This window comes from Taudactylus pleione, unplaced genomic scaffold (assembly GCF_031769625.1).
Source record: "Taudactylus pleione unplaced genomic scaffold, aTauple2 ptg000110l, whole genome shotgun sequence".
Classification (NCBI taxonomy): domain Eukaryota; kingdom Metazoa; phylum Chordata; class Amphibia; order Anura; family Myobatrachidae; genus Taudactylus; species Taudactylus pleione.
Window position 1 is genome coordinate 7205539 of NW_028284512.1, and position 288358 is coordinate 7493896.

The 288358-nt window shown below is 44.3% G+C and overlaps 1 protein-coding gene across 2 annotated transcripts; it reads right to left on the reverse strand.

Moving 5' to 3' along the window:
• Positions 1–7175: 7175 nt before the first annotated feature.
• L1CAM (L1 cell adhesion molecule) lies at positions 7176–230735 on the reverse strand. Of its 2 annotated transcripts, XM_088471130.1 has the most exons (28): positions 230622–230735; positions 114019–114159; positions 94915–94929; positions 92513–92621; positions 87747–87937; positions 84994–85116; positions 81826–81996; positions 81527–81638; positions 78580–78764; positions 75757–75888; positions 75109–75252; positions 68031–68142; positions 65645–65811; positions 59675–59834; positions 51194–51318; positions 50936–51037; positions 49248–49445; positions 49013–49083; positions 47117–47339; positions 43977–44092; positions 41838–42018; positions 38271–38393; positions 36313–36486; positions 35543–35662; positions 32650–32808; positions 27739–27867; positions 24634–24706; positions 7176–11403 (listed from the first exon to the last, which is right to left on the reverse strand). In XM_088471130.1, exons 2-28 carry the CDS (start codon positions 114107–114109, stop codon positions 11172–11174), a joined length of 3738 nt encoding a protein of 1245 aa, XP_088327256.1. In that variant the 5' UTR covers positions 114110–114159; positions 230622–230735; the 3' UTR covers positions 7176–11171. The 2 variants fall into 2 exon arrangements, with proteins under 2 accessions (XP_088327256.1, XP_088327257.1); XM_088471131.1 differs by lacking the exon at positions 94915–94929.
• Positions 230736–288358: the final 57623 nt, after the last annotated feature.

A 288358-nucleotide genomic window follows, 5' to 3' on the forward strand; every position in this document is an offset into this window, starting at 1 on the left:
GAGAGCACTATGGGAGGGACGTCGTGACGTCCTTCCCAAAGATCCGTGGTGGAGCCGTGGTCAGACCGGACGGCAGCGGACGGAGGAGCAGGGCTTAAGGTAAGTATTGTGTTTTTTTTTCAGAAGCACAAGCACTGAGGGCATGGCTATAGGGGGGATTTCTATAGGGGGCATTACTACTAGGGGAACGACTATAGGGGGGGCACTACAACTGTGGGCATTACTACTTTGGGCACTACTATAGGGGGCATTCTTACTGTGGGCACTACTATAGGGGGCATTACTGGGGGCACTACTAATGTGGGCATTACAACTGTGGGCACTATTATAGAGGCATTACTACTGTGGGCACTATTTTAGGGGGCATTACTACTGGGGGCACTACAAATGTGGGCATTACAACTGTGGGCACTATTATTGAGGCATTAGTACTGTGGGCACTACTATTGAGGGCATTACCAATGGAGGAACTACTATAGGGGACATTACCAATGGGGGCACTACTACTGGGGGCCTTAACACTGGGGGCATTACCACTGTGGGCACTGCTAATGAGGGCACTGTATGGGAGGCACCACTTGTTGGGCCATTATGTAAGGGGCACCACTGCTGTGGGCATTGTATAAGGGGCACTACTACCGTGGGCATTGTATTAGGGGCACTACTACTGTGGGCCTTGTGTATAATGGGCACTAATTTGGGCATTGTGTAAAAGGGGCACCACTGTGTGTCATAACATGAATAAGGGACTACTGTGTGGCGTAACTTGAATTGAGGATAATGTATTATAAAGGGAATTACTGTGTATGGCACAATGTATTATACAGGGCATTACTGTGTGTGGCATAATGTATTATACAGGGCATTACTGTGTGTGGCATAATGTATTATAAAGGGCATTACTGTGTATGGCATAATGTATTATACAGGGCATTACTGCATGTGGCATAATGTATTATACAGGGCATTATGCGTGTGGCGTAATGTATTATACAGGGCATTACTGTGTGTGGCATAATGTATTATAAAGGGAATTACTGTGTATGGCACAATGTATTATACAGGGCATTACTGTGTGGGGCATAATGTATTATACAGGGCATTACTGTGTGTGGCATAAAGTATTATAAAGGGCATTACTGTGTATGGCATAATGTATTATACAGGGCATTACTGAATGTGGCATAATGTATTATACAGGGCATTATGCGTGTGGCGTAATGTATTATACAGGGCATTACTGTGTGTGGCATAATGTATTATAAAGGGCATTACTGTGTATGGCATAATGTATTAAACAGGGCATTACTGCATGTGGCATAATGTATTATACAGGGCATTACTGCGTGTGGCATGTGTTATACAGGGCATTACTGCGTGTGGCATAATGTGATATACAGGGCATTACTGCATGTGGCATAATGTGTTATACAGGGCATTACTGCGTGTGGCATAATGTGATATACAGGGCATTACTGCGTGTGGCATAATGTGTTATAAAGGGCATTATTGTGTAAGGCGCATTACTGCACATGGCAATTATTCGCCATGAGGGGAGAGCTTGGGGGAAGCCCAGCACCTTCGTAAGTGCTGGGCATGCCCACAGTGTGAATTGTTCCGCAAGGACACGCCCCCTTTCTGGAAGCTCATGAACAGAGGAACGCCATCTAAATTTTTTTTTTGGTGGGGGGGGGCACCACTGGGAACTTTCGCCCTGAGCTCCGCAATGTCTAGAACCGGCCCTGCCCACAACATAGTTGCCCTGGGGCCCACCACAATCTGTTATCCGGCCCTGAGTTTTTGGACTGTGGGAGGGGAATGAAGTCAACATCCTGGAGCACACATTGCCGCTGCTCAGAATCCCGGCACTGGAATCCCCAACAGGATTCAGAATCAGGGTTAGGTTTAGGAGTTAGGGTTATGTACTATGGGGAGGGTAAGGCATAGGCTGCAGGAGGGGGGGTAGAGTTGGGGTTAGGCTGCGGCAGAAAGGGTTGGGGTTAGGTTGCGGTGGGGGGAGGGTTGGGATTTGGCTTTGGGAAAGTTAGGGTTAAGCTACAGGAAAGATGGGTTAGGGTTAGGATACTTACCTGCATGCGTCAGGATTTCCACTGTCAGGATTACAGCACTGGGATTCTGAATATCGGCATTGCATGTGCTGGGATCGCGTACCCGACCTGTGGGAGGAAACAAGGCACCTGGGGGAAACCGCACAAAGATGAGGAGGAAGATGTGGGAGAAAGTTGCCGCATTGATTTGGTAAGTGGAACACAAGACACACACCATGCAGACTGTTCAACAGTAATGGCATTATTTTTTTACTTATTAAAGTCATCCTGCCATGGCACTGCCCCCACACTGTTATAGTATGTCAGGTATCCCTTCCGTACTGGCCACAGTGATCGGACACAGCAACAGCCAGAAGGAGGAGGTGGGGTGCCGTCGGCTGGACACCGCAGTAGTTGAGGCTTGCTTCCAGGAGCAGTGGCTCCTGCTTCCATGGAGGTTAATGGCTGCTCTGCAGACGCGCCGGAAGGGGGGTGCTGCTGTCTGTCAATCACTGTTGATTGAGGGGGGTGCTACTGACTGTCAGTCACAAAGCGGTAATGGTCCTTGATGCATGCGCAGTGTGACTCAGAAGTGTGCGTGGTTTACTGATAATCGCTCAACTGGGAAAACATCGGCTTAGTGTACAACTTTGAATCAGGCCCTAAATACCCTCTGGCATGTGACATGATATGCTCTCTCTGGTAGGTGGCTGTCACTGATATATGTATATACTAGGGATGAGCGGTTCCCTGATTCCACCCGGGAACTGAGTCCGGCTCGGGTTTTCCCGCCAGACTCGGTTCCCGGAACAAGGCAAAACGTCATCATCCTGGTGTTTGATTCTCGCGAGACCCGGACTTAGCACATTTCACGCCTCCCGCCCCGCCATCTTCACTCCAGACCTGGAGAGGGTAGTGAAAGGACGTGTCTCTCTAGTGTCTGTGGGAAAGTGGAGTGGCCTGGTGACCTGCTATGCTGTATCAGTCTGGGGGTAACTGCTCTGCTGTATCAGTCCAGTGGTGCTGTGCTGCTGTATCAGTCTGGGGGTGACCTGCTCTGCTGTATCAGTCCAGTCCAGTGGTGCTGTGCTGCTGTATCAGTCTGGGGGTGACCTGCTCTGCTGTATCAGTGCAGTGGTGCTGTGCTGCTGTATCAGTCTGGGGGTGACCTGCTCTGCTGTATCAGTCCAGTCCAGTGGTGCTGTATCAGTCTGGGGGTGACCTGCTCTGCTGTATCAGTCCAGTCCAGTGGTGCTGTGCTGCTGTATCAGTCTGGGGGTGACCTGCTCTGCTGTATCAGTCCAGTCCAGTGGTGCTGTATCAGTCTGGGGGTGACCTGCTCTGCTGTATCAGTCCAGTCCAGTGGTGCTGTATCAGTCTGGGGGTGACCTGCTCTGCTGTATCAGTCCAGTCCAGTGGTGCTGTGTTGCTGTATCAGTCTGGGGGAGACCTGCTCTGCTGTATCAGTCTAGTCCAGTGGTGCTGTCCTGTGCTGTATATTCAGTCCAAATAATTTTTACAGGGGCTGAGCTGTGTGGTGTAGGGCAACGGTGCCCTGTGCTGTGTATTCACTCCAGTCTCCTAATAAAAAGGGGTGATTTAATCCAAATAATTTTTACAGGAGTTGCCCTGTGTGGTGTAGGGGTACGCTGCCCTGTGCCCTGTGTTTATTCACTCCAAATAAAAAGGGGTGAATTAATTTACTAAGACAGTTATCTTGAATGAAATGGAAATTCTTATTTATTGTATTTCCTTTTGATCAATTGTAAACCTGGATGTTCCTATATATAGTATGTATGCTCAGGGGACATGCTCTGTACATCACCCTGATATTGACCACGTATTCTCTCCACTGATTCTACTGCAACGCTGCCTTTCTTTCTTTCTTCCTCCACCCCCCCTCCTTTTTTCTAATATTTTTATTTTTTTCTGTTATGTTTTGCCATATGTACCATATGTAAAGGTGAAATAACTAGGGGTAGGGACGTTAACCACCTAGGAACATCCTCCCTTATATGTCACCTGCAGCACGTTCATAAAAAGTCACTGTCAAGTTCAGAAACTGTGGCTAAGACCGTAAGCAGTCCAGGGACACCTAAATCCCTTTAGAGGGAGATGTAACAAAGCTTGGAGAGAGATAAAGTACCAACCAGTCAGCTCCTGTCATATTACAGCCTGTGCTTGAAAACTGACACTTAGAAGCTGATTGGTTGGTACTCTAGTTTATCTTTCTCCAAGGTTTGATACATCTCCCCCAGAGTCAATGACACCTGGGTGTACATAGGGATATTAGATTGTTATATAGTTAAGGCTGTTTTAATGTATGAAAAGTTAAATAATCTCTTTTTCTAACAAGGGTTTATTTTAATGTTTTGTACAAATATTCTGTATTTCAACAATAGCTTACTTTTTTCTACATAGAGAGCTTCACTTATCTGCCTGATTGCTTCTGAACTCGTAAAATGCTTATACAATAGAATGGGATAGATTTATCAAACCTTCCAAAGAGGACAAGTGGAGGCGTTGCCCATAGCAACCAATCAGCTTCTAGCTACTATTCTATAGAATGTACTAAATAAATGTCAGCTATAATCTGGTTGCTATGGGCAATGCCACCACTAGTTCTCTTTAGAAGGTTTCATTAATTGCCAACACAAATGACCTGTTGCCCATAGATATTAATGGAAATGTGCCCCACTGCTCACAAATGACCCAGCGAATGGTAGAATAACTGATTGGCTTTACCAAGCAATGACTTTTGACTAAAGAATTCCTTAGCTATCATAATACAATTAATTTAGACAGCAGGGAAAACTTGGTGCTCTATTTTGTTTAGAGTAATGCCAACCCTTGACTGGTGAAATTATGTAGTCTCTCCCTGAGCTCTCAATAGAAGAACATATGTGAGTATCACTAAGTACTTCAAGGGAGCTATGTAACTATCCCGTGAATATATTTGCAGTAGATCTTATAGGACTGCAAGACATGCTGTCTTGCCATCTTTTCACATTCCTAGTCTAGGCAGTAAAGAGATGTGGCCACCCAGATGGGCTTTTATTTGATTCTACTAGTGGCTTGATGGGAATGTATATGTACAGTAGTTTAAATGTCTCAGTACTCCAGGGAATGCCCAGTTATGTCCCTGGCATTATCAACACATACACGATAGCCGGAGATTTGCCAGGAACAGCCATTGGTGATAAGTTGTACTTACAATATGTATTGCATAAAGTAGCAATAATGAAAACATAAATCTGCCACAGTGTCATTCACTGGAAAAAAGGTTAAAAGGCAACATACAAGAGATTGTGGACAGTGGCGCCACCTACCTGTCCAGTAGAGGGGGGCTACAATTGTGCACACAAAAAATGAAAGCAGCTTCTAGAGATTGCATTGGCTGCAGCCCCTAGAAGCACAGTAAGGTTGGCGGAATAGAGGGGATGTGGCTTCAGCCCTGCAAGGTAAAATCCGCCACTGATTCTGGATATTCAATCTCCCGAGGTAGGTGCGTACAGTCGGTCCCACTTTGGAGTTCCATGAATATCACCAGGCTCTCATAGATATTCCAGTGTCACACACAGACTGATGTTACTGCCGGAGGTTATATTTGCAAAAACAAATGGACTGAGAGAACCTCTAGTCCTAGTGCATTCTGCTTGACTGGCTAAAGTTCACAAGTTTTAAAAAGTAAACATTTCTAAAGTGACTTATTAGCATATAAGACTGTTAGGGGTCTATTTACTAAGCAGTGTTAGGAGACAGAGTGAAAAGTGATAAGTTGCCAGCCAATCAGCTCCCAACTGTCATTTTTCAAACAGCCTGTGAGATGACAGTTGGGAGCTGATTGGCTGGCTCCTTATCACTTCCTTATAACTTTTCACTCTGTCTCCTAACACTGCTTAGTAAATAGACCCCTTACTCTTAATAAGATCATAGGGGTATCAATAACACCGTGTGTAAATATATCAATTGATTCTCAAATTACATGACACATATGTCTCAAGACTAGAGATGTGTGCAGACTGCCGTGCTTTGGTTCTAAATCATCGTCCTGTTTTGGTTTTAGCAAAACCACCCTGAAGTGTTTTGGTTTGGCTTCAGATATCTTTCAAAATTGATAAAAAAATCTAAAATCAGGTAACGTGGACCTGTTTTTGTTCCTATAGTATTATATTAACATCAATAACGTTCATTTCCTGTCAGTTTTGACCACCTAACAGCACCTGAAATTACGAGGGTGGGACTTACAGATGTTTCCAAATACATCTTGCTTCCTTGCACGTTAAACAACCCTTTTAGTCGTGCCATGCTGTGGCGTGACCTGGTAGTGGCGAGCAACTTGTTACCTTCAAATGTGTCTTATTTGCAAATCATTGTGAGTAGGGCACACACGGCTTATGCTGATAAAATCATGATATGCGGCATGCCTATATTCTGTCTGCAGCTGCGGGTGTGTCTGCATGTGAAATGCTACATTACAGTGTCACAGCCACTGACACTGTAACGTAGCATTTGGCATGCAGATAGACCCGCCGTCGCACACATTCTATAGGCATGCCGCATATCATTTTAATCAGCATAAACCGTGTGTGTGTCCTATTCACATCGCTTTGCAAATAAGACACATTTGAAGATAAAAAGTTGCACGAAAATTCTCTCAGCGGTACCGAGTCACATGGCTCTCACGCGACTTGTAGCGCACGGAGGTAGGATGTATGTGGACATATCTGTGAATGCAATCCAAAATATGCAAGATCCAGTTTTTAATTGGTGAGAAGATCAGTGCCGGTACTCAGTTCTACTCAGAACCCCAACGTGATCCAAGCCAAGAGTCAGTTCAACTTGGGAACCTCAAAGTTGGGGTGTATTCGGTTTTCAGCAAAGCTGAGCCGCTCATCTCTACTCAAGACACATAAGTCGCAGAGGATGCATGATTCAAATGTTCCAATAAAATGTAATGTTACAATCAGAAATATCTACATACATTTATATACTGTATACAGTAGTAGGGACAAATGTGTAATATAGGAGTAAGTTGTGCTATATGACTTGACTTTCCATATTGTGTTTTCTTTATATCTATTTACCAACTAGATACACTGCGCCAATAAACCACACCACACAATATGTGTTTATCATGATATAGTTTGTAATTTTCTTTAACAATACCAAGCTATAGACAGGGACTTACAGAGGCCTATACACTACCGGCTGATACAAACTTCAGAAACACTATTTACATTCAAAAAGATACATCTTGCACCTGCCCGGGTGCTGCTTGATTTCCCTTTAACCCCTTCACCACCAGGAGTGTCTGCAGCCTCCACCCCTGGCCACAAAAGTGCTAATGAACTTCTCCAGAGCTGGAGGGTAAACCCCAAGGGGGAGGTTTATCAAGCTTCCCTAGAGGACAATTGGAGGTGTCGCCCATAGCAACCAGATTCTAGCTATCATTTTATAGACTGTACTAGATAGGAGAAACACCTCCACTTCGTCTCATTAGAAAGTTTGATCAATCTCACCCCCAAGCCTGATCATTCACGTACACTCTTAAGACAATGCCAGGAAAAATGCCCCACTGTACAGCGTTCCTTCTAAGCTGTCTTCGGAAAAGTTTTATTGTCAAAACTAAACGATACAGAATGCAATGTACTAAGTAATGGTCAGCGCAGCATGGAAGCTGTGCCATTTCTTGAGTGCCTGGCTTAGAGGATAGGAAGCCAACCTATAACTGGCTGTTTTGGAACTATAAGTCCAAGCATGCCTTGTCAACCAGTGGTATGCTGGAAATTGTTGTCAAGCGACAGCTGGGGGCCATATGGCTGCCAAATCTGCTGTGTTGGTGACGATTAAATGACATGTGAAAGATGAACAATCAATTGCAACACAACCTGTGCTTACCACTGTAAATCATGTATTGGAAATGTGATTGGATGACCAATCATTCACTCTCTCCCTATGACAGAATGACATTTCACTATAATTCCTAGCAGAGCGTTATTAACTCTTGGTTTAATCTGCCCTGTGTTCTTTTATTTAGCATTACTGATATCCTATAGTACACGGTCAATTTTAAACACTTAGGTAATTTTTGTTAAAAGTATTTTGTTTCTATTTTGGGAATGTAAAATAAAAATTACCTATTTTGGGAATGTAACCCATTGATACCCCCATATTCCACTGGTGTACAATATTTGACCTGTTGTTAAATACGTGTTGTAATAAATTATGTGTTATGTGGCCAAGAACATTTTCAATCAAAATGCATGAAGATATAATAACTCCTTTTCCTAAAATGCAATTATGAAAACAGCTGGATATTATTTTGAAGGCTGCAATGATGCAGTATGGATAGAAGTCACATTTATCACAGGCTACAGTTATGGGAGGCTGAATAGCAGAATTTTTCAAAGTTCTGCCTTGATATAATCATTTACATTTCAAAGTATGTATATACTTTCTTACTTCATTTTCCAAGTCGTGTGTGTTCAATTTTATTCTTCACAAGTCTCATGCAGCTAAGCTAATTCAGAGTGGTATTTGTTATAAGACAAAATAATATATACTAGTGACATCTGTATTGGTTTATAATGGCCAGAACTGCTCATTAAGTTTCACTTTATTATCAACTTACACTAGCAGTACAAGGAGGAAAGGAGAACCATCGGCTTTTCAACTGTTCGTATATTATGGCCTAGAATTATCAATAAGTTATATTCTTGATATAGCTCGATACTACTCTTAAATGGTGCTCCAACCAATCACCTCCTGTCATGTGTTTGAAAAATGACAGTTAGAAGCTGATTGGTTGGAGCACCATTTAAAATGAGTAACAAGTTATAACAAGAACATCACTCGTTGTTGGCCAGCTAGTCAGTGGCCTGGTCTGGATAAACTGGGAGCTATTATTTAGCAACAGTTGCAGAACCACAGTTTGTCCATCACTGCAAGTGATACCTTGTGGACAATGCTTCTGGGCACAAACAGATGCTGAGAGTGTCACAGGTACACATCTTGTGGCTCGAAAACCTACGGGTGCCAGCATACCAGGAGGCAGCTACAGCACCCACCCTGCCTAAAATTATGTAAGTCATGAAACTACTGGACCATTGATGGATTGAGGAGACCTTCGGACTACTTATTACTACTTATCACCAATCATGACATCTACTCTATTATGGCAAGCTGATACAAGCACTCCCATAACAAAACATCTTTTTATTATCTTTTTCCTGGCACTGTCAGCTATTAAAATATTACTGCGTTCATGTACCTGCCCCCTCCCTTTCCACACCCACAAAGAAAACAAATTTAACATCCACAGTTAATAGTGATAACAGACAGGGGTGGTGGTTAAAAGAATGAGGCCCTTTATACATACACAGCCCTTCTGTCTGGAAATATTCTGCTGAGGGCTCCAGGCAGCCACCTCTGAGGTGGAAACACTGCTGCACATTCCTGCAAAAACCTGGGGACAGTGGGTAAGAATGAGTCACAGGGAGGACCCTGAGGCACAGGAAGATAAGGTGACTGGGGCGGTTTCCCCAAATAAGCACCTTAGCCATTATGCTGTACCTGCCCCTGAGAAAAGACAATGGGAAACAAGGAAATTTGTTTTCCTTTGGTCCTGGCATCCTAAAAGTGCACTCATCTTCGGAAAGACCGGTGAGATTTACACTTGTCTAGATTCAACACCTCCAAACAGCTGCTTCTGCACCAAACATGCAATAAACCCTGTTATCAAATGGAGGGACCCCTTTTGTTTCAGGGACAACTTGCAATCAGTCTCAGAGTAATGTATTGCAGGTCTCTATGTTAACAGAGGGGTTAAAGGTTTGTTACCTTCATTGCTCCTGAGAAGCACACCATGCAGACAGGAACTGCACATAGGGTTGCTGAATTAGACTATAACGCTTATATAATAATATGATGCAGGAAGCACGTAGATACAGTAGCGCATAGCAACAGTCAGATATCACTTCTGATAAGCCAACAGATTAGACTGGTTGCTGTGATCTACAACATTCCGTTACTAAGTGCATCACATCGTTACATCAGCATTTGTGTTGTATAAAAATTCCTACTTACCACTACATTTAAACTACTCACTGGAATATCGTGATATGTCGTATTTATCTCCTCTACTACAAAAGAGAGGCCATGTTGTCAGGCGGGTCTTTATCACTGGCAACTGGCATGAGGACCGGTACGCCCCCCCCTCTCTGCCGACCGAGAAGCTGTAAACTAAACAGCATAAAAAAATAATACTTTTTTTTTTATTTTTAATTTACTCCTTTCTTCTTCCAGGGGGACTCCCAGCGATTACAAGAGCGAGGGCTTTTTTTTTTTTTGCTATAGCCCCAGAATCTGGTTCATTGATTGACAGACGGCATAGACGGTGAATGAGAATGGCGAAGAGTACAGAAGGTTTAGCCGTTTTCGGAAAAAGCACACCTATGCATACATTGTTCAGGTTTCATGTTTTTTTTTTTTGGCAAGCTGCGCTCCGATAACTAGACCCACAGAGCTGGTGGGTCCCAGGTGGTGGGCCACAAACACACTGAAAGAGATAATTACAAAGTAAAGACACCATAGAAAAGTAACACAGGTCCTGTGTGAATGCGAAACTTGGCGTGAGAGAGAAATGCTTTTTTTTTTTTCTGTTTTTTTTTTTCTTCCTTCCTTTGGTTTTTTTTTTTCTTTTTTTTTCTGTATTTTTATTTTTTAATTTCATATGTGCGTCCTTCGTCGTGATTTTTTTTCCTTTCTTTATAACCTCTTACCGTTCAATTTTTCTTAAATAAAATGAGAACACTGGTACCCATCCTCTGCAGAAACCGTTGGCGCCCGTCCGTTTTCTCCTCTTGTACGGTTTTGATTGCTAAGCACACGAGTCATGGAGTTGCAGTCCAACAATGTACAGCAGTTCAAACCATTTGGTGCAAGAGAGACTTACAACATCATATACTTGCCACTCTGGCACCAAATTGGCAAATAGGTTTGCAAGCAAAAAATAAATTCTCCAGATCCATCAGGTTTTTCCCATTGCCCCCACCCCCGACCCCCTTGATGTTCATCCTAAATGTAGCCCCTAAAACCTTCCTCCTTCAAAAATTTGTTTCGTTACTCAATTGGGATGTTGGGGTTAACTGGTGAGGTTGCACCGGAGCTGTCGTTGCCTCCCGGAGCTTCCTTTTCCTTTTTGCCGCTGTACTGGCCAATGAACGAACCATCTTCATTAAACTGCACATCCACGCTTCCGCCATAGTCAGCCAGGCTGTCGTCACTTCCGAGGGGCTTTACATCTCCATTGAGGGAGGGCTGGCTGCTGGTGAACGGCTTCTCATCATTGTCGCTAGATTAAAAATAAATCAAAGGAAAGGGGGGAAAGGAGAATTATTTGTGGTCAGCATGGTCTTTGCTAATTTTTTTTTCCAGTTTACATTAGTTGGACACCATCAGATGACTTTAATTTATCAGTTGGTCACACCCTCCTGCAATTTTTACTATAGACATTGCTTTAGATTTACGGCTAACATTTTCGCCTTCACTTCATCTATTTATGTCAACTGCCATTGTTGTTGCTCTTGGATGTGATACTCTGCATTATTGGCCTGATTTAAAGTTGCACGTTAATGCTATCGCAGCTGCAATTTTAAGCGAAAATATACTAATGCAACATTGGCTGGGACTTGTACTGCGATGAGCTATAGCAACTGGATGCAGATCAGGCAAACACAACTCCTTGAGTGATTTCATGGTCACTCAGAATGGCCGCCGTATTGGAGGCACTGGCGCCATGTTTCCTGCATACGGGATCACAGACAAAGGATGTGACGCCCCCAAAATGGTCAAGACACACCTGTGTTTGCGTTTTTTGCCAACACTACCCATTACCTCCAACAAACGCTTCCTGCCTGTCTGCGACACTGCGAATAAAAACTTGCAGCGTGCGACTACAGTAATGTACCTTGACGCATGCGCAGTATGACATGAAGAGATGAGTAATAAAGACAAATGTAAACTAGATAGATAGAGAAGGCGTTATAAAGTACAAATTGCTGAAAGGCCGTTCCGAGCTAACACCTTAAATTCAAGTGACGGTGGAAAAGCCTTGTTAAGTGTTGTATGTCCAACGGGCTCAAACAGTCAGTAAGGAAAATGCAACCCATGCCAAAGACCTAGATTACAAAAGTATCACTACAATGAATGTTAACAGGGAACTGTCCAAGGTGGGGGAGATGTACTAAGCTATGGAGAGTGTTAAAGTGGAGAGAGAGAGAGAAAGTACCAACCAATCAGCTCCTAACTGTCACTTTGCAGGCTGCGTTTGAAAAATGACAGTTACGAGCTGATTGGCTAGTACTTTATGTCTGTCTGCTTTATCACTCTGCAAGGCTTAGTAAATCAGGCCCATGGTACTGTATGACATGAGTGGGATGTAGGATGCACAAGATACAAAGGCCATGGGAGACATAGGAAAAGGGTGTGTACAAGATCTTACCAAAAGGAACCATGCTCGGAAAAACAAAGCAAAAATGAGGATGCGGCACTGTGAGAACTCCCTGTACTATTAAATGATATTAGATCATGCAAACGACTACAGTGGTGGTACAGCATGACAGTGACTTGAAAATTAGGTTAAACGTCTACCATAGAATACATTTAAAAGTAGACATTAAGGGCCCGATTAATTACGGATCGCTTTTGCGATCGCAGCTGCGATTACGCACGCAGACCCACTGAGAAAATATGCTAATGTTTGCAATGGCTATACTGTCACAGCCTAACATAAGGACACCCACTTTCCCTTACTCACATCTGCAATACCTTGGAAGTCTGCAAAACCATCGATAACATCGAGTACCATCGGAGCCTCACGCACAATTACAACAGGTCTAACCTTACTCAGAATTGACTAACCTCATCGCACGCAGTGAAAGCTCCAGCTGCGTATGACGTTGCAGTGGCTAATTCATGCACGCGTAACGGCATAAAAAAACGCCCTGACAGACCTGCGTTTCCCCGACCACCCCCTCGCGTGGATACTGCGATCGCGGTGGAGCCTTGGCGCACGTGCACTGCGATGCATTAGAATGCGCAGTACGCAACAATCGTCCATCTGCGTGCGTAATTGCAATAGTGATCCTTGCTGAATCAGGCCCTAAGAACTCTGTAATAATATTATTTAAAATGATATCTAAAGTTTAGCATTGATTTCATTTGAAAAATAAATGACAGTATATTGGTTGGTTTATTATGTATTCCTCCTCTATATATCGTGTAGAACCTCCTTATAGCTGAACAAACTAGGCTAGAATCTCTACTTGAACAGCCACCCCGGCAGGTGTTAAAGCATGTATGACACTCAGTCAAATGCAATCTTACCACTGTAAGCATGTCCAAGCCCTCATTATTAAATTAGCAAGGAAAGATTTATGGTCCATCCTTCAGCTAATATGGATGCTGCGAGGATCAGGAAACCAGCAGACTGTTGTCATTAACATGCACATCATGCACATAGAGGGATGTGAGGAGTGTTCAGGAAATAGCTGGGGGAAATCTGAGCAGGAACGCATTGCCCAGCTGTATATGCCATTGCACTAGATTAGACAAATAGTGCAATGATGTCATTCTTAAAGGATAATTCCACCTTTGGGTGCAGAACTTTAAAAGTAACTATGGGCCTGATAGTATATTATACGCAATAGCACAGCCACTGTGTTGTTGTAACAGCAGCTGTGCTACAATATGCAAAATGCGCAGGAGGCGTCTTGTGCACATAGAAGCCTCTTACCGGCTTCTGTGATCAGCAGCTGCTTCCGCAGCATCGGATCACTTGCATGACCATCGGACATCTCGGTGACCCTCATCTTACGCTGGATTGGAGGTATAATAACGCTGCTAAGGCCAGGAAATCTGCATTGGAAGACGCAGACCTCGCGCACCTTCAAAACAGGCCCCATTTTCAAGAACACCGCCCGTTGTCCCCTCCTCCCCACTCCAGGCATGTCAATTATGCTGCGTCTTAGGGGACACAGAGCCTGATTCAGACCCGGTCGCAAGCGCTGAGCGCTCGCAACCGGGTCGATGGTGGCCCACAGCGCATGCACACGACGGAGCCGGCTCCGTCGTGCGCATGCGCCAGACCCGGCTAGCGACGGGCAATCCGTCGGTCCGGGTCTCGCACCAAAGGGGGCGAGCTGTCGATGTTGAGTGACAGCTCGCCCCGTTTGGTGGGCGGGCCGGGGGGGTGGCTGCCCAAACGGAGGCGTTCCCGAGGAAACGCTTGCCGTTTGGGGGCGGCCCCACTGACATCACGAGTGATGTCAGTGGAGAGCTTCTGGCTCTGTTAGAGCCGAAAGCTCTCTGGGGCTTGCGATGAACGAGACCCTACCACAAGGGTCTCGTTGCAAGCCCAATAGTCGCGATGCTCTTGACCATCGCGACCATCATCATGGCCGCTCGCTATAGCTGTGGGTGGTCACCCACAGCAATGCGAGCGGCCAGGAGGCCGCACAAAAAAAAAAAAAAACGCCCAGATTCAGAGCGAGCGCTCTTTCAGTACAGATCCTGCGCAGGCACCGATCGGCAAACACCAGAGTTGCACGCAAACCATTGGGTCCGTCTGAAACAAGCCCTATGCCTACTGTTCAGGAAAGGGTGGGGTGGGGTCTACAATTTAAAAGTTTGCAGCCAAAGGTCGGTTTATCTTTTAAAGAAAAACTACAATGAATGTGAAAAATAGTAAGTCACCATTAACTCTTTCATTATTTAGAGACAAGTAAACATATTACAGTATGTAGCTCAGTTGCATTACGTTATAGATAAGTATATTCAAAATGAATAAAACATCTACTGTATACAACACGCAGTATATTTATGTCAGTGCTGCATTATGTGGACCCACACTCATATTACCACTGTACTTGTACTTTAAGCTTTTGAGAACTCAGACCAGTGATAAATGAAAAACTTACAGGGCTCTATTTATCATAGCTAGAAAAGCTCTATCTGCGGCACCAGAGATAGGATATATTCCTAGTTATTAAAGGTTACTGCCATAGGTGCCTATCAGCGAGTATAACCGGCAGTAGCCATCACTGGGGCTATCCGGTGTAACAGTTTACTTGTGCTGCCTAGTTAACTAATTACTTGTCCATCTGAAAATAGCGACAACTGGGGGCCAGGAATAAAATTCTTTATTAATTGAAAAAAGATTTTTTTGTTTATTTTTGACTGATATTTATTTTTTTGTTATTGAATCTACAACTGGAAGTCCCAAGTCCAGGCTTCCAGTGCAGTGAACCTGCGTGACCGGCAATGCTAAGAACGCTATTAGCAAGTAAAGCAGTAAGAGTCATCCTACTGCTGCCTGCCAGTACTGCCGGGGAGCTGAGGATCACTGAGCCCTGGTTAATGGTGAATTGGGTGGAAAAATATTTTCTATTGTTGTGATAACATTCTTTCTTATAGCCATGTTTTGATAAATAGGCCACCTTAGTGTTGATTGGACGCACCAAGGTCCCAGCAATAATGACCAAATAGCATCTCTTAAGTGCCTAACAAAAGCGTAACACTTCATCTATTGACAAGCATGCTTTTGCTTCAGTAACATGGATCATTCCCAAAAGCTTATATACTTATTGGCTGGGAAGTTGGTATTTGCTCACTGGTCACTCCCCGATTGTCCTGGAGGTCAATGTCTTTTTTAAGAGGTGCCCAGTTCCTACATCAGATACAAGAGAAAGTTTATTTTTCATTTATTTCTTTGTACAGTCAGCACTTTGGACTCTGGAGGATGAGGCAGTGAGGTAACAGAGGAGGTTTAGGTTAACTTGTTGCCCTTTCTCACAATATAGGCCCTCATTCAGACCCACTCGCGAGCGGCTGTCCGCTCGCAAGTGGGTCGATGGTCCCCACTGCGAATGCGCACGACGGAGGGAGCTCCGTCGTGCGCATGCGCGAGACCCGACGAGCGAAGGACTTTCCTTCGCTCGGAGTGTCTCATCAAAGGGGGCGTGCTGTCGATGGTGACTGACAGCACGTCCCCTTTGGTGGGCGTGCCGGGGGCGTGCCTGCCAGACGTAGGCGTTCCCAAGGGAACGCCTACCGTCTGAAGCCGGCCCCACTGACATCACTAGTGATGTCAGTGGGAGTGATTTTGGTTCTGATAGAGCCAAAATCACTCCTGGCCTTGCGGTTGAAAAACCCAACCGCAGGCTTTTGCTCGCAGTTTCGATGGTCGCGATGGTCAAGACCATCGCGACCATCATCCTGCACGCTCGTATATGCTGTGGGTGGGGACCCACAGCCATACGAGCGTCCAGGAGGACGCTCCATATTAATGGAGGTGGGCCCTGATTCAGAGCGAGCACTCTGGTCAGAGCGTCCTGCTCTGAATCAGGGCCTTAGCACGTTGGGCTAGCAAAAAGAGTGCCTCTCCAGAAGGCCTCCAGGTTAAACCAAAAGGAGGGTGCATGAGGCAGGTCCAGGAGGTGTACCTGACAACATACAGGTGGCTTTCAATTACTTCCTATCTCCTGCCGCTAATAGGGGTCAGGTAAAATACCCGGTACCTGGTGCTTCCTGACATTAAAGTGATATTTAAGCCAACAGCAGATCATGGTATTACTGTTACACCTAATGCTGGCTGTTGGGTGTAGTGCAATTGTTTTTTCCAGAAGACATATTGCATACTGTACTGTATTTGAAAAATGCCACGTTTAGTGAATAGGAAAAAGGTAAAACTTTTTATTATCAGTCTGTTAGCATCCAATGGATGTGTATCTGTTTTCTGTGTCTCACTCATCTATGCATAGAGCAGATGGCTCCATATTGATTTAGAAGAGAAAATAATTATAGCCCTGATTATAAATATCAGAAGAGTATCAGATATTAGCACTGATGGGTTTAGCGCACGTCAGACTAGTGAATGTTATACGTTACCGGTTGTGTGTAGAATGATATTATTATACACTACTACAATATATATTAGAAGTGTGACCGGGGTATCCTGCATTCAGAAGCAGAACATATAGGCACATGCAGGATTGTAGAGGCAGCAGTATATGAATTGTTACCTATTTCTAAAGAACGTACTGCTGTTAACAAGAAGAGACAAACGACAGTGACGTCACAAGGAACAATCACAGACATAAGACTAGTTGAATGACATGTACTGTACATAATGAACATGCAAGCTACAACAGTGCATACGGTATGCCCTCACCAGTGGTAGAGACATCACATATTAGACAGATATTTCAGAATTTGCCAACAGCCTGGTATTCTTACTGTAATTAGTCGGGTGTAGTATATATTACCGCCGGCCACGGTTCAAATCCCGACAGCAGAAGCCCGTCAGAGGTAGAGATCCCAATCGCTAATAAGGTAAGTATGACTAACTCTATTTTCCCCCCTAACCCTCCCATGGGGTGCCTAACCCTAACCTCCCCCCAAGTGCCTAACCCTAACCCCCTCTAAGTGCCTAAACCTAACCCCCCCTTCCCCTAGCCTATAGCTAACCCTCCCGGGTGGGTGCCTAACCATAAGTCCCCCCGAGAGCCCTAAAACCTAACCCCCCCCCCTGCGGCTGTCCGCGCCCGTCGCTTGGTTTACCTTCATTCGGTAAGCTGGGTGTCGGGCTCCCGGTGTAGGTCTAATGACAGGCGTCGGGTTTTCGATGCCTGTCATTAGTACCTTGCCGGGATTTGACAGTCGGGAAGCCAGCGGTCGACATTTAGACCGTCGGCTTCCTGACTACATCCCAATTAGCCATATACAAGGCTAAAACACACAGTAATCTTTCACGTTCTTTATGTGCCTACTTTATGTCATAACTCGGATCATACTAGTGATGGCCATTGACCATCGATGGTTAATAAACAACGATGGTTCCCTCCACATGGTTGACGTTTTTTATCATCAATGGGGGAGGTCTGATGGTAAAAAGCCCATCAATTTTCTGTATTGCGAATGTGCGTCTGTGTCTCCTTCAATCTGCACATATGTGGCTATGAACCATCAATGGTGTTTCCCCTATAGTAAAAACCATTGACCATTGATAGTTAGTCCGTCAATGAAGAACCCTAGTTCATATCCCAAATGGTTCATCATGTACAGCCAGATATGGACTTCCCACCTTCATTAAATATATTTGTTTCCTTTCTCCCAATAAACTTCGTATTGATCTCTCAACTATCCATAATATTACCCACAATAGTAAGGTACTTGTCTTGCTTTTATTTCAAATGCCATGCATAGAATTTATTTACAAGCTTTATATTATGCATCTAAGTGGGCCAAAAAATGTTAACATTTTAGCAAAGATTAAGAATTTGAGTTTAATTTTGGGTATTAGAATTTTAAAAGATCTCTGGGCCTGATTCAGGGCCTGATTCAGACCCGCTCGTGAGCGCTGAGCGCTCGCAAGCAGGACGATGGTGCCCTAGTGCACATGCGCACGACGGAGGGAGCACGAGACCCGCATAGCGACGGCCAAGCCGTCGCTATGGGTCTCGCACCAAAGGGGGCGTGCTGTCGATGGTGAGTGACAGCACGCCCCCTTTGGTGGGCGTTCCCATGGGAACGCCTACCGTCTGGGACCGGCCCCACTGACATCACTAGTGATGTCAGTGGGAGTGCTTTTGGCTCTGATAGAGCCAAAAGCACTCCTGGGCTTGCAGCAGCGAGACCCTACCGCAGGGTCTCGTCGCAAGCCCGATGGTCGCGATGGTCTTGACCATCGCGACCATCTTTTTGGCCGCTCGCATAAGCTGTGGGTGGTCACCAACAGCTATGCGAGCGGCCAGGAGGCCACTCCAATTTTAGGTGGGAGGGCCCTGATTCAGAGCGAGCGCTCTGGTCAGAGCGTCCGGCTCTGAATCAGGCCCTCTGTTCTATCCTGCAAAATCATGCATTCCTTTAAATGCTTAGGGAAAATATATCAAGCCTTCTAAAGAGTGGATAAGTGGACAAGTTGCCCATAGCAACCAATTAGCTTAGAGGTAGCATTTATCAAATGCATTCTATAAAATGATAGTTAGATGCTTGTTGGTTGCTATTGGTAACTTCTCCACTTTGCCCACTTCTCTGTTTAGAAGGCTTGATACATCTCCCCCTATTATTTAAAGGGGATGTAGTCAGCAGACCGATGGCCGCAAGGCCACCGGTCTAAATGCCGACAGCTGAATCCCGACAAAGGAGTTAAGATAGGCGTTGAAATATCTTAATCCTGACGCCGGAACACAGGACGGCTGTCCGAACGAGGTAAATCCGGGGCGTCCTTTGTGTTAGCCACAAGGGGGGAATGGTTAGGTTTAGTTTAGATAGCGGGGTTAGCGTTAGGTTTTGGGGGGGGAGGTTAGGGTTAGGCACCCCTAGGGGGGAGGGTTTGGCACCACTAGGGGGAGGTTAGGCTTAGGCACTAAGGGGGAGGGTTAGGTTTAGACACGAAGGGGGGGTTAGGATTAGGCACTAACGGGGAGAGTTAGGGTGCGAGGTGGGGAGGGTTAGGGTTAGGCTACAAGAAGGGAGGGTTAGGGGGAGAAGGGGGGAGGGTAAGTATACTTGCCCAACCCCTGTCGGGATACCACTGTCGTTACTGTGACAGGAGGCATCCTGACAGCTGGCATTACATACCGATTCCCTCTAAAGGGGTTGGGTATGAAATACCAACTGCAGCATCCCAATTGATGAAGATCCCAACAGGGGTGGTAAGTTTGCTATCCCTACCCCTCTCCCCCCTAACCCTCCCGCCAGTGGTGCCTAACCATAACCCCCCCTTCCTGCTCCCTATACCTAACCCTCCCGGGGTGCCCAACCCTAACCCACCTTCCCGGTAGCCTAACCCTAACCCTCCTCAGGGGGGGTGACTAACCCTAATCTCCCCCCGAGGGTTCCTAAGCCTCACCCCCCCCCCCACAGCTAAGACCCTAACAAGCCCCGCTTACCTTCATTCGGGATGCCGGCTGTCGGGATTTCAGCGTTGGGATAAAGATAGGCGTCAGCATTTCGATGCTTATCATTAGTCCCGGCTCGGGCTTCCGATGGCCAGCATTCCGGCCGCTGGTAATATAACTACATCCCCTATAAAGGTCCTTGACATAATCTGACACATTGCAGCAACATCAAAATCAGCAGTCTGTCCTAGTACTGCTCCCAATTGTGTAAATGTTGAGATTAACCAGTTTCTAAAATGTTGCCTAATGCGTGCACATAAATAACAGTAAACATGCACAAAATGGGCTGATTTAATCATAACATCATCAATAGCAAAATGCAGTAACAGGCAATATCACATAACATTTAACACTGAACAGAGGTGCAAATGTGGACTTTCAAAAATACAGTTATGTTTTGATGAAATCTGTACTTAAATCAGCCAAGACATATTGACAATTCTTTATTGTGATCAGTGAGCGACATCAAGTTGAGCAAACCCCTCATCCGGCAGCCGCTGTAACACTGCATGAACTGAAATGAAGTGATGCACAGAGACAATAGCCATGTTTATAAATGGCACGCTGCTCTCTCTACTGCATAACGTGGCCAGTTCCCGTGGTACCAGGGATGTGCTAGTGGCACTGTCACAACCGCAGTGCTTTGCATTTTATTTTATTTTTTTATTATTATTATTATTATTTTTTAATAATTTAAAATGATGACTATACCTAACATACAAGTTGAACCGTATAAAAAAAAGAAATGCGTTGCAGTATTCACAATTCTACAGAGGAGATGTAATAGCCTGCGGGATGCAATCCTCACAGTGATTCCAGGGAGTCCGCCCAATCTTTTAAAGCGGCGAACATTGAAATGGCAAATCCATGGTTGGTTGTGCCTTTTAAATGACTGCCGCTTTAAAATATTGGGCAGACTTGCCAGGATCACGTCGATGCCTGCATCTCGCAGGCTATTACATCTCACTCTATATGCATCAGCTCTGACTGAGAATTCTACATATATTTGTGAATGCTACTTTCTGCATAAGATAATGCAACTTGTATTTTAGACTTATTTCCCATTGATCAGCTCAATCAAGCCAGACATGGGAAACGCTCACTCCTCCGGCCTCTGCAGCTTTCACTAAACTTTATTCTCCATTCAGCGGCTGGAGCAGCATCATGGGAGATTTAATTTAGCCAAGGCTGCAAGCTGGATGTTACCCATGCTTACAGAAGCAAAGGTCTGATTACTGCCACCTACTGAATCATAAAAGGGTGCAAACTGAATTCAATAAACACCCAAAGTGCATATGCGCATCCCCCATGTCATCACTGCTAGAAGGAACTGTACCCAGTGAGAGCAGCTTACCTCTCCAGAGATCTGATGGGCAGCATGAACAAGAAAGTGGAGAACGAATGCATAAGGTCAAGCACACCAATCACACGCAAACAGTACATGTGGGCGAGAGCCCTGCAGCCATTTCTATAAACATTTGGTACGCAAATTACTACCATGTATTAGCTGCTTCTTCAGAAGCCTTTTACCGCCTACACTAAAGACATATTGTTTTTACATGATACAAAAAACGCTCCCTATATTAGCGCCTGGACTCATAGGTTTTTGACTAGTTGGACACGCTCCCTGCCTGAGATGTCAATTGCAGAAATTGACAGTGATCAGAAAAGATGTGGAAGACAGAGAGTCTTTCAGTAACACGTAATTGGCTGTACTGGTGGTGGGAGGGCAAATAGTAGTGACACACAGCAGGCAGCATGTACAGTGAATACCTATGCAGAGAATCAAGATTAATTAATATGTATCAAACTTTCTAAAGAGGACAAATAGCTCAAATAGCTCATAGTAACCAATCAGCTTGTAAGTATCATTTATCAAGCACATTTTATAAAATGATAGCTTAAAGCTGATTGGTCGCTTTGGGGAACTTCGCCTGTTCTTTTTAGAAGGTTGTAAACTTCTCCCATATTGATTGGAATGGGCAGTGCCAAAAGTACAGATGTGTCCTTGCTCATCTAGCCTCATTGAGCAGTGCGATATGCCTGGCGTGATGGAGCCGCCAGGTCCCGTGCAACCCTGATAGAGTCGGGCATCTTTTTTGACGAACATGCAGCTAAGTGGCAATGTGATGTGACTAGGATGCACCAGGAGACTGTGCTGATTCATCTGATTTGTGACACTTGTATATCTGTGTGCACTTGAGACTGTAAACCGGAACTTGGCATGGAAAAAAGCTGTGGCTTCTACATCGTAGCACTTCACACGCTGATTGAGAGACTCAGCCGCATGAAGATATACAAGTGTCACATCACATATATAATGAATGAGCACAGTCTCCCGGTGCCACTTAGATGCATTTTCAGCAAAAAAAAAGAAGCAAAATATAAGCCCGGCTCTACGGAGTTTCACGGCACCAGATGCGCAGAGAGGGGCTGTTTGGCGTGTCTGCAGCAAATTTGAGTGAGGACACATCTGTATGCCATAACAGTGTCTAGGAAAATAAAGATAAATAGACATACACCTGTATGGGTATACTGTCTATATGCTTAACCCTTCAGTGGTAGTGGTATTTTAAGAAAGGATTGCTTACAATACTGCACCACAAAACCTCCACAAGACACGTGGTACATAAATGGCCGCAGGGCTGGATTGCCAGAGCGCTGATCATCATATCTGTGAGCACCGTATCATATAGTTGAACATCAAGTGCAAAAAGTGTAGATGGTACCACACAAAGCATGTGATGAAATACTGTGACACGGGTACTTAGGAGGTGATTTTATATAAAAGAACAAGTAGAATACATGTCCTGTAACTCATAGCAAACTACGACATCTTAATGTTCATTATTCTGATATAATACACTAATGAGTACTGATATCTGATGGGGTTGCTACAGGTTTCAACACAGGGTTGTGGTGTACAACATGTTATTAAAGTATGTCTGGGGGTAATGTATCAAGCCTTCTAAAGAGTTGAGAAGTGGACAAGTGAAGAAGTTGCATAGCAACCAATCAGAATCTAACTAGCATGTATGAAGCACCGTCTGTAACGATAGGTAGAAACTGATTGGTTGCTATGGTAAACTTCCACACTTGCCCTCTCTTTGGAAGGCTAGATACATCTTCCTGTTTGTGTGCTACAGTATGTGAATTGTTAGCTGTCCTTGGTGCCGATGCAGCCTCAGACTTTAACATCTAGTTTATAACGGGCTTTGCTTTGGAGCTTGCCGTGACCTCAACAGCTAGTGAACCACGTACAGAGGACCTGATTCAGAGCCGGACGCTATTTGCGGACGGTCGCTCCAAAAAAGGGGCCGGCTATTTAAATTGTGCGCTCGCTCATTGCGGTTTGTTGACGCCTCTATGTCTGAGCGAGCGAACGAAAAATGCGCTCGCTATTTTGTAAAGACGCCCCTTTGCAGTTCACAACACACGTCATCTCCGGTATTTATTAATCGGGTACATCGAAAGGCATCTGAACTGCTCGCAGTGCTTGTGGTAGGTTTTTCCTACCGCGATAACTGCGAGCAGTTCAGGCTAAAAGACAACCAAGTGATGTGGTCGATGACGCTCCTTTACTAATTATGCACACCCATTAAACGCCCTTTTGACCGTTTGGCAGGCCTGCGCTTGGATCTCCACTCCCCCGTTTTCAAGCACCTTCCCCTGTTACCACCCACAAACGGTACATTCTGTCAATCAAATTAGCAGCCCCTCGCTGTTTTGCGAGCGCACAATTTCCGACCGCAATGACTGGTTTACGCATGCGCATTACGACCCATACGCATGCGCAGTTGTGCGAACATCGATCAGAGCGAACGAGCGGCCGCTTACGAGCGGCTCTGAATCAGGCTCAGAGTGCTTACTGTATCTCTTTATGGTATAGCTTAGTTTTTCTATACTTTGTAGCTGTAACTTTCATTGGTTATTACCCTGTTTCTATTAAATCAATAAATGTGATTTAATAAATGTGTTTAAAAATAGGTGCCCTGGCTTACGTGCATCTACATAAATGTGTAATTTGAAAAGTGTTGTTGTTCAATTTACAATGCCTAGAAACAAGTCTGAATTAATCCTGTTCTGTCCCCCCCCCCCCTTCTAGTTGCATAAAATCATTGCCAGCTTCCAAAACACAAATAATATTTGCATAATAATCTGCAGCAGGTGCCCAGAAAGTCTGTTCTTCCTTGTATAATAAAGAAAGCAAAATCTGGTGTAATTACAGCACAAACATTTTTTCTTCTTGACATGTATCATAAAAAAAAAAATATTATTAATTTTATTTAATCAAGATTTATAAAATAAACTTAGCTCCTAAATAATCGGTTCTGACTTTCTGATTTTTATTTACAAGACCCACGAAATTAAGAAAACAACCATTTACTTTATGTAACACTAACATATTTGTATTGTTTTATTAGAATATGTGATATATTGTATTTATTACCTTCAGGTTGGAATCAAATTTTAAATATACATTTGATGACTTGTTAATTCATATATTTTAGCTGAAAAAAATAAGAGAACTAAAACCTAATGTTGATTTTCCAATTAAATGGTTGACCTTTATTGCCTACACTTATAGGATGTTAGTAATAGGATAACCCTAAATGTTCTACCTGTATTCCCCAAAAGTTTCATCTTTCATTGGCCGAGCTTCAGAATCCACTTGAGTGTCTTCTTTATCCTTCACTAAATGGACAGAAGCGACAGACATTAACAAACAGTAAATAAACGTTACCATAAGGAAACTGTTCAGAGAGAGTGACAGATCCATGTAACAGTCTCGCAGTAGATGTAGTACTGTAGATAGAGGAGGTGGGACAATATCTGAAGCTCAGCAGGCTACGCAATATACTACTATGAGGTAGGATGTAGTTATATGTGCATACTGTGGCAGCCATTCATCTATTGACTGAAATCACCGGATAGATACAACAAGCCAGAATTTTGGTCTATTCAGCATCAGAAATAGAAGTATAATGGCTGTCTGAAAGCAACATCTGAAATTGCTTTACTTGCTTAAGTCAGTAGGGGAAATGAACTGCGATTTGTCAAAACCAACAATTTTCCGTGATTTTTGCTGTGGGAGTAAAGCAGTGATTTTTATTTCAAGGCATAACCAGCCTGGAATACAATTCTGCTACAGAAAATGTCAGTTCATTACATTTTCCCCACGTAGCCTGTCCATGTGCTTTTGCGGTATGTTTTGTGCCTCTGTTCTGCATATAAGCACGGCAATAGGAAGGAATGAGGTCATCTGCTGTAGTTGCTGGCTTAGACTATCTATTGCATCTGGCACACAATAGAGTTGAATGAATAAAATAACCGGTGAACAAGGTATGAAAAAATGAGCAAAACAAGGGCTTAGGTGGGCAAACTATAAGCTCTTCACTTCCTGGAAATATGGAAGAGCATTTCCATAGAGCACATAGACAGCACTCTGCAGAAGGTGAGAGCTGTAATATTCATTGGAAACTGTATATTTCCCCAGACACCTTGGCTGTGTCTCACTTGTATTTCTAAGGACTACAATGTGCTTTAAATTAAAAAAATGTGACAGTGAATTCCGGCTGATCCTGCGGCACTTCCAGCGGTGAGTAATGCTAACCCCTAACTCTCCCCCTAGTGCCTTACCCTAACCTCCCCTCCCGCAGCCTGAGCCTAACCTTCCCTCTAGTGCCTAACCCTAACCTCCCCCTAGTGCCTTACCCTAACCTCCCCTCCCGCAGCCTAACACTAACCTTCCCCCTAGTGCCTTACCTTAATCCTTCCCTCTCGCAGCCTAACCCTAACCTTCCCCCTAATGCCTAACCCTAACCTCCCCTCCCGCAGCCTAACCCTAAGCTTCCCCCTAGTGCCTTACCAACCTCCCCTCCCGCAGCCTAACCCTAACCTTCCCCCTAGTGCCTTACCTAAACTCCCCTCCCGCAGCCTAAACCTAACCTTCCCCCTAGTGTCTTTCCCTAACCTCCCCTCCCGCAGCTTAACTCTAACCTCCCCCTAGTGCCTAACCCTAAACTCCCCTCCTGCATCCTATCCCTAACCTTCCGCCTAGTGCCTTACCCTAACCTCCCCGCCCGCAGCCTGAGCCTAACCTTCCCTCTAGTGCCTAACCCTAACCTCCTCTCCCGCAGCCTAACCCTAACCTTCCCCCTAGTGCCTTACCCTAAACTCCTCTCCCGCAGCCTAAACCTAATCTTCCCCCCAGTGTCTTTCCCTAACCTCCCCTCCCGCAGCTTAACCCTAACCTCCCCCTAGTGCCTAACCCTAAACTCCCCTCCCGCAGCTTAACCCTAACCTCCCCCTAGTGCCTAACCCTAACCTCCCCTCCCTCATCCTATCCCTAACCTTCCCCCTAATGCCTTACCCTAACCTCCCCTCCCGCATCCTATCCCTAACCTTCCCCCTAGTGCCTTACCCTAACCTCCCCTCCCGCATCCTATCCCTAACCTTCCCACTAGTGCCTTACCCTAACCTCCCCTCCCGCATCCTACCCCTAACCTTCCCTCTAGCGCCTTACCCTAACTTCCCCTCCCGCAGCCTAACCCTAACCTCCCCCTAGTGCCTAACCCTAACCTCCCCTCCCGCAGCCTAACCCTAACCTTTCCCCTAGTGCCTAACCTTAATCCTTCCCTTAACCTAACCCCTAACCTCCCATAGCCTATTCCTAAACCTAAGGTCCGTGCAGATGTTAACATCATAACTGTCGACACTGTTCAACATTGTAAATGTTGACATAATAACAGCATCCCATTTAAAATAGAAAGATGAACATGCAGTTCGGCCATGAGCATAGTGCAGATTAGCAATTGGTTTGCACATAAATTTGTGCCAAGTATAAAAGTGCTGAGTGAGACCCATACTAGTGCCCTGTGCGTCCCTGCCGTAACACAGAGCACTGAGTTATACAATACATAATATAGAAGTTACATGTTTAGGGATGAACATCCATTTTGTTTGTGTATATTACCCTTAAGGTGGGATAAGTGTATTGGAAACACTGAGATGTCCATTATTATATACAGAACCACTGCTATGATTTGAATAAACATTTCCTTGGCCTGTAATACTATAAGCCATATATTATTTACTGGACTCTGCAAACCTCTCAACATAGGGCCTGATTCAGAGATGGTTAGGGGACATCTCCAATTGTTTAGGGTCTGTGCATGTGCAAAACGGCTCCTGTGATCTTGCTCGCAGACCCCCTCTTTTGGGGGGGCGGAGGGGCTACGGAACTGCCCACTGTTCCTGGAAATGAGGACGCGTCACCCCCGTTTTCGTGGAGGGACCAGGCCAGAGTGTAGGGCGGTGGACGCAGATTTTCTGGCCTCGCAGCTGCCAGGACCCGGCCAGGCTGTGGTAAGCTTCAGATGGTCGCGATGGTGCCCTCAAGCTGCGACTTCGGTCGCAGCGCTGGGATCACAGATGCAGCAAGGAGGTGTCTATCTCCTATAGTCGCCTCCTGCTGCACTTCCATTAGTGATGGTAGGAATAGCACATCTGTTTGTGTGTGGCTCTTCAATTCCGTCCATTGCTGAATCAGACCCATAGTGCATACAGTAGTATAACATATTCTCAGGACATTACTGCACCATCCACTTCAGGGAAGATTAACATGACACAGGAAAAAAGGTAATTTACAAAAACACAACAACCAGATTTAAGGTGGCTTTGTGTGGACACAGTGGGGGTGTTGTTAAGGACAGCAGTCACCTCACCTGAGTACTTTCCACCTTTGCTGCGTTTGATGAAGCACAGGATGAGCAGGATGAGCAGCAGGAGAACGATTGCACTTATCAGAGCAATAAACCAGCCCTCGGTAGCAAAGCCTTTCTGAGTTTCTACAGCTGTAAAAGACAAATGATATATGCTCTGCATCAAACAAGAGCTGAAATGGTGCCTGCAAGTGTAAAGGCAACAAGTTAATAAAGGCAACAAAATTCAGACCAAGCCATCATTAGTTGTGGCCCAACAGCCTCCAGCTGTGTTGCAAATCTATATAACATATAGTGACATTTTGGTACATCATTTTTATTAGAACAAATACACACACAAGTACTTTCTTTGGGAGCCACGCCTCTGGATCCTTTACTATTTGCTAAATTCAATAGAGTTTTTTTTACGTGCATGGGCTAAAAATGACTAAATGACCAGAGACATTCTCAGAACCTCATCAACACAGATCCTCTCACTGATACTAAGGGATAAATTTACTATGATGCACATTTTAAAGCCAACGCACCTTTGGCGTTTTCAGCTGCCGGGTTTATTTATTATTAATTGTATTCAATACAAAACCAGGTGTGTTTCGTATGGAATATAACTGTTCTTTTAAATCCAGTGGCCAAAACTGCCGAAGACGCGGTGGCTTTGAAAAGTGCCACATAGTAAATTTAGCACAAAGGGGTATATTTATTAAAGTAGGAGTGTTTTTTAGAAGTGGAGATGTTGCCCATAGCAACCAATCAGATTCTATTTAACATTTAACTAGCACCTCCTAGAAGATAATAGCTAGAATCTTATTGGTCGCTATGGGCAACATCTCCACTTCTAAAAACTCTCACTTTAGTAAATTTACCCCTAAGTGTCTGGACTCTACTGACTTGAGCAAATGTTAGCGCTAAAAAGTACTGATGTTGGGGATAAGGTAGTTTTTTAAGAAAACTAAAGAAAACAAACCCAAAACATTATTTCTATTAAGTATTTAAAGAAAAAATGGGGCATATAATAAATCTTCCAATACAAAAAAATCCAAATGATATGTATATCTTCTAATCAGATATGACCAATTTGAAGCATAAATCATTACTTTATCGCCAATTCTAATAAAAGCGTATAACAAACAATAACATCAAAAAGAACTAAAGCAGCTATTGACTTCTTTTGTTTTGCTCTTGATAGAAATTTTAATAAAGCTTTACCATGCTTGATATATACTTTTTTGTCTCTTTATTATTTTGCCTCTTTATTATGTTCACTTTCTGAAATAGTTGAGGGGTCTCTTTAGTAAAATATGCAGAAGCCTCTTCATAATTATCGGCATATTTAGGGAAATCGATATGTTTAGCCATAAGTCCCCCCAGGGATCCCTAAACCTAACCATCCCCCCCCCGCGTCAAGACGCTAAAACACCCGGCATATCTTCGTTCGGAATGCTGGGTGTCGGGGCTAATGATAGGGCCTATTATTAGTCCCATGTTGGGATGTGAGTGTCGGGATATCGGCGGGCAGGATAGCACCCGTCGCTATCCTGACTGCATCCCCCTTTATATTTATTTTGCTGGGACAGACAATGTAATAAAGGCCTGTCCTGGCAAGCAGAAAGCTGTACTGTAGGGGACTTTGCAGCAGCACACAGATATTGGGACTGCACCTTTAAATTCCCTCTTACTATACTTTACATCATTGCAATGCTTTAAAGACAATTGTGAATGAACAGTCTTTCGTATACTGCAACCTGTGATACAGTGGCTTGCACTGCTGTGTATATACTGTAGATGGCAATGACTTATGTTTGCATTATATGCATAACTGCCTAGAAGTCGTTAATAGTGCACAAGGAGATAGTGGGCCTGATTCAGACCCGCTCGCGAGCGAAGGACGCTCGCAAGCGGGTCGATGATGCCCGAATGCGCACGACGGAGGGAGCTCCATCGTGCGCATGCGCGAGACCCGGCGATCAACGAGGAATTCGTCGCTCGGGGTCTCGCACCAAAGGGGGCGTGCTGTCGATGGTGAGTGACAGCACGCCCCCTTTGGTGGGCATGCTGGGGGCGTGGCTGCCAGACGGAGGCGTTCCCATGGGAACGCCTACCGTCTGAGTCCGGCCCCACTGACATCACTAGTGATGTCAGTGGGAGTGATTTTGGCTCTGATAGAGCCAAAATCACTCCAGGGCTTGCGGTCACCGAGACCCTACCGCAGGGTCTCGTCGCAAGCCCGATGGTTGCGATGGTCTTGACCATTGCGACCATCATCATGGACGCTCGCATAGCTGTGGGTGGTAACCCCACAGCTATGCGAGCGTCCAAGAGGCCGCTCCATTTTTAGGGAGGAGGGCCCTGATTCAGAGCGAGCGCTCTGGTCAGAGCGTTCAGCTCTGAATCAGGCCCAGAGTGGTTTGCTTCACTGTGTTTATAGACAGTGATGATTCATATATACGTCACATGTATAATTCTGGTTTGAAGTCAATTACCATAATATATGTACAGTATACGTTTAGTGCTTCCTGATAATATACTGTAGTTATTGGTATGTGACCTACTAGTACATACCGTTTATGTGACGCTGTGAATGACTTGGTAACAATTTATAGAAGTTTGGGAATGACCCATTAGGATATATGATTTATTACCATACAAGCATATCAATATATTGTAATTTTTTCCCATCTGTAGCATAAACTGAGACATCTTACTGACATACAGTACAATTATTTAACACTTTTTTGAATCTGTGATGTTTGAACACCAAGGGGGGAATACAATTAGCCGCAATAAGCAGCTTTTTTGCAAAAGCCCCCCCAAAAACGGCTTATCGTGCAACTAAATACATAACGCGCGATCCTATTGGATGCAAATTCTACATAGCATTTAGCATAAATTAATTTCACCACCTCCTGAGTTGGTGAAAAGTCGGGACTTGGTTCAGAACCCTAGGACACCCTCTTAAAGACTAATTCGGAAAAAAACTAATTTAATTAGCTTTAAAGTGAATGGAGATAAAGTACCAGCCAATCAGCTCCTAACTGCCATATCACAGGCAGTGTTTGAAAAATGACAGTAAGGAGTTGGGTGGTTGGTACTTTAGTTCTGTTCACTTTATCTCCATTCGAGACTTAGACCCTTTAATTTGGCCAATAATGACATGTAATTTTTGGGGGGATAAAGGGCCTGATTCAGACCCGCTCGCAAGCGCATTGCGCTCGCAAGTGGGTCGATGGTGGCCCAGTGCGCACGCAAAGCGTGTGCACTGCGCGTACGTAAGCCCCGGAGTGAGCGCAAAAAGAGCTCGCTCTGGGACTCACTACAAAAGGGGCGGCTGTCGATGTTGATCAACAGCTCGCCCCATTTTGTAGGCATGGCGGGGGGCTGGCTTCACAAACGGAGGCATTCCCATGCAAACACCTGCCGTTTGTAGGCGGCCCCACTGACATCACCAGTGATGTCAGTGGGAGAGCTTCCGGCTCTATTTCAGCCAGAAGCTCTCTGGGGCTTGCGACAAAGAGACCCTACCACAAGGGTCTCGTCGCCGCAAGCCCGATGGTCGCGATGGTCTTGACTATCGCGACCATCATCATGGCCGCTCGCAATAGCTGTGGGTGGTAACTCACAGCTATGCGTGCGGCCAAGAGGCCGCAACTAAAAATAACTGCGCTGATTCAGAGCGAGCGCTCGCTTTTTGCGAGCACCTCTGAATCAGGCCCAAAGTGCAGGAAAATGGATTAATTGATGTAGGATAGGTATATGGGGCTGCTATATGAATGGGACAGGTTTTTAAGATTGCAGGTGGGGGTTAAAGGTGTATTTTGAAGGTTTTTTTAAAAGTGTCTTTAAATGACACAAACATAAACTTATAGACATTTTTTGGCCCCCCCCCGCTAATTAAATAGAACATTTATTTTGCCAAAACACTTGCTATCGATCACTAACTGTCCCTATACCTGCCACTTGATAAAATTTAAGAACCCAAAAAACTTTCATTAGGGCCAATAATACACTTCTATACTGTTACCCTATATCATTTTGCTTTTTGGGGGGATACAGGCAGATATCCCCTTTTTCACCTACACTTATTCGGGGGTAAAAGCAGCAAGAATTATCACGCGAAAGCCGCAATGTGCCTTTTGCAATTGAACTGCGTGGAAAACGGGACTGAGCTTAGACTCAAAAAGCTAAATTATTGCGCAATGCGTGCGAAAACTTAACATGCAACAAGTTAACGTTTTATCGCGGTTAACCGATTTCCCCCCCCCTAGCCTAGCGTGACAACATCACTACTTATTACTTGATATGGAAGTCTCTTGTTTTCTTATTTTTATACATATATTAATACAAGTTATGTTTTAAAAACTGTAAAATAAGAGTGCCCCTAATAGGAGATGTTTTCTTCTCTCTATCCTGCCCCTTTGCAGGACAGATCCTTGTTATATGTAGTTATTACATTACTCCAGGGGAGCCCCACCAACAACTACAGATGCGCCCAGTTACATTGTGGCTGATCGCGCCACAAACGTGCGCACGCAGCACACCATGCAATTCCCTGCGCCTGCATACGCTACAGTACGCTATGGTGCGCACTGCGATCGCACCATGCATTCCTATGAAGGCGCATACGCAGTACGTGTATCCGCCTGCGGGCGCACGTCTCGCGCTATGCGTGGCGCGATGTGCCGTGCCAGTGTCAAGGATATAGCTGGGCATATCTGTACATAACAGAGCACTACCTCTCAAATATATAATTTTACGTTGGTCCTATTACATATCTTTCTTGATTTATTAGTCCTGTGCGGAATCACCTTTGTTTAGTGTACTGTATATATATTTCCAACAACGTATTGTACAGATGTGATAACCGTACAGCCAGGGAACAGGGTATGCAGTTGGCTCACATTGATAGCTGCGTCTCACCTATTGATGACGTCTGAACTTCATTCCACCAGAATTCCTCGTAGTCGCTGTGATTGAAGGCCATCAGACGGACGAAAAAACTTTTCCCAGGTTGCAATTCATAGAGTTCGTAACGTGCATCAGAAGCGTTGACGACATCATACTGCTGCCATTCATCACCTGGCGATGTGAAGAGAAACAGGTGTCACTGACGACTGTGGAGAAAATTGTCTCACACTTCATTTTCCCATCATGGAAAACCTTAACTTTAAATAACGATGTCATATATTAAACAAGATCTGCTTACTCCATTCAGAGGTTGGTGATCTGTAGATATATCTGTAGATATCGAGTGATCTGTAGATATATCTGTAGATATCGAGTGATCTGTAGATATATCTGTAGATGATGGTCGTTCATACACACTGAACGGCCATCATCTATCCGGCAGCCACGGGTCCCGCTGGCCGGGGGGCATTTCTGCTTCTCTCCCCTTGGCTGCCGCTGCATATGTACGGTGGCGATCGGCTGACCACCCGTACACACTTGCCTATGAACTGCAGATATAGCTGTCCATTGGCTGTGCAGCATCGCCAATGCGATATGTCTGTGAACGACGTCGTTCACAGACATATCGCTGGTACACACTGGCCGACGGGCAGCAGATATTTTGGCCCATCAATTGATCAGCCAATATATCGGCCAGTGTGCACCCAGCTTTGCTCCTTACCTCAGACGCAGACTATGCCCAATGCTACCCCTGCCCCCAGCTCCCCTCAGCCCTTCCCTTATGTAGTCTGTCTCAGACAAAATTACCACAAACCTGATTTTACAAACATGTATCCATGTTCTGGACATTTTCACATGTCTTTATCAAACTTACTTAGCACAGGTGATACTTGCAAGAACATGGATCCAGGGCACTACCTCATCAGATAGTTAGATGGTACATGTGATGTAGTTCTTATGACCATGAATATCAACAAATATTGCATAGTAGCTTATTGTCCTAATATCCAAAATTCTTGATATTTATCAATGTTACAGTGTTATGTGTTTTAATATGATATTGATAACGTCATCATTTTAGTGCCTTATACCCATTAGAAAATATATACAAACTATTAAGAGTTAACATTTAAGTGGAGTGACCCAACCCACCATATATCAGAATAAGGCCCCCATTTACTAACGAGTTTTATCACTAAAATTAGTGATAAATGTCACTGTGTATGATAAATGGTGCTCCAGCCAATCAGCTCTCAACTGTCATTTTTCTAACAGTTGGCATTTGGGAGCTGATTGGCTGGAGCACCAATTATCATACACAGTGAAATTTATTACTCGTTTTGGTGATAAAACTCATTAGTAAATGAGGCCCTAAGTGCGGTATGTATCAAGCATCGCATTTTGGATGCAATACATCCCGTCATACATAGCGGCGTTAATACTGGGGGTATGCACATACATTTTTAGATTAAAATCACATAGGGCAGCTCTTCCGAAAAAAACTGTCCTTTGTAATCTAAGGATTTCCGGGTTTATGACCTGGGAGTCCTTCTGCACAGCGCAAGCCGTGGGGGACCCAGGAAAGAATCCTATTGGATCCCCCTCCGGGAATTATGCGGTGACATATTGGGTCTCTGGAAAGTTTTGCTTTCTGGAGCTTTGTGCATATGTGAAATGCTGTCACACCTCAGGAAATGGCAGTTTTCAAAGTAGTGACCGCATTTTAGCGTTAGTACATTGCACCCTAAGGATTTGAAAGCGAATCTTTTTGCCCACACAAGGCCCGATTCTCAGCCGCATGATATGTCGATTTCGGATGTAGATGTGCATTTTTTTTCCAAGTCGCAACGTGTATGCGTCCTTGACTGTGTACGTACAGAGTCGCAGTTGTAATATCAGACCTGCGCATGGAGAAGTTCATTGAAAATGTATCAGGCATTCCTGGGCGGTGACTGTGAGGTGGCTAGTCAGACGCACGGAGGTGGTCCCGTGTTATAGGAGTATTGCGGGCGTGTCGCTGAAGTTTTTGCATACAAAGATGTTTAAATGCTCACATAGGAGGCCATATTCAGATGGGAAAATCTGCACATGCCATTGGGCTGGTGCAAGTTTCGATGATGCAACCGATGGTGGCGTCTAATACACTGAAAGTGGGCATCTCAGACCTTGGACATTTGGACGCACTAAAATACACCAGGATAGGGTTTTGTAGCAGCATTTATAGAAAATCGCCGACGTGCGGCTGGTAAAAGACACAGACATGGGCGACGCCACGTCCGGCTCAGATCAGACCCACAAGCTGCTCACAAGGATTGATGTACACCTGATGAAGGGATGGCATCCCAGAAACAGAATGTCCAGACTATTCTATCTCCATTGGAATTAGGGATGTACAGCCTCGGATTAGTTTGGATTTTCCCGCCAAATTCAGATTTTTCCCGCCAAACATCGGGTCTCAGAAAAGGCAAAGCACAACGTCATCTTTCATGGACAAACATCATCATTCCTGGACAAAAGTCCATGAAAGGTGATGTTTGTCCATGAAAGATTACGTTTTGCCTCTTTCTAAGACCCGATTTTTGGCGAGAAAAATCCAAATTTGGAGGGAAAATTTGAACTAATCCGAGCCTGCACATCCCTAATTGGAAGACAAGCTGGCAGTAACCCCAGTTAGCCTGTGAGCACCACCTAGAGAAGGGTCTGGCCGCGATTTCAGGAGAGGAGATCTAGGACTGATCTATGCCATTTCGTGCCCCAAGCTTAAAGCTGTCCGAACGCTGAAGACCATATGTACTGTAGAGCTGAGAAGTACTATGATGTGTAGGCGTGTCATTTATTCACATTAACTGCTATTCCCAGCTTACTTGTGTGACGTCATACGCACTGTTTGATAGTTTTCACTTACTGCTTTTGTTCTTTATTTGTACCCTGAGTTCGACGTTTCTGTGTCCTTCCAGCGGCCGCCATTTTAGAACGATACATTTGTCCTTACTCATAAAAGTGACGTTCCAAACTGGTGGGAATTCTAAAGACAACAAAATGTGTTAGAGGAAGAAACGTCAGGGAAACCATAGAAAATGTTTTATCGCATTCAGTAACTAAAAATACTTGCTTGGTTCCTAATACATGTACAGATAGAACTTCCCAATTAAGACTTAGGGGTCTATTTACTAAGCCTTGGATGAAGATAAAGAGGACAGAGATAAAGTACCAGCCCACCAGCTCCTAACTGTCATTTTTCAAACACAGCCTGCAGGAACTCCGAGTCTTCCTGTATTTTTAAAGCGGCAATCATTTTAAAGGCAAAACCAGCTTTCCGCTCTGTGACAACAAATATATTTAAGTTTTTGAGCTGCTTCTTAATACTGTTTCTCCTTCCAGGATTGTCCTGGTAGTATAGGTGCTAGCAGAGAGTTTAGGAAATGAGCCAGGCTGGTTTTAAGTTGAAACTACACGGGTAAAAATGCTACTAACTTTGACCTGAAAATAACTTTCTCTAGGTTAACGTTAAGGGGGAGATTTAACAAACCTTCTAAAAAGGACAGATTGAAGTGTTGCCCATAGCAAAGAATGTGACTTTATCTATCATCTTATGGAGTGTGCCAGATAAATGATCCAGAATACACATAAAACATATCATTTTATTACACTTTAAGCCCAATCACAGCTCCTCACCAAGCTCTTTCATCGTACTGCCCTCTATCTTGGCGGGTAAACTTTCTCTAGCGGAGTTCTTGGCATACACATAGAACTTGTAAGTGTCCTTGGCACTCAAATTATGGAATGTCCAGTTTTGCTGCAGAGGATCATTGATGGTTTGCAGAAAAAACGAGTCAGTATCCTTGTTCACTAAAGGACAGAGAGAGACGAGAAATCGGTCAGTTCTGTGCATGAAATCATTATATACTTTCCGTGGACGTGTCTACATTCTAAAGAAAAAATAAATAGGTTAATTGCAGTTTGGTTTCACTTATTAAAGATTTCACTATTCACTTTTACATGAGTTGATTAGCAATAAATGATTGCCTAAGCCTACATTATACATCATATATTCTACATCTTTCATGGGAGAACATTTAATATAACTCAATATAAGTGTAGTCAGCGAGATGCAGTCAGGAGGTCGACACTTACTATGTACACAGCGAGTATGTCAACATGATAATGTTGGCACCGAGATCGCTACATGCAGAGCCGGCTCGAGGCACGGTCCATGAGTGTGGCCGCACAATGGCACCAGGGTCCGGCTCCATAAGAACCCCGGCCTTCACCCACCCACTGGTGTTATTAGTATAAGCTCAGGAGTGGGAGCGGGGAGGGAAGGGATTTAGGGAGTAACCTAGCACCGGTCCTGCCGACATGGGTGTAATGCTTAGAGCCTTTTAACCGTGTGGGTGTTATAACTTTAAACTTGCCGCTTACAGATATGATTAATGTTATAACACCAGCACATTTGAAAACTGTACGTTTTTGAATGCAGAGCAAGCTTATATGAAAATTTACACATTTTTGCGTATGTCTATCCTATTCTGAAACGGACAGAATTTGGCCGGATTGGTCTTTTCGTGAAATTGGGTGTTTTGGGGGACCAACTGGGTCATAATACAAGAGCACAGAACCACCCTGTGTTGTAGGAGCGTCATGAGAGCTTCGTGGCCGTGTACGTAAAGCTCTGTGAGATTCTAAGTCATTGTCGGACAGAGGAATAAAGGGCCCACTGAGGAAATACAGTGTTAGGGGCCCGTGCTCAAAGGGTGTGGTCATCGACCAGGGGGGTGTATCCAGCCATCACAGTTGCTTGGTTAACTATTCGGCAAATCTTGATGTAGAGTCTATAGAAGCAAACCAAGAAACGATGTTTATCAGTGGTTCTGCACCACAAGGTAACTGACCCTAACAGAGTAACAATGTACAATTCAGAACACCGTCTGGAACATGATACCTAGAGAAGGGGGTGGGCCCCCAGGTAGTGGGGCCCACTGGGGATTTCCCCTGTACCCCTGTAGGCCAGTGCAACCCTGTTCGAAGTCATGCATATTGGGAAAAGAATCCTACCAATGACAACTCTCTTGCACCTAAGCATGGTCTTCATTTTGTAAACTGCACTTAAATAAAACAGTTACAGCCTTACTGGCCATTAGGACATAGATGCACAATACAAACTAGCTGCTTCTGATTGGCTGATTGCAAATTCATCTCTGGAGTTGATAGGTACTTTCTTTGTTGATTTTGTGGACATGCTTTCAAAATAAATTGTGTTTGCTACTTTCAATTATACGTTAGAAGGAATATTATATATGTTGTGTTGTAGAAAGTTTTTACGAAATTTAAATCAAACCTAATAAAAAAATAATTTTTTACTATCAAAACAAATGTTAAAAAAAAATCAAACTAGCCTGTGGTTGTGTAAAAATTTCATTAAAACATCTTCAGTCTACATATCACGAAACATATTAAAAAAATGGTCCTTAGCTTGTAGCATATTTTTTAGAAGGTTTTTAACAGATGCAAATAATGCATTAATAAAGTTTTGATGATCAAAGTGTAATAACGTACTAAGTAATACATATATACTTTGTCTGTATTTTGGGAGACACAATCTAAACACTGACTGATACCGGTCACAATCTTACCGAGGTGATGAGAAATTTTGTAGCCTGTTAGGATTCCATTTGGTTGTTCAGGGGGCCCCCAAAACAGTGCCAGTGAGGAGTCAGACAGACGTTCAATACGCAGGTAAGTAGGAGGACTGGGAACTGCAGAAATATACCACAAATGAAATGTATACAAGTATTGTAACATAATAATAACAATAGTAATAATAATTATAATAACAATAATAATAATAGTGTAGTAATGATAATAATACGGATGTATGGACTTCCTTTCATACAGAGGTACCAGGAACCTCACATCACTATTTTCTTTGAAAAACCCAGCTCCTCTCACTACTTTATCTGGGTTGGGTACGGGCTGTCATCGCTCAGGGCTGTCATCCTGACATGGTTAGGATACTGACACCTGCCGGTAGGTATCCTAACTCTTCCTCAACCCCTCCCTCCCCGCACCCTGTACATAACCTCCCCCCCTAGTGCCTAACCCTAACCCTCCCTGCCTTGTGCCTAACGATAACCCTCCTCCCCTAGTGCCTAACACTAACCCTCCCTGCCTTGTGCCTAACGATAACCCTCCACCCCTAGTGCCTAACCCTAACCCTCCCTGCCTTGTGCCTAACGATAACCCTCCTCCACTAGTGCCTAACCCTAACCCTCCCTGCCTTGTGCCTAATGATAACCCTCCTCCACTAGTGCCTAACCCTAACCCCCCCTCTAGTGTCTAACCCTCCCTGCCTTGTGCCTAACGATAACCCTCCTCCCCTGGTGCCTAACCCTAACCCTCTCCCTAGTGCCTAACCCTAACCCTCCCTGCCTTGTGCCTAACGATAACCCTCCTGCCCTAGTGCCTAACCCTAGCCCTCCCTGCCTTGTGCCTAACGATAACCCTCCTCCACTAGTGCCTAACCCTAACCCCCCCCTCTAGTGCCTAACCCTCCCTGCCTTGTGCCTAACGATAACCCTCCTGCCCTAGTGCCTAACCCTAACCCTCCCTGCCTTGTGCCTAACGATAACCCTCCTCCGCTAGTGCCTAACCCTAACCCCCCCTCTAGTGCCTAACCCTCCCTGCCTTGTGCCTAACGATAACCCTCCTCCACTAGTGTCTATCCCTAACCTCCCCCTCTAGTGCCTAACCCTCCCTGCCTTGTGCCTAACGATAACCCTCCTCCCCTAGTGCCTATCCCTAACCCTCTCCTAGTGCCTAACCCTAACCCTCCCTGCCTTGTGCCTAACGATAACCCTCCTGCCCTAGTGCCTATCCCTAACCCTCCCCCTAGTGCCTAACCCTAACCCTCCCTGCCTTGTGCCTAACGATAACCCTCCTCCCCTAGTGCCTAACCCTAACCCTCCCCCTAGTGCCTAACCCTAACCCTCCCTGCCTTGTGTCTAACGATAACCCTCCTCTCCTAGTGAATAACCCTAACCCTCCCCCTAGTGCCTAAACCCTTGTCCCTAGCCCTAACGCTCCCTGTCCCCCCACTACTTACCTTCGGGATGCTGTCGGTCAGGATGCCGGAATTCTGACAGGTGTCAAAATCCGGCGCCGGTATTCTAAGCGCCAGCATCCCATGTGCCGGGATTGTGACTACATCCCCTTTATCGAGGTCTCAGTTCAAAAAAACAGCACAGTCATCTCTTGAAATATTGTGAATCAGCCATGAGGACCAGGGTTGGGAAACACTGATCTAACCTCATCTAATTCAAAATTGGTTACACATGGACATTCTCTACTTGAAGAATAAATACAATAGATGCTCTAACCCTTGTCAGATACACTTAATAAAATAATGCAATCCGGCTGGAATATTAGAGGTGCAGTATTTCATGTAAAATTGTATAGAACAGATCATTGTTTCTCAACTTCATCCTCAGGGACGCCTAACAGTGCATGTTTTACATGTCTCGCAACCATAGGCGTGTGCCTGGTGCGCACAGCCACACCCTAATGTCAGGCACCCCTCTCACACATGTCTGCAGTGATCGCTGCCAATTAATGTCCACCCCACAGCGCCCAGTCAGGACTGATTACTGACCGGGCTAATCATGGGCACAGTTGCTCCGATTCCTACTGCCTTCTGACTCTTAGGGGTCTATTTACTAAGCAGTGTTAAGAGACAGAGTGAAAAGTGATAAGAAAGTGGTAAGGTGCCAGCCAATCAGCTCCCAATTGCCATTTTTCAAACACAGCCTGTGAGATGACAGTTGGGAGCTGATTGGCTGGCACCTTATCACTTTCTTACCACTTTTCACTCTGTCTCCTAACACTGCTTAGTAAATAGACCCCCCCTAAATATGTGCGTGATGTGACGCGATGACATCACGCCGCGCGCATGCCCGCCCACCAGCCCGCTCTGTCTCTCCTCCTGTGCTAGGTGCTGCTCCTCTTAGGAGGATTACAGATCCTTCAATTGCAGTGCACTGGCACTTACTTGGCACTGGCAGGCAGCAGACATTGACTCAGGCAGTAGGTGTCAGCCTGTCAGAAGTACTGTGCACTGTCTAAGGCTCTCAGTGTGTGTGAGTGACTTCTGTAAGTAAACTGCTGCTATGTACTATGGGCTTGATTCAAGCCCGCTCGCTAGATGCGTTCGCACGCAGCCGCCAGCTGCTGAAGTATGCAAATTCCGCGATCGCATGTCAAGGCATTAGCACGGCCATTATATATTGGTGTGCGATCGCGGTTTGTATTTAGATGCCAACAATCCTGTCTTAAGACGCCCACTCATACACGTCATCTCCAGGAAGTGTATGCATCCATCGGTAACATCGAGTACCATCAGAAGCGTACGCAGCACTTGTGGTTGACCATACCCTACCACAAGCACTGCAAGTGCTTCAGTGTGTAAAACAACCATGTGTCATGTACTGTGATGCTCTATCTTAATTATGCACGCCTCTGAAATGGCGTTAAGACGCTCAGACACGCCTGCATTCTAAACCACCACTCCCCCGTTTCAATCAACCAACCCCTGTCACCACCCACAAACAGCTCGTCTTGTCATTCATCCTAGTGAGGCGTCTGTGCTTAAGGGGTGATGTTTGCAATGGGCGTACGCATGCGCCCATTGCAAACATCGGCAGGCTACGTGTGATCGCAGCCTAGCGAGCGGGTCTGAATCGGGCCCTATGTCCCAACAGCGCCTTGATTCACTAATGTTACAAATGTACATTGAGCAATAATTGGCTTTGTCAGTAAATTACAATGGTGTGAATGAGGAATTTAAGTCATTGGCAGCTGGTGAGCGACGTCTCATTCTTTAGAACAAGGGCCCTGATTCAGAGCCGGACGCTCTGAAAGAGCGCTCGCTCTGAATCGGGCCGTTTTTTTTTTGCGCGGCTTCCTGGCAACTCGCATACCTGTGGCCACCTACAGCTATGCGAGCGGCCAGGATGATGGTCGCGATGGTCAAGACCATCGCGACCATCGGGCTTGCGACGAGACCCTTGTGGTAGGGTCTCGTGGCCGCAAGCCCCAGAGAGATTTCGGCTCTAACAGAGCCGGAATCTCTCCACTGACATCAGCAAACATTTTTATCCATTTTTTGATGGGTTCCCAGTGAAATGTAAATGCCTGGGGTAACTTACCTCCTTCTTCTGTACAAATCTTTTCTGTCTCGCTTCCAGAGCCCTCTCCTTTCCCATTGAGTACGTGGACCGTCACTGAATAGTTGGTGAAAGGCTTCAGTCCGTAGAGGGTTGTGTGGGTAACATTTCCATGCACAGTGACCTTGTTTTTATGCTTTTCATTTTGAGCCACATATTGGACCTGTTAGGGCAACGATTACAAGTTAGATTACGTCCTAGTGACACAGAGAGATGTTTCTAAATAAACAAGGCAGTGTTGCTGATAGCAACCAATCCGATGTATTGTTTCCGTTTGTGAACTGCTCTACAAAAATGACGAATCTGATTGGTTGCTGTGGACAAAACCTTGAACTTTGCACAGTTTTAAATGCTCCACATTGTGTGTTATTTATTCTCCTTGCCACGTAACAAATATGATGACCTGCTTCCACATAGCTGCCCCACTGCTATCATCACCTTATAACCCCAGATATGAAAGACACAAAGGATGAGCTCAAGTGATAAAAACAGGTTGGGTAACATAGGAGAGTAAGTGGCTGGGATGATTTATAAGAGGCCATCCACTCCATACTCTTGGACAACCTTATAAAATAGGACAATTGCCACCCAAGAGGGGTCTTTAAGGGTCTAAACCGCTCCCTTGCCTTTTAGTCAATTCCGTTCTCATCCACTCTGATTAATTGTCTACAGGAAAGTATAATTTGGGGACTGAGGCAGAACTTGAGGTAAAAAAACCTCATAAGAACTCGGTAGGAATGTAGTATGTTAATACTGTAGTGTAAGCATTTTCATTAGTGTGGTTTGGTTCTATTCGGTTCTGTTCGGATCTTAAAAACAGCATTTTATTTTCTATCTGGCTCTCACGTGTTTTGGATAGTCAATAAGATAAATCCGAACTTGCACTAATTTAGGTGAAAAGAACCGAGCAGAACCGAACCGCACATCTCTAATTTTAATAGAGTGGTACTACGGAGATGACCAAAGCACAGTATATGTCATTATGAGTTACCCATATGGATTTACCAAACAAGACCTTGAGGTTAATAACACGGTTAAAGCTGGAGGTTCTTTCATTAATTTGAATATATGGTAGAAATAAATATCCAGGTTCATCAACATTTTTTAACTCCAGATAGATGAGAACCTTACTCTGGCACTGCCCATGAATAGGCATACAACGGCAATGTTGTGTGAGCGTATATCAGAATTTATTAAGCTTTTTTAAGCCTTTTTGTGTTTTTTTTTATGAAAAATAAATTATATACCCAAGCTGATAATTGTAATTTTTATGTGTAGCTATCTATTATTGCATATTGCTACCTGAGTATTGTGCTGCTTTTTTCTTGTTGTTGATGCAATGGCAATGCTTGAGGCAGTACAATATAATAATAATGGGGCTAATTATGAGTTGGGAGCAAAGTATACTTCCCAACTCTCTGGTACAGGCGGCTGATGGCGCGATTTGCAGTGAACCGTATCATCTTGGCCTCGCTTTACAATGGCAACAATCTCGGTAGTGGGGGGCAGGGCCCAGACCACACCCTCGGCACCACCCACTTCAGCTGCTCAATATTCCCTGCAGTGCCGACCTGGCTGCTCCCTCCTGGAGGGGGGCAACCTAAGGTTGGCAAGTATGAAGCAAAGCAAAAATAAGAAAGTAACTTTACACCTTGGTAAAACCATGTTGCCCTGCAGCTGGGGCAGACAGGGCCGCCGAGAACAACCAAAGGCCCAGGTACTGAGGGGGCGTGGCAAAAACTAGTGGGAGGCATAACCACACACCCTCAAAGATGTCAAAAATTTGTCCCCCTCAGCAGCTGACCAGGGCCCTCCAACAAGCTCTGTCCTTGGTAATTAGTACCCCCTCTTCACGCGCCTGGGGCCAAATATAAAATGTGCAGAGACATTTGGGAGGGGCGTGTCTAAACTCAAATCTAATTTGAAGTGTAACAATAAAGATGTCCATCATTTGTGGGCTACATGCAAAAGCAGCCAGTATTTACCCTGCATACAAAAAATAAATAAATAAATGTATTTGCACCCCCTGAATTGCCGCATAGTTTCTTCCAGATACAAAGTAACTTTTTTTTTTTTTTGCTTTGCTTCCAACATCCATCAATGTGAGAAGGTTAAACTGACCACAAATCCCTTTAGGTGACCATTTAATCCTTCCTTCTGCACGGGCAACCACGCTACCCTGATTGTACTGTCATTCAGCGCCTCTAATCCAATATTTTCAGGGATAATGGTGGGAACTGCATGGGAAAAAAACAATAAATAAATATGGCAGATACCTGGATTTGATCATTGAATTTAGCAGAGAAAATGCAAACATTTGAAGAAATACATTTTATTTAATAAACTTGGACTTAATACTTAGTGCCGTATTCAATTAGTTTCGCACCCGCGATACTTTTTCGCATGCCGGACTTTTCGCCTACATCGCGTGTTTTGCATACGAAAAAGTATCGGGTGCGCTCCGGCTATTTGCCGTATTCAATTAGAAAGGACGCAAAAACGGCACTCGGCGAAACTGAAACAGACGAAAAGTCCCGTCAAAAATGGGGAACTCAGCCTGACACCCCCCAAAAGATGCACTAACATTGGGGATCACTATAGATGCCCCCAATTAGCACTAATGAAGGTATTTGGGGTACTTAAGTTGTGACAATTGGTTCCAATTAGTAAATTTACACAAGTACATTTGTACATTTACACAAGTGGTGATGAATAGCATTAAGCAGTATTTTTTGGAGGAAATAAGTACTCCCAGAAAATTTGGGGTACATGAAAATGGGTGCTAGCATATTTTTAAGCTGCTAAAGTGAAGTTTTAAATCACGTAAAAAATCCACCTGCCGAAAGCACCTGCAATCATAAAAACACCTGCCCCATACTTGGGGACCCCCCAGAAGTCTATTTCGCTAGTTTTTAAGTTTGTCCCCCAACTTTGCACTTTTTTGCCCCCAAAATGAAAGTACTTTTTTGGGGTGTTCTAAAGTCTTTTCTTTGCTTTAATTTTGACACAGTTTATCTTTGGGGGACTGTCCCAAGGGTGCAGGGGGGTTTCCCGAAGTTTGCACCCATAAACTGCAATTCTGCACTTTTTTCCACCTGCTATTCATAGGCAAAACTTTTGCGCCGATTACATTGCACTGACTTTTCGCGTACGCGAAAAGTCTTTGGAATTGAATACGGTGAAATGACATCATCCGCTATACTTTTTCGCGGATTCGGACTTTTCGTCGCTAATTGAATACGGCCCACAGTGGGGAAACTTCTATTCATGGACTTTCATGTGCTTCAAATTTTTTATTGAAGGCAAGGCCATGTATGTTTTGCTTTTATAAAAATTGTCGCTTAAAGTTCTGTAGCAAAAGTGTTGAATATCTGTAAAACTCAACTGATAAATAAACCTGCTAATGTTTTTTTCCAAACTGTAATATACTATTTTAGCAGTTATTTATAAATTATTACACAGTTTTTGTTTTTAAAGTGTTTTTGATGGCAGAGCTCTTTTTACAAACATGCAAATGGCGTTATTTTTAGTATGTGTTATTTTCCTAGTACCAAGCTAAGTTAACAAACGGTGATTAGTGTTTCTAGTTGACAGAGTAGTATATTAAAGGAAATCTGGGTTATATAGTTATTTTGCTATAGTTATGTTAATATGGAAAATATCTAAAGATTTACTATATAGATATAAAACCTTTTTGGAAAGTGGCTGCCCTCTGTATTTTCCAGGTATAGTAATCTAGTATGGAAATTACCGTAGCTGGTGTGATGGAGCATGTTTATAATTTGATGTTTTTCAGCAAATAATTGTGCAACTTTGTGCTCTACATGCATAAATCGACTTTATCAAAGCTTGGAAAGATATAAAATTGTGAGAGATAAAGTACTAACCAATCGGCTTTGAACTTATATTTTACAGTTTGCGTTTAAAAAATGACAGTTAGGATCTGATTGGTTGGTACTTTACTTCTCAGAATTTTATCATTCTCCGAGCTTTAATAAATAAAAGACAAAATTACCATGACTAATTGTAGACTACTTGCTGTTGTTTTTTTTACAGACATTACTGCTGTACTCAGCAAAGGAAATAATGCTAATGGCAATTCTCAAATTATTTATTTTTTTGCCCTATTTTTCTTTTTTTTTTTACCTACCACATGCTGCATATATGCAATATTTAACGGGATTGATAGTAACATACACGTTCATTCTGTCGACATTCAAAATGCTGACACGCGAATGTTGTCAGTGTCTGAATGTCGACACTGAGAGAATATCGACATTCAACAATGTCCACATGCCATAATGTATTGATGAGTGAAATTACCACACAGACCCTTATTCAATTGCCGGTGAAAAGTCTCTGACCTTTTGCTTGCCGGACTTTCCACCGTCATCGCTAGTTTTGCCTCCGGAAAGTATCGCGTTCGTCCCCGCTATTCGTCCTATTCAATTGCAAAGGACGCGAGTACGCGTCCCGGCGAAACTCAAACAAGTGAAAAGTCCTGTCAGATTTGGGGAAATCAGCTTGTCACACCCCAAAAGATGCTCTGACATGGTGGATCACTATGGATACCCCCAAATAGCCCTGTTGAAGGTATTTGGGGTGCTGAAATGCTCTCAATTGCTGCTAATCAGCGTCTTTGCACAAGTGTTTCTTGGCTAAAATAAGTAGTCTCACCAAATTTGGGGTACATGAAAATGGGTGCAAGTTTGGTTAAAAATCGCTAAAGTTATGTTTTAAAAAAACTTAAAAAACACACCTACTGCAAACACCTGCAAACAAAAAACACCTGGGGCATATATGGGGGACCCCCTGGAGTCTATTTCGCCTATTTTTAAATTTATCCCCTAACTTAGTTTTTTTTCCCCCCCAAAACGAAAGTACTTTTTTGGGGTGATCCAAAGTTTTTTCTTACATTTTTTGACGTAGAATACCTTTGGGGGACTGTCCCTAGGCTGCAGGGGTGTTCCCGCAACTTTGCACCCCAAACCCCCAATTCTGCATTTTTTTCCACCTTTTTTCAGATGAAGGTGAATCTTTCCTGCTGGCTAGAATGCGCAGACTTTTCGCACCGGTGGAAAGTCAATGGAATTGAATACGGGGAAAAGTTCTCACCTGGCGAAATGACATCACCGGCGAGAACTTTTCGCCGAGAACGGCTTTTTGCCGGCAATTGAATACGGCCAAAAATCTCTAAATATGATGAGAGAAAAGCAGACGGGATGGGCCAGTCCTTAGACAACAACTACAGACATACTCACAGTCCTCTCCAGAATAGCCAGTGACTGATTTCGTTTCTGGGCCTTTGCCCAAGTCATTGAAAGCCTGGACTCTAATGTCATAGGGAACAAATGTCTTGGTATCTTCCACGAAGACATGAGTGTCTCTGACTGTCTTTTCGTGCCAGGCCTCGTTCTGGTTCTGTCGCCTCCATTTCACAATGTATCCAAACCCGGGTCCGTTCCAATCAATTCCTTTCATAGGCTACCAAGCAAATGAAAATAGAAACTAGTATGACCTAATTTCCATGTATTCGTAAGAAGCATCAAAAGTGGTCGCTATATCAATTTTATTTAAAATGTACACAGTTAATTACGATTAGGTATAATCAGACAAATGGAAATGAATTCATTTTCATTTTGCTGCCCCTTAAACCCTGCTGCCTCGGTCAGTTGCCTCAGATAATATCATTAGTCAAACCTTGGGGATAATTTTGTGAGACAGGTATAAAGAAGTAAGTGGCTGTCTCTGCATAACTATACATCTGACTCAGATATTGGAATTTAACAATGTACATGGAATCGGTATGAATTAGCGCTGGACGCATGTCCGGTGGTTGGAATCCCGACACCAGCAGGCCGGCAGCAGTGGAAATCCCGATCGTCTAAAGGTAAGTACTAACTAACCTAATTCCCTCCCCTAACCCTCCCTTTGGGGTGCCTAACCCTAACCTCTCCCCCAGTACCTAACCCTAATCCCCCATCTAAGTGCCTAAACCTAACCCCCCCTTCCCCGCTGCCTAAACCTAAGCCCCCCGGGGGGGTGCCTAACCCTAAATCCCCTCCGGGGTGCCTAACCCTAACCCTCCCTCTCCTAGCCTAACCCTAATCTCCCGAGGGGGTGCCTAACCCTAAGTCCCCCCTGGGAGCCCTAAACCTAACCCTCCCCCCCTATCCGGGCCCGGCATCCCTTCGATCGGGATGCCGAGCGATGGTCTCCCGGCATCGGTAAAATGACAGGCTTCTAGATTTAGATGCCTGTCATTTAACCCTCGCCAGGATAAAGCAGTCGGGAAGCCGGCTGTCGGGATTAGGTCTGCCGGCTTCCTGACTGCATACCATGTACAGATGTGCCCTTATACACCATTGCTGCAGTTGTGCCAAACAGTCCTCCTCGGCATGCCAGGTCCCGCGTGACTTAACTTTCTCCAAGCGTCTTTTTTTGCCCGCCTTAGTTGCAACCCGATGCTACAATCCCCTTCAGGATACTGTACTGATTAATTGGATATGTGACACTTGTATATCTGTGTGCGACGGAGTATGAATCTGTATACAAAGTGCCACGGTGCAGCGCCCATAGGTTTTGTTCACGCCAAGTTCCGTTGTGCTTGATATACAGATTCAGTCGCACGCAGATATACAAGTGCCGCATATCAAATTCATCAGTGCCGTCTCATGTAGCAGATTGTCGCATCCGATCTTGGCTGAGATGCTTTTTCTTGCGTAAATGATGCTCGGCGCAAGCCAAGTCGCACTGGACCTGGAGGTTCACTCGCGCCAGGCGTCTCACAAAGCATGACGTATTGAGGCTACGGGGTAAATTTACTAAGATGGGAGTTATAATTAAGAAGTGATGTTGCCCATAGCAACCAATCAGATTCTACTTCTCATTTATCTAGCACCTTCTAGAAGATAATACCTGGAATCTGATTGGTTGCTATGGGCAACATCTCTTCTCCCATCTTAATAAATTTACCCCTAGGTATTTTAGGAGACATCTGTACGGTAGATGTAATGAAAACATTCTTCACATAAATAAAAAAAAATAGTACTATCTGTACAAAACTATACTACAGCAGCATTATCCACTGCAGTACCACCAACAACTAGGACCTCTATGGCTATCCACTGACTTCTGACGCTGCGGTGTTCACTTACTTTCCATGATATTTTCATGTTATGTGGTTCTGTGCCTTCGCCTCTGACTTCAGTTGGAAACTTTGCAGGTGCTATGAATAAATAATTAAAGTCATTATGCTGTTTTACACCAGACCACATTGGGGAAATGTTTATCAATGCACATTTCTCAAGATATTTTAATAGATGAATAAACAAATTTGTATCATTTACTCTTCACGTTGTGACCTCAATAAAAGAATCTCTCGGGCTTCACCTGCTTCAGGGGTCTTAAAGCGATCCGATGGCTTGCTGCCATTGCTGGGTCCAAGCTCGTTCACAGCAATGACACGAAATTGATAGTTGACATAGGGAGAGAGATCCAGACGAACCGTGTTCTCGAATCCATTCACCTGGGTCTGTGTGTGCCATATCCCAGGCTCAAATCTGTCCTCTTCAAACTCTATGATGAAGGCTGGAGAAGACAATTGGGTGAGATATTACCAACTGCTGGGTTAGGAAAATAACAAATTAAAATTTTCGACCTCTATTTAGAATAAAAGATCTGTATAAATCCATGTGAATAAAGTGATACATTTCAATCTGTGTAATAAAGTAGTTGGTACTTCATACACTCAGGACAATTCTAAGTCGTGGGCAGGTAGTTGCGGATACTTGATTTCACTACCTTAAGCTGGCTACACACTGGCACAACGGCCGAATCGGTACGACATATCGGATTTATCATCTAGTGTGTGCGGCCAACATGCCCACTCCCGCGGCCGTACTGTACGGCCACCCGGACGATATCGTATATACGGCGCTATGCAAGGTAATGAAAGACAGAACGGGGGATCGTTCCGTTGTTCATTACATCATTAATGTGTACCGCATATACAATATGTTGGCCCGTCGGCCGCCCTATCGCGCAGGTATACATGGTCCCAGTGGGTACCCAGCATTAGGCTAATGCGAGAGTCCGTAGGGCTAATGCAGGTGTTTGCGCATAAAGCCGCTCTGCCAACTGATTTTACGCCGGTCACTGCGACCGTCATCATTAGTGTCTGCACTTGCATCAGCCCCATGCTGGGTGCATGTGACCTGTCAGATACAGGCTTCCCTGTTCCGTACACACACTTTTGATACACGTCAACGACACTCCCGTGACGCTGCCTGGCAGCTAAGTGCGATCGCATTGTCACTGCTTAGTTCTCGCCCCCAAACGCCCTATGTGACAGAAAGACAGATCCGGCCAAATTCCGTCCGACAAGGATGGAGAAATGCAAAACATGCGTAAATTAGCATTTGCGGATGCGCAGTATGCAAATACTCGCCACTTGCTCCAGTGAACAGAGGGCCTGATTCATTACAGATCGCAACTGCGAATGGAATAGCGATGACGCACGCAGTCCAACTGCGATAGTATGCTAATTCATAGCGATCGCAATGCCGCTGCACTACATAAGGATGCCCACTTTACCTTATACACATCCATGATGTTTAGCAAGACTGCGAAAACATCGGTACAATCGAGTACCATCGCAGCCTCACGTGCACTTGCACAAGCTCCGACCTTACTCAGGAAATTCTAACTTAAGCGCACGCTATCAGGCCTCAGGTGGCATAGGGCATTGCAGTGGATACTTTATGCACATCTATGCAATGGCGTTCAAATGCACTGGCACGCCTGCGTTTCCCCAACCAATCCTCCGTCACCGCCCACAACCGACACTTCCCGTCAATCACTCTGTGATGGGCCTGTGTAGCCGCAGCGATCACAGTCCCGATCGCAGTGGCCGGTTCGCGCACTGCAATGCATACGCATGTTCAGAACGCAACAATAGCCCAATTGCGTGCGTATTAGCAACTGCATTCCTTGCTGAATTAGGCCCAGAGATCCATCCGACTCACAATCAGGCCCAGTATGTGGAATGTAAGATCTAGCTCTATGATGCATGACTTTACCATCAATGGGACTGTTATTGTCTTCTCCTGGGGTCCAGGTGAGGGTGACACTTGTGTCTTGAGGGTCTGAAAGCTCTAAGTCATATGGAGGCTCTGGTAGATCTGTACATCATAAATAAAAATGGAAACATTTGCAAATAAGAGAGAGATACATGTTTTATGGGGAACAACAGTGTAAATCACAGGTAGGCAACTTATGGTTCTCCAGCTGTTATATTGTTTAAAGATACAATAGATAAGCTGCTTATATATACTGACCAATCATCACTAGCTGGGCCGATTTCTGTACTGTATCCAGCTCACTGCGGGCCACACAGGTGTAACTCCCCTGGTCATCTTCCTGCACATTCACTATACTCAGAGAGTAATCCTCAATGAAATATCTGCAGCAGCAAAACACATTTCAGACAACTTTATCAGACAACAGGTCAAACGTGTCTTTTAATCAACTGTCTATAGCAGAGGTTCCCAAACGCAGTCCTCAAGGCTCCCCAACAGTTCAGGTTTTAGAGCTATCCATGGTTGAGCACCAAATTGAATAAATCAAATTGACTGAGGTACTAATTAAGTCTCCTGTGCTCAACCATGTATATCTCCAAAACCTGAACTGTTCGGGAGCCTTAAGGACCGCATTTGGAAATCTCTGGTCTATAGCCATCGCTACAACTCTCTCTCTCTATTTCAGATACTGTATGAGTCCTCAACATATCTAAATGTGTTATGTTCCACACAAATTCACAAAACCAATTAGGATCGGTGGAGATGGAAAAGCGGCCGTACACATATTATGAGTTCCCTCAGCCAGTAAAGTAAGACTTCAGCAGATTTTCAATGTATATAAGCAAAATGCACAGAGTGTGGGGGGGAGTCTAGAGAAGGTTAGCTGTTCTTTCCTTCAGGTGTGGTCTATTTTGTCGACATTCATTCTTTTGGCACATACCCAATGAACACATCAGTCAGATGTGATGGAAGCCACACCACCTGGCCAATGTACTGAGTGCACACGTGATAAATGACATCATTGTGCACACATAAACATCACACATACGAGAACATAAGAACCTCCCTGCATTATAGTAAAAGATAGGCTCTCTGATCCATGTATAATCACTGTACTACAGAAATACAGGATCATACTGGCGACACTCATTGCAATTTAAAATCCGGAATGTAATGACGGCTGTTGGGATGCCTCCTGTCAGAATACAGACAGCAGCATCAAAGGTCAGGTAAGTATACACCCCCCCTTCCTTCTCCACCTAACACTGCCTTCTTGTAGCCTAACCCTTCCCACCCCACACCCTAACCCTACCAGTTAGTGCCTAAATCTAATGCTCCCCCCTTCGTGACTAAACCTAACCCTCTCCCCTTAGTGCCTAACCCTAACCCCCCAGTGGTGCCTAGCCCTAACCCTTCCCCCTTGGGGTGCCTAACCCTACCCCCCCCAAAACCTAACTCTAACCCCGCTATGCTACCTAAACCTAATCCACCCCCCCCTGCGGCTAACGGTAAGGGCGCCCTGGACTCACCTTGTTCAGGCTGGCGCCCTTTGGCGTCTGGATTAAGATAGTCTTTGATATTCCATACCTATCTTAAGTCCCTTATCGGGATTTCCCTGTCGGTAATGAGACCGACGAAATTGCAGCCGCCTATTAGCATAATAGCATAAGATCAAGGGATATGGCACGACAATTAGCCAAGATGGAGATGAAACTGATACATTCATGTCAAACGCTATTACCAAAGGGATTAAATAGCGATTTTGAATTGAAGTGGTTTATGTAACTGCTTTACCCATTTCCTGTATTTTTTGCATTTATATGGTTTTAAATATGCTCTTTTCTTAAACCATTTTTATTTCTTGTTATAGTTTATTGCTTTTTATATAGATTTTCTGGTTGGGGACTTTATGTTTCGCATCACTATGGCAATTACCATGGATATGGTATCAACTTCCTGTTATGTTACTAAACAGGAAGAGTTAGAGTGACACCTAGCTTGAATCTCCATGACGATCGGAGTAAACAGGAAGTGATGTACACGAGGACGCTCGTGGACACCCCGGATGTTGATTGGTTCAGTGTAGTATTTATACACCATACCGACATTACCACAGTACACCTTGAAAAAGATCCCGGGCAGGGATTGAAACGCGTTGGTGGAGTGGACGCCGGTCGTTGATACAGGAATGCCATTTGGACTTTGAACAGACTCACTCACCTGTAAGTGCCATTGCCCGGACTTTCTATTCTGGCACTTAGGCTGTGATTGTCTTTTTCATAGACGCTTCCTGGATTTTTTATTGATTTTTTTGTTGTGTTTGAATAAATTTACTTTTTACTGGATATTCTCCGTGTTTATACCCACCTGCTATGGGAGTATCCTGAGGGATTAGTGATAAGCCGTCCTACCAAGAAACCTTTATGTGATTATCCACACTTCGTCCCTTGTGATTAAGGGTACGCTTCACCTGATGATGATTGCATGTATGCTTGCCTATATCTAAAAGATACCTTTATATGTGGATATTCTATACCTATAGTGTGAGTTGGGTACGATACTTTCTTATAGTGCATGCCTATATGTTGGTGGTAATACACTATATGGATGAGCAACCACCTACTACTGTATGAAGTATGTCCTCCTGCATGTAAAGGGTGGAGAGCCTTATCCACATTTTTGACATTCACACTTTGAAAAGTGTATATCAAATATCTAAACATACTACACTATGAGTATTTCTTTATGTTTATTTTTTATATGCACGGAGGATTATTGAAAGAAGAAACAAAAGGAAAAGACAACTCCTGAATACAGAGATATAAGGACATCTAAGTATCTTTATTGTGTAGCGCCAGAATCCACTGTCTTCTTGTGTTATATTCTGAATCTTTTTAAGCTTTTAGATGGTGCTTATTTAGAGAGTGTGATTTAGGCTGCTATACGTGCGCATCGTAGAGTGTTCACAATCTTATTTTGTTTTGGGAGAATATCCCTGTAATGCAGGATCTTGGGGGAATATCCTTGAAGAACATCCCTGCACTACAGGATCCCTGAAGAATATACCCACAGAATTTCCTTGCAATTCAGAATCTCTGTAGAAGATCCCCACAATACAGGATCCCAGGAGAATATTCCTGATATGCAGGATCTCTGGAAAATACCCCTGCAATACAGGATGTCAGAAGAAAACCCCCGCAGTACAGGATCTCGGGAGAATATCCAAGCAATACAGGATCCTTGCAGAACATCCATGGAATAGAGAATCCCTGCAAAAGATCCATGCACTACAGGATCTTTGGAGAATATCCCTGAAATACAGGATTCCTATGGCAAACGTATATATTTAGTGTTACTGCTAATATAAAGTTTATTGCCTAATATAACTATAATAACCATTGTCTAATTCATATAACCTTGACTATTACATGATGATTACAATAATCACCTAGCTATAACATATACAGTATTAATAACATTACAAACCTAAATTTGAATAATAATACCATATACATATAAAGGGAAAGTAATTTGAGGTTTAAATTGAAGATAATTAAAGTGTTGAAAATTAGGAGCAATAAAAAGGAACATTACATTTGGAAGCTAATAATACTACAGTATTTCTCCCGAAAGTGTGGAAATGTCTACCAGTAATTATTCTACTTATTAAATTGGCTTTTGTGAGCAAGGTTGTTTTCCTTTATCGTGTTTTTTTTCTACAATGGTATCACACAGTATAAAATACCTTTACTCAGAATGTGTGCTTGCACAGTGGTTAGCACTGCTGTGTCGGAGCACTGGCACCATCAGTTTTATTTCAAGCAGGGCTTCCATCTGTGTGGAGTTGGTATATTCTTCTTTTTGCATGATTTTCTCACATTTCAAAAACATACTTGTAGGTTAATATTTATGAGAGGCGACAGGTAAATCCCTGGTGGGTCCCACCTACCTCAGAGCTCCACCCACTACTGTAGGAGATCGGCACATAATTCAGTGAGCAGCGGCTGCTATTACTGCACAAGCACAACACTATCTGGATTGCCCTAAGAGCAGCAGGCTTAAGAGACTGATGGGCGGCCTACCAGGAAGACAAGTGTATTGAATAGAAGTCAGATGTATCTAATATCATTAGTGCACTTATATATTCCGAAGAGAGTTACGACCTCTGTTTGCTTATGAGTTAAGCTTGGTCCATACTATTAGTCATGTACTGTCATGAGCACAGACATTTAGGAAGCTGTTACTAGGAAATGCATTGTAGATTTATGATGGTTTTGCTTATATTAGGGGCTTATATGTAAGTGACACACTGCAAAGATTTACTGTTCAGTACTAACAGTGTGTCACAGACAGGGACACCTGAGCTGCTGTTAGTGGTAATCACATTGTGAATTTAACGTGCTCAGGGCCTGATTCAGACCCGGTCGCGAACGCTGAGCGCTCGCAACCGGGTCGATGGTGGCCCAGAGAGCATGCGCACGACGGAGCCGGCTCCGTTGTGCACATGCGCGAGACCTGGATAGCGACGGGCAATCCGTCGCTCCGGGTCTCGTACCAAAGGGGGCGTGCTGTTGATGTTGAGTGACAGCACGCCCCCTTTGGTGGGCGGGCCGGGGGAATGGCTGACCAAACTGAGGCGTTCCCATGTGAACGCCTCCATTTGGGGGCGGCTCCACTGACATCACAAGTGATGTCAGTGGAGAGATTCCGGGTCTCTGTTAGAGCCGAAATCTCTCTGGGGCTTGCGGCAACGAGACCCTACCACAAGGGTCTCGTCGCAAGCCCGATGGTCGCGATGGTCTTGACCATTGCGACCATCTTCCTGGCCGCTCGCTATAGCTGTGGGTGGTCACCCACAGCTATGCGAGCGGCCAGGAGGCCGTTCTAAAAAAAAAAAATAGCCCGGCCCTGATTCAGACCGAGCGCTCTGTTAGAGCGTCCGGCTCTGAATCAGGGCCTCTGTTTACTTTATGAGCAGCTGACCTCCTTAACCACTTGGAGAATACTGAGTGTGCCTTATTTATTTATTTCATGGGCAGCATGCTCACAGGGACTGATTGTTTCCCGTATAGAGGTGACTGGACATTCAGGTCTCAGCATAACAAATCATTGTGATTTGACACCCGTATAATATAGCTTTTATACCTAAATTTCGGGTCTGACCCAGAGGTTGAACCCAGGAAATTCCCGAGTCGGCGCCGTTCACATCAGAGCCGGGTCTGCAGTGACCCGGCTCTTCCGGTCATGGATGTGGACGCTTGAAGATGACATCATCTCCAAACGCCACTGAAGCCGGCATGCAGTGCGCTCCAGGTCATCGTGACCCGGATCGTGCCATTTACACTGCAGGGTTTCACGGGTTATTCCCGTGTTATACCCTGCAAGTCACCTGGGTTGGATTGCCGGGTCACTCGACCTGGGAATTCAAGCCTGTCCCCTTTTACACCAAGGAGCTACCTGGGTTAACCCTGTGTTAACCCGGGTTTTAGCTCTCGTGTAAAAGGGGTATGAGGGGGAGCCGTATCAAGCCTTGGAGAGAGAGAAAGTGGAGTAGTTGCAAAAATCAAGCAACCAATCAGCTCCTCTCATTTATCTAACACAGTCTTTGAAATGACGACCGAAGCCGATTGGTTGCTTTGGACAACTATTCCACTTTATCTCTCTCCAAGGCTTGAGACATCTCCCCTTTAGAAATAGAACTCTGGAGCAATCAATCAAATAAACCTCTATTATTAAGAACTGCTGTAAATCTGTTTACTTAGAAATGAAAACGTGAAGCATCAGTTTAGAAACACAGATACATATGAAATACTGAGTCCTTCCAGGTTTTTTGTTTTCATGCTCCTTATTGTTTTGTTACTGTGTTTGAATGATATTGCAGTTTTTTTTTTTTTTATAAATTGTTGTTGTTTTTTTATCATGCCCTACTGAAACGTATTTAGCTGCTTTGGCTTCTCTGCCCTAAACCACCAACACTGCAATTCTTTTGCCCTTATATGCTTATTTTAGTATTGGCAAGGACATCCCCCACATTGCAGCTGCAGGTGATCGTAGAGATCTAAATAATATTTGCCATATACTTTTAGGTACAACTTACTCCTTTACTGTCAGGCCTGATGTATGGCGGGAGTAGCAGAGAAGGAATAGCCAGGAGCACTGGCCGAGCAGAAGTAGAAGTAATTGAAGTTTTATATATATATATACAGTCAGGTCCATAAATATTGGGACATTGACAGAATTTTCATATTTTGTCCTCTATTCACCACCACAATGGCTTTGAAATGAAACAAACAAGATGTGATTTAACTGCAGACTTTCAGGTTTAATTTGAGGGTAATTACATACAAATCAGGTGAACGGTGGAGGAATTACAACGGTTTCTATATGTGCCTCCCACTTTTTAAGGGGCCAAAAGTAATGGGACAAACTAAACAATCCTAAATCTAACTCATTTTTTAATACTTTGTTGCAAATCCTTTGCAGGCAATTACAGCCTGAAGTCTGGAACGCATAGACATCACCAGACGCTGGGTTTCATCCCTGGTGATGCTCTGCCAGGCCTCTACTGCAAATGTCTTCAGTTCCTGCTTGTTCTTGCGGCATTTTCCCTTCAGTTTTGTCTTCATCAAGTGAAATGCATGCTCAATCGGATTCAGGTCAGGGGATTGACTTGGCCATTGCATAACATTCCACTTTTTAGCCTTAAAAAACTCTTTGGTTGCTTTTGCAGTATGCTTCGGGTCATTGTCCATCTGCACTGTGAAGCGCTGTCCAATAAGTTCTGAAGCATTTGACTGAATATGAGCATATAATATTGCCCGAAACACTTCAGAATTCATTCTGCTGCTTTTGTCAGCAGTCACATCATCAATAAATACAAGGGAACCAGTTCCATTGGCAGCCATACATGCCCACGCCATGACACTACCACCACCTTGCTTCACTGATGAGGTGGTATGTTTTGGATCATGAGCAGTTCCTTTCCTTCTCTTCTCTTCCCATCACTCTGGTACAAGTTGATCTTTGTCTCATCTGTCAATAGGATGTTGTTCCAGAACTGTAATGGCTTTTTTAGATGTTGTTTGGCAAACTCTAATCTGGTCTTCCTGTTTTTGTGGCTCACCAATGGTTTACATCTTGTGGTGAACCCTCTATATTCACTCTTGTGAAGTCTTCTCTTGAGTGTTGACTTTGACACATATACATCTACCTCCTGGAGAGTGTTCTTGATTTGGCCAACTGTTGTGAAGAGGTTTTTCTTCACCAGGGTAAAAATTATTTTGTCATCCACCACAGTTGTTCTCCGTGGTCTTCCGGGTCTTTTGGTGTTGCTGAGCTCTCCGGTGCATTCTTTCTTTTTAAGAATGTTCCAAACAGTTGATTTGGCCACACCTAATGTTTTTGCTATCTCTCTGATGGGTTTGTTTTGATTTTTCAGCCTAATGATGACTTGCTTCACTGATAGTGACGGCTCTTTGGATCTCATATTGAGAGTTGACAGCAACTGATTCCAAATGCAAATGTCATACCTAGAATCAACTCCAGACCTTTTACCTGCTTAATTGATAATGAAATAACGAGAGAATAGCCCACACCTGTCCATGAAATAGCTTTTGAGTTGATAGTCCCATTACTTTTGGCCCCTTAAAAAGTGGGAGGCACATTTTGAAACTGTTGTAATTCCTACACCGTTCACCCGATTTGGATGTAATTACCCTCAAATTAAATCTGAAAGTCTGCAGTTAAAGCACATCTTGTTTGTTTCATTTCAAAACCATTGTGGTGGTGAATAGAAGTCAAAATCTGAAAATTCTGTCATTGTCCCAATATTTATGGACCTGACTGTATATATATATATATATACATATATATATATATAAATATAATGTCCCATTTAGTATATTTTAAATCTGTATATATATTTTTTATAATAGTGTCCCCATTTATTTTAGTATTAATCTCCATATTTTCTGAAGTGTGTCGACCCCAAACCCTCACTTTCTCCCTTCCTATTTCACTTACCTTAGGGCAGTGGTCGGGGAACAGGGGTAAATTACCCCACATGGGGTAAAAATGAAATTGCTGGGGGTAATGGACGGACAGCTGGGCATGCATATGAATTATTCTATAATATAGAATGATTCATATGCATGCCTGGCTGTGCCGCAGGGAGGCTCTAAGCCGGATGCCCGCTGAGATGTTATTACCAGCGGGCGCCCGACTCCTTCCCTGCAGCTCCACGTTAGCCGGAGGCTGGGGTTCTCTTCTGAACTCCAGCCACCGGCTCTCTCCATGCGCACTATGGGAGAGATGTCATGACGTCTCTCCCATAGTTCCAAAGAGCAGCCGGGCGGACAGGACAGCGGCGGATGCAGGAGCGGGGATTAAGGTACATGTTTTTTTTTTTTGTACAAGCGGCACTACAGGGGCACTACTACAGGGGCATTATATTGGGGCACTACTGCAGGGGCACTATATGGGGGTACTACTACAGGGGCATTATATGGGGCACTTCTACAGTGGCATAACTATGGGGGCATTACTATAGGGGCATAACTATGGGGACACTACTACAGTGTCATTTTTGGGATGGCCCTTCCAGTTGACGACCACACCCACCCAATAGCTGGCCATGCCCCTTTAGTAGGCCACTGCATTCTTCGGTGGGTCTTTCATACCCCATTTTGGCATTGAACATGTATCTGTATATGTAAATAAATAAATAAGAAATCCTCGTACTTGTCATTGTCATCATCTTCTATAATATCAACGTCGTCTTTTTTCCATTCCAATGATTTGTACTCCATCTTGACGTCAAATAAAGGTATGCACTCAAATGTCGCCTTGCCGCCCTTCCTGACCCGCTGCATTTCTGGGGGAGTGAGGATCTGAGTAGCGTCTGTGTGAAGAGAGAGAGACAGCGTGAATGGTAACAAGTGACACCCCAGGTGCAGTTGCAGTGGAACGTTTGTACTTGCTTCCCCTAATAGTGTAATTTCCTATCTCCCCTTCTTCTTGTCTCTAGCGATATCTGACAATACTTGATGATGAGTCATTTGGGTTTCATGATGATTTAAACATTGACGATACTGAAATCTCTATTCTACTTAATCTCAGCTGTTGCTTAAAATTAAATTTGAGCTTGTAATTGCCCCGTCTACATTGGTTTCCCTGCCTGACAAAGCAATTTATCATGTTCCTCAAACTTGATGCTTAGGGATTATTTATAGCTTATCATCTTTTTTCAGTTCTTACATGCTACCGCTCACATACAAATGGGTCCTCATACATCTAGCCTCCTTGAGCTAAACAGCCCTTCTAGTCGCACCATGCCGCGGCGTGACTCAGTTGCGCCAAGCTTCTTTTCGTTCGACTTTTTAACCACCAAATGCGTCTTATTCAAACAGCGATACAAATAAGTCTCACAAGCAGCTTCTGCTGATTAAAATGATATGCGGCATGCCTATATTCTATATGTGGGAATCGGTATGAATTACCCCCTAACCCTAACCCTCCCTTAGGGGTGCCTAACCCTAACCTTAGCCCCCAGTGCCTAACCCTAATTCCCCCTCTAAGTGCCTAAACCTAACCCTCCCCTTCCCAGCCACCTAAGTCCCCCCAGGGGGTGCCTAACCCTAACCCTCCCTCCCCCTAGCCTAACCCTAACCTCCCGGGGGGGGACTTAGGTGGCGGGGAAGGGGGGGTTAGGTTTAGGCACTTAGAGGGGGGATTAGGGTTAGGCACTGGGGGATAGGGTTAGGTACCCCTAAGGGAGGGTTAGGGGGTAGAATTAGGTTAGTAAATACTTACCTAGGGACGACCGGGATTTTCATCCTTGTTGGGCTGCCACTGTCGGGATTTGAACCGGGAGCCCTAAACCTAACCCTCCCCCCGCGTGGCTGTCCTTCGATCGGGATGCCAGGCGCCGATCTAGATTCAGACGCCTGTCATTTGACCCTCGCCGGTATTAAGCAGTTGGGAAGCCGGCTGTTGGGATTAGGTCCACCGGCTTCCCGACTGCATACCCTATGTGTGACTGCGGGTGTATCTGCATGCGAAATGCTAAGTTACAGTGTCACAGCCGCTGACACTGTAACGTAGCATTTTTCATGCAGGTACACCCGCAGTCGCTCAGAGAACATAGGCATGTCATTTATCATTTTAGTCAGTAGAAGCTGCTTGTGCGACCTATTCGCATCGCATCGCTGTGCGAATAAGATGCATTTGAAGGTAAAAAGTCGCACGAAGACACTCAGCGTGTCCGTGTCACATGGACCTCCCGTGTTATGTGTAGCACGACTTTTTTAACGCACAGAGGATAGATAGATGTACGTGGACACATCTGTACGTCTGCCATTTTCCACTTAACAACATTACTGTTCGGTTCTTCCTCATGTATGAAGAAACTAAAATACTTGTCAAAGCCCATTCCATATCCAATCTAGACTAATGTAATACCCTGCTCTGTCCTAATGACCAGCGTGCAGTGGAGTAATCACCCTTCAGATGGCCCTTTAGCAGATCATATACACTGCTCATGCCGATTACTGTTTTCATAATGCAGATTAGAAAATATTAAGGGACAGTGATGATTCCACTAGGAGCTCTCGCTCTATATTATAATATGGCCTTTCACGATTTCTTGCTATACTTCAGAAGATACTGGCAGGAAAAGGGTTGCCTTCATCTATGTCATTGCTGCTTCCTTTTTGGGTCCAGGGTTTGATATTGTTACTTTTTTAGATGGAAAGGCAGTCAGCAAGTACTGTATAATTTTCAGTATCACCTCTATGATTAGGATATCAAAGTCTTCAGCTTTCTCTGTTAAGCGTCTTTCGATAATTATTACATGTCTGTCAGCTGTCACTTCGATTTCCTCTACCTGCAACGTCACTGATGGATTAACCTCTCATGGTCCTAACTTCAATTAGGACCCCATACCTGTAACCGCTATCTACAAGAACGCCGATATTACTCGCCAACCGCAAGCCTTGTAGTTATATTTCATTTAGCCTCGGCCTTCACTCTTCACATTGCAGCCCCTGCAAATTCCTGCCACATCCATCTCAAAAACGTCTCTTATATCTGCTCTTACAGTACTTCATTAATGGCACAACTAAAATACTAATACATACACTTATCACGATGTGTTGATTATTTACACCTTCCGCAAAGTGACTTCCATTAACCGAAACATTAAATCACCTTGAATGTCGCTGGCAGATTGATTTTCCTCTGATTTACTAATTCATCCATTGCCCTGACTGTTGTTTCCTTCGTGATACAGATTAAATATTCTCCTTCTCATCCCTGCATCGCCCGCTGTGATATGGCAAACTCTTTACTTTCTACAGACCCAACACATTGCTGTATGATCTGCCAAAAGCCCACCCAACATCTCAGGTACTGTCACCTCTCATGGCTTTCCCAAAGACTTCACCCATATTATACTATTCTGAATTTTACCACCTCACCCTCTTCCAGTAACCGCTACCTTTCAGAGTTTTGTGTCCTACTTACAACACAAATAGTCACAAGAAGTTGTCCCTTGAAGTCACTATTGGCCTGATTGTGACGCAAACGCTGTAGAGCCCGTGTGTGCGTCTTTTGCGGGTATTGCGAATGCGACTTTATGCAAATACCACTACAAGCCCTTCCATGGTGTACAGCCGTGCGTCTGAGTGTGCCAGGAGTGAGATGCCCACTTTGTACCTCTTCAGCTCAAATACCGATTGATGTGTCTTTCAATGCAACCAGTGGCCGCACCTTTAAAACTTGCACCAGCCCCATGCTACTGTAGGTGCAGATTCTCTGTCTGAGTTTGGCCTGCAATGTGAGCGATTATCCATCTTAGGGCCTGATTCACTAAGATCGCAACTGCGATTATGCACACAATTGGCCGACTGTTGCTCTTTGCGCATGCATCACAGTGCGCGAACTGGCCACTGCGATCACAGCGACTACGCAGAGTGATGGACAGGAAGTGCTGTTTGTAGGGGGTGATGGGGGGGTGGTCGGGGAAACGCAGGCGTGCCAGTGCGTTTGAGCGCCATTGCAGGGGCGTGTATAAATTAGCCACTGCGATGCCGTACGCAGCCTGAGGCCTCATAGCGAGCGCTGAAGTTAGGAATTCCTGAGGAAGGTCAGAGCTTGTGCAAGTGTGCATGAGGTTGCAATGGTACTCGATGTTACCGATGGTTTTACAGTCTTGCTAAACATTAAGTATGTGTGTAAGGTAAGGTGGGCATCCTTGTGTAGTGCTGCGGCGGCATAGCGACCGCAATGGATTAGCATAGTATCGCAGTGAGACTGCGTGCGTAATCACTATTGCAATCGCAGTTGCAAACCTAACTGTACGCAACCACTTTAGTGGCACACCTGAGACACTCCCATAAGTCCATAAGACCCTCCATCTTTGTGCCTCTGCATAGCCAACTCCCAGTCACCGCCCAAGAACGCCCAATACATTTCACACACCGTGCATCTCTATGGCTACTGGGGCTCTGTGTGCACACACCATGGAAAACCTGCACCGCGCTAGTCATAGGGATTTTCTCACACGCACAGTATAAAAAAAATATCTCAACTCTGTGAACATCGGCCTTCTGTGCAACTCACAATCAGGCCCTAGGTAGCCTAGTACTAGTTAGCCTAGTTTAGTAGGTCCTCTAACCCTCAGCCAGCTATGCACTTTCTGCACAATTTCTCTACTCTCTCTGGCCCTGATTCAGAGCCGGACGCTCTGAAAGAGCGCTCACTCTGAATCAGGGCGTCTTTTCTTTGTTTATGGAGCGGCCTTCTGGCCGCTTGCCTTGCTGTGGGTTGCCACCCACAGCTAATGCGAGCGGCCAGGATGATGGTCATCGCGACCATCAGGCTTGCGATGAGACCCTTGTGGTAGGGTCTCGTGGCTGCAAGCCCCAAAGAGCTTTCGGGTCAAACAGAGCCGAAAGCTCTCCCACTGACATCACTTGTGATGTCAGTGGGGCCGCCCCCAAACGGTAGGCGTTCTCATGGGAACGCCTCCGTCTGGGCAGCCACCCCCCCGGCCCGCCCACCAAAGGGGGCGTGCTGTCACTCAACATCGACAGCACGCCCCCTTTGGTGCGAGACCCGGAGCGACGGATTGCCCGTCACTATCCGGGTTTCGCGATGCGCTCTGGGCCACCATCGACCCGGTTGTGAGCGCTCAGCGCTCGCGACCGGGTCTGAATCAAGCCCTCTATACAATACTGTCATTGGCATATCTGTAATGGGCGCAGAGTGTGCACCACACCCTGCGCCCAAGTTTAATACTTACCTCTCTGGAGTCCCAGCAATATCAGAGCAAATCACAGAAACAACCCCCCACGGAGGTTTGCCCATGAACAGTAGAGGTGTCTCCGGGACTATGGCGTGGGCTCCATGTTACTGGGGACCTCTGCATGCACAAAGAGGAGGGGGCTTGCATGACTGCCGCACACTGGCTCCCTCCTCTTTTAAACAGCCCCTTAATACTGTATATCTGCTTCTTAACACAGGTTATTTTTTATTCATGTAGAAACCAGCTGGATGATCAGTCTATATAGTGATACTTAACAGAGGACCTGATTCAGCTTGGATCGCAGTTGCTAATATGCACGCAATCGGCCGATTGTTGAGCACTGCGTATGTATCGCGAACCGCCCACTGCGATCGGGACTGCGATCATAGCGGCTACGCAGACCCATCGCAGAGTGATTGACAGGAAGTGCCATTTGTGGGTGGTGCATGTAGGTGCAGTGGGCGTCCTTATGTAGTGCTGCAGCGGCATTGCGATCGCTATGGATTAGCATACTATCGCTGTTGAATTGTGCGCGTTCGCTATATTGCGATCTGTAGTGAATCAGGCCATAGCTATCTATTAACATGCTGTATGTGACTGGTCCACTGTAAAAACAAACAAATAAAGCACATTTGGTTGTGTTTTAGTCCTTGTATCACTTTTAGATTGCAAGCTCTAGCGGTTGTGACATATGGGGGCAGATGTATGAATCTCTGGAAAGTGATAAAGTGCAGAGTGATAAACGACCAACCAATCCGCTCCCAACTGTCATGTTACAGGTTGTGTTTAAAAAATGACAGTTGGGAGCTGATTGGTTGGTCGCTTATCACTCTGCACTTTATCACTTCCCAGAGCTTCATACATCTGGCCCATTATATTTCATGGTACAGTATGTTTCAGTATGATTATCATTTGTCCCCGAATTATCCACTGTGAATACTACAGTCAGACTTACAAACGTCTCTTCCTGCTTTATAAGCACAAGTCCTCTACGCCAATCACCTCACTGCCTACCTATCATGCACAAACTGCAGAAGTACTAACTTGCAAAGTTCTGACAAGAACAAGGCTCTAAGCAACATCATCTATTTCAGTGGTTCTCAAACTCGGTCCTCAGGACCCCAAACAGGTCACATTTTGCAGGTCACCCAGCATGTGCACAGGTGTAGTCATTACTCTCTGACACATTTTAAAAGATCCACAGGTGGAGATAATTATTTCACTTGTGATCAGTGAGGAGACCTGGATAACATGTACTGTTTGGAGTTCTGAGGACCGAGTTTGAGAACCTGTGATCTATTTCATATTGTCATTACCACAAGTTCTCCTTATTAAAGTACTGTAAGTTAGGACAGCAGACAAGAGCAAAATAACATACGCAACTGAATTCCTAATTTCAAACTCACTTCTGACATCTAAGTATGCCGAGATGGTTACATTGCCCTTGCTGTTCGATGCTGTACAGTAGTAAGTTCCTTCGTCTTTACTGTGCACTTCGGAGATCTTCATGCTGCCGTTTGTGAGGATCTCAAAGCCATCCTTACTTACCACAGAATTCATATCACTATCATACCTGTGAACAGACGGTCAAATAAATATAGGAAATGGCTTTCCACATAACCCCAAACACATCTTCACACCAAGGATTTTCATTGTAATAAATAGAGACTTAGGACGTTCAACGTAATATACAACTAATACCATCAAATGAAAATACTTGCATTAAAGATGACAACAGACATATTTTTATGGCAGTGAAAGGGTTGAATGGGTGATTTATACAGATATCAGTTCACACCCACTGCCAGAACCTGATAAAAGCCGGGTACACACTGGAGCAGTGTGTAGGCCCGATTGGCGTGCTGCTGCGGTAGTTAGCGATATCTTCCGGTTGGCCAACCGGACAAAATTACATGTTGCGCCATGCAGGGTAATGAAGGAGGGAATGAGGGATTGTTCCGTCCTTCATTACATCGTTGTGATGTTTACCGCGGATACGATATGTCGGCCCGTCGCTCCAGTGTGTACCCAGCTTTAAGGCTCATACAGACTAGACGATGTCCTGTATGAACGATATTGGTGAAAGATTTCCCTTGAACTTTCTGTAGCGCAAGACAAGCGATATTGGGTGTACACACTGACAGTTATCTTTCAGTGAACATCTCTGAACAGGCAAGTCTTCATGATATCGTCAGATTGGCCTGCATGTACGGACGACAAAGACATCGTTAGCGACCCGCGGTAGTGTGCATCGTTGGTCGTTCACTGCATACACACTGAACGATATGAATGAAATATCATTGAACAATATCGTTATCGTCCATATCGTTCACAAAAATCGTCTAGTGTGTATGTGGCTTACAACTTAAGGCGCATATACACTACAAGACATAAATGAACGATTGAATGATAACGACATCGTTATCATTGGCATTATTGTGCAGTGGTTATGCTGGCAACAACTAGCAATGAGCACTCACGCTGGTCATTGTTGGCATCTGTCATCGCCTGGACATACTGCCCATGATATCGCCAGGTTGTGCAAGTTAGGCGATGAGGAATGGTGTCTGCACTGAACGACATATCGTTCAGTGTGGGCACAATAATCACTGCACAGTATAATGAACGATTAGGATGTTGTTATCATTCAATCGTTCATTAATCATGCAGTGGATATGCCCAATTAGGGAGAGATAAAGTACCAACCAATCAGCTTCTAACTGTCATTCTTCAAACAGATCCTGTAAAATGACAGTTAGAAGTTCTAACTGTCATTGAAGAATGACAGTTAGAAGCTGACTGGTTGGTACTTTAACTCTCTTTAAGGTTTGATACATCTCCCCCCTCCCCACTCACGCCTAATGTGGCCATAGGAAGAACACTGGTTAGTGACCCCTACTCTCCTGTTTATGAAAAGGTCACACAAAAAAAAGGTTTAGATTAATCCATGCCCCACTAGCCACTAGGCACTAAGGGCTCCATTTATTAACGAAGCATTTCCCCGTTAGCGTATGCTAAAGTGGTTATGACTTTCTTTCTGCAATTACCAAACAGCGGTAAGCTAAGATTGCTGCTGTTTGTCACAGGATGTCCATCGCCATCTTTAAATGGCGAGACCGATGCAGTCCCCATTGACGGAAGCCTTCAGCGAAGCCTTCCAGACACTGCCGGGTCCCCGTGTCATGCACATGCGCAAACAGACCATCGCGCATGGGCATTACACAAGACCCCGTCGCTGCCAGCAGCCCAGTGGAGGACCTCGCAGATGAGAAGGACTTTGTTGGACCTCGCTGGAGGGGTAAGTATTGATAAATACTAGTGGCATTTTCATTTGTATCACAGTGATACTAAACGAAAAATGCTGCTGGTATTTAAGTTCGTTAGTAAATGGGGCTCTCCGTTGCATAATGGGCAATCCGACTATATGAGTTTGCTTGTTGGAGGTTGCCATAATAATTGCTCTTTCAAAGAAAAATGTCAGCAAAACCAGCCCATCGTAATTCCATTGTCATTAAATGGGAAATATAGTCTGCATGGACTGAAATTGCTAACTGAAACACCCAGAATTAGTAACAGATTTTCCCCATGAAGATTATTTTCTCCCTGCATCCCAGAGACTGCATATAGTGAGATCAGTCTGTTAATGTCAGGCATATTTACTGTACATAAAAGAAACCTACAAAGAATAAAGAACTGACCTTATCACCCATATAACATTCACTCTGTTCCACCGTTACATGATATTTATCTCTGGTGTGGAATAATATATGTAGTTAGGACTGAGGTTCTTACCAATGGGTAACTGGAGCTGGGGACCCAAAAAATTTACAGTGTATGAAAATATCTGTGTCCTCCATTACGCTGTAGTTCAGTCTGTCTTGGGTCAGAATGACTGGTGCAAATTCTGTAAGCAGCAAAAAGAGAAGCAGTTTAAAGTATAATTCTTGTGAGGGTCATATTGATAACTGGCATGCAAGTGCCACCCTGCAAGGTAGCTGGCAGAGAAAGGCTTTTATCTATGCTAACAAGTTCTATAAGCTCACTGCTAGCTCACATTCAATTGCCGACATTTTACTATTAGCTTTACAGATAATGCTATCTCTTGTGAATGAGAGAACAGCCTCGTCTATGGAGCCTGGTGACAGTGAGTTAAAGCTTTAGCCGCTTGTCAGTTCTCCATCCATATGTACCCACGCTTAATGGTGTCCTTCATCAAACACTGAATATTCCTGTAACATCTTATTTAGTGCATTCGCCCTGTACAGGTTAGAATAAACCGCACATTTAGGGTCTCATTGAGACCCGCTCGCAAGCGGGTCGATGTTGAGGCCCTGCGCATGCGCAACAGCCGCACTGCGCGTGCGCAAGCCCCGGAGCAAGAGAGAAATTCTCTTGCTCCGGGACTCACTACAAAAGGGGCGGCTGTCGATGGTGATCGACAGCTCGCCCCGTTTTATAGGCGGGGCGAGGGGGTGGCTACACAAACGGAGGCGTTCCCGACGGAATGACTGCCATTTGGGGGTGGCCCCACTGACATCACTCGTGATGTCAGTGTTGAGCTTCCGGCTCTAATAGAGCCGAAAGCCCACTGGGGCTTGCGGTAGACGAGCCCTGATGGTCGTGATGGTCTTGACCATCGCGACCATCAACCTGGCCGCTCGCTAAAGCTGTGGGTGGTCACCCACAGCCTAGCGAGCGGCCAGGAGGCTGGGTCGAAAAATAGATGCGGCCGCCCTCATTCAGAGCGAGCGCTTGCATCTTGTGAGCGCCTCTGAATGAGTACCTTAATGCCATGTAGCACTGGTACTGTTTATTCATAACCCTGACAATTTCTCATATATATGTAATCACTTGAATGTAACCCTGTGCAATATATTTATTATAGAAAGTCTAGAAATACTACTATATATGGCGCCCATTAAAAATGCTGTTCTTTAATATATCCCCTTTGTGTTATAACAATAACCTGACACATTTATAAACCTATGATTCTTGCCAGTCCTCCAAAATCTACATGTACCAGGCTCTCTGCCGTATCCCTTTTGATTGGTTAAATGATCATATGAGGCGTCTGCAGACTACCGTCACCAAAGATCAAATCTTTCTTAATGAAATCATAGGCCATTGGCTCATTTGATTATTTGCATAACGATGCATGGGGTCGAACACTCGTACTGGACCAGTCTTTTGCCTTTTTATCATAGGCTATCTACCTTTTCCTCAGTTTTACTACTTTTTCATCCATTGTGCTACTTTTTCCTCAAATGTCTTATAGCCTCATTCACAGATTGGCACCACCTCTGATTCTTTGTATGCAGTATCTGTGCGAAAATATGCAATTGGATCCCTGCAAGCACCGCCCACAGGGGGTCATTCAGACCCGCTCGCGAGCGCAGGACGCTCGCAAGTGGGTCGATGTTACCCCAGTGCGCATGCGCACGACGGAGGGAGCTCCTTCGTGTGCATGCGCGAGACCCGGAAAAGCCAAGCTGTCGCTCCGGGTCTCGCACCAAAGGGGGCGTGCTGTCGATGGTGACTGACAGCACGCCCCCTTTGGTGGGAGTGCCGGGGGCGTGGCTGCCAGACGGAGGCGTTCCCATGGGAACGCCTACCGTCTGGGTCCGGCCCCACTGACATCACTAGTGATGTCAGTGGGAGTGATTTTGGCTCTGATAGAGCCAAAATCAGTCCAGGGCTTGCGGTCACCGAGACCCTACCGCAGGGTCTCGTCGCAAGCCCGATGGTCTTTTTGGCCGCTCGCATATGCTGTGGGTGGTCACCCACAGCTATGCGAGCGGCCAGGAGGCCCACAGTACATGTGTCATATGACGCATGTGCAGAGGGACTTCTGGGTCATAAGCCCTTGAGTCCCCTATTCGCAAAAAATAGCTGTCTTCGGAAGAGCTGTCCTTTGAGATTGTAATTGCATTTCTAGGTACATATCAGAGCCATTATTGCCGGTATGTACTCAATAAGTGGCAGGATGTACCGTATCCACGATGCAATGCTTAGGGGTATATTTATCTAAGTTCGTTTTAACTTTCATTTTGATGTTTGATTTAGCTCACCTCAAATCAAATCAAAACTTAAGAACAAATCCCTCTTCAAATCCCACATTTACTAAAATTCTATTTTAGAAGCCTTTTCTAAATCGAATTCGATTTGGTTCGATTTTGAACAGTGATTTGCTGTTCGTTTTTGCATGTTCATGTACAAATCGAACAGCAAATCCCACTTCAAAATGAACTTCAAAGCCTCAAAATGAATAGAACTGCTTCATGCTTTCAGTTTCAGCATGAGCAGTTCGTTTTGACACAAATACTTGCATATATTAGTGAGATGCATGCATATATCTTACTGTAAAATGCTTGTTAAATGTTAAATTTATAAAAAAAAATGACGTGGAGTCCCTCCCTAAAAGCACAGCTAGCCCAGGACTTTTCATAGCCAGTCCTGGTTGTTTAAGTACAGGGAAAAAGTTGCGTAGGGTTCTACTGTACTTAGCACAACCAGTACCAGGCTCTGATCCGGTCCTGGTTCTGGAATTACAGGGGAAAAAAAAAGCATAGGATTCCCCTGTAACTTCCACAACTAGCACCGGACCCTATCACCATGTTCCCCAGCCGAAACATGACCCCTGACCACTAGTCAGCCCAGGCCAGGGATCCCTGGGGAGTTGGGGACCCCCCCCAATAAAAGGGGCCCCCTCTCCAGGGCACCCCTGGCCTAGGCTGACAGCTCGGGGCTATTCCCGCCACCCCTGGGTGGTGGGTGGCGTGTTGATAGTGTAAGTGTAGTGTAAAAAGAGATAAGTGTAAACATTGTCTTTACGAGCAGAACTGCAGGTCCCAGCAAGCCTCCCCCGCATGCTGGTACTTGGAGAACCACAAGTACCAGCATGCGGGGTATTAAGGGCCCGCTGGTACCTGTAGTTCATCTGTTAAGAAATGTTTAAATAAACACAATACACACACACCGTGATAGTATAGTATAGTTTTAATACATACACACTCACACATACTCATCACCATTACTTGGACTGTAGGTATTACCTTCTCACTGTAGGCATCCATGGTCTTGGTAAAATAATAAAACAAGAAACGCGACCCATGCAACAGGTAGCAACCACGATGGTTGTTACCTCCTGAATGAAGAGCTCAGAGGCGGCTTCTCCCTTTGTAGAGCTGTGTCTGAGCGTTAATTGGCTGAGAGAGGACAGTCCCCGCCTCTCTTAGCCAATGATCGGCTCCCACCATTGAAGTCAATGGTGGGAACCGCAGAATCAACTTTAGTAACCCTGAGGCTCTCTATTGGCTTCAATGGAGGGAGCCGTTCATTGGTTGAGAGAGGCAGGGGCTGACCTCTGTCAGCCAATGCTCAGACATGGCTCTACAAAGGGAGAAGCCGCGTCTGAGCTCTTCATTCGGGAGGTAACAACCATTGTGGTTGTTACCTGTTACGTGCGTTGCGTTTCTCATTTTTTTATTTTACCAAGACCATGGATGCCTACAGGGAGAAGGGGACCAGTCCAGTTAATCTAGGTGAGTATGTGTGAGTGTGTATGTATGTAATAAAACTATACTGTCACTGTGTGTGTGTGTATTGTGTTTATTTAAACATTTCTTTACAGGTGAACTACAGATATCAGCGGGCCCTTAATGCTCCAAATGCTGGTACTCGTGGTTCTCCAAATACCAGCATGCGGGGGAGGCTTGCTGGGACCAACAGTTCTACTGTAAAGACAATGTTTACACATCTTTTTTTTTACACTACACTTACACTATCGGGTCAGGAGTAATGTTTCGGCTGGGGAACCCAGTGATAGGGTTTCCCTGGCTGTGACATTACCCCCCCACCCCTCTAGAAAGGATCTGGTGCTGGTTGTGTAAATTACAGGGGAACCGTATGCATTTTTTCCCCTGTAATTCCAGAAACAGGACAGGATCAGAGCCCAGTGCTGGTTGTGCTAAGTACAGGGGAACCCTACACAATTTTTTCCCTGTACTCTACTTACACAACCAGGACTGGCTATGAAAAGTCCGGGGCTGGTTGTGCTCTTAGGGGGGCCCCATGTCATTTCTTTTTTAACTTTAACTCTTTCTAAGCTTTTTACAGTAAGATACATGCATGCATCTCACTGGTGTATGCACATATCTGTGTCAATCTGACCTGCTCATGCTAGAATTGAAAGCATAAAGCAGGTCTATTCATTTGGAGTAGGGATGTGCGCCGGACCATTTTTGCCGGATTTGGATTTGGTTCTAATTCGTCGTCCGGCTTTGGATTTGGATTTGGATTTGCCAAACTGCGGTGACTGGCTTTGGATTTGGATTTTTTTACAAAAATTGACAAAAAAAGCTAAAATCACATAAATTGGTCTTTTTTTTTCTTCCTAGAGTATTATTAACCTCAATAACATTAATTTCCAGTCAATTTAGACCATATCACAGCTTATAATATTGTTTTCAACATTATTGGCCAAAGGTTGCAGTGAGCTGACTGGTTACTAAGCGACAAAGCAGCGGCACAACGACACAGACACCACAGTATAAAGCACATCTATGACACATTGCCACACAGCAGTGGCAGAAATGAAAAGTAGTGCACCCACCCAGTGGGGTACGGCCAGCAGAGTCACAGTACTTGTTTACAAAGTGGGCTACGGCCCTAGGAGTCACAGTGCACAATCTTATTCGCATTACACCGCACATAGGGCCTGATTCACATTACACCATAAAGTAGTGTCTCTTATTTATGTTACGACACACAGTAGTGCCCCTTTTACACAATGCCCACAGTAGTGACCCTTTTACACAATGCCCACAGTAGCGGTGTCCCTTACACAATGTCCCCCAGCAGTGGTGCCCCCTATGCAGTCCCCTTAGTAGTAGGGTGCCCCCAGTAGAATGCCCCCCAGTAGTATGCCCCCCATTAGCAGGCCCCCCCAGTAGTATGCCCCCCATTAGCATGCCACCCAGTAGTATGCCCCCCATTAGCAGGCCCCCCCAGTAGTATGCCCCCCATTAGCATGCCACCCAGTAGTATGCCCCCCCAGTAGTATGGCCCACCCAGTAGTATGGCCCCCCAGTAGTAGGCTGCCCCAGTAGCAGGCCCCCCCCAGTAGTAGGCTGCCCCAGTAGTAGCCCCCCCTGTAGTATGGGCCCCCCCTGTAGTATGGCCCCACCTGTAGTAGGCTGCCCCAGTAGCAGCCCCCCCCCCAGTAGTAGTAAGCCCCCCCAGTAGTATGGCCCCCCCCCCAGTAGCAGGCCCCTCAGTAGTATGGCCCCCCCAGTAGCAGACCCCCCCCAGTAGTATAGCCCCCCTCAGTAGCAGGCCCCTCTGTAGTATGGCCCCCCCCCCCCAGTAGCAGACCCCCCCCAGTAGTATGGCCCCCCCGCACCCCCAGTAGCGCCCCCGGCCCTTGCACAAATAAAAAAATAAAAACTTACCTGTATCCCCGCTCCCGCGCCGTCCGCTCTGTCACATGCTGAGGAGGGAGCCGGAAGACGGAGCTCATGTGTGAGCTCCAGCCGGCTCCCTCCGTGCAGCAGCCAATGAGAGTCTGTGTGACTCTCATTGGCTGCTGTAACAAACACACAGCTGCCGCTGGCGGCTGTGTGTCTGTGTCTGTGTAGGGCAGAGCGCTATCACTGCGCTCTGCCCTACACGCGAGGAGACCTGATGTCGGATTCTCTAGTGAGAATCCGACATCAGGCGGCAGCCGTTCGGCCCCGAACGGGGATCCGAGTCAGGCGGTGAACACCTGAACAGGGTTCGGGTGGACTCGGATCCCCAATGTTCGGAGCGGTTCGGATTCCACAGAATCCGAACCGCTCATCTCTAATTTGGAGTTTTGAAGTTCGATTTGAAGTTTGTTTATTGTGCTCGATTTCAAATCGTAAATAAGGGAATTGTGTCTTGGTCTATGTAAAAGTACCGATGTTTTTCTGATGTTTGATTTTGAGTGGGATTTGAGTGAAATTTGGTTTTATGTACGATTTTACATTCGATTTTGCCTTTTGTAAATCTCTAAATGCAAAAATCGAATGTGAAGTCACACTAAAATCAAAATCGAACCTTTGTAAATATACCCCTTAGTGCCTCCGTCCCTAAGAGAGAATTAATCTGGTAACATGTTGCTGCCAGCCGTCCCAGTATCTGGACTTTGCAACTTGGTAGCCAGTAATTACTGTACACTGCAACATTAGAACTGGACAGCTGATATAGTTTCTCAAGTTTGATATTCCCCTCCCTGGAATGAGTTGCAGCACCTCAATTAAAAAGTGAGAGTGATTCCTCCATACAACCAAATCTTAGCTTCATTAATCCTATGAAAGTCAGTCAGCTATTATCCAAACCGAATGCACTGCAACAATCATAAGAAAAAACCTGTGCACCAACGAGGTTAACCTAAATGTATGTATGTACTCTGGAAATCCTGTAAAGCCTTGTTCCTGAAAAATTAAGGTATTTACTGATTAAGTCATTGGTGTTCAATGTACGTGTGACATCTGCTGACAACTTACATGTAGATAACAGTAGTTTTCTATTGGCAAAATGTGAGTTTAGCTTAGGAGGGCTACATACACTTACACCTTCTCTGCAGGAGAAGGAAGAGCAGCGGAGGAACTTGCCTCTCTGCTGTAGGTAGAGATCCGAGGAAAAAGATATAGGCGATATAAAGAAGAGAGATGCAATAGGTTCCTCATCTACCAAATTCAGGTACTTGAACCTGGGAGTATCCTATTACTTCAACAGTATCTGGTTGCTACACTCTATCTCTCCCCAAACGTTGATAAATCTCCCCCTAAATCCCATAAGACTCACCATATTACAGTAAACATGAGGGAAAGAGGAAACTAGGGCTCACCAACAACATAGACATAAGCGTTTTCAAGGATGTGTCCGTGTTTGTTGTGCGCTTCACATTGCACTACAGCCGTGTCACTAGTCTGCAGGTTTTGTAGAATCAAACTTCCACCCTCCATCTTCTTATTTGGGCCAAGGTCAGAGGCTGTCATACGGGGAAAATTGGAGACAACAACATGAGAGCATGAGAAGCCATTTTGTAGATCGTATGGTGAGCAGAGTGATGTGGGTGAAACATAATTCAAAGCGGTATGAATTAGTGCTCGGGAAAGTCAGAAAGACAAAGCAAAGGAAAATGTTTTGAGAGGAGTCTTTGTTGTGCTGTGGAAGAGTCATGAGGCTCTGAGGAAAAGTTACGTCACTAAAATGTGACCACTTTGTATTGTCTTGTATAACAGAAATCTACTGAAAAGACAGGGTTATGTTTTCATCCTGCAGGGAAATCTGCTGTGTGACCACACTACCCATAAGGTCCAGTAAGCTGTCACAAATCCCATAATAGATGTTCTATATAGTTATCGTACACTGCTGAGTGCATTGTATATCTGTAAAGTCACCGTTGAGCCAGGAGTCTCCTGCCCTCTCTCCCGCAGGGTTTAAGATACAGTAGAAGTGTACGGTTGATAAAAAATAGATTTTGATTACATACCTTTCAAAGGTTCTCCATTAATCCTCCAGCTGACCTTGGGTTTGGGATTCCCGTCAACATCACAGGTGAACTTGACGTTCTCTCCTGGACCACAAATCTCATCTTTTGGCCTGTTAACCCAGTAGGGGGCAGCTATTAAAAGAAAATGTGAAATCCGTGAAAAAAAGGCTTGGTTAGAGATACGTAAATATGCCGCCAATCTACACTGCGTTCCGAATCCTGCTCAAGAAGAAATTACATAACTCATTTCTCTGTATATCAGGCCTGATTCAGAGCTGTACGCTAATGAATTCGCAGCTGCAATCCCGCACGCAGGTGCTGTGTGAAAAGTGCTGACGCAAAGCGCTGGTCGCAGATCCTCCGATAATCGACCATCTGAGAAATCCTATGACCGCCCAAAATGGCCGCGAGAACTGAACACTGGCATGTTTTCTGCATATGTATGCTGAGACACAACACAGAAATGGCCGCGCCACGCCTGCGTCTATTTTTTATCAGCCTTCTAACAACAGTATTTGCATCGATGACAATTTATCGAACTATCTTTGTCCTAACCAAGCAAAAATTGTTCATAGTTTTACCTATGGCAAGACTGTGCTGTAACCAAAAGCAACCACACTAAATGAAAGAAAAGGTTCACTTAGTTGCGATCGGTTACAGCACTGGTTACATTCATTGGATGCTACTTTATTACAAACAAATTTGCTATGTTTAAACTTAAAAGTGTAACATGTAAAATAAGCAATGCTTACTGCTATTACTTATTCCCCTTAATCCTTTAAATCTGTTTTTTTTTTAGTAGAAACCCCATGTTTGCCTCTTCCCCCCACCCATGCATTTAGAAAAGTAACCATCACATTTAAGGGGTCTATTTACTAAGCAGTGTTAGGAGACAGAGTGAAAAGTGATAAGGTGCCAGCCAATCAGCTCCTAACTGCTATCTCACAGGCTGTGTTTGAAAAATGACAGTTGGGAGCTTATTGGCTGGCACCTTATCACTTTCTTATCACTTTTCACTCTGTCTCCTAACACTGCTTAGTAAATAGACCCCTAAGCCTTTGTTGCCCATCAATGCCAGCAGTGTCATAATGATTGGCCCTGCTGGCTTTAGTAATCACTGCTGGTCTCTTGTGAGAATCACAGTGACTGAGTCTGAGGCTGATTTCTCCACCATGGGACTTCTGTTACAGATATAAACATTTTGAATCTGGAGCACCACTGAGGGAGAAAAGTGGGATAATTAGTGCCTGTAGCCCACCTTATACATTAAAAGTGGCAGCTTTCTGATGAAGATGCACGAGGGACACTAGAAAGTGTTCGGATTAATTTTAAGGATCAGATTTTTTTTCTATTATTAGACAACAGTACCAATATTATAACAAGAAACTGCTAAATAATAAGTGCTCTATGACATACATATACAGTATAATGGATTCCATGATCCCACTGGGTTTCCCAGCTTTATAAGCTAATTATTATTCAGATTTGATTATTATGGCACTCTCCAGTTTCCTACGTGTATTTTTGAGCAATAAAATACTTACAGGAGGTAGTCAGTAGTAAAGGTATTAAAAGGATGTGTATTAGTAAATTAATTGTCTATTTTTTTTTGACAACTCCTCCTATTTACAGTAGTTAGACCCCCTCTTATAATTCTTCAGTGAGGGATCTCCCCGGGGATTTGGATAAATAGAAGTGGTTGTAGAGAATTGGGCATTGTCTTGACTATGAAGCTGAGGGTCTCATTCAGACCCGCTCGCAAGCGCTTGAGCACTCGCAAGCTGGGCAATGTTGGGCTCTGCGCACGCGCAGCGGCCGCACTGCGCGTGTGCAAGCCCCGGAAGCGAGAGAGAAATTCTCTCGCTCCGGGGCTCACTACAAAAGGGGCGGCTGTCGATGGTGATCGACAGCTCGACCCGTTTTGTAGGCGTGGCGGGGGGTGGCTTCACAAACGGAGGCATTCCCAAACGAACGCCTGCCGTTTGTGGACGGCCCCACTGACATCACCAGTGATGTCAGTGGGAGAGCTTCCGGCTCTATTAGAGCCGGAAACTCTCTGGGGCTTGCGGAAGACGAGACCTTACCACAAGGGTCTCGTCGCAAGCCCCGATGGTCGCAATGGTCTTGACCATCGCGACCATCAACCAGGCCGCTCGCTAAAGCTGTGGGTGGTCACCCACAGCTTAGCGAGCGGCCAGGAGGCCGGCTCTTTTTAGTAATTCGGCCACCCTCATTCAGAGTGAGCGCTCGCATTTTGCGAGCACCTCTGAATGAGGTTCAGATTCCCATACACAACATGGGTTCCATATCAACCACAAACCTATAAATTTATACCCCTTTTATGCTAAATGCCCGAGTATTTGGAACAAGGTTCCAACCCTGGTCAGACCCGGGACATACCCCCTTTAGGTTATTCCCGGGTCGGCGCCATCAATGCTGCACACGGGTGCAGTGGACTGGTCTTCCGGCGCTTGGCGGTGACATCTTTTCCAAGTGCCGGAAATTCCGGAACTCTCCATGCTGTAAACGGGACCCGGGTCATGCGACCATGGGTTACCTGTTTACACTGCAGGGTTACACGGGTCATTCCGGTGTTAAACCCTGCAAGCTACCCGGGTTGGATTGTTGGGTCACTTGACCTGGAAATCCTACCCTGGTCCCTTTTTACACCGAGCAGCAACCCAGGTTAATCCAGCAATAACCCAGGTTTTAGCTGCGGTGTAAATGGGGTATTAAAGACACAAATTACCAAGCAAGGTCCATAGGATTCAATAAGCCTAAAAAGATCTGAGCGACTGGCATAGTAACAACTCCGAGACTCACACTCCACTGCGACTGTGTACTTGTGCCTCACTTCTCCTTCTGTGTTCCTGGCTATACACTCATACTCGCCATCATCCTCTTCTTGAACTGGCTCAATGCGAAGGGTCTTTTTATATTCATCAAAATGAAAACGATTCGGGTCGATAGAGCCAGTTAGAGCGAACCACTCGGTTACCGGAGTAGGGCTGGAGGAGATACATAAAGAATACAATTAAACAATAGGAAAGTTAATAGGAGTGAGTGAGGAGATGGGAGAGAGAGAGAGAGAGAGAGAGAGAGAGACCCCCAGTTACACTAAGGGGCAAATTTAAAAATGGACGATTTTAATCAATTAAAAAAAGCAATCGTAAATTGATAAATGTCATTGTTGTGTTTCAGGGGCTAAATCACATATTTGCTAACAGACGTGTTTTGATATTGATTTGTTAGTAAATGTGCTATTTAGCCCCTGAAACACAACATCGATGTTGATAGTTTTAGATCAATTTTTAATCGATTAAAATCGACCTTTAGTAAATTTACCCTAAAGTGTTCTAAGTCTAGAAGTTGAATCAGTCTAGTTCCCCTGAAGAAATAGCATTCAACTAACACAATTACTGACATACTGTAAAAGTCAGCCGTTAGCCAATTACTGTTCGGATACTGACACCCTCAATTCCCTACCTCAATCCTCAAACTGTAATAACATTTGGGGTGCAATATAAAGAGGTGGGACTGCTGATAGCCTACAATTATATCTAGGATAGAGTAAGTAATACTTAACCCCTTCACTCACTGCAGATCCTACATACACTGTGAGTACAGTTATAAATATAGATTATCTTTCACATCTAGCACGTTTCTTTCCCGCTTGTGGCAATAAATATTTAAATTGTTGTTTGTTGTTTGATTGTGTGTGTATAGTGCTTATGAAGGCAGAATGATTTTGAATTGTGAATAAAACACTTACATGGTAACTCAGCAAGAAGGAAATACAGGGGTCTATTTACTAAGCTGTGTTAGGAGATAAAGTGAACGGAGTTAAGATACCAGCCAATCAGCTCCTACCTGTCATCTCACAGGCTGTGTTTGAAAAATGGCAGTTGGGAGCTGATTGGCTGGTACCTTGTCACCGTTCACTTTATCTCCTAACACAGCTTAGTAAATAGACCCCATAGGCCTTACAACTGCATAACTGGCTTTGGGTGTCACTCCCAACAGAGTATGGAGGCTGTTTAGATACTTGGGGGTAAATTTACTAAAGTGACAGTTGTTAGAAGTGGAGCAACCAAGCAGATTCTAGGTATTATCTTCTAAAAGGTGCTCATTAAATGTTAAGTAGAATCTGATTGGTTGCTATGGGCAACATCTCCTTGATGTACAGTTTGTGGAATTATTTTGCTTATTGGGCAAAGGGGGCAGCACAGTGGTTGGCACTGGAGCCAAGGCCTTTTTTCACTCAGCATGCACGTAGCACAGACTATGTGTAATTCCTGCGTTCATGCAGTATATTTCCACATATTCTGGATTTCTCTGATGTCCTAAGGACATACTTAATTGGCTTGTGGCTAAAAATACCCTAGCCTGTGTGTATGTAGTATGGAAATTACATTAGGGGCTCCACTGGGGCAGGGACTGATATCCCTAAATACACTTCTCTGGTTGTACTAATTTATTGATTCTATACAAATAAAAGATAATATTTTGATATACATAATGTTTCTAAAAACTTCTCATCACACACATCATTTATTATACAATTAGCTGTTGCCCACAGCTTCGCCCATGATGAAATTGCTTCTGCCAGCATTCTTTTACTGGAGGTCTTATAGTTGTATTGCTTTGCATAGGGGCTCTGTTGCGGGACTGACCCATATGACCAGCAGCGCTATACAGACTGGTGGCAGCATCATCTTCACCCACTGCTCACACCACTGTCACTGTGTGCCCTGTGCACAGACTGCTATGTAGCCTATCCTACTCACCCACCACTCACACCAATGTCACTGTGTGCCCTGTGCATAGACTGCTATGTAGCCTACCCTAGTCACCCACCACTCACACCAATGTTACTGTGTGACCTGTGCACAGACTGCTATGTAGCCTATCCTACTCACCCACCACTTACACCAATGTCTCTGTGTGCCCTGTGCAGACTGCTATGTAGCCTATCCTACTCACCCACCACTCACACCAATGTCAATGTGTGCCCTGTGCACAGACTGCTATGTAACCTATCCTACTCACCCACCACTCACACCAATGTTACTGTGTGCCCTGTGCACAGACTGCTATGTAACCTATCCTACTCACCCACCACTCACACCAATGTTACTGTGTGACCTGTGCATAGACTGCTATGTATCCTACCCTACTCACCCACCACTCACACCAATGTCACTGTGTGCCCTGTGCACAGACTGCTATGTAACCTATCCTACTCACCCACCACTCACACCAATGTCACTGTGTGCCCTGTGCACAGACTGCTATGTAACCTATCCTACTCACCCACCACTCACACCAATGTCACTGTGTGCCCTGTGCATAGACTGCTATGTAACCTATCCTACTCACCCACCACTCACACCAATGTCACTGTGTGCCCTGTGCTATGTAGCTTTTCCTATTCAAGTGAACGCGGTCCCAAAGCACCACTCTCTACCCCTTACCGGCCACGCGCATGGTGCCACACCTATCTCTGACATTGATGATGTCAGTAGATTTTGTTTTTGTTATTGCTCAGCTTTAACTTGACAGATTGAGATGAAACAAAGTGCAGGTTATTTCTAATACAATATGATGCCGTATTCATGAAAAAAGGTTCGGTCATTTTTGCGCCATCTTGGAACAAACAGACAGACTCAACGTTCTTAACATATTATCATAGATATACTACAAGGATGACATAGGTCACGTTTTATTCAATCACTTGCATTCTAAAATGTTATCCATAAAGAGTACTTACAGCCCCTGGGCGATGCATTCTAGTTGCAGAGAGGTTCCTTTTAGAGCCAAATAACTGCTGGAACTGCCTGTAGGCATAAGCATTTTAGGCTTGCGGTACTTCATGGAGTTAGCTGTAAGAATGAAAGTGGAATAAAGATCCAGGGGAACATCACAATGTAACCATCACCATTCCTGTGATCACTTGGATATGAATCCACACTTGGCACCGGAATTGACTGTTAGACAAGTCAAGCTGTAGCCTGTTTAGTTCTCTAGCTGTAACAAAACATCTGGAACTGCTATACTGTATGTACTTACTCTGTTTAACTCTAAGCTCGATAGGTTCCTTTTGGACAATAGTTCGGGCCCCAAGAAACTGAGCGTGGCAGATGTAGTCAGGGTGGTGATCTGTTACCATCACATTGGAGAAGTACAGGTTCCCATTCATTCCCATGGTAACACGATTATCCTGATGTATGTGCAATAATGCTAAATAGTAGAGGGAGAAAAAATAGAGATTCGAAACACATTAAGATCAGTCTAATGATATGTACTTTGTGTGTCCTTTACTATAACGGTACCACTGGCCATTTTAGCTTTCCAAAAACCAAACCTATCCTTAGAAAAACTCTGAAATATCTTTCCGATCCAAATAAATGCCCAGGTGAGATACATTTTTAATTGGATTGGAGAATTCTCAGGAGTACTCATTAATGTAAAGTCTGCGAGTTTCAAGAAGCAAACTCGCTACTCGCAATTCGCACCTAATTGGATTGACTCCTAAGTGGGAAATCAGAACGCCTAGACACTGCGCACAATGCCTGAAATGTACTAGACAAAAAAGGCATTGATCTCCGTCCACCAGGCAGACAATGGAAGATAGTCTACAATTTATCGCTTTGCATAAAAGCATTTAGGGATGTGGTATGTTAGGTTGACATTTATTCCCTATCCCTAATCCTAATTCCTACCCCAAACCTCAACCCTAATGCTTAACCCTAAACTCCCCCAACCCCACAGCCTAAAGCTGGGTAAACATTAGATGACTTGTGTACCCAGCCGACAACTGATATGACAGACGACATATTGTGCGGTCCATACACACATGATCTAATGAACGATCGCTCGATATGTTGTTCCCCGTCACATCCATATGTATGGGATCGGCAGTCACATCTTCAGATTGTGCAGCATGTACGGCAGATCTGAAAATGGGACGGACAACGCGGCGGGAGCGTGCATAGTTTGTACACGCTGGACGATTTGAACAATTTGATGTTCCGATCCATTGGAAAATGACAAATAGTTAAATCGTTAATCGTGAAGCTTAACCCTAACCTTCCCCCGCAGCCTAACCCTAATACTACCGGCGGCACCTAGCCGTAATTGTCGGCATTCTGAAGATGTCGATATGTCGAATCGTGTCAACATTGTGATGGTCACCATCGACCATGTGACCAGAAACCAGCGCAATGCGCAGAATGCCGAGACAATGGGCCTGATTCAGAGATTTTCACAAAGCCTATATTTATGCAGATTTAGCAAATGCTTGCCATTGCGCATGCATGAAAGCCGCACTGAACACGCGCAGTGATTGCATTGCGATTACGCTCGTACAGAGGAACCACTCACAAAGTGAGCGACAGGTAGTCAGTGTTTGGGGGTGGTTAGAAAAACATAGGCGTGTCTGACAGTGTAGTGTTTGCTGATGCGCAGACATGACTCACACGCTGCATGACTGCCCGATGTGCGTCGATGTTACCGATGTATACGCTGTTGCATGTCGCTGGAAGGATATGAGAAGGCAGCAGTGGGCGTCCCTGTGCTCGACGATACTTTGGAAGACAATAGCTTATTTTAGCAACTGTGATCCGCGAGAGTCTGCAGTAGCGATTACTTTAGTGTAAATCTCGGGATCAGGCCCAAAGTATGTAACAGCATCTTCATATCTCACTTTCCCTAAAAAGTTTTTGTCCAATGTCCACTGTGCCTTTAACAAATAACTAATGTAAAAAAAAAACATGAAGAAAGATATTAGGGAGTGTATTTCGAAGGGACAGGTTTTGATTTGTGGAAGGTATTGTCATTTTATTATATTGCCTTGTAATCAGAAAATTAAGTATAAGATGATTTCCTTATTATAAGAGATTAACCAGATTTTTGGGGCAATTTCATTGACCGTGATGCTGGTGACACATTGTTCAATCTACCTCGCACCCCCAGAGTTGCACAGTAAAATGGGCGAAGTTCTCTTCGCCACCGCACACTGCGGATAACTGAATTGCCCCCTCTGAAAAGATCGATATCAAACAAACGATATTACGCAAAGGCCAAGCTGATACCGGAAAGATACCACAGCATACAGTGACAGGAAACAGAACTTGTCCACTGGATCACTGGTATTATGGTGGACACATCCACCAATATTGGCAGTAATTCACCAGACGACATCAATCATGAATCCTGCACATAGCTTGTTATCAGGATATGCAAGAAAACCATTGATACATCGATTTTCTCTAACAGCTTAATTTTACACTCATAGAGATCTTGGTCTGGTTAGATTAGGGTTAGGCTGCAATTTGGGTTAGGGTTACATTTAGAGTAAGATTGAATGGGAAATGCCACTGTCGACATGCCAACACCCTGAATGTCAACATTATATATCGACATTATGGGCCTGAGAGAACGCACGCACTCGGACGATGTTTTCGCACTGCGCATACTTATGCATCGCACTGCGCATGCGCAAACTAGCCAGTGCAAGCGGGTAAGGTTACATAGACTACACGCAGTGTGTACGCAGACCATTCCGTAATTGATTGACAGGAAGTGCCGTTTGTGGGTGGTAATGGGGGGTGGTTGGCCAAACGCAGGCGTGCCAATGCGTTTGAACACGTTGCAGGGGCGTGCATAAATGAGTCATTGCGAGGTCATACGGAGCCTGAGCTCTCATTGCGTGCAAGAAGTTGCTGAAAGTGAGGTCTGGTCAACCACTATTATGCTAATGTGTTCTATGGTTCTCGATGTTTCCGCTCTCTTGTGGACTACTCAGGCTGTGAGTAAAGGGAGGTGGGCGACATTATATATTGCTGGGCGTGCGCATCATGTGCTGCGGTTGCCATGCGTATGCATTGATTAGCATATTCTATCAGTGTCTGGGTGCGTGCGTTCTCTCACTTGCGTTCATTGCTGAATCGAGCCCTAAGTTTTCGACAATCTGTCTGTCGACAAAATATACCACACCTGTCACAAGGGTTTGAAACAATGATACAGATACCGTAGCAGAAAATACATCTCAGAAACAAAACTCTTTCTTAAAGATCTTCCTTCCCCCCCAACATTAGATAAAGTCAAGGGCAACAACTTATTCCCATGGAATAACTTCCCAGCCCATAAGTCCAATCTTTTTAAGTAAAAAAGTTTAAACCAGGTGATATTTTTACATTTATCAGAGAAAATAAATAAGCCCAAGTTTGTACTCACTGCTGTTCATCCAGAAGATCCGTGGGGGCACTGAGCTTTTGGGGGAGTTGCAAGGCAATACAACGGAATCTCCCTCCTCCGCCTCAACGGGTTCTATTTTCTCTTTCTGCCATTTAGGCATGGCTACGAGAAGACAACATCAAATATTATTATTATTAACCATGTTACGACAAGTCCTAATGTGGAAAATCCTTCACTGCCATCTGCTCCTATGAAATTAATAAGCTCACTGTCAATGGTCTTATTATTCCTGCCTATGTCTCTGTATCTATTCTTCCTTCTCTCATCAATGAGTATGTGATTAAACTACAGTATAACACATTACAATACTGCATCACTAAAAATATATACAGTAAATTATATATTTATTAGGGTTTTCTCTGACTCCTTTACTCCTAGGCTTTGTGAATATGAACAGAATATTACATTTCTCCTTGTTACGTGACCTGCATTTACATTTATGGCCGTGCTATATAGCCCTCTGTCATAGAATAATATCAATATGCAGATACAGCCCTATAATTACACAAGATGTAGACTCATTGACCCATGATGCATTCAATTGATTTGAATAATACAATAAATATAGTAATTTATGCTGATCGGGAGCATGCAGAGACAGTGTAAATCTGTCAGTTTAATATAGGTATTCAAAGAACCACAGGAATGCAGTTAGAAAACCCATTCTTACTGTTGCTGATAAAATCATTACTCATATGAGACATATACTACATTAGGTTTACTTTATTTCATGAGGTATCTAACCAACTAATGTCAGATACATTAAAGGGTGGTGGGCACACACTTGTCGATATATCGTTCGTTTGACGAACAATATTTTGCATAGTGCATCATCGGGTGTGTACACTCGTTATGTCTGTGAATGTTATAATTCGCATACATATCAGGCCGGCCCTGCAGCACAGCCAATGCCGGTACATCTGAAAGTTATAACAGTGCACCACCATGTTTGTACGAGCGCCCCGACGACCGCCTGAACACTGGCTGCAGGGACCGCTGACAGTGACATCACAACTGGTTGTGATGTCAGCCCAGTTGTGATGTCAGCCCAGACACGTTGAGCCGCCAATTGGTTATTGTGTATAGCTTACCAATCAGCAGACTGGTCCGCTGACCGATTCGTCGTTATATTTGTACACAACTTAGATGTAAATGTTGGTCCATTTACCTTTGTTTGATTGCATAACTACTGTACTTACAACTGCTAATGCTAATTACCTTTTGATCAAAGTATAGTAGAACAGACATTTTTTTCAAGATTCAGTTTCTGTGCACAGTGTAGTGGTACATGCGAATGTACTACCATCCTTGATTTGATTTATTATTTACTGATTTGCTTTTTTAGTATTATATATTGTGATTATATGTACTGTGACTATCTATATGATTATTTATTTTTTACCATGTACACCTAATGCTATACAGAGTTCTCATTCTTCCTTTCTCTTCCTCCTATCTTACCTGACCTCCCCCATTCATTCCCACCATCTCTTCCCAGCTCACACAATGTCAGTGGTACGAGACAACAACACAATGTTTTAGCATATTGTTATGTTTGTCGCTTAAGGATATAACAAAGCTATTCTACACTGCATCTAGTTTTATATCCTATCTCTGCCTTATGACATACAGTAAATATATGTCAGGAAAATACTGCGGGAAGCTAGAGAGAAAATGTCATGCATGTTGTATACAGTACACGCAAATAGATCAATGTTATCTGTATGCTGGAAGCCCCTTTAAAGCTAGGCTTTGAATCTACTCTAACTGATATTGCTCTTTAGTACTCAATTTTCAGGTGCCAAGTTCTAAACTCCAATATTACACATTGTTCCTCTTTATTACGCTGCTAAAAAGAGATGGGGATGATTACAATATTTATCATGATGCATTAGGGGATTTGGCGACAACAAGGCATATTTGGTTGAAGAAGCCTCTCCTGGGTACAGTACACCTAGGACGCCCTCTGAATCTAGATGCACCACTGCTGCCAAGTAAGCAATGGTTTCTATCCACTTTCAAACAGATAATAAAGTGTATTCACTCCAGATTCTGGTATAAATTAATATATAGAATGTCAGTCTCCTGTGTTAAAAATTGATGGGAGCTTTATCATTCGTATCGTTAAGTAATTAATACTGAAGTGAATTTATTACTGTGCAGTAAATATATGCTATTAAATAAACTGGACATTCTCTTTCATTCATAGTGCAAGGACAGCTGTTAAATATAGACTATTTGGCAGAAGAGAGCAATAACAGTGAGCAGCAGTTTTGCTATGACCATACCCATACACGATTTGCATTCAACGCCTACAGTATGTATGGCTAGATTAATAGAGGAGATGTGTACCCCTGGTGTTTAAACTTTAAAGTCCCATTTTACATCATCTGCACCATAGTTACTGAGGAAACGGTCTCCATGGTAACAGCACACAGCCAGAGTAGGTATCAGGGTGTAAGGAGATTGTGCTGTACGCAGCCTGTGAAGGTCATATAAACCCTTTCATATGAATACTTTACTTTTAATAAATTCTTAACACCAGTCTTCTGCTTTTGTGATTATGGAAACGTTAATTAAAACCGTTTGCATTGCAAATTTTCCTGTCAGCAGGGCAGCTATGAATTAACCCATTTAGTGTAAGTGCACTCTACTCCACTTAAATTATAGACTAGTCAGCCTATATCTATTAGAGGTGACAGAATACATGTTGCATTGTATGGGAAACCTACTTTCAATGATAACATGAATCTCGTTTGACATGGCAGTGCCCAGTTCGTTTGTGGCAAAGCAGCGGTATTTGCCCTGGTAATCCTTCATGTTTCCATTGGAATTGGAAATATATAAGTTCCCCGAATACTTGTCTAGCTTTACTCGGAAATCCTTTGGTTCAAACGGCAATCCGTCTTTTTCCCAGGAATACCTGTATGAGAAACAAAATGAAAATTATTCTTCATTCTTCGGGCTAAATGTAATAGGGTGCGAGTTCTTTTGCAAAATCAAACTCACAGCTACTCGCACAGTTTGTAGGTGCGAGTTTGTCCCGCAACTCGCAAATGTAATAGGGTGCGAGTTGTAATAAAATGTGAATGAGTGCGAGTACACTCACAAATTATGTGGGGTCCCCCCCGAAAGCATAACCAGCACCAGGCTTTTTGAGCCAGTCTCGGTTGTGAAAATATGGGGGGGGGGAGATGTAGGGGTCCCCTGTATTTTACACAACTGACACCGGGCTCCTGAGCCGGGCCTGGTTGTGAAAATAAGGGGGGAAAAGATGTAAGGGTCCCCATATTTTACACAACCATCACCGGCCTCTTTCTAGTGGGGGTGTAATGCCACATGCAGGGGACACACTTCACTGGCTGGCTCCCCCGGCCAAAGCATTCAGCACCCCCTAGTAGTCAGCTGAGGCCGGGGATTCCTTGGGAAGTGGGGACCCCCCAATAAAGGGGTCCCTCTCCTGGTGACACATCAGGCCCAGGCCGATAGCCCAGATCTATTCCCCACACCCCTGGTGGTGACAGGTGTGGAGCTAATAAGTGGTGTAAAAAATAGATTGAAAATTGTCTTTTACAGGAGAACTACTGGTCCCGGCAAGCCTGTTCCGCTTCCCGGTACTTGGATAACGACAATTACCGCAAGCCTGCTGGTAACTGTAGTCTCCCTGTAAAAAAAAACATTACACAAACACTGAATATTGTATGCTTTTATTACACATTCACACACGACCAGCTCAAAGAGCTTGGCACTGATTGATGAAAATACGGGGGACCCCTATGTCTTTTTCTCCCCAGTACTTTCACAACCAGGACCGGCTAACACCCTCTTACATTTAGCCCTTCATGTCCCAACAATTACACTAATTCTTTGTGAATTAATAGGATGTATCACCATGAGTATATATTAATTTAGCACCCAAAATTATTGCATATATAGACGCAGTCAAGTCCCAATTTTACATTCACTGATTTGATGATTTCCTGGTATTGATGCCAATGTTTTAGAAGACTCTAATTCCTTAATGCAAATGAATGAGATAATTTCCCTGATTTTTCACTCTTTTTTTTTCACATTTTACACCATGAAAATTACCCAGGTACAGTATTTGTAAGGTTATATTGGTGGTAGGGATGTTTTTTATTTATTACTGCAGTACAGCATGGTAATAGATGTAATGCTACAGTAGCACAATTGTGTGCATAGGGAGAGATGTATCAAACCATTTAAAAAGGACAAGTTTAGAAATTGCTCATAGCAATCAATCACATTCATACTTATTTTATAGAGTGTCCTAGATAAATGATCAGGGCCGTTGAGAGCAGTGACAGGCCTCGGTACGGGGGAGGTGTGGTCAAATTGGGAAGGCCTGGCCATGCCCCTCTCATCTTTTAAAAAAATGGTACGCGTGTGCTGGCAATGGGGGGCTGATTTGTCCCCCTCGGCCAGGGGTCAGTTCCTGGGGAGCGTGATCAGTGCGATCACCCCACCCAATACTTGCATGGAGAGAGAGGACACGGAGACTACTGCTGTGAGCAGCAGTAGCCTCCCTGGACCCTTAGCAGCCCAGCACACAGCAGCGTGTACAGTGCTGAGGAGAGAGACAGCAGTAATCTCCTCTCTCCCTGCCTGATGTCCTACAGACATAAGCCCCCCGCAGGGCCCCTCCAACCTGCCCGGATAGTAGTACCCGCTCCCCCCTTCCCTCTCGGCACCCCTGTAAATAATAGCCAGAAGCTGACTATTCGCTATATTCAACTTCTTGACTTGTCCTCTTTAGAAAGTTTGATACATCTCCCCCATATAGATGGATCTATTTGTTTAGTTACTGACATATTAGATTTTTTTTTCTCTTATGAACAAAAAGATTTGTTGGCCTATGGCAGTGATTCCCAACCTCGGTCTGAAGGCACAATAACAGTCCTGGTGTTAGTGATATTCATGCTTGAGCACAAATGGGTAAATCAAAATACCTAAGGTACTAATTAAGTCACATGTGCTCAACTATGGATATCCTTAAAACCTGGAGGACTGTTAGTGTGCCTTGAGGACCGTGGTTGGGAACCCCTGGTCTATGGGATACTCACAAGTTTTGGACATTTTACATGCTGGGTCAAACTGGAATAATAATAATAATAATAATAATAATAATATTAATAATAATAATGTTTAACTGGCATTTGTCCCACTATGAAAAGCAATGTGCTAATTCATACATTTTATAATATTTGACAGTATTTTCTAAAAGTTTTTAAAATCCCAAAGCTCTACATTATGATTGTCTGTAATTTTCTAATTCATCCCTTAGTTACATAGAGTACTATCTAATTATACATTTTACACAATTACTGTATATGGTTCATTATATATATATATATATATATATATATATATGTATATATACATATGTGTGTGTGTGTGTGTTTTTTCTAACAACAAACAAGACATTGTCAACATTATCATCTTATTAGAAACATGACATCCGCATACTGTTACATAGAACCCATTGTTCAACAGCAGTGTGATAAGGTATGTACCGATGTGTCCTTGCTGATCTAGCCTCAATATGTCATGCAGCGCGATATGCCTGGCGTCAGTGAGCCGTCAGGTCCCATGCAGCTCTGATAGCGCCCGGCGTCTTTTTGTGCCTGAAAGTGCATCTAACTCGCAACGCGACGGTACTAGGAAGAACTAAGATACTGTGCTGATTAATTTGATATATGACACTTGTATATCTGTGGGCGACTAAGACTGTACAAGGAACTTGGCGTTGAGAAAAGGTGCGGCCGCTGCATCGTAGCACTTCACATGCTGATTGAGAGACTAGTCATACACAGATTTACAAGTGTCTCATCAAATTAATCAGCACAGTCTCCTGGTGCTTCCTAGTCGCATCACAATGCGGCACAAAAAGACGCAAAAAAGATGACCGGCGCTAGCAAAGGCTCAAGCGAGGAGTTGCGCTATGAGCGCAATACAGCGGGAATACAGCAGCGCTCCCATAGCACGCCCATGAAACCGCCCCTTTTTGCGATCACTTTAGGTCACCTCCCAGTTTCTACGCTGATACGACCAGGGATCGCAAACCCCTTCTCAAGTGTTAACGCATACGTAGGCAATTGTGAACAGCAAAGGAAACTTGGGTTCAGACGTGGGCAGTTAAGGGATACTTGCAGGGGTATTCAATTTGGAGCGAAAAGTCCGTGCCGGACTTTTCGCTCCACATCGCTGATTTTCCTGGGATAAAGTATCGGGCGCGCGCCCGCTTTCTCCCGTATTCAATTAAAAAGCTACGAAAACGGGAGCCGGCAAAATAGGATTGGAAAAAAAAATGGGATTTACCTGGAATAAATTGTAGTACCCCCCTAAAGCTGTCAAAACATGGTGGATCAATATGGGTACCCCCGTTTTATCCTGCAAATGAAAGTCGGGGTTTTAAATAGCCGCGGCAGGTGTTTTTTATCCGACATTGAAGAAGTGATGCAGAAGAGCACTTAGGTTATTTTTTTCGTTTTTTTAAGTGGTCCCATCAAATTTGAGGTACATGAAAATGGGTACTAGCATATTTTTATGTCCCTAAAGTAATTTTTAAAAAATTCTTCAAAGATGCACCTGCCACTAATAATCTATTCTAGAAAACACCTGCCGCATACTTGCAGAATAGCCCTGAACCTATTTCCCTATTTTTAAACACTTTTTTCAAATTTTTTTTTTTTCACTCCAATTTTTAAATATTTTTTTTGGGGTGTCCCTAATTTTTTTTTTTTACTTTTTTTTTACACAGTTTATTTTTAAATGACATTACCAGAGTTGCAGGCTATTTTTTTTTAAGCCTGCACCCCTAAACCCCAATTCTGCACTTTTTTTCGCCACCTATTCAATGGTGAAAAAAGGTTCGAAAAGTCTTTGAAATTGAATACGGGGATAATTGAAATCGTCGAAAATGACGTCATCGGCGATTGAAATTTTCGATACAAATTGAATACTCCTGATGGACTTTTTCGCGCATGTGCACTAGCAAAACATCGGTCAACTGCGGGTCTATCGGCACTGCTTGCATCTATATCAGGCCTGAAGTCAGACTGACAGGAGCTGTCCTTTATTAAGTGCTGAAAGTAATGATGGTGCTCTATACAATGACAAAGGTGAGTATATGTTTGATGAAATGTAGTCTCATCAGTCAAACCTCCCATGAGTCTCCTGAAGAAACAGCAAGACTTAGAGGCTTTACTGTTCCAGGCAAATAACTCATGACTTAGCTCCGTAACAAAACATTCTGTGTGGCTATAACTTGAATTTATGTTCCTCTGCATTCTTAAAAACATGCCTTTGGGCTCTGCCTCATTTGCATCAGATCTGGCTCATAAAAGCGCATATGATAAAATGTCACAAAGCAAAAATAAAAGAGCTATTTTAATAGTACAAGGATAAAAGTTTCTATTTTTCCTCTAATGTCGGTAATGTGTGTTCTTGGCTATGAGGTGTGCCTTGGTGAACTTACCAAGCTTTGGAATTCTCTTTTGCTTCACACTTGAGTGAGAGGTCATCGTTGGGGTACACCACTTGACTTTGTTTAGGCTGCTTAATAAAAGCTGGAGGAAACAATTGTGCTAGAAAAAGGAAAAACACAAACTTACTTAGTAGATATTCTGCATCAAATAACATGTTTACTGGCATGCAAAATACCCACAATAAGGGGTAGATGTACTAAGCATTGTAAAGAGATAAAGCAGAGAGAGATAAAGTGCCAACAAATCAGCTCCTAACGGTCATTTTTCAAACACAGCATGTAGATTGACAGGTAGGAGTTGATTGGTTGGTACTTTATCTCTCTCCAAGGCTTAGTACATCTACCCCTAAGTATCTATGCCTATGGTAGATGAGGCACATTCTGCAGTTCTATAGGGCAAAGGTGGGAAATATACAACCCTTATGGGCATATTTGATTAACTGCGAGGTCCAATTGTGCGATAACACTACACAGGAGGATATTAGGCCAGGACAACTTTGCCTGGTTATGCTGGTGCCCCATACAAGTGTGAGCAAAAATAAGTGAGATTTTACCTACTATAATAACTGCAAAGACACGCAACGTAACCTCGCAGCTAGCTGAATGTGATCCTTAGGGTTTGTAGCTAGGGTGACCCTGCTAACAAGGAGTCATTTTCCACCATTACGGTCTAAAACAAACAACATTGCCATATAATGATGCATCACTGAACGGTGATGTTTTCTCACTTACAAGCCAGATACAGGTTATTCTGCTGCTTATGCTGTGTGAACACATTACCTGGGCCCTGATCATGAAGTAGTAGTGTATATGTAGGATGTGTTCAGTAACAATGTCGCACTTCTCAAAGGCTGACTTTGGCATCCCTGAGTAATATTAGACTATCAATAGTGCAGTAGCAAATAACTGCTTAAGACTAGCTGAATCATTTCTTTGGTACACATACACTGCACAGTCTTTATGCGGTGACATGCGGTAGAGTTCAGCTTGGGGACAAATTACTGATTAAACTGATTTTCCAATCAAGCTGCACCCATAACAATGTAGATGCAGTTGAACATCACCAGATGCCACGTAATCAAAAAAAAGATTTGTAGTGTTAATGAGGCAGATGTACTAAGCCAGTGATTCCCAACCTCGGTCCTCAAGGCACACTAACAGTCCTGGTTTTAGTGATATCCATGGTTGAGCACAGATGGTTAAATCAAAATAACTGAGGTACTAATTAAGTCACCTGTGCTCAAGTATGGTTAATCCTTAAAACTTGGACTGTTAGTGTGCCTTGAGGACCGTGGTTGGGAACCCCTGTACTAAGGCCCTGATTCAGAGCCGGACGCTCTGACCAGAGCGCTCGCTCTGAATCAGGGCCCACCTCCATTAATATGGAGCGTCCTCCTGGACGCTCGTATAGCTGTGGGTCACCACCCACAGCATATACGAGCGTGCAAAAAGATGGTCGCGATGGTCTTGACCATCGCGACCATCAGAACTGCGAGTGAAAGCCTGCGGTTGGGTTTCTCAACCGCAAGGCCAGGAGTGATTTTGGCTCTATCAGAGCCAAAATCACTCCCACTGACATCACTAGTGATGTCAGTGGGGCCGGCTTCAGACGGTAGGCGTTTCCTTGGGAACGCCTCCATCTGGCAGGCACGCCCCCGGCACGCCCACCAAAGGGGGCGTGCTGTCAGTCACCATCGACAGCACGCCCCCTTTGATGAGACACTCCGAGCGAAAGAAAGTCCTTCGCTCGCCGGGTCTCGCGCATGCGCACGACGGAGCTCCCTCCGTCGTGCGCATGCGCAGTGGGGAACATCGACCCACTTGCGAGCGTACTGCCGCTCACGAGTGGGTCTGAATGACCCCCTAAGCTCTGGAAAGTGATAAATTGGAGAGTGATAAACATGACAGTTAGAAGCTAACTGGCTGGTAGTTTATCACTCTCCAATTTATCACTACCCAGAGCTTAGTATATTTCCCCCACTGTACCTTAACTTACTGATTTAATATATAAATTTACCAAACTCAATGGCAACACAGCAGCATACTATTAATAACATTAAGGGCCAAATATAATAGGGGGAGAGTTTAGAAAATGTGAAAGCTCTCGCTCACTGTTTAGACTCAGCCAATGTCATAGACTGCTAAACTCTATGAATCTGACACAACAGCCGCTGAATCTAATTGCTGCTGATGATATCACTATGCAGCCAGGCTGAAGGGCACCCCCCTTCTCCGCACCACCACCTTCTTCACCAGCCCACTTTCCTCCGTAACATTGCTAAACTCATTAATAAGATTCTACTAGTTACAGTCTGACCCCTTCTAAATGGATTCTTCCACAGATTATTTCCTACTCGGGACAAACAGCAGTGTGTCTAAAAAGCGTGACTTACTGTCTAGAAATTGATCTGCAGGTTCCATTAAGTGTATGCAAAAGAAAGAGAGGGAGAGAAAACAGGGTTACACATTGAAGAGACTGAAAAAATTAGCAACTGCAAAATAGAAAGTGATGAAAAAAAGCAAGCCATTGTACATGTTGATTCTACAAGCAAGCAAGTAAGTATATCAAAGTCATCACATTCAGTGCTCAGCAGAGAGATGAATTAGTGGGAATAGAGCTCTATGGAAAGAATGAGAAAAGCTAATGAGAATGTGAGGGGTCACTAATACCCCTTTTCCAATGCTGCAATAACCCGGGTTACTGCCGGATCTACCCGGCTCAAGTGACCCAGCAATCTAACCCAGGTAAATACCAGGGACGGACCCAGGATGGACCCAGGTAATGGTGCAGTGTAAACAGCGCAACCCGAGTTATCTGACCTGGGTCATGCTTAAAATGAGATGATTGGTGGTTGTGGAGCAGTCACCTCCCACTTTTTATGACCTCACAAGTTTAGCAGGGGAGACCCGGGTTCAGTGTGAATAACCCAGATCGAAGGTGTAGTGTAAACGAGGTCTGACATGCGTTGGAACCTTGTCCGAAAACCCAGGTCGGACCCGGGTTTTTGGTGGAAAATGAACATGACACTACCATTGTTTAAATATAAAAATATTCTTACAATATTCACAATTAATTGCATTATTCGGTATTGTTTGTTATCCAATGATCGTGCTCTGTTGTTAGGTAATTATAGTGAGTGAGTTGCACAGTTGTTTAGTTTTAAAAATATAACTCCATTCAGTTCAACTTTTAATCCTCAATATCCCTGTTGGTCCAGAAAAAGAAAAAAAGAAAAACTCTTAAAATTATAGACCAGACATGTAATATAGTGTATACTATATTGTGTAAGTAATGCCAGTAATCCATTCAATTCTGTTTTTTAGGAACATGTACAATTGTTTCTGACATTTTTCTACAGTAGCGGAGACCTTGCTCTAAATACCATTCTATATTGGCCATTAATATATTTATACACAGGGATCATATCCCCCCTAATCTTCTTTTTAATAGTGTAAATAAATCTCACTACAGTAGTCTACTCGCAACTGAGATGTCCATTATGCCATATTAATTAAGTTGCCCTTCTATGTATTCTTTCTGGTTCCATTAAATTTATTTTGTGACTTAACCCCCAAAGCTGCACTGTAAGGTGAGAACTTATCAGTGCCTTATAAAGGGGAAAAATGACTTCTTTCTCATGTCTATACCACTTTTAATAAGTGAGAATATCCTGCTGGCTCTCGGTGCAGCAGTATGGTTTTGTATGCTATTACTGAGTCATTGATCCACAATTAGACCTGCAGTCCCGCCAAACAGCGCCTCTCGCTGGGCCCGGTCCTGTGCGACTCTGCTGGTGCTGAGCGTCGTTTTCATGCCGTATTCACCTGAAAATGTGTGCAACTGAGTCTAAATCTGTATACAAACCGCTACAATGCAGCGGGCGCGGCTTTTTTCCACGCCAAGTTCCTGTGCGCTTAGTATACAGATTAATTCACACGCATATATGCAAGTGTAGAATATATCAAATTAAGCAGTGCCATCTCGTGGTGCATCTTAGTCGCATCGCGACTAGCATATTCGGGAAAAGAGACGCTCAGAGCTAGCAGAGTCGCACGGGACCTGGCGGCTAACTTGTGCCAGGCGTCTCTCGCTGCATGGCGTATTGAGGCTAAATGTATGAGGACACATCTGTAGACCTTGTTCCATCATAGATTCACCCAATACTGTCCCGCCTTATAAGATACATGCATATTTAGTATTTACCTTAACCTTATATTTATCCACATTAAATGTTATTTGCTGTTATTTATTAACCTATATCATTTGTGACACTATAAATTCAAACTTCTACATCATCAATACAAAAAAATACTAACGCAGAACCCTGGAGCACAACTCTTATAACCTTAGTCCAAATAGATTATGAACCATTGATGACTATTCCCTGATAAAAATCTTCTACCCAGTTTCCAGTCCAGTTACTCATTGTACATTTCTTGACCAATTGTCTAAATCAGTCATTTTCAACCTCAAGCTTCAAGTTTTCTCAACAGGTCATGTCTTCAGGATTTCTGTTTGTGGAAGCAGGTGAGATAATTACTGACCCAGCAAAACAGATTAACTCACCTGTGCATGATTTTAAAAATCCACAAAACATGCCCTGTTGGTGGTACTTGGGAACAGGAGTTGAGAACCACTGGTCTAAATTATGCATTAAGCACCCAAGCGGAGATTCTTAAAAGCCTTTGATATATCTAAATATACTGCATCTACTCACTTCTCCATAAAATGCACCTACATTTGTATGATTGGATGATGAGCTTGACTAATCAGTCATAGGGTAATGTTCTCTTTGGGCTGCATGAGCACTTAATGCTAGTGCTCGAATTTCATAATTGGATCCAGTGCTTCTCTTGTGGGACCAAGGACTACTTATGAGGCACCTGAAATATATATTCTATATCTAACCGCTGTCCTAAAGTATCCTTACAGACAGGAAGTCATGGATGTCTCCCATAGCACAGCCTTAACTGAAATGTATGCAGTATATTTATGAATACTGCAAGTATAGTTTTCATTTAAAGCCATTACATATTTAGATTTAGTAATTAAACAGAGAAAGAATGGGGAATAATGTTCTTCGGGGCAACTCGGAGCCAGAAAACAGTGGGATCTGGCCAGTTTATCTTCCTCTGTGCTTGCTACATGTTAGACAACATCAATTAAGCAATTAAGAAAAGGACAAGTGAATAATTTACTATTATGCTGTTGTTGTTGTCAGACAATGGTAACAGAAGTGTTTAAGCAAAACAGTGCATGAAACACAAAACCCGCAGTTCCCAGTGACAGAAACAAGAATAAGGGAGTCGATATAACTCATACTTGAATACTCTCCCAGAAAGTTCAGGAGACTTCGAATTTCAGGTGTGTTCCCTAGAGAATAGGCAGCCTCCCGGTAGAGTGAGCGATCCAGGAAGGAGAATAGGCAGCCTCCCGGTAGAGTGAGCGATCCAGGAAGGAGAATAGTTAGCCTCCTGGTAGAGTGTGCAATCCAGGAAGGAGAATAGACAGACTCCCAGTAGAGTGTGCGGTCCAGGAAGGAGAATAGACAGCCTCCCAGTAGAGTGAGCGACCCAGGAAGGAGAATAGGCAGCCTCCCGGTAGAGTGTGCGGTCCAGGAAGGAGAATAGACAGCCTCCCAGTAGAGTGAGCGACCCAGGAAGGAGAATAGGCAGCCTCCCGGTAGAGTGTGCGGTCCAGGAAGGAGAATAGACAGCTTCCCGGTAGAGTGAGCGATCCAGGAAGGAGAATAGGCAGCCTCCCGGTAGAGTGAGCGATCCAGGAAGGAGAATAGACAGCCTCCCGGTAGAGTGTGCGGTCCAGGAAGGAGAATAGACAGCCTCCCGGTAGAGTGTGCGATCCAGGAAGGCGAATAGACAGCTTCCCGGTAGAGTGAGTGATCCAGGAAGGAGAATAGATAGCCTCCCTGTAAAGTGAGTGATCCAGGAAGGAGAATAGACAGCCTCCCGGTAGACTGAGGAATCCGTATTAGACAATTGGACCTACAGATGCTGCAGTCCCGCCAAACAGAGCCTCTCGCTGGGCCCGGTCCTGTACGACTCTGCTGGTGCTGAGCATTATTTTCATGCCGTATTCGCCTGAAAATGTGTGCAACTGAGTCTAAATTTGTATACAAACTGCTACAATGCAGCGGGTGCTGCTTTTTTATACGCTAAGTTCCAGTGCGCTTTGTATACAGACTCATTCATGTGCGATCCAGGAAGGAGAATAGACAGCCTCCTGGTAGTGAGATTGATGCAGGAGCTTAATCACATAATCCAGGGTGAATGGCGCCATTATGGCCCCACCCCCCACTGCAGAATGTTGCGGATTAGTCCTCCCACTCAGTGACCTCCTCCACAGCATCACACAGGCCCTTTTTTGGAAGAGGCTGTTAAATGACCAATGCATCCCAATAAAAACAACCATATGTAAGAAGTATCCAGGGCTTTGGGGAAACGGAGCAGCTATTTAGTTCCAGCTGGAGCTTTAAGGCACATTGTATATACACTTCTGAAAAAAAAATCCTACAGTGTCACTGAATGGAGAACCATGGTAAAAAATAATTACAATTAATTTATATAACAGAAAAAAAAGGTATTCCCATGGCCGTAGAGAGCTCTGCCGGGCCCAGGTACATAGGGGGTGTGGCCTAATTGTGGGAGGCGTGGACACGTCCCTTTGAACAAAAAAATATAAAATAAACACTTTTGTAGCGCCGGGGAGGGGGACACTGGACACTCCTAAGAGAAGAGGCACACTCATGTGTGCTTATCTGCATGCTAGGTGATATCCCATGAATATTCAAATTTGGGCATCAAGCCCTGCCCACCTCAAATAAACCAGAGCAGGCAGTTTAGTTGCATCACACAAAATGCCTCACTCATTTGAATAATTACCTCGTATTCTCATACCTATCGTATGGGTGCCCTGCTCTTAAGTAGATACAGCAGTTGCATTTTCCATAGTGATAAAGGATGACGGAAGTCTATAGTGACAGCTGTTCTAGTGGTGTCCACTGGGCATCCTTTTTTTATCCAGCATGTACAAGCATAAGGTGGGCAAGAAAAATCGGTGGTTGTATTCCCACAGCAGCTGCTGAGTTACAGGATGCTGACCTCTGCATTTCTGACTGGCTAGTAATAGTTACTATACCACAGCTTCCTCTCTTATCATATTCAATTGATCCTACCTGTAAATAAGGGAAATAGACTAATGCAGACACACAAACATGATATAAATGTTATTTACTGCATATGTTACCCTATGTCACCTGTGAATAAATATAACTAAATTATGTTACTGTGCACCTTACATACTCATGCAAAAACTGCTTTACTTCCACCATTTATACTTGATAAATGACATAGACCAAACAGAAGAAAAACGAATATAGCTCCTTATGTCGTTACAGTAGTTACAAGCCTGCGGCAAGGCTCCTGCTACAAGAGACCAAAAAAATGTGTTTCCGAAGAAGGAAATCTAATCTGGATGAAAACAAAGGATATATAATACAGTAATATGATTCTCTCAAGGGGGACAACCATAACCAGCCTTAACCCAGGCCTAGAACCTGATACATAATGTCCTGTGATTGATAGTGTTATTCAGAAATAAAACAGAAGCAAGGCATCAGCAAATCTATACCCAAAACCATAACGCCTGCTAGAGACCATTGTTATCCAGATTATTAAGTGATAGAAAACCTAATCAGTAGTGTGTGACAGGGAGCTCTGGAGTAGGATGATTGTGCAAGGAAGTCAATAACTCAAGTATCTATGATGATACTTCATTGACTAATATAAATTTTCAGCACCATGGAGAAAGGCTGAAAACAGTGAATATGTTCTGTCGTACAAGTATTTCAGTGAGTTTAAAAAAAATATGGCAAACGTCCAATAAAATAGATGTTGAAGATATTTTTTCAAATACATAAGTTCCACACAAGAGAAAATTGTTATGGAAGAAAATAACACTTTTGTGAGGTTATCAATTTAATGTTGAAGGATTTCCAGATGTCACATCATGGGGCCAGTCATTGTTGTGTGAGGCATTTTTGTGTCCTTGAGCTTCCTTAAATACCAACAGAGAGGAAAGGGGCATTGGTGCTAGAGATGGCTTATAACTATAGTGTGACACATTTTTCCAGGATAATGTTCCTAAACTCCATCTATGGCATTTTATTGAAAATATGATCTGGTATGGGAGTGCATATATGTATTAATATTAAATATTCACCCAACCCAGTGAGAGACTTGAACAGAGACTGTTTTTTGTAGTTTAAGAGACTAAAGCTGGGTACACACTATACAATATATTGGCCAAACTTGCAATCTACGATGGATTGCAGTAACCATCGTATAGTGTGTACACCCAATTCCACCCAATTCATCGTTGGATGAATTGTGCTGCACATCAGGTGGGACATTGTGACATACAATGTTGTTCGCTAACGTTAATACTGTAACAATATATCTTGCCGTCGTACGGCAGATCGTGTTGTGTGTATCGGCCCGTTGTAAGATTGTTGGATCGCATGGGTGTATAGCCAGCTTAACAGTAAAACTGCCCATTAATATTAGCTTACAAACAAAGCACACATAAATGATTGCAAAATTAAACAATGTTTGGTTGATGACAATAGACACTGGCCATCTGTGACCTTGACTATAAATAATGCACATCCATAAAGACTTTAATCATTCTCGTCCATATTTGGTGGTGAGCAGAGGTCAGTACATTCAACTTTGCTGTCTAAACTGGCCAAATTTCCACATGTAGCCAGACTTGTCCTTGTTTGAGTTAACATGGATTTTAGGGAAAAAAAACACTTTTACAATATCATTGTAATGGGATGTAGTCAGAATCCCGGCTGACGGGATGCAGACGGTCTAAATACCGGTGCCGGAATCCCGACAGCAATTGGGATCCTGGCTCCAGAATACCGACCGTTGGTATCCCAAAGGTAAGTATCGGGGGTTAGGGTGCGGGGTTAGGGACTAGGGGAAGGGTTAGGGTTAGGCACTAAGGGGGGAGGGACAAGTTTAGGATGTGGATAGCGGGGGGGGTTAGGTTCAGGTACTAGGGGGGAGGTTAGGGTTAGGCACCAGGAAGAAAAGGTTATGGTTAGGGTAGGGAAAGGGGGAGGGTTAACATACCAACCAACAAGTATCGGTATGTTAACCTTGTCGGGATCCCGGCGTCGGGATTCTGACCGCCAAGATCCTGACTGCCGGCAAACCATACCCAACCCCTTTGCAACATAGGACCTGATTCAAATATGTACAGAGATGTTCAGTTAGTGCTTTTATATTATGAAAACACTAAAACAAATATTAGGAACAGCACTAGATATCTACAGATGTGTCCACATACATCTTACTTCCTCGCGCGTTAAACAGCCCTTCTAGTCGCACCATGCTGTGACATGACTCAGTAGTGCCAAGTGTCTTTTCATGCAACTGTTTACCTTCAAATCCCTCTTATTCGCAAAGAGCATGCGAATATGAAGCACAAGCAGCTTCTGCTGATTAAAATGATATGCGCCATGTCTATATTCTGTGTGAGACTGCAGTCGTATCTGCATGCGAAATGCTACGTTACAGTGTCACAGCCGCTGACATGGTAACGTAGCATTTTGCATGCAGATGCACCCGCAGTCGCACACAGAATACAGGCATGCCGCATATCATTTTAATCAGCAGAAGCTGCTTGCACTTTGCATATAAGATGCATTTGAAGGTAAAAAGTCGCATGGCGCTACCGAGTTGCACCACGCTCACGCGTTATTTGTAACGCGACTTGTAGTGCGCAGAGGATAGATGTATGTGGACACATCTATATAATATTCTGCTAAAATTAAAAAAAAAAAAAAACAACCCAAAAGATTGATTTACAGAATTAAATTGTTAATGCAAAACATAAAAAGACTTTATCGTAAAAATAATAATGTAAAAAAAAAAACATTTTAGTAACACATCATTCCATATTGATCACAATTTATAGTGACATGTTACATCAAAGGTTGGATATGACATAATTCCTGATATAAATAAAATAGCTCTCTCGTATAGCTCATATGCGGGGTTAATTAAAGTATACTGAAGATTGTCTCAGAGTTGAAGGCTACTTAGGAACTGGTCAGTCCCTTGTAAAGTTTAAACATGGATTTTGTGTAGCTACTGTATGGACTATTACAAAATAGGTTATTCGTTCCATTCAAATACTGGAATTGCATGAGGATTCCTAAGCTGTACAGCCTTGAAAGCCTGTTATTCCCTTCAGCCCCTGAAACATTCAAACTTAATGCTGTGTACTCCCATTTTGTGGCAAAACAATTAGCTAGAGATAACAGTGGAGTTTCAGACGGCATTCTGAGCGCACAACTCGCAAGCCTTGGGAATTATTTGCGTTCTCAGATCAGCTCGCTCACAGCAGAATCTAGGGCAAGTTAGACCTCTTGAAAATCTCAGTGACGTTCTGAATGAGTTCCTGTGACCTTCGTAGCATGCAGCATATAATTTAGTAAGAAAGTAGGAATGGAGGTAAGGTATGAATACAAATGATGATATTTAGAAAGAAATTTAATTATGTTTGTTAAACTGCAAAGCATTCACAGCGGCAAGTGTGTGACATCTATGCATATTATAGGGTGACAATTTCATCAGTCTAAGCATGTAAGGCTTAATTTAGTGACAAAATATACCTTACAATATTTATAACTAGGGTTACTGAGTGGTGTACTGTACATTTGAACTGTTTAATCACCAAGCTGGTCCGTGTTTAAGTTTAGTGATTGGTTGCAAGTTACTTCTGTGATATTGCTGACAGCCAATCAGCTCCATGCATTTGGATGCTCTATCATAAGCTGCCAAAATTGCATGGGAGAGAGTTCTTTCAACTGGAGTTAAATATGTTAAAACTATGGCGATATTCAATTAGTGGTGACGTATTTTCATTATGTTAACCCAACACTGTAAATGTTTCTTTGTACCTCGGATTGCAAGAAAAATTCTGTGATGTTGGTGCCAGAATAACGTTGGAAACGTAAGCACGTCACGGCCTTTACCGATAATTGAATTGCCTTCTATAACTGTTTTGTTTCAGTGAAAAAGAGTTAATTTGAAATTCAATTAGCTGGGTTTTTTTCTGAACTGTGTATATATACTGTAGCTAACTTGCTGATAGTTTAAGAAACCCTGAATAAAATTGCAATAAAGACTGCAAAAATATACCATACAGGTAAAGTGATTTTTTTCTTAAATAAAGATTGTGCTAACGAACAAAATATATACGCAATTGTCAATTTCCATAAATAAGATATCTAATAAACACCCCAAGTGTGGGAGAAACAAGAATTTGATGTGAAGATCTTCTTTAAGCCAGGTAAAGATAAAATGTCCCTGACCTCTGGCAATTGGTATGTATATTTACCCTTACTTTCAGATAGAATAAACGAAAAAAAATTAATGCCAAAAATGTCTTCAGTGTCTGCCGCATCATTTTTCCATTATGTGTACATGTAAAATAAATAATACAATATCTAGTGCAACACCTCTTTTGATCCAGGAATTTCAACATTTAATAAATGACACTTACAAATATAAAAACAATAGACAACATATCATGAAAAAAATCTACAGCTCTGCAGAAAAATGTAACTCCTACCAGAAGCAACATAACGCATTTTGATGAGTAGTATCTTTATCAAAAAGCAGACAGTTTCTCACAGGTAAAGTATTCAATAAGAGATAAAGTTTAATTTTAAAGTTAGATTTCATACAAAAAAAAATATAAAAAAAAATCAGACTAAATCAATTTCTATTATTTTTATCGTCAAAATGTCTTTTAAAACAACTTTTTCTGTTTGAATCAGAATTACTTTTAATTGTTTAGGTAAAAAGTTACTGCATGTCAATACAATATACTGTATATATAATTTTCCATTGCAAATAAGATTAGCTCATCTCTTATTTTTCCAAGGTGTAGTTACCTCTGCTGGCAACTATATTGAGCACAGTAACTACTGCCAAAGGTTGGAACTACTTTTGGCATATATATAGCACACACAGACATACAGTGTAAAGGTGGTGGATTAATGAATAATAATACATGAGATATAAGAGATAACCATCCATGAATATAATTAGGTTAAATAACTAAGATGAGATAAACTAATCAGAAGAGGAGTCTTCTCTAGTGAGAATTAATTGTTTGGGAGCTGGCTAATTAGCTAAAGTGTATAAGGGTAGCTAGAGAAGCAAAAGAGAAGCAAAAGAAGCAAAAGACTTGCCTCGCTAACTGCCCTAAATCTAACCACCCCCCCCGTGGCTAACAGGACGGGCGCCCCGGATTGACCTCGTTCCGGCACGCATCGTCCTGGATTCCAGCGTCTGGATTATGATAGGTGCCGGTATTTGGACGCCTATCATAATTCCTTTACAAGAATTCTGCAGTCGGGATTGTGACCGGCGGCTGCAAAGTCACATAACTACATCCCCTTGAAAGAGGTCAAAGTGAATAACGGAAATTAGATAGTGAAAATTGTTTAATATGATTATGTTCAATCAGATAGTTTTTTTTTCACAATGTAGTTAATGATTAAAAGTTTATATGAGCATTGTAATGACAGTGAACAAGAATTAATTATATATAATTGAGAGAAAGAGAGAGCTATTGTATAAAAAGAAAATAATGAAATATGATAATTAGTACAATTATATTATGGTGGTTTAACCTCAGTATATTGGAATTAAATGAATGCGAAATTAGATATAATAGTTAATAAACAGAAACATGAAAATATGTAACTGGATTTATGAAAATCAAATAAATAAATAAATAAATCAATAATGGGTAAAAAGTATAAGAAAAAAATCAATATGCGGTTCAAAGTATTAAAAAAAATCAATATGCGGTTCTTATTAAAGAACCTATTGAGGCAACCATAAACCTTTGATAAAAACACATTTGAAACAGCACCTACAGTATATTGTACAGTGGATAACCACTGTATAAGTTTGAAGTATTATTAATATATACTGTATTTATTATTTGTCTTAAATAATGTGTTGTCAAATTTTCATGTTTTTCTTAATCACTATTATCTGTGCTCCCTTCCACATAATTGAACTCATTGTTTTTAAATCACCCTGATATATAATGTAACTAATTAATATTTCTAATTATTTTCTTTTTATTCTTTTTATCTAATATTTCCCTATGTAGCTCATTCACTATTTATTAATTATTTGAAAATAACATAAAAAGCACTGTGCTATATAAATTCTAAAATATTTCCACTATCTTATTAACAGCCATATTATGAAAATATTACAGGACACCAAATATATTCATAAAAACCATACGATCTCTTGCAAATTAACCCTGACAATATAGATATCAGCAAGGTAATGGAAATGGAATAGAGTAAAGATATTTAACAGTACACAATATGCAAGGCTGGACTTCCATTAGGTGAACTATGGTGACTGCCTATTGCACCAATAGTTAGATGTCAACTACAACACAGAATAAGTGACATAAATCACTTACTATGTCTACTGATTTTAATGCTCCCATGTGGGTACCACACAGTGCGTCAGTCCCTGACATATAGGAGAACCAGCCAACCGCATCTTACATGTGAAGATGCTGGCTTCTGCTCATCCATGTCAGTGTTAGGTTTGGAATGTGGTGCTTGGTTATGATGTCACAGCCATATGTCACACTCCCAGTTGGTGAAGGAGAGAGTGCACCCCATCTCCCTTCTGTTAAGGTAAGAAGTGGCGGGGGTGGGTGAAAAGCTCTGGGTGTGTGTGTGTGTGGGGGGGGGGGGGGTGTACTGCCTTGGGCTTTACCATAGCTTGTGCCAGCTCTGAAAATATCACCTACATTGAAATAATTAAAATCCACAGCCATCCAGTGCGTTAACCAATGTATGAAAATTTATTAAAATAAAGTGTATGCAGATAAATGTATATATTGCATGTATATGTAGATAAAATATGTATTCATTTTCTTTAACTATGTGTTAAGCAGCTTGGAAAAGCAACATCCTGGGCTGAAGAGAGCCTGGACCTGAGAACAAGGCAGAGTGTGCAAAATTTATTTCTATCTAGACTGAAATACAGTATTTCCGTACGTGCACCTAAGCCATTTCCTTCCATGCACCTAAGTAATTTCCTTCCGTGCACCAAAGTAATTTCCTTCCGTGCACCAAAGTAATATCCTTCTGTGCACCAAAGTAATATCCTTCCGTGTATCTAAGCCATTTCCTTCCATGCACATAAGCCATTTCCTTCTGTGCACCTGTCATTTCCTTCCGTGCACCTAAGTCATTTCCTTCCGTGCACCTAAGTCATTTCTTTCCGTGCACCAAAGTAATTTCCTTCCGTGCACCAAAGTAATATCCTTACGTGCACCAAAGTAATATCCTTCCGTGTATCTAAGCCATTTCCTTCCGTGCACCTAAGCCATTTCTTTCTGTGCATCTAACAAATTTCCTTCTGTGCAAAAGCCATTTCCTTCCGTGCATCTAAGCCATTTCCTTCTGTGCATCTAAGCCATTTCTTTCTGTGCATCTAAGCCATTTCCTTTTGTGCATCTAAGCCATTTCCTTCTGTGCATCTAAGCCATTTCCTTCCGTGCACCTAAGCCATTTCCTTCCGTGCACCTAAGCTATTTCCTTCTGTTCACCTAAGTCATTTCCTTCCATGCATCTAAGCCAGTGGTTCTCAAACTCGGTCCTCAGGACCCCACACAGTTCACTTTTTGCAGGTCACCCAGCAGGTGCACAGGTGTATTCATTACTCACTGACACATTTTAAAAGATCTACAGGTGCAGCTAACTATTTCACTAGTAACTATGTGAGGAGACCTGCAAAACATGCACTGTTTGGGGTCCTGAGGACCGAGTTTGAGAACCTGTGATCTAAGCCATTTCCTTCCATGCGCCTAAGCCATTTCCTTCTGTGCATCTAAGCCATTTCCTTCTGTGCACCTAAGCCATTACCTTCTGTTCACCTAAGCCATTTCCTTCTGTTCACCTAAGTCATTTCCTTCCTTGCATCTAAGCCATTTCCTTCCATGCATCTAAGCCATTTCCTTCTGTGACCCTAAGCCATTTCCTTCTGTGCACCTAAGCCATTTCCTTCTGTGCACCTAAGCCATTTCCTTCCGTGCACTTAAGCCTTTTCCTTCTGTGTATCTAAGCCTTTTCCTTTCCGAAGGGCTGACTAAAGGCCACATGGGGCTGAAAATGATGAAGAGCTGTGGCCAGTGCTGTGTGGGCATGACCAGTGCCATGTGGGCGTGTACACCCCATACACTATCAGCCCAATGACTCCCAAAATATGTAAAAGTAGAAAAATTAAATTTCATGAGAAAAATAGAAATATAATATTAATACTAAAATATAATGGCCGGCGGTTCTAATCCCAACAGTGGAAGCAGGGGTGAATATCCTGATCTCTAATTTAGGTAAGTACCCCTAACCCTACCCTAACCCTCCTTTAGGGGTGCCTAACCCTAACCTCCCCCCCTAGTGCCTGATCCTAACCCCCCCTCTAAGTGCCTAAACCTAACCCCCCTTCCCCGTAGCCTGAACTTAAGTCTCCCAGGGGGGTGCCTAACCCTAAGTGCCTAAAACCTACTACCCACCCCCCCGGTGGCTGTCCGTGCCTGGCGCCTGGCTTACCTTCATTTGGTATGCCGGGCATAAGGCTTCCGGCGTAAGTCTAATGACGGGCATCTGGATTTCGACGTCTGTCATTAGTACCTTGCTGGGATTTGACAGTCGGGAAGCCGGCAGTTGGCATTTCGACCGGCAGCTTCCTGACTGTATCCCGATCATACTTGCCGACTTTCTTGAGGTCTCCTCCAGGAGGAAGCAAGGGCAGAGGGCATGCTTACACAATTGCATAATCATGGTCCTGCCTTCTGTTGTGAAATGCTGCACTTTGATTCATCATAAATCCATAAAAACAGGCTTGAAAGCACATATGTAGGCATGGAAAGTCAAAATAGGAATTGCATTGAGGCTGTTGTAAGCTATCTAATAATACCTTACTGTATTTTAAGTTGAATTGATTGGCAGGGCCTTTTCAGTAGCAAACATGTCAGTAGTAGCCACATGAGAGAACACATAAGGCCATCCAGGTGTTGTGAAACTACAAGCCCCAGCATACTCTGCTAGATAGCTGAGAACTTGTAGTTCCACAGCATCTGCAGAAGCACAGGTTGCCCAGGCCTGCACTAGTGGAACCAGCCAGGAGTGTTGTAGCATCCCTGTGCTCCATTGATTTCCACAGGGATCACACCTGATGTCACGTTAGACACACTCTGGTGTATACAAAAATAGAAAGAAGCTCTGCAACATAAGTATTTTAGGCTTCTCATAGGAGTCTGACACCATCACATACACTTTCAGGCATATTAAATTATTTCAATGGTTAGAAACCCAAGGAACGCTACAACATGACTGACATGGTAAGTCATAGCAGTTCCGTAATACTTGTTGCTTATTAACAGTACATATTACTGAAATATAAAATCTACTTCGTGAAAATACTTCCCGGAAACTTCCCTGCAAATTATAAACAAGGGTATTCACATGCCTGAAAGATGATTGATTGAGACTGCTAAAAAAAATATTATTGTCCACTATAATTTAATAGCTGTCACTTGTATATAATTACATTTAATGGTAGCTGATCCGAACAAACAAAACTATGGCTACTGAGCACAGAATCAGAATCTGTGGTAAAAATCTACTGTATTTTATTTTAGCTCTAATCTGAAAAAAAAACTAAATACATCTATTAGACGACTAGGCCATAACCTGTTGAATCCAAAGGTTTCAAAGTCAGACTGAGCTGACGTCAAATGCTGAGTTATACGGCAATTATCCTGACCTGACATAAGAAAATAGCAACTGTTGGGCCCCGGGCTTGTCAGAAAAGATTTATTGAATATATTGCCACCAGCATTTATTAGCTTCTTTATTGAATGTTGAACCAGTGATACTGTATAATGAGAGCTGAATTGTCTGATCCAACGAGTGAATCTATGTTCTTCTACAGAATGTTCACCTGCAAGCCAGACATCAAGTGGCAGCACCAGGCCAGTGACTGTGGGTGCTCTATCTTATCCAGGAATCTGGCCGCCTAAACTTTTGCCCAAGGCTTGAGTTCTAAGCACCAGGGAAAGGTTAGTATGGCAGTGGAAAGTGTCTTGCCATTTTATGCAGCTTTGAGTAAAAGAGAACTGATTCCCTTCAAGGCCAGTCCAGGGGGTATATTTACAAAGCGGCGGCTTACAAATGCCACCACTTCTCAGTGAATATGAGCTTAAAATATGCCGTCCGTCGCTGCTGCAACAACCCTGTATGTAGCTGCTGTGAAAATATGCAAATTTGCATTGAGATGACAGCTGGGGGCATCACAGATCTGCCGCTTGGGAACAAGGATGCAACCATCGGAACCCACATCAGTCGATATCGGACTTCTGAGTAAATCTATAGTCGGTCAGAATGGGCGATGGAACTAAGACGCCGGAGCCTTAACAACTGCGTATGGTATTCGCAGTCACAGGCTGTGATGCACTTCAGAAACTATCACAACAAGTCTGCGTTGGAGGTGACAAACCCCATTACCTCCAGTCCCCTCTGCGACCGCCATCGCAAGACCATCGTGGCACATGCTCAGTGCGACTCAGACACATGGGCAGTAGAAAAAAACATGGCCATTGCGTCCATCTCTCAATCAAGTCCTTAGTTTTGGTGGCGCTTTAAACAACTCCACTTCGTAAATATAGCCCCGGGTCTTTTGGCCACCCATTCAGCTAACAGCTTGATGGTTAGACTGCTGCTAGGTTCACAGTGTTGTCTATTTAAAAGTTGGTCCTGGAAATACATACACTGGTGACATCAGGAATGTGTTTTTTTTTTGGTGGGCCTGTTATACTGTGAGAAAGACAGAAGACATTATTGTAACTCGTGTGTGCTGTTTAGGCAGAGACGGACATGCATATGATTTGTTTTCTGTTATTTTGTCCTTTATAACAGAACAGTCAATGTGAATGCTAGTTGTACCCTACTTGATAGACTGAGACTTTATAATTGGGGCGATTGATGCTGTGTGCCTGGAGACAGCTATGCCAGGAGGCAGCTATGCCAGGAGGCAGCTGTGCCAGGAGACCGCTATGCCAGGAGACAGCTATGGAAGAAACATTCATCCCACTTCCCAGGATCCTCTCACTTCCTATCAATGAAACTTATGGAATAAACATACAATAAAACATTGATGTTAGTTTTTGAGAAGTACATATGGGCCTAATTTAGAGTCACACACAATGCAGGATGTTGATGGAGTTGAGCGATTTTATTGCTTCTGTGCAGCTGTGACAATCCCTAAAAATAATTTGTATGGTGCATGCGTAACACAGGGTGTATGCACAAGGGCGCTGTTGCGTTTGGGACGTACGCTACCAGACATGTCTTGGGCGGTGACTGGGAAGGGCTGCGTAGCAACATCTCCATAAAGTATAAAGTTGACCGCCAAGAGACGCAGCCTGGCTGCGACCACCTCCGGATCAGACCCTATGTGTACTATGGAAACATAAAGAACACTTTAGAAAGTTTACTCCAAGAGCACTGTGTTGCTAACTTTTCACAATATTGCATCCAATAGGTGGCAGTATTGCTTTGTGTCACAATGAAAATACTAGTTCCTGCTAAATTGTCCATAGCAACCAATCAGCTTCTACCAACCATGTTATAGAATAAACTTAATGACAGCCAGAAGCTGATTGGTTGCTATGGGAACTTCTCCACCATTCCTCTTTAGTAGATTTGATACATCTCCCCCTCAGTGCAGTAACCCAAAACAAGCAATTAGTAGCCTGTTTTACTTTCTAAACTGTACCAGGAAAATAACAGTGACGCTCCTTAGCTGCTGTGAGTTACACCGTCCTATTCTGTGTAACAGCATCAATGTCCACTTCTCAGTTCAATCAAATCTTCAGGCATTTACGGTATTATCATTATGGATTTGAAGAACACAGATAGTGCTGAGGCAAATAGGTGGACTGCCAAAACAGGATTAGTGACTTTCCTGTGCTGTCACTGATCATGACACAATCGGCCTGATTCAGATTTGCATGCAATGCTGATATTTACGGAGCTGAGTGATTATCAGTAGACTGCGCATGCGTCTAAATTGCACTGTGCGCACCTCAAGGTACATTACCATAGCTGCTCACAGCGACTATTTACTCGCAATATGATTGACAGTCAGGGAGCATTTGGGGGAAGTTACGGGTAGTGGCTACAAAGGGAATCGGTATGTAATTCCGTTTAGCCGCCGGATCAAATATCGACAGCGGCAGCCCGGTGGATCGAAATCCTGACAACTCGAGATAAGTACTCTAACCCTCCCCTCTCACCCCCCTAGCCCTCCCTCCCTAACCCTCCCTTAGGGGTGCCTAACCTCCCCCCTAGTGCTTAACCCTAACCTCCCCCCCATGGGTGCCTAAACCTAACCCCTCCTTCCCGCACCCTAAACCTAACCCTCCCGGGGAGGTGCTTAGCCCTAACCCCCCCCCCCTAGTGCCTAACCCTAACCCTCTGTTCCCCTAGCCTAACCCTAACCTTCCGTGGGGGGGTGCCCAACCCTAAGTCCCCCCTGGGGTCCCTAAACCTAACTCCCCCATCCCCGGGTTAAGTGTATAATTACCCAGCAGAGAGGACAATCGGTACGGCGTCCTTCCGGTGTCGAGATTAACATAGGTGTCGGTATTTCGAAGCCTATTTTAAATCCCTTGCCGGGATTACGCTGTCGGAATTGAGACCGGCGGCCAAGCGGCCGCCAGTCCCATAACTACATCCCACGGCAAAGAACGCAGGCGTCTTGTGACAGTTTCAGGGGTGTGTCACACCCTTCGGCTGCAATCCCATATGCTAGAAATATGGCTCCGGCATCTCAATTCGTGCGTTCATCCTGCAGGACCATAGACTCAGTCATGACGGCAACAATCTAATGATCTGCGGCCGGTGCTGCGTCCTTGTACGCAGATGCTGCAACAGTTTACGCAGATGCTTGGATTTGTAAAATCACTGTTGGATGTCTCAACAAAATCTCCTGGTGGCTGCGTAATTTGCATATTTTTGTATGGCATAAATTGTATGGTATTAATTCACATAGCCTTCATATTGTTTCAAAATAAACGTTTTTGTTTTCAGTCTGATGGCCATTTACAGTAAGCAGCAATACATTCCATTTTCATTTTCAAAGGCACCTTGGCCAATTTTGCTCTAACCCTCTAGTGATCCAATTCAAACAATTTGCAGACCACCGGGAAGCCATAAAATGCTGTATCCTTTGTCCTAGCAAACAAAATAAGGGTAGAAAACCAGAACTAAGATTTTCAACAGATTGCATTTATAGAGCTGCCTTTGTCTTGTATCTCTCCTGTGTCTCTTATCATCTACAGATTTCAGGCCTCTGTTGCATGATAATAGAAACCATTGAAAGTCTTTTACTTTTATGATCTATTTTGATTTTATATTCTCTCTCTTACATGTGCTAAGTATGTGACAAGCAGGGTTTGGGGGATACTTGAAAGTTCTTCTGCTGATAGGTCCAATAGGCACAATTAATATATTTCATCCATGTCTGTCTGGAAAAACACATGCCAAACAAACTCTGCATTGCTTATTATATTATCTATTTACAGTAAAAAATATGTGTATTACATATGTTAATAAGTCCCAGAAGTGTATGTTTGCATAACTTTATTTATAGGTGCAGCGCATTAGGGGGTACATTGGTGAATATCATAAAGGTGTACTGTAATATTGAGTAGTACATAGACAGATTTAGTGTGGTTATCCAATTAACCATATGGAAAAAATATCAATTTAAGTTCATATAATTATTAATTTGGGTCGTTAAAACTACAGGCACAATAATAGTTAGATATGTCCCGCTACTTATAGCAATGTGTATAAAAATAAAAGGTGATTTTATAATCTGTTTGGGCTGACTGTAGTGCTGTTAACTGTCGGACTATATGTAATTCAAATAAATATACAGTATATTTGTATCAAGACATAGGGTGTATCTAATGTAACATTTACATCATCTAACATACAGTAGGTACAGTAGAAGTGTCCCATAGGTGGCAATGAATGACTTCAGGACTGACACCAGAGGAGCTATCCCTGGTGCTGAACAGCAGACTGCTGCCTAATCCCCAATACAGCAGTAGCTTATAGTAGACACAACAACCATAGAAATCACTTGATTGCAATTATCTTTTAAAAGTATTGTCACTAATTGTGACACAGGAAAAGCTTTGCATAAATTAAATTAAACAAATATATATGCAATTTCTTTAAAATGACAATGCTTCTTACAATCTGTGTGTAGAGAGAGAGAGAGAGAAAGAGAGAGAGAGTGTGTGTATGTGTATATGTGTGTGTATGTGTTTTACTTACAATCCTTAGGTAATTCCAGGGTCTGGATGTTGCAGCAGAGCAGGGAGACCAGCACTGTGCCCAGGACACACGATCTTGATGTTAGAGACATGTCATAGATTCTTTACAATCCAAGGATCACACAAGTAGAAGGGAATCCACCTTACAGGGGGAGAGACAGTAGATAAGCTTGAGTGACAGACTCTGAGACTGCTGATAAGACCCTCCTCTCGTTGCAATTACACGCTCTCTGCAGGTTGGGGATGCTGAGGGGAGGAGGCAGACCATTAGGTGTCAGATAGATGTAACTATTTACTGCTAGACCAAGGCTCACCAAATTTGCAGTGCAGAGTATTTGTTTGTTTTTTTAAAACCCAATAATTTGTTCACTTTGAAGAAAATACATCTGGACGTTCCAACATCATGCATTAAATTAGCCAATGTGTTTATTGCCCATGACTATAAGTTCAGAGCAACTATAACTTTCATAGGGTGATATGATCCATTATGTAGATGTGAAAGTAACAGCACATTGCATGGTAATGTGGAGGATGAGAGCACTCATGCTGGCTGCCTCCTCCCCACTCTGCCCTGTGCTACATACAAGAATCTATGAAAGAAAACAGATCTCTTTAATTATGGAACAAAAAAAAGCTCGGCTTCTCCTGAGAGATGCAGTCTGCCAGACAAAACTAGTCTCCCTGGGAGATAAGGAAGGCTGGGCAAATTACTGAGAGCTAAGGGTGCCAGCTGAGATCATGCACTCACCCAGGCACCACATGCCCTCAATAACATCTCACTAATGCACTTTCCTAGCTATAAAACTGGAGTCAGCCCATGATTTCTGCACAGCAGACTCATGTGGGTTTTCATTGATAAAACCACCAAGCAGATCCAGATGTCAGATATTATAAAGACATAAAATCCTTTATAAATAGGTAGAGCCCCCATATATTCCAGCTATTTCTCTTCAGGAACCACAGAAATCGGAATAGCTTTTATATGCCATCTATCTCTCTATCTATCTCTCTATCTATCTATCTATCCTTCCTTATCTAAGAAAGATAGATAGATAGATAGATAGATAGATAGATAGATAGATAGATAGATAGATAGATAGATAGATACAGTAGATTGACAGATATATATTAGATAGATACAGTGGCATGAAAAAGTAATTGCCCCCTTCCTGATTCCTTGTATATTAAAATTTAAACTCAAGCGCAATTGGGTTATGCAGCAAGGCAACGATGTGAATCACAAGAGCAAGTCCACCTCTGAATTGCTCAAAACAAACAAAATTAAAGTTTTACAGTGGCCTAGTCGAAGCCCTGACTTCCAACTGAGAGGCTGTGGCAGGTCTTTAAACGGGCAGTTCATGCTCGAAAAACCTCCAATGTGGCTGAATTAAAGCAATTCTGCCAAGAAGAGTGGGCCAAAATTCCCCCACAGCCATGTGAAAGTCTGATCTCCAGTTATCGGAAATGTTTAGTTGCGGTTGGCACAACCAGTTTTTAAGTTTACGGGGGCAATTTATTTTTCACATGAGTGATATAGGTGATGGATAACTTTTTTCGTACAAAAAATGAAATTATCATTTAAAAACTGTATTTTGTGTTTACTCTTGTATGTAGTTTGTATGAAGATCTGAAAAAAGTATGACAACTATGCAAAAACAGAAGAAATCAGGAAGGGGTCAAAACTTTTTTCATGCCACTGTAGATATTTATTCGCTAGATAGAGAGATAGATAGATATATAGATAGATAGATATGCAATACAGTAGATAGATATAAAAATAGATATGAGTAAGATACAGCAGATTGCTTGATAGATATATATAAGATAGATAGTGTGACAAAAAATTGAGAAGGTTGTCATGGGGCGATATATATGCCTCAGGTTTTTAGATTCTGTCTGGTAGGCAGAAGCTGATTAGCAGCCTTGATTGCCAGACCACCTGTGAGAGGCTGATAAAGGGTGTACTATTACTTGGCTGCTGCCTGGCAAGTGCAACCGCTTAACCCAGGAGCTTACCAAAGAAGACTCTTACCCTGATCTTGCCACAATATGTGGAAAGATAGATAAATGACAGATAGATAGATAGATAGATAGATAGCACATACTGTAAATATTTCCAAGATGGTTGTCAATGAGACTCAACTTCTTGAAAAGAGATATAAAGGGATACATGAAGCACATCACAGACAGCGTAAAGACAGTACAGCTTTTCCTCAGCAGCTATATACATGGACATTTATATATCTCTGTCTAAGATGTCAGGTATCAGTATCATTGGTTTGAAAGCACAGAGAGACATTTATGAAAACAAATACAAATGAATAAGGTGCTAATGACTAGGGGTGTGCGAGCTGTGCCACCGCACAGAGCACAGGGGTGTGCGAGCTGTGCCGTCGCTACCCCAAGGTCCTTGCTTTTGCCTAGAAGCATGTCTAGAATGGCACCCTGCAGCCACTATCGCTGTGGCAGTGCCCCTTAGAGCATCCTTTGTGCACTCCAGACATGCACCATGCCATCTGTGCAGCCACTCTGAGCTTCCTCAGGAGCTGGCTACATGACATCATGCAATCAGGGGGCGTCGACATTCAGAACCAATATTAGGTTAATTGATGTGAAATCATTTACATCTTTTTTAGCACTATTATTAGCAATAGTATTAGTAGCAGTAGTAAGAGTAGTACTGTATGATTATTTATTTAGGATGCCTGATCTTAGCTAAATATCTGTCCAAACCTGATCCTTGTTTTTTTTGTTATAAATGCTGAGGTCATATTGGCTTCTTCCAGTGCATTACTTTAAAGCTGAATATCTTGTGTCTGCTCACAGACAGCAATATTGATCTATCTCCAGAAACCAGCCTCCCCCTCCCCAAATATTCAGCAAGTAACACAAACACTAAGTACTGAGCTGACGCTGTTAAGTGGTGGCACTTTATATTGTCACCTTAACATATGCTTTGAGAGACACGATTTTGGAGGAGGAGTCAGATACTGTATATAAGCCTTCAGGAAGAATAATATAATGCTAACCACACATGTTGCTGGTTGACCAGATCATAATTCTCCACACATGACTCAATAGATTATCACCATATAGGACACTGGTGTTTAGTTGGTACCCCAAGTGTCAGTGTACCATTGCTCTGGGGCAACAACTGCCAGTATACCATTTTTTGGAACCCCAAGTGTTGGTGCTCCATTGTTCTAGGGGTCTGATTCAGAAATGGACGCTATTTGCATGGCTGCTGCTTCTATAGACAGAGTAGCGATGTGAAAATAAGCTAATGACGTAGGAGGCTTCTGAAGACAAAAGACGGCCACTTCCAGCATCGGAAAATCGGATCACCATCGTGACCATCTGAGTAAGCCTAAGGCTACGCAGGATGGCTGTCTCATTTTCGTAAGCCAAGGCCAGTAAATCTGCATCAGAAGACGCAGGCACTGGCCTCGGAACCCCCACAAAATGGAGGCAGTTGAAGGTGGAGTGTGCTACTGCGATACTAACCCCAAGTTGTATTAGTGTGCACTATTCTATAACTTCAACTGTTGGTATGCCATCATTCTAGAACCCAAAGTGTCAGTGAGCATCATTCTAGACCCCAAAGTGTCAGTGAGCATCATTCTAGTACCCAAAGTGTCAATGAGCATCATTCTAGAACCCAAAGTTTCAGTGAGCATCATTCTAGAACCCAGTGTCAGTGTGCATAATTCTAGAACCCCAAATTTAAGTGTGCATAATTCTAGAACCCTGTGTCAATGTGCATAATTCTAGAACCCTAGTCAGTGTGCATGATTTAAGAAGTCCAAAAGTTAATGTCCCATTGTTTTAGAACCCCAAGGGGTCAATTTAACAAGATGAGAATTCTGTTAAGAAGTGATGTTGCCCATAGCAGCCAATCAGATTCTAGATATTATCTTCTAGAAGGTGCTAGATAAATAAGTAGAATTTGATTGGTTGCTATGGGCAACATCACTTTTTAAATAGAAATCCCATCTTAGTAAATTTACCCATAAGTGTCAATGGGCCTGATTCAGACCCACTCGCGAGCGGCTGTCCGCTCGCAAGTGGGTCGATGTTATGGACTGAGCATGCGCACGACGGAGGGAGCTCCGTCGTGCGCATGCGCCAGACGCGACGAGCGAAGGAAAGTCCTTCGCTCGTTGTGTCCGATCAAAGGGGGCGTGCTGTCAATGTTGATTGACAGCACGCCCCCTTTGGTAGGCGTTCCGGGGGCGTGCCTCCCTGACGGGGGCGTTCCCACGGGAACGCCTCCCGTCAAAAGCCGGCCCACTGACATCACTAGTGATGTCAGTGGGAGTGATTTTGGTTCTGATAGAGCCAAAATCACTCCGGAGCTTGCGGTTGAAAACCTCAACCGCAGGCTCCGGCTCGCAATTTCGATGGTCGCGATGGTCACGACCATCGCGGCCATCAAACTGCACGCTCGTATAGGCTTTGGGTGGTGACCCACAGCTATACGAGCGTCCAGGAGGACGCTCCATTTTCATGGAGCCCGGCCCTCATTCAGAGCGTGCGCTCTGCTCAGAGCGTACGGCTCTGAATGAGGGCCAATGTGTATTGCAGGGGATTCTGGGATGTGTAGTTCTACAACAGCTGGGGGGCCGCTTATTGCCCACCCCTATTCTAGAATCTCAAGTGTCATTTTGCATTCTTCTATAATCCCAACTGCTGGTGTGCGATCTTTCCAGAATACCAAGTATCAATGTGCATAATTTTTTACCCCTAAGGGGTATACATTTACTAAAGTGAGGGTTTTTAGAAGAGGAGATGTTGCCCATAGCAACCAATCAGATTCTAGCTATTATATTCTAGAAGGTGCTAGATAAATGTTAAGTAAAATCTGACTGGTTGCTATGGGCAACATCTCCACTTCTAAAAACTCTCACTTTAGTAAATATACCCCTAAGAGCATCATTCTTTATCCCAAAGTGTCTGTGTGCATTGCTCCAGAACCCCAAGTATCAGTGTGCAACATTCTAGCAGTGTAGAGTGCCATTGTTCATGGGAGAAGAAAAAAAAATCCTTTTAACATTCAGGGGGTCACAACCTCAAAATCTCTAATCTAGCACAACCTTGGACCACACATTGGGCCTTAAAACTTAACTTGTGATTTTTTTATGTATTTTTAATAGTATCTCTGTGACCTATTCACAGTAAGGCACATCTGAAAATCTCGAGCTGCAACTCCCTCCCCTCGGCTGTGACTCCTTAACCTAGTCGTGCTTGACTGAGATGAGTCTGGATCGCAACTGGCGGTGTGATGTCCACATCTAGAAATGCTTACAACTCAGAATATGGGAATATATACACATTTTTTTCCATGCACTCTTCTTTTCAGCTATGTATCAATCTCAAAGTTTAGATTAAAAATAGACTCATGACAGTTTTCAATAAATGATATAACAACTGTCTCTAAAAGTAACATAAAAAACCAACATCAAAACATAGATGTACAAAATGACAACACAACGCTGGCTGCTGTATTGAACTAATTAAAGGAATTTGCATGCAGTGAACATTTGAGGGATACAGACGTGGAAATGGGTAAGGGCAGTGATGAGCGTTGGAGGGTAGTCGGAGGGTAGTAAGAAAACAGGAGAGTCATTAGTGATCGATGATCAAGAGACTAAATAAAAAAATGTTAAGACCATGATTGTTGGGAAATCTGAGAGACATCTACTGGATGAGCCAGCCAGCTGTCCTCTAAAATCTCTACTTTCTACCATATGTTCTCTGCAGCCACTATTTAAAAATTAATGGGGGCCTGGACTGATTATTGCTAATGGGTTTCAAGTCGGTGTTTTTTTGTTTTTGCGCTTGGCAAAAATGATCCACTCAGCAATGGTGTATATTAAGACAGATGGACTTAACGCATAATAAAAGAAAAGAACAAATTACTTGTTTACAAGATTTAAGTAAAATAACGGAGTAAACGTTCTTCTCTTCAAAGAACTGTGGAGTGCATTCAGACCCGGACGCTAAGCTGCTCTCTCACGCAGCTAAAAAGGGGCGGGTATGCAAATGCCACGATCGCACTGTCTGAGAGTGAATGGACGTCCTCTATGCCTTAGAGAGCGACGGCACACCGGAGTATAAATACGCCCACCTTTCTTTCATAGCACACGTCATCTCCAGGAAATGTATGATTAATCGGTGACATCGAGAGCCATCGGAGCTGCACGCTGCCCTTGAGGTAGACCCTACCCCACCGCAAGCACTGCGATCACTGCAGACTGAATACAACCAAGTGACGTGTACAATGACGCTTCTTTGCTAGTGATGCACACCCATAAAACTTTGTTTGGACGGCCAGACACGCCTGCGTTCGCAGCACCACTCCCCTGTTCACAAGCACCTTCCCCTGTTACCACCCACAAACGGCGCTATCTGTCACTCAAAGTAGCGTCCAGTCTGTGTACTATGACCGCACGATTCCTGGCCGCAATGACTGGTTTGCGCATGCGTACTTTGACGCATACACATGTGCAAATGTGTGATAATCGCCCACAGCATGCGTTCGCAGCTTAGCGAACGTGTCAGAATCAGGCCTCATATGCAAAAACGATCTGCAGAATCAGAGCGCAGCTATTGGACAAATGTAATGAACTCAGATAGAATACTTGCTCGGGTGTCTACTAAGCCATAACCTTCGAATGTCTAAGCAGCCATTGGAGGACCCATGTTCCTATAAACTAGAGGAGCTAAAGAAATACGTATTATTTTCTAAATTGGTAATGATTCATTGCATATCCATTCAACGTTTCCACTACTACTTGACTTTCTTTTTAATTTTTATTCATTTGATTTTCAACTCTCCATTTTATGTTTCGGCTCTACTAAAAAACGATCTGATGTAGCTGGCGAACTCTCATTAGAAAATGACATCCCTTATTTTTTGCAAACCACCAGGCCTGATTCAACACGGATCGTAACATTGCGCACGCATGCAACTGGCCACTGCAAAATTATGCAAATGAATGCGACCGCAATGCCGCTGCAGTACAAGATGCAGACGCCCAGCACTACATAAAGCCGCCCCTTCCCTTTACTCACATCCGTAAGAACTAGTAAAACAGCGAAAACATCAGTAACATCGAGAACCATCGGACCCCTACGCACAGTTGTGGTTTATCTGACCTCACTCACAAACTGCTAAACTTCCTGCACGCAATGAGAGCTCAGGCTGCGTATGCCATCGCAGGGGCTTATTTTTGAACGCCCATGTAACAGCGTTCAAACACACAGGCACACCTGAATACCCCCCTCAGCACCCCCAAATGGTCACTTCCTGTCAATCACTGCATGTTCACTGTGATCGCTTCCCGATCGCAGTGGCCGGTTCGCGCACGCTCACTTCGATGCAAGACGCAACAATCATCCGAGTGCATGTGAATTCTCATCTGCGTTCCTTGATGAATCAGGCCCATAATCCACTGTTGTAATTCAGGAAGCTCCTTGGTAGGGCCATTCCTATAGTATTACCTTCTCAGATGGGGTAGGTATCAGGGTTGGAGCTACAGGTACCAATAGGCAAACCAAGGTTGTTATTGTTATATTGTATATATATATATATATATGGAGGTTTTATGAAATCAATATTAGTGTTCCTGCTAGACTGCGGGCAGGGCAGGGCGCTGAGGGTGCTGGCAGGAAGCCTCTGCGCGCATTGAAAGGCTCCTGAAAAGGGGGCATGGCCTTGTGACACTCTCCACTTTGTCACACTTGGGGGCGTGTCCAGCACTTACGGAAGCATGGCATCTATTTACCCAGCGGTGATCCTTCATCACAACTTTCTCCACCTACGGGACACTTTGGCCCTTGGGTGGGGAAGGCTCAGGGCAGGTTGTTTTAGCAAGGCGCCGCTAAAAGGGCAGGGCGCATTTTGCCCTTTTACAATCGGGCAGGGTGCAGCGCACCGCTAAAATAGCCTAGTGCGAACACTAAATATAAAAGAATATTCATATAATGATAATATCATTTATTCTGCTAACAGTTAATCCTTAAAATGCTAAGCTTTCAAAATGATGGTCTCAGTAACCTACAGTATGTTCTATTGTACTTTGTCCTGTTTATTTTAAGAATAAGAACAGCATAACTTCCCAGAACTATATTTGTTTAGATAAGCATTCTGGGGCCCATCAGGAGCAGTGGGTAAAGAACTGGTGAGTCTGTTTCATTGGTTGACTGAGCACCATCTGTACAATCAGTAATGAAATTATTGTATGCAGGGGTGAATCTAGACTTTCTGTCACCCATGGCAACGACTCAACACAGCCCCTCCAACCCCCTCAGTCTCAGAACTGAAAAATAACACTGCCTGTATTACACTACCTCACCCAACACAGAGCGTCCTAGTGTCAGTCTGTCAACCAGAACCCTGCACCCAGGATCGCTGCTGCAGCACTGCCAGACGCTCCAGACAGGCACTGCAGCCTTTACAGCTGATCGGAATGTGCTGCACCTCCACCTCCTGTTGCTGCTGGCCCAGCCCCCTCTGGGTGGCAATATGACATCGGGTGCTCGGGGTGTAGACACATGGCGCAGTTGAGCCCTGTTACAGTGCTGACAGTAACTGTTTATCCACAGATATCCACATTGTTCTTCTTGAGGCCATCACAAAGACATCTCCTTTCTGACTTTCCTCACACTCTTACACACAAAGTTATGGGACAGTTCTGATTTTCATCTCACTCCAACCTTTAATAAACCTTCCAATCCGAGCTGTCCATTGTTGGAAGTCTGCCACTTTACTGTTGTTAGATTAATTTATCCATAATTCCTCCACATGACCCTTTGCTTGTTTTAAGTAAGAACACTCTATTCCCAGTCCCAAATCCAGAACCGTATAAAAATGATGGTGTCGCATGACTCTCATTTATCAAGAAAAACCTTGATGGCAACGGGAGTATCTCCCGAATGGAATCGGTATGTAATGTCGGCTGTCGGGATGCCTCGTGTGAAAATACAGCAGCATCCTGATGGTTGGTACCCTGACATGGGTCGGGTAAGTATACTTACCCTCCCCCCTTCTCCCCCTAACCCTCCCTTCTTGTAGCGTAACCCTCCCTACCCCGCAGCCTAACCCTCCCCGTTGGTGCCTAAACCTAAGTCTCCCCCCTTCGTGCCTAAACCTAACTCTCCCCCCTTAGTGCCTAACCCCCCCCCCCCCCCCAGTGGTGCCTGACCCTAACCCTCACCCCTAGGGGTGCCTGACCCAAACGCTAACCCCGTTATTCTACCTAAACCTAACCCCCTTCCCCTTCGGCTAACAGCTAAGGGCGCCCCGGAGTTACCTCGTTCTGGATTCCGGCATCGGGATTAAGATAGGCATCGGTATTTCGACACCTATCTTAAATCCCTTGTCGGGCTTCCCCCGTCGGGATTGAGACCAGCAGCATCGCGGCTGCCGGTCTCATAACTACATCCCCTCCCGAATCTATGGAATATTAAATATTGTACAAAGGTCTATTCAATTCTCATACCATAAAGCATAGAAAGCAGGTCTACAAGTAGAGATGTCAGAGGAGATGAGTTCTATTACCTGAGCTTTCTATAATCTATTCTGTAATCTCATTTCCAACGTTTCATCAGCGGAATGTAGCCTTTAAAATTTGCTAGTCCTACCCAAATCGCAGCGCCCAGCTGATGAAATCGCCAGGCATCAATCCAACTACACTCATAGAGCTATATATTTACTAAAGTGCAGATTTTTAGAAGTGGAGATGTTGCCCATAGCAACCAATCAGATTCTAGCTATTATCTTCTAGAAGGTGCTAGATAAATAAGTAGAATCTGATTGGTTGCTATGGGCAACAACTCCGCTTCTACAAACCCCCACTTTAGTAAATACACCCCATAGGCTATACATTTGGGACATTTTTTTCTTTTTAATTATTAATAAAGTGCAGAGTGGGGTAGCTGAAATACAAATATTGAAAGTTGAATCCAGAAAAAATGAATGAAACTCTCTTCATTTTGTAGAGTATATCAGAGGTAGATAGACAAGACAACATTATGCCAGTGAGTTACTAAGAAAATCTTTTTATTTTTACTGCAGGCCGGGGTACAATATTGCCTGTATTGCACAAGTTCCCCTGTTGAAACAAAACAAGCTGCTTGTGTAGGTTTATACCATATGCTGATGAGTTTTGCTTTCAGGCATTTCATTACTGGACACTTTCAATCAGCGCCAAAGCAAGGTGGCAGTGTGCCCTGTGCCGCCCCCTAAACCTGTGACGTCATCATGCCACACCTGGGGAAGGAGGCGAAGGCTCTGGGAGGTAGAGCACTGCCTGGAGCATCCTAAGAACGCTCCGGGCACCTCCACAGGCTGCAGGGTGCCTGTCTGGATGTCCCTCGGACACTTTGGGTGGCTCTGCAGTAGTGATACTGGCTGCAGGATGCGGCTCCTGGCACCATGCAGACCATATGCAGGAGCCGCTGGGCAGCGGCAGCGCTGCCCCTAGTGCATTGGCACTGTTTTCACAGAGTTCTTATGACTCTGCTTTCAATATTAGTCTTGTGATACAAATGGCATCACTGCTGACCACATGTAAGTGGTGACATCACCACTCTTCCAATATAAGGATACGTTTCATAGATTATTTGATATATATTCATGGTACATACCTCCCAACATGACCCTCTCCAGGAGGGACACAATGCTCTGGTCCTGGACTTCCCTGGTAAGAGGCGGGGCTGCAGCACAGTTCAAAAGTCAAATAGGGGAGACACACCAACTGTCATTTCACACGCTGCCAAACATCACTGGCTGGGACTCACTGGCAGTTAGTGTGACTCCCCTATTTGAATTTTGGACTGCACTGCAGCCACGCCCCTTACCAGGGAAGTCCAGGACCAGAGCATCGTGTCCCTCCTGGAGAGGGTCATGTTGGGAAGTATGTACCTGTGCTGTCTGTGCATCACTGCCAGGAATTGAGATGTTGCTATAGATGCAGCGGATGGGTGTGGGGAGGGGCACATCACATAGCCTTGTGTGTTTCATGGTCAGTTGCTAATAGTTCACATTATGTCTGATATTTGAAGCTACAGCTACAGGCAGGAAATAGATTTGTATTAGGTTAAAATCTTTAACATCTCTCTGGATACCGTTTCCTACTCCTTCCAAGTTAAATAATTGAATAAATGGCCAGAAATAGCTTACAGTCAGAGTCAGGGGGCTAGTGGGCAGCTGCTGGTCTGAATTATTCAGCAGAGGGGTGTATGCTGGGGGTGTATGCTGGTTAGGTTCTCTGTTTCTCTCATTCTCCCATCCCTCTTCCTTCTCCCTCACCATAATTTTCCCTCTATTTCTTTCCTGGGCTCCCACTCATACGCATTGTTTGACTTCATAGCAAATGAAGGAAATGGATAGGTGGAAAAGTTGCCCATAGCAACCAATCAGCTTTGAGGTAGCATTTATCAAGTACATTCTATAAAATAATAGGCAGAAGCTGATTGGTTACTATGGGCAACTTCTCCACTGGTCCACTTCTCCACACTTTTCACTGCTTCATACATCAACCGCTAAGTATTTTTGGCTATAGGAAATAGAGGTCTTGGGGCTTTCAGAGGTGGATGTTGTAGCTCCTGCAGCTGTGTGCATTGGAGGTCGCCCTTCTGTGACTTTTTGCAAATGCTGAGGTCTATTCACTAAAGCCCGGTACACACTATGCGATCAATTGAACGATCTATCGTTCCGAAGCAGATCGGGATGATAGATCATATGGATCGCATCCATATGCGAACATCTGCGACATTCCGCGGTCCCATGCGATATAGTCCTGTCAGCCACGCTGCACTGCCAACAGGATGATATCACATGCGGCGCACAGTTAGGGCCTTAGGGGGAATAGAACCCATGACCTCAGTGCTGTGAGGCGGTAATGCTAACCATTACACCGTCTGTGCTGCCCAATGCTTTCGTTTTCTAAATACACACAGATTTGCAGTGGTAGAGACATATTCATATATGGCATTAACATACCTCCCAACATTTGAGTAGTAGGCCCTGGGACAACTCACGTGGCTATGGCCTATGCCGCCAAAAAGAGAGTGGAGCTTCATGGAAAGGGGACTGGGCATCACGGAAATGGGTGGAGCCTCACAGCACCTCTATTTGCGTCACTGTGGGGGCGAACGGGGTGCTGGGCTGCCTCCAGGCTCCAACTACACTGTAAACAGATGTCGTGCGCATGCTATCTATTCTCCCCCTGCTTACCCTTTGCTCGGGTATGCAGAGCAGCGGTGTGCGCTCCCCCCAGCTTCCCCCCCCCAACTTCGTGGGACACTGCGGCCCGCGGGTGGGACAGTCCCACAAAAACAGGACTTTCCCGCTGAATGTGGGACAGTTGGGAGGTATGCATTAATACTGCCACGCTACTGGTACCACGCATAAAGAGTAGGAGTACTAGAGTCTGCTCTGTGACAGAAATGGCAAAGCAATAGGATGTTCTGGGTAAAAGGTGTAAATAGTGAGTGGGATTGAGGCAGGACTACACTTGAGTATAAACCTACCTGTTCTATATGCTCCTGAAGCCAAAACACTACAGCAGTAACTGTAGCGAGGGCACATAGCACAGTGACACATTGCTGTATCCAGGAATTATTTTATAGGAAGCAAGGACAGGATGCTGACAGAGATTAAACAGGCGATTAGCAACACCTGTTTGTGAGTCCAGTCCTTTCCCTACAATAGAGATGCCAGACAATGAGGCAAATGCCAGTGTACTGCCCGGGCCTGGGTTGAGGGCACCAAAGATTGTGTAACCAGATTCAATAATGTAAATCAGATCCCTTTTTTAATCCACAGACAAATACCATACTCTAAATCCACACAATACAGTGTTTTGTACTGAACAGTTGGTTCCGAGATTTACGCTAATGCAGTCGCACCTGCATTCTCTCTCAGATCGCAGTTGCTAAAATATGCTAAAGCTTTCCTAAGTTTAGCCGAGCATAGGGACGCCCACTGCTGCCTTCTCATATCCGTCCAACCACGTTCAACAGCGTAAACATCGGTAACATTGACGCACATCGGGCACTCACGCATCATATAAGGCAAGTCTGACCAGCGCAAACACTACAGCTCTCCTGACACGCAGAGAGCTCTCATGCTATGAAGGAGATCGCAATGGATAATTTATGCAGGCCCATGAAATTACATTTAAACGGTCAGATACGCCTGAGTTTTTATTGCCATCCCCAAATGCTGACTACCTGTCACTCACTTTACGAGTGATGCCTATGTACGAACGTAACTGCATGCAATCGCTGCGCGTGAACAGTGTGGCTTTCGCGCATGCACAATACCAAACAATCGCTCGATCTGCAGAAATATTGGCTTTGCGAAAATCGCTGAATTAGTCCCTCAGTCTCTTTACCAAAGCACATGAGCCTTAAATCATACAAAAACTGCACTTTTCACGTGATTTACCACTACTGCCCATTTATTAAAAAAAAAACGCCTGGCGATGGCTATGGCCGGCTGGCACTGGCAGTTGATCATGGGCAATGGTGATTCAAGCAGCGCTGCTCAGAGACAACGCAGGATTTTTAAAGGGGGGTTTCCAAATGCTTTAAGGGGAGATACCTAAGCCTTGGAGGTGGAGAGCGATAAAGTACCAACCAATCAGCTCCTAACTGCCATTTTTTTAAACACAGCCTGTAAATTGACAGTTAGGAGCTGGTCGCTCTCCACTTTATAACTCTCCAAGGCTTATAGTAGTACATCTCCCCCTTAGGGCTGTATTCAATTAGACACGAAAATCCGTTTTCCGTGAAAAAGTATCGCGGATGACGTCATTTCGCCAGGCGGAAACTTATCACTGTATTCAATTCCAAAGACTTTTCGCGTACGCGGAAAGTCAATGAAATGTAATAAGCGGAAAAGATTTGCTTCTGAAAGCAGGCGGAAAAAAATGCAGAATTGGGGTTTTGGGGTGGAAACTTCGGGAAACCACTCAGCACCCTTGGGACAGCCCCCAAAGGATAACTGCGTCACAAAATCCCTAAAAAATAAGTGAGGAACACCCCAAAATTGACTTTGAATATGGGGGCGAAAAAGTACAAAGTTGGGGCACAAACATAGAAAGTAGCAAAATAGACTTTTGGGGGGTCTGCAAGTAGGGGTGAGGTGTTTTTTTGATTGCAGGTGCAACAGGTGGGTTTTTCATGATTTTTTAAACTTCACTTTAGAGACTTTAAAAAATGCTTGCAGCCATTTTCAGGTACCCCAAAGTTGACAGGACTACTTATTTTCACCAAAAAATACTGCTTTATGCCATTCTTCACCACTTGTGCAAAGTCGCTAATTAGAAGCAATTGAAACAACTTAAGTACCACAAACAGCTTTATTAGGGCTATTCGGGGACATCTACATTGATCCCAAATGTTAGTGCACTTTTTTGGGGGGTTCAGGCTGATTTCCCCATTTCTGACAGCACTTTCTGCCTGTACCGATATCGCGATCTTGCCGTTTTCGCTTGGTTTGGAATTGAATAGTGTGCGTCCAATAGGTTTCCGCAGCCAAAACACGCGATGTAGGCGGAAAGTCGGACAGGCGAAACCTTTCCGACTTTTCGCATCTAATTGAATACGGGCCTTAGAATGAGTGTGGCAAGCCCATGAAGAAGGCATAGTTAGCACCTAACAAGCTATAGTCTGCATCATCCAATTTTCAATGTCAGTATATTTGAGACATACAGTACACAGGGCCAGCGATCACAGTAAACCGTTAGATGTGGAAGAAGGGCTAGTAGAGTTCCCCATAGGTTCTCTTAATGGTGCTTCGTGTCCTGCCCAATTTTAAAGGGGCAAAATGCGCCTCCCCGCTAAAACAGTCTGTCCTGTGCTTTCCCCACCAGTCGGCTGCAGTATCTCACTGGTGGGAAAAGTTACAGTGACCGTTCTCCGCATGTGCATGGCATTTTCTTTACTGTGAGGGGAAACCTAGCACCTCCGTAAGTGTGACAAATTGGGTCGGCCACACCTTTCGGCCGCACCTTTCGGGTGCACGCGCCCCGTGCCCGCACCCTCAGCACCTTGACCTGCCCGCAGTCTAGCGGGAACACTAGGCCAGCCCATATGAGCTGAATGTGGCCACCATTCCAGAATCCAAGTCCCTTATTCTGCGGAGCATTGGAGCGAGCCCGGGAGTCTTGGGGAGCGGCCGAAGAACCTAGAACTGGCCTTTGGTCTCCTTATACACTGCATAGTGTTTGTAATACAGTATTAATAACACTATAGCTGGTCTATAGTTTAAGCTGTAGGGAAGAGAGTCTAAAAATGCATAAAATATTTGTCTCATTTTAAAAACATATGTGGACATATACATACATAATATAAACAGGAGACAGAACTAAGCTTTCTAAACACACATTCTCCCACCTCATTTTAAGACACCTATCTCTTGATGGCAGCTGCTCCCTGGTCATGAGCAGTAAACTTGTTTGGAGAAGCTGCTGATAATGGGCATGTGCAGCAGCTCTATTCCATCCCTTCTACCACATGTTGTGGCTGTAGCTCTAGTAAAATCATATTATATACTACTACTATTGTGATCATGATTTGCTGACTTGAGTCTTGGGTTTTGGGCAACTGGAAGCCCCCCTGTGTTTGCCTGGATACCAGTCAATTGGTTGACAATAATAAAGGTCGACAATCAAAAGGTTGACACTTTCTGAATGTCAACAGTAAAAAGGTTAATATGGTCATTAAGTCGACCATCATTGTGTAGACATGTATTTAGGTCAACAAGGTGATATGGTCGACCCAGTCAAAAGGTCGATTTAACATGCCATCACATGGTTTTATCATGTTCTTTTAGGGTTAGATTTAGGGTTAGGGTTAGATTTAGGGTTAGGGTTAGAGTTAGGTTTAGGGTTAGATTTAGGGTTAGGGTTAGAGTTAGGTTTAGGCTAAAATAGCAAAAAAAAATATGTATCAACATTTTAGTGTCGACATGTTAAATGTCGCGCTTTTGACTGTGTCAACCTGTCAACCTAAATACATGTCTACACAATGATGGTCTACCTAATGACCAGTCAACCTTTTGGGGTCGACCTTCTGAATGTCAACCTTTATGCGGTCGACCTTTTGAACCACACCTATTAGCCTATGGCCATTGTCCTTGGATCGCTAATGGCATTAGCCAGGTGTACCCACAGGAAAAAATGCTTTATTATAAAAGATAAAAGGCAGTTATATATACAGTATTACTCTTTGGGAAAAATAATTATACTTTAGTTACACAACTGTAACTTTCTATTATTTTTATAATAGATAAGTATGAATGATTGCAGTATATTGTTTGTATCTTTTCCAGTGACTAAGAGAATAAATTAGGGCAAACAGAGGCTGATATAAATTGGCCTAATAGTTACTACTTTCCAGGGATTTACAGTAAAACCCCCTATAGATCCAATTGTGCAGCTAATCCTCTAGGCTAACGCCGTGCTTAGAAGGGATTTTAGAAACAAGAGGAAGGCATTTGGTAAGAGAGCCAGGATAACCTCATCCCGATACACGGACCGCAGTCACTCATCATCCCAACAGCTCTACACAAAGGAGGTAAAGAGCCAAAAAAGATACAATGATAATGATAGCTATCTACAATAACAGCTCAGGAGCACTGCTCCAGTCTGAACACCATGAACTATAGTAAAACTGTAAGATTTAAGAAGGGAAGTTCAATGGTCAATAAAAAAATAATAATTTGGGGGCTTAACTTAAATAACACAATGGAAGAGCTAAACCAGAGAACCGAGTCCTGGCAGACATTTAATAATAAGTTGTATTGATAGAAAACTTTCTATCTCTGTGATAATCGGCAATAGATAATCTCTCATCAGGTTCCACTGATACTTATTATGACTCTCCATCAGCAAGAGATTCCCATACTGGACTTTGAAGATCATAATGATACTAGACAAAGACTGTGGCCCTTTTATCTCTTCACTTTGCCACATGCATAGAACCTGCACATGACATCCCTAACCAACTAATACTCAGCCATAAGTATATTACTGAGTGTAAGTATTTATAGTTCTTATCAATCATTCTTAATCTGAAGCTTTAAATAGATCCTTACCTAAGCTTGTTGAGAAACTCATCAACTTTCAGCTCTGTTGGCAGGGTGACAGCCTGAGACACAGTACATTTGGCCCCTGTATCAATGGGCGCTATAATCCAAAATGAATATCTACATCTAGCCATTATTTTATAGCAGAGACAGGTTAACAACGGGGCAACTGGGGCGGCTGCCCAGGGGCCTCCACACACTGGGGAGCCCCTACACAAAGCTACATCACCAGTCAGTGTCGGACTGAAGCATAAATGGCCTATCAGGGAATGCAGTAGTAGGGCCCCAAGCTTAAGAGGGTGACCAGCCACCAGAGGGGGTATGGCCAGCAACCACAGAGGGACTTAGCCAACCATTAAAGAGGACATGCAAAAAAACATGGCCCCTTTATTAAGAAGGGGCAGGGGTGTGTTAGGATCACCCACTTTGATTGACAGGAGGACTAATCTTAGTATAGTATCCATATAAACAAACCCAAGCACCCAGGTTCATCCATTATCCTGCACCACTAAGTTACTGACCCCCAGAGAATTAGGTGGGGCCCCAAGACAGTGGGGCCCATCGGGGATTTCCCCTGTACACCTATGGGCCAGTCCACCCATAGTGTGGGGTCACTATGGCATATGTGAACTGGGGTTTTTGTGTGCGTAATGTGAACTAGTACAGTATGTTTAACACATTTGTGGTACTGGGAGTATTTACACATTATACAGTACTTTCTAATAACATTGCGTCAGCATATTATATTGAACATTTTCTTGGCTAGGTCCCCCACAAGTTAGTTGCCCTGGGCCACCCACTTTAATCCACAAACAGCTTAATCAGTGCATTTAAAAAAAATAATATCTTTTAGTATTTTATATGCCATATTTTGTATGAACTCCAACTACATTCTGATTGACAAAAAAAGATGGCTTGGGTCTTCCATGACTCTGGAGATACTCTTAGGTTACTCATTCCACTACTATGTTTACAATGGTACCAACAGACCTTTAAAGCCTTCTCCTTACCTGCTGGCAGGGTAAGAATAAGCATTCAGAGGACAGGGGGCACTTAATACAGGGTGGACCATCCTCACTCCTCCAGCCCTCCCCCTCTTGTACAGCACCTCCCCCACTCACCAGCTAGTTCGCTCCCATTTGTTTTATGGCCTGCTCCCACTTGGGATATTCCCAGTATTGGACCTTCTTTCTACAAATGAAGAATGTAAGTGTCATTTTATCTTAGATGCCAAGCACTTGCAAAATCCAATATGTTGCCGCCATGGTCAGACCGGCCCATGGGTGCAAAGAGGAAATCCCAGGTGGACCCCACTGCCCTAGGGCCCCATCCCCTCTCTAGGGGTCAGTAACTTGGTGGAGAAGAACTATTGATGAACTTGGGTTCTTGGTTTTTTTCTATGGAAACTAAACCAAGATTAGCCATCCTGACACACATCTGTCCCCACCTTTGTAGGGGCCCTGTTCTTTGCATGTCCTCTCTAATGGTTGGCCAAATCTCTCTTTGGTGGCTCACCCCTCTGGTGCATGGCTACACACCTTTAGCTTGGACCACTAACATTACATTCCCTATTGGGCCCTTCATCTCCCAGTCCTGCAAGCGTTCCACCATTGCATGGCCACCATTTTATCAGGACGTGCATTCTAGTAGACAAAAAATGTAGATATGAAAGAACAGTATGTGTATGAGTGCATAAAATTTTGTATTCTGTACTGGATCAGCTCCCCCAAACCTCCTGGCATCAGTCAGCTGTCTGTGGTCCCTATTTCGCTTGTTAGCTAACTGATTGTAAGTCCTCGTTTAAATAAAATACCTTTGATTCTACACTAGAAGGTGTCATCCACTACATTTTATACGCGCCTGTCACACCTGAGATAAAGATAAATCTGAGTAAAGTGGAAAGAGATTGGCAGGGAGGCTCCATCATCACATGTGTTTAATGAGGCAAATGACAGCTCAGAGCTATTAGGATGGGAAGTGATGAGAAGAGTGAGAGGCAGGAGCCAGAGACTGGAGATGAGGGACCGGGTGACAGTAGTGGGGCATGATGTCACACATCTGTTCTGCACACACAGAGTCTGCACTGAAAGGTAACAAACAATGATCCTTGCATTAGTCTGACATCCCAAGCAGAACACTGACTTGTTACTAGATGCAATGTGACAGTGTTGGCTTTAGAGATGCAGGCACAGGATGCTGGCTGGCATTTTGTGTTTAATCAGGAGTATGGGATAAGGGACAATATATGCATTACAATGTAGCTCAGCACAATGGGGTTTTTTTTTTCAGAGACTTCATTACAAAACCTCCTGGGCAAGACGGGAAGAGAAATGCTGACTTATGAAGTAACCGAATACACGGATCAGGGATTTTGTAACCAACAGAAAGAAGTTAACAACACAAATGCTGGCTGGCGTGAGTGTGTGTGTACAGTATATACAGTATATATATTTTTTATTATTATTTATTTTATTTATATATATTTCTATAGATAGATATATAGATATATACAAAATTAATGTGCTGCACATATGCACCATGCAATGTATGCTCCGCTACTCTATATAATATATATAATAATGTCTTTTCATTTAGAGACTCAGTGATTATCTTAATTCTGACATTTCAGGAAAGTGTAATCATATTTAACCCATGTCACGCCGGAAGCCTCACCAAGCAGTGAGAAGATTTATATCTACACCTGGAGGGAGAGATTCCCTGTCTGCACATTCCCCCCTTCTCTGAGCTGTTAGTTTCAGGGCATCCCCTCCTCTCACTTTACTATCCCTGGGGACCCCTCACAGGCTGGAAGCTGCTGGTCCCTAGTTTCCATGGCAACTACATGACAGAACACCGATGATGATGCTCAAATTTCAGCTTAACCACTTCTGAGAATGGCTTCAATAATATATGGAACTTCCCAGCCCCCTTCACACTCACCGTCCTCGTGTGCCTTATTAACACTAACAAAAAGCACACACTGGTTTTCTTTCTTTTCATTCTTATTAAATACCGTACATTCTAAATGTATTTTAATGTAATTCTTAATATAATCCATTTGCTGTCATGCTTATCTATGGTATTATTTGTGCAAACAGACAAAAGAGAGGCAATTGCTTGTTTTGTGTATGCCTGCCTAGACAATGCATTTAGGGGGCCTATTTATCAACGAGTTTTATCATATGCAATGAGTGATAAAACTTGTTGCGTATGATAACTGTTGCACCAGCGAATCAGCTGCTAGCTGTTATTTTTCAAACAGATGACAGTTGGGAGCTGATTGGCTGCAGCACCATTATCATACGCAACGAGTTTTATCACTCGTTGTGTTTGATAAAACTCATTGATAAATAGGGCCCCTTCGGTTGAGATTTACATGAATACCATAGAAGCTGTGTATACATAAGATGGGATGTAGTCACAATGTCGACACTACAATGTCAACATTCATAATGTTGACACCAAAATGTTGACAGTTATTATGTCGCCATTGTTGGAAAGTCGACATTGATCATGTCGGCACCTGCAGAATGTTGATTTGTTTACAATGAAAACATGTGAAATGTTGACATTCTGCATGGACCGGCAGCCAAAGGTTAAGGTTATGCGGCGGAAGGGGAGAATAGGGATAGGCACTAGGGGAGGGTTAAGGTTAGGCTACAGGAGGGGATGATAGCGTAAGGCACTAGGGAGAGGGTTAGGCTACAGGAGTGGAGGATAGGGCTAGGCACTAGGGGGGGTTAGGGTTAGGCTACAGGAGGGGAGGTTAGGGTTAAGCATTAGGGAGGAGGTTAGGGGTTAGGCTACAGGAGGGGAGGTTAAGGTTAGGCACAAGGGCAAATGTTTCCCAACCTCGGTCCTCAAGACATACCAACAGTCCAAGCTTTTGTGATATCCATGCTTCAGCACAGATGGTTAAATCAAAATAACTGAAGTACTAATTAAGACACCTGTGCTCAATTATGGCTATCCTTAAAACCTGGACTTTTAGTGTGCCTTGAGGACCGTGGTTGGGACCCCCAGCACTAGGGGGAGGGTTCAGGGTTAGGCTACAGGAGGGGAGAATAGTGTAAGGCACTAGGGGAAGGTTAGGGTTAGGCTACAGGAGGGGAGGATGAGGTAAGGCACTAGGGGGAGGTTAGGGTTAGGCACTAGGGGGAGGATCAGGGTTAGGCTACAGGAGGGGAGGATAGTGTAAGGCACTAGGGGGAGATTAGGTTAGGCTGCAGGAGGAAAGGATAGGGTTAGGCACTAGGGGGAGGGTCTTGTAGGATCTGCCGGAAGTCATTAGGATGTCACAGTCAGACCCAGAAGACACCGCTGGAGCTTCCGGGCACAGTGTCCACATACATCTATCCTCCATGAGCTACAAGTCGCGCCACACATAACGCGGGAACTCCGTGTGCCTTGGTACCACTGAACGTCTTCCGTGCAACTTTTTACTTTCAAATGCATCTTGTTCAGTCAGTGATGCGAATAGCTAGCACAAGCAGCTTCTGCTGATTAAAATTATATGCAGCATGTCTATGTTCTGTGAGCGACTGCGGGTGTATCTGCATGCGAAATGCTATGTTACAGTGTCAGCGGCTGTAACACTGTAACGTAGCGTTACACATGCAGTTACACCCGCAGAGGCACAGAGAACATCGGCATGCTGCATATTCGCATCACTGTGTGAATAAGACGCATTTAAAGGTAAAAAGTCGCACAAAAAGTCGCTCGCGCTACCGGCATGGTGCGATTACAATTGCTGTTTAACGCGCAAGGAGGCTAGATGTATGAGGACACATCTGTGAGTCACCACTAGACCACCAAGGACATTTTGATGACATTCTAATCATGTGAAAGATGTCAACATGGTCACCATATCGACATTATTAATGTCGCCGTGATGACTGCCCACAAAGTATACTACACCCTATAAGATGTAATAATATTGCGTTTACGTATGATGTTTAGGTATTGTGTAATCACTATCCTCACATCATGGGAAACATAATGCTGCAACAAACTGATAGTCATTGTACCCCTGATCTACAATATATAAATAGGACATGTGGATTACAGGTATTCAGAATGTCTCTCCAGTTCACATAACAGGGCAAGCAACAGCTCTGGAGAATGGAGGCGAGGAGGACCTGGCAATGCTCGTTCATCCACCACACAGGGACCCGCTCTGTTCCACTGAGAATACATAGAAAAATGTGAATGTGTTCCACTGCGTCCGCCCAGTCAGGAGCTATCTATCATTTGGTCCATGTATCAGACCTTTGCCTCCTGTGGCTCTCATGCGTCATTACATACATTGTTTTCCTCAGGTCTTTGTCAATGTAACCACTGGGTAACCGCTGTACTGAGCAAATGGTTGGAGTCACAGAAAAGGGACTGAAACCAACGTATGGATGTAGGCAAACAGGCAGCAAGTGTATAAAACATTTCCTCCAAAGCTGAAACATGAACAGGAACAACAGAAATAAAATAACAGATGAGAGAGAGAAAAAACAAGTGTAACAGGTGTAAGGAGCTACAGTATATCAAGCCTCATCAGAGAATAGTTAGTTTGGTTTATGACTACTGTTTGGGCTTCAATAACCTATGCAAATCAGACGTTAAAATTTGTGCTCTAGTGGTAACTAAGGGGCATATGTATCATAGCTTGATGTGAGATAAAATTGTGAAATATATATCACCAACCAATCAGCTCCAAACTATCTTTTCTTAAATACAGCCTGCAAAATGTAAGTTAGAAGCTGATTGGTTGGTGATATATATCTCACAATTTTATCACACATCAAGCTTTGATACATATGCCCCTAAAAGTGTTACATTTCCCTGTACAAACCACAAATAATAAAACAAGATTGCAAAAGATATGAATAGAACATAAGCAAAATAAGTAATTTAGAGATAAATGTGAGAAGAAAATATACTTAACTTATGTCAATAACCCACCCTGCACTGAACCTTGTGAAACCATGGGGCATGGGTTATGATGTCCAGGACCACCATGGTTCAGGTGCTATTCACTTGCATTGATATCAACACTGTCTCTTATTCTTGCACAGAAGCCTGGAGACCTTTCACAGTACACAGGTTGCAGTGAATATGATTTAGCCACTCTGATGCCTGTAGCAGCCGCTCAATCTGTTGCGTTGACAACCGTTCATTATAGCCCGTGTTACTTCAGACTTCTCCAGGTTCTCTAGCCCTGAGCAGTTAGACAACCCAGTACTCGAAGGGGTTAATTCAATTATCCGCAACATGGATGAGTTGCCGTTGTAACACCGTGGAACAGTACTGCAACTTGCCCCTCCTTAAGACCCAAACTCACCCCGGAATTGTGGATTTTTGTACGCATCCTAGCAAAAAACTTACTCGCACCACGAGAGTACTTGCAGATACTTGAAATGACCCCTAAGTTGGGCTTTGGGTTTATTGAGATATGACTTCCTAGAGCCCTATTTAAACAAAACAGTAAAAATATGCTGCAATTTGCATTTTCGACACCCACTGTCGATCCCCAACACGTATTTGGTTTTCCTAAGTGCATAAGGTGCCAATCTGCAATAGGCTAGAGCCATAGTTCTCTGTAAACTACAATAATAGTTGATTAATTTGTCTCCTTTCTCTCAATTGCATGTGGATTCCACTAAAAGCTCTTTGGAACTGCATCGCAATTGTATAATATACGCAAACATAATTGGCCCTGTTGTACATATGGTTAAAGAGACTACAAATAAAAAATATTTAACGTAATTTTTTTTTTTTAAATGACACTAGAAGAGAATCCATTCCATACTGAAACTCTCGCCCCCTTGGAATGGACAGAATTTTCAAAAATCCAGGCCTTTGTATAATACTTTATACACGTTTGTTTTATGATTATACTGTAGCTTGTTTATTTATTGGAAGATTCAACTGAATTGTCTTATTAGTACATTAGGAGCAAAATAAATTCTCAACACTACAGCTTTGGATAAATAACATCTCCATAGAACTGTCTACGCCAATTACCGGTACTCTAATTGCAGCTGTCCTTCACAGCACATAGACTGTGCTAGTATGATTGTTCATTTTGACTATTATTACTTCTGCTCCCTGTCACCTACCAGCAATTAACTCCAAGGTCACACCAGGTTAATGATCCCAGCAAGGTCCATGCCATTATATAAAACCCAGCGCCACTACCAATTATTATACAGATGACCATGAGTAATTCTAATGATTTGCTACAACTGCCCCATGTGTCTAGAAGAATATTTTAGCATTACGAATTAAGACGCTGATCATATGGACATCAGGTCTGAGCTGATTATTTCTTCTTTACTGTTCACCTTTGGATTACATTTTCCATAAAACTGGCTGCCTGCCGCACATCCGCACAATACGGTGTATGATCAAGACCACTGGGAATAAATTATAGGGATTTATCACTGCCATAAGTAGGAATGTACTGAACGTGGCACGTGTACACAGGTGAGGAAGGAACAGACACGGCAGGATGTACAAGTTATACTCAATAAGCTTTCAAATGACATAAAATGCAAGAACGTTACCAATTTACCCTCTTTATACAAAGAAAAATAATAAGTAAAATGTAGCTAAACCAGGCCCAGGGACAGGGGGGTAAAAGGGGACATTTGTACCGGGCCATGAGATTCTGAGGGGCCCTGGCCTCTCAGGAATATCAGGAGTCCAGTTCATGTGCCTCCTTTGCCTGTGCCGTCGCAGTATTCAGCAGACACAGGAAGAGAATGGCGTCCAGTGCAATCAAGTTATTTTTATTTGTTTTGGCATCACAGTGCACATGACATCACGATATTGCATTGCTGGATCGCAGAGGAGGGGTGTTGCTAATGAAGAGTAGCAGGAGGCAAGTAAATGCTGAATTTGGAAGGGGTGGGCTGGAATATGTAGTGACACAGGGGGAGATAGTGCCGGGGAGACACAGTGGGGTGTGCTTGAGAGACACAGGATGATAGGGAATGAGAGACATGAGGGATGATGATGCTGAGAGTCAATAGGGAGGATGAGACTAGGGATGAGGCTGACAGGCACAAGGGGGGGTGAGGCTGAGAGACAGGGGCAGAGCTATGGGAGACAATGAGGGCACCTCCTCCATTGCCCACAATATATTCACCCCACTTTGCGCTGTAAATATGTACCCGGAGAGTACCGTTACGGCCACCCAATACATAGCACCTCTTCCTGGCACCTGAGAAGCTACCATAACCATATACTAGTGGAGGGCTCTGTGTCAGACCATCAGATGCCACTGCCATCTATCTATAGCCTGTCCCCGCTCATTCATGTCGCTGCTCCTCAGCAGCTTATCATGCCAGTGTGACACATCTAGCACCCCCCTTACCCACAACTCCCCGTCCCACTCCTCCCTGGTGGCAGCTATAGTCGCAGACCTGTGCGGTGGGCCCAAGCATAAGCGCAACTGCAGATCTTCCAGGAGCTGGATGTCAACAAGGATGCACCAGACGGAGCTGCGGGTAAGAGGGAATGGGAGGAGGGACCTGGGGAACCAGCAACTGAGTCTGGGGGCATATATTTGTTTGAGCAACTTCCCGGCATGTGTAGCAGTTGGCAGTAGACTGGGCATTTTGTGATTTGTAGTTCCACCACAGTAGCAGTCTTACAGTATCTTGACTCAAACTCAGTCCTCAAAGCCCCCCACATCAGGTGGATTTCCCCTCTACTCGGGGTATCAGGAGGGCTCCCCACCCACATCAGGTGGTTTTCCCCTCTGTCAGGGGTATCAGGAGGGCTCTTGAGACCACTTCAGGTGGCTTTCGCCTTCATCAGGAGGACTCTGAGCCTCATGCTATTTGCACTGTACAGGTCATTATCTTATCTGTGACTAACGTATAGCTGTATATACACCTAATTAAACCCAGGGCTATAGCTGAGGTCGCTCTTCATAAAAACATACATTTCATTCCTCAGTGCAGTTCCCATCTTTATGATAGACAATGTTGCAGTGTTATTACTTATCTTGTGTCTCTGGCATACGATGGCATGTGTACCAGGCACATTAACTGAAGGGGATCTATACACAACCCTAATGCAAACCATTCACTTCCCCTTCAGCTCTACTGTCCATGCTTGGTCTGATTGGAGAGTGCCAGGGAGGGTTGCTTCGGATCCAGAGGCACTTTGAGAGAGGAGGGGCCCCTCCTCATCCACGGTGCAGTAGACTCTTGGATCGTGCCAACGTCTACTGCGCATGCGCAGGTCTCCGGGGACATGGCGCAGTTTCCATTTTCCCAGTGATTTCTGCAGAGCTGCAGCCAGCGTCGGGCTGACGTAGAGGCAAGTATATTTAATTGGGTGCAGGGTGTTGCACCCATTATAAATACGCCACTGTACAGATACCTCTCCTGGTATTTTTTACGATCTATAGCAGATAGATAGATAGATAGATAGATAGATAGATAGATAGATAGATAGATAGATAGATAGATAGAAATTTCTCTTCTTTTTACTGGTTGGGGCCCAACAATTATAACTTGCCTCCGGGCATCTGGCATGAACTTATGCCACTGCTGAGAGACACAGGGGGATGAGTCGATGGCTGGAGATGGGCAGATACCAGGGGGATGAAGCTGGAGACACAAGGATGGTGCTGGAGGGACATGGCAGGGATGGAGATGGAGAGACACAGATGGGGATGTGGCTGGAGAGAAGGGGGGGGTGGGTCAATGGTCGACCGGCCTGTACCTACCAAGAAGGGAAGGGGAGGCACCAAAAACTGGTCCTAAGCTAAACAGCTAAAATATGATTTCCTTTATTTCCTAATCAAAATAGAAAAATAACAGAAATTGAAACCAGAACCTTTGTGTCATGGCTACCAGTGCACCGTTTGTAATAAAAGTCTCCCACAAATAGGGCAGTGCTATGCAGAATACTCATAGACAATTTCTATGTTTCACTATATAGATCTTACCAAACTAATAAGGTGCCTGTGTTATTTATCTCAGCAATCCAGACAGAGTTCCTGGAGCTATTCAATTGACAGCGCTATTAAGCCAGTCTAGAACCACTTAAGTCTGAGAATACCGGTTACCTCTCCTTAAACCGGGTGTTTAGTCACTGTCACTGGCATTCTCTGTCTAAAGTGCCAGCCGTGAGGCTGTTAGTGCCTCAGGGGGGTACGAGCAGAAATTGTCTATTCTGACTTAGCGCAGTCAATTGAATAGCTCCGGGAGCTCCTTCCAGGGCTACTCAACATCGCGCTGAATTTAATTGCCCTTAATGTGATCTGGCAAAATCATTTGGGTTAAACTTTGTCAAGAAATATGGCAGCGTGCAATGATTTACTGAAGAATACAATTAATACTGTATCCTTACACCTTACAGATAGCAAGTTGGTGTAGTTCGCTCTATGCATATTCAAAATCATGTTTTGCTTTAATTAAAGTAGAAATGGTATTATAGAAAACAATAATTTCTGTGTGGCAGCTGAATTTATTGACTAAAGCACTCGCCATGATCTCCCAGTTAGTAAGGTTCTGTATGTTGGACGTGACAGTTTAAAAAAGTTGAGTGGCTGCAGTTTCCCAACGTCTTTCCCCATGATGCAGTACATAATATTCTATATGCAGATCCCTGTTTATTGCCAGGCTAAATCATGATAAAAAGTCCTCAGGGAGGACATCGGACAATAAAAGTCTCTTAACGATTTCCCGTCTATATCAGGTAAAGTACCTCTTATTTTCAATAAACAACCACAAGTTCACTGCCTGAGTGAGACAGATTTTAATCAGGAAACTGTGCATATTACAGGAAACTATACTGGCTAAACTGTTTTGGAGGAAATGTATAATAAAAATCTGGTTAGAATGTTTTATGCCAAGTTTAACCTTCAACTTCGGGTTCACACCATCAATCATCGCACTTCAGTTTAAACTGCAGCTCTTATTCACACATCTGCTTTCCAGAATTAATAAAAATTAATTTAAAGAAAAATAAATGCATTAATTTACAGATCAATTAATCTGCTATTTCAAATAATTGAATTTTATGACCTTGCTATTCCTTCCAACATTTCAGATATACAAAAGGGACAGTTTTCACTGGCACAATATAAGTATCCTTGGCCCCTCTGCAGTTCCTAAGCAATGAACCCACCTACGCAACATATATATATTTTTTAAATAGGGATCATCCAAGAGAAACTATTATTCAGTAATATCTCCTGCATACCAAGGTGTAGTTACATTTTGCACTAACAGCGTAGCAAGCACCTTATACCAAGTCTTAGGCTAATGCTGGGTACACACCTGAACGATATATCGTTTGTACGAGTGACAATCGATGGTGCATCGGCTGTTGTGTACACCTGATATGTCTGTGAACATATCTCACTAGGCCCTGCAGCACAGCCAATGACAATAAATCTTTCATCTGGCTGTCTGTATGGCTGACCCGCCGACCGCACCATATGTCAGCACAAGTGGGCAGGGATATTGAAATGGCTCTGCTGGCCACACACATCGGGGAGACGATTGGTAAGTGTGTACTGTATGCACTTATCAATTGTTAGATGGGTCGGCCAGTCGGCCGGGTGTGTACCCAGCTCAAGTCTACATATTTTTCTCAAGCCACAATAGAGTACAAAGGTTGAAGATAAATAGGGCCTGATTCTGAGTTGGGAGTAAAGCAAAAAAAGAGCAATTAACTTTGCAGGTGGGGCAGATTTAAAACATGTGAGGTGTATTCAAGCTGAAAACTAAATTGCCACAGTTGGGGGCTACATGCAAAAGCAGCCAGTATATACCCTGCATGCAAATTTAATAAATGTATTTGCACCCTTTGCATTGCAACACACAATTACTTGCTCATTTTTTTTTCTTTACTCCAAACACAGAATAAGGCCCATAGTATTTAATTATTCATGCTCTGTATAATCTTCCATTTGCTTGTATGAGGGCATCATACTTGTCTACTCTCCCCCAACAGCCGGGAGGCTCCCGAAACTTGGGTGGCACTCTCGGCCACCTGGAAGAGTGGGCAATTCACCCGCCCGCAACTGCCCAAGTACTGAGCAAAATTGGGTCAGACTGGGTGGCCAATGGCGCGATTCGCACTGAATAGCGTCATTGTGGCCCCGCCCTCGCTTCCCAATGCCATGGCCATAACATTGTCACACCAACCGGCATGCCTATTTCCTGTGACACCCCCTGCTAAGCCGACCTGACTGCCACCACCAGGAAGTCTGCAAGTATGGAGTGCGTAGTTCCCAACTATTAAGAATAAAAATCAGGATAAAATAATCCTGCTTTGCGCATGCGCGACCTACAGGTCACACATGTGCACAAGAGCCCCGACGTCCGGCGGAAGGAGCCGGACAGGGGCGGAGGGATCCGAAAGGATCCCTTGTCGCAACCCGGACCTACTTCCCATAGGGAAGAGCGGGTTGCGAACCCCAAGCGGGGGTATTCACCATCTGAAGATGGGGAATTCCCTCGCAGTCAAGCTCTGAAAATATAATATTTTCGGAGCTTGATGAATTCTGTCCCCATACTAGTGTATGGGGACAGTGGGCCATTCCGCAAACAGAAGGTAAGTAGGAGATATCTGTGATATCTCCTGCTTTACCTTCTTAATGAATGGCCCAAATACTTAATTGTCACAATTGCAGGTGAAAATGTGCTTTTTAAGCTGCTTTAGTGACAATTAAGTGATGATGTATAGGCCCCTAAATGGCTATATTCTGGACATTCATCCCAAAACATCGTTGTCTGGGATGTAACCAGCAATAGGCACATGCTGTATAGTCAGTTCTACTACACAAACCTGATGTAAGTGTTTGAACAAGGGCGGCTTTGGTCTGTCATCAATCTCTCTCTAGCCAGTGCTCAGCTTCATTCTGTTAGCAGCATGTGCCCTGGTTGGATTCCACCAAAGAGTTACTGTACATAGGGAGGGATGTCGCTAAATAGCAGGGGTAGACATCCCTTTTAATTGACATACCTACACTACGGGTAAAACATTTTAGATCACCCCCATTCTTCAGTTTGTAACTAAAATTTAAGTAGAATACTGTCTTCATGTACTCTGAATTCAGGGCCTGATTCAGACCCGCTCGTGAGCGCTGAGCGCTCACAAACGGGTCGATGTTGGCCCAGTGCGCATGCGAACGACGGAGCCGGCTCATCGTGCGAATGCGCGAGACCCGGATAGCGACGGGCAAACCGTCGCTCCGAGTCTCGTACCAAAGGGGGGGTGCTGTCGATGTTGAGTGACAGCACGCCCCCTTTGGTGGGCATGCCGGGGGCGTGGCTGCCCAGACGGAGGTGTTCCCATGGGAACGCCTACCATCTTCGGCCGGCCCCACTGACATCACAAGTGATGTCAGTGGGAGTGCTTCGGCTCTGTTTGAGCCAAAAGCGCTCTAGGGCTTGCGGCAACGAGACCCTACCACAAGGGTCTCGTCGCATGCCTGATGGTCACGATGGTCTTGACCATAGCGACCATCTTCCTGGCTGCTCGCTATAGCTGTGGGTGGTGACCCACAGCTATACGAGCGGCCAGGAGGCCGCTCTAAAAATCAAGTAGGATAGTCCTGATTCAGAGCGAGCGCTGTCAGTGCGTCCGGCTCTGAATCAGGGCCTCAAAGCATAGAACAAAGAAAGAATTGGAGATTAAAAAAAAAAAACCCCAGAAAAATATGGTTTATTTTGTTATTTTGCTGTTAAAAGCATTGAACAACGCTTGCATTTTGGAAAAAGTGATAGCTTCCATAAGCCACTCCTTAATAAATATACCTCATGCACTGATGAACTGTTCTTTCACCTACATGACAATGTACAAAAACCCTGCGTGTTGAACCAAAGATTTCAAATTTGGATTCATTGGTCCATGAGATCTTCTTACAGTCTTCAATCGTCCACTAGCGGTGCTTCATGGCCAAGGCAAGCCTTTTTTCATTGTTGCAGTGCAGCTGTAAGTTCCATTACTTATTGATGAAAAAGGCTTTATTACTCTGAAATATAAATTTTTTTTTTCGATTTTTACCTCTACATGTCACCATGGATCATAGATGTTAGGTAATAAATGCACTTTTTATAAAATTTTTTAACCAGTATAACACCTTCTTTTAATAATAACTAGCTGATGTCCCCGGTTTCACATGGGTAGACCTTAGATATTTACTATTTTACTTTCCTTCTTTCCATTTTTACTTAACTTATATGCTTAGTTAATTGTATGCATCAGGGGTAAAAGAACGTGGTAGTATCCAATCAAATAGGGGAGTCACACCAACTGCCACCCCAAATGCTGCCAAACATCACTGCCAGTTGGTGTGGCTCCCCTTTTTGAATATTATACTGCGCTGCAGCCTCACCTCTGGAACCGCCACTTGTCCCAGACATTGAGCTTATAGTCCCACTGCACATGGGCCATGTTGCTATATCACCCAATCACCTTGGTCGAGTGGAAACATTTTACCCCTTTTCAGCCCCTTATGGTGCGTACACAAGTAGCGATTTAAAAGAAAAATTTGAACGATATCAATATTGTTATCATTCAAATCGCTAATTTAAATGGTCCCTACTAACTTACCATCGACCAGCGATGCGCGGCCACGTATGGATGAGAGCGATATCGTCCATCGGCCATGCATGCCGGTAAACTTGCTCGATATCGAGCAGGTTACTATAGGGACCCGCGATTGTTTGGGTCGCTATAGTTGTCAGTAAGTAGGTGGTGCGCTGGATTATCGATATCGATCATCCAGTACACCATGGAGGGTGCACGACGATCAGCCAGCAATATCGTATCGCTGGCCGATCGCTACGTGTGTATGCACCATTAGAAGTCGAATTTCAAAAAATCCCTGCTTAGTGGGTGCTTAGGTCATGGAAGGAATATACTTCCCGAATTACATGTTTCTAGGTCCAGGGGTTTGGGATGGGCTTGATGAGTCAGGACATTCATTTTTATATATTAAGATAGTGTCTACTCATTGACTATTCATTACATTCATACTAGCTAGGTGTTGTTATTCCAGACCCCTGTTGTAGATTCAGCGCAGACCATACTTGCCTACAATCCCGATTCGGCCGGGAGCCTCCCGAAAATCTGGTGCCGCTCCCAGCCCCCCAGAAAGGCAGGAAAGCCTCCCATGGGGCGCCGGCCCCTCCAAGTGCTATGTATCCCACTGATCAAATGTGTACTTGTGTTTGAGTAAATATGGCTCTCAATTTGGATGTATTTCTGTATGTGCCTTTATCATGAGGCCTTACAACAGACAATTGCATGGCCCACAGTGGCTACTGTTAACATGCAGAGTAGGGACTGCCAGTATCAGAGAAGCTATGTTTTTAGAGGCATGAATGAACCAGCATTTGGAGGGCATGCTGGCTCTTGTAGTGCTAGTTGGAGTTCCCAGGGGTGACTCCTATGTAAGCTGGCTCTCAATTTGGATGTACTGTATTTCTGTATGTGCCTTTATCATGAGGCCTTACAACAGACAATTACTTGGCCCAGAATGGGTACTGTTATCATGCAGAGTAGGGGCTGCCAGTATCAGAGAAGCCGTGAAGTGGCCTGGCAACTTACCATGTACTTGCAAAAGCATGCAACAAATATCTCTGAATTTCTATAACCATATAGTTGTCATGTATTGTTGCAGGTACAATGTAGTGTGCTGGAGGATATCTAGGGGATACTCCCCTTTCTGTATTCTGTTTAGTATGACCCCTCCCCTTCGTGCACCAGAAGAGTATTGCCAGATTGATTTGAGCAGCTTCCATTTTATGTTTGCTGTTTTGAGAGGCATGAATAAACCAGCATTTGGAGGGAATGCTGGCTCTTGTAGTGCTACTTGGAGTTCCCAGGGGGCCATTGGCTATTTTCCTTTAAACATTTATTGTTTAATTTTATGTTTTATGTCTTCATTTAGCAAGATAAAACTGTGAAAAGATCATTTTCATTTTAAAACCATTAACTTATTCACAAGAATGTGGGGGAATAATTAGTGCGATTATAAATTAGGTGTGAATTGAGTGGGGTGTTAACATAATCTTCAATTTAATATGTGACGTAACAGACAGAAGTCATTACAATGACTGGGGGATTAAGGTGCGAAAGTCATGGGATCACAAAATGATTTCTATTTTATTACGTAAATTTATTTAATGATTTACTGGTAAATTCATAGTTTCAGAAATCCCTGCTTGTACTATGCAATGCAATTTACCAGTCTTCTCAATTTGCCAGTGCAAATTCTGGAAATGTAAAAATAAGGCAGGGCTACCATTTTTGCTTTATAAAGATAAATTTAAAACCATAATATACAAATATTTTTACTTATTTAATAAGATGATCAGCACAGAGATAGTCTTACAAATTTGGTGGTCCCATAGCAGCTTAACCCCCTACGCCCATGCTTCTCACGCCAGAACGTTTCAGTGAGTGAAGTGAAGCGGAGCATTCAGCACAGTGCAGACAGCCATATGCACAGATACATGGATTAGCAGCTTGCAGGGGCTGATTCTGCGGCAAGGCTGGCAGCCACGCACATAGCGGTTAAGGCGATTCTGGACTTCTTGGGATGGAGGGGGCCCACAAGACAAGTGGACAGTGCAGAGCCTCCTTACACCATGCTCCATTATCTAACCTAGCAAATGTCCTGATTTAGCTGAAGACGGTGACGATTGTTGAGTCCTGTCTCATGGATCAGAACTGTTGCCCAATTTTGGAACAACTGCTAGATGTGGCATTGAAAGGGTACTTTAAGGGTAGGTGAAGGGAGCTAGGGGTTGCCCAGCACTATGGAAGCACAGGACACAACTCCTAGGGGTTGTGGCATGCCCATGTAATTTGGCCATGCCATACATATAGGACTACATTGAGGGCAGTGCGACTGATCTCACTGCCCAGGGTGGGAGGCAGAAGGGGCTGCATGGTTGCAAGCCCTGCAGAACCGGCCTCCAGCTTCTGGGGAACCAAGAGGTGCATCCGACTGCCTACAGAGACGCCAGGTGCATCCGTAGAACCCGCCTATGTCTAGCGCAGAAGTGACCTAGTACGGCACTGGTTGTGTACTGTGACCATGGCCTCTTCTCGCACACTCAAGGTAAAAAATTCCCCAACAGAAAAGTTGGAAGACATCCCATGTTCATGGGACACCTTGCACCCCTGGATAATACACCTGTGGTTAGTAATGATCTCCTGTAACTCATAGCAACCAATCAGTTATCAACTTCTTTTCTAAGCAAGTATATGTAGACTAATACAAATAAATAACCGATTTCTTGCTGTGGTCTAAGTGCTTGTTCTACTACAGTAGTACTATATTTTAGTAAATAAACTTCTTAATGAAAGATCATTATTTTTTGTGTTTCAATGACAATTTTCTTTCTATAATCTATCATTCTATTTCTGGATAGCAGAGGAAGACGATTGCCTCTGATTGTATAAAGTATAATCTACCATGTGTATAATGCACTATGTACTTTTCTTGTGTCCCCCATCCCCTTAAATATTACCTCTTAGATACATTATACAGTATTTAACAGAAAGAGAATGAGAATGTGGCAAAGCTAATGTTGTTTTTGGGCAAAAATAAAAATGCTGAAAATTAGGCCACAGCCCCTTTGCTCAGGCTGAACTCGTTATGCCATGCTTCTTTCTCTATAGCAAAGGTTCTCAAACTCGGTCCTCAGGACTTCAAACAGTGCGTGTTTTCTAGGTCTCCTCACAGAATCACAAGTGAAATAATTATCTCCACCTGTGGATCTTCTAAAATGTGTCAGTGAGTAATGGCTACACCTATGCACCTGCTGGGTGACCTGGAAAACATGAACTGTGTGGGGTCCTGAGGACTGAGTTTGAGAACCACTAAAGCCACCAATACAATTTTGCGTGAGATCCAAGACAATAATTGGCCATATTAGTTTAAAAAAAAAAAAACACTGAAAATAGTATGAAATCAATCCTACACCATGCACAATATTTTTTGTAATGAATGCACTTTTTTAATTACAAACTTTTACTTATTCCTAATTATGTAGTGACTGTAAAAATGCAGCCAAATCTGTGCTGTCTTCTGCAATAACTCTGATCACATAAGTAGCACAGTATGTTGGTTCTCAGAATCTTCAATCACTCCAGCACAATCAAATTAATACTTCCTTAAGGAGAGCAGACGTTTATGTCTTAGGTTGATTAATTATCCTCTGGTGCATAAACCGCCAGGCACTTTTTGCACAAATAGATAAATGTGTGGTTGCTGATACAGGAAACAGGCAGAAACAAGGAGCTGGACAATTCCTCACTGACTCTTTCTAAGTTTTTCAAGGAAAGGCAAATAAATAAGCACTCTAGTTGCAAATAAGTTTAGCCAGTAACACCAACTTCCACCCAGTTAGTACCATTATAGGATGCACTATTCTACTACCCTGCAATCCATGAAATTCCGTATACGGTCTACCTCCATACCATCCAGTTCATCCATAACAGAGGAGCCTCCTAAATTTCAGTGTATGTGTTCCATGAAGCTGATTGGCTGATCGGATGGCTGCCTCAAGCATCCAATCAGGTGCCACCAACACACACACTGGAATTTTCTCATGGTAGAAGTTTGGATTGTTACTGAAGTAGTGGGGCGATGAGCAGCTTGCAATTCAAACCTCTATAAAATGTAAACTACACCCTGGTACCATTATAATCCTTTATTTATAAAGCCGACATATTCTGCATCTCTCTGCTCTCAAGCAGATCTGCTTCACTTCATACAATATACAACAATGATAATGCAGACACTATGCAGTAGCAACTAATTAGTGTAGCTCTGGTCTAAATCAAATCTATGTCACTGAGTATTTCATTTGACGCCCAAAAGGTGTGGAGTGACATAGAAATGAATAGCAGGCAGGGAAGCTAATATGATGCTCTCCCAAAGAAGCAATGAGGGAATGAGCAACATTGACTGCCAGACTAAAATGTGTTACTGGCATTTATGGCAGCCAAGAAGTTAAAAGAATCCCATAGGGTAAAGCCGCTGCACTGACTGCTGTAGGCTGTGGAATCAACACCAGAGATTTCTTATTGGCTGCTGGTGATGTCATGATTTATGGATACTCCAGTCCCTGCAAAAGAACCAGCATACATGATGTGAATGTAGGACAATGAAACAACAAAACATCTTTTGGTATAATGACCTATTTCTTAGCGTCACACTAATTGGTTCCTCATCCTAAGACTTCCAACATGCTTCTCGCCTTTGCATAATTATGTAATATATCTTTATCACGCTATATTGCTTGTATTGCATTTAGTCACTATCTTTCCTGTGGAGCATATGATCTGATGGTGGGGCCGTCAACTGAGATAGATTACAGGCTGTTGTTGCAGTGTGTTTTGTCAGGGGTGCCTGCAAAAACATTTGCTAATAGAAACAATGGTATTGCGATGTTGGAGCAAGAATTGTTAATAATTATCATTACTCCAGGCCACCGTAATTGTGCATACATTTTTTATATATATTTTTTTGTGTTGCAGAACTACAATTGCTATGTTTATTGCATGCTGGAAAAAGCATCATTGGGAAATTAAATAGGGATTATTGATCCCTAGGGAGAACACATACAGATGTGTCCTCTTGCATGTTTGCTGCTTTTGATGCAAATGGCGCGAGTCGTGTGCCAACGAGCGGGTATGAACACTCCGTTCACACCAACGACTCCATTGGACTGCATGGTGCGAATACAGCAAACGGCATGGTGTAGCGTAGCGCACGTGGCTAATCTCATGATGCGATCCGTGCGTACGTTTGTAGCGCGATTGGCAAAGATGCAAGAGGACACATCTGTACTATGCATAATAATTCACAGTCAGGACAGACAGTGAATACAAGATAATAGTGCATGGCGCGTTCTTGGGTTCTCCGTTTACCATGAATGTTTGTGTGTATTGAAAAGCTTTTGTACATAGGATGCCTACTATATTTCCATTAATGATCTATTTATCTTCAAAATATAATTCCAACACAGCAAGGGTATCTTTAAGTTGTACTTTCTTACCACCCCGATTATAGCAACACAGTCCTGATTTGAGATGTCTTGCTTACTGTCATGTGGCCACCATGCCCCGAATTTACCAAAATTGGGAAGTATGGTTTAGGTTTTTTAAATTGCGCAATCCTCAATCTTTCATATATGAATAATGAATCAGCTTAAAACACCAGAGCAAACCTTATTGCTTGGTATAGTCATAACTCTTAACATTAAAATACTGTATGATAAATCAGGACAAAACCGGATCCATGGAGACCCTGGACACCAACCACTTTCCACCAAGTCATTCTCAAAGGTCACACCCAAGTGTCAGGAATTCTCTACAAAAATAAGGACTGCAGGAATTTGTTAAACCAGGGATGGGGAACCTCAGGCCCAGGGGCCCCCAGAATCATTTGCTCATGCCCTCATAGCTTTTTTCTGCTAGCCTCATCTGGCTAGCAGGGTGCCTAGAACGGCACACTGCAGCCAGAATCGTCCGTAGGATGCTTCAGATGGTCACACCATTGTTCTTACAGCTCCCCAGAAGATCCTCAGGATGCCTTGGGCATTGCTGTAATCACTGGCGATTGTGACCCCGCCCCCCATGTGATGTCACACAGAGGGGGCGTGGCCTGCACCAGGCCTGCTAATGTTATATATAACAAAATGGGCCTCAGCAGAAAAAAGGTTCCCCACCCCTGTGTTAAACAGTATCCAAAGATAAACACCTACTGTAGGATGGTTGTATGATGTCCTGTTCAGCTGCACGGTCAACACACCCCAGCCAACCATGGCATTCATTTATATATTGTTATAAAATCAAACAGTTCTCTCTATTTTATTACAATACAAGTCAATATATAATCAGTGTGCTGAATCCATTAGTATAATGCATTACTTGTACACTGTAGTTGTGTTTGCCAAATGCCCCCCCATAAATTAGTGCTTCATGACAAGGCCAATGAAACAAAATCTGTTTTCGTTGTAATTAAGCAAAAAGTTATTTCTGAGCCTCCAAGAAGTTGTCTCAGGGTGGTAAGGGTTAACTTTCCACTTCACTAGGCCAGTCTCATTGGATATGCCTGAAATGCGTCAAGTCTTATCAACGGCAGCGGTTATAGCCAAAGATGGCAGAGGTTACAGACGAAGATAGCAGTGTTATCGCTAATGGTACCCCCTTGATGTACAGGACAAAGCCCTGTTGTTGTTGTCACGAGCAATAGGTGCTACACAAGATGAAGCTTAGGGGGTTTGATGCTTTAGAACCTTGGTCTTCAAGGCACACTAAAGCTGGCCACATATCTAAAGATTATCTGTCCAACCAGCCAACTAGTTGATTGGTTGGAAAGAAAATCTGGTAAGGTATGAAATCAAATGACAATCAGCAATATGCTCCCAAACGCCCGAAGATGGACAAAAACTGTTGGTTAAACATATTGTTTAGCCCAAACATTTAACAAACTTGTCTGAACGACCATTTTCATCCGTTTTCTGGCATTTAGGAGCAAATTGCTGATCATCATTTACTCCCATACCTTACCAGATTTTCATTCCAACCAATCAATTAGTTGGCTGGTTGGACAGCTAATCTTTAGATGTGTGGCCAGCTTAACAGTCCAGGTTTTAGTGCTATCCATGATTGAGCACAGATGCTTAAATCAAAATAACAAAATTACTAATTAACACACCTGTGCTCAAGTATGGTTATCGTTAAAAACTGGACTGTTATACCCCTTTTACACCGGAGCTAAAACCCGGGTTATTGCAGGGTTAACCCGGGTAGCTCCTTGGTGTAAAAGGGGAAAGGATTGGATCGCTGGGTCGAGTGACCCAGCAATCCAACCCAGGTAACTAGCAGGGTTTAACACGCGAGTATCCTGTGAAACCCTGCAGTGTGAATGACGCGGAGCGCGCTGCAAGCCGGCCGATTGGTCTGGCTTCAGTGGTGCTTGGAGTCCACTTCAACGCCGGTAAAGCCGGGTCTATGCAGAGCCACTCCGGCGTGAACGGTGCCGACTCGGGAATATCCTGGGTCGGCGCCGGCTAAATTCCGGGTCTGATCCGGATTGGAACCCTGTTCCAACTCCGGGTCAGACCTGGAATTTAGGTGTAAAAGTGGTATTAGTGTGCTTTGAGGGCCGTGGTTGGGAACCCCTGCTTTAGACAAGTTGACAGTTGGCAAAGAGCGATCCTTGAGCCATTTAATCACAGCCCCCTGTGCCAGACATTTTTCATCTGGTTAACACTCTTAACCAGTCAAATACAGTGGATGTTGTAGCTCCAGTTTACTGCAGCCACTGGGAAAAAAAATTTCGGCGTACGGTTCCCTGGGCTCAGCTCTGGGCTGCATTTCAGGGACCCAAAGGGGCATGCCCTATTCTCCATACAATCCATCCTTGAACACAAGAGATAGATTAATAAAGTAGACCATTGCCTATACAGAGTGAAAGCAGTATTTCCGTGTACTGAACCAATATTCATCCTATGAGTTCAGAATTAGTAGCATTGATGAGGGATGATGCACTATATGTAGGTGACAGGTAAACATTAATGGTTATTTGCAAGTAAAAGAGAATGGCAATAAAGGGGGTTAGTAGTTAAGAAAATGAGATAAGAGCTTGGGGGTCTATTTACCAAAGTGAGAGTTTTTAGAATTGGAGATGTTGCCAATAGCAACCAATCAGATTCTAGCTATTCCCTTCTAGAAGGTGCTAGATAAATAAGTAGAATCTGATTGGTTGCTATGGGCAACAACTCCACTTTTAAAAACCCGCAATTTAGTAACTATACCCCTTGGACTCACACAAGCTCTGAACAGTCAATATCCATTTGTCACTTTTTAACTTTTACATCCTTCTTGTTGGAAATCAAATAGTTAAAGGAACTATTAAAGGTGAATAATAAATGTCCTGCTAATTTGGTTCTGGAATATTGAGATCACAATGCAGATTTTCTGTGCTATTGTTACAGGGAACAGATATTAGCCATTATAGTATTACAGCTTGTCACCTCTATAGAACTCATCTTGTTTTCCATACAAGGTTCTAACAACTCCAGAAAAGGATGCAGGGCTGAAAAGCTAAAATCATAACCACTTATACTGACAAAATCATTACTGCAGCCGCCCACAATGACCACTTGTGCTCACTGTCCTAGCACTGCATAATCCCTCTTGGCATAAACCACTCTGCCGGCAACTGAATTGGGATCTTCGCAGGAGTTTCTTCACGGTTGCTAACCATTAGTACATTTTCAGAAACTACGCAAAACTGAAATATTTTGCACAAAGATAAAATAAAATTGTTGTGGATCATATATTTTTATAACGCCCTTTGGGGTTCACTTTGCAGCCTGGAAGAAATGTGAAGGAGCAGAGCAAAATCTGTATCTGCATATTTGTGACATACATAGGGCAAAATTTACTAAGCGGCGGTTTGACGGTGGTTTCTATTCTATACTAAACCCCGGCGGTTTGGTGGCGGGTTCTATTCTGTTCTAAACCCCGGGGGTTTGGTGGCGGTTTCTATTCTGTTCTAAACCCCGGTGGTTTGGTGGCAGTTTTGCAGTGGCTTCTAAATGACAGCCCTGTTCTATTCTATCCTAAAATGTGTTTTGACTGTGGTTTGGCGGTGGTTTTGCTATCTGCAGATTTACTAAGGCCAAAACCGCTGCAAAACTGCCATCAAAACACATTTTAGAATAGAATAGAACAGGGCTGTCATTCAGAAACCGCTGAAAAACCGCCACCAAACCCCCGGGGTTTAGAACAGAATAGAACCCGCCACCAAACCCCCGGGGTTTAGAACAGAATAGAACCCGCCACCAAACCGCCAGGGTTTAGAATAGAACAGAAACCACCGTCAAACCGCCGCTTAGTTTTTTTTGCACATAGCCTCAATACGCCATGCAGCCCGACTTGCCTGGCATGACTGAGCCGCTAGGTACTGTGCTACTCTGCTAATGTTGGGGCATCTTTTTGGGTCTAAGGAGCAAAGCGATGCAGCTAGGATGCACAAGCAGTTTGTGCTGATTAATTTGATATGTGACACTTGTATATCTGTGTGCACCTGAGCCTGCATATGAAGCACAACGGAACTTGGAATGAAAAAAAGCTGTGTCCACTGCATTGTAGCACTTCATATACAGATTCAGGGACTCAGTAGCACACAGGTATACAAGTGTCGAAGTGTCGCATATGAAATTAACGAGCACAGTCTGCTGGTGCTTTCTAGTTGCATCAAACTGCGCTTTAGACACATTTAAGTCAAAAGAGACACAAAAAAGATGCCTAGCGCACCTAGAGTGGCTGCAGCAATAGATGTATATGAACACATCTGTACTGGGGTCTATGTACTAAGCCTTGGAGAGAGAGAAAGTGGACGGAGATAAAGTACCAACCAATCAACTCCTAATTCTGTCACTTTTGAAAAAGAGTTAGGAGCTGATTGGTTGGTACTTTGAGGGTCATTCAAACCCGGTCGTTAGTGCCGATGCGCTCGGACCGGGTCAATGGCCCCCCACAGAGCATGCGCACGACGGCGCCGGCGCCATCGTGCGCATGCGTGAGACCCGCTACGACCGACAGCGCCGGTCGTAGCGGGTCTCGATCCAAAGGGGGCGAGCTGTCGATGTTGATTGACAGCTCGCCCCGTTTGGAAGGCGGGCCGGTGGGGTGGCAGCCCAAACGGGGGCGTTCCCATGGGAACGCCTACCGTTTGGGGGCGGCCCCACTGACATCACTAGTGATGTCAGTGGAGAGCTTCCGGCTCAGACAGAGCCGAAAGCTCTCCGGGGCTTACGACAAGGGAGACCCTACCCTAGGGTCTCGTCGTAAGCCCCGATGGTCGCGATGGTCTTGACCATCGCGACCATCACCCACAGCCTTATCACCGCAAAGGAGGACGTCTTGAAAATTCAAGAGGTCCTCCCCTCATTCAGACCGACCGCACGCTCCGTGCGACCGGCTCTGAATGAGGTCCTTTATCTCTCCACTTTATCTCTCTCTAGTGACTTAGTACTTAGTACATAAACCCCTATGTACCAGATCATAGCGGTGAGCAGATTCAATTGTTGCTTCTCATAGCAGACGGCGCTACCCCACAAATTGGGAGTATATTAGTGTTCCAATCAGACCACAGAGATGGCCCCCGATTCTATACGTCAATAGAAATGAGAGATTTAATTTTGCATGACGAGACAGGAGCTGATTGCGAGTCGCATGCAAAGTGGCTGTAATTATGTGCTGACGCCAAAGCCTGATGCTAATGCGAGGCCCCGTTCAGCTAATGCAGGGGCCTGTGTGTCTGCAAGCGGGAAGCCGCCCCGCCCATTGATTTTATGCCAACAACAGTAGCCGTCATCATTAGTATCAGCACCTGCACCAGCCCCATGCTAGGTGCCTAGAGAGCCGTCAGACCTAGGTTTCCCTTCCCCGTAAACACGACTCAGAATTGCATGGAGCAGATTTTCCAGATTTAAGGTGTGTTTGTAGAGATAAAGTGGACGTAGATAAAGCTACTGTCACTTTACAGGCTAGGTTTGAAAAATAGCAGTTAGGAGCTGATTGGTTGGTAGTTTATCTCTCTCCAAGGCTTAGTACAAACACCCCAAAATCTGGAACACTTGCTTAGCATGACCACAACCCACTTTTCTGGGTGAGCCGCTGTACAGTGGCGTCACTCACAGATTTTGGTTAATTTCATTAATTACCGTAATTTATTTATTTATTTCTATTTACTTATCATTATCAATAGATTTTTAATAACGGGTAACCCTGACTGCATTCCCTGCGAAGCCTCAGGAGAGAATGACTGTGGTTTGGAAATTGCTGATTGACAGCGTTATTCCCTAAACTCTTTCCCCGCTCCGCAAGGTGTTTCACTCAATGAACGATAAGAGGGACAAATTCAGAATAATTGACTGAATCCTGACTTTCACATGAAAAACTCTGGCAGCCACTCATGTCCTATCCAAACACCTTGAGAATAAATTTACGGTCGGTCTTGTGTATCACATACAAAGCAGGAAGAGAAGCAACAAACCATACAATGACTCACAGACATGATAGAAGCAGTGTTCAGAGAGGGGAACCTAATAAACTCAGTAATGAGAACACATCTCAACACAAAAGAAAATACCCAGTGTCTGCATAGATAATTCACATTTCTCACTACCAACAAGAAGATTTTTTTAAGGAGGTTTGCAGTAAATGAAACAGCACCGTGCATTGGACATCATTCTGTGCTTTACTCCCATGCAGAGAATGAGCAAGCTCATCTGCCACCTTTGTCTGCTGTCTGTCGGATTTTTGGTCCTTTCCTGACTATATCCCACAATGACATCATAATCATACCCAATGATGTCACCCAGATCCCTTGGCTTTTGGCCATGACAGCATGGCTCCTGGACAGAATAAAGATATTATAGGAAAAAGAAGACCGTTAATGACACCTCTTCTGAATGTCGATCTCTGCAAGAAGTCCAACCAGAACAATAAGTTCATATTAGACCATGCATGTTGATTTTTGGGATTACCCACCAGGGAGATCCTGGAGGGGAGGTCCAAATTGCAAGTATGGTGATGTGCATCATTATGTCCCTCTCCTCCCCCCCAAGTAGTGGTGGAGTTATCAAGTACATTGTATCAAATGATACCTAAAAGCTGATTGGTTGCTAGGGCAAACTTATCCAACTGTCCTCTTTAGAAGGTTTGCTACACCTCCTACGTAGAGGCCCATTAAACAAGATACATGGACACCACAATAAAAAATCTGGTAGAAGCCATAAAAGATAAATAATTTTGGTAGTGATGGTGTTTCGCTCATATTTTTCATATATGAATATCACATATCATATAGGGGGTCTATTCATCATTGGGGGTCGTGTGGCCCCCAGTGATGAAGTATCCACCACGCAATTCAGCATTGCTCCGGTATGGGGACAGCTGCTCCGAGGTCACATTTGCAAAGCCACTGGGGAGGCAGTGAGAAGGTAGTGGAGAGATCCGCTTGGCCCCCTATCCATCCCAGGAGCAGGGCTGAAGATGGCATTTGTTCTTGTAGGCAAAAGGGAGTTTGCTGAATATCAGGTGGTCCCATCGGACCCCTCACAGTTAGTGGCCTGTTACCTAAAATCATACTTGCCTACCCTCCCGATGCACCCAGGAGCCTCCCGAAAATCAGGTGCCGCTCCCGGCCCCCCGGAAAGTCAGGCATGCTTCCTGGCGGGCTCCGGCCCGTCCAGCCCCCCCCTCCCAGGTTACCATGAAATACCTGCACCAGGGCTGACGCGATTCACGCTGAAACGTCGTGTCATCATGGCCCCGCCCCCTGCTTCACAATGCCGAAAATCTCGGCATTGTGTAGCGGTGACGGAGCCAAAATTATGCAATTCCGTGTCCACGCCCCCCCGCTCCACCCCCATTGCTTGATAGTATCTCTGCCCACACTTCGCTCAACTGCACCACGCCCCCCTGCATGTCCGACTTGGCTGCCCCTACCCGGAGAAAATTGCTAGAATGTCGCCAAGCCTGCCTAAAATATGTGGAAACTTGCGTTTACGAATGCCATTAAGGGATGATGAATGGACCCCATAATCATTCAGTAGTATAGTGTAATAGTTACATTATTAAATAGGTAAATGTATTGCAACAGAAGACATAACTATTGAGTGGTCTCTTAGCTTTTTTTTTATTTGTTAACATTCTTTAGATCAGGGTTTCCCAACCACAGTCCTCAAGGCACACTAACAGTCCTGGTTTTAAGGATAGCCATACTTAAGCACAGGTGACTTCATTAGTATCCCAGTTAATTTGATTTAACCATCTGTGCTGCAGCATGGCTATCACTAAAACCAGGACTGTTAGCGTGCGTTGAGGACCGAGGTTGGGAATGACTGCTTTAGATAGTATTTTTTTTATTTGCCACGGGTTCCATCAGCTGTAAACCCCTCTCCCAAGCATAAGTACATGCCAGTGACATTCATATATAAAAGGGACAGACAATAAAATTCTAAAGCCCCCCCTTCCGATTCACAACTGATACATGTGCGTAATTGCATGCTGGGCAAACATGGCGACTTCTCCGCAGCGTTACAAACCTCAGTGAGTGTCTTAGACTCCTGGGGGCCAATTATTTTGAAACATTTAACTCTTCACACTCCGAGTCCCTTGAACACTTCCAAAAGTCAGTACAAAGTAGTGGCAGCCGTTGCGTAAAGGCTAATCTGTGATTACAGGCCGATAACAAGCACGGCTTCCCCTGTGCATAGGGATAACAGGACAAGGATTACTAATTTTTCATCTCATTAATTAAACCTCCAGGAAACAAATTACTTTTCGGAAAATGTTTTACAGAGGTACAAAGAAAGAGTTTCCACCGACTGCCCTACACATCTAATTGTGCCTCCATTTACTGCAATCTACTGTGTGTGTGTGTATATATATATATATATATATATATACATATATATATATATATAATGTGGCACAGTCGGGATAGGGGTCCCTCTCCTGGGGTAGATGGACTACCTCTTTACACACACAGCAGCCGTAGAAACAGGATACAAGTCTGGGGTTCTGAAAACACTGGTCGGCGCCAGTCTTTATTGTGCCAAATGAATATAAACATAGACAAAACATAAACATAAGTCCTAGCCCGGCTGGGCACTAGCTACATAGCAGATTCTCTCTCTATAATAATGGTAGGGCCTATTGCCCTCACCATCAACAAAACACGTGCAGAGTACTTACAAGGATTATTGCCAAGTGTCTCTGAACAGGCTAGTCTGCCTGCTCTCCCAGGTGTGAGACACTCTGCCACAAACAAACCATGCTTATATTAGCCATTTCCAGCTGCAAGCCCTAATGAGCCTGTTACCAGGCTGAAAGGCCCAAAACCTGGAGTGGCCTGTGGATGGAGCCCTCCCTCTCCTCACATCCACACCCCCAGGACCCAAACCGGCCGATACTCTGGTCTGCTTACAAAACAGACTACTCCTGGGGGTTTTTACAACACATCGGCCAAAAACCTAGAACAAATCTAGCTGCCATTGACCACTTTGCCAGTGCTTCTATCACAATATATATATATATATATATATATATAAGATTTATAAATATACACACACATTATGCTACAGTGGAACGAGTTCATTCCACTAGATTATTCAGGATATACATTAATATTATACTGACTCGCAAGTCTTCAGGGAAATACTATACATTATCTGCAAATGATGCCTCTTAAGCATAGGGACTGTTTACTTTGTGGAGATACATTATAAATTGTGTCTCTTGGCATTGATGGATCCAAGCACTTAGAACTTGGGATAAGACAACGATAACTTGGACGGAAGGAGTACAGTTTATTGTAACTTCAACAAAATCAGCACCTCTGTAAAAGACACAGGACTGCGGGTTCTTGTGAGAGATTAGAACCCTTGCTGCTTAATGGAGATGACAATAATTAGTCCACTTGCCCATACCGCATACATATAAAGATGGGAAGCACACTTTCTGGTACATGCAGCTCTTCAATGTTTTGATGAGGGTCTAGGTGATATTAAAAATCACCTGGTACTAAGTAACTACTATGTGACTAAGTAAGGGGGAGTTGTCTCAAGCCTTGGAGAGAGATAAAGTACCAACCAATCAGCTTCTAGCTTTCGTTTTATAACCTGTGCTAGAAAAATGCCAGTTACAAGCTGATTGGTTGGTACTTTATTTCTCTCCAAGGCTTGACACATATCCCCAAAAGTACTAGGTAACTACTAGGATCTTTGAACATGAGGACTTGCCACAACTGGAATGCCTTGTTATTAAGAGTGCACCCATGTAAATTTATAAAGAATTGGACACAATTCAGTCATTTTAATGTTGGGTACATTTGAAAAATGGGAATTCTTATTACTTTATTATGACTGTGTAAAGGTGCCTACACACTTGCCAATTTTTTACACGATTTGCTCGATTCCGACGAATCGTGACGACAAATCGTGTAAAATATGCCCATAATATGCCGATGCGCATCCCCACTGGTCGTACATCACATCTTCAGATCTGCCGTGTTGTAGGGCAGATTTGCCAATCTTAGTCACGATGCACTGGAATAGTTAGGAGGCACAATAGATCGTTTGTCACATTGGACAGTTTTTTAACACCAAATTGTGCCCACAACTGCCAGGGAGCTGCTGGGGAGAGTTCAAGGGAAAATCGGACACATCGTCAGATCGTGAGCACATCGCCAAGTGGGTAGGCACCTTAAGCGTTCACTGGGTTCCCTTGGCGCCACCATTTTCTTGGACACAAAACAGAAAAATCTTTACATTTATGTCACAAATGACAATTATACTGCCTGTTTCCTACCTCCTATAACCAATAATAACCAGGAAGAATTCCAATCTCCTTAGTTCTATTTCCACTAATGAGACTAAGGGGCCTAATTATTAAGATGTTTGCTAATGCCCTGAAAACTAACAATGTATTTTAGGGACAGTTTATCAAAGCACAGTTGCTGGGAGACGGGCTCCTATAAGAGTTAGTGAACAGAGGGCCTGATTCAGAGCTGAACGCTCTGATCAGAGCGCTCGATCAGAATCAGGGCCCTCCTCCATGAAAATGGAGCGGCCTCCTGGCCGCTCATATAGCTGTGGGTGACCACCCACAGCATATGCGAGCGGCCAAAAAGATGGTCGCGATGGGCTTGACCATCGCGACCATTGGACTTGCGACGGAGACCCTGCGTTAGGGTCTCCCTGCCACAAGCCCTGGAGTGATTTGGCTCAATCAACATCGACAGCACGCCCCCTTTGGTGCGAGACTCGGAGCGATGGAAAGCCCGTCGCTCCCCGGGTCTCGCGCATGCGCACGACGGAGCTCCCTCCATCATGTACATGCGCAGTGGGGAACATCGACCCACTTGCGAGCGTACTGCCGCTCGCGAGCGGGTCTGAATGACCCCCAGAGTCTACCAATGCCGCACTGCGGTCAGTGCGCAGCCGGCCACCGGAGAGAGAGGAGGGGACCCCGGACAGAGACTGCACACGGGCCCCCTCCTCTCTTGAAACGTACGTTTACAGCATAATAAGCCTTTTCTTGTTTTTCAATAATAAATTAATTATATTCTGGGGTACACTAATTTATTGCAAATAAACCACTGATTCATCAATATCTCTCTATTTGAATAACATAAATGATTATGAGGAGGGTATAAGAACATTTATAATTCTGGTGCGGAAAGCTCTCTTCCAGATGGATGGATCCATCCAGCTACAATAGCATCTTGAGATTTAGGTTTTTTGGATGAACCATAGTGCGCTGTGTAAACTATTTCTTTCTGTCTGGAATATTCACGTATATAAAAATAATTCGTTATTTTTTTTCATAACGGTTGTGCCAAACTTTGAGCCACGTAGTTAGAAGGGTCAGTAGTTTACTGGGATGGGTGATACACCAGCACCACCATTGTCCCCTGGGAGTTGCTAATTTTTGGGCTCTGAAGCCTGGAAACAGTAAATCCTACATTTCCTACAGAAGTTACCTTATATTAAAGTGATGATGATAACATACACAAATATATATGGAGCGTTTTCAGCAACACATTTGAATATATCTTAGATATTTGATGACGAGGGAAGATATTATTCCGAAATAACTGAAATGAAGAACCCTCTAGTCAGACTCTTAGCTGCTTCCTGGAATTCTGGTATTGCTTATAACAGACAAAAGCTTGCACTCAACAGCATAATAATATCTAAATGCAATACAGGTTGAGTCTCCGATATCCAAAATGCTTGGGACCAGGGGTATTTTGGATAACGGAATATTCCGTATTTTGGAATATTTGCATATCATAATGAAATATCTTGGGAACGGGACCGAAATATATATAAAGAAAGCATTTATGTGTTATATACCCCTTATACACACAGCCTGAAGGTAATTTTATACAATATTTTTAATAATTTTGTGGCTTAAACAAAGTTTGTGTACATACATAAAATTCAGTTATGTTTCATATACACCCTATACGCAAAGCCTGAAGGTAAATTTATACAATATTTTTAATAAATTGTGCCTTAGACAAAGTTTGTGTACATTGAACAATCAAAAATCAAAGGTTTTATTATCTTAGTCAAGCCAGAAAAATTCCGTATTTCAGAATAGTCCGTATTTTGGAATATTTGGATATGGGAGACTCAACCTGTAATAAATATCTGAAGCTCTGAGGAATTCTGCATATATATATTTGTCAGTGTTAGAAGTAGCTCTACAATATAAGGTATAAAAAGAATGTAACCAAGGCTATAAAAAGAACATTGCCAACAACTAATTCAGCTAAAATGTCAAGCACACTTAAAATAATGATGGCCATTTATAAAAGGCTTTTTAGAATGAATTAATTTGCAAGTATTATGCTCTGCAGAGCTCCGGACCTATAAATCAGAGAGCATACAGATCTGGCCAGCTACATTGTTGTCCATAGGCCAGCGAATCGCACTATGCGTGGCGCGAGACAGTCTCCCACAATCGGAGACGAGCATTCGCGTCTCCATAGGATATAATGGGAGACGCACTCCTGCGATCGGGGACATGCGTTCACATCTCCATAAGCTTAAATGAAGATGCACTCCCGCGATTGGGGACCGCCATAGTGCAGTGTGGGGCATAGCGCGATTCATTGTGCCGCGATCAGTCACAATGAAGTGTGGCATTGAATCTTATCTACAGTGTTTATAAATTATGGTTGCCTACGTTTTTTGGACTACCTCTCTGGGAGATGCCAGTAGGGTTGGCCATCGATGGGTTTTAACCAACGATGGCCCCCAATCGTGCATGAACAGACTACAGACGCTGTACAAAATCAGACCTCCATGGCTGATTTTTTTTCCCTACCGGTGAAAATTCATCGAACTATTTATTTACCATCAGTGTCAGGCCATCGATAGTTTATAGCCACCCTAGAACCCAGAGCACCATCACGCAGTGGGGGGAGTGCATAATTATGCAAGTGGCATTATCGAGGCACCGCCGGCGCCCTCATTACAGGAACATGAGGTGGGAAGATAGCCTACTCTACAATTTACAGAGGGCTACTCGAAATTTGGAAGTTTTGACAGCAAAGGCATGTATGTTATAAATGTTAGGTATTTGTGCCCATTAATTTTCAGCAGCTATAATTTTCTACAGTTTTCTGTGTACACATAAATAAATATACCCTGATTTATAATCTTCCATTAAATACTGGAATATTCCTGATTTGGTTGAGGGGTGAGAGGGTGTTACTGGCACATGCATTTCCTACCTAATTCTCATAATAGTTTTATAAAAAGAAAACACATTTATTCAGTACAGCTTTATTGCTGAAACGCCAAAAATGATGTCTGTTAGCACAATAATTTATTAATATTATTATCTATTATTTATACCGCAAAGTGCCGACAGCACTGGGCATACCTCATATTCTGAAATAAAACATGTATGTGGTTACCAGCAGGCAGTATATTTCTTCAGTGGGTGTTTCAATAGCATAATACTGTACAGTATATGTGTTAATGCACTCTCTATTGTGAATGTATATTTATTAGCATTTCAGATTATATTTTTATTTAAAAATATAATACTCTCATCATATTACAAATCATTGAGCAGTCTGTGACCACAGCATTACACATTCATGCAGGTCACAGAGGTCTATAATATTTTAGAACAGGGAGCGCACTATTTCATCTGATATACAATTTTTACTAATTAACACTAAAGCGATTTAATCAAAAGTGACAGATAATAAGTGACGATAACTGTTCGTACAGACTATATTTATACTACTTGCGTATTATTATTTATCTAGAATGTTTATACAGGAGAAGCGCTCAGCTATATACTGCAGAAGCAGCTGCTAGAGCCCAGTAAATGAGTTTATCTGTAACTGGTCCACCAGTTCACATATAAACGGAGGCTGGCTGACAAAATGATGACTCTACTTATTACATCTTGTTAATCTCCCACCACAGCAGCCTGGCCAGACTGTAATTCTCCCACCTGCCCCATGCTACTGCTGCTGCCTGTTTTGATATCTGATAGGACGTCTTGATAAGTTGTGATACTGAGTGTCTGCGTTACCACTGAACCCTGAAGAAAAACCACAGAGATGTTACAATATGTTGTGATACAATTACTGCCAACAACACCAGTCACACCTGTACCTACAGAGCTCGCTCCCCTGTTCAGCTGCTGAACTAATACAAGCCAAGTACAACTCACATGACCTGGGCAGTGGGCAATTAGATTAGTTCTATTCTGCTGCTGATATTTCTTTATGCTTGTGTTCACCAGATTGCAGACAGTAAGAATAAAAGGAAAGTCAACTGGAAAAACGTAATAAAACCAGAGGGCAGAGGGAGGGAGTCAGACGGACGCTGGGCTTTGGAACCTGGTCTGCTGCATATGTTTGCTGTCTTCTATCAATCGTAAATACGTAGGGTGGGGCTGTAGCTTGCAAGATGGGAAAAATATGCCATTTTCCCCTGCAATTACTGTCTCCATTATGGCAGCACTTACAGGTAATGCAGAGCTTGAAAGCCCCACCATTAACAGTGGCACACTATTAGCATTCTGTTTTAGAAATGCATTTCCAGTCGACGGTGGATACAGACCAAAGGCTACGTATAGAGAGGAGGGGGGGGGATGGTTTTGGCATCAGAATGATTGCATGGGACGTCTGTGCTAGGAAAGACAATAATATATCATGCAGGAGAGCATAAGGAATGTCAATTTTATAGTTGAGGGGATGCTTCTCTGAGCTGTTACTGATGCTTACTCATGTAATGCTAAAAGGAAGAGCGGAAGTAACATAACATTTATAGACCATAACGGCAGATTCACAAATGAATAGATAATATACATACATTAGCTGGTTCAACCACATCTGTCAAAAGGCCAGACACAAAGGGGTATATTTGCAGGTTTTTAGAAGTGGAGATGTTGCCCATAGCAACCAATCAGATTCTAGCTATTATCTTCTATAAGGTGTAAATATGTTGGGGAAAGGGGGATATGGAAGGGACTTTTGCACTAGTAGGTATGTTTGTACGAGTAACACAATTACCCCAATTTAATTATTCTCAAATTACATTATTTTTAAGGCTGATGGGGGTGCTGCCTAGGGCATTGATAGATCAAAACACAAGAAGAAAAAGAAATGTCCTCTTCGTTGGCGCACTAAAGATAAATATAAAATATAACTTTTAATTCATTATTCTAAAATCATTTACAGTAATGAATTAAAAGTCATATTTTATATTTATCTTTAGTGCGCCAACGAAGAGGACAGTTCTTTTTCTTCATGTGTTTTTTTCTTCTATAAGGTGCTAGATAAATGTTAAGTAGAATCTGATTGGTTGCTATAGGCAACATCTCCGCTTCTAAAAATCCGCACTTCAGTAAATATACCCCAAAAGGGAGAAAGGAGTCAGAAACCATTAGAAAATGTGTAATACAGGGAAATGTAGTTGCCTCTAAGCACTGTGTTATCCATGCCTGCTGTAACGGAATGTCCAGGAGACTGACAAATTGCAGCATATTCAGAAGAAGACTCTGGCCCTCATTCAGAGTCGGTCGTAAGCGGCCGCTCGGTCGTACGCCTAATGACCGCAAAACTGAAAAAGGAAGCAATCGCACGGCCGGTCGGTCGCAACCAAAGTGACACCCATACACGAACAAAGCACCTCCTCTAGCTAGCGAGTGATAGCAGTTAGCGATCAAGTCAATCCTTATTATTCGCTAATGCTAACGCAACTGAATCAATTACAAGCCAATTAGCAGTGTTATTAGCTTCAACAATCGATTATTAGCTGCTTGCATTGTGTGGCACAAAATAGAAACATCAAACATAACATCAGTCACATTCGATACTATCGATTGTACTCTGGGGCTTGAGAGAGCACATACCCAAGCTCAAGCTGTATGATCAGCCAGGCCTCTAATCTGCTCGCAGAGTGACGTTTTACTTCTTCCGGCCTTCTATGTCAGTCGTAGCAGGAAATTTATGTACGCCCCTAAAACGCCCTGAAAACGGTGAGGAACGCCTGCGTTTTTAGACCACCACCCCTGTCAACACCCACAAATGGCCTTTCATGTCAATCAACTCTCGGAAGCCACTTCCTGCTCGTAAGCCGTACAATCAACAGCATTTTGGATCGCAAGGTCTCGTACGCACATGCGCACAACTAACCGTACGCAATCGTGGTTTGGAAACATCGGATGCGTACGACCGAGCGGACGCTTACGACTGACTCTGAATGAGGTCCTCTGACTCTACCATAGGGCTGGTGCACATTTCAATGGTGCAAACGATTTGCCCACAAAGACGCACCAAGCAGTATCTGAGTGTCTAAAGATGCTCTAAGTAGGCGTCTTAGTCCTTCAAACGTACGGCTGTACACCAGGGAAGGCTTTGTAGCAGCATTAGCATAAAATCGCATATGTGACTGTGGCAAAAGACGCATAGACACGCGCGCCGCTGCGTCTGTCTCAGAATCAGGCCCTAGATGGGAAATCTAGAAACATAGCAATTATTTCAGATGAAAGCTGAGTGTTTTATAGTATATAATATATTGTCCAGTCGTAGCTAGAAAAGAAAATATTGTGCAAAATTCTAAATACATATTTATATCAATGTATAATGCAGGCAACTTCATGGAACAATACCTAGATAGGCTTTATCTTCCAATGGAAAAAGATTAATAGAAACCAATAATATATATTTGAGTAAAATGTTTGGCAATTAATTTGACTATTTTTGCCTGGAAGCAAATCTAGTCTAATGGAATCCAAGAGATAAAGCCTGGGGCAACGAGAGGGGAGGGGCCAAGTGCTTGTCTGAGAGCCCAGGCCTGCAAAGGACCCACGAGGTGGCATGCCCATGTCACCGCAGCACACATCATCTACGAAGTGTCTCGTTATTCAAAAGGCAGCCATTTTGTGGACTGAACCAATACTGAGCCTTAAAATTCACTAAAATCCAATTAAACATACAAGCGACATCCCCCCCTCAGCTATATATGGTGTCAGAGCTTGGGTAGCTACTTTTGTTCTAAATCAGTTTAAACTTGGGGTCCTTAGAAATATTATTATCGGGCCCATAAATGTCTAGTTACGCTCCTGACAGTATGTACTCTGGGCCTGATTCAGAGCCGCAAGCTCTGAATCAGGGCGTGTTTTTTTTTTCTCTTCAGCCCGCTCGCACAGCTTGTGCGAGCGGCATGGAGGCTTGCGACGAGACCCTGTGGTAAGGTCTCGGCTCCCGCAAGCCCGAGTGGACTTCCTGCTCTAATAGAGCAGGAAGTCCACTACTGACATCTCTAATGATATCAGTAGGGAACGCCTGCGTTTGTGCAACCATCCCCCCTCCCCACCTACAAAACGGGGAGAGCTGTCACTCACCATTGCCAGCCGCCCCATCTTGTAGCGAGACCAGTAGCTGCAGTCGCAGGACGGGTCTCGCGCATGTGCACGCCTGAGGCGGCGCATGCGCAGTGGGGGACCATCGACCCACTTGCGAGCGCTGTGCGCTTGCGAGCAGGTCTGAATCAGGCCCTCTGTCCATTAGTAGGACAGGTGGGCTAAATAGAAATGGCCTCCTTCATTTGTACGTACCTCATGTGCTTCTCTGCTATATATAGAAAACGCTTTGCGTTTGGATACAATGTAATTGTTGTAATGTCGGCATGAGAATATAATGTATCCTACGAGCTGCTGGTAGACACAGAGGTTCCAAAGACAAGTCACATTACACTACTGCCAAACCAGCCAGAACACAAATCTAGTAACAGGAAGTGAGTTCTGTCCATTTCCACCGAGACAAGTGATATCTTTGTCCTCCAAACCCACTTATTACTGGACTGGGAATTCCAACCCTATGAGAGCAGATGCAGTAACATAAATAGAGGATAAACAACCTCCGGACCACCAGATCCTGGCAATGCTCTCTCATGAAATAGGTCAGAGGGATGGACATAGAATTCTGCCAAACTATTTTGTCAAGGCTTCAAGACGTTTAGAAATGGGGCTTTAATATGCGCAAAAGCTTTTGTCTTTGTCAGAAGCAAACTTGTTTGTTAAATTAGTGAAAACTCAGTATAGTAGCTAACAGTATTAGTATAAGAAGAAATATATGCTTTCAGTGGTTGGTGAAAAAGTAATAGATATAATGATGACCAATATGTTTATTTATTCTGTTGTATGAAAATAAATATATTTAATTGAAGAAAAAAACAACAACATGTGTTGTTTTGTTATTATATTATTCATATTTGGCAGAACAGTGGCACAGAGGTTAGGATTGCTGCCTTACCGCACTGGGATCGTTGGTTCACTATAATAGGCACCACACACCTTCCTTTCTGTTTTTACCGTTGTACCATGCGCACAAATACGTCAAGGTCATGCTTACAGCCACTGCATTTCATGCACCCTCAAAGCACAAGTCAACATCTTCATGTGTAAGTAAAATACTGTGCCTTCCAGTAGCAAATATTATACCCCAGTTGCAGTCCACGGCAATTGGGCAGTGGTGGCGCAATGGTTGGCTTTGCTGCCTGACATCAATGAGGTCTTGGATTCAATTCCCTTCAAGGCAATGTTGGCATGGGGCTCATGGGGTAGAATCAATTAGCTGCTGGGTTTACCCCACGGCTAATTTTCAGCCCTGTGCTATTCAATTAGCTCCGCATTTCTGCACATTAAGCCCCAGATGTTGCACTTAACATGCATTTTCTATCGCAACCTCAGAAGCTATAAGGAAAAATCCAAGTTAAAAGCACATTCTGGAGCTTATCGTGCGGGAAAACCCATAAATTCCAGCACTCAGCACAGTATCTATGGGTTAACTTTGCGCTATATTCGCGGATTTATTGCATTAGAAAATGTACTAATAATTTAACAGCTCCAGGCGTTAAACCTGGAGCTTTACCTGAGTGGTAAACACGGTGGGTAACTCAATCTGGTATGTAGTCGGGAAGCCGGCGGACCTCCCGACAGCCGGCTTCCCGACTGCTTTATCCCGGCGAGGGTTAAATGACAGGCATCTAAATCTAGACGCCTTTCATTTTACCAATGCCGGGAGACCGGCGCCCGGCATTCCGACTGAAGTGATGCCGGGCGCTGAGCGCAAACAGCCGCGGTGGGGGGAGGGTTAGGTTTAGGGCTCCCGGGAGGGACTTAGGGTTAGGCACCCCCCCCAGGAGGTTAGGATTAGGCTAGGGGGAGGGAGGGTTAGGCACCCCCGGGGGGGACTTAGGGTTAGGTACCCCCGGGGGATTTAGGTTTAGGCGGCGGGGAAGCTGGGGTTAGGTTTAGGCACTTAGAGGGGGGATTAGGCATTGGGGGGAAGGTTAGGGTTAGGCACCCCTAAGGAGGGTTAAGGGGGGGGTAGGTTAGGTTAGTAAATACTTACCTGGGGACGATCAGGATTTTCACAAATGTCGGGCAGCCGCTGTTGGGATTTGAACCGCCGGACTTGCGTCTGGCGGTAATTCATACCGATTCCCTGATTCTGCCCCTATATATCTTCACCTTGTTTGCATGGGTTTCTTTCCACAATCCAAAAACATACTGGTAGATTGATTCTAAGCTCCACTGGGGGCAGGGACTAACGTGAACAGCTAAATATTCTCTGTAAAGCACTGCATAATATGAGAACTATTCATAAACAATAAAGAAATATTTAGAGGTTTTAAAACCTTGCGTTTCCGATTGTGTTTATATGAATGGGCAATGATTTACTGGCAAAATATGGCTAGTAAAAGCATTGCCCTTTTAAATTTCGGATCCACCTGCGCAGTTGAGCATTGCTCAGATATGTAACAATGCTTTTTACAGATACAGGATGTACATAGTGGGAGACTATGGATGATGCAGTTCTATACAGTGTCTCTTGGTTACATAAGCAGGATCTTTTGTTTCTTCTATTCACTGTCTAGCTTTATAAGGAAATCATTTTCCTATTCAAAAACAGCCATGAATTGGGAGAAGTCAGCCTAACCTTGACATGAAGCCTCTATTAACAATGACTAACTCTTGCCGAGAAATGATTCAGAGAATATTCGAAAATCACATGAGTGATAGAACAGTACATACTGTGGAGTCACGATAAGTAGGCTGGGCTGTAAAATGTTGCACATAAAAATGTAGAGCACACACTGTGCCTGCAAGAAACTATTTAAAGTAAGAGATCCCTTGAGAAGTGCAGATACCCAGGAAGCATTACCCAGATACCCAGGATTCATATTAGTGCAGATACCCAGGAAGCATTACCCAGATACCCAGGATTCATATTAGTGCAGATACCCAGGATTCATATTAGTGCAGATACCCAGGATTCATATTAGTGCAGATACCCAGGAAGCATTACCCAGATACCCAGGATTCATATTAGTGCAGATACCCAGGATTCATATTAGTGCAGATACCCAGGAAGCATTACCCAGATACCCAGGATTCATATTAGTGCAGATACCCAGGATTCATATTAGTGCAGATACCCAGGATTCATATTAGTGCAGATACCCAGGATTCATATTAGTGCAGATACCCAGGAAGCATTACCCAGATACCCAGGATTCATATTAGTGCAGATACCCAGGATTCATATTAGTGCAGATACCCAGGAAGCATTACCCAGATACCCAGGATTCATATTAGTGCAGATACCCAGGAAGCATTGATTCATATTAGGTCCAATTTTGGTCTGCCTCTGTTTTGTAGACTATAATACACAGGTATAAAGCAGGGGTGAGGAACCCTTTTTCTGCCGAAGGCCATTTTAATATATATAACCTTATTCGCGAGCCTGGTACAGGCCATGCCCAATCCGTATGACATCACACGGGGGCGGGTCACAATCGCCAGTGATTGCAGCCATGCACAGAGCATCCTGAGGATGCTCCTGGGAGCTGTAAGGGCAGTGGCGTGACCATCTGAAGTGTCCTAAGGACGCTCCAGGCGGCACTGCTGCATAGATTCAGGCTGCAGAGTGCCATTCTAGGCACCCTGTTAGCCAGATGAGGCTAGCAGAAAAAAGCTCTGAGGGCCAGACCTAATGATTCCACGGGCTTTATACGGCCTGAGGTGGTTCCACAAGTGGTCCGCGGCGCCTTACAAAGTACAGGGCAGGAAGCATGACACATCGCAATTTGCATGCAATGCATACTGACACTCATTGCATGCCGGTAAGGATGTAGAAAAATGCAAAGGACAGCTCTCCCCGACTTTGCGAATAGAAGCCCATAGGCTTCTATAGGGTAACGCCATCTTTAGCCGGATCCAAGCTCTGGAACGTATGGCAGTCAGGAACTTGGTGTATATGAGAAATGCAGTCAAATCCCCGAAAACGGAATTTCTGACGTACAGTACAAAACATTGCAGAACATGAACTACAAGGATTATAAACATTGCTGCATCACCAGTCATAATACCCAAACAAGCAGCGCTGGCAGAACCCAAATGTTTGGCGTCGTGGTTGGCAGTAGGAAGAAGATGATGGTATAAGTTAGGAAAGGAAAAGTTCATGAAGGAAGAGGGCCCTGCTTGTGAGGACTTAGGGTTATATTTACTAAAGTGAGAGTTTTTAGAAGTGGAGATGTTGCCCATATTATGTTTGGGATTATGTTTGTTAATATATATGTATGTATGTACCCGATGAGAGGCAGATGCAATATTTTATGCTTACATTTTCCACTACAGTAAACACAAAATGGGTTGGACCTAATGATTGTGGCTGTCCAGTAAGCGTGTATCGTTCATATTAGTTTAGGGTAGCTTTATACACTGCTCCAAATGAAGGCACCAAAGCATAGTAACAAAATGGCTGCCATGTTTTCAGGATTGCAACAGCTGGTCAGCAGAGATGATTAAATTAATGATATTAAAGACCAGAATGAAAACCTTTCATACAGATCCTGAATTTGCAAGTGTATGTTCTGCTGTCAGATAAAAAATAACAAAAAAAAGCTTTTAAGGATGTGTTTTACTTATTCCCCCTTAGAGATTTTTAATCCATTGATGGTGCCTTTTATACAAAAGAAAAGAGAGAGAAAAGGACAGGAGTAATAAAGTGCTCAAAAGAGGCACGAACATCAAAATGGTTTCTCACTATGACAGATTTGTTCCTTGGAGAGCCTGAAAAAGTCTCCTGTGTAACGAAACTATTACAAATTCATGACTGTTATTTAGCTACAGATTTACAGGCTTGGAATATGTATTTTCTGCCTTTTCATTAATGCAGATATACTATGATTCAAAAAGCTATACCTGTTTTACTGTGTAAATATCTCACTATGTAAATAGATAAGATAGATAGTAGACATGTATATATGAGTTATGTACATATATATATATATATATATATATACAGTATTTATTAGATATGTATGTATGTTAGGCCGTCACCTGTGCTGTTGCCTCTATCTATCTACATATATATATATATATATATATATATATATATATATATAAAATCAGTGTGCCCTGTTAGGTTGTCACCTTTGCTGTTGCTCGGCAACATAATATTCTATGTACACGGGAGTTCTGGCAAATCTCACTCACTGCTGCCCACTCAGTTTCATCAGACCACATTCAAATCAACTTTTATTGGCAGAATGCACATAATAGTCAGTCTAGGTTGATAGATTCTGAAAGTAATCTCTACATAATTTTCCCTGTGAGCAATTTTATATAAAAGCCTGCTGAATTATGGGTAAATGAGGTGAGATACCTATTCCGCCAATCCGCTGCTTGTAAATACCAATCAGTCGTCATCGATGGGGGATCAGTGAAATTCTTCATGTTAAAAATCCCCAATTTGCTAATCACAGTCATGCTTTGGTAGGGATAGGCAAATGCAACATGCTGGCCTTCACCAATGCCCCGACCCCGACGTCTAGGGATCGGGGAATTGGCCTAATATACAGTCAGGTGCATAAATATTGGGACATTGACAGAATTTCATATTTTGGCCTCTGTTCACCACCACAATGGCTTTGAAATGAAACAAAGAAGATGTGCTTTAACTGCAGACTTTCAGATTTAATTTGAGGGTAATTACATCCAAATCAGGTGAACGGTGTAGGAATTACAACAGTTTCTATATGTGCCTCCCACTTTTTAAGGGGCCAAAAGTAATGGGACTATCAACTCAAAAGCTATTTCATGGACAGGTGTGGGCTATTCCCTCGTTATTTCATCGGAGAGATAGCAAAAACATTAGGTGTGGCCAAATCAACTGTTTGGAACATTCTTAAAAAGAAAGAACGCACCGGAGAGCTCAGCAACACCAAAAGACCCGGAAGACCACGGAAAACAACTGTGGTGGATGACAGAAGAATTATTTCCCTGGTGAAGAAAAACCCCTTCACAACAGGTGCCAAATCAAGAGCACTCTCCAGGCGGTAGGTATATATGTGTCAAAGTCAACAATCAAGAGAAGACTTCACAAGAGTGTATATAGAGAGTTCACCACAAGATGTAAACCATTGGTGAGCCACAAAAACAGGAAGACCAGATTAGAGTTTGCCAAACAACATCTAAAAAAGCCATTACAGTTCTGGAACAACATCCTATGGACAGATGATTCAAAGATCAACTTGTATCAGAGTGATGGGAAGAGAAGAGTATGGAGAAGGAAAGGAACTGCTCATGATCTAATACATACCACCTCATCAGTGAAGCATGGTGGTGGTAGTGTCATGGCGTGGGCATGTATGGCTGCCAATGGAACTGGCTCCCTTGTATTTATTGATGATGTGACTGCTGACAAAAGCAGCAGAATGAATTCGGAAGTGTTTCGGGCAATATTATATGCTCATATTCAGTCAAATGCTTCAGAACTCATTGGACGGCGCTTCACAGTGCAGATGGACAATGACCCGAAGCATACTGCAAAAGCAACCAAAGAGTTTTTTAAGGCTAAAAAGTGGAATGTTATGCAATGACCAAGTCAATCCCCTGACCTGAATCCGATTGAGCATGCATTTCACTTGATGAAGACAAAACTGAAGGGAAAATGCCCCAAGAACAAGCAGGAACTGAAGACATTTGCAGTAGAGGCCTGGCAGAGCATCACCAGGGATGAAACCCAGCGTCTGGTGATGTCTATGCGTTCCAGACTTCAGGCTGTAATTGCCTGCAAAAGGATTTGCAACAAAGTATTAAAAAGTGAAAGTTAGATTTAGGATTGTTTAGTTTGTCCCATTATTTTTGGCCCCTTAAAAAGTGGGAGGCACATATAGAAACCGTTGTAATTCCTACAACGTTCACCTGATTTGAATGTAATTACCCTCAAATTAAATCTGAAAGTCTGCAGTTAAAGCACATCTTGTTTGTTTCATTTCAAAGCCATTGTGGTGGTGAATGGAGGCCAAAATATGAAATTCTGTCAATGTCCCAATATTTATGCACCTGACTGTATTGCAGATGTATGGGGGCCTTTAAGGGCAGTGGCACTCAGGCATTTTAGATTAGAATGTGGCAGATTCACAAGTATCAATTTCTTTTGTAAATGGAAACACTGTTTCCCTGTTCAACATAAGGTCTCCCTATGGAAGAATGTAATATCCACATGCTTCTGATTGGGAAACTCTCTAAACTGCCAGTGCACCCTCAGCCAGAATGTTTAAGATGACGTAAATGAATGTAAAATACATTGCAATGCTCTACAAATTCACTGATAATGTCCAGCAGTTATAAGATCTTATGTCCACCTCAAATTGAAATGTTTCTACAGCAGATACAACGTCCCAACTGAAGTTCTGCTGCAAACTGAATACCTGTATTTGCAGTGATTTATCTTCCATTACATGCTGGGTGGCCATAGGTGTGCATAGCTATAGACAGGATTATATGGAACTGAGGATGCAGTCAGGCAACTTAAGCACTCGGGCTGAGTTTTCAGGAGAGTAATTATAATTATAGAACCAATTATGGCAGCAGAAGAAGTCTGGATCCAATTTAATAGATGTATAAATAATATATCCACTGAGGTAGAAAAAGTATAATCTGTAAACCACATACATTTATTACTGAACTGGAAAAGAACAACTATAGTAAAAGCCACTCTAATAAAAACAAATGGCCTATATTTGCAGAACTATGTACTATACCAGGTCAGCCCCGTTCACACTGAACCTGGGTCTGCCCTGCTAAACTTGTGAGGTCATAAAAAGTGGGACGTGACTGCTCCACAACCACCAATCAGCTCATTTTAGGCATGACCCAGGCCGGATAACCCAGGTTGCGCCGTTTACACTACACTATTACCCGGGTCCATCCTGGGTCCAACCCTGGTAGCTACCTGGGTTGGATTCTCGGGTCACTTGACTTTTCCACTGAGCCGCAACCCGGGCAGACCCAGCATTAACCCGGGAGTTATTGCAGCAGTGGAAAAGGGGTATAACAGTCCAGGTGTTAAGGATATCCATGCTTGACTACAGGTGACTTAATTAGTACCTACGTCAATTGATTTAACCACCTGTGCTCAACCATGGATATCTATTAACAATGAACTATTGAGGTGCCTTGAGGACCATGTTTGGGAACCGCTGTACTATGGTAACTATGAATTACTCTGTAGTATAGGACTTAATATCTATTCTATAATATTATCTCCATAGTATTCATGGCACAACTCAGTGTAGGTGCTTAAAAAAAGATGATAATTCTGTCAGTATATCCTGGAGGTATAATAAACAACAAAAACACATTTCAAATGTCATTAATGTATATCCCCTACTGCATGCACATATTAGGGTTTTTTTGTAAGTAGTCAGTTAACCTATCAGTATATTTTGGGGTGAAACCGGAATGGGATTGTAATGCCGGTGGCTGTGAACCCGAAAGGATGAAATGCAGACAGCGAAGGTAAGTAAAGCTAATCCCCCCCCCTCACAGCCTCCCTTAGGGGTGCCTAACCCTAACCTCCCCCCCCTAGTGCCCACCCCTAACCTTCCCCCAGGGGTGCCTAAATCTAACCCCCCTCCACCCTCCCTAAACCTAACACTCCCAGGGGGGGTGCCTAACGCTAACCTCCCCCCCGGGGGTGCCTAACCCCCCTTCCCCTAGCCTAACCCTAACCTTCCCGGGGGGATGCCTAACCCTACGTCCCCCCGGGAGCCCCCTAGCAACCCTCCCCCCACACGGCTAGGAAGATGCGCGTCCCGGACTTACCTCAATTGGACCCGCTTCGTTCTGGATTCCGGCATTGGGATTATGATAGGCGTCGGTATCTTGACGCCTATCATACATCCCTAGCCGGTATTCTGCCGTCAGGATTGTGACCGGCTTCCGCAACTTAACTACATCCCGGTGAAACCAGAGTATCCTAAAGAACTCACAAACTCCAAAGCCTTGGTGGGAATCAACCATTCATGGTTTGCTGTGTACTATCTGCAACCTGGGCACAATCACTGTATTTAACTTACACACGAAGATGGTGACTTGTGCTTTGTGAATAGATGGACGGATTGCAGGGAGCTGTAGACACGAACTAGACGTAACTGCCTGTGTGCATGGTACAATGGGGCAAAACAAAAAGGAAGATGTGATCCTATTATATTTAAATTGAGTAGATTATTAAATTAACCAGTCTTTAACAACATGTATTTATTCAAGCCAGGATCAAGGGCCACAGCACGTCACCAGGGGGTGAACACAATATAGTAAAAACAATGTTCTGCTGTGTGCACCACTGTCCCGGCTTACTCGTCTGTCAGCTATGGGTTGGAGCTGTCACACATAAAGAAGTCACATTCACTGAGACATTCACAGTCTGAATCATGGAAGCGACCAGGGAAATGAAATGTCAGTGCAATGGTATTCATAGTGATACACAGACAGTAACTATAGGCCTTTCTCTGTTTCCGCTCCACGCACAGGGCTGCATCAGATGGCTGCCTCTCTGTTCTCTACTTATCAGCAACTTAATGCCACTAATTAATGAGGGTCCCAGCTGGTACTAACAGAAATCCAGACATTCTTACAAAGAGAACACCCGAATATCTAATATACACCCTATTTACAGGTTTCTTTATAAGTGGAACTAAATTTGAAATCCTTTTCTTCATATCTTGTACATTACAATAATCTACTGTACACATTGGGCCTCATTCAGACCCGCTCGCAAGCAGGTCGATGTTGAGACTCTGCATACGCGCAGCGGCCGAACTGCGCGTGCGCGAGCCCTGGAGCGAGTGAGAAATCACTCGCTCCGGTACTCGCATCCAAAAGGGGCGGCTGTCGATGTTGTCGTTTGGAAGGCGGGTCGGGGGGGGGGGTGGCTGGCCAAACGGAGGCGTTCCCGAAGGAACACCTGCCGTTTGGGGGCGGCTCCACTGACATCACTCGTGATGTCAGTGGTGAGCTTCCGGCTCTATTAGAGCCGAAAGCTCACTGGGGCTTGCGGCAGACGCGACCCTACCACAAGGGTCTCGTCGCAAGCCCCGATGGTCGCAATGGTCTTGACCATCGCGACCATCAACCAGCTTAGCGAGCGGCTAGGAGGCCGGCGCTTTACAGAGAAGCGGCTGCCCTCATTCAGAGCGAGCACTCGCATTTTGCGAGCGGCTCTGAATGAGATCCATTGAGTCTTAATGAATAGTAGACTAAAAGCACTGAAAATCATTTAGAAGTTACTTACTGCACGCTGTCATTTTTCTATCAATTCTCATTTCACACCCAAAGCTTCAAATTGGGCCAGTAATTACATATCAAACTGCCCTGGGGGCAGTGATGTATATTACAGAATGTTTTTTTATATAGCCTTGTCAGTTTGGATTTCACATAATGAATAGTCCATAAGAATAACGCATTTCCATTATCATATCATTTTCTTTGTTCTCAATAAATATATTGCAGTGATGATTACCCTGAAAGTGATCATCTTGACAGTCCCAATTCAGCAATAGCTGAGTCTGAACAAATGATAGGACTCAGGATAAAACACTGTTTCTTTGTATCACTTTCATATGGTATTCAGTAGTTGTATATCTGTGTAGCGCATATTATAATAATTAGAAAATAATCAACTGTTTAGGCAACTACGACAATAAAATTCAAATGTTAGGTTGTAGCACACTAAGTTGATCATACACCAACACTTTTTCTAGACATCTGACAAATAGTAAGACGGTCTCAGCTACATGGTCATGAACTGAGTACATACATTGAGCGATTTAGCCTAACGATTTAAACAATTTTACAGTACCAGTGACCGATAGAGAAAAATAATTTAGAGAATAAAGAGAGAACTGGTGAAATCAACAGAAAACTTAAATAAAAGCCCAATTTATGTGACGTTTAATCGGTTAATTATCGGAAGAATCATCCCCAGACCATCACTGATAAGATTGAAACAATATCTGCAGAACGATGGTCTGACAGACCGAACATGCGTGAAAATCAAATCAAGAGACCGCAATCTTTTTGCCATTTTTGAGGGTTTAACAATTATGGTTCATGTACTTACAGTGAATGATAAACGGTCATATATCACCCAGATTGACAGGGTTATCTTTCAGTATGTAGCCAGCTTTGGTGAATCATCCCTACTTACTGGATATAGGTGAGTAATAAACCTATTAGGGGTATATTTACTAAAGAGCGGGTTTTTAGAAGCGGAGATGTTGCCCATAGCAACCAGTCAGATTCTAGCTATTATCTTATATAAGGTGCTAGAAAAATGTTAAGTAGAATCTGATTGGTTGCTATGGGCAACATCTCCACTTCTAAAAACCCGCACTTTATTAAATTTACCCCATAGACTGTTGTTCTTTTCTTTGTCATCTATGTTTCTTATGTATTTTTTAACTAATATATACCTACCAAAAAATAACATGGACCTCATTAATGCACATCAGGTGCCCAAAATTCCTACTAAGGTAATGTTAAGTGCCATGGAAATGCCTTAACCATGAAATTTGAAATCCTACCCTGTTAACAGTAATGGGCCTGATTTAGAGATGGACGTAATGCCAATGTTTATGCCATTGAGCAATTCTCGGTGGTCTGCGCATGCGTTATACTACCGATGTCGCTCACAGTGAGAATTTATTAGAAAAGTAACAGGCAGGGGCTGTTTGTGGATGGCAACACGCGACCGTTTTCGGGGCGTGCCTCTGCCTGCTACTGCGATGCCATACACAGGAGAAAGGTCTCCGGCTTTTCGGTTCATGCGGCTACTCTGCACGACCATTGGGTCGATTATCGACTGATCTGCGTCCGATGTTGCGTCTTTGTACGCAGGCGCTTGGATCTGCGAAACTGCCGACGGGCGTCTCAATACAAATCCCGTACAAATTCGTATATATATTTTTCTTTATTTTATTTATTTTTTAAGTAATTTCATAAAAATTGTGGACATGTGGGGTTGGGTATGAAATCCCGGCATATCCCGACGCCGGAAGCACAAACAATGAAGATGCCGACAAGGGCGGTAAGTAGCCTAACCTTAACCCTCTCCCCCCCTAACCCTCTATTAGTATTGCCTATCCCTAACATCCCCCTGGTTGTGGCCTAACCCTCCCTGGGGGGTGCCTAACCCTAATCTCCCCCTGGGGTTCCTAAATTTAACCCTCCCCCCTGCGGCTAACTCCTTACAGGGCCCCGCTTACCTTAGTTTGGAATGCTGTCTGTCTGGATTTTGGCATCAGGCTAAAGATAGGCTTCGATATTTCGACACCTATCTTTAGTCCCGGGTCTGGCCTCCGCTGTCGGTATTCTGACGGCTGGCATCCCGGCCGCCGTAAATTAACCACATCCCCCTTTAAAAATACAGTCATTCACTTTCAGTAATTGTTCCCGTAATGTAATTAAGTTTGATATTCTGTTGCCATCTTTCCTGATAGTGAAAGCTGTAAGGCATCACCATTTTGCTTTAAATCAATATTAATAACCAAAAGTGAAGTGCTGCTTATGTATACAGTTCCTATAAATGTCATTTACAGTATGTATGTATTGCTACAGCAGTTTACTTATGTGAAATATTTCAGCAACATTTTAAAAATACATAATGTATAGGAGCCAAGAGATCACATACAAAACTACAATAATGAAGGCTGGGGAAACATCATTTAATCAACACCTGCAGTATTTTCTTGTGTAGTGCAATTGTCGCACAGTATCATGCATCATAGATTAATCTGATTTCATGCAGAGGTTTAACTAACGCAACGGAGTGAAAATTACCAGTCACTTTATCGAGGCTGCAAACATAAGAAAACACACATAAACAAATCTATTTCTACAGTCAATAGCTCAATTACAAAATTATAGACATTGTCACAACAGCTATGAATAAGCCACAGAATGAGCCAGTACCCATCAGTTTGAGGCATCTTACAAGGACTGTTCTGTCTCACTGGCTCCCCTCACCCACGGTCCCTCTTTCCAAAATAATACAGATTATTTTCTTCCTATCTACTGACGGGGAACATGCTGTGCTTGTCTGCACAATTTATAAGCGCACTACTAATAAACACTCAGCTTTTATTGTGATGTCAGCCTGTGATTTCTCCGACTCCAGTGGTAATAACAGCTTTCCAGAAAGTTTGAGATAAATATTTGCAACGGTAGATATCATAAAGTGTCTATTTCTCATTATACCGCCTTGGAGCATGTTCTTTAAACTGGAACACACCACTGATTTTATACCTCCAATTCTCCTCAATTAACTCTTTAAGCCCCATGTCCACAGGTGTTCATTTAAAAAGGCACTTTTGCCACTGAGATAGTCCGAAAGTGACGTCACTGTGCAAGCACTAACAGTAGCATATAATGGAGTTCTTTTGGAATGCTCGGTAAGTTTATAGTAAACTATGCTGCAGAGAAGTACCGGGAACTTTCTTTGAATGGTCTGTTAAACGTACTGTACAAGGGGTCTACATTTTTAGCTACCGTTTTTTTTACCATTGACTGTGGGAAAGTACAAACCAATCAGCTTTTGCCATTTTTCAAACACAGCTTGTAAAGTGACAGATGGAGAGAGATACACAGCCTGTAAAGTGACAGTTGGAGAGAGATACACAGCCTGTAAAGTGACAGTTGGAGAGGGATACACAGCCTGTAAAGTGACAGTTGGAGAGAGATACACAGCCTGTAAAGTGACAGATGGAGAGAAATAAAGTACCAACCAATCAGATCTTGCCATTTTTCAAACACAGCCTGTAAAGTGACAGATGGAGAGAGATACACAGCCTGTAAAGTTGGAGAGAGATACACAGCCTGTAAAGTGACAGTTGGAGAGAGATAAAGTACCAACCACTCAGATCTTGCCATTTTTCAAACACAGCCTGTAAAGTGACAAGGCTTATTACATCTCCCCTTGTAATATGAGTCCTTATTAGCTACTTACAAAAGACCTTTCTGATTCCCATTATTTCATTCCCACTATTTAACAGATGTTGATCCCTATTTAACTGTTTTAAAATGTTTACTCAGTAGGGCAGGTGATGCTTTTGCCAAGTTCCATCTAAATGTATGTAGCGTCATAATATATGGTTCACTTTAGCTCTGAACTGTGATTTATTACTCCCCTTCAGAATGTGCTAGGAGATTTTTAATATGCGCTGTTCCGCCAGAAATCTGCTGGACAGAATTAGTTTCCTTAAATGAAATCAGCAAAGGATTAATTCAGTATGGCTGTAAACACAGATACAACAGAATGTTCATTACAATGTGAGCTGTAGCAGACAAAGTAAAATTAATTTGGGAAATTGAGTCCTAAGAGCTAAGTGACCACGTGGATGACCAAATTGTAGGGATCTGTTTGCTAGATGACTAGTCCAAGAGAAAATGGGGTCTATGTACTAAGGCCCTGATTCAGAGCCGGACGCTCTGACCAGAGCGCTCGCTCTGAATCAGGGCCCACCTCCATAAATATGGAGCGTCCTCCTGGACGCTCGTATAGCTGTGGGTCACCACCCACAGCCTATACGAGCGTGCAGGATGAGGGTCACGATGGTCTTGACCATCGCGACCATCGCCACTGCGAGCCGAAGCCTGCGGTTGAGTTTCTCAACCGCAAGGCCCGGAGTGATTTTGGCTCTATCAGAGCCAAAATCACTCCCACTGACATCACTAGTGATGTCAGTGGGGCCGGCTTCAGACGGTAGGCGTTCCCTTGGGAACGCCCCCGTCTGGGAGGCACGCCCACCAAAGGGGGCGTGCTGTCACTCAACATCGACAGCCCGTCCCCTTTGATCAGACACAACGAGCGAAGGAAAGTCCTTCGCTCGTCGCATCTCGCGCATGTGCACGACGGAGTTCCCTCCGTCGTGCGCATGCGCAGTGCAGACCATCGACCCACTTGCTAGCGGACAGCCGCTCGCGAGTGGGTCTGAATCAGGCCCTAAGCCTTGGGAAGAGGTAAAGTGGATGCAGATTAAGAACCAAGCAATCAGATCCTAACTGTCATTTTTCAAACACAGCCTGTGAAGTGACAGTTAGGAGCTGATTGGTTGGTACTTTATCTCCGTCCACTTTATCTCTCTCAAAGGCTTAGTACATAGGGAATCGGCATGAAATATCGCCGGCTGCATGGCCGGTGGTTCGATTCCTGGCAGCACCTGGCCGACCACAGCAGAGTTCCCGACAGCGCTGGAAATCCCGATCGTCCCTAAGGTAAGTATATACTAACCTAACCCCCTAACCCTCCTTAGGGGTGCCTAACCCTAACCTCCCCCCTAAGTGCCTAACCCTAATCCCCCCTCTAAGTGCCTAAACCTAACACCCCCTTCCCCGCTGCCTAAACCTAAGTCCCCCGGGGGGGTGCCTAACCCTAAGTCCCCCGGGGGGGTGCCTAACCCTAAACCTCCCTCCCCCTAGCCTAACCCTAACCCTCCCGGGGGGGTGCCTAACCCTAAGTCCCCCCGGGTGCCCGAAACCTAACCCTCTCCCTCCGCGGCTGTCCGCTCGCTGCGCCCGGCATCCCTTCGATCGGGATGCCGGGCGCCTGTCTCCCGGCGTCGGGGAAATGTCAGGCGTCTACATGTAGACGCCCGACATTTCACCCTCGCCGGGATAATACAGTCAGCAGCCGGCTTTCCGATTGTATACCGTACATAGACCCCTTAGTACATATACCCCTTAGTACATAGACCCAAATATCACAAAAGGGCCCATTTAATAGGTTGACCAATAACCAAATGCACTGCCATGATGTGGACAATGAACAATTGATTTATCTCCAATGACATCTAATTGATCCAAATCAGATGGCTATATTGATTCCCATATGCTTTTGGGTCTCAGATGTACCAACTTGGTGCCACTTGGGTCTATAAAAACCAAAATCTCTGCCCAAACTGCTTTGTTCTCATTTTGGTCCGGCAACATTATAGAAAAAGGAGCATTCGTGCCTAGATAGAGTGCAATGATTTCCTGTGTAGTTAAATATAAAATATAGGATATTTCTTTCTCTCTCCCTGTAGCCAGTACCGTCAGTTACAGGAATGGGGACACCTGTGTATCATTTTATTTACATACAGGATTCTCTGCACATAACTAGGAAAACCCTGCAAAACAGTTTGCTCATTTTACGGCCATGCCCAGTGATTGACCAATTGCCTAGAAGAATGACTACAAAGAAAGGAGGCCACGGAACCATGGTTGTGTTGCAATGATTTAACCAGCAGAGGTGGAGCTACTCTGGTGGTCAACAAAGCACTTTAAACATGCACTGCTGGTTGCAAATCTGAAAATGAAGTTATAATAACAAAAGGTCATACTGACAACTGGGGGGCAAGTTTACTAAGCTGCGGAATGACCTGCATTTAAAAAAAAGATACGCATCGCCAGAGGTTTGGGGGACCCAAACACAGTACTTACTAAGCATCAGGCTGTTTTGTAAACTGCCATCTATGTCCATCAGTTAATAAATCCTGATCCCGCTGGGATGTAATGATAGGACATACACTCCTAGAGACAAAAATAATAATAATAATAATAATTAAATAGCCACTCCCTCACACATCCCCCATTTCCATTTTTATTATTCACTCCTATGGGAAAAGGTCCTCTTCGTTCCATGTAGGCATCCTTGTTGTTGGCAAACCAAAAACACCATATGAGAATTCGCATGACTACCTCTTATTATGAGGCCTGTCATGAATGGCAGGAAACTGTCAGAGACTACCGTAGGAATGAATGGGAGCACTCTGATTGGTCAGCGCGTTGGAGCTGCAGTGCTCTGGCCAATCAGGGGTAGCCATGCCACGTTTCATATTTTTTTATGTTGCTAAGTTCCAGGATGCAAATATGGAGCGAAGAGGACCTTTTCCCAAAGCATCTGAGTATTAAAGATGGGAATGAGGGATGTGTGGGGGATTGGTTATTCAGTATGGTGATTATTTTTATATGGTGAGTGTCTCCTGTCATTATTTTAATAATTTTGTTTACTACTACTATTTAGTATTATTGTATTATTTTTCTTTTTTGATTTATTACTGTATGTTATATTGGGTTGTTAGCAATTAAATAGTCCGGATATTTTACTGTGCAATACTATATTATAAATGTTAAATCCAACCCTTTATGTATTGTAACACTTTATATAAATAAAAGCTAAATATATATATATATATGTATATATATATATATATATATTTTTTTTTTTTTTTTTTTTTTTTACTACTGGTGTCAGTGGGTCCTGTCTGCCAGGATATGCTGGCACCTGTGGTTCTCCATAAGCCAGCCTGCCCTGACAGCTTAGTAAATTTGGTGCTTTGTATACTTTTAATGGGAAAACTTAGGACATCAAATTCTGTACTAAAGTGTAGATTCTCTCCATTTTTGCCGCAGTTTTGAACTTAGTAAATCAGCGGCTTGTAATTCCACTGGGAAAACACTGCAATCGCACAGAATTTGCCAACCCACCTCTTAGTAAATTGACCCTATGGAATAATGTTCATATTTTACCCTCATTCTGCAGAAATATAATGCAAATTACTATCTTCCTATCCAGAACCAGTTTCATAACTGTTGTTGTTATACAAAACATGCAGCAAAAAAAAAACGGTGGCACAACTTCATAACCCCAAACAATAACTGTCACAAAGCTTCATTAATATTGAACAATGCATATAAAATTCTAACAACCCAACTGGCCGCAGCAGGAAACATGTAGCTGCCATGGAATGTTGTCTCTGTGTAATGAGGCACTTGGTTTTTTCAATACCACAGTCACAAGAAATATGAATTCCCTAAACTTATCTTCTATGTCCCAGTCCTTACTGGTCATCAGGCCAAATGTCTGTGCCCATACCCAACACAACTTGTGCTGCAAGCTGATATGCATTGGTTTTTTTCTACAAATCAGGAGCCCAATGTTAACACATGCTGGCAGCAGGCAGTCTCTATGATACCTTTAAAGAAATACAGATGGGAACCTGCACCCTCTGTTTAAACTAGAGGTGGGCATTAAACGGCCCCCCAGCTGTTGTAGAACTACACATCCCAGCATGCCCTGCCAGTTTTGCTAATTGACCACGCTAAAACTGTTGCAAGGCATGCTGGGATGTGTAGTTCAACAACAGCTGAAGGGCCGATTAATGCCCACCCCTGGTTCAAACCATCCAAGTTAATTCACATGTTTTTTTCAGCGTACCTTCCTAATAAATGTGTATGCTATTATTTGTCACAAAAACCATAAGCTGTAGCCCAGTTCTTTCATTGGTGACTGTAATAACGACCTGGTTATGGCTATTACTCCAACACTCCATGGTTCCTAGATAAGACAACACAATGAGTGATGTTAAAATTCCCACATGATGTTATTTTCCTTATCTGATGGATTAGACTAACACAGGGATTAATGTAAGCCCCAAGCTGTATCTGTAACATTGCACTGCTATTTCTGTGTGTATGAAATACAGTGTGGATTCTTATCAAGGAGTCAAGTACATTTTACTAGGGCGATGTCGTACTCTTCTCAAACTTAACTGTATGGCACAGAACTGGACGCAAGCATTGTAGCATAGGCTCATTCTCATATTATATATCTTTTGTGTGAGCTGTACATGCTATTCCTATAGAAAACTGGAACAAATCTGACCACACACTCAATAGGTCAAACAAGCAACACCTATAAATCACAGATACTCACAAATCTAGATATAGACACATTTTGGTGCACATAAGCAATATGGCACACTTTATATAATACGGGTTGAGTCTCCCATATCCAAATATTCTGATACACAGAATATTCTGAAATATGGAATTATTTTGGCATGACTGAGATAATGAAAACTTTATTTTTTATGGTTCAATGTACACAAACTTTATCTAAGGCATAAATTATTAAAAAATATTGTATAAAATGACCTTCAGGCTGTGTGTATAAGGTGTTTATGAAACATAAATTAATTTCATTTCTGTACACAAACTTTGCTTGAGCCACAACATTTTTGAAAATATTGTATAAAATGACCTGCAGGCTGTGTGTATAACGTGTATATAGAACATAAATGCATTCTGTGTGTATATTTGGGTCCCTTTCCCAAGATATCTCATTATGGTATACAAATATTCCAAAATACGGAATATTCCGATATCCAAAATACTCCTGGTCCCAAGCATTTTGGATATGGGAGACTCAACCTTTATATACATCTTTTTGCACTTGAAGAAGAGGATATTTTAGCTTAAAACGTCTGCTTCTTTTAGGATGCTTGTCTGCTCTGCTCTTAAGCTGTAATGAGCATGGCTTGATGGAACAATTCATGTACATCAAACACTAACTGAGGACCCTAGTGAGAAAGAAGCCTTGATACGGCTGAGGCCCCCTGGCCAGGAAGATGGATGCATCTCACAAGTTACTATTATTTTTGTTACAAACCACCCCTGTCACCATGTTTTGCTCCCTTAGTTAAGGTACACATCAGAACGATGTGTATCCCAGCCAACTCGACGTCCGATGGAAGGATATATCGGGTGGCTGTATCACACTACACAATCGAGTGTACGACCGCACGATATACCCTTCCATCCTGCATTCACCTGCATGAGATCATCAGTGACGTCAGCCCATCTGATGTGCAGCACATCAAATGGGACATCGCTGAGGAACGCATATGAACGTGCAATTTACACCCTGAACGATATGGATGTTCTGGTCCGCGTCTGAAAAATATATCGTCCAATATACCGCCTAATGTATACTAGGGATGTGTAGGCTCGGATTAGTTGGGATTTTCCTGCCAAGTTCGGATTTTTCCCGCCAAAATCGTGTCTCAGAAAGAGGCAAAACGTCATCTTTCATGGACAAACATCATCATTCCTGGACAAAAGTCCATGAAAGATGATGTTTGTTCATGAAGGATTGTTTGTCCATGTGTACCCGGCATAACTCCTCTGAATGTGTAGGGTTTCAGTCAGAAGTACTACAAGAGAAACAGAATTTCTCAACTAACAACGAATCCTAGGTCCACCAAAAGGATCCTCAGGCCCCAGTGCTAGATATTCAGGGCTCTTTCCCTAGGATGCACACACAGCCCTGGCACAAGCTGAAGTGTCCACGCAGCCAGGGGTGCCCAGAGGGGGAGGAACAGGTACTAATTACCCAGACATGGACTTGTTCAAGTGGCTCGATGGGCGCTGCATTGAGGCAGCGCATATAGTATTTTTCATTGTTATATTCGGAAGGGGTGTGGCCAGCCTTCTTGATTTGGCCACATCCCCCACATATTACCCAGGCCCCAACATACATCTCAACGGTCCAGAATGCAGCCAAAGGTGGAGTGACCTTGCAGTCCTACTGGTGCACACAGGCATATTTTCCTATAATCCAGTTCAGATGGGGATGTGGTTTGGCCACCCTCTAGGCACCACTGCATTCCCATGTTCAGCTCATCGGATATGTCAGTTCCCACTAGCACAAGAGATAGCCTCCATTAGCTGCATCACTGGCAGAGGCAGCCAGGAATTACGAACCAGCATGTCCTCCTGCAGCTAATTCATTAACTATTCTTCTCATGGAACTTTGGGGAAATCTGCTGTGTGAACGCTATATGGACCAGTGGGATGAGGTAACCATTTTACAGTATTCGCATTACATTCTCTGCATGCCAGCTCTTATCTGCAAAAATACAAATGGACCAGCGGGCTGTCTATCCAAACTTACCCATTTCTCCCCAACTGAATGATTACATTGGGCTGTTATAAAGGAAAACAGGACTACAAACACAGCACTAAAGAAAAAAAAAACACTCAGTGTAGGCAGCATAAAGGGGAAAAGATTAAGGGATAAATTTACTAAGATGGGAGTTCTATTTAAAAAGTGATGTTGCCCATAGCAACCAATCAGATTCTACTTCTCATTTATCTAGCACCTTCTAGAAGATAATACCTGGAATCTGATTGGCTGCTATGGGCAACATCACTTCTTAAATAGAACTCCCATCTTAGTAATTTTACCTCTAAGAGGGGTCAGGAAACCCCATTATCTGTACATTGGTGCTCATCTCTGCTTATTGAACGCCTCCTGGACAGTTTTAATAAGGCTGAATTGTAATGAATTCTTCAGGCATTAAACATCTTTTCTATAGGACTACCTCCTGCCAATCACCGTTAGTGATATCTTGCAAAACTAATGAGAACAAGGCACTAGCAGTAGCCAGAAACGTGAAAGAAAAATAGAAGGTTCTACAAGGTTTACTCTACCCATTTTATCTTAGGTCGCTTTTGTAAGTTACTAACCTTGTCATCCCATTCTTCTCACTTTATAAATCACTGTAAAAATAATTGTATTACAGTACATGATAGTAGATTTTTGTTAAAAGTATTTTGACATAACAGCACTCCCACCTCATTTTTTTAAATGTTGTACAATGTCATGATTTGTTTACTTATTCAGAAGTTGGTTACTGCGCAATACCATATTTGTGTGTATATATACATATATGTATGTATATTATTATTATTATCGTTTATTTATATGGCGCCACAAGTGTTCCGCAGCGCCTTACAAAGTACATAAACAAATAATTTGACAAAGGACTTACAGTAAAAAAATAGGACAAGGACAAGGATAATATACATTGATACATAAGTGACCATAACACCTAGATATGCAACAGAGCGTAAGCAACCAAGTGTTAGGTGCCATGGTGGGGGGTAAGAAGTAGGTGAAAGTAAAGTAAGGAGAAGATATATATATATATATATATATATTATATATATATATACATTACACACACACACACACACGATGTGATCGACTTTCAAAGAAATGTGGCATTATGCAGTATATATATTTTATTTTTATTTATTTTATTAACAGTTTCTTATATAGCGCAGCATATTCCGTTGCGCTTTACAATTGTAAACATTAATAGAACAAAACTGGGTAATAACAGACAGATATATAGGTAGGAAGGCCCTGCTCGTAAGCTTACAATCTATAGGTATATATATATTTGCATATAGCTGCAGAAGATTGCTCTGAACCCATCAGCAAATCAGCAATTGGCTTGAACGATAGCAATTGGCTTGAATCTGTCTAGTACAGGTTAGACAAAGAATGACAGTATCTTACTGGTTGCTATAGTTCAGGGCCGAAAATAGGATTTATGTCACCCCACCCCCACGGTGTGACATTAATTCCTTATGTCTGTGTAATGATATTTCGCCTGCAGTGCACTGCACTGACCAGCACACCAGTCTGTCTCTGGTCTGTGTGACATTGGGGTAGTAAGCTATGGGAAATGGCACATGAGTGACTGCTGACATGCTGGAGCAACTTTAGAACTTTATTGAATGCAGTGCAGGCAAGAGCCGCCTTACAGGCGGGCTGCTTCTATCTGGATTTGGGTCTGATGGAGGGAAGAGCAGCACGTCAGACGGCAGGCCAGCTCAAAGCCCCATGGGAACTGCCTGGACCGGGCGGAGCTGCTTGCTCAGCAGCTGTGGCTGCAGTCACTGTAGTGCAGAGGGGGGGCTGTTACCGGCTAGTGGCGGGGGGGTGGTGGTTGTTACCAGCCAGCAGCTGCAGTACAAGTTACGGGAGGCATGGCAGCAGTTTTCCGGCCACAGCAGCAAGCCCATACAAAGAGACAGCCTCATGGGATTTGTAGTTTATCTTTTACTGCTCAGAGTCTGAGCAATAAAATTTAAACTACAAATCTCATGCCCCTCCTGATCCTTGTCTGGCTAGCCGGGTGCCTTGGGCTGACAGCTGGCTGTATGTACTGTAGCTGCCGCAGCCAGGTCTCGGCTGGTGCCTGCAGCCCCCCACCCCGGTGACTGGTCTCTGCTCTGGAGCCGGTCCTGTAGCAGCCCCTAAACTCCAGCACCAGGGGCACGTGACCCTCTAGCCCCCTCCTCTAGTTGCATCCCTACACTGATTTAGGGCATATATTGCACCTGAATGCAATGTTAGTAAATGGGTCCTGATGACTTGGATCACAAGAGATGTAGGGATCAGCATGGGGAAACATACAGCTACCCCTAATGCTTCCTTAGTTACAGAGCAGTTACTTATTATGGGATGGGATAACTTTACATTATTATTGATGTCTGTAATGTTGGAAAATCTCCAAATGTTCAGCTCATTGTTATGTATGTTGTGGGTTAAGGTCAATGCAAACATAATTGATATGTGTTCATCTCCATAAGGTTATCTTAAGTCTATAGCATAAAAGAGATGCAATTAGTAATATTACTAAAACAGACCAAGGTGACTGGGAGGAGGGGAAATCCACTCAATTTATTAGTGATAATTTATGGGCTTCTCACATCGCTATTGATCCTCAGAGCTTCGGAGAGAGGTGGGAAGGAAGAGCCGGCTGAGATTGAGGGGCACAAGGGCAGGTGCTGAATTGGATAGCTTGACAAATAAAATCAATTACTACAGTGAAGGACAGATTGTGTTATTGGAAGGACATCAGTCACTGTGCACATAGGGGCACATTTATCACGATCCAAACTTTTTAATGATGTGATAAATATTTTTATCGTAAATTCGCAAAGTGAAGTGAAGTAAAATCCTCTTGCCACAAGACAGGCTCCGATAAGAGCCCATCGTGGCGAAGAGATGGAAGCAGTGTAAAAGCATAATGTTATTATCACACTGCTTCCTGGTTCTGGTTCCCAGGATCAAGTGCGCATGTGCTGTCATTGGCTGGCAGTTGCGCCACCAGGGAGTCAGAGCCTCCCTCTCTAAGAAATTTACCAAATTAGTAGCCCTTAGGCTTCTATAGGGTAACACCTTCTGGAGATGGTGTTATCCTATTGGGACCAAGCTCCGGGAATGCTTTGCGAATTCTCACAACTTTGTGCTAGCATGAATAGAAGCCACCATCCTGCTTGTATAGCAAAGCTAAAATTAAATTTGCCACAAATTGCAGCCCCCCTAGTAACCAAGCTATGGTGTAAAATGTAACAATATAACTTTGCAACTTTCAGGCACCAGAGTGCTTTTGTTTAATTCAGCAAGAAGAGCTAACATTTGAGTATAACGTTTCTTTTGACTGCCCTTAGGGGTCTATTTACTAAGCAGTGTTAGGAGACAGAGTAAAAAGTGATAAGGTACCAGCCAATCAGCTCCTAACTGCCATCTCACAGGCTGTGTTTGAAAAATGACAGTTGGGAGCTGATTGGCTGGCACCTTATCACTTTTCACTCTGTCCTAACACTGCTTAGTAAATAGACCCCTTAGATACATATTGCTCCCTATCAATAGATTGTAAACTTTCAAAAGCAGGGTCCTACATCCTCCTTTCTTGTCTGCTCCCACCTCGGTCACTTGTATCTTCTCGCACCTGCATGTTATTTACGACACCTGTTATATGACAGGCCTGTTACATCTTATGCAGTGGCGGATCTTAACTAGGGTCTGCAGGGCTGTAGCCCATACCCCCCTCCCCCCCATCCCGGTAAAACCCGTACCCACCGGGAATGCATAGCAGTGGCTGTGACTTCCCATTGGAAGCGCTCACTGCTAACCTGTTGGTCCTTTATAATACTGTATGATCTACTTTCCAACTGTACAGCTATTAGTGTCACCTTATAATTAATAATAAGAAGAAGAAAAAGAAAATTATCATGTTTATTTTTTTACATTTCACATGTGGTCATTTGCTTCAGCCTTTATGAAAATATCCAGAGACAATTGATTATCTGGTCAGAGAGACACTCTTGTTTTACAGAATATTTTGAAGAAAAAATAAACAAAAGCAAAACTTACCCCTGTAAAATGTTCCTGTTGTAGGTCAAGGCAGTATTTTAAATGTCAATGCTCTAGAGCCACAACAAAATGGAGTATATCTGCCCTGACCTCTTCCAAATCCCCTAGCACATACTGACATGATCTCTGACAGCCTAACTGTTTGTAATTCCCATAGCAGAAGCCTTGGCAAATGTCTCATCAATATGTTCTAGGAGGAGGCTAAAGTTGTCCATACACGGTGCGATATGCACCGTGTGACGCAATGGGGGATCCGATGTCTGACATATCGGGCGGTGCCCACACACGGTGCGATCGGGTGGCTCCCCCCTCCCCCACCCGCGTGGCGCTGCATGGGATCGCACATCGCATCCCCAGATCGACTGAACCTGCAGTACGACCCCACAGGTTCGCGCTCTGTCCGATATCATGCCCATACACTGTACGATATAGCTGCCGAATCGTACCAATCGTACCAGTCGTAAATCGGCTGCTTTGGGCACATTTAGGTTCTAGAAATTGTTTTGGTCATTTGTGGACAACATATTTTTCAGGGCTTCAAAAATGTCCCTTGTCCCAAACAATGGACAGCACAACACATTAGTACAATTGGAGAACAGAAGAGCTTTATATAGTTTAAACAAACCCTAAATGGTAGATTAACCACTTAGCTGATAATTTTCTTTAACAAAACAGCTCAGAAATTGTCATTTTTAAACTTATTTTAGAAAGTTTACAGACTATATTTACAAATATATTTAAATATTTGCACAACTCCTCACTCCCGTGTCCTTAGGCCCCCATTGTAATATCACTTCCCACCCTCCATCAGAATTAGCACTCACAGTGTCAAAAGGGTATGCAGTCGGGATGCCGACGGTCAAAATGCCGACCGCCGGCTTCCTGACTGTCTAATTCCGACAGGGGACTAATGACAGGCGTCGAAATACCAACGTTCCCCAGTTTAGTCCTTCCTCCTCTCCATGTGTCACTATGTATGTAATTATTTTATTTATAATATTACACCCCCTCTGCGGTATATACCTTTGTGCAGAGCGCAGTGGAACATGGGCAGGGGTAACTGATCATCAGTCCCAAGGGGGCCGGAGCAGGAGGAGAAAATCCCTTCTACGCATGTGCAAAACGGATTTCCTCCATTACACAAGGGGGACGCAGCAGAACAGCACTAACGCATGAGATTCAACCTGGTCAGGTAATGCACGCCTGGCTGCGGTCGCATCTCATGTGTTAGTGCGTTAGAGCCAGGCAAGTAGTTAAAGGATAATCTCAATCAAAGCAAAATATCTCTGTCCTTCCAACTACAACAGTGCAGCATAGCTCTGCATTATGCTGTTCCCCTCATGCGCCGATCTATTCCCCAGCTAGCAGTGGAAATGAGCGATGTTTCTACTAATTGTTGAGACACTGTTAAGTGGACAAATCGCATCCTATATATGCACATGTAAACCAATGCACATGAAAAAAGAACACCAAAATATTCCACCTTTATTACATTAAATAAAACAGAAATGAGGGTAGAACAAGCCGTATATTATGGGAAAATGCAATGGCAGGCGGACCAGAGCTTAACGTTGACATTTGTGCGAGAAATACTCCTTTGAGTTTATGCTCAAAATTGCAAAGTTCGCAGACATCGGATACAATGGATCCTTACAATTGTGTATGTGTGTACCTATAACACTACTGAAAATACATGGGGTGAATGTAGAGTTGGCCTACTGTACAATAAGCCAACCTGATACAACTCTCTCTGGTGCATGAAAGCAGTGCCCTTGCTCACTCAGTGACGTAGAATGGTTTGGCCCTCTCCTGACAAGCATGATAAAGTACATATCAGATGTATATTATATTCTAGCGTTTTGGACCTGTCATATGCACGATTCGGGAGGTTATTTTTTCTCCCACCTGTCCCCCTCCCCCTTTCACTCGTCATGCGGCACTGTGTATAAAGCTAGAACTGGGAGGATCGGGCAACCCCTGGCTTCTCGTGAAGATCAAGCATTTTTTCTCAATGTTGTCCCCATACGTTGCATCGTTGGGGAAGGGCGCAGTATAAGCTCTTGCTCCGCCTCCCACTGTGCATGACGGAGACAGGATAGCCATTCATGTTTGTATTATAGTTATTGTCAGTACATGGTGAAATGGTAAAATGGTGACAGTATGACATTAAAGACATCTCAAAAGTATTTTTGTATTCTAAATATTTACTCTACATTCCTATTTTTTTTTTCCAAAAAGACCTGTGATTTTTTTTTCCAGATTGCTGTAATTCACCATTCCCAATAATACATGTGATAAAACCAGAATAATTTTTTTTTTAAGCAAGGCGGGATGTAAAAAAAAAATAAAAATCATCATAGAAAGAAAGGTTATTGTGAAAAGCCAAGTAGAGTACGGAAGAAAGATGGGCTTTTTTTCTCCGGCAAGTAACAAAATCAAAGAGCAGCTAGTGATGAACAAAAGGCAGACTGTGCAGATCAGGGAGTGAACAGAAAGGCCACTGGGGCGAAAGTACTTGTGGAGAGGAAGAGTCTGGAAAAAGAAGTCTATTCATTAAACTAAATGCCTTCTTTGGTGGTGAACAAAAAATGCCTTCTTAAAAAAGGCACATAGAGGAAAAACAGATTGGTGAAAAATAGGACACACACAAAACAACAAAAAGTAATACAAGCACACAATAAAGAGAATTTAAATAAGTGAGAAAAATAGCAAAAATTAAAACGTAACAGTGGGAAACCAAATTTTGTGAATAATGTCAAATACACAAATAGTTTCATGGAGTTACTGTGAAAGGTTTGTTTATATCTTGATAGGTCCTAATTATTTTTCTTTTCTGTTTAATGATTGCACAGACCTTTGAGTCTTGCCCTGAATGCTAACATAAATCTGGGGCAAATTCGTCCTTATTTTTGGTACATATGTGCGGAAATCTTGGTGATATTTACATTATGCAGATAGCGTTATTACATTATCTATTGATGTGTGAGATAAAATGACACACTATAATATTATCTTTATTAAAATACATAAATTGGGGATGATTATTAACCCTTGCATTATATTCATTTACAGTTATCTCCTATCTGATCTGTGCCCCCTCACTCTATGCCCATTATCTCCCCGGTCTGATGTCACCATCCGGGAACTGACCTCATCTCTCATTATACAGTCTCAGTCTCTTTGTCTAGAGATCTGTCAGTTTAATTCCTTATCTTAACATGTCCATGGAACAGGAGACAGACAGGTCACCTGATACAAATCAATGCAGCCACCCTAATAAAAATCCCTACGAGTCAGCTGCCCAGGCCTTTCCTCAAGGGCACCTACAGGCACATTCTACTTGAATGCTCATCTCACCCTAACAAAAGAATTTTATTGGTTACCAAAGAAAATGCAACTAAAGTGAAAATAAATAGATCTTCTGCTTAAACTGTATCATTTACTGAGGGGTATTAGGAGCTTGTGCGGAATTCTAACTGTATCATATACAGTACATTGGATTACAGATAACAATCTAATTCTCTCTTATGTCCCCAAGGCACTTGCAGGATCCCATCTGCTCCTGAATTTACTAGAGAGCGTCCTTGTTAAACCACCGCCCCTCCCACCGTTAACATCCCCTCTGTTACACCAGCAGAGACTGAACAGGCTACTCTCATAGAAAGGACAAGAGAGCATGCTTCAGTGACCGGCAATCTGTTTAGTTTACAGGCATTAGCACTGATAACCCTATAGCTACACAATAGTCCCAAAAAATTTAAAAATATTCCTAGTATTTTAAGAAATCTAAATAGCTACATGCATATATTAATGTGCTGTACTGCATTGCTGACCTTAATTTGTGCCTCGTGTTAAGTCTACACAGCAGAAAAGCACAGTCTACGGTGATATCTTTGTGCAGTTTATACACGTGGGTTTCGTCTGGGTGCGCCAGTGTCTTCCCGTTATCCAAAGTTTATTGGCAGGATAATCAGCTACTGACTAAATTGGCCGTGGTGTGCGCATTTGTGCATCTATGGGAAGGAATTTAAATTGTAATTACAGGGACAAATGTGATTGAATGAAATTATCTGATGGTACGGTGCTGCAGGTTATGTTGGTGCTATATAGATAACCGATACATTGATCCCTCTAATCCTCTTTCCTCCCCCCCTGCATGGTTATTTTACACACAGTACAAATGCTTTAATTCTTTCCCAAACGTTTATATTTACATAAAGGTTTAGGGGCCACTGAATGACATAATGTTACTCATTCAGGGCCTGATTCAGTGCTTCACACAATCCGGCCGCTTCTGCGTTTCCTGCTCGCGAAAACATTTACATCGCCGTCGGTATTCAGAGATGGTTAGGTCTAGAACGAGATGATGTACAGAACCTCTGACGCTACAACCACGTGACCCGTGATAAAATGGGGAGGGGCAAGGTACAAAATTTGATGCCAAAAGTGTCCCCTCGTGGGCTCACTTCTCTCGCCATGCTTCGGGCACGGTGGCTCGCTTCACTCGCCACAGGTTTATATTTCCCCTCTATGCCTTCGTGGATAGTAACACTGGTAGATGTCCAGCCCTGCCGTAGCGGTCACATGGTTGTGACGTCAGAGGTCCTTTCTTCAACTTGGATCTAGCAACTAACCATTCAGAGATAGCCGCATCTATGTGGCTGCTGCGTCTCTATCGGTGGCCAATCCAGGGGAGGAGGGAGGTCAGGGTAACAAACACTTTTTCCTGTCCCTCACCATAAGCAGCCAGTTTAGTTCGGGTAGCCGCAACCTCCCTCCTAGAGATTGGCTGCTTATAGGTAAGTTGCGGCCGTCGCAGCTCACTAGCTACTAATGTTGCGGTGCCAATTTTCCCAGGGATTTCCACATGTGCAGTAGAGGTGTCTCCAGTAACATGGTGTCTGCGCCATGGTACCGGAGACACAGCTACTGCGCATGCACCGTACACTCTTTAATTCAATATAATACCATTCACAGGTGGAGATGTACTAAGCTCTGGAAAGTGATACATTGGAAAGTGATAAACTACCAACCAATCAGCTCCTAACTGTCATCTTACAGGCTGTGTTTGAAAAATGACAGTTAGGCGCTGATAGGTTGGTAGTTTATCACTCTCCAATTTATCACTTTCCAGAGCTTAGTACATCTGCCCCACAATGTCTTAGAGACTATTAACACCTTAAATATGGGGAACACACCAAATAAATATCTTACAGATATATTTTTAGGTAATGAGCCAGACTCCATTAATTTAAAATAATGGTAGGGATTCTAGGCATTATCTGTATTTTGTTTTTCCTCTAGGTCTCATGAATTCCTCATGCATACAGCATAAGCTACTAATAGACTGTATTTTATGTAGTTTATGCTTTGTACAGTAATTTGTGTTCTATGCTACTTTAGATATGAAAGTATGGTGATTGGCAGTCAGCTCATTGCTCCACATTAATCTTAACTAACCCCCTGGCTATTTAAAATGTAGGAAGGCATAATATTAAAAATTCATATTCACATTGCTACTTGAACAAATTATGTCATTGCGACAGAAGATAATTTAAAATAAACACAAGATAAACTCAGTGAAAGACTTATCTTGGGAGTTGGTCACTTTCCTGCCAATATGAAATATTTATAAACTGCCAACAGGATAAGCAAGAGGGACTATCTGCCCCGAGACCACACAGTGTACTCCTTATATACAAAATGGTTTATTTGGTTTATAAGTCAACAATCTGAAGCTCCATCTCTGCAAAACCAAACAGGGACATTTCTTATTAGTAGAGGACAGTCAAAATATTTTTTTACTGGATCAGCAATGAAAATTGATGTAACTACCATCGTCAGAAGCATTTGCTGTATGTTTATTGCTTACAAAATAACCACCCACCAACCACAGGACTAGGGACGTGCAGTCAGGGTAGGCAGAGAGGCAGACGCTCCCCTGTCATACTCCTGAGATTTGATATAAAAATTATTAGAATAATAGAGAGAAGATATTTATAACTTATAAACATCTTCTTTGTTTATTGTAATCATTTTTATAGTTAACACTCACCAGCATTGTGGAGATCCCTGGGACTGCAGGGAGACAAGAGATGAGGCAGCAACAGCTCAGCCTCCCTTCTTTATAGTGAGACACTGCTTGCAAAGCTGGGGACGGGGCACACCACAGGCAGTAAGCTGCACAGAAAGAGAGCTAATAGAGGCATGCCTCTGATTATGGAGGGTGTGCTTTGAGCACTGATGGACACCTTGGATTTGTGTACTGAGTGTTGAGAGTTTGGAGATCAGTCAGCAGCAGCAAGAGAAGACACAGTGATGCAGGTAGGAAAATCAATGGACACTGATTGTAATTACAATGTGAAGGATTCTACATTTTCATAATACTGGTATTTTAGGTTTAGCTGTTTTAAGGGTTGACTGATAACATGGAGCAAGCAGTAACCCATAGCAACCAATGAAATAGTTTAAATCAGTCTATATCAAGTAAGATGTATATCTGTTTTGTTGTTACAGTACATTATGGCCTTTATATGACATCATATTATTGCATTAGATTTAAGGGCTGTATTAAATTTGAGGCGAAAAGCCGGAATCCGCGGAAAACTTTTGCCGATTACGTCATTTCGCCAGGCGAAAAAGTACTGCCGTATTCAATTTGAAAGACTTTCCGCCTCAATGCAATGTAATAGGCGGAAAAGTTTTGCCTATGAATAGCAGGCGGAAAAAAGTGCAGAATTGGGGTTTTGGGGTGCAACGTTGCAGGAACCCCGTGCAGCCTTCAGACAGTCCCCCAAAGGTAAACTGCATAAAAAAAAAAAAAGCACTTAAGGACACCCCAAAAAACACTTTGAATGTGGGGGTGAAAAAAAAATGAGCGAACTTGACTCTGGGGGGTCCCCAAGTATGCTCATGTGTTTTTTTTATTGCAGGGGCTTGCGGCAGGTGGATTTTTCACGATTTTTTCAACTTAACTTTAGCAACTTTAAAATATGCTGACCCCCATTTTCAAATACCTCAAATTTCCTGGGATAAGTTATGTTCTGCAAACAATACTCCTGAATACTATTCTGCACCACTTATACAAAAACGCTATTTAGCAGCTATTGAGCCCATTTAAAAACACCAAATACCTTCAGCAAGCCAAATTGGGGGTAACTATAGTTAACCCCCATGTCAGAGCATCTTTTGGGGGTGTCAGGCTGATTTCCCCAAATCTGACAGTACTTTCCGCCTGTTCAAGTTTCGCTGGGTCCCGTTTTTTCGTACTTTCAAATTGAATACGGGGATACGCAGGCACGCGTGCGATACTTTTCCACCTACAAAACACATGATGTAGGCAAAAACTTCAGGAGGTGGAAAAGTATAGCGGGTCCACTCAAATTGAATATGGCTCTATACCCTATAATTTTTGTATTTGGAGAAAACACCAATGTGCGTGACACATACTCACCCATGTTTGGAGGGGCAACAGCAGGGACAGAGATGAAAGATAGACAGAGGAGGGGGCAAGATATGAGAGAGAGATAGAGACAAATGGGGGATGGGAGGACAGGTATGCAGTCGGGAAGCCGGCGGACCTAATCCCGACAGCCGGCTTCCCGACTGCTTAATCTCGGCGAGTGTTAAATGACAGACGTCTAAATCTAGACACTGGTCATTTTACTGACGCCGAAAGACCGGCGCCCAGCATCCCGATCGAAGGGATGCCGGGCACGGACAGCAGCAGGGGGGGAGGATTAGGTTTAGGGCTCCCAGGGGGGGACTTAGGGCCCCCCGGGAGGTTAGAGTTTGGCTAGGGGGAGGGAGGGTTAGGGTTAGGCACCCCCGGGGGAGACTTAGGTTTAGGCACCCCCCCCGGGGAACTTAGGTTTAGGCGGCGGGGAAGGGGGGGTTAGGTTTAGGCACTTAGAGGGGGGATTAGGGTTAGGCACTGGGGGGAAGGTTAGGGTTAGGCACCCCTAAGGGAGGGTTAGGGTTAGGGGAGGGAATTAGGTTAGTCTATACTTACCTTAGGGACGAACGGAATATTCACCCATGTCGGGCAGCCGCTGTCGGGATTCCAACCGTCGGATTTGCATCTGGCGGTAAATCATATCGATACCGGAGGACAGGATGGACAGAGATGAGAGAGATGAGATGAGAGAGAGACGGGACGACAGATATAAAGGAGTTGGGAGGAGGCGGGACAGAGATGATAGAGACGGAGGAGGGGACAGAGATGAGAGAGAGAGGCGGAAGGACAGATATAAAGGAGCTGGGAGGAGGCGGGACAGAGATGATAGAAACAAAGGAGGGGACTGAGATGAGAGAGATGAGATGAGAGAGAGACAGTAGGACAGATATAAAGGAGTTGGGAGGAGGTGGGACAGAGATGATAGAGACGGAGGAGGGGACAGAGATGAGAGAGATGAGAGAGAGAGGGGAGGACAGATATAAAGGAGTTGGGAAGAGGCGGGACAGAGATGATAGAAACGTAGGAGGGGACAGAGATGAGATGAGAGAGACGGGAGGACAGATATAAAGGAGTTGGGAGGAGGCGGGACAGAGATGATAGAGACGGAGGAGGGAACAGAGATGAGAGAGAGACGGAAGGACAGATATAAAGGAGTTGGGAGGAGGCAGGACAGAGATGATAGAAACGGAGGAGGGAACAGAGATGAGAGAGAGAGACGGAAGGACAGATATAAAGGAGTTGGGAGGAGGTGGGACAGAGATGATAGAGACAAAGGAGGTGACTGAGATGAGAGAGATGAGATGAGAGAGAGACAGTAGGACAGATATAAAGGAGTTGGGAGGAGGTGGGACAGAGATGATAGAGACAGAGGAGGGGTCTGAGATGAGAGAGATGAGATGAGAGAGAGACGGGAGGACAGATATAAAGGTGTTGGGAGGAGGTGTGACAGAGATGATAGAGACGGAGGAGGGGACAGAGATGAGATGAGAGAGACGGGAGGACAGATATAAAGGAGCTGGGAGGAGACGGGACAGAGATGATAGAGACAAAGGAGGGGACTGAGATGAGAGAGATGGGAGGAAAGATATAAAGGAGTTGGGAGGAGTTGGGACAGAGATTATATAGACGGAGGAGGGAACAGAGAGAGCGAGAGAGAGAGACGGAAGGACAGATATAAAGGAGTTGGGAGGAGGCGGGACAGAGATGATAGAGACGGAGGAGGGGACAGAGATGAGAGAGAGAGACGGAAGGACAGATATAAAGGAGTTGGGAGGAGGCGGGACAGAGATTATATAGACGGAGGAGGGAACAGAGAGAGCGAGAGAGAGAGACGGAAGGACAGATATAAAGGAGTTGGGAGGAGGCGGGACAGAGATGATAGAGACGGAGGAGGGGACAGAGATGAGAGAGAGACGGGAGGACAGATATAAAGGAGTTGGGAGGAGGCGGGACAGAGATGATAGAGACGGAGGAGGGGACAGAGAGAGAAAGAGAGAGACGTGAGGAGGGGAAAATAGATGAAAGAGAGAGAGAGAGAGCAGGGAGGTGAGAGAGAAAATGAGAGACAGGCTGAGACTAGGGGAATGGGGAAGGTGGGAGAGGAGGATGGGAAAATATTGGATGGTAGGGGAAGAAAGACGGAAAAAAGACACTGCAACGTCAGACACAATAGCCAGCGACCTGGCTTATGACGGCTCCATAATACTAGTGTAACTATATTCGGCAACCATGGGTGAATTTACAAATGTAACGTCCTGCTGCAGAAACCCACACTTCCATTTTGGTAAAAAAAAAATTAGCAAATAGTATCAAAAAAACAGCTGAGCTACACCTTACACAGCTACAGTACAAATAAATGTAGCCAGAAATGAAAGAAATGCTACTATTTATGACTTACAGTATCTGCCGATATAACAAGGGGTTGATGCTGCGTGTGGAATAAGGACAGGCCTATTTTATGCTGTTTTCGCACCAGGAAATTGCACGTTCAGGGTTCTTAACTTTAAAATCCTATTTCCATTTTAAACGTACTCTCAAATCATAAAAATCATCTTTCTAATTGTGGCCTAACTAGAAAAACAAATATGCCTGCAGTTAATTTCCTCCCCAAACTTACATGACAAATTACTCCTGCAGCCTCACCAGCGAGCTCAGCAAAGTGTTCTCAGGCAGGAAAATTACTTTATTTGCTGGACTTCCGTAATGATCAAATATTTAATGACATTAACTCTTTTAAGGACAGAGCGGGTCTTGTAAAGCATGGACATAGGCTAACCCCTCACAAATTAGGTTAGCAGCTTCCTCCCTTTGTAATGAGAACGGAACAAAGGACAAACATTGTGAGAACCAGAGGTGGACAGAATATTTAGGATGGGGGTTACACAACCTTTAGTCTCTGAACTACGCTGAGGCCAGTTTAATAGATACACCTGCCCTTCCTATGTTACTGACTGCCCAATTAGTGATGGCATCCATTGTGCATACAATATTTACAACAGAGGGGGAAATGAACAAGACAAAATAATTATGTTACTAGTTTGGACACAACCTGGGATTTCACACATTACATTTTCCCCATGTAATGGTAATGAGCCATCAATGGGCTACCACCCAATGACCCAACCACTCAATGACATCCGACCATTTAAAGTGGTCAGCAGAGGTTAATATGAATTGTGTAGTAGAACAGACCAGCGAAAGTACAGTATAGCAACTGTGCACCATGGCTGTGCCAAAGGAGGCATATTAGACCGTCTAGTCATGGATGGAGTATGGCAGACTATTACCCAATAGAGCTTGCCCGCAAAAATAAAAACCAAGAAGATGTACTTGTGTTGGGCCAATAACACGAGCACTGGAGGATCAGGAAAAACATTGTGCAACTACTGAATCGCACTGATGGGAGGATCATAATTTGCGAACACTGCATTTGTCACTGGATTCAACCCGTCAAATGTCAGCAATGTAGGCTGGTGGTGGTTGTGTAATGGTGGGGGTTTTGTGCTTCATTAGGCCTCTTTGGGGGACATGTATCAAGCCTTGGAGAGAGATAAAGTGGAGAAGTTGCCCGAACCAACCAATCAACTTCTGTCATTTATCTAGCACAGCCTTTGAAATGGCAGAATTTTATTGGATGCTTTGGGCAACTTCTCCCACTTAATTTCTCTCCACGGCTTGATACGTCTCCCCTGACTGTATGACTAACGTGTGATTTAATTGGGCACAGGTTATATAAGCATTGTTCCAGATCAGATGCATGGTACTGCCGTACCTATGTATAAATGAGGATTTTCTGAGAGGTACTGCTTCCTACTTCATAGCTAAGTCCCTGAATATTTACAGGATCATGACAGCTTTCTATGCTCATACTTCCAAACATTTAATTGGTCAAATGATGTTTGTTTCATTTTTGTTTAATCCACCAACCACTACAAGACTAAGAAGTATATATATCAAAAAAATATTTAGGGGCTATCCCCCGAACCCACCTGAATATGTTATAAAAACCAGTCAGATTTTGGAGCTATCTGGTCCCGTTTTCAACCCCAAAAGCAACTGCCAAAGGTTTACGAAGCTCTGCCCCATTAGCCCCCTTCACTCCCCCAGTAGCTAACATAGGGCCTGATTCAGACCCACTCGCGAGCGGCTGTCCGCTCGCAAGTGGGTCGATGGTGTGCACTGCGCATGCACACGACGGAGGGAGCTCCGTCGTGCGCATGCGCGAGATGCGACGAGCTAAGGACTTTCCTTCGCTCGTTGTGTCTGATCAAAGGGGGCGTGCTGTCGATGTTGATTAACAGCACGCCCCCTTTGGTGGGCGTGCTGGGGGCGTGCCTCCCAGACGGGAGCGTTCCCAAGGGAACGCCTACCGTCAGAAGCCGGCCCCACTGACATCACTAGTGATGTCAGTGGGAGTGATTTTGGCTCTGATAGAGCCAAAATCACTCCGGGCCTTGCGGTTGAGAAACTCAACCGCAGGCTCCGGCTCGCAGTGGCGATGGTCACGATGGTCAAGACCATCGCGACCATCAACCTGCACGCTCGTATAGGCTGTGGGTGGTGACCCACAGCTATACGAGCGTCCAGGAGGACGCTCCATAATTATGGAGGTGGGCCCTGATTCAGAGCGAGCGCTCTGGTCAGAGCGTCCGGCTCTGAATCAGGGCCATAATTTTTACACGCGTTGGCCATTGTAGCATATAAGCTACAGTCTGCAATATTTTCTGGGAGAGGGATCCAAAGAATTCTACCCCAGCAGTGGCCGCTCGCACATGCATGGTCAGCAGACTGCGCATACACAGTAACGTGGCGGGGTCCCGAAGGTGAAGTGAGATGGTCACATTATTCTAACACATAACAGTAACAGGCTCCTATCAGAGGCCCTCTCACTGCATATGTTTTTTAATAAATTTGCGCGATACTTAATTTCTCATTGCCGAGATAAGCAACGATAATAAATTATTATTATTATTATTATTGGGTCTAAAACACAATAACTAATAAATTTGGCCCAAAAATACAAATAAAATACAAACTGCTTGCAATCTGTGTTTGAGTCAAGTATACAGACTGTAGATGTGTTTTTATTTTTTTTATAATGGTTTGAAAGGAGACTCAAAGGAAAGACGAGAGATAAGGAAAGCTGGACAGGTAGCTTGAGGCCCAAAGGAGAAGCCATTGATCCTAAAGAAGGAGAGTTGTTGGGTATTCTGCACTCGTCATCAGGATAGCAAACACAATGCTGATTGGGGGAGAAGAGATACACAACATATGTCTCCTTATTATTTATAACAATGTACAAAAATGTGTTCATCGAAAATTCTATCGTCAAGCACAAGAGCTCTTAATGGTGGAACGTGCTCACAAAGATATGTCCGTTGTTAAGGAAGTCATTGATTAGAGGACATCAATCACAAAGAAGATTGTTTTTGATGTCATGTCGCTAATGCAGGAATCTGATTTGTATTTCTATGAAACAAATTACCATGTTTAGTATTTTTAAATGCAGTATTGATCCTATTGGAAAAAAGTACTATATAGATAAACCTTATTATTATTATTATTATTATTACTTTTATCCAGAATCTATACCTTAAATGGACACATGGAGCTCATGCAGATTTGCATACAAGTCTGAGCATTATGGGTCATGCTGAATCCTCGTATAGGACTGGTGCATGTGCAAACTTATAATTACGGCATGCTGATAACGGCTAATGTCCATTTCTACAAGTGGATGGATTTGGGGAGAGGCAATTGCATTAATGCACACAGCTTTGCATAGGGTCATATATTCTCATTTCATTCTGTGCGATAGCAGCTGTGTCTGACTTGCCTGCACCTCTGAATCTTCCCAACAGTATTTTGCTTTAAGTTGTTGTTTTTCGGTTATCCTGGAATTGATTTTGATTGGATGACTGCTACTCCTAAAATGACTTTTACTAATCCTATGTAAAGTGATCCGACTGAGAGACTGAATTGATGCACGTGTAGGCAAAAAGCAATGTCTGCATTTTCTATTTGACACTGCCCAACACTGCCTGGCTAACCCAATATGATCTAGATCAGGGATGGGGAACCTCAGGCCCGGGGGCCGTATAAGGCCCGTGGAATCATTTGGTCTGGCCCTCTGAGCTTTTTTCTGCTAGCCTCATCTGGCTAGCAGGGTACCTAGAATGGCAAACTGCAGCCAGAATCTATGCAGCAGTGCCGCCTGGAGCGTCCTTAGGATGCTTCAGACAGTCACACCGCTGCCCTTACAGGATGCTCCGGACATTGTTGTAATCACTGGTGACTGTGGCCACGCCCCCGTGTGACATCACACGGAGGGGGCATGGCCTGCACCGGGTCCGCAAATAATGTTATATATATATATATATATATATATATATCAAAATGGCCCTCGGCAGAAAAAATGTTCCCCACCCCTGATCTAGATAATGTTAATGCTATTATGACATAATCATAACAAGCCATGTAATCATTACATTTCTATTTTATGTACCCTCGCCATTTAAAATGTCATAAAACGAGACACGGTGCATAGGCACTATGATAATTGGATAATGTCTAGAACAGCAAACATAATGCCTCCCATAAACCTAATTTATGAATAAATGAACCACTTAATAGACATTCTGACATATACATTGGGTAAATGGTTCTGACAGTAAAGGCACAGAGGTCACTGGAAAAGCAGTGCTATATATTCTATAGGAAAGGATAGATCGGTCAGATTGGCTCATCCAGAAGTATTCCCAGAAATGACTTCAGTCACAGTATTATCATTTAAGTGCTAGGTAGATGTAGAATCACCACCATTAGCAACTGGGCAGATTTACTACTGATTTTATCTATGCAAAGCAGTAATGACTCTCTGTCATCTTAGACCCTGGGCATCTTATTATTTTATTTTTTTTAAGCCTCTCTACCCAAATGGTATGTCCAATGTTCCCAGGAATCACACCCCAGCATCAGCCATAACAGATATTTCTCCAGCCCTCAGCCTCTTGAAGGACTGTGAATGAAGCCACTACTTTGTGTAGGTTTACCAGTAAAGCTGTGTAGGTCCTATGGCAGTCTTTAACCCAGCTTTATTGATACATTTATATTGAAAGTTAGGGGGCGATGCAGAGTTGAAAGTAAGTTGCATAATTGCTCCCTCATTGCATAACACAGAGCTAAATGTATATAATGACCTATAAGCAGATTTGTACGCATATCTACAACCAGATCTCTCCGGGATGTAGTCCGGAAGCCGACGGTCTAAATGCCGACCGCCGGCTTCCAGACTCTCTAAACCCGGCGTGGTACTAATGACAGATGTCGAAAACTCGACGCCTGTCATTAACCAGACGCCAGAAGACTGACGCCCGGCATACGAAGGTAAGCCGGGCGCCGGCAGCCGTGGGGGGGGGAGGGTTAGGTTTAGGGCTCCCGGGGGGACTTAGGTATGGTTAGGTACCCCCCCGCGGGAGGGTTAGGCTAGGGGAAGGGGAGTTAGGGTTAGGCACCCCCGGGGGAGGCTAGGGTTAGGCCCCCCCCCCGGGGGACTTAGGTTTAGGCAGCGGGGAAGGGGAGGTTAGATTTAGGCACTTAGAGGGGGGATTAGGGTTAGGCACTTGGGGGGGAGTTTAGTGTTAGGCACCCCTAAGGGAAGGTTAGGGTTAGGGGGTAGAATTAGGTTAGCGATACTTACCTTAGGGATGATTGGGATTTTCACCCTTGACGGGCTGCCACCGTCGGGATTTGACGGGCTGCCACATGCGGCCAGCGGTAATACCTAGTACACCCATCTCTCCTACTCATATACTTGGTTTGGTTCCTGTCAAAATCGATAGTTCGCACTTGCACCAGCCCTATTGTCAAAGATACGTCTGAAAACAGGTGTATTTATGCTTGCGTAGCCCGCCATTCCGCCATCACACCCTCCCCGGACTTTGCCCATGTGAGAACGCCCCCATTCCAACCCAGTTAAGCCACAGATCTGCATCACGCACGCTAGGTTCTGGAGCATGTACAATGTCAGGACTTGGAGTCCTTGGGAGTAATGTACTAAAATGCAAGTTTTCTGAGTGACTTAAAAACCCGCCAGATAGACATTAATGTCCCAATTTCTTTTTTACAAGTATAGAATTCAAACATTCGATGTATAATTTTGTGGCTTACCAAATCGCTAAAAAAACAACAGGATAATCCACTGTAAAAAGAGTTGAATGTGAGAAGCCATCTTGCCAGTCAGAGTTATAAAGACAGAAATTAAAAAAAAACTAATTTGACTATTGTAACAAGCTATGCATCCTCAGTATCAGACTATGGGCCTGATTCAGATTTGGGAAGAGCATAATTGCCCTTTTCCATCAAAATCCCGGTGCGGACCCGGTATTTTGAACATGGGTAGAATCCAGGTCGGACCTGGCTTTAGACCCCGTTACCCGGGATATTCCTGAGTCGGCCACGTTTACACTGAACCCAGGTAAACCCTGTAAAAGCCTATGGATGTCATTTAAAATGTACATTTTTCAGGCTCACAAAGATGGGTCAGGTTGCAGTATAGCCTGCGGGTCAGGCTGCAGTATAGTATAGGGTGCGGGTCAGGCTACAGTATAGGGTGCGGGTCAGGTGGGACAGGCTGCAGGTCAAGCTGCAGTACAGTATAGGGTGCGGATCAGGCTGCAGTATAGGGTGCGGGTCAGCCTGTGGCTGTGGCTGCCTTTCGTGCCTGGGCTGCACTGCAGGTGATAAACAGGATGTGGGAATGTCGGCTGAGGGTGGTTTAGGTGTTTACCAGCGCTATTCCGATCTGCCATGCGTCTCTCTCCTCTCTCTGCAGGGCACTGACAGATGACATCATCTGCCCTAATGCTCCAATCACCATGTAGAAGCACTACCCGGAGTGCCTAACTCAGGTAGAGTCCTTTTTCCACTACCCGGGTTCGAACCGTGTTCAACACTGGTGGAGACCCGGGTAGGATTTCCGGGTAAATCGACCTGGGTAATTTTTTTGGGAGCCGTTTCCACTGCGGCCCTACCTGGGTAGACCCGAGCAAGTAACTGTGCACCTTAGTAAAACCATGCTGCACTGCAGGTAGGGGAGATGTAAAATGTGCAGAGAGATTATATTAGAGAGGGGTGAATCCAAACTGAAATCTAAATTGCAGTGTAAAAAAAAAAAAGCTGTCCAGCATTTGTGGACTACATGCAAAAGCAGCCAGTATTGTACTGTGGGCCTGATTCAGAGCCGCTCGTAAGCGGCCGCTCGTTCGCTCCAAGCGATGTTTGCCCAACTGCGCATGCGTACGGATCGTTATACGCATGCGCGAACCAGTCAGTGCGGCCGAAATTCATGTGCTCGCAAAATAGCGAATGCCTGATAATTTGAGTGACAGAAAGAGGCGTATGTGGGTGGTAACAGGGGAAGGTGCTTGAAAACGGGGAGTGGAGATCCGAACGCAGGCGTGCTTAAAGGTCAAAACGGGCGTTTTATGGGTGTGCATAATTAAAACAGCAGCGTCATTGTGCACGTCACTGGGTTATTTTATAGCCAGAACTGCTCGCAAAATTGTGGTAGCAAAAACCAACCACAAGAATAGCGAGCAGCTCATACCCTGGTCAATGTACTCGATTAATCTAATAAATAGAGGACATGACGTAGGATGCGAGCGGCCAGGGGGCGTAGTTTCCCAAAAAACGACCGCAAGTTTTGTTCGCTCGTTCAGACCTAGAGGCGTGAACAGACCGTAAAGAGCGAACGGTTCATTTGAATAGCCACCCCTTTTTTTTGAACGAACGACCGCAAATAGCGACCGGCTCTGAATCAGGCCCTGTATTTGCACTCGTTGCATTGCAACATGGTTTGTCCAGGTACACAATTACCTGCAACTTATTTCCAAATCTGAATCAGGTCCTATGTCCTCTAAGCAAGGTCGGATCCAAGGGGAGCCGCGCCCTGTGCAGGACGGTATTTTGTCGCCCCTTAACTGCGAAAATGGGGACCTAATTACCATATGCCACTCCCCCTAAATTACGTTATTTGGGGGCGTGCCCGTATGGCACGCCTCCCGTTAACGTCAGGCTGGGGGCGAGGCCAGCACTACGTCAGTAGCTGGGCTGCCCCCAGCCCTCTTCCTGCACTGAATGGATGCCGCGCGCATATGCGTGGCATTTCTGGGGCCGGCACAGCTGCACAGCTGCGGTGGTGGAGGTGCCCAACCTCCTGACCGCACACGGGACACTTCTTTACACGGGTGTAACAGCGGGGCCTTTCGGACTTGTTACATACTTTGCTACACCGATTTCCGTGACACATACAGATGTGTCCACATACGTCTAGTCTCCTTTAGCGTTAAACAGTCCCGTAGCACCATGCCATGCCGCGACTCGGTAGAGTCAAGTGTATTTTTCCTTTAAAATGTGTATTTGCAAAGAGATGCGAATATGTCGCACAAGCAGCTTCTGCTGATTAAAATGATATGCGGCATGCCTGTATTCTGTGTGTGACTGCGGGTGTATCTGCATGCGACATGCTACGTTACAGTGTCACAGCTGCAGTCTCACACAGAATATAGACATGCCGGAAGTGATTTTACTCAGCATAAGCTGCTCGTGTGTCCTATTCGCATTACTTTGCAAATAAGACACATTTTGTGGAAAAAGTCGCACGAAAAGACACTTGGCTCTACCGAGTCGCACGGCACTCATGCCTTCTGTTTAGCGAAACTTGTAGAACACGGCGGATAGATGTATGTGGATACATCTGTACCTCCCCTTGGAAAAATGCCTTTGCAAAAATCACCATCATGATGATGACAGGTGTTTGTATGAAATACAAAGACAGCCACAGACAGGGAAGCCACCTGCTGTTTGTTTGTATGATACAATTTATTTCACACTACAGTAGCTCAGTAGCTGTTTCCACATGTACAGTAATGTAATACGTCTCGTAATGCTGGCCCACATATTGGAACTGATCTTTTGCAATTCATATGCATAAAGTCAAAACAACCATAGTACCAGGATAATTTGAAATCATTTTTAGATTGTGATCTCATATGGCACAAAATACATTTGGAAGATAATGGCCTGTGGGCCTGATTCAGAGCCGGACGCTCTGACCAGAGCGCTCGCTCTGAATCAGGGCCCTCCTACCTAAAATTGGAGCGGCCTCCTGTCCGCTCGCATAGCTGTGGGTGACCCCCCACAGCTATAGCGAGCGGCCAAAAAGATGGTAGGGTCTCGCTGCCGCAAGCCCGGAGTGCTTTTGGCTCTATCAGAGCCAAAAACACTCCCACTGACATCACTAGTGATGTCAGTGGGGGCGGACCCAGACGGTAGGCGTTCCCACGGAAACGCCTCCGTCTGGGCAGCCACGCCCCCGGCACGCCCACCAAAGGGGGCGTGCTGTCACTCACCATGGACAGCACGCCCCCTTTGGTGCGAGACCCCGAGCGACGGCTTCCCCGTCGCTCGCCGGGTCTCGCGCATGCGCACGACGGAGCAGCCTCCGTCGTGCGCATGCGCATTTCGGTAACATCGGCCCGCTTGCGAGCGCTCACGAGCGGGTCTGAATGAGACCCTGTGTGTCTTAGGGGCATATTTATCATCATTTTTATTGCGGTTCTGAGTTGATGATAGCACCCCAACTTATAATGCAAAAGTGAATCTTTTAGCTTGCATTTAACAATAATGGGATACTGAGAGAGAGCTTCCCAAAAAGCTCTGGGCCTGATTCAGACCCGCTCACTAGGATACGTTCACACGCAGCCAGCCGATTGTTTGCATTCTGCGCATGCGTACGCATTGCAATGCACGTGCGCGAACCAGTGCGAGCGATCAGGAAGCGTTAGCTCGCTGTTCATAGACTTCCCTTATAGTACACATCACTTGGCTGAAATCTACACTGAAGCGCTCGCAGTGCTTGCGGAAGAGTATGGTCAACCACAAGTGCTGCGATCGCATCCGATGGTACTCGATGTTACCGATGGTTGCATACACTTCCTGGAGATGACGTGCACAAGTGGGGGTCTTAAGACAGGCTGTTTGGCGTCTGCATACACAATGCGATCGCACACCAAGACATAGCGGTTGTGCTAATGCCTTGCCGTGCGATCGCTTGCTTTGCCGAATTTGCATACGCATCTAGCGATCAGGTCTGAATCGAGCCCTCTGTCCCATCAAAGGGATAGAAATGGCTAGCGCCTTGCTTCTGGGTCCTGACAAGTTGAGCGTACTGCGCATGCGCGGCCTTCTGCCTATGTAGGCGTCAGTAAGGGCCGATGGAGAGAGTTAAGGAGGATCCCTCCCCAAAAAAAAAAAAATGCTATACAGTAACCCATAGGCTGAAGGTGATGTTAGTTGCCAGGTTCAAGCTCTGGAATTCTTCACACTCCATAGCTTGGTAAAACTGACAGTTTAGCAGCCCCTATAGAAGCCTATTGGGGCTGCTTTTGCAATCGGAAATATAGGGATCATAGCAGTTATCGGAGAAATCTCCTGCAGTCCTCCCCTTCTTCAATCTTGGGGATCAGTGGCAGATCCAAGGGGCAGTGATCAAGGCTATATAGCAGTACATCAGGCAGGAAGAGAGCACCGCAGTATCTGCCTCCCTCCCTAGTCCAACACATGCTGGGCAGGGGAGGGTCCGGGAGGCACTGAGCAGCAGCAGCAGTCTCTGCTCTCCACTGCAAGATGTGCTGCTGCGCTGCTATATTAGTGGCCAGCGATAGTGGGCAGGAGAGAACTGGGTGATTGTCCTTTTTGCCCTCCCCCCTGGATCTGCCCCTGCTTGAGCAACTTATATTTTGCGGGGATATCCTGCAAATTGTATCTGATAAATATGCCCCTTTGTGTGGTCAACTTCTGATGAGCTAACAAGCTGTAATAAGCAAGTAGTGATCTGACCACTTGGCAGAATGTCCAGAATGCATACGATTTGGCCATCTGCTTGTGTGGATAAAATCATGTCACATGACTGGTTGGGGCTCATGAGCTGATCACCGTCCATCACAATTACCCCTCTCTAACGTCGCACCATCCAACTTTTCCAACCCCTCCTGGCAAGGTCAGTGAAGGACAAAGGACCACCATGCCAGCCATGAAGGTGGGCAATCCCCTTAAATGAGACTTGAAATTCTGATGAAGTATCACAGAGCTCCCATGTGTCCCGATTTTACCAGGATAGTCCCTTTTTTTTAAATCTATCAAACATGATGGCTCTGCTTTATAGTCTTCTTTTTTTCTCTAGGGTTACAAATCAACCTTTAAATACAGCCAAATATGTTTCACCCATTGTTCCTTTTTATATTAACAAAGAAACTGCAAGCAGTAAGCTGCAACTTTCTACAGTTCTCGAACAGTAATGCTGCATACACACGGTACGATAAGCTGGCAGATTTTAACGATAACGATTCTATCGTTATCGTTAAAAACTGACAGTTTATGGCCCCTGCAAACGACCATACGATGGACGATGCACGGCCACGTATGCTCGTTATCGACCAATTACCATCGTATGTGCAAGCAGGCAGACCTGGTCGACTTCGACCAAGTTAGCCTGCTTACTATAGGGACCCGCAAACGTAGTCGTTAAGGGGTTACTGCATGTGTTGGATGAGCATTCAACGCATGCAGGACGATCAGACAACAATCGTTTGATCGTTGCCATAGTACCATGTGTACAGTACACAGTATAACTGTGAGTTCCCTGTCGATTACTGTAGAGCAAACTTATCCCATCCACCAGCCTCTCAACAAACTCAGCACATGCAAACCACTGGATATCACATGTTTTTATTTTAGAGCAATTATAATATGTTCTCTATGAAACCTGTGCCAAACAGCTAAAAAGGAACACAGTTTATTTTGTTGTGTTTCCAATGCTTATAAATCAATACAAGTCGGGAAGCAGATTTACAAGACTGCGGTTGCTAAGCAACATATTGTTGCTCCATCTCTTCCCCCTGGCTCCTTATATGAACTACCGGCAGCAGATACCTTGAGTAAAGTCACTGATTGATTCCTGCTGTCATTATACAATAGGCGACATGATTGGATTTATACTAAGGCAATTTAAAACCACTTCTCTCATTTACCTTGCCTCACTTTCCTAACTCCCTTATTCTCTTATTCCCTTAGTCTCTTACGCTGTCCTGCTGGAAATGCACTGGTTATAATGGTTCCCAGTAACGTGGTAAAGCATGCACTTGCTCATAGGGACACTACTGTTGATGTGTAATTGTCTACTACTGTGTAACATAGTGAACACAAAAATTAACATGTAACAAGAAATATAGCCCTAACAGTGAGCCTAATTTATAGTTGAACATAAAAATGACACGTTTGCTTATGAGCAAAGATGATTCTGCACACTTGTTTTATCACATCTGTAGTGAGCAAGCACCTGAAATCTAGCTTATATATGTATCTGATTCAAAGATGCAAAAACCATCATCATTAGATCCAAACCTTGCCCCGATTGATATAGATGAAAAAAATGTTTTTCACGTAACTAATGTATTTCAATTTCTGGGTAACCGAAGGTAGGCAGCATTTCATCATACTTATGTTGTGTCTACACACACTTCAGGTGCATAGACACGGAACGATATATCGTTACGATATGAACAATAACGATATCGTTCAACGATATATCGTTCATATCGCATTCCATTTGTATGCAATGAACGACCAACGATGCGCGCTCCCGCTGGACGCTATATGGGAGAACGATCGTTGGTTGTTCATCGTTGGTGAAATCTTTGGTGTGTGGATGAACAATATGGTTCATCCAGCACACCAAGAATTTCAAGGGAGATCGTTCAGCGATATCGTTCGCTGAACAGATCGTCCCGTGTGTACCCAGCTTAACTGCACTGAGAGGCATCATTTATCAATGAGTTTTACCATACGCAATGAGTTTTACAACTCGTTGAGTATGATAATTGTGCTCCAGCCAATCAGCTCCCAACTGTCATCTGTTTGCCATCTTTAATGGCCGTCATTTTGGTGTTCTACACAGATTTTCAAGTGGCTCCCTATCTGAAAAGCTCTCTTCTGATGTCATCTATGACCACAGCTAGTAGCATATTCCAATCAAAAAGTGCACTATCATTTTATATACCAGACATACTATGTAAATCAATTAAAACTTTATTTCAGAACTGTCCTTATATAATTGTGAGGGGTGATAATTAAGGTGTACGAGGTTGGACTCTGATATGACATTTACAATTTTGGCAGTGTACCTCCTAAAAAACTCTTTCACTTCTCTACACAAAATTAGCCACAAGATTTAACAGGAAGTTTGTACAGGGACAAGATCCAATCTCGTACCTAACAGGTTAAAGTTGATTTTTTTTTTTTTTTTTTAATTTGTAAAAAAAAAAATGTTTAATGTATAAAGATTTGAAAATATTTTTACGTTTAAAAAAATAATCTATTTTTATTAAATATATTTTTCTCCACATTAGTATAACTGAAAGCCCAAATCTGGGCATGTGAATGCCTACAAAGATTGGCCTGGCGAATAGATAAGCTATGACAGCTCCAGGCCAGTATCGCTGGGGCAGATGAGTGGTATCTTTTTTGTTACATTGCTGCATTTTGTATTATCACTTCTTTGCAGCAATAGACTTATCAATGCAATAGGGGCTCTATCGGTAGATAGATATAGCAGCCGATCCGATGGATTGGCGCGATATCGCTGCTATATCGTACCATGTGTGGGCATAATATCGGCCGGTGCGCGCTCCCGTGGGATCGTACATCGCACCTCCAGATCTTACATGCAGCACGTAAGATCTGGTGATGCGATGTGCGACCATCGCGACCATCACCTGGCCGCTCGCAAAAGCTGTGGGTGGTCACACACAGCTATGTGAGCGGCCAGAAGGCCGGCTCCAAAAAAACCCCAAAACGCCTTGATTCAGAGCGAGCGCTCTGAATCACGGCCTATATCCCTAGTTTTAAGATCTGGTGCATTAATTGTGACCACTAGACAGTAAATTGACGTAGCCTGATGTATGGATTACAATAGATAATGTAGCCAGTACTCAGGGTCATTTATTACCTGAATGCAGAACAGAGTACAGAAGTTATTCTTCCATGTTTGTGACATTACTGTCCTGGCTGTTGTGCTCTCACTGCACAGTAATGATGGCAGCTTTGCTGGAGCACAGACAATTTAGCAGGATGATGGACGTATCAAAACAGCCATAGACATGACCAGTTACAGTAGTTGCACAATGAGCAACTGAAGCAGGGTAAACAGGCAGCGTATCATTTAAATGAGCAAAGTGCAAAATAATTAACAATATAAAGCAGACAGTACACATGAACGACACAGAGCCCTTTCTTTGTTGATGTTAATTTAACCTCAATATAAAAGTCAAACAAGCAGTATTTTGGGAAAAGCAGCTTTAATGAGGCACAATAGACAGTGGGCCTGATTCAGAGCTGCTCGTAAGCGGCCGCTTGTTCGCTCTGAGCGATGTTCGCTCAACTGTGCATGCGTATGGGTCGTAATGCGCATGCGCAAACCAGTCATTGCGGTCGGAAATCGTGCGCTCGCAAAACAGCGAGGGGCTGCTAATTTGATTGACAGAATGTACCGATTGTGGGTGGTAACAGGGGAAGGTGCTTGAAAACGGGGGAGTGGAGATCCAAACGCAGGCATGCCTAACGGTCAAAAGGGCGTTTAATGGGAGTGCATAATTAGTAAAGGAGCGTCATCGACCACGTCACTTGGTTGCCTTTTAGCCTGAACTGTTCGCAGTGATAGCGGTAAGAAAAACCTACCACAAGCACTGCGAGCAGTTCAGATGCCTTTCAATGTACCCGATTAATCTAATAAATACCGGAGATGACGTGTGATGCGAACGGCAAAGGGGCGTCTTTACAAAATAGCGAGCACATTTTTCGTTCGCTCGCTCAGACATAGAGGCGTCAACAAATCGCAAAGAGCGAGCGCTCAATTTAAATAGCCGGCCCCTTTTTTGGAACGACCGTCCGCAAATAGCGTCCGGGTCTGAATCAGGCCCAGAGTTCGACGTTCTAAGGGCATATGCATGGTGCCCACGCTGGGCACCTAGGCTAAGCATATACATAGGTGTGGCTAGGCACCATCAGGTACAAATGTGAACAAAGAGCTGCATTATTATGCATTGTATGTTATGCAAAATATTATGCAACAAGTCACAACAGTTCCATGACTTACAGTATGAATAAGTGTTTCTGATGAACACTGGAGTAGTGACCTCATAATCATTAGCTATCTCACAGGGTGGCTCCCTCCCATTCACCTCTATTCCACTGCTTTCCTTATTCTTCCCAACAATCCTACTATAGTACAGTGCAACACATGTAGCTGACTCATAGGTATCCTGCTGCTTAATGGTTTCCAGGCAGTCACCTGCGACTTTGGCACAGACATGATTAAACTAAGTGTTTCTTCTTAAAAGCACCTGAAATTCACACCTCCGCTGCTGCTACTGTAAATGGTACGTGTTTCACAGATATATTCCTGTTTAATATTCACACACCCTTTCTAGAGGAATATGCAGCCAGGCATACAAAATGAATTCAGTGAATAGAAGAATAGTCTGACTCAGGCAGAGCCAAATGGTCCTTCGCTGCCATCCATCTGCCCTTGAGTTGCTTGGAAGGAGCTCCTACTGCTTACACATGGATACAGCCTCCCCTTTCCCAGAGCCACCGCCCTTTGTAAGCACTGAGCTGTGGAATAATCACAGAGCACCAGCAGCTGACTCCCCTTAGAGGCTCAGTACAGATAACAGCTCTCATTCTGTCCCTTGCCTGGACACCTAGACTCTCCTATGTATGATCAGCACCATACCATCTCACTTAGGGCAGGATAGTAGCTAGATCTCTGCCAAGTCATCAAGCGTGGTTTATTGTAAGTGATATCGCTTAAGTCTGTTACAAATGTAATATACTATCAGCGAAGATTGTGTTACCAATAAATCTGTAATTGTGGATGCATCCGAGTATGCTGATGTACTTAGGCCAATGTGGAGTGGTGTCATGTTGTCTTAGATCACTTGGGGCAATTTTGGTATATAATATGTTCAATTAAATAGTCTTGCCTTTCCTTGAATGACTGAACAGATCTTGTTCATCGAAAATTATGCACAGGTTGGTCACTGCATGCTGCCATATCACTTGCATATATCGATAATCGAAACAGTAATCTGCTGCCATGGAAGGCAGTCCAAAAAGATGAACACATTATCTGATTATTCACGGTCTTCAAATAAAATATAAACTGAACTGTCAGAATCAATGGACACTAATACTGCTTTTATACCGAAATTCCGGGTCTGACCCGGCAGTTGGAACAGGTTTCCAATCCGGATCAGACCCGGAATTTCCCTGGCACCGAGCAAGGATATTCCTGAGTTGGCGCCGTTCACACCGGAGCCGGGCCTGCATAGCGCAGGCATTTAAGTGGGCGCATGGAGAATACGTCAACTCCAAGCAACACTGAAGCCAGCCAATCGGCAGGCATGAGGCACGATCCAGGTCACCGTGACCCGGATCGCTCCGTTTACACTGCAGGGTTTCACGGGTTAATCCCGTGTTAAACCCTGCAAGTTACCTGGGTTGGATTGCCGGGTCACTCCACCCGGGAATCCAATCCAGTCCTCTTTTACACCAAGGAGCTACCCGGATTAACCCTGCAATAACCCGGGTTTTAGTTCTGGTATAAAAACACTTTACTTTTCCTCTACATTACCCATACCTGTGTTTACATACAGATATGCCAAGCTACACCCTTGTTGCTAGTGCAGCAAATCGCGCCACGCATGGCACGAGATGCTCGTCCGTGAGCGGATACGCGCACTGCGGTCGCACCTGTGCCTCCATAGGAATGCATGGTGCTATTGCAGTGCACGCCATAGCGTACAGTAGCATATGCAGCTCACAGATAGCAACTGATAAAACAGTGAAGCAGATATAAGGACTCGATGTCAGTCACAAACATGCTTTTACTAGACTTTTTTTTAGCTCCAGTAAAAGCATGCATATGGTTCTGGGAATTGAAGTTATTGGTTCCAATGGTCACTGCGTAGTCCATTTACTCGCATACTATTGAGCGTCCAATGACCTGCAGGTGTTAGCGCTGGTTACACATTGCATGCTAAACGCAATTCTGCTGGGCATGCAGTGTCACTGGAAGTTTTCTTAATGCAATTGGTATCTGGCATAAATCAGTTGCAAACAACAATTTATCTCTCTGAGGTAGATTTACTCTGGACCGGTTTGTCAAAGCCACCGTTCATTGGCGGTTTTGACCGATGGATTTAAAACGCCAATAGGGATAAATGCTAAACCAAGCTTGGTTACCATCTATCCCTATTGCCGTTTTAAAACTACTGGTCCAATGATCGGCTGCTTCGAAAAACCACGCCATTGTAGAAAATTATTGTATGTTGGCGCCCAAAATCGAGCCTGATTTGTTTTGGTCAGTCTATAAGCCCACCATCCAGTTTTAGAGAGCATCAGGTGGCTAGAATCGTCCAGATAAGATAAACATCTGATCTTCAATTCGTGCAAACTGAGGTGATCTGATCATCTATGGACAACACATGTACAGTATACCAACGCTGGGAGACCGTCGCCCGGCATCCCGATCGAAGGGATGCCAAGCGCGGACAGCCGTGGGGGGGTGAGGGTTAGGTTTAGTGCTCCCGGGGGGGACTTAGGGTTAGGCACCCCCCTAAATGTTCTCGCTTATGGAGCTAGTATGTGAGGCGAAGAGATAAGTAATGTGATCTGACGGACTGTAGGGTAGGAAAACATGCATATTCTGCTCAGGAAATCGACCAAAGCTTCAAATTTATGAACAATATTTTGGATGGGCTTTGCTGGCATTAGGTAGGATGGCAAAATACACTTGTGACACTGTCACATTGTCACAGTAGTCAAGAACTATCCTACCTGAAGGGACACTCTTGCAGTATTGGGGGGAGGGGAGATGTATCTGTTGTCAGACCCCACCCCCCTGTGTCAATCAGATCTATTAGAATTAGAAGATGCCATATTGACTAATATATAGTAGTTTACTGAATGTATTATTGATAGTAATATTGGAGGTCAGGCTGGTAAGAGCCTTGCGAAATATAAGGGCATACCTCCCAAATGTTCTAATTTAGACTGGGAAGTCTTCTCTCACCATACCATGGATTTGGTCCTTTGTCTGGATTCCAGGATAAATGGGAGGTATGCTCTGCTGACAGATGCCCCTTCAATGCTGTGTATACTAGTATCAGGTGTACGTGGAATTAAAAGTGTATTTTAGGTGAGGTAAATGATGCTGGGGGTTTCCCAGGGGTCCAGAAGTGTCAAGCACAACCCCAGGAAGGCGGGGCACACCCTACATTAAGAGGCCATACACATGTGGACTCTACTCACATCCACTTCTCATGTATACAGCTTCCAGCACATTACCCCAATTACAGACATCAATGCAGAATGGAAATGATGGGGCAACAACAGTAGACCAGCATTAACCATGCAGGAGGGGCTCATCCTGATTTATATTCAGGGCCTCATTGTGTCTAAAATCAGTCATGAGTCATGCAAATCAGAATGTTTTATATTCACATTGCTTCGTACTGCTCATTGCATGCTGCCATATTTCTGTGAAAACCCATCCCACAACCAGAATGACTTTAATAAATTCTATCAACATTTAGGGGTCTGTTCATCACTTAATTTCTATAAAAACAGGTGAAATTAACATTAACATTTTCACCCACTTTTGGGGAAATTAAGTTTTGGGCCCATTCATCATCAAGGTAATGCAGGAGGGTATGCAGTCAGGATGCTGGCGGTATAAATCCCGACCGTCGGCATCCTGACCGTCTAATCCCATCAAGGGTCTAATGACAGGCATCAAAATCCCGACGTCTGTCATTTTACCTACGCCGGGAGCCCGACGCTCGGCATCCCGAGCGAACGGAAGCCGCGCACCGGGCGCAGACAGCCGTGGGGGGGTTAGGTTAGGGGCTCCCGAGGGGACTTAGGGTTAGGCACCCCCGCCTAGGAGGGTTAGGGTTGGCTAGGGGAAGGGGGGGGTTAGGGTTAGGCACCCCCGGGGGAAGGTTAGGGATAGGCACCCCCACCCCCCGGGAGACTTAGGTTTAGGTAGCGGGGAAGTGGGGGTAAGGTTAGGCACTTGGGAAGGAGGTTAGGCACCCCTAAGGGAGGGTTAGGGGGGTGGTTAGGTTAGTTTGTACTCACCTTCGCTGCTGTCGGGATCTTCACCTCTGCCGGGCTAACGCTGTCGGGATTGGAACCGATCATACCAATCCCTGTAGGAGATATCACAGATATACCCTGCTTACCTTTCTCTCACGATGGGGCCTGCCGTCCCCATACACCTAATTTCATCAAGCTCGGAAAATACTATATTTTTGGAGCTTGACTGCAGGAGCATTCACCATCTTCAGACAAGTGGTGGAATTAAGATATTTGAGAACAAAAAAAAGGAATACTATAGAGAGGTCATAACTACATGAGGATTGGGACACCTATAAATATGCAGCACAGCGTACAGTATAGCACAAGGATAATTGAGAAGTGCTCTCAGTCATTCTAATTGGGAGTAACATTTGACAGCATTTCATCGATATTCTAAAGAGCCCTTTACTGCACCATAATACTTCAAACAAATGTGTTTTCCTACATAAGGTAAATACAGTATTGCCGGTGAATGTCTTCAAGATGACTTTGGACCTCACCTGAGTTATGGTTCGGAATGGTCTAGCTCAGAAACAAGCAATGTTGGAAGTATTAGATGTAGGTGCTATAAGTGTTGAGCTGTCTTTACCATAATAATGGAATGACCGCCACTGTTTTCACATTGGCCAGATGTATGGATGGTCACACTTAATAGATATGGCCATTAGTGGGTGGGCCAAATGGATTGCAAGGGGCATAATGGCCCTGATTCAGGGCCGGACGCTCTGACAGAGCGCTCGCTCTGAATCAGGGCCGTCCCTCCTCCTTTTTGGAGCGGCCTCCTGGCCGCTCGCATAGCTGTGGGTGCTATAGCGAGCGGCCAAAATGATGGTCACGATGGTCAAGACCAGGGGTCTTCAAACTTGGCCCTCCAGATGCTGTGGAACTACACATCCCAGCATGCACTGCACATAGTTTTAGCATGCTGTTATATCAAAAAGGTGGCAGTGCATGCTGGGATGTGTAGTTCCACAGCAGCTGGAGGGCCAAGTTTGAAGACCCCTGGTCAAGACCATCGCGACCATCGGGCTTGCGACGAGACCCTTGCGGTAGGGTCTCGCTGCCGCAAGCCCTGGAGTGCTTTTGGCTCTATCAGAGCCAAAAGCACTCCCACTGACATCACTAGTGATGTCAGTGGGGCCGGCCCCAGACGGTAGGCGTTCCCATGGGAACGCCTCCGTCTGGGCTGCCATGCCCCCGGCACGCCCACCAAAGGGGGCGTGCTGTCAATCACCATCGACAGCACGCCCCCTTTGGTGCGAGACCCATAACGACGGCTTGGCCATCGTTATTTGGGTCTCGCGCATGCGCATGACGGAGCCGCCTCCGTCGTGCGCATGCGTACTTGGGCAACATCGACCCGCTTGCGAACGCTCAGCGCTCGCGAGCGGGTCTGAATTAGGCCCAATATTTGATATCTGTTGACTGAATTGCCCACACCCCACCCATGCTTTGCCCAGCCAATAGCTATCTTCACCCAGCGGGCTGGCAATGGCCATGCCTACTTATTGCTGGACCACATCCCATCATACTTGCCGACTAATGAATTCTCCTCCCTGGGAGAAGCCTGGGGAGGAGAAGCAGGTGGGCGGAGTTAGGTGCACGACCAGGTCGTGTCATTAAGCCCCGTACCCCCGTACCCTGTTTCAGATAAGGGCGGTACTAAATGACGCAATTCTCATAGAATCGTGTCACTATGCCCTCCCCCAATGCACGGACCTGCCGATCCACGCTAATATTCTCCCCATGCTGCCCACTTCACTAGGAAGTGGGCAGAATGCGGAAGAAGTGCCTACCCTTCCGGGGGTGTGGGGGGTCACCCGAAAAATCGTGAGCATCCCGCGAATTCTGGGAGGGTAGGCATGTATGCACCCCATGAAAAACACAACTATTGGGAGGGGGTGTTAATACCTCAAAGCTCAATGAAAAGTAACATTTTGACTGAGCCAAACCATTTGCATGTAGCCATGGGATGTGGCTGTAACTACTTATCCCATAGTACAGGGGTTCCCAAATGCTGCCATTACAGTTCAGGTTTTAAGGATATCCATGCTTGGGCCCAGGTGGTTAATTAAAATTGACTGAGGTGCTAACTAAGTCACCTGTGCTCAAACATGGATATCCTGAAAACCTGGACTGAAATGGCGGAGTTTGGGAACCTCGGAATCGGTATGACAGCGGCTGTCCGACATGGGTGAAAATCCTGATCGTCCCTAAGGTAAGTATTCACTAACCTAATTCCCTCCCCTAACCCTCCTTAGGGGTACCTAACCCTAACCTTCCCCCCAGTGCCTAACCCTAATCCCCCCTCTAAGTGCCTAAACCTAACCCCCCCTTCCTCGCCGCCTAAACTTAAGTCCCCAGGGGGGATGCCTAACCCTAACCCTCCCTCCCCCTAGCCTAACCCTAACCTCCCGGGGGGGAAGGGTGCCTAACCCTGATTCCCCCCGGGAGCCCTAAACCTAACCAACCCCCCCGCGACTGTCCGCGCTTGGTGCCCGGCATCACTTCGACCGGCCGCCGGTCTCTCGGTGTCGGTAAAATGAAAGGCGTCTAGATTTAGACTCCTGTCATTTAACCCTGGCTGGGATAAAGCAGTCGGAAAGCCGGCTGTCGGGATTAGGTCCGCCGGCTTCCCGACTGCATACCGGGAACCTCTGACTTAGTAAAAGGCTAAAACCAATGCTAGACTTGCAGTCTGGGAATAGTGTGACTAGGTGTACTAATAGGGAGCTATTGGTCTCCCCAGTCACTTGTATGAGCCCCATCCCTCTTTTGGTGCACCTGTCTGGTTTGCAATTCACAAACAACAAACCTTATAGAAAAAAAAAAGATTAATTTCAAGACTATTGGGTCTATTTATCAAAAAGAGATGGGGCTTTTTTTTTTCGTTTCCCTCTATCAAGAGCTTAACACCAGCAACAGTAGTGTTCCCGCTAGGCTGTTTTAGCACCCTGCCAGATTTCCAAATGTCAAAATGCACCCTGCTTTTATGGTGACGTTCTGCTGAAATAGCCTGCTGGGTGTGCCGAGTGCCGTCCCCACCCGCGGGCCGCAGTGTACTGCAGGGGGGAAAAGTTGCGGTGTAGCAGTTACCGCCGGTGAATAGATTACGTGCATATGCGCACGGAATCTCTTCACAGTGAAGTGAGAGCTTGGGGGCAGCCCAGCATGTCCGTAAGTGTTGGGCACACCCCCAAGAGTGATGCAAAGGGGGCGTGTCTTAAGGATATGGCCCCTTTTCTCATGACCACGCCCGCTTTTTGAGTGCCCTTTTTACGGTCCGGCGTTCCACCCCATGCTGGACCTAGAATGAACACTACAACATCACAGCTATCACTGAATGTAACCCTTGCCGGTAATAGGATTCGCTGGGTGTCTTCGATAATAGTTTCCCAATGCTTTTCGTATTTATTAAGTGCCCTCATACACTGTGGCTTCAGTCGCATCAAATAGCCCCTCTCGGCGTGCCAGGTCCCGGGCTCTTCGGCCAGGCCGACTGCCTTTTTTCGCATAAAATGTACAGACAAATAAAACAAGTTGAATTGATCAATTTGAAGTGAAACATTTGTATATCTGTGTGCGAATGAGTCTGAATCTGTATATGAAGCGCTGCGATGGAGTGAACGAGGCTTTTTCTCATGCCAAGTTCTGATGTGCTTCATCTTCGACTTTGTACGTGTTTAAAACAAATTCCTGTGCAGTTAAAGTTGCTGCTCAGCGTTTGTAGTAGACTTTGGGGTAAATTTACTAAAGTGTGGGTTTTTAGAAGTGAGTTTTAGAAGAGATGTTGCCCATAGTAACCAATCAGATTCTACTTAACATTTAACTAGCACCTTCTAGAAGATAATAGCTAGAATCTGATGGTTGCTATAGGCAACATCTCCACTTCTAAAAACTCTCACTTTAGTAAATTTACCCCTTTGAGTTGTGTTCACTTTCAATGCGACTGTGATAAGAATAAGTTGCTAAATTGAAACAAAAAGGACCAGGGTCGGTGCAAGGTGTCTGGGTGCCCTAGGCAACATTTCACCCACCACCCCTGCTTCCTCCAATTCATACTATGCCACATATTAGTGGCGCTAATTTATAATATGCCACACAGCATCATACTGTGCCTCATAACACTGCACCCAATTCATAATATGTTATGTTCCACAATTCATTATATGCGACACAGCTTTATCCTGAATTCATAATTATGCTAAACATCAATGCCTCAAATACATAATATGCCACACGTTTATGCCTCCAATACATAATGTGCCACACATTTGTGTCCCGATACATATGCCACAGAGCTGTGCACCATAGTTATTGTATGCCACATAGCCATGAATTATGCCAAACAATGCCCCTAGTACATATGCCACACATTTCAGTACCCATTACCCCCCACATACACACATTCACCCTGCCAGTACACATTAAACCCACACACAAATAAACTAACCTTGTCAGCACTAAATAAAGCCACCGCCACACACACTAAACCAACCTGTCTGGGACTGAAAGAGACATATTTTTTTTGTGTGGACTCAGCTGTGCCCTCCAGTGGCGGCACCACTAGGCAGCCGCCTAAAGCTGCCTAATGGTAGCACCAGCCCTGATGAGGACACATCTGTCATCTCATCTCATGACGACTGTAGTAAAAGAAAGCCACTTAAAAATGATTTAATATTTAATTTTTCTAATATTTAATGATCCTCATTCAGTGTTATCCACTGTGATTGGCACGGCGAAGAGGTAAGTAAAACCTCATAGCTCCGAGTCAGTATCAACAAGACAGCTGCCTCTGTGAGATAGTAATGATAAATTCTGGCAACAGTTGGTTTTCTATTGCTGTGATAAATGTTGATAAAAACCAGCCCTATCGCCATGTCTTAGTATATAAGCCCATATATGACAAATATACGTTAGTAATAACTCATACATTCAAATTGACTACACAGTTAAGTATAAACATGTATTCAAACCAAAAAAGTAAAAAAAAAAAAATATAAACTTCCACCCTCTTATATATTAGGGGTAATTAAGTCACAAATTTCCTTGTACCAAGACATGTCTAGGAATTCTGCAAATCGGTTTCTAAGCCTGCAACCGTCCCTGAATGGTATGCTGGAATCTGCCGGGGGTTCACGGCTATTATACAAATTCCAATTTCATTTAGAAAATTAAAGTTGAATTTATAAAGACCAGGCCGGGCCATACCCTTCCACCGATCAGCTGATAAAGCAAGCTTGGAGAGCCACAGGTTGGCCTGGCCTGATATAGACCATGCAATGGGGGGGAAAATGTATTCATTATCTTCTCGCACTAAGATACATCAACACCGCACTGCTTCATCCAACCTCACTCAAGCAATAATTAGGTTTACACTTTTCTAGGCAATAACATGGGTGGCGATTACAGCAAGGGGTACACTTGCAAATTATCTCTTATATAGCAGGAGTGCTGCTGAAGGGACCCCTGTAATTCTACAATGTGGGGGAGAGGGCTTGAAGTTAAATTATTAGTTTGAAATTATTATTATTATTATTATTAGAAATTATTAATTAAGGCTTTAATTAATGAAGTGCTATTAATCACTGTTGTATGTGCATTCTTGTGAAAAAAATATCAGGAATGAGAAATGTATTACCTTTTTTCAAATAATAATAAATAATAGAATTATGTATCAGCCTACAATTATTTTACAGATTAATAGTGACCCATCCCATCCCCTTACTGTTATGACAATGCATATTAAGTAGTCCTGATATATTATTATTTTTATTTTCTACGAAAAGTTACAGTTAAGTGCTAAGTGGCCCAGTGAATGTTGTACACTTTGGGGCAGATGTACTAAGCTCTGAAAAATTATAAATTGGACAGTGATAAAGTACCAACCAATCAGCTCCTAACTGTCATTTTTCAAACACTGCCTGTAACATGACAGTTAGGAGCTGAGTGGCAGGTCATTTATCACTCTCCACTGTATCACTTTCCAGAGCTTAGTACATCTCCCCCTATGTGTATAATATATATGACCCAATGAATATATATCATACAGTATGGGTACAGGCAATGTATGTTATGGACAGAAGCTCTGTTGCATAGCATAGGCATGTGTCTTGAAATAAGACGTTTTAATATGCCTATACAATAATCCTTGTATATGTGTAAGCGTGACATGATAAAGGATTATAACCACTTCCTGATGGTAACATGGATACACAAGACAATTTGTGTAGAGTTCTTTAAATTAAATATGCTTTGTACTGCCATTTATCTGTATCTAACCTTTACTGTGTAATTAATGTAATTAATTTCAGATCTTAGAGTGCATCAAAGAGATAGCGGGTGCAGCAGCCAGATTACATAGCAGGTCTTTGTATTGACTTTTGTATTGGTCTTTGTATGGGCGACAATGATTACATGATTTTTCCCACTCATTTCCTAATTCTCTTCCAGTAATCGGGTCTCCTGTCTCCTTGGTAACAAAACAAGATGGGGGTGGGGGGTGCACTCATTATAAGTCAACCTCACTGAATAGGAGACAGTTGTACTCACTGGGAGTAAGCCTTACTGACCATCTACTCACTAGGAGCAATTGTCAACGAACCGAAATGCATGTGTACTCACTGGGAGAAAGCCACACTATAAAGGAAATCTAAGTATTCACTGTGGGAAAGGGTCATGGAACTGGGTACAGGAGTAGTGTTGGGGGGCTGACATGATGTACTCCCTGCATGGGAGTCTCTGCACTGCCAGCAAGCCTAATTAATTAGCAGTACACTCAGTGACAGAATGCACAGCCCATTGAATAGAAGCCCACTGTAAACAATATTCATCCCAAACATTTTATTAAGATACATCAGTACAAGACATCCCTTTCAAATAACTGCAAGTGTTTCCAAGAATCCTCGTAGAATAGTCAAAATCTCATGCCCAAGAAGGCGGTTATACCACATATTAATATACTATAGGCTATGTGTTAATGTGGTCAATACATTAGACCACATTAACACATAGTGACTCAAGGGGCTATTTACTAAGCCTTGGATGGAGATAAAGTGGACGAAGATAAAGTACCAACCAACCAACTCCCAAATGTCATTTCTCAGACACAGTCTGTGACATGGCAGTTAGGAGCTGATTGGCTGGTACTTTATCTCCGTTCACTTTATCTCCATCCAAGGCTTAGTAAATAGACCCCTCTGTGAAGGATATCACTAACTTCATCACATTAATCTAAATCACTGAACAGCTCAGATACTCATCCAAAACCAGGATGGAAAAATTAAATGGAAGCCACCTAAACCACTGGAAAGTCAGCTTGTCCAGTAGTGTCATTCTAACTCACAAAAAGTAACTCAATGTACACCAACCTACCACAGATAAGTGAATGTGTGGGAAGGGTACATACAACAGTACCCACTAGGAGATACAGTATGTCACTCCATAGTACAACCTGTGCCTATCTGAACTCGGTTTGCTTACAGATATCAAGAACAAAATGTAACCTTGAAAATACCTCTATACAGTACTGTCCGTTCTGTCTAACTGGGAGTGGTCACTTGTCCAACTCTCATTATGAAGCTTGGAAAAGCGCAGAATCAAAATGTCACTTATATGGTAATATTGCAATTACTGAATCTTGACAGAGTTCCCCTCGAAAAAAAAACACGACGCAGAAAAAAAATGTACATTGAACATAACATTACTCAGTATTTCATATGGGATTTTTGTTACAGACACTGTATAAAAACATGATATGGTTCTATCAGGGTTAGCTGGATGAGTGAGAAAAGTGGTCCTACTGTATATAGATTCAGGCCCACTGTTATCCCACACATCCCCTAAGAGATAACCCAGCCCATCCCCCAACTCTGGGAGCATCTGCTGACGTCATGAAATGGTCCCTCCACCAATTTGACACAAACTGAGGGTTTTTATTATTATTGTTATTATAATTATTATTTATTATATTACTATATAATATACTATATTATTATTTATATATATATATATAATAAACATATAGTATATATATATATATATATATATATATATATATATATATATATATACTGAATATATAACTGCAGTTAGCAATTGAAAATTATAAATGAAAAAAATACAATGTGAATTGCAATAAAATAAACACGCACCATATACATTACTGTGACACTCACATCACATACGTTTTAGATATGAATGTATATACTCGCACACAATCATGTATACAGCAGGCATGGAATATGGAATATATAAGCACTTTTCTGACAAATCTCTGGTTTATGCAGACACTGAATTCCCCTCTATCATAGTGTATTGCAACCCGCCCTGTGGGGGATAGGGAACAATCGCACCTCATTTCTAGTACAGATAAAGCTGACACGGAGATGCAAGCAGACAATACAGGAGCCGGGACTGGCAGCATGCAAATGACAGGGTGTATTAGTTCCATTCACTGGCATGTCTCAGCCACTGTGCTGTTAGATGGTACATCTTGCACTAGACACATAATAATGCATGGACGTGGTACACAGTGCATCCTACCTGGTAGCTATAGAACAATAGCGATGTCAGTGGTGTGTGCCTCCCCTCCTTGTTCTGGCTGCGCTGCCTCGGAATACAGCAGAGGGGAGCAGCAGCAGCAGCAGCAGGATTATTGCAGTTGTGTATTTGAGAGAGGCACAAACCCACACAGTGATATCATCAGCTGAGGCTCTCTGCTCCTCCTCTCTCTGATGCTGCAGGGTACAGACTGGGGATCTCACACAGCACAGACATCACTCACATACCCTTCCCAATACCTATGTGCCCAGTGGTTGTGTATGTGAGGGAGAAATGCTGTATAGGAAAATGGGTGTCTAATGGTCAATACATTTGTCTAATGACTCTATTCATTATTTAACATCTGCTGCTGGTATCAGAAACTCTGCTTTGATGGTTTGGAGGGAAACAAAAAAAAAAGTCAATGTCTATCTGATTATATGTGCATAATTTATAGGTCAGATAATGTATCTGATTTCTGTCACTGTCTTTTCTTATCATAACAGTGATATTTAGTGTAATAGTTCTATGTTTGCATGCAGTAATAAGCAGGGAGGGCTATGTACTAGGCGTCTTGCATTGCCAATGTATTCCTTTACGTGTTGTTGTATAGGGGAGTTTAAACTTGATTCAGGGACCATGGACCCGTAACCTTAAATACGGAACAAGAACTAAAATAGTATGGTCTATAGCACTCCCCCCAAGCCTAATGCTGGTACACACTGACAGATATATCGCCCCTTTCTATTGAACGGGCGATATATCTATAGTGCATCGCCGGGTGGGTACAGCAGATATGTCTGTGAAGGACGTCGTCAACAGATATATCCGATCTGCTGTGCGGCACAGCAGATAGCTGATCGCCCCTACACATGCTGCAGGGACCAAGCGGTGATTGACAGGTCAGCTGGGCGGGCAGTTTAAATGCCCGCCCAGTTGAGCTGTCAAGCCTGGCACATTGGGCAGAAGATTGGTACGTGCAGCAGATCCAATGGGATGATTCAATAAAAGACGTCAGGGAACGACGGATAGGGTGTACACTCTATATACAATACGTATGATATATCGTTCCGATCCGGGACAATATATAATATAGGTGTGTACCCAGCTTTATGTGTAAAACCTTCAAGAGCGATAAAGTGGAGAAGTTGCCCAAAGCATCCAATCAGAATGTAGCTGTCATTTTACAGGCTGTGCTCGATAAATAACAGTTAAAGGCTGATTGGTTAGCATGAGCAACGTCTCTCCTAAACTGAGTCCTATGCTCAGTACCAAACAGTTTCTGTTTGGAGATGGATCATTAGTGCATGCATGCCCCCTGGTGCAGGTTGCGAACTGATGATGATGACAATTGGTGGCCAAATCTCATTGGCTGAATACCTCTCAATCCCTCCCAATTATGCTAATATCGTAGTAATATTGCTGCAGTCTATTTGCAGGATTACAATGATCAGTTGGCAGTAAAAAAAAAAAAAAACATATTTCCTTGTAGAAATCTGAGGTAAATGAAAATATAATCTTTATTAGATATGATTAAAATAATGCTGCCAAAAACCTGCAATCATGAACAATAAGTGCAAGACGGACAAACGAATATGTGCTAACTGCACCCCTAGGATTAAAGGATAATATCAACAAAGAGAAATACTCTATGTATCCTCAGGAACTAGTCCATATGGACAGTATAACAAATGTAGTAAGTAACAGTAGAGCAATCAGCAATCGTCATAAGTCTGATGTTATACTCCTGAGTATCACATATAGGAGTAACAGTATAAAATACACATATAAGTGTGGCGAAAATATGTGGAAACGTAAGGGTAATAAATAGTAGCAAATTACATGAATGTTAAAAAGCTGAAAACCACGAATTTGATGACCAATTAAATTCACAATGGATAAATAATCGGAGGCGTCCCTCCCTTCTACCTGGGAGCATGTAAAGTAAATATAACCTAAATAGAATATAAAATCAGAGATAAGTGCGCTTATTATAAGTCAGATGCTGCTTTCCCAAGTCATACACGTATCAGACATGGGATGAGTGTCACTGACATATGGCACATACGAAACAGTACAGCTTGCTTGGGCTGTTAGTGTCCAACAGTGTCATGATTGCAGGTTTTTGGCAGCAATATTTTAATCATATCTAATAAAGATTATATTTTAATTTACCTCAGATTTCTATCTAATACCAGAGAGTGCCCCATAAAAGGAGTTTCCTTTTTCTTCTCTCCTTATTCATTACCTCATACACTCTGAAGGAGTACCTCTGTACTAGATATCAGAATTCCCACACCATTGACCTATTCGTGTCTTCTCCCGTGCAATTGTTTTTTCCCCTTTTTCCCCCTTCCTTTATCTAGTATTACTACAGGCACTGGAGATGTATGAAGAGCAAGGGCAGTTAGCGAGAGAACAGGGCCCGTGTGCAACCTCCATGCGGACCCTCTCCGGCAGCGCAGTAGACTCTTTGCACCAGAGTCTACTGGGCATGTGCAGGTAGCTGCGAACATGGTGCTTTCGCTATGTTCCCGGAGACTCCTCTACTGCTCATGCACAAATCACCAGAAGAATTTGTAGCTGTGGCCTATTCCTCTTCATGTACCTCAGTCAGACGCGGCAAGAATATGACTGGTGGGGGCGTGGCTTTACTGTGAGTACTAAAAATCGCAGCACACCATGGATACAGATTACAGTAAGCACCCAAATGGCATGGAGCATCTGTAATACAAAACAAAGCAGACACAAATAGACATTTTTGTTCATTACAGACAACATTAAAAAATAGATATGTAGGCTTACCCAAGAATAATGCATGCATATTTGTGTAAAATTAGTGTTTACTACAGTGTAAAGTAATTTAGGGGTCTATTCACTAAGCTGAGTTAGGAGATAAAGTGAACGGTGATAAGGTACCAGCCAATCAGCTCCTAACTGCTATGTCACAGGCTGTGTTTGAAAGATGGCAGTTAGAAGCTGATTGGCTGGTACCTTATCACTGTTCACTCTTAAACCTTCTATCGGATGAGGTGTTGTCATGTGTGCAAACCACTTATCATACTAACATAAAATAAAGACACTGAGACGTGGATTTGGCAGATAACTTGATGGCGATTTATTGGAGAAATTAATATTATTTATTAATTCTTAAATTAATTAAGGATGTATGGTGGCAAAGAAAGGACGGCCAGAAATCAGCCAGATCTGCTATGCCCACACACAAACAACAAAAGACATAGCAGGCGTAGATCGCCCAGAGTGCATACACATAACCATGTAACTCATATCATCAACAAAAGGTAACGCTCACCCCCATCTTGACTTCCCACCCGTTTAGGTGGTGATACTGCCCCCCGTTAGGTTGGTACAGCCAACTACCAGTCAACGAAGGGAGCGCCCTTAAATCATAATTGCACCTGGACTGGTGAACTGCCGTTCTTTCCCGCCACTACATAATTAACTACAACAACCTGCCAATAATTGCAAAGGGAAGGGAGGGTGGGCAATCTGGAACCAAGAGGCTTTGGCCCTCACTTCTAGCCCCTTATATAATGTCTCTATTGAAAACCCGCCCCTGCTAACGATAGGCTAACTCTAAACAGTAATTTGCATACATGCTGGCCCCCATCCTAGAGGTTTAACACACCTCTTTTCTTATGCAATCTTTCGGTTTCACTAAACCTTCTATCGGATGAGGTGTTGTCATGTGTGCAAACCACTTATCATACTAACATAAAATAAAGACACTGAGACGTGGATTTGGCAGATAACTTGATGGCGATTTATTGGAGAAATTAATATTATTTATTAATTCTTAAATTAATTAAGGATGTATGGTGGCAAAGAAAGGACGGCCAGAAATCAGCCAGATCTGCTATGCCCACACACAAACAACAAAAGACATAGCAGGCGTAGATCGCCCAGAGTGCATACACATAACCATGTAAACCATGTCAAACACAAAAGGTAACGCTCACCCTCTAACTTGACTACCCACCCGTTTAGGTGATGATACTGCCCCCCGTTAGGTTGGTACAGCCAACTACCAGTCAACGAAGGGAGCGCCCTTAAATCATAATTGCACCTGGACTGGTGAACTGCCGTTCTTTCCCGCCACAGCAAGGTTCAGCTTATAGAACCGCCGCACCGCCACCATACCAAGTACTACCCCAATAACGCCAACTCCTCAAAAAGATCCCCAATAAACAATGACACACCCTCCTCTGTTAAATGAACTCCATCAGGTCTATACATATAACTAAATCGAAATTGAATGTTATTATGGTAAATGAAACGGCCATAATTGGCCATCACAAATTTGGCAACTGCGAAATTAAGTTTCTTCCTAGCTTCGTCATTAGCAGGAAAACTCCTAACCCCACGCCAGACCTGTCGAGGTACAATGCAAGACCAAATTAATTTACACAAGGGCCAGGCCGATAGCACCCTCGCCAAATCGTTGACAATATCAACTCGTAATTCTACAGTGGACCTCTGCCCTAAGTCGTTGCCTCCTAAATAAGCCACCAAAATACGTGGCCTACCAAAAAGCCTTGCATACTCTAACAGTTTAGGACAAAAGGAATGCCATCTCATACCTCTGGAACCTATCCAACGGACCCTAGCTGAATATTCAAAAATTGGAGCTTGATCTGAACTCAAACCTAGCAGCCCAGAAAATATATGAGTGGCCTATAACCCAAATGTCCTGCGTGTCAAAGAGCAATCCTAAAGGTGGAGGAAAGCAGTAAATAAAAAATTAGTAATTGTCATAAAACAATAAAATTTTATGGTGTATTAGTGGGATCTGATAGAACATAAGTGAGTATCTGCCAAAAAGAAAAATTTTCTATTGGTCGCCGACTTTACTATTTGAAGTGGCTGAGACAAACAGAAGACACAAAGGGGAAGAATGGGTGGGGGGGAATTGGGAAAAAACAGGTGAACTCGGCAAGAGGTAAAATAAAAACCTGCTGAGGGATGGACTATGGCCTAATTAAATGATTGAGAATAGCCGAATTGAATCCGTCAGTTCAGGTAAAAATTGTAAAATCCCTCAAGACTCCCATTGCCAGCAATGGCGAGTAGCTAATCCCGAGTAGGACGGACAGGGGTAACAGACAAGACAGGACAGTACATGAGACAAGATAAAAACCAGGCAAGCATAAAATATAAACGTAACCGGAACAGACTGTGAAATGACTTTAAACAAAGGGCCTTCATGCCTAGGTCGAATGTAACCTTTATAACTATCCGATTTCCAATGTCCTAGGGCCTTAATTTCTGATGCCGAGAAACCCGCAGCTGCCGCCGAAGTTGCGGCTCCAATCAGAAACGAGTGTGTACCAAAATCTTGAGGCGGGAGGCCTAAAACTGATACACACCTCTTCAAAAACCAACCAAACTGGTATTTGGTAAGCCGAGTCCTGTCCATATGCATGAGTCATGAACCAGGAACATCCGGCCGCAATAACTCATACCGCATAGCTAGTGCCACGGGGCAGATCTGTTCGTCCCTAGATGGACCCAACGAGATCCACCTACCCCTACCAGTCTGGTCGGTCTTCGACTGCCGAATCCTACAGAGAACAGACCTCTCACTGACCAGGATATCCGAGAGGAGCATGGCGGCATCAACCCATTTGGATGATGCCACCAGCTCCGATACCCTCAAGGTGCCGTGAAAAGCCTCCGAAAACACCACTTTAATCAGGACCGCCTCATACGCAGTAAGAGCCACTCCGAGAACCGCCCCTAATACTGCCGGAAGCAGATGAGCGTCCACAGGTCTCCTACGGTCAGCTACTGGCCGGGAGACCCGTGCCCAACCCTTTAAAGCCTTCACTATCAGAAAACTTTTAGTAAAGTCAGGTTGGCCCTTCAATTTACAATAAAATGCAATGCCCCTCAAAGAGCGCGCAACAGAAGCCCTGGATCTGACAGCCAAACGGAGACTCCAAATAAAAGAAAGCATCGAACGATGCTGACTCTTACCTGCCTGTTTGCTGCTACGGGAATAATCTTCCCATTCATTCCATGCCTGCTGATATGCTCGCAACGTGGAGGGGGCTAAAGACTGTTCTGCTTAGCCCTCCATGCCGGCTCGATCACCTGCCAAACATAAGAGGGGCAAAGCACAACGTCAGCACCAGGGCCACAGATCGGGACCTAGCCCACTGGAAACGTGATAACGCATCGTCTATCTCATTCTCCACCCCAGGAACGTGTCTTGCCTTAAACATGATGTTACAGCGCAAACATGTGAGCACAGCTGCACTAGCAAGCGCAAAACCAGCAGGGAAGCCGCATGTTGCTGATTGTATCGCATGGACCATGCCCAGGTTGTCACACCTGATAATGATGCTGCGATTGCGTAACCATTCCCCCCAGATTTCCAAGGAAACCATTATGGGAAAGAGTCTGAGAAGGAGTAAGTCCTTAGTCAAACCCTTTCCCACCCATTCTTCCAGCCAACGGCCAACGCACCAGGAGCCATCAAGGTAACATCCGAACCCCGTGGTGCCTGCTGCGTCGGTGAACAGCTGCAGCTGCAAATTGTCAGCGGCTGGAGACATCCACAACCGAACGCCATTAAAATCCCGAAGAAACGAGACCCAGACAGAGAGGTCCTGCTTAATCTCTGAGGATAAACGTAGCAAATGTCTCGGTTAGTGACACCAGCCGTGGCCCTTTCCAATTTACGTGAAAAAGCTCTGCCCATTGGAATTACTTTACAGGCCCAGGAGGGATTGCGCCTGCCGCAGGGTAATTCTACTGGAAGCCGTGCATTCCGCTATGGCATTACTTGACAGGCTAATCGAGAGGAATGCGACAAGAACCCACCGAGGTACAGATCTCGATACCCAGGAATGACAAGGGGAAGGGCCCTCCGTTTTGTCCACAGCAACGGGAACTCCAAATGAAAAAACAGCGCTCGTAAAGAAAACAAAAGATAACTGCATCTGCCTGAACCGGAAGGGCCGACACACAGAAAGTCATCGAGATAGTGGGCTATTCCATGACTACCGCAAAAATTAAATAAATAAATTCCGCGCACCAGTGTAGGAAGGTGCTAAAATGCTCGAAAAACGCACAGGACACAGAACACCCCATAGGCAAGCATTTGTCTATGCAATATCCGTTGTCCAAGCTAAAAACCTGTAAACTGGAATGACTCTGGGTGCAAAGGAAGTAGACGAAAAGCTGACTCAACATCTATCTTAGCCATCAGTGCGCCCGGACCATAACACCTAATGACGTCCAAAGCATCGTCAAAAGACTGGTACACCACCGAGGAAACCTCAACTGGTATGGCATAATTTACTGAACGAGCCTGGCGGATAAGACAGATGTTGCATGAGCCCTTATTTTCCTGGAATTTTCTTGGGAACCACTCCCACCGGGGAATTCACAAGATCCCTAATGGGGGTTCTGCAAAAGGCCCAGCAATGCGCCTGCGCTAACCTCGCCAGCCACTTTTTCCCTAAGAATGTGAGGCAATTCAAAGGCAGACTTCAAATTTCTAGGCGAATATGTGTCGACATCCCTGCAAATAGGTAAACGAAAACCAAAACTGAAGCCTTTTAACGAAAATTCTGCGTCCTGCAGAACCGGGTACCAACTCAACCATTTTGCTATCGCTGTGACACGGACAGGGGATGGAACTTTACTTAGCACTTGTGCCTTTTGCTGGCTGTGCAGGCTGCTGCTGGGCACCCCCCTTGAAACACTTGGCAACTGGGTGATTGCCACCACATCGCAAGCAGAGGTGACGAAAACGACATTTTAATGTGGAATTATTAAAGGCGAAGCATTTTCCCCAGACGCCTGCTGTTAGCCCTGACGAACTGAACTAGCTGCTTTGCACGCGTTGTACCCCTCATAGGCAGGACGCGAAGGCTGCGTGACCTCCAGCAATGTATATTTGTCGAAGTAGGAGCATAGCTGAGAATGGAGCTTCCCGGTGATAGCTGCTTGGGGCAGTGATTGCAATAATAAGCTGTGCACCCTGTAGAAATTCACTGTAGCACATGTATTCTGTCTATTTTGTAAGTTAAATGCTCAGAAAACAGTATATAATACAATCTCCTCTATTGGCTGATAATAATGATTCAAAGGAGATAAAAGCTAGATCTTAGGTGCTATAGATAAATAAAGCAGTGTCAAAGCCATTACCCCTTACTGTCATATAGCGCATCACTAAAGCATTCTATTCCCCCAATGATACCTCAATGCCCAGCATAATACTGACACTGTTTGCTGCAACTGTTTTCTACCATTAAGAGGGCATAATCAGCACTTAGACCATCTATAAAATACATCATACGAATGTACTGAATGATATAATTCTGGCATATACAGGACCAGCAAACACAGTAAGTAATTATATGTAGAAGTAGGGCCATCCTGTCTGAGCTGAATCTTTTTATTTCATGTGCCGGCTCCTTTACAGATCATATGAGCAAGTTGGGGAATCTGGGGGACGGCAGAAAAAGAAACCATGCACTGTCCTGGACACAGATGCACAGATTGGTCCCCTTATGTACTGGATGGTGTATTATCCAGTATTAATAATTGATCCAATAGGTGATCCATATCAGTGCACCCCGTACAGTGCATGTTTTCCAGATCTAGTTGGTGCACAACAATATTCATTACTGGCTTTTTAACTGTTTCTACTGGCTGACACATTTAAAAGATCAACAGGGACTGTAGTGCTAGTTATTTCATTTGTGACACTGAGGGGATCCTAAAAAACATGCAACTTTAGTATTATATGCTATTTCTATTGTAGTCATCATGGTGTGGGCTGAGGGGGGGTTCAGGCAAGGCACTCATAAACCCCTCCTGCATTTGCCTATGGTGCTGGCCATTGCAGCCACAAAGATAATATTGACCAGGGGCATTAAGGACTAAAGGGAAGCACCCCTCCCCCGCACTGGCACACCTTCCACAAAGCTGCTGCAGCCTGAGGGGGGATAGAACTATCAATAGGGGAACCACACCTGCAGCTCCTAATAACATGGGGGCACTGTGGAGCCAGGGACCAGGGTCTGGGGAGGCTCATTACTAGGCAGGACATAGCTACACCCACCCCCAGCAGAACAAGAAATCAGAAAAGACAGTGATTGAGGACAGAAAGGAAAAGTAAAAGCAATGATATGAAGTAAATGAAAAGAGACTAAATACAATAAGGAAAAGGAGGAGAGAAGAAGAGAAGAAGGAGAAGCACTAAGAGAGTTTTATTAAGGAAAATGACAACTGACAAAATGCACTTCCCTGTCCTGGAGGAATCTGGAACCAAGAGCCTTTGGCCCTCACTTCTAGAACCTTATATAATGTCTCTATTGAAAACCCGCCCCTGCTAACGATAGGCTAACTCTAAACAGTAATTTGCATACATGCCGGCCCCCATCCTAGAGGTTTAACACACCTCTTTTCTTATGCAATCTTTCGGTTTCACATCTCTTAACACTGCTTAGTAAATAGACCCTTTAGTTATTTTGCGTATGTGGATGTGTTATAGCATCTGCAAGTCAAATCCCTCCAGCCAGCTGCGCTCGCTACTTTTTGCCAAACATATTTGTTGCGTATGCCAGTGCTGTAACACCCCTGTGCCGGCACTGCCCCTTAAATCCGTGACATAATGACATCAAGTATAGGGGATGGGGACGCTGGCTTTGGCAAGTACAGTATTGCCTGGAGTGTCCTAGATGCTCCAGACACTTCCACAGGCTGCAAAGTGCGTGTCCGGAGGGTACTCTGGACGGTCTGGGCAGCTTTGTGGTAGTGCTAGTGGCAACAACGGTTCCAACCACAGGGCCCCGCGCTCTGAGCAGCAGCAGAGCTTAGGCCCTTACACACCCCTAGTTACGGCCCTGGCGTCTGCACACTCACTGCTCATGTTGGCACATCCATTCCAGCGATGGTCCCGGCCCCCTAGTTCTGCGCAGTTGCAGTGTCAGGTGCACATCGTACTGTAATGTACATTGCAAAGATAATAAAATATGTGTTTGCGCACTAAAGAAAAGTGCAATTGAAGTAAGGTCCATAGTATCTCAACTTGCTCTAAAGAGTTGAACAATGTGTCATTGCACTGAAAATACGGCAAATCTGCCTCCATGCAAGACAGACTCAGACTAGAATTCCATACAAAGTACAAACTGTAGTCAAACCCCCTTTCGCAAGAGACAGGATCCGGTGACTCCCATATTCCTAGCTGCTGGCAGGGAGTTACTTCTAACAAATGTTGGTGAAGCTTTCCCAAACAATTAATCGAAACAAATTATCTATAAAATTAATTTTAAATAATTATAATCTTTTACTTACACAGATCATTCAACCAACACTACATATTAAAGGGACAATATTGATTATAAATTAATTTAAAATTATGTCAATATAGCAATATAATTGTTGTCTCCATCGTTATTTAATTAACATTGCACTTATTAATCAATTTCTTTTATTAATCAAGCACATCTCTGCCTAGGTTGGGTATGTTTTCTCAGCATTTGAAATAGTCATACTGTTGACATTCATCATGTCGACACTGATGAAATGTCAACATTATTAGAATATCGGCAAAAGTATGTGTCCCGGTGGTGCAGAAGATTTACTTACCTACTGTAGTAGTGGCTCCGGTGATGCAGCGGCGGTCATCTCATCCAGATGCGGTGAGTATGCTATCCCTATCTCTAATCCTCTCCCTAGTGCCTAATCCTATCCCTCCCCTCCTGCAGCCTAGCCCTACCCATAGTGCCTAACCCTCCCCTTCTGCAGCCTAACCCTAGCCCTCCCCCTAGTGAATAACCCTAACCCTCCCCTTCTGCAGCCTAACCCTAGCCCTCCCCCTAGTGCCTAACCCTAGCCCTACCCATAGTGCCTAACCCTCCCCTTCTGCAGCCTAACCCTAGCCCGCCCCTTCTGTAGCCTAGCCCTAGCCCTACCCATAGTGCCTAACCCTAACCCTCCCCTTCTGCAGCCTAGCCCTACCCACAGTGCCTAACCCTAACCCTCCCCTCCTGCAGCCTAACCCTAGCCCTCCCCCAAGTGCCTAACCCTAACCCTCCTGCAGCCTAATTCTAGCCCTACCTATAGTGCCTAATCCTAACCCTTCCCTTCCCTTCTGCAGCCTAACCCTAGCCCTCCCCCTAGTGCCTAAGCCTATCCCTCCCCTCCTGCAGCCTAATCCTAGCCCTACCCATAGTGCCTAACCCTCCTCTTCTGCAGCCTAACCCTAGCCCTCCCCCTAGTGCCTAACCCTCCCCTTCTGCAGCCTAACCCTAGCCCTCCCCCTAGTGCCTAACCCTAACCCTCCCCTCCTGCAGCCTTACCCTAGCCCTACCTATAGTGCCTAAACCTAACCCTCCCCTCCTGCAGCCTAATTCTAGCCCTACCTATAGTGCCTAACCCTAACCCTCCCCTTCTGCAGCCTAACCCTAGCCCTCCCCCTAGTGCCTAACCCTAACCCTCCCCTTCTGCAGCCTAATTCTAGCCCTACCTATAGTGCCTAACCCTAACCCTTCCCTTCTGCAGCCTAATTCTAGCCCTACCTATAGTGCCTAACCCTAACCCTTCCCTTCTGCAGCCTAATTCTAGCCCTACCTATAGTGCCTAACCCTAACCCTTCCCTCCTGCAGCCTAACCCTAGCCCTCCCCCTAGTGCCTAATCCTATCCCTCCCCTCCTGCAGCCTAACCCTAGCCCTACCCATAGTGCCTAACCCTCCCCTTCTGCAGCCTAACCCTAGCCCTCCCCCTAGTACCTAACCCTAACCCTCCCCTTCTGCAGCCTAACCCTAGCCCTCCCCCTAGTGCCTAACCCTAACCCTCCCCTTCTGCAGCCTAACCCTAGCCCTCCCCCTAGTGCCTAAACCTAACCCTCCCCTCCTGCAGCCTAATTCTAGCCCTACCTATAGTGCCTAACCCTAACCCTCCCCTCCTGCAGCCTAACCCTAGCCCTCCCCCAAGTGCCTAACCCTAACCCTCCCCTCCTGCAGCCTAATTCTAGCCCTACCTATAGTGCCTAACCCTAACCCTTCCCTTCTGCAGCCTAATTCTAGCCCTACCTATAGTGCCTAACCCTTCCCTCCTGCAGCCAAGCCCTAGCCCTACCTATAGTGCCTAACCCTAACCCTCCCCTCCTACAGCCTAACCCTAGCCCTCCCCCTAGTGCCTAACCCTAACCCTCCCCTCCTGCAGCCTAACCCTAGCCCTCCCCCAAGTGCCTAACCCTAACCCTCCCCTCCTGCAACCTAATTCTAGCCCTCCAGCATCAAGGGGCCTCATTTTTTTGCAGGTCCCTAACACTAGCATATATGCCCAGCACATCATTACATTGCAGTTAAATGTACTCACCTCCTAGATACAGAGGGACACATCTATACAGGGGCTGGTTGTTAGCCACACCCATTTATGGCACTAATATTGCCATGCTGCTGGTACCATGTATGATATGGGTAAAACCTAGCACAGGCATATTCCTTTTCTGTTTTGTTTAAAAATTTTGCCTTGTGCTATCATGGCAGCTTTCAATTAAGGCTATAAAAGGCCTAGTTGGGTGTGGCTAACAACCAGCCCCTGTATAGATGTGTCCCTCTGTATCTAGGAGGTGAGTACATTTAACTGCAATGTAATGATGTGCTGGGCATATATGCTAGTGTTAGGGACCTGCAGAAAAATGGGGTCCCTTGACGCTGAGCTGCAGGCTTAAATGCTTTGATCAAATCATGACAAAATCCCCTTTGTTTTATTTGGTGCACACACATAAATTTGCAGTATATTAATGTTAGCGCCGATAGTAAAAGCCATCCCCCTAGTGCCTAACCTTCCCCTCCTGCAGGCTAGCCCTACCTATAGTGCCTAACTCTCCTCTCCTGCAGCCTAACCCTAGCCCTCCCCCTAGTGCCTAACTCTAACATATTGGCAGATTTTGGCTAACATGCTGGGTGACAGCAGGTGTGCATATGGAGTTGGGACCACACAGCCGATTGGTTTTGTAGCCTCCTTTTAGACTGGTGGTTACCTATATTGTATGTAAAATATGATGTTTACAGGATATTGTAAAATATTATTCTTCATTTGTGCATAAATGTACTGTGGTCTTTTAGTCAGGCTTGCCTACACTCCCGATTTGGTCGGGAGCCTCCCGAATATTGGGTGCCGCTCCCGACCCCTGGAAAGGCAGGCAAGCCTCCCAGCTGCCGTCTGTCCCCCCCCCCCCGGTACTCATAGAAACCCCTGCAGCGGGGTTTATGAGTTTTGTTGTCGATTGTTTTTCTTGATTAGCACAATTTGATTCAGTCCGGATCATACAGATTGCAATTTTAAGGTATATTCAAGGTTTTAACTCTTTAAGTAAAATCATTTTGGAACAAAAATATACTATTTAATTATGTTATACTCTACACTACTAACTGTAGAATCAGTCACCTGTGGTTGAGTGCTGGATCTTCCCTTCTAATCCCATTTAATAACAAGAGATAAGGTTCCTCATTTAGCTCCTGCTGCCACTACGGTATACATGTGAGTGAGCGCATACCCCTATTAAAACAATTTATTGAGGGGGTTAGTCTAGGAGTGTCCATCATGCAGTTAGCAGTGGGGTGATGTGAAGGTTTCCATGACAACCCATGAGGCAAAGGGGAGTGACAGTTAAGATACGTACACATACTACACACTTGGCGATATTAGTGAGCGATATTACAACATCGTAATCGTGCAATCGCTCAGTAATCGTGCACAAATCATGCACCATAATGTCGGAAACAATGCGCCATCCCGCTGGTCGTTTCCGTTATCAATCATCAACCTGAACATACGGGCCAATCTGCCAATAACGACAGATTGGCCATGTTCAGGAATGATGAAGGGTGCCTACACTGAACAACATATCATTCAGTGTAGGCACTACAGGGGATCAGGAATGACTGTACGATTACAATGTCGTCATCGTACTGTCTTTCCTAATCGCCTAGTGTGTACGCACCCTTAGTTAGTGGTGAGGTGACTGACTGGACAGGCAGAGACCTGTTGGCTCCCCTACATATGGTGAGGGGAAAGGGGGAGCAGTTCCTGAGGTAATGGCCTAAGTGAGGGGACAGGCTCCAGCACTGCTAAAACCTGCAGCTGCAACAGAGATATGTGAGGAAGCATCCGCGAGGTGGACATCAATGTGTGAGGAGAGAGGATCAGCATACAGCCCCCACTAGCTATTGGTGGGTATATTTGGGGAAGCAGCTGGAGAAAAGGCATACCTCCCAAATGTCCCGCATTCAGAGGGACAGTCCCGTTTTTCTGGGACTGTCCCGCTGTCCAACCCGCTGGCCGCAGTGTCCCGCGGTGGGGGGGAAGTTGGGGAGAGCACATACCGCTGCCCTTCTATGCAGAGCAGCAGGTGTGCAGAAGGTGAACAGATGTCGTGCGCATGCATATGCCAGTTAATACATCCGGCCGCTATGATCGCATTTTGCAATGCGATCATGGGTGGTACTGCATGCCCTGATTGCATTACAAAATGCGATCATTAATAAATGGGCCCCTAAGGGGTCTATTTACTAAGCAGTGTTAGGAGACAGAGTGAAAAGTGATAAGAAAGTGATAAGGTGCCAGCCAATCAGCTCCCAACTGTCATCTCACAGGCTGTGTTTGAAAAATGACAGTTGGGAGCTGATTGGCTGGCACCTTAGTAAATAGACCCCTAATATTCGTAGGGAGATCAGGTACTGTAGCGCATTATAGTGAAGTTACCTCAGGAGAGGGAGTGATACTAAGCACGCTCTAGCCAAACCAACTCCCACATTCTAAGCCCATACAGAGCTATTCCTGATTACAGCTATAAACCTCTTATACTCCACCTTCACATACTAAGGAATGCACCCAGGGCTGTCTCTCCCATTGGGCTTGTTGGACAGGTGCCCAAGGGCCCGAAGCATCAAGGGGCTCGCCAGCCCCCCTGCAGCCGCGGCCAGTTTTTTTCTCTTTTTTTTCTTTTTCAAAGCACCACTGTGTTCCATGGGTAATGAGCGGACAGCGGACTGCGGAGTCCCCCTCCATGGTTGAAAAGTTCTCACCCAGACCCACCGCCGACACCATTGCTCCACTGTATCCGCATGCGCCAGTCAAAGTGACGCCTGCTGATTGGACGCGCAAACCGCAGCAGCTCTACCCCTGCCTCCTTCTGCTGTTCTGCTTCCGCCCACCGCCTGCCACGCAGTGTCTGGAGCCGGACTGCTGGTCACTCGAGGATCCATCCAGGTCCAGTCCGTCTCGGTCGTCGTCCATCCCGGTCTCTCAAAGCCTCTTCAGAGTCAGGACAGGAGACTCCTCTCCTCTGACAGGTGAGCCACCACTGATGTCACCAGTGATGTCAGTAGGGTGCTTCCTGCTCTGTTAGAGCAGGAAGCTGGCTAGGGCTTGTGGTAGACGGGACCATACCGCAAGGGTCTCCTCGCAAGCCCCAATGGTCGCAATGGTCTTGACAGACCTACCATTCATGCTGCAGGTGCCCCTTGGGAGTAATGGCCCGCAGGTATTCCCTGGCACGTAGCAGATCCTTCTCACTGAGGATCCGCACCGCAGCGCCGGGCATCTGTCACTGACAGTGATTAATGAGCAAGCATAGCCTCCATAGCCTCCTTTACTTCCTGGTGGCTGCCCCCTTCTCCAGACCAGCCACCTGACAATGAGCACAGACAGAGCAGCTCAGCAGACAGCATATGCCTGAGAGAGCTGCAGTGTGACTCACCAGTCTGCCCACACGGACTCTCTGCAAGTCTGACTCCTGCCCCTTGCAACAGACGGAAGTGAGCCGGAGGGCCTCTCAGGACACTGACAGAGGTAAGTTCATTGGGGAGGGGAGGTGGGGGGCACCACTGAGAGATGGAGGGGGGGCAATGATACAGGGGGGAATGTCTGGGGGGGGGCACTCAGGGGCGCCGAGAGGGGGGGGAGCGGGTACAGATTACCGGGGCCCGGGCTTCCTGAGGGGCCTGGCGCCGCTCCCCCTCCCTCACAGCAGCCCAGCACACAGCATGTGCTGAGCTGCAGTGGAGACTGCTCGTGGCTGCTGAGCAGCAGCCACAGCAGTCTCCTATGCCTGTGGGGGGGGGGAGCGATCACACTGATCGCGCCCCCCCCTGGCTTTGAGCAGGGCTGAGGGGGCCCAGAGCGCCCCCCTCCGGCGCTGCAAATCTTTTTTTTCTTCCAGGAAGGGGTGTTGCTACGCCTCCCGCGATTAGGCCACGCCCCCTATTACCCGGGCCCGCCACAGCTCTCAACGGGCCTGGGCGCACTTACAGACTGAGGGGAGTGTGTGTGGGGGGGTCACTGACAGAGGGGAGTGTGTTTGTGTGGGGGGTTTACTGACAGACAGAGGGGAGAGTGTATTTGTGTGTCTAGGGGGGTCAGTGACAGAGGGGAGTGTGTGTGGGGGGGTCACTGACAGAGGGGAGTGTGTGTGTGATGGGTCACTGACAGAGGGGAATGTAGGGGGGATCGCTGGGAGAGAGAGGGGAATGTGGAGGGGATAATTGAGAGAGGAGAAAGTAGGGGGTGTCATTGAGGCGGGAGAATGTGGGGGGATCTCTGAAAGAGGGAAATGGGGGGATCGCTGAGAGAGAGTGAATTGTGGGGGGATTGCAACTGGTACAATAACATTTTTTTTTTTTTTATTGAGGCAAGGCATGCATTACGCCATTACATCATGCACGCCTCACCACTGACAGAGTATACGGCTGCAGTGCGAGGAGGAACAACCAGAAGATACAGGAGAAGGTAAATGTCTGTGTGCTGTAGGGGGCAGAATAGAGACAGAGGGGTGCTGGCTAGGGAGACACTGCAGGGCTGGAGTTGCAGAAACACGGGGAGGTGGGGGGCCCCATGATTTCTGATGGCAGCCCTGACCCTAACCCTCCCCCTAGTGCCTAACCCTAAACCTTCTGTCTTGCAGTGTAACCCCTTCTTCCTAGTGCCTAACCCTAAACCTTCTGTCTTGCAGTGTAACCTTCTTCCTAGTGAATAACCCTAACCCTCCCCCTAGTGCCGTGCCCTAACCCTCCCCTAGTGCCTAACCCTAACTCTCCCCCTAGTGCCTAACCCTAAACCTTCCATCCTGCAGCCTAGCTCTAACCCTCAGCTCCCACCGCCTAACCATAATCTCTCCTTGTGTCTAACCCTCCCGCAGCCTAACCCTAACCCTCCCATCCCGCAGCCTTACCTTAATGTTGGCATTCTGCGGAAAACTAATGTTTCACATGTCGACATTTTCCATATTGACATTTCAACAATGTTAACATCATAACGGTCAACATTGTGGTAACAAAATTTTTATTGTTGACACTTTGCATGTCGACATGGTGACTGCATTGCCGCTGCATAGCCCGCAATTCCGCCTGCACACCAACGACACACCCTCACTCCACTTAGCTTACGTTACCACCCAGTTACACCCATTCAGCCACAAGTGGAGTTGCTTTTGAGATGCATATGACTCTGAATCGTCCATAGATGCGTGCGCTCGGCTACGGAGCATGCACAGTGATAAAGCCGGCAAGATCACTCTGTCAAACTGACTAGCGTGCAACTTTGGCTTGTTGCTTTAGGCTTTAACACCCACAACTATTTAACAAGAAGCCCATTTGCTCCAGCGTTGACCGATAGATTCCGGGTTAAATGTCTGGAGCTAATGTCAGGAGCTCGCGGTAAGGGCAGAAAGCCCTACTTACTATGAATTTGTGTTCGCACCTCAGGAGGGTCTGAACAGAAAACAGTGGTAAGTGCAGCCTGTGGGCTTACCGTGAGCTGCAATTGATTATGCCCCGGACACTTAACTCGGGAGCCTAGCTACAAGCCCGCTGTAAGCACCGTGGGTAATTGAATCTGGACCAAAGCATGAGAAAATTCCCCTTGAATCTCTGGAAATGGAAGCAATAACAGGCACCCGGACATCTTATTTTCAAGGGTGACGCAGTTGTTGTTGGACTTAAGTCCACACCAATAAAAGAGAATATTAAGGAGGATGCTCAGGTTTTCCAAACTCCTTACTGTACTATAGGTGGGGACTTCTCTCAAAGGGGTCTTTTTAGCAATAATCGCGATACTAGCTCAAATATTTTTTGCAAATATCAATGAGATTATTAGCAGTTTCTACTCACTTTTCCCTTTCAGAGACAGTGCGTGCGTAAACACGCTGTCCATGCAAAGTCCCAACTGGCACTCTTTTAGTTTATTTGAAAAGTATGTCCCCTCCAGAGGCGTATCTATGTTTCTTGCACGGTGTGCGGTGCACAATGGCCCCTGGGACCAGGGGAGCCCATACCGCACACCCTGCACCTATATAGTGTTATACTTACCTGTCCATAGTCTGCAGAGTTCTGCTCTGCAGGAACGGGCCGGTGCTGCAGAGTAGCAAAAATCACTGGGAATATAGCAGCAGCCATTTTCCGGTGACTCGCGCATACGCAATAGCTTCTGGCACAATTTCAGCATGACAGTCCAGTTTTTTGGCACTGTCCTGCTGTTCCACCTGCAGGTCGAAGTGTCCCGCGGGCAGTCGGTAAGTGAGGCAGTATACTCCTAGGTTAGGTCTTAGTATATAAGACATTGCTATTCTATTCATTGGTTCACCTGTGGTGATTTTATATTTATAATGTAATATTAAATATGTGATTTTACACCTACCATCCACTTTATCATCATTTCTTATATTTTATATATTTTTTATGTTCATTTAGCGCTGGTGACTTTGCATTTTTGGTAAGTGAGGCATACTTGCCTACCCTCCCGAAATGGTCGGGAGCCTCCCGAAAAACGGGTGTCACTCCCGACCCCCCGGAAGAGGGGGCAAGTCTCCCGGCCGGCGCAGCCCACCTGCACACCCCGCTTGCATCCGCTCCCTCCCCCGCCAGCGTCACCACTTACCTGGTCAAAGTGGCTGGGTCAGGGGAGCTGATGACGTGATTCGCGCTGAATCGCGTCATCCTGGCCCTGCCCCCGACTACAAACCGCAGATAATATATGCGTTGTGTAGCAGGGGCGGGGCCGCGATGACACGATGATGCGGCCACGCCCCATGTTCCGCTCCCGAAAATGGGTCACGCCCCCTTTCTCCCCCACTGCTTTGCCGAGCTGGCTGCCTCCTCCCGGAAGAGGCAGCCAGATTGTCCGCAAGTAGGAGATTAGGGAAAACACCGCCACATTTCTCTGTTTTGCTAAGCGGATTCAGTGCAGGGAGATGGCTGGAGGCATTAGACCATGCCCCTTTTGAGTGCAGGGTGAGATGGGGCGCCAACCATTACCGGCACAGGGCGCAGCTCCACATGGAGCTTGCCCTGTGCGGGACATGCCTAAGAATGCACCATTACAGGGTGCAGCATTCTACCCTTGCTCACAAGGTGGCCAGGCTGAGATTGATCCAAGAGAGAGGCTGCAGCAGCCTCCTGTGTGGCAGTACGGAGCAAATACTAGGAGATTATTCAGTCTGGTTTGAGGTTGTGGACACCGGTGGGTGAGACGCACTGGTCCGGCTAGGATTGTCTGACTAGGAGCATGGCACAGTGTTTTAACAGGCAATTTTTAAATTACCATACTCTTCTGTCACTGCCATACTAGTTTCCATCATGTCAACATGTGGCCACATGTTGTGAGCTGACTGGGCATCCTTTTATATACAGATGTGCCCAAATACATCTAGCCTCCTGGCGTGTTAAACAGCCCTTCTAGTCGCGCCACGCCATGGTACGACTCGGTAGGACTGAGCGTCTTTTCGTGCAAATTTTTCCCTTCAAATTCTGAAGCCGGGATCTCGGCGCCGGTATTTGACCATCGGCATCCTTTCTGCCGGGATGCTGACTACCTTCCATTCTAGGCACATACTGTGGTAATCAACCGTAGTATGTACCGAAGAGAGGCGGGATGTACTGCATCGCGGATGCGTTGCTTAGTACATCCCGCCATTTCTGTATTATGTATGACTTCTCTAGGTATTGCTGACCCCACCCATTGTAATCTAACCTATGTAATGTGCCTAAGACAGTTGCCTCTCTTGGTACTTTCGTGGGTATGGCAAACAATCCAGGGTACTGATGATTCTGTTTGTATCATGTTGGTCCTATTTCGCATTTTGGAGTTTGTATTCAGTAGTCATATCTGTATGTATTGCTTATCCTTCACATTGCAACCTACCATATGTAGTGCTTCCAAAATGGCTCACACACCTAGTACTTGTAAAGAGTTTTCAGTCATTTTGGAGAAAAGAGCTATATATATATTTATCTTATTATTATTACTATAGACTAGAAATGTGCACCGAACCATTTTTGCTGATTTTGGTCGTCCGGTTTTGGTTTTGCCAAACCCTCGTGACTGGTTAAAGGCTGGCTGGCTAAACTAAGTAACAGAGCAGTGGTACAAATACACAGCAATTATTGCTAATAATTTCTTTTAAATGTTTTGCAAATTACTGTAGTAATGTGTTAGCAACAGGCTTGCCTACCCTCCCGATTTGGCTGGGAACCTCCCGAATATCGGGTGCTGCTCCCAGCCCTCCTGGAAAGGTAGGCAAGCCTCCTGGCGGCCGCCAAGCCTCCCGGCTCCCCCCTAGAGTAAAGTTAGAAACCCCCGCAGTGGGGGGGGCGGTGACGTGATTTGCGCTGAATCGCGTTATTGTGGCCCTGCTTTACAATGCCGTTAATTTTGGCATTGTGAAGAGGGGACAGGGCCATGATGATGCGATCGCGCGGTCACGTCCCCGGCCCTGCCCCCAGTACTTCATCATTGCCCGGCCAAGCCCCCCGCAGTAAGCAGACATTCTGCTTCCTCCCGGAAGGTCGATGCCTAAAAGGTAGGCCTGATCTGGAGTGATAGGGTGAGGACATAGGGGAGCCATATGGAAAAAATTGTATCAGCCCTGTCTTCCTTATCTATGGACATTTCTATCCATAGATAAGGAAAGAGATGGGATAAACAAGGTTGCTACTTTAGCAAGAAGGAGATTATTTCCATGGGTTAAGGCAGAGGACGGGACATGAGGGGTGTAAATTTCATAGTACCCATGCATTTGTTTAAAGGGGTACCAAAGTCACACCAGATGAAGTCCTTCACAGTCAGCCAGAACCTACTGCTACTGCATGTGCAGTGAATGAGGTTGGCCTCTGGTAGTGTGCATTTGAAGCAGTAAGAGTCAGAGGAAGCTCCGATGAGATACCGCAACCTAGGGGTAAGGTAGGAGTGGTGCACTAACTTATAATGTATTTCTGCATATGACGCTGACACTAGGGGGTAAATGAACTAATAGTCCTGTTTGAGCGAGTTTTGCCATTTTTAAACTCGATTTGCCTTGCTGAAACTCAGGTGATTTTTAGGCTTCTGAAACACTCAAATTTATCAAGAAGCGTGTTTAGCTGAGATCGAGTTTTCCGATGGTGTATGTGATCGAGATTTCTCACCCGAGTTTGCAGTGTCTGACCACAGCCAAACACTCCCGAACAAGCAGCCTGCACATATCAGTGAGATAGGTGTGTTATACCTGTAAATAAAAAGGGTTAAATGTTTATTTTTTTTTAATTGACACAGGGTCCCCACCCAAAAAACATAACCAGCCCCGGTTCATAACAAATAACAATACAGGAGAAAAATTTAGTAGGGTTACCCCGTATTTTAGGAACCAGCACTGGGCTGCTGAGCCTGTCCTGGTTTTAAAAATACGGGGGAGGGGGGGAATTGCGTAGGGTTCTCCCTATTTTTAAAACCAGCACTGAGCTCAAATCTGTTTGGGGTGTAATGTCACAGCCAGGGGACACTTTCACCGGGTCTTCCTGGCCAAAGAATTATCACCCCAGGCCGGGGATCGGAGGGGAGGTTGGAATCCCCCCAATAAAGGGGACCCCCTTCTCCCGAGCATCCCAGGCTTACACCGAAGCCTGGGGCTCTTTCCTGCACCCCTTGGCTGTTGGTATGGGGTAACAGTGGTGAAAATAGATATAAACTATTGTTTTTTTACCATGGAACTACAGGTGCCAGCATGCCTACCCTTTGGCACTTGTGGAAGACACACACACCATAGATTGTACAATTTTATTGCACACACCTACCACACTCATACATACTTCCCTGCTGCCAGCTGTTCAGTCCCCTTGTCCAAGTAGTATTCCAATGGGTTACCTGTAAAAAAAATCAAATACTTACCTCCATCCTGGCGCAGGTCGGTCCTCTTCTCCTTGTAGCATCCAATGGGTCTTGGCAAAAACAAAAAAAACGACTGTCCCATTCCAACTCGGTAGAGTATAGATATATGTGTTATATCGCATATACCTATACTACTTGTAATGACAGAAAACGCTACTCTTCTGAAATTCTCATGGACCGCCAGCCAATCAGAGGCCGTTCTACATGTAGCGGCCGATGATTGGCTGTGGCTGTGTAGAGTGACAGGCACATGGGCCACAGCCAATCAGCGGCTGCTACATGAATAGCGGCCTCTGATTGGCTAGTGGCCCACGTGAATTCCGCATCTTCTGTCATTCTGCGTTGGATATTGGCTTTCAAAATATCACATAAAGAGACATTAGGGAATTCACCATCCCATTTGGCCATAGTTTATCTAAATCAATCTGGCGGTGGGTATGTTTATAAATATAAGATGTGCGGAAGACCGTAGAGGAGCAATGGCGCAGTGCACCATCTAGTACACAATTCCTCCATCAAGGCAGAGTCCATCTTGGTAGAAACTTGAAGATAAGTGAAAAGTAGCATCAATAGTGTTGGATAGTGAGTTTGCAGCTGTGAATAGGTGTAAGGAGAGAAGACGATCCACAACTGATAAACATGGTGTAGACCTTAAAGGTACCAATTGTTAATTACCCCAGAGGAGTGTTCACCCTGAAAGTCTGGGTTACCAATTAAAAGGGGAAAACCGCTGACAAGAAGGAAGCTTACAGCAAGCATCCCAGGGAGTGCGGATTAATAGGTTGTCACGGAGGTGGGGGGATGGGGCGGATGTGGAGGAGGCTATTTAGATTAATAACTAGGCTGGTCTATAGATTATTCAGTATCCATCCCACCTATACAGTCTAAGGCGTATATCTATATAATTGGCCGCGAGGGTGTGAATCTTAAAGCAGGGGAGATTTACACCCCCCAAATCTAGCGGTTGAAATTTTTTATCAGCTATTTATATAGCGCACACATATTACACAGCACTGCACAGAGAATATTAGAGTCATTCACGCATGGGTTAATTTCTTTGTCAGCAGCCAAGTAACCTACCAGTATATGTTAGGAATCACAGCTTGGCCATCTTTCCTATGGTACGCTTAATCATAAGAAAGCTGCTTTATTCTGAAAACTATTTGTCTACTATGCTTGTTCTATCCTACATGTACATTCCTTTTGGGGGATACCAGATTATTGCCAGTGTCAGCAGCTGTCCTCATGATACGTGGCATCATTTGCATCTATTGTCCTCATATTGTAGATATAAGGGTGGTACATGGATTCGCAAATGGGAGAGGCTCTATTCACTGGTGGGAAATGAAAGCAGACACTAGTAGCATGATGCCAGTAAATCAATGCGCGTGGAGACTATCACTATTGATTAACTATCATGTTTTTGCAGCTGCTAACAGAACAAAGTGGCATATCTCATAAACTGAGGTGAAGTCATTCCCATTCCTAACTAAACTGACATTAAATAAGAGAGAGTTTAGATGCTGGAGGGACCGAGAAAGCTGATATTCCTCTTATCACTCGTTACCAATCTTAAATGGTGATCCAACCAATCAGCTCCTAACTGTTATGTGCTTGTAAAATGACAGTTAGTAGGTGATTGGCTGGATTAGTAACAAGTGACAACAAAGATATTACTAGTTATTAAATATTAGAGATGAGCGGGTTCGGCTCTCAGAGATCCGAACCCACCCGAACTTAGCGATCCGAGCCGAGATCCGAGTCGGCTCAGGTTTTCCTGCCTGGCTAGGATCTCAAAACGAAGGAAAAAAGTCATCATCCCGCTGTCGGATTATCGCAGGTTTTGGATTCTATAGAAGGTTTCACGATCACCGCCATTTTCATTCCGTTTTTGGAGAGTGAAGAGGAAGTAGGGAGCTGTGATCGCTGTGCTGTTGCTGTGTGTGCATAGGGGCTGGCTACTGTTGTCACCTGTGAAGGGCTGGCTGCTTAATGTCCATACTGCATATGGGCTGGCTACTGTTGTCACCTGTGAAGGGCTGGCTGCTTAATGTCCATAGTACATATGGGCTGGCTGGCTGTTGTCAACTATTCCATACTAGGGCTGGCTGCTGTGCTGTGCCCGTTGTCCATAAGAGCTGTGTTACTAGGAGCTGTGCTGCAGACAGAAGAGAGGGACTTCAGTGGCTCCTGTGTCACTGCAGTCCATAAGGGGTGCTTCTGTGTTGTCCAGGGGGTGCTCTGTCCATCAGGGGTGCTCTTCACCCCCAGTGTGAAAAAATCAAGAACTTGTTTTTTTTCTGTGTGTGTACATTACTCACACTTATCAGCAACATAGCTGTGCAGGGGTGCTGTGTCATTTATCAAGGGGCTGCTGCCTCGTTCAGGGGTGCTCTTTCCCCCAAGTGCCACAAAAAAATTAATCCAATCAATGTGTTGTTTTTTTCTGTGTGTGTGTGTGTGCGCATTAGCCACACTTATCACCAGCAACGTAGCTGTGCAGGGGTGCTGCCTGTGTCATTTATCAAGGGGCTGCTGCCTCGTTCAGGGGTGTTCTCCCCCCAAGTGCCAAAGAAAATATTAATCAATCAATCAATGTGTTTATTTTTCTCTGTGTGTGTGCGCATTAGCCACACTTATCACCAGCAACGTAGCTGCACAGGGGTGCTGCCTGTGTCATTTATCAAGGGGCTGCTGCCTCATTCAGGGGTGCTCTCCCCCCCAAGTGCCAAAAAAATAAATAAATCAATGTGGTTTTTTTCTGTGTGTGTGTGCGCATTAGCCATCACATCACAAATGCCTCAGCTGAGATTTTCAAAAGGTGAAAATAGAGGATATGGTTTTAAGGTTTAAAAAATGGAATAAAGCAGCTAAAACTGCATTCTCTGATTATAGTGTCCCTACTCATGGCTCCTCTACCTGAATTGCAGCGAGTCGGAGGGGCAACTCCATGCAACTGTATTCCAGAGTGCAGCTGCTCCTCCTGTAGCCCAGGTCAGAAGATGTGTAGGGGGTGTGGTGATATGGACTAAAATGGAGCTCACATCCACTAAAGTGGACAATGAATCCCCAATCTAACAGGGAGCGCTGCTGTAATTTATACAAAAACACAGGATGGGATGACGATATAGGTTTGGGTGATGGTATAATCTGGCGTGATGTATACATCATCTTCTTCACACAATATTAATTTGTCCCCGCTGGAATCCACCATTACAGGTGCCTCTGTAATTTTTGCACATAATTGATGGTAAAGGTCTTTCTCGTAGAATTTGTAGATCATTTTGATGGACATCAACTTTTCCACATTTTGGGGAAGTCGTATTAGGCCGATCACTGACAAGGTTACCGGCTGTGCTGAAAACCCTTTCTGAGTACACACTGGAATGTGGGCAGCTCAAGTAAAGCAAAGGCAGATTGTGTAAGGGCCTACAAATTGCCTCTTTTTCCTGCCAGTAGTTCTTTACATCTCTTCAGATCTGTGTCCGTTTGGAAGACAAAACAATGTCTCCATCCCTTCTGGGATGAAAATCCACTCCCAGTAGCAGGCAGCATTCTCAAGAAAGACACAACGTGAGACTTAAATCTGAAATGTTGCATTTGCTGCTGTGTTCCGCTTGTCCACATATCTGCTCTAGTTAAGTGGACAGTGGGTACAACGGCAGTTTGAAGGCCACTAACTAACTAGCTAACTAACTGGGCAGCACAGATGGTGTAATGGTTAGCATTACTGCCACACAGCACTGAGGTTGTGGGTTTGATTCCCACTACAGCCCTAACTGTGTGGAGTTTGTATATTCTCTCTGTGCTTGTGTGGGTGTTCTCCAGTTTCCTCCCACACTCCAAAAATATACTGATAGGTTAATTGAATCCCAACAAAAATAAACCTTAGTGTGTGTGAGCATGTGGTAGGGTATATAGATTGTAAGCTCCACTGGGGGCAGGGACTGATGTGAATGGACAAATAATGTGCCGCAGAATATGTGTGCACTATATAAATAACTGGTAATAAATAAATAACTATGTTTTTTTTAATGTCCCTGTACAGGTTGGTAAATGCTTTTCATGTGGAAGCTTTGCAAAGGGTTATTTAACAATCAATTGTTTTGGAAAGCAGTAGCACTCTTCCTGGTCCCCTTTTGGGATGAAAATCCACTCCTAGCAGCAGAAGCAGGCACAAGATTCTCAAGAAAGACAACGTAAGACCTTAAATGTTAAATCTTGCGCTTCTCCACATATCTGTGCTGGTTAAGTGGCAGTTTTGAGGCCACTAACTAACTAACTATGGTTTTTCTAATGTCCCTGTACAGGTTGGGAAATGCTTTTTCATGTGGAAGCTTTGCAAAGGATTATTTAACAGTCAATAGTTTTTTTGGAAAGCACTACTAGAAGTCTTCCTGGTCCCCTTCTGGGATGACAAAAAATCCACTCCCAGCAGCAGGCATGGCGCTCAAGGATTCTTCTGGGGGAAGGACTGATGTGAATGTGTAAAATTTATTTTGTAAATGCCTCCCCTTCTCCCTCATAAATTTACTTCAGAATCAAAAAATTAAATTAAATTTACTACCAATCAACCCTTCCTGTCCCTGCCTTCAACTACATACATATTCCAACACCCTCAGGCCTCTCTTGAATAATAAAATTGTTTCCTGATGTGCCATGTTGGAAGTTGAACTGCCACGTGTTTGTGCCACCCACTGATGCCGCTTAGCTTAGTCAGCCAGCTAGCTTGGTGCAAATTTTGGGCCTAAACTGGATGAAAACAATATAGTGAGCTGTGAGGTGGTCAAAATTGACTAGAAATTAGTGGAAATAAATGTTATTGAGGTTAATAATACTGTAGGAACAAAAACTGGCCCATTTTATGTGATTTTTTTATTTTTTAAGAAAACATGGAAGGGAGGTTTTGGCAAAACCAGGGGAGATACAGATCCAAAACTAAAACACGGGGTCGGCGCACGTCTCTATTAAATATGCCTCTTTGTTGGCTCAGGGATCTGTCCACCTTGACAGACAGCTACATAGTGAAATATAAACTTATGTTGTATACTCCCTGCTCTCTCATCCTGATGCTAATACTATCGCTACAATACTAACCTAGTCAGAGAAATTGGAGCAGGTAGCTTTCCAGACAGGAGAGACTCTGGGAAAGGGACTGCCACAGACTATATTGTCTTCCCACACAGGGGCAGAACTATGGGAGACATTGGAGGCACCTGCCACCAGGTGCCAGCACGGAAGGGGCACCTCCTCCATTGCCCACAATATATTCACCCCACTTAGGGCTGTAACTATGCACCTGGAGTGTGCGGTAATGGCCACCCAATACAAGGCACCTCTTCCCGGGACCTGAGAAGCTACCATAACCATATACTAGTGGTTGCTCCATGTCAGACCATCAGATAGCGCTTCCGTTTATCTATAGCCTGTCCCCGCTCACTGTTGTCGCAGCTTCTCATGCCACTGTGACTCTGGCATCCCCCTTCACCCACAACTCCCCATCCCACTCCTCCCTGGTGGCAGCTCTAGCAGCGGAACTGTGCGGCGGGCTCGAGCATAAGTGTGGCTGCATATCTTCCAGGAGCTGGATGTCAACAAGGATGCATCAGACGGAGCTGCGGGTAAGAGGGCATGGGAGGCAGGGGGCCTGGGGCACCAGCGACTGAGTCTGGGGGCAGATCTTTGGTGGAGCAACTTCCCAGCATGTGAAGCAGTCAACAGTACACTGGGCATTTTGTGATTTGTAGTTCCACCACAGTAGCAGTCTTACTGTATCTTGACTCAAACTCAGGGCCTGATTCCGCTGATGGCGAGCGCTCGCTCTGAATCAGGACATGTTTTTTATTTTTCTCCAGCCCACTTGCAAAGCTGTGGTGACCGGCCGCCATGGGTGACCGGTGGCCGGCCAGCCACGTCAGTAGGCTGCCGGCCGCCGGGAAGAGAGGAGGGGGCCCCGGACAGGGAATGCACACAGACCCCCTCCTCTCTAAAGATTCCCCTGCCCGGAATCATTGGCAAGTGATGATATTCTTGGCTAGTTGAGGTTCCTCAGGTTATCTGGTCTCCATCCACATGTATCCCACTTGAGGGGTGCCCAATACAGCCACTACTGAGATAACTGACTTCACTTGTAACTGCTATAGGGCTCATAAATGAGGGGATGCTGTCATTCCTGTCACAGCCTCATAAGCATATAAAATTTCACCATTGGGAGGTATATGGTAGGCCTATGGACGGCCTGGAGTCCGTCCCAATTATCGTGACCATCAGGCTTGTGACGAGACCCTGTGGTAGGGTCTCGGCTCCCGTAAGCCCGAGTGGACTTCCTGCTCTAATAGAGCAGGAAGTCCACTACTGACATCACTAGTGATGTCAGTAGGTCCACCCACAAACGCTAGGCGTTCCTAAGGGAACGCCTGCGTTTGTGCAGCCACCCCCCCTCCCCGCCTACAAAATGGGGCTAGCTGTCACTCATCATCGACAGCCACCCTGTTTTGTAGCGAGTCCCATAGCGACTGAGCTGCAGACGCTGGACGGGTCTCGAACATGCGCACGACGGAGGCGGCGCATACGCAGTGGGGTAAAATCGAGCCACTTGCGATCGCTGTGCGCTTGCGAGCGGCTCTGAATCAGCCCCTCGTTCCTCAAAGCTAGGGCAGCACAGAAGGTGTAATAGTTAGCGTTACTGCCTCACAGCACTGAGGTCATGGGTTCAATTCCCACCATGGCCCTAACTGTGTGGAGTTTGTATATTCTCCCTGTGCTTGTGAGGGTTTCCACCGGGTACTCTGGTTTCCTCCCACACTCCAAAAATATACTGGTAGGTTAATTGGTCCCCCCCCCAAAAAAAAAAAATTAACCCATGTTTGTGCGCATGTGGTAGGGAATATAGATTATAAGCTCCACTGGGGCAGGGACTGATGTGAATGGCCAAATATTCTCTCTGTAAAGGGCTGCGGAATATGTGTATGCTATATAAATAACTGGTAATAAATAAAGTCCCCACATCAGGTGGTTTTCCCCTCCATCAGGGGAACCAGAAGGGCTCCCCACCCACATCAGTTGTTTTTTTCCACCATCAGGGGAATCAGGAGTGCTCCCCACCCCACATCAGTTGGCTTTTGCCTCCATCAGGAGGACTCTGAGCCTCATGCTAATTGCACTATACAGGTCACTATCTTATCTGTGACTAACGCATAGCTGTATATACCCGAAAAAGGGGGATATCCTGCAAATTTACTTTAGTAAATAAGCCTAATAGAAACACATTCACATATTCTATATTAGTGTTTTTATGTGTGTGGACAGATTTACTTTCCCTTTTTTTTAGGGGGTGGGGCACCAAATTATAATTTACCTCCTGGCATGGTGAATTTACGCCACAGACAAGGACCTGACATATTGTCCGGCTGAGCTGGCAATGTCATAACTAGAACAAAGCAAGTGAACAGCTAGGGGTAAATTTACTAAGATTTGAGTTTGGTCGAGATTGCAATCTCGGGTGAGTTAATGCATTTTTTTCAACTCTCAAATTTACTAAAGGCAAACTCGGGTGAGATTTCTCTCTTTTCATTGAAAAGCTCGGGTGAGATTGCAAATTCGAATAAACTCACCATGGGCCAAACTCTGACGTGCTTTTCATGAAAAAGATACAACTCAGGAATTTACTAATATTCGATTACAATCTCGGGTGTAATTGTAGCAAACTCGCAGCTAATTAGAAGTTTCAAATAGACCACTTCCTGAGCTGCGAGTTTGCCAGAAACATACACAGATCAGTGTGATTTGTGTATGTTTCTGCATGTAAACTTTATCTAAAGGGGTAATATAAACAAAAAAATTACGTAGGGTCCCCCCCCAAAAAAGCATAACCAGCTCCATGCTCAGCTAGTCCTAGTTCCTAAAAATACGGGGGGGGGAACAAGTAGGGTTACCCCATATTTTAGGAACCAGCACTGGGCTGATGAGCCTGTCCTGGTTTAAAAATAGGGACAAAAAATTGCGTAGGGGTCCCCCTATTTCTAAAACCAGCATCGGAATCAAATCCGTCCGGGGAGACCTTTCACCAGGTATCCCAGCCAAAGCATTATCATCCCAAGCCAGTCAACACAAGCCAGGGATCTCAGGGGAGATAAAGAGGTCCCCTCTCTCCCCCCAGGCTGAAGCCCGGGGCTCTTCCCTGTACTCGTGGGCTGTGGGTATGGTGGTAATAGTAGTAAAAATAGATAGAAACTATTGTTTTTTACACGGGAACTGCAGGTGCCAGCGTGTCTCCGTAGCATTCACGGGTCTGCTGTAGAGTTACAGGCACGTGGGTCCCAGCCAATCAACGGCCACGACATGTGGAATGGCCTCTGATTGGCTGGCGGGGCATGTGAGTTCCAGAAGAGTAGCGTCTTATGGCATTCCGCATAGTATAGGTGTATGTGATAACACATACATCTATACATGTCCGTGCTGGAACGGGTGTCGGTTTGTTTTTTTGATAAGACCTGTGGATGCTACAGAGACCAGCGCAAGGATGGAGGTGAGTATAGGATTTTTTTTACAGGTACACCCATTGGACAGAACATCTGGCAGCAGGTAAGTATATGTGATTGTGGTAGGTAGGTGTATGTAATAAAATTGTACTTACTACGGTTTGTGTTTTTTTCACTATTTTTCTTACAGCGGGGGTACGGGTGTAGGCCACCTGCTGGTACTTACAGTTCCACAAGTGCCGGAGGTCAGGCACGCTTGCATCTGTATTACCACTGTAAAAAACAATAGTTTCTATCTACTTTCACTACTATTACCCCTGTACCCACAGCTTAGGGGAAGAGCCCCAGGCTTCAGCCTAAGCCTGGGCTGATTGGTAGAGGAGGGACCCCTTTATTGGGGGGGTATCCACCTCCCCTGAGATCCCTGGCTTGGGTTGACCGGCTGGGGTTGATGCTTTTGCCGGGGTCCCCTTTCTGTGGCATTACTCTCCGGCCGAATTTGAGTCTGTTCCTGGTTTTAAAAATCGGGGGACTCCTACGCAATTTTTCCCCCCTATTTTTAAAACCAGGACAGGTTCAGCACCCCTGGCTGGTTCCTAAAATATGGGGTAACCCTACTTGTTTTTTTCCCCATATTTTAGGGGGGGGGGGGCTGCGTAATTCTTTTTTTTTCATTTATCCCTTTTTTTTAACAGGTATAACACACAAGCAGACTTCACATATCTCACTGTTATGTGCAGGCTATTTCTTCGGGAGAGTTTGGCTGCAAGAAGACACTGCAAACTCGGTGAGAAATCTCGTTCTGATAGAGCATCAGAGAACTCGATTTGTCCTAAACACACTTATTAGTAAATTTGAGAGTTTCAGTAGCCTCAAATCACCCGAGTTTCGGCAATGCAAATCGAGTATAAAAAACAAACTCGATCAGACTAGATTCTTAGTAAATTTATGTCTGATACTTGGATCTATCCAATTGGTATTTACACTATTATTATTATTATTATTATTATTATTATTATTATTATTATTATTATTATTATTATTATCCCTTATTACTACCCTCACCCGTTGTTGTCTCTATTAGACTGTTTCTATTAAGGGAAAAAGGGAAATCGCAAGCTAGAGGGAGGATACCTTCTATGAGATTCAGGATGAATTGGCGGTGCCAAAGGGTACCCAGTAAATGCAGCCTAAGGAGATATACGGGTTTCCACAACCCTTAGGGCACAAATTGAAATACAAGAGGACTCTCCAGCGCTGGGAGGGTACAAACATAAAACGTGTATATGACACAGCTGTAACTAGGCATTCCATTACACTGGGTACACACTGTGCCGACGGATCCCCTAAGCACAATATTTTTGTGCGCCAGCTCCCACCCCAGGATTCTGAGACGTCGCACCCTCCAGGTACCTGTTTTTTTTTGGCCTTTTGCAGTGATCTATTGTTGCTAAGAACCTCAGTTTCCAGGTTCCCAGGTTACAAGTGCGAGGCTCCTGAGACTCTCCCCATTACAAACCTGATTTTCCTGGCTCCTGGACTGCACATGTGCCCACTCATGAGACTCCCCTGATACATCATGGAGGATGCAGTCTTTGTACTGTTTCCAAATAGCCGTGGCTGAGTTGGGGCACTGGAAAGCTCTAATGCAGAGGGACTGCCATGCTGCCAACAGCTAGTTGTGCCCTAGTCACGTGTCTAGTGGGAAATCCAGAACTGATGACTGGCGTAGTGTGATATGTCAGGCATAATGTTGGCATTCATAATATAGACATGGTCATCCTGTCGACATTGACCATGTTTACATATATCATATAAATACTGAGGAAATGTCGACATATCGTCCCTGGTGACCCAGCGATGACTTATCGGCTCCCGATGGCAGCAGGGGCTACAGCGCAGCTTCCAGGTCCTGGCAGTCATGTGACAATCACTTCCGGTGGAGTCATATGATGCTCCAGCGTTCTGGTAAGTACAGTCCCCCTAATCCCTACTCCTAACCACAACACTTCCTCTAGTGAATAAGCCTATCCCTAACCAACCCCATGGGGTATATTTACTAAAGTGTGAGTTTATAGAAGTGAAGATGTTGGATTCTAGATATTATCTTCTAGAAGGTGCTAGATAAGTAGAATCTGATTGGTTGCTACGGGCAACAACTCCACTTCTATAAACTCGCACTTTAGTAACTATGCTCCTACTGCCTAACCATCCCGTCCTGCAGCCTAATTCTAATGTCAAGATTCTGGGAAGTCAACATTTCACATGTCGACATTCTGAGAATGTCGACATGTTGGCTGTAGAGGAGTTAAAAGAATTCTGAGGAGGAGAACAAGAACAATGGAACCGTACTGATTGGTGAGCTTTGCAACCATCACAGAAATTAGATAAAATCTCGTAATAAAAATATATGTATTTTTTACAATTATTCCTCAATATAAACTTTAGACAAGTACAAATAGAATATAAATAAAATATATGATTATAAAGTTTATACCCAAATCACAGGCTGAGTATTTTTAGAAACGTAGTTGGTAACGCACAGGTTTTTCCAGAACAATAACACAATGTGGAAATGTGACCATGAAAATCATTGTAATTTCAAATGACTCCAATAAACACAGCACACTTTCAATCTCTGCTGCACAGATTGCTAACCTCAGAGACAATAAGTGATTGTTAAAATGGGGAGCTGCAGGAAGTGAAGTATGATTGATAATGTCACTTGGAAAATGGCACTTAGAAAATTAACCAGTTCTGTCCCATATATCTTGCTTGGGAATGATTCACGCATCCTATGACAGGTCTTAAATTAGTCATTCAGTACCCATTGCAGCAAAGCTTGTGTTTTATTTTAATGTTTAAATTGAGAGAGTTGAGGTCTTAGGTAATTATGGCGAGGCAACAGACAATAGGGGGTATATTTACTAAAGTGAGAGTTTTAGAAGTGGAGATGTTGCCCATAGCAACCAATCAGATTCAAGCTATTATGGAGTCTATTTACTAAGCAGTGTTATTAGACAGTGTGAAAAGTGATAAGGTACCAGCCAATCAGCTCCTAACTGCCATCTCACAGGCTGTGTTTGAAAAATGACAGTTGGGAGCTGATTGGCTGGTACCTTATCACTTATCACTCTGTCTCCTAACACTGCTTAGTAATAGAAGCCCTGAATCTTCTATAAGGTGCTAGATAAATGTTAAGTAGAATTTGATTGGTTACTGTAGGCAACATCTACACTTCTAAAAACCCACACTTTAGTAAATATACCTCTAGTACTACAAGGATTTATGGGCATATAACTAATATAGGACCCAATGTTCCTATGTTCCGCTTCTTGTTCATACTACCCTATGATAATATATTTATATATTCTGTTAAATCCTGCATACTTATTTACTGATTTTCACATATTGCATGTAAGGAATTTCCTTCTCTCTGCGCCATGCATCAACATACTATGGGCCGTATTCAATTAGAAGCGAAAAAGCCGAGATCCATGAAAAAGTATCGCCGATTGCGACTTTTCGCCAGGCGGAACCTTATCTCCGTATTCAATTCCATCCGCTTTCCTTGGACGTGGAAAGTCAATGCAATGTAATAGGCGAAAAAGATTCGCCTCTGAATAGCTGGAGAAAAGTGCCGAAATTTTTTTTTTGGGGTGCAAAGGTGGGGAAACCACTCAGAACCCTTGGGACAGCCCCCAAAGGATAACTGCATAAAAAAAAAAGTGAGGAACACCCCAAAAAAGTACTTTGAATTTGGGGGCGAAAAAGCACAAAGTGGGGGGACAAGTTTGCAAACTAGCGAAATAAGGTTCTGGGGGTGCTCTAAGAAGGGGGCAAATGTTTTGGGGATTGCAGTTGCTTTTGTGAGGGTGGAAATTCGCAATTATTAAAACTGCACTTTAGTGACTTTAAAAGATGCTTGCACCCATTTTCAGGTACCCCAAATTTGCCAGGACTACTTATTTTCTCCCAAAAATACTGCTTTATGCCATTCTTCACCACTTGTGCAAAGATGCTAATTAGAGGCAATTGTACCAATTTAAGTACCCCAAACAGTTTTATTAGTGCTGATCGGGCACTACTACATTGATCCCCAATGTTTCTGCATCTTTTTCGGGGGTTCTGGCTGATTTTCCAAATTCTGCCACCACTTTTCGCCTGTTCTGACATCACGTGTCTCCGTTTTCGTATTTTTTGGAATTGACTAGGGCGAATTGTGGGTACGCGCACGGTAAGTTTCCACAGCTAAAATACACGATGTAGACAAAAAGTCCGGCAGGCGAGAAAGTATTGCGGGTACTAAACTAATTGAATACGGGCCTAAGTATGCTATAGATCCACTAGCAAATTTTGCTATAGGATCCTGAAAATTGTAGTTACACCAGTGTGCAGAAATAGTTTCCTGGACTTTGTAATAGCAAAAAATTGCTCAACTTTGGGAACATCGAAACTGCTTCCAATCACTGAATCAGGTCTATAGTTGCCTACTCTCCAGGGATACTTGTGAGGAAATCTTCTGGAACTCCTCAAAAGAGGGCAGGAAAATACTGTCATGATTCAAATTGGTTAATGGAGCCACACCCACCTCACTAAATACTGAATGTGCATGGGTTTGGTGTAGCTATGGCCATAAAATTAACCATCGATGGGGCTATCTGTTTTTAACATCAATGGCATGAAACCAAGTAGGGCTTTTCTGGACTCCTCTATAACCCTTGAGGAGATGGATGCACCAGGCTCCTATATATTTTCTGCTCTGTATTTTTTTGGAATATTGACCAGCTCCTCTCCTCTCTCATTAGTCTCTACTTCTATGTGGCCAGGTTCCTAAAAATGTACTTTTCGTTGTGGTGCAAACCTTTCAAAATCTGGTCCTTGGAGCACACTATGGGCCTGATACAGAGATGCAGGCAGACATGGCTGACCTTCTGTATCAATGCAATGGCGCCGTTTGCTGCAGTCGCTTTCAGCGACATGCCCGCGTCTGGCTAGCGACCCCTCTTTGTTACTTAACAGGAATGCCCACTGAAAGTCAATCTCTGTCCGTGCAGTTTCGATCTTCGTCTCCTGGCTGTAACCTTCAGGAAACATGGGCAGATATAAAGTATCGGTTGCTTGCGTGTGACATGGACACTGTGTGCACCTCTGAATGAGGCCCAATGTTGGGTGGGATGGACTTTGACTCTATATCTTTTATAGGGAACTTACTCCGGCATGAATATTTGTCTTTGGATAACAGAGAGTTGTATATGGAGTGCAGATGAGTCTCTCTGGGCCAGCTTTACCATGAACACCCCCATGAATCTTTAGAACAAATACGAGGGGAATTGACATTTGTGAGCATGGTGTGCATGTTACCTGATGAAGATTGGGATTCTGTACTAGTCAGTCGCCATAGTGCTATTTTACCTGCTAAATTCCAACAGCTCCCGTTATTTTGAGTACATACATTATATGTAAGTCCTTCCTGCCTTGCCAAATTTAAGAGGGCTTGTGATTCACACTGCCCCAACCAAATGTCATATGTACCTCCCTGTGACTTGTGACATCTTCAATGGGAGTGTCCTGGGGTGCATGTTTTTTTGGACTGAGGTGAGGGGCTGTATTGCCTGGAAGTGGCTTTCAGACCCCTTAGCTTTACCTGCTGCTTCTCTTTTTGCATCTGTTGATGGGGACTAATACTGATGTTTTGCTATATGTCTCTACTGTATTCATTGTGGCTAAAGTCCTGTTGGCCAGGATGTGGATGGCTCCTGTGGGCCCCATGGTTTGTGATTGGGTACTCTGATGAATGATACGGTGGGTCATGGTGTAAACACTGCCGATGATGGACGTAGTGGAGCGATTTTTGCTACTGCGCATGTGTATATATCTCATCGCACATGCCGTCCGATTGTGTCCGTACAGTGGGCCTAATTCAGACCGCTCGCGAGCGTAGGATGCTCGCAAGCGGGTTGATGGTGCCCGAATGTGCATGCGCACGACGGAGGGAGCTCCGTCGTGCGCATGCGCGAGACCCGGAGAGCGACAGCCAAGCTGTCGCTACGGGTCTCGCACCAAAGAGGTCGTGCTGTCGATGGTGACTGATAGCACGCCCCCTTTGGTGGGCGTGCCGGGGGCGTGGCTGCCAGATGGAGGCGTTCCCATGGGAACGCCTACCGTCTGAGTCCGGCCCCACTGACATCAGTAGTGATGTCAGTGGGAGTGATTTTGGCTCTGATAGAGCCAAAATCACTCCTGGGCTTGCGGCAGCGAGACCCTACCGCAGGGTCTCGTCGCAAGTCCGATGGTCGCGATGGTCTTGACCATCGCGACCATCATCATGGACGCTCGCTATAGCTGTGGGTGGTAACCCACAGCTATGCGAGCGTCCAAGAGGCCGCTCCATTTTCAAGTAGGAGGGCCGTGATTCAGAGCGAGCGCTCTGGTCAGAGCGTCCGGCTCTGAATCAGGCCCAGAGTCACGGTTGCAATTTCAGACACGTGCAGAGAAGTGTATCGAAAACGTAGTGGGCGTTCCTGAATGGTGTCAAGGAGGTGTCTTAGCGCACGCAGAGATGTGTCGGTGAATGTAGTTGCACACACAGACCTCACATTGGAGGTCACACAAGGACGACGAAACTGCACCTGCCATAGGGTTGGTGCAAGTTTTGATGGTGCGACCAAAGATGGCATCTAGAGAAGCACCAATCTGTATTACTGCGTGTACAGAGACTTATGTCTAATATGTGTCCTTTAGTGGCTACTAATATTAAGATGCTATCTTTTTTTTTTTTTTTATTGAGGTAATTGTTTCCGTTATACAAGGTAAGGTTTTTTAGTTATACAAGAATAACATATGCGAACAATAAACGAAAAATGAACTACAATTAAAGAACACTGGCAGTTCAAATAACGTATTACAAATTTGCGAAAAAGGAATAGCGATACCGAGGGCCGGGAAGACACCTCAAAGTAACTTAAGGGCCATTATTTTAATATGGTACATATTGAGAAAACATCCAAGAGTATAGGAAATAAGGGTTGTAGTGGGACAGTATGGGAACAAGACACAAATAACAGGATAGGGAAAATCAAGGACCATGAGGGGTGTCCCTGTACCAAAACGAGAGTTATGTCTTATGATATTTGGGAATGGCATTTCTGTGTGTATATAAATACCCGTCATGATAAAGCATGCTATTAACAAGTGCTCTCCACTTAAAGATATCTGGATGTTTAGGAGCAAACCACGTTCTAGCTATTATAACTTTTACCAAGTTGGAGGGACAAAGAATGTACTTATAGAGTATCTTGTTGTATTGCCCCTTCAACCCAAGGTCAAATAGGCAAATCCTGGGGGACAATGTATGGAACATAGGTGCGGTTATTCTAATATCAGCCCAAACTGGATTCCAAAAGGCAGAAACGATAGTACATTCCCAAAGGAGATGCCAGAATCCAGAGCCCACACTTAGTACAGCAAGAATTAGGACTAAGGGCCTGATTCAGAGCCGCTCGTAAGCGGCCGCTCGTACGTTCGGAGCGATGTTTTCCCAACTGCGCATGCGTATGGATCGTAATACGCATGCGCGAACCAGTCATTGCGGCCGAAAATCGTTTATTCGCTAAATAGCGAATGCCTGCTAATATGAGTGACAGGAGGAGGCATATGTGGGTGGTAACAGGGGAAGGTGCTTGAAAACGGGGGAGTGGAGATCCGAACGCAGGCGTGCTTAAAGGTCAAAACGGGCGTTTTATGGGTGTGCATAATTAATACAGCAGCGTCATTGACCACGTCACTGGGTTATTTTATAGTCAGGACTGCTCGCAAAATTGTGGTAGGAAAAACCAACCACAAGAATAGCGAGCAGTTCATAGGCTGGTCGATGTACTCGATTAATCTAATAAATAGCGGACATGACGTAGGATGCGAGTGGCCAGGGGGCGTAGTTATCCAAAAAACGACCGCAAGTTTTGTACGCTCGTTCAGACATATAGGCGTGAACAGACCGCAAAGAGCGAACGGTTCATTTGAATAGCCACCCCCTTTTCCTGAACGACCGTCCGCAAATTGCGTCCGGCTCTGAATCAGGCCCAAAGACCATCCAAAAAAGGGACAAAGGGGAGCGACATATTCTATGGGCTGGAGGGGCAATACAATAAGATACTCTATAAGTACATTCTTTGTCCCTCCAACTTGGGGAAAGTTATAATAGCTAGAACGTGGTTTGCTCCTCTGCCTCCAAACTCCTTACCCTCACGTCTTCATTTGGTCTCTCCCAATGGACCTCCTCACCCTCCCATGTGAGTGGGCACTCGCTTGACCTGGTCTTCACTCACCATTGTGATATTTCTGATTACTCCAATTCCCCATTCCCCCTCTCTGACCATCACCTCTCTTTTAACCTATCCCTCTCTCCTTCCCTTCCTCTACCTCCTAAGGCCACCATCACTAAGCGCAACATTGAGGCTATTGGCACCATTTATATTTCTTCCCAGCTTGACTCACTTCTCTCCCCTATCCTGTCTCTCTCCTGCCCTGAACAAGCCATTTCCCTATACAATTCCTCCCTTACTTCTGCTCTTGACTCTGTTGCTCCGGCGATCAATATTCACCCTTGCAGGTTTACACCTGAACCCTGGCATTCCAAATGCACCAGATACCTGCAAAAGTGTTCACGAACTGCTGAGCGACAGTGGATAAGATCATGCTCTAAGGCTGATTTTCTCCATTTCAAATTTATGCTCTCATCATACAGTACTGCCCTTTCCCTCTCTAAATAGTCATATTTCAAGAACCTCATTTCCTCTCAGTTCTCGAATCCCCAACGTCTCTTCACCACCTTCAACTCCCTCCTCCGCCCACCCCCTCCTTGCCTCCCCTCCTCGCTCTCTGCCCTTGACTTTGCTACCTACTTTACATCTAAAATTGACTCCATACGTCAGGACATCATATCCCACCAGTCCCCCTGCTATCCACCTCCACCTTTCCCAGATCACCCCTCTCCTTCCATTTTCCCGACTCTAACTTTCTTCTCCCCTGTATCTGGAGAGGAAGTACTGTCCCTCATCCAGTCCTCCCCCCTTCCACCTCTCCCCTTGACCCTATCCCTTCACGTCTCCTCCGCTACCTCTCTCCTGCCTGCTCCCATCTTGCACACCTCCTTAATCTCTCCCTATCATCAGGCACTGTCCCGTCTGCATTCAAACATGCCCTTGTCTCCCCCATACTAAAAAAAACCTACCCTTGATTCTAACACTCTCTCCAACTACGTCCCATCTCTCTCCTCCCTTTTGCCTCCAAGCTCCTTGAGCGCATTGTTTACAACCGCCTTACCACCTTTCTTTCCTCCCACTCCCTCCTTGACCCTTTTCAGTCTGGCTTCCGTTCTCTTCACTCCACTGAAACTGCCCTCACAAAAGTCAGCAATGACCTCCTTGCTGCTAAATTGAAGGGCCACTACTCTTTACTCATTCTCCTTGACCTCAATGCTGCTTTTGACACTGTGGACCACCCTCTCCTGCAAATCCTTCACTCCCTTGGTCTACGTGACACTGCCGGCTATCCTCCTATCTCTCTGACCAATCCTTCTCTGTCTCCTCTCATGACTCCTCTTCTCCCTCACAGCCTCTTGCTGTAGGTGTTCCCCAAGGTTCTGTTCTTGGACCTCTCCTTTTCTCACTCTATACATCCTCACTAGGTGAAATCATCAGGTCTTTTGACCTCCAATATCATCTCTATGCTGATGATACTCAGATCTACCTTTCCTCCCCTGACCTCTCTCCCTCTCTCCTCACTCGTGTCTCCAACTGTCTCTCTGCCATCTCTTCCTGGATGTCCCAGCGATTTCTTATACTTAATATGTCTAAGACTGAGTTAATTAACTTACACCCCCATACATAACCACACTTCCCACCATTTATTTTTCAATTGATGGCACAACTATCTCCTCTAGCCCCAAAGTGCGCTGTCTTGGAGTTATCCTGGACTCCTCCCTCTCCTTCAAACCACATATCCAGAATCTCTCACAGTCCTGTCATTTTCATCTTAAAAATATTTCCAAGATTAGACCCTTTCTCACCCAGGATGCCACTAAAACCCTCATACACTCATTGGTCATCTACAGATTGGACTACTGTAACCTTCTCCTATCTGGCCTCCCCAACTCCCTTCTCTCCCCTCTCCAGTCTGTCCTCAATGCTGCTGCTCGGCTCATCTTCCTCTCAAAATGCTCTGCATCTGCCTCCCCTCTCCTACAAGCTCTCCACTGGCTCCCCTTCCCTTTTAGAACCCAATTTAAGTTTCTCACACTCACTTACAAAGCCCTCAGCCATTCCTCTCCCATTTACATCTCTGATCTCATCTCTCTTCACTCTCCTGGCCGCCCTCTTTGTTCAGCAAATGCACGCCGCCTCTCATGTCAATTGATTACTTCCTCCCACTCCCACCTCCAAGATTTTGCCCGTGCTGGTCCCCACCTTTGGAACTCTCTCCCGCTTCCCATCAGACTCTCCACCTCTCTTCAAACGGGCTCTCAAGACCCACTATTTCATCAAAGCCTTCCAGCTCTCATCTTAACTTGCTGCTACATACTCCTTCCTCCCTGCCCACCCCATCTGTCACCCCTGTTTGTCTGTCCCTCCCCTTTAGAATGTAAGCTCCTATGAGCAGGGCCCTCTACCCTCTTATGCTTCTCCTTACTCTACCTTCATCTACTTCTTACTCTCTACCTGGGCACCTAACACTTGGTTGCTTTGCATTGTTGCTTATCTGGGTGTTATGGTCGCGAATGTAGCAATGTATATTATCCATGTCCTGTATTGTATTGTATTGTACTGTACTGTAAGTGATTGTAAATCAACCTATTTGTTTATGTACTTTGTAAGGCACTGCGGGAACACTTGTGGGGCCATATAAATAAATGATAATAATAATAATAAAAAAATAATAATAATAGTGAATTTTCTGATATCGAACACAGGGACTAGTAATTTTAATTGAACCAGGAACCTGCCCCCACTCTTCATCAGAGAATGGGCCCAAATCGACCACTCATTCAAGTTTCAAAGGTGAGAGAACATCAGCTAGATAATGGGTCAGTATAGAAAAAAGAGAAATGCTCCCGTAAACTCAAACGAATAAGCGTAGTTTTAAGTGGAAAATGAGCAGGGGCGTAACTAGGTATTTGAAGGCCCCATAGCAAAAGTTTGTAAGGGCCCCTTTGCACCATCCAAAGGTGAAAAATTTATATAACACATGTAACTTTGATAAGGAAGATGGGCCCCTTATATCTATGGTACCTCATATAATGCAAGTGGGAAATAACAAACCGGGGCAGCCTGATGTAGTAGTGGAGCCAAACCAGCACAGGGAAATCTGGAGAGCAAAAATTGTAACAATGAGTGTGGGGACCCTGCCTGCACAGCTAGAAAGACCACTAACGTAGCATTATTTTCTATATGTGTTTGTAAAACTGAAAATTACTGAATTAAAAAAAAAAATGTAAAGAATGGTAGAATTTGGTCCAACCCTACAAATGGCTTTCAGGTATTTTTTTTCTTTGTATTAAATATAATAGTACAGAAATGAGAATGTAGGAATGTTGGTCCTACTACATGGGAGTATACAGCCCCTTTGTTCCCTAAAGGTGCGTACACACTGGGCGCTTAAAGTGGACGACTGAACGATAACGATATCGTTATCGCTCAGTCGTCCACTTTATCATCCATTTTTAACACAAAAACGATAAACGATAACGACGATGTGCGTTCCTGCGGGTTGTTTGTCATTATCGTTCATCGGGTTAACATGCAGGCCATGTTATGGAATGGGGAGAGAGCCCGGCGCTGAACGATATCGTTAATGATATCGTTCAGTGGGTGTGCTCAATGTCATGAACGACATTGAGCACACCCTGCCAGGGACACACTAGACGATATCACTCAGGGAGCATGTCGTCTAGAGTGTACGCTCCTTTACTCACCATTTAGTACATTGATAAAGATATCTAGCACCCAACATCATAATTGTACCTATGGTGGAAGTTGTTTTCCCTAAATTGCAGAATTGAAGATTGAGAGTTACTTATTACCAAAGATAAGAGAGATGTATAAAACCATGGAGAGACATAAAATGGAAAGAGATAAAGCTTCTCACTGTTCATTTTTCAGGCTGGAACTGTCATTTCAAAGACTGTGGAGGAGATGTATCAAATACTGGAGAGAGATAAAGTGAAGAGTGATAACAAAGCTTTAATACTACTCCCCCACTGTCACAATCGCACTGTGAGAATGGGCTGGATGGCTGTCGGCTGTCAGCATTGTACCAAACTGGCAGCTATTTATGGCTATTAGTTAATGGAGTGCGTGTCTTAAATTACGTACGTGACTGGGTGAATTGGTAAGGTATTTCCCAGTATGATCCAATGTGGTTGAGGAAACAGTATCAACTGGGATATCCAACCAACATCTTGGTTGTGTGCTTTGCAAACTAAAGGCTGTATTCAATGTGTTTTGCCTCGGCGAAAAAGTTCCGCCTACCCGACTTTTCGCCGCCTTCGCATGTTTTGGAGGCGAAAACTTTACGTGCGCGCTCCCGATTTACTCCGTATTCAATTACCAAACAGGCGAAAACGGAACCCGTCGCATGTGAACCAGGCGAAAAGTGCAGGATGAATTGGGAGAATCACTCTGTACCCCAGAAAAAGATGGGCTGACTTGGGAAACCTTATGGTAGTTTAGTATTAGCCCTAATTGAACTAGTTAGGGTACTTAAGTGGTGGTAATTGCTTGCTATTAGCGTCTAGGTAAAAGTGGGGAAGAATGGCATAAAGCAGTGGTTTTTTTGGAGAAAATAAGTAGTCCCATAAAATTTGGGGTGCTTGAAAATGGGTATTAGCATATTTTTATGTCTTTAAACTGAAGTTTTAGAAAAAGTGAAATTCCTCCATCATACAAGCACTTGCAATCCCAAAAACACTTGACCCCTTCTTAAAGCACCCCCAGAAGAGCTCGTTTCACTAGTTTTTGAAGTTGTCCCCCCACTTTTTTAATTTTCGCCCCAAATTTCTAAGACGTTTTTTGGGGTGTTGTGGGATTTTTTTCTGCACTCCGAAATATAGATTTGGCACTTTTTTTCTCCTGCTATTCTGTGGAAAAAAGTTTTGCCTATTCCAGTGAAATGACTTTTCGCTTAGGCGAAGATGGACTGGAATTGAATATGGAGATAAATTTTCAGGCAAAACTTTCACCAAAAAACATCCGAAAACAGCTTTTTGCTCCTAATTGAATACAGGCCTAAGAGCATTGAAATATACAGTAACTCCAACTGACTATGCACTATTTTGTCTTGTTCCCGAACAGAATGTATTCCTTTATTCATTCCAGGAGTAAAGTGTATTCATTCACCTCCACTGTGGCAGTATACACGCCTGTGTGACCCTGGTACCTATGATTAGGGCTGGAAATTATTTCTCATTAATGCCCTGCAAATGTTCTCTAATTAATCTCCATTTGTTTTGGGGTCATTTTTCTTGTTGTCATGGCTGAACAAATAATATCCACCCACGTTTATTAAATGTCAAAAGAAATAGGGCATTCTGCAGAATAACTTGTATTTATTCATATGTCTTACTGAACCTTAGTAATAATAATAATAATAATAATAATAATAATAATAATAATAAAACAGTCCTTACTCCAAAGACATATTGGTAGGACCATTGGTTCCTGATGAAATTAGCTCTTGTGTATACGTGTGACAGAAAATATAGGGGTCTATGTACTAAGCCTTGGAGAGAGATAAAGTGGATGCAGATAAAGTACCAACCAATCAGCTACTAACTGTCATTTTTCAAACACAAAGTGACAGTTGGGAGCTGATTGGTTGGTACTTTATCTCTCTCCACAACTTAGTACATACACCCTATACACTGTAAGCTCCACTAGGGCAGGGACTGATGTGAATGAATAAATATTCTCTACATGAGTAATATGCAGATGCTATACAGTGTAAATAACTTAGTAAATAAATAGGGTATAAAAGCAAAATATTTTAATTTTGAGCAGACATTGCTCTCTCTAAGCGGCATACAGTAGTTATCCATTTTGATTCACCAGCGATAGGACTCACCTGGTTTCACAGTGATTGTCATTAGGTGACACCTATTAAACAGATAGCTTGTAACATCGCAATACCAGTATATATATATTTTAGTGTAATGGAAATCCTAAGCCTGAACTTTCACTTCTACTGTACTTGCACACATACCCAGAAACAAAGCCATAAGGTAACTACTAGTGTTGCAGATGCAGTGGAGTCTCGCTCAGATGTCATGGTAAGATATATATAATATACAGTATCTCTCTCTCTCTCTCTCTATATATATATATATCTATATCTATATCTATATATATATATTAGGGGTGTGCACCGGACACTTTTCGTGTTTTGTGTTTTGGTTTTGGATCTGGATCTTTCTTCGTGTTTTGGATCTGGATTGGTTTTGCCAAAACCACCCTTCCGTGTTTTGGGTTCTGGGTTTTGTGTTTTGGATCTGGATTTTTTCTTAAAAAAAAAAAAAAAACGCTAAAATCACATAAATGGGCCTTTTTTTGTTCCTACGCTATTAATAACCCCAATAACATTAATTTCCACTCATTTCCACTCTATTCTGAACACCTCACACCTCACAATATTGTTTTTAGGCCAAAAGGTTGTACCGAGGAAGCTGGATGACTATGCTAAGCGACACAAGGGGGCGGCACAAACACGTGGCCCATCTAGGAGTGGCACTGCAGTGGCAGACAGGAAGCCAATCAGCGTTATGGTGCCCATTTGCATGTAGCACGAACCCGGGAGATCCGTGCTACATGCATCTGTGTGATTGGCACAGAGCAATGACAGGTCCGTGAGACCCGTCTGTGCTGCTGTGGTAAAAAAAAAAAACCTGTGTAAAAAAAGAAAAAAATGGCGTGCACCCCCCCAAAAAAGAGCAACCAGCCCCGGGCATTAGTAACCCAGTGCTGGGTGTGCTTAAATACAGGGGACAAACGACGTAGGGGTCCCCTGTACTTAAGCACAACCAGCACCGGGCTAGTCAGAACCAGCGCTGGTTGCCAAAATACGGGGGACAAACGACGTAGGGGTCCCCTGTATTCTGCGCAACCAGCTCTGGGCTCTGATCCGGTCCTGGTTCTGGAAATATAGGGGACAAAAAATGAGTAGAGTTCCCCTGTATGTTCCAGAACCAGCACTGGACTTTTTCTAGCGGGGGGCTGATGCCACAGCCAGGGGAGCCCTTTAAAAAAAACACAGGACACACACACCGTGACAGTATAAGTTTATTAAACATACATACACACACACACATGTACACATACTCACCTATGTAACCTGTAGCATCGGTCCACTTGTCCGGTAAAGTATCCCTAGGGGACCTGTGAAAAAAAATATACTCACCATCTCCTATGCGAGGTTCTGTCCTCTTCGTTCCAAAGTAGGCATCCCCGGACTTGGCAAAAAAAAAAAACGAAAACGCGATCCACGAACTTAGTACCGTTCTATAGAACGGTACTTCCCGAATGAGAGCTTAGCGGCGGGGTATCACCATGGAAACCCCGCCGCTAAGCGTTCATTGGCTGAGAGAGGTCATCTCCCGTCTCTCAGCCAATGAACAGCTCCCTCCATTGTAGTCAATGGTGGGAACCGCAGTGTAAACTTTAATAACCTTGCGGCTCCCAGCATTGACTACAATGGAGGGAGCCGTTCATTGGCTGAGAGAGACGGGAGATGGCCTCTCTCAGCCAATGAACGCTTAGCAGCGGGGTTTCCATGGTGATACCCCGCCGCTAAGCTCTCATTCGGGAAGTACCGTTCTATAGAACGGTACTAAGTTCGTGGATCGCGTTTTCGTTTTTTTTTTTTTTGCCAAGTCCGGGGATGCCTACTTTGGAACGAAGAGGACAGAACCTCGCATAGGAGATGGTGAGTATGTTTTTTTTCACAGGTTCCCTATGGATACTTTACCGGACAAGTGGACCGATGCTACAGGGTTACATAGGTGAGTATGTGTACATGTGTGTGTGTGTGTGTGTATGTATGTTTAATAAACTTATACTGTCACGGTGTGTGTGTCCTGTGTTTTTTTTAAACATTTTTTTACAGGTGAACTACAGGTACTAGTGGGCCCTTAATGCCCTGCATGCTGGTATTTGTGGTTCTCCAAGTACCAGCATGCGGGGCAGGCTTGCTGGGACTTGCAGTTCTACTTGTAAAGACAATGTTTGATATTCTTTATTTACACCACACCACACAATCAACCCGCCACCCACCGCCACCAGGGGTGGCGGGGATAGCCCCGGGCTATCAGCATGGGCCTGGGGAGCCCTGGAGAGGGTGACCCCTTTATTGGGGGGGTCCCCAGCTCTCCAGGGATCCCCGGCCTGGGCTGACTAGCGGTCAGGGCTGATGCTGCGGCTGGGGGGCCCGGTGAAAGGGCTCCCCTGGCTGTGGCATCAGCCCCCCGCTAGAAAAAGTCCAGTGCTGGTTCTGGAACATACAGGGGAACCCTACTCATTTTTTTCCCCTGTATTTCCAGAACCAGGACCGGATCAGAGCCCAGAGCTGGTTGCGCAGAATACGGGGGACCCCTACGTCGTTTGTCCCCCGTATTTTGGCAACCAGCTCTGGTTCTGACTAGCCCAGTGCCGGTTGTGTTTAAGTACAGGGGACCCCTATGTCGTTTGTCCCCTGTATTTAAGCACACCCAGCACTGGGTCACTAATGCCCGGGGCTGGTTGCTCTTTTTTTGGGGGGGGGCACGCCATTTTTTTCTCTTTTTACACAGGTTTTTTTTTTTTTTTTTAAAACAGCAGCACAGACGGGTCTCACGGACCCGTTAGTGCTCTGTGTCAATGACACAGATGCAAGTAGCACGGATCTCCTGGTCCGTGCGTGCATCTGTGTCATTGAAATACACAGCAGCACAGACGGGTCTCACTGACCCATCTGTGCTCTGTGTCACTGTCAATCACACAGATGCATGTAGCACGGATCTCACGAGTCCGTGCTACATGCAAATGAGCACCATAATGCTGATTGGCTGAGAGCCGTGACAGACGGCTCTGTCAGCCAATCAGCACTTTGCCCATTAAAGGCAAAGGCATTTTTTTTTAAATGGCCGCTCGAGGCAAAACCTCGAGATCCGACAGCAGATCTCGAGGTTTTGCCTCGGGAGAGGGATCCGGGGCAGACAGGGAGATCCGAGCTTGGGCTCGGATCGCCCCGGATCCCCGAAGTTCGGGTGGGTTCAGTTCTCAGGGAACCGAACCCGCTCATCCCTAATATATATATATATATATATATATATATATATATATCACAATATATACATATACTGGTGTGCGTCCTTTCGTGTTAATGTGTGTCCATATCCAGTGTATACTATTAGAAACAATGAGTCCTTTAAACACCAGAATCCTTTTAAATAATAGGACCGCTGCTCCCTTATCTTCCACACGGAACTATTAGAAGTCCAGTCCAGGACTTGTCTCCTGCCAGTATTCCTCCTGCTCCTGACCATGCTTCTAGGTTGCCGGTTGCTAGGAGACCCAGATGTCAGAGGATTTCATATGTTTCCTCCTTGTGTTGCCTGATTGGCAGCTGATCCTATTTGAACTTCCTGGACTGTCGCCGCCCTGTCGGCTATAGAGTTTTCATGTGGAACTTTTGGTTATGCAAGCTGCTCTCTGTGCATCCAGACTTCCAGCTATATTTTCTACATGCTGCGTGTATTCTGCTCACCGGCTTTTAAGTGACCCAAGTACCCTGGGTACAAGCAACGCTGTATCCAGGGCCCTCCAGGCCATACAGCTATCCTGCTTCTATACCACGTTTCAAGTAACGCTGTCTGCAAGCCCCTCCAGGCCATACAGCTATCCTGCTTCTATACCACGGTTCAAGCATCGCTGTCTACGGAGCCTCCAGGCCATACAGCTATCCTGCTTCTATACCACGGTTCAAGCATCGCTATCTACAGAGCCTCCAGGCCATTCAGCTATCCTGCTTCTATACCACGGTTCAAGCATCGCTGTCTACAGAGCCCTCCAGGCCATACAGCTATCCTGCTTCTATACCACGGTTCAAGCATCGCTGTCTACAGAACCTCCAGGTCGTACAGCTATCCTGCTTTTATACCACAGTTCAAGCATTGCTGTCTACTAAGCCCTCCAGGTCATACAGCTATCCTGCTTCTATACCACGGTTCTATCATCGCTGTCTACAGAGCCTTCCAGGCTATACAGCTATGTTGCTTCTATACCACGGTTCAAGCATCGCTGTCTACAGAGCCTCCAGGCCATACAGCTATTCTGCTTCTATACCACAGTTCAAGCATCGCTGTCTGCTGAGCCCTCCAGGCCATACAGCTATCCTGCTTCTAAACCACGTTTCTAGCTACGCTGTCTACTAGGCCCCTTCAGGCCATACAGCAATCCTGCTTCAACACCATGTTTCAAGCACCGCTGTCTACTAGGCCTTTCAGGCCAAACAGCAATCCTGCTTCAACACCACGTTTCAAGCACCGCTGTCTACTAGGCCCTCCAGGCCATACAGCAACCCTGCTTCAACACCACGTTTCAAGCACCACTGTATACTAGGTCCTCCTGGCCATACAGCAATCCTGCTTCTACACCAGGTTTCAAGCATCGCTGTCTACTAGGCCTTTCAGGCCAAACAGCAATCCTGCTTCAACACCATGTTTCAAGCACCGCTGTCTACTAGGCCATCCAGCAATCCTGCTTCTTCACCACGTTTCAAGCATTGCTGTCTACTAGGCCTCCTGGCCATTTAACAACTTTAGTTTGGACTGTAAACCTACACTATATCTATTGACTGTTCTATGGTTCAGGCTCCTTATTGCACCATTGACATGTTGTGTTTTCACTGGTCCATCATATCATTTATTTAGTAAACTGCCATGATTTAACTATACTTCTTGTGTTTGTTCTTCGATGTGCCACGTATCTCCAACACCTCCATCTCGGTCCTAGCAAATGCTAGAGGATCGTAAGAGGAACTCCGTAATCCCATGGATATATAAACACTAAAATAGAAAATGTGACAAAGGGCGCTCCATAGTGCATAAATGTTTTAATACAATAAAAACATATAAAAGGAATAAATTGGCAACAAATGTACTCGTACCAAATATATAACAGGGTGGGCTGGTTACCACATGATTCAACACCAGAAAACAAATGACAATCTGCTAACCGTTCGTCTCAGGAGGAACACCGTTTCACCATGCATGTCACTGCCGGTGCAGCATCTGGAACCACGTTGTTCACCAGGGTCGGAGCCAGTTGCCGGGAAGGGCCAGAAGATGGATCACCTAGGCCACGCACTAACGCGTTTCATATATTACTTCATCAGAGGGCTGGCCAGGTGACGTACACACATTCATTTTAAAAGGCTGATACCCAATCATATTGGCAACCATCTCATTATACCTTAATTAGCAGTCTCAGCGACAGCTGAACATATCGTGGCTACCGTTTTAGTGTAGCTGATGTTACTTAGCAAGAACGACTTATAAATATATACATATAACTTTTTATCCACCATATATACAGTATACACAATCACTCGTCAGAGTAAGAAAATTGATACATACTCTCACAGCATAATTAGTGCAACATTAGATATACACAGATAAAAAATCCACATGATTACATTTAAAATCGTGTACTAAATATCAGGTTTATCTATTACAAAAAGTACAGAGAGTAATGAATAAATAAATAGATAAACACCACTAAAACAAAATTACATCATAAATATTATCATAAGTACCATGAATACCAGTAAAACAAGAAGACCTAGATAAGAAAACTCTAAGAGTTACAGAAACGATCATGAACAGAGGTTCATTCATTTATAAAGGGAGTGATTTCAAACCTTTCGTTTAACCCTTTAGGACTCAGGACCTCATTCAGAGTCGGTCGTTGCGGCCACACGGTCGTACGCCACCGATGTTCGCTAAACTGCGCATGCGTAAAAATTCGCAATGCGCGTGCGCAAACTAGCTATTACGATCAGAAATTGCTCTCTCCTTCAACTTGGCCAGGTCGTTAGTTTGAGTGACAGGATGAGGCGTTTGTGGGTGGTAACAGGGGAAGGTGCTTGTGAACGGGGGAGTGGAGATCTGAACGCAGGCGTGCCTAATTATGCAAACTGCGTTTTATGGGAGTGCATAGTTAACTAAGTAGTGTCATGGCACATGTGACATGGGAGGTTTTTACACTGACTTGATCGTAGTGCTTAAGAGAGGGTATGGTCAACCTTAAGGTCTACGAGCAGCTCCGATGGTCCCCGATGGTCTCGATTAATCCTTATATGCCCAGAGATGACGTGTAATGGGAACGAGAAGGGGGCGTATTTTTAGTCTTACAGTCGCATCCTCCCCTCGCTCGTCCAGCTAACGATCCCATCTTAATGACGCATCTTGCGAGCGCTTCATTTGCATATCCAGCCCCTTTAACCTTACGACCGTGCGGCTGCAACGACCGACTCTGAATCAGGCCCTCGGTGTATCTAATGTTAGAATCCAATCGGTTTCTCTTTCCATTAGCGCTCTGTTTCTATCCTCTCCCCTTTTGTTCAGTTCAATGTACTCAATCCCTTTAAACTTCAAACAATCAGGATTACTATTATGGTATAGTTGGAAATGACGGGGAGACTATGGTTCTGTACTTTATTTGAATGTTACGAGCAACTTCAAAACTCTTTTAGTTTTCCCGATATAACTTAAACCACACGGGCATGTGATCATATATACAATAAAAGAGGAATTGCAATTTATATAACTATTAATTTGATATTGTTTAACAGAGGAGGTACCCTGCAAAGTTTTTGCTCCTCTTTCAGACAATTTGCATACTTTGCACTTTCCATAAGGAAAAAAGCCTTGTATATTTCCCAGAAAACTTCCATTATTTATATCAGGAGGCACATGAGGAATAGATGACAAACAGCTCTTTGATATATATGACTTAATATCTCTAGCTTTCCTAAAAAGTATCTCGGGGCGATCTGGTAACTGTTCCGTTAATAGAGGATCCAATTTAAGGATATACCAGTTTTTCTCAATATATCCTGTAATTTTTTAACCTGATTATTATATTTCGTGACAAATGGACAAAATAATTTCTTTCCATTCAATTTCTGTCTTTGTTTATATACCAATAAATCTTCCCGAATTTTTTGTTTCTAGCTTTTATTTTAGAATTCTCAACCAATTCAGTTGGATAACCACATTTTGAGAATCTGTCCTCATAAATATCACTATGCTGATCTAATTTAGCGAGTGAGGTGCAGTTTCTCCGAAGCCTAGAAAATTGGGAGAATATTATATTTTTATTCCATTGAGGAAGATGACAGCTAGAGTATTGTAAATGGCTATTACTATCTACTTCTTTGAAGAAAGTATATGTTTCAATATGTCCCAGCCTCTCAAAATCCGAAGCATCAACCACTAGATCCAAAAATTCTATTCTAGTCTTATCAGTTTTATAAGTGAACTTCAGATTGTACTCATTCATATTTATAAGATTGATAAAGTCCTCAAATTCAGCTACAGAGCCTTTCCAGATAATTATAATATTGTCTATGAACCTTTTATACATAACGATATTTCCTTTAGTACACTTATCACTCAGGGTGTTGGTTTCCCAATCACCCATATATAAATATATAAATTGACTAGGCTAGGGGCACAAATCGTAATACAAATTAAACATTTTTTTGCATGTATCATTTGTTTGCCAGGTCTCCCTTGGTCACCGTCCGGGCCGGGTGGCGTCATTTCCGGTGGGCGGAGCTTCTGTGAGAGCCAGGCTTCTGAAAGGGTGAGTGAGGTTATTTATTGCACTGTTTAAGCACTTTCTTGTTATGTAGTGTATCCTGAGGAAGGGGCTGTCACGTCCTGAAACGTTGATTAAAGCACAGAAGTTTATTTATTGACAAAAGTCTCCTGAGTGCCGCCAGCATTGTATTCTTATAATGTGGGGGATTCGCACCCCAAAGGAGGGCACCGGGAGCAAGCTGTCCCCGATTAGGAGGGGAGTGCCGGACTGAACTTGGACTTGCTCCAAGCTCCAGAAAGCAAAACTTTCTGGAGCTTGGTCCCGATAGGCAAAGCCATAAAACAGACATAGGGCCCGATTCAGCAAGGAAAGCAGTTGCGAAGATGGACGCAATCAGTCGATTAATTTGCACTGCGCATGCGCGAAGCCGTGAACCAGCATTTGCGATCCGAGCTGCATTTGCAAAGGGTATGCAGATCCAAGGCAGAGTGATTGACAGGAAGCGCCGTTTGTGGGTGGTGATGGGGGGGTGGTCGCGTGAACGTAGGCGTGCCTGTGCGTTGCAACGCCGTTGCATGGGCGTGCATAAATTATCCACTACAATACCATATGCAGCCTGAGGCCTCATAGCGTGCACTGAAGTTAGCAATATCTGAGTGAGGTCTGACCTGCCTTAACTGTGCGTATGGGTCCGATGTTACTCGATGTTGCCGATTATTTTGCTATGTTGCGGATGTGAGTAAGAGGAAGTAGGCGTCATTATGTTAGGCTGCGATCGCAAACATTTGCATTTCACCGCTGATATTAACAACTACGCTGCGTGCGTAAAAGCCGAATAGCGTTCCTTGCTGAATCAGGCCCATGCAACGATTACAAAGCCGGAATATAGCCAGATGTGTATTGGAGTTTAGGCCCTGCACAGTCTGGTACAGCTATCATTAGAATAGGTTTAGCATGCTTAAGTTACAACACAACAAAGAAATCATATTTCCAAGTTTTATATTAACAAATAACAGTTGTCCCCTGATAACCTCATGTACATTTCAAACACATGACAAAGTTTAATTAATGACTTGACATCATTTGATATATGTTAAAACGATACATTTTAACAGGAATCTTAAAAGATGCAATCAATAAATCTGAGTAGACAGAAACATGAAGTCACAGTCCGGTGTCAGCACTGTACTGTAAGTTTAACATATTCAGCTGGGCGATTTTCCTGCCAAACAAATATATGCAAATCTGTTATGGGGACCTGGGAGATGCACCTGCCACATGGGCTGATAACAGCAGGCTGCACGGGCTAATGTCCGCACTGACATAACAGGTACCCTGGGGGAATGAGGGGCAGAGGTGGGGTAATTGTACCATGTGACTGAAGGGACGTGTCATAACAACTGGCACACGTAAAGCTATAATCCTATTAACTCATTAATTACTATGGGAGTCTCCTTTGTATTAAAAGGGTACTTGGCACAATAGTGCTGTCCTAATTCTGTGACTGAATATAAAGTTTACTAACTTGAGTCTTAAGGAAGTTTTTAAAGGAAAATTTGCATAATTAATTTTTTGTAATACGAATATACAGTATCTGACCGTTCCTGTTTATTCAATTCCAAAAATGATTAATAGTTTAAAGTAACCTTATTTTAGAAAATGGCGATCGGCGGACATCGATGATTGGCGTTCCGTCTGGGAATCAGTGAAATTCTTCATGTTAAAAATCCCTGATTTGCTGAACCTGATCATATTTTGGTCGGGATCGGCAAATCGGGGAAATCCAACATGTTGGACTTCACCAATACCCCGACCCCGCCACCTGGAGATCGGGGAATTGCCCCCGTCCATCGCAGATGTATGAGGGCCTTTAGTGCAACGTCATATTGAGATGGCATTATATTTTTAATAAACACATCAAAAATCAGAGCTTGATAAATTGACTGTTATGGGGATGACATTAAATTGTAAAATAAATAGAGCTATAGCTATAGATAGTAGGTAGTCAGCGATTTCTCCGCAGTATGGCTATTGATACAGGGGCAGAACTATGGGAGACAATGGAGGCGCCAGCCGCCGGGTTCCAGCTTTGAAGGAGCACCTCCTCCATTGTCCACAACATATTCACCGCACTTAGGGCTGTAACTATGTACCTAGAGTGTACCGTCACAGCCGCCCAATACATGGCACCCCTTCCCGGTACCTGAGAAGCCACCATACACTAGTGGAGAGCTCCATGTGAGACCATCAGCTGCTGCCTTTAGGTGCGTACACACTAGGCGATCAGGAAAGACAGTACGATTACGACATCGTAATCGTACCATCGTCCCTGATCCCCTGTAGTGTCTGCACTGAACAATCAGTCGTTCAGTGCAGACACTGTCCATCATTCCTGAACATGCCAATCTGTCGTTATCGGCAGATTGTGCTGCATGTTCAGGCGATGGACAATGTCGGAAACGACCAGCGGGAGTGCGCATCGCTGGTCGTTTCTGACATAAAAGTGCACGATTTGTGCATGATTACTGAGCGATTGCACGATTACGATGTCGTAATCGTGCAGTCGCTCAGTAATATATCGCCCAGTGTGTACGCACCCTTTGTCTATCTATAGCCTCTCTGCATGCAAATTGCTACATTACAGTGTCATCGGCTGTGCGTAAAGGGGGGGAGGGGGGCACCAAATTATAACTTGCCTTCGGGCGTCTGGGATGAACTTACGCCACTGTACTGATATATTTAGAGAATGGTAATATCCCCTTTTTCCATGAACATGCTAGAGAGAAAGTGTTTATCACTGGTTGATAAATAGATCCCCATATATAATAAACAATTAGGTTTTTCTAATGATACATGGAATCATTTAGTTACGTGGCGTGATACAATTAAACGTATAATGTTTTACCTTGAATAAAAAAAAATAAAAAATTTAATTTTAGTTGCAACTTTTACAACTATTGGGTCTATTTACTAAGCCTTCTTGGATGGAGATAAAATGAAGGAGATAAAGTACCAACCAATCAGCTCCTAATTGCCATGTCACAGGCTGTGATTGAAAAATGACAGGAGCTGATTGGTTGGGACTTTTACTGTGTTCACTTTATCTCCATCCAAGGCTTAGTAAACAGACCCCTATGGATGTGTGCAGCAAACATTGTTAACTCTAAATAGAATGGGATATGCAGGGCTGCGGATGAAAATTAGGAATTACATTGCGGCTGGCCTGCTAGTAACGTCACACAATGTTTTTCTCTAGGCTGGGATGATGTGCATCTGGAAAATAGCAAGATTTTATCTCATTGCTTAATGATTGGACACATATATAATAAACCTGGTGACCTGGTTTGCACTATAAGGAAGTTACAGAAATGTTCCACTGTTCTGTATAAAGGTACTAAAATCAGATGCAGGTATGCTGAATTATTTATTCACCAGTGTCCTGTGCTGAAATGGATGGCACAAAATGTTTGGCTCCATAACCTACTGTATCATTAAAATGTACTCTCCCTGGACAGTCTCAGTTGCAGTATTGTCAATGATCTGATACCGGTGCCAGCTATTAGGGGTACCAACACAGAGGGTACTGCGTATCAGCGGGCGCCTGCTCTTAGTGGCTCCAGCACCACCAGCCACCAACAGCTCTTCACTCTGGCCGCACGTGAAAGCAGAGAATGTGACTGATTTGGACCACGTCCGCCCGATGTGACCCCCACGCAAGGCAGGGAAGTTACACATCTGCATTCTGCACCAACACGATCTCCCTCCTTATTCAGCATGACCATGAGTCCTCCTTAGAAGGGAATCTGTAACTTATTATAAAGTACAACCTGGGTTAATTAGTCATCAGATTAGCAGTGGGTGGTCACTGGTGCTCCCACTGTGAAATTAGTGGGGGCATATAGGCAGCGGCGTAACTAGGGCAGGGCGAGCAGGGTGCGTGCCCTGGGCGCCGTGGGACCAGCGGCGCGGGGGGGGCGCCCCCGGCCACGGTCCGGCCCGCCCTAGTTAGCCACCAGTGTAGCGCCGACCGCAGTGAGTGCGGTCAGAGCTACACATTTACACAGGACCGGCGCTAGGCTTCCAGCGCCGGTCCTGTGCTGCACACCTGAGCCCGTTCCCTCCCCCTGAGCGCTTTCCCAATAGCGCCAGGAGGCGGGCTCAGGCTGTGCATAACACACGCATCGCCGCCAGCGCTGGCGGCGATGCGTGTGTTAAACAGCAGCCAATGAGAGTCAGACAGACTCTCATTGACTGCTGCAGCACCCACTGCAAGAGCCGGACTTCCGTCCGGCTCCTGCAGTGGGTAATGGGACAGACGTCATGACATCATGATGTCTCTCCCATTATGCTGAGCGCGCCAGCCCGGGAGGACTGGCGGGCGGCGGCGGCAGGAGCGGTGTCGCGGTCCGGAGCAGCAGCGTGGATTCAGGTAAGTATGGTTTTATATATTTAAAAAAAAAAAACCTGTCAGCACTACTGGGGGCACAACGGGGGAGGGGGGTGGCTACTACTGGGGAGACCTCTACTGGGGTGAGGGCACAACGGGGGGGTGGCTACTACTGGGGGCACCATTATTGGGAGGACCTCTAATGGGGGGGGCTATTACTGGGGGCACCATTATTGGGAGGACCTCTACTGGGGGGGCTATTTCAGGGGGCACTTAATCAGGAGGGGGAACCTCAACTGGGGACCACTACTTGGGGGGGGAAACTACTACTGGGGGCATTATAAAAGGGGCCTACTACTAGGGGCACTGCACTGGGGGGACCACAACTGGGGGCAGTAACAGGAAGGACCACTACAGGGACCACTGGATAGGGGGGGGTCACTACTGGGGGCCTGCATCAGGGGGACCACTACTGGGGGCACTGCATGGGAGGGGGGGGACTACTGCTGGGGGCACTATGTAAGGGGCTTACTGCTAGGGGCACTGCGGGGACCACTACAGGGGGCACTAGATAGGGGGGGATCACTACTGGGTGCCTGCATAACGGGGACCACTACTGGGAAAACTGCATGGGGGGGGACTACTGCCGGGGGCACTATATAAAGGGCACTGCATAGGGGGGGGACTACTACTGGGGGCACTATATAAAGGGCACTGCATAAGGGGATACCACTACTGGATGCACTGCATTGTGTGGACTGCTACTGGGGACACTGCATAAGGGGGAACACTACATAGGGCACTGCATTTGGGGGGACCACTACTGGGGGCACTTA

What these genes read in the sequence shown, in the direction of transcription:
- L1CAM (XM_088471130.1), bottom strand. Translation starts at nt 114,109, where the DNA reads ATGTCTCTAACATCAAGATCGTGTGTCCTGGGCACAGTGCTGGTCTCC. An exon ending in CCAGCTCCAGTTACCCATTG is followed by an intron (nt 65,812 to 68,030) that starts GTAAGAACCTCA and finishes GTCTGTTCACAG; the next exon opens with GTATGATAGTGATATGAATT. An exon ending in AGTTCAGACGTCATCAATAG is followed by an intron (nt 27,868 to 32,649) that starts GTGAGACGCAGC and finishes TGTCTTTTACAG; the next exon opens with CTGTAGAAACTCAGAAAGGC.